This window comes from Saccoglossus kowalevskii, chromosome 13 (genome assembly GCF_978046115.1).
Source record: "Saccoglossus kowalevskii chromosome 13, keSacKowa6.1, whole genome shotgun sequence".
Taxonomy (NCBI): domain Eukaryota; kingdom Metazoa; phylum Hemichordata; class Enteropneusta; family Harrimaniidae; genus Saccoglossus; species Saccoglossus kowalevskii.
The window spans coordinates 21,457,723-21,701,515 of record NC_140653.1 but is presented as its reverse complement, the minus strand read 5'-3'; the positions used below and the strand labels follow the sequence as shown (position 1 = coordinate 21,701,515).

The 243,793-nt window shown below is 36.6% G+C and overlaps 6 protein-coding genes and 1 long non-coding RNA gene across 8 annotated transcripts; 2 read left to right on the top strand and 5 right to left on the bottom strand.

Moving 5' to 3' along the window:
* Positions 1 to 642: 642 nt before the first annotated feature.
* LOC100369886 (5-formyltetrahydrofolate cyclo-ligase-like) lies at positions 643 to 2,651 on the bottom strand. The gene is made up of 3 exons (XM_002740643.4): positions 2,378 to 2,651; positions 1,440 to 1,695; positions 643 to 1,018 (listed from the first exon to the last, which is right to left on the bottom strand). The coding sequence occupies exons 1-3, from the start codon at positions 2,486 to 2,488 to the stop codon at positions 783 to 785; spliced, it is 603 nt and encodes a 200-aa protein (XP_002740689.1). The 5' UTR covers positions 2,489 to 2,651; the 3' UTR covers positions 643 to 782.
* A 5,397-nt stretch (positions 2,652 to 8,048) lies between these two features.
* LOC100369735 (nuclear cap-binding protein subunit 1) lies at positions 8,049 to 43,279 on the bottom strand. Its single transcript, XM_085507064.1, has 21 exons — positions 43,191 to 43,279; positions 41,498 to 41,589; positions 40,554 to 40,654; positions 40,241 to 40,325; positions 39,753 to 39,980; positions 37,238 to 37,311; positions 36,489 to 36,558; positions 36,068 to 36,283; positions 34,559 to 34,656; positions 34,032 to 34,206; positions 33,087 to 33,214; positions 30,121 to 30,195; positions 29,522 to 29,625; positions 28,518 to 28,646; positions 22,105 to 22,204; positions 21,350 to 21,443; positions 18,314 to 18,417; positions 15,949 to 16,054; positions 14,130 to 14,255; positions 8,695 to 8,808; positions 8,049 to 8,505 (listed from the first exon to the last, which is right to left on the bottom strand). Exons 1-21 carry the CDS (start codon positions 43,225 to 43,227, stop codon positions 8,392 to 8,394), a joined length of 2,370 nt encoding a protein of 789 aa, XP_085363190.1. The 5' UTR covers positions 43,228 to 43,279; the 3' UTR covers positions 8,049 to 8,391.
* A 1,918-nt stretch (positions 43,280 to 45,197) lies between these two features.
* On the top strand, positions 45,198 to 59,509 carry LOC102803947 (cytosolic 5'-nucleotidase 1A-like). Its single transcript, XM_006823918.3, has 6 exons — positions 45,198 to 45,347; positions 45,672 to 45,839; positions 46,317 to 46,446; positions 48,214 to 48,336; positions 56,274 to 56,431; positions 56,895 to 59,509. Exons 1-6 carry the CDS (start codon positions 45,219 to 45,221, stop codon positions 57,264 to 57,266), a joined length of 1,080 nt encoding a protein of 359 aa, XP_006823981.2. The 5' UTR covers positions 45,198 to 45,218; the 3' UTR covers positions 57,267 to 59,509.
* Positions 59,427 to 127,405, bottom strand: LOC102803834 (serine/threonine-protein kinase ATR-like). Its single transcript, XM_085507356.1, has 59 exons — positions 127,079 to 127,405; positions 125,590 to 125,678; positions 124,966 to 125,169; positions 123,418 to 123,588; positions 116,728 to 116,837; positions 115,861 to 115,949; positions 115,577 to 115,691; positions 114,918 to 115,048; positions 110,481 to 110,641; positions 110,164 to 110,315; positions 109,469 to 109,728; positions 108,593 to 108,728; positions 105,125 to 105,434; positions 104,738 to 104,805; positions 104,519 to 104,606; positions 102,961 to 103,055; positions 100,631 to 100,734; positions 99,614 to 99,712; positions 97,779 to 97,939; positions 97,405 to 97,537; positions 93,019 to 93,180; positions 92,504 to 92,600; positions 91,942 to 92,130; positions 89,726 to 89,818; positions 88,058 to 88,159; positions 86,298 to 86,561; positions 85,630 to 85,787; positions 85,036 to 85,155; positions 83,921 to 84,137; positions 83,388 to 83,456; positions 82,776 to 82,913; positions 82,170 to 82,324; positions 81,784 to 81,855; positions 81,245 to 81,362; positions 80,317 to 80,454; positions 79,626 to 79,818; positions 78,086 to 78,252; positions 77,522 to 77,627; positions 75,631 to 75,781; positions 74,190 to 74,456; positions 73,424 to 73,621; positions 72,886 to 72,951; positions 72,675 to 72,774; positions 72,458 to 72,583; positions 71,681 to 71,859; positions 71,099 to 71,285; positions 69,277 to 69,387; positions 68,761 to 68,829; positions 68,008 to 68,094; positions 67,673 to 67,791; positions 67,084 to 67,213; positions 66,372 to 66,461; positions 65,018 to 65,125; positions 64,337 to 64,425; positions 63,923 to 63,991; positions 62,182 to 62,431; positions 61,621 to 61,772; positions 60,818 to 60,920; positions 59,427 to 60,612 (listed from the first exon to the last, which is right to left on the bottom strand). Exons 1-59 carry the CDS (start codon positions 127,165 to 127,167, stop codon positions 60,439 to 60,441), a joined length of 8,148 nt encoding a protein of 2,715 aa, XP_085363482.1. The 5' UTR covers positions 127,168 to 127,405; the 3' UTR covers positions 59,427 to 60,438.
* Positions 127,406 to 146,182: 18,777 nt separating this feature from the next.
* On the bottom strand, positions 146,183 to 147,181 carry LOC146735076 (uncharacterized). Its single transcript, XR_014931321.1, has 2 exons — positions 146,822 to 147,181; positions 146,183 to 146,494 (listed from the first exon to the last, which is right to left on the bottom strand). It is a non-coding gene; the product is annotated as an uncharacterized LOC146735076 (long non-coding RNA).
* Positions 147,182 to 154,533: 7,352 nt separating this feature from the next.
* Positions 154,534 to 194,567, top strand: LOC100369585 (cytosolic carboxypeptidase 1-like). Of its 2 annotated transcripts, XM_085507060.1 has the most exons (24): positions 154,534 to 154,643; positions 155,125 to 155,243; positions 161,388 to 161,455; positions 165,809 to 166,013; positions 166,515 to 166,646; positions 166,874 to 166,967; positions 170,478 to 170,515; positions 171,452 to 171,598; positions 172,745 to 172,819; positions 176,069 to 176,224; positions 176,934 to 177,007; positions 183,188 to 183,295; positions 183,549 to 184,399; positions 184,721 to 184,759; positions 186,448 to 186,612; positions 187,133 to 187,223; positions 187,589 to 187,745; positions 188,578 to 188,810; positions 189,736 to 189,898; positions 190,283 to 190,463; positions 190,964 to 191,234; positions 191,583 to 191,756; positions 191,894 to 192,063; positions 193,036 to 194,567. In XM_085507060.1, exons 1-24 carry the CDS (start codon positions 154,597 to 154,599, stop codon positions 193,277 to 193,279), a joined length of 4,002 nt encoding a protein of 1,333 aa, XP_085363186.1. In that variant the 5' UTR covers positions 154,534 to 154,596; the 3' UTR covers positions 193,280 to 194,567. The 2 variants fall into 2 exon arrangements, with proteins under 2 accessions (XP_085363186.1, XP_085363187.1); XM_085507061.1 differs by lacking the exon at positions 184,721 to 184,759.
* Positions 194,568 to 195,025: 458 nt separating this feature from the next.
* On the bottom strand, positions 195,026 to 240,268 carry LOC100369434 (NT-3 growth factor receptor-like). The gene is made up of 14 exons (XM_085507062.1): positions 240,212 to 240,268; positions 236,052 to 236,628; positions 221,132 to 221,206; positions 220,099 to 220,170; positions 216,540 to 216,608; positions 207,286 to 207,452; positions 206,878 to 207,150; positions 206,280 to 206,609; positions 205,659 to 205,777; positions 201,916 to 202,177; positions 201,195 to 201,501; positions 199,076 to 199,313; positions 198,410 to 198,568; positions 195,026 to 198,118 (listed from the first exon to the last, which is right to left on the bottom strand). Exons 2-14 carry the CDS (start codon positions 236,240 to 236,242, stop codon positions 197,924 to 197,926), a joined length of 2,457 nt encoding a protein of 818 aa, XP_085363188.1. The 5' UTR covers positions 236,243 to 236,628; positions 240,212 to 240,268; the 3' UTR covers positions 195,026 to 197,923.
* Positions 240,269 to 243,793: the final 3,525 nt, after the last annotated feature.

The window sequence follows — 243,793 nt, the reverse complement described above, 5'->3', positions numbered from 1 at the left end:
TTCACTTAGTGACTTCAGACATCTACAACCCCAAATCTTCCCGTTTATATAAGTATCTGCGATATTTGTAACATCATTGGCCAATTTGTCTTGCCACGATGAATGGGCAAACAAATTCTGTGTCCATTACAAACCATGAATTAATTTTGTACATACTAGTATGTGAAATTATTTTATGCTGAAACTGAATTAATCTCAAAATGACGTCATCGTTTGCAATTTGACCACTTAGCCAAATTGTCTTTTAATTCACTCACCCTCACCAGTAGTTTTAATTCTTTAATCTTGAATATATTAAAATTGAGAACAATGAAGTTTATTTTCCAGGATTTTATTAACCACAACATAAAACTTGAATACAAGTAAAATTCATATGGACATACATACACATGAACAACGAAGAAAAATAAGATACAAAGTTTCAATTTTGCTGACAAGAAGTGAACATGAACTACACATGATGATGAAAGCTGCCGATCAGAAACAATCAAATGAATGGTAGATGTAACTTATCTCAACACATCTGTTGGAAGTCTCTTATTGATTATGTGAAAAAGAGTCCTAATATATCAAGGGTTGTATTTGAGGGCCCAAATTTGACAAAATAGGCACGCTCTTATCAGTCAAGGTAATAACAGGGGATTATTATTCAATATAATATTATTAAGGAGACCTTAAAGACGGGATTTAGATAAAGTGAATCTTTTTTTCCATGATGAGTTATTTCACACCACAGACCAAAAATATCAAACATGAAATATTACAAAGAAAGCACCATGGAATCAACCAGTTATGTCCATATCGCCTACAAGAACCTCGTCGATATTGACATCATGATCCGATACAGGGATATCATCGCATATTTGTTCCTGAAATGCCAACGCTATGGTGTAGGGTTTACTTGGTGAGTGATCCACACATCGAGATTGGTAGTTGTCATAGTAACCCTTGCCACGTCCTAATCTTTTACCATCTCTTGTGAAACCAAGCCCAGGAATAATTATCATATCTAGTCCACCTGTAGTGAGATAATTAAAGATGAAGGTCAAAATATTCATGTCAAAGGTCAAAGATCACACACGATTGAGGAGAGTCAAAAATCATCTACACATGTATTATCATTGGAGAGGTCATACAATGATATCGAGGAGCAGCCTGTCAAATTCAAATACAATACTTGAAATGCAGAAGATCACACAACATTTGGTAGCCAAATTGGATTTGGCTAATATGTCCGGTCCAGAATTTCTGTAATTGTTGTCAAATGCATTCAATTTTAAATAAAAAAAAATCAGTGTAGCCAAAAACAGAGTTCTTTGGAGTCCTTCTAAGTTTGAATGTGACGCCTGACACACTCTCGGAGCCTGATACAACTCAGGACACCTTAATCATTACAACATTTATTTTCAGACCAGGAGGAGAAGGAATTTGTAACTCACCAGTAGACAGAGCTTCCTCTCGATTGTCGCTGTCAGTTGGCTGTTTTATATTCCATTTTGTTTTTGGCAATGCATCATAGTCTTGCATGGAGTTTAATTTCAGCATGTCCATATTATTACCAATGTATTGTGGAACAAAACATACTTTATTGGAGTCAAAGATGTGTTGAAGTATACCCAGGGTGTTGACTTCTTCTGTCATACTCAGGTAAACGCTGATACGTCTACTTGCTTCATACTTGGGATGTTTAATCAACTTGGATGAGAACGAAGAAGGCATGAAGTATGGTTAGTGTGATTTTTTTTTGTGATAGTGGAAACCAAGAAGTACATGCATTGAGTAAACCAATTCAATTTCACAAAAGACAAAATTTTTTGCGAATTTTGAAAATCATGAAATTTTGTAGCAGTGAAAATTTCTGTGCTGTGCAATTTTTGGAATGCCATATAATTATAAAAATTGCAGTTTACAGTACCCCCCCCCCCCCCCGCAGGTATCACAAGATGAGACAATATGTAACATCATTTAAACGCGATTTGTTCCACAGAATATGAGGAACAGTTCATAATGCACTCTAACACATGTTACAACTGAGCAGAGCTCAGAGTGGGGTCATATTCTCCAGTGTTCTAGATCCACTGTTTATCAATATTTACTGTAAAATTGTAGAAATTCAAAATCTGATAATTTTCTTTTTTTGAGCTGAAAAATATTAATCATTGGCAAATTGACAGTTTTTAAAATTGAGATGACAAAAATGTCAGATTCACACCTTTCCTTTTTCCGAGATAATAAAACCGCGGGCTGTGCACATACTCATACGTCTTTTCAGTGAACCACGCCCCTTTTTGCCATTGAACCTGGATTGATCATTACGACGGTGCGTATGACAGAAACAAACGAGATGCGCAAATGAATCGGAATTTTGCTATTTTACCTTTTGCGTTATACATTCTGATTGTCTTTTTCTTTCTGTCTCCGACATCCCGGCCAATCTTTTCTTCAGTTCTCGTCTGAGTGTTTGTTTCATCTGCTTCAAAGCAGCCATTTTGGCGTCCGTGTGTTTGTTAATTCTCGAACTGAATCTTAACTCAACTCAGCACGCTAAACGGTACTTGCATTTCAACAAGAACCCTGTGACAAATCAGTATTAGTGCGTGAACATCGTCGTAATACTAATGCCTCGAAACAGCTGATCGGCCACCTTGTCCTGATTCGCGGAAGAAAATACGATTCAAGTCCACAGCGCCATCATAAATAGACGAATCAAAACTTTTGTTTTTATCATTTCTGATAAGTATAGCCACTCTCACATCCATTGCAGTTCCCATGGCTACTGATTGTTTACCATCTCCATCTGGTCATAAAACTAGTAAAGTAAGTTGCAATGCTGAACCTACTCTGCAACATTCCTCTCCATCGGTTACTTATGCAGGTATAGTTTCGTCGCATACGTCTCATGAAATGAATGAAAGAAAACCTGCCCATGGCAAATTTAATATGAAATTACGTGACAAAAACAGTGATGGTTTTACCACCGTGAACCGTAAACGTAAAAATCAACGAGGCCCCAGAGTGGGCACTGCTGATCCAGACAGAGACTGTGCCATTAAAGTTGTTCATTACAATCCACCATTTAGGGTGTTTATTGCCAGGCTTTCACCTTTGACATCAACGGAAGATATTCAAAGCTTTGTTAAAAAGTCGCTTAACGTGCAAGTTAACTGCGAAAAACTCAAAACTAAGTTCGACACATACTCTTCATTTCTTATTGAAACCACGCGAGAGTTCTCTGGGCAGATTATGGACCCCACTGTTTGGCCAACTGGAATTCTTATTCGCAAGTATTACTAATAACAATGTCTGTACGAATAGTTTCATTCAACTGTCGTGGAGCAAAATCCTCTATTAACGATATTCACGCTCTCTGTGACTCTCATGACATAGTGTTAATCCAAGAGCACTGGCTTAGTAACTCCGAATTAACACTTCTAGGGAGTATACATAATGGCTTTAATGCATGTGGAGTTTCGGCAATGGATGAAGAGACGGGAATCCGCGTGGGACGGCCGTACGGAGGCGTTGCCATCTTGTGGCGCAAATCTCTTGGCAATAAAATTAAAATACGATATTTAAATGATAACAGACTTATTGGCGTGGAACTGCGTACTGAACATAGTCATATACTCATACTGTGTGCATATTTGCCCACTTGTTCAGATGATAATTTTGATGATTTTCTTAGCTATTTGGCTAAAATTTATTGTATTGTTCAGGATTGCAACGCTACGAATGCTATTATTCTAGGTGATTTTAATGCAAATCTTGGATCGCTATTTGGGCGCGAACTTGAACATTTTTGCTCAGAAAATAATATATATGTTTCGGATATATGTTTGCTTGGTCGTTCCACTGTAAACTTTACATATTACAGCGAGGCTCATGGTAGTACTGGGTGGTTAGATCACTGCCTTAGTACACCCTCTGCTCACAACGCAATTAAGAAAATACGTATTATGAATGATTTTATGTCGTCGGATCACTTTCCTCTCAGCGTTGAGATAGATTGTGCGGATCTGACACAATTTGAGCGCCAGCATCGATTTGGAAATTACCATAGAACTGTGCCGAAATGGTCTAATGTGACCCAACATCAAATTAGAAGGTACCAATCTAGGACTGCTCAGCTTCTGTGTACCATTAATACACCAAATAACGTACTGAGTTGTCGTGATCCTAATTGTAAAAATCAAGACCATATGATCGCTCTTAACAGTTATTATGCTGACATTGTTCAATCATTGCGGATAGCGGCTGAGGATACTATACCAACTGTCAAACCTAAACGACATCATGAAATTCCAGGATGGAATGAACAAGTTCGTGACTTTCATAACATTGCTAGGGATGCATTCATGGTATGGGTAAGTAATGGAAGACCTCGTACTGGACCAATATATGAATTGATGCGTAAAACGCGGGCAAAATTTAAGCTAATGATTCGAATGTGTAGACGAAACGATGAACAAGCGAGAGCTGATGCGTTAGCTTATAAGTTATCACAGGGGAAATCTCGAGACTTTTGGAATTCAGTTAATAATATGACTAACAATGTTGGACCTCTACCATCTACTATAGAGGGTTGTGATGGGCAAACAAGCATTTGCAATATGTGAAAAAAACATTATGAATCGCTTCTTCAGTCTGTAACAAATTGTCAAAACAAAAATCATGTGATATCTGCTGTGAATGTCATGAATTACCACGAAGATATGATGGTCACCTGTAATGAAATCAAAGTAGCCATTAATAAATTGGAAAAGGGAAAATGTATTGGAAAAGACAGACTGTGCTCGGAACATATAATATTTGCGGATCAAATACTGTGTGTTCTACTAGCCTTGTGCTTTACTGCATTCTTTGTTCATGGACACCTGCCAGACTATTTTATGGATACAATGATTGTCCCAATTGTTAAAGATAAGACTAAAGATATCACAAGAGTGAATAACTATAGACCTGTTGCTATAGTAACCGTTTTATCGAAATTATTTGAGTTGTGCATCTTAAATCGAATTGAAAAATTTATCGAGACTAGTGATTTTCAGTTTGGGTTTAAACGCAAGCATTCAACAGAAATGTGTATCTTCGTAGTGAAGGAAATTGTCGACTTCTATAAAAGTCACAACTCGCCCGTTTTTGCTTGTTTTATGGACGCAACAAAAGCGTTTGACAGGGTAAACCATTGGAAGTTATTCAAAAAATTACTTGATAGGGGAATGCCTGTATTCATTGTGCGTTGTCTATTGCATTGGTATCGAGGTCAAACTTTTTGTATCCGATGGGCTTCAGAAATATCTGCGTCCTTTAGAGTGACCAATGGAGTTCGACAAGGAAGCATTCTTTCGCCGACGTTATTTTCAATTTATATTGATGATCTCAGTACTAGGCTGCAACAAGCGGGTGTTGGATGTCATTTAGCTGGTAAAATAATGAATCATCTTTTTTATGCTGACGATATTTTGTTAGTTTCACCTTCTGTCAAATCATTGAAAAAGCTCGTTGAGATCTGCGAGTGTTATGGTGAGGAGTTTGACATTCTTTTCCACAATACTAAGACAGAATGCATGTCATTTTTTCCAAAAACGTGGGGACAAACAAGGGTTCCAAGCGTGTACTTGTATGGTAAACCTCTGGTTTTCGTCTCAGTGAAAAAGTACCTGGGTTATATGGTGTCATCAGATGGCAAGGATGAAGCTGATATGAAGCGACAACTGCGGTGTATTTATGCTAGGGCAAATTTTATTTTACGAAAATTTATAAAAAGTTCAGAGTACGTTAAGTGTTTGTTATTTAGAACGTATTTATACAGTATATATTGTCTGAATGTTTGGTGTGATTATCGTACACAAATTGTGAATACTGTGCGAGTGGCTTATAATAACGCTATAAGATTGGTCTTTAGCCTTAAACGGGCTAGCAGCGCCAGTGGTAATTGCGTGAGTAGAAATATTTTCAACTTTGAATCTCTTCAGCGCAAGGCATTATATAACTTCAGTCAGCGTCTACTTACGAGCGATAATGCTTTAATTCGTACTTGTGTCAACTCTGACAGTTTTTTCTTATCCAAATTTTGGACTAATCTTAGACGTTGTATTTATTAGTGTTCGTGTTTGTTGTGTATTTAATATGGGACTTTTTTGGCCTGAAAAATAAAGGATTAATAATTGCGTCAGAAATTAATTGAATATGAATTTAATTACCATTTAGCAATTATCAACAACCACCGTAAAGCTTGCAACAACACTTGGCCGCCATTACTAGTATTTCAACCAAGAGCAAAGAACAAGCACAAATTCATACTCCTGTCATTAAAGGGCGGTGGTAATCGCATCGTGCTCTGTTCGATATGGGACTCATAGCAACGTATACAACGCGCGTAAAATACATTGTTTATTTACATGAAATTCAAACACGCGCTGCGCGACGACCACCGCGCTTTAACTTGACCTCTGAAATAAGAATGGTAACAAATAAAGCTGACAAATACTATCTCCATTGATGAATTCTCATTATATTGGTGTACATGCAAGTATGAGGATGGTCAGCTCAAGACCAAAAACTCATTGGTTTTGAAACGGTCATACATTTAGAGAAGACTCTTTTCCAAGGTTGCGAATATCGCTGGTGTCATTAATTCAGCTCGTACATTTAATTTAACATACTGGGATCACACAGTATACTATTTTATTTCAAAACTTATTAATACCACTGTAATCTTTTTTTTTTTATTTTGGATACTGAACTGAAGAATAATTGACGTGCAACGATTAATAGTGTTTGTTTGTATGTACTGACATCTAGCCACCCACACAGACTTGTTGTTTGTAGGTGCATCATGTAATTAAACAAATAACTAATTTAATGTATCCAATCTAATAAAAAGGCAATAATTTAATTTACCTAGTTATTCTAGTATTGCTCACGAGACACGCTGTTTGAGCGACATGTTTATTTCCATATGGGTTCATACCACTAATTAGAACTCCATAGACGACAATGTTGGCGCATCCAAAAAAGAAAGGGTTACAAAGACCAAAATATTGTTTTAATTTGTTGAAACCACATGTAATAGAGTTCTGGCCAGTAAAATGCACGTTGGCCAACTCACAATGGATGTAAACAAAACACAGATTTTCTACCTTCAATATTCTCAGAAACGCAGCCAGTTTGGGAAAGTCTAACCAAGAGTTGCCCGGATCTACAGGTCAGCGGTACATGTCAATAAACAAAGCTACACATACGTCCAATAGTACGCCCTCATACATCACGTTTCAGATAAAAAGTGGCGAAAGAAAACCCATTGGCTAAGTGCTACAACGCTGATAGGCTAATTGCTACAGTTGTATTCATATTCAGATTGTAATTTCCACAGTTGTATTCATATTGTAATTTCTAGTTGTAGTCATATTCAGACTGTAATTTCTACAGTTGTATTCATATTCAGATTGTAATTTCCACAGTTGTATTCATATTGTAATTTCTAGTTGTAGTCATATTCAGACTGTAATTTCTACAGTTGTATTCATATTCAGATTGTAATTTCTACAGTTGTATTCATATTCAGATTGTAATTTCTACAGTTGTATTCATATTCATATTGTAAACTACAATTTCAAATCTTGCATAACTAATATATATATATCTATATAATGTTTTTAAGTTTTGCTTTCTTCTCGTTTTCTGGGAAAGGATCAACATCAGATTACGATGAATCCAAAAACAGAATTGTGTCCATGTGTCCTGAATTACAATAGTATGTCTTGTCTTTGAACAAAATCTACCACAGCAGCTACTCCAATAATGACGATCAGAAACACAAGACTCAAACTACGCACCAGTTTTCAGACTGGGATAAATCAGGGATGATTTAAGCAAGGAAATTCAATAGCATTATTCTAATGTTAATTTGATATACCTTAATTACACTTACAAGTATTTATTGAATATAGCCGTCGACCTCATAATCATTTTTATTCGAGGAACCAAATGGGTACCAACTATATCAAATCTACAGATCCTGTGGCTTATACATTGCAGACAAAAACTGACCTTTTCAAAATTATTTTAATACGAAAGTTACAGTACACATCAATAATATACATATCCAGAGCTTTCAGTCATGTGGAGAATATTCCTAAGATGAACAAAGTTGAGGTGAAAATAAAGAAAAATTGAAAGGCTAAAAAAAAAAATGTTATACTCAGCTGGAAAATATTTCATTTTAATAGACCACCTTCTCTGCCATCCAACTGATTGACATACATTTTAAAAATAACATACTAAAAGTGAAAGTAAAAAAATAATACAGACTGGCACAGAACGAATTAGGCAGTTTTTAGTTTATTCAGCTGGGTAAAAAAACATGGTTGGTTGAAATGACATCGAGATTTACATCCGCAGAGCTCGGAACTGTTGGAAAACTTCCAGAATATGCTGGTCAATGTCGGCAGTAAAGAGTAACGTCTCAAGTGTGGTGATATACTTCTCCACTTGTTGATAGTGCTGTTAAAGAATCAGAAAAATTTGATAAAAAACAGTGAGTGACAGCATCGGCCGACAATTACCTAAAAGATGAAAATCCAAATAATTCGATCAACACAATCTATTGATTTTGGGAAAAATTAATAATAAATAATATTCCAGTATTCAAATTATGAATAACAATACGAGTATGAATACAATTGTACTTACGGTTAAGAATATTTGTTGAAGTCTTCCTTTAACTTGTTTGTACCATGGGGTATCGCAATCTTTACCTTCATTTTCACATTTCACTAGATGTTCACTTAAAATAATGATAAAGCGCTGCAAAAAATAAAGTTATTCAAAGAAAAAGTTACGTTACAGTCAGTGTGTTTGTGTCATTTCAGTATGGTTTTAATGAAAAAATATTCAGATTTTGTAGTGTTACTGCTTATTTGCATAACAAACACAGTGATACAAGTAAATAAAATTGTGTTATTGTGAATAAAATTAATTCGACAATCTATCTGCAATTAATTACAGACAAGTTAGTCTGATATATTTTATATAAATTGATCCATTGTGATCATCTGCATCTTTTCGGGGTTAAAATACACAAATTTGGAATTCTTAATTAAACATAAAAATTACAACAAAATTTGCAATGAAATGTTTTTAAACATCGCAAGAAAATCATACACTGTGTCACCATCTTGGTTACCTCAATCCAAATTCCCGCTTGTCACAATGTACATTGTGTTGCCATGGGCAACAGACTTTGATATTAAGGCACTATGAATTTTCAGAGGTCAGGGTTTGACTTTTTTTTATTGGCAGCATGGATTGAATTTCAAGCGCTATGGACAGAGGACAAGTGTCAAAGAATCATGGCACCAGAGATGTCAAATACTGTAGAATACTTTATTTTCGCTTGGAATTTATTTCCGCTATTTTCGCTGAACGGATGATTCCGTGTAAATAAAATCCAGCGAATATACTTTTTTTCCTATATTCCACATTCAACTCATCAAAAATCAGTAAAAACAAGACATGAAATGTCACAGTCCCCGTTATTTGATTATAAAGTAGTACAAGGAACATCTGCAAACAGGTGAATGAATATGTACTCTATGTGGGTACAACTCATCATAAAGTGATTTCCCATAATCTAGTTTTGTACTGACAACTAAAAACTTCCACTGACCCATGTTCAGAATCTCAGAGTACACAAGTGCAACAAAACTATTTGTCATACATGTATACTTGCTCAAGAAACTGCATTCATAAATCTGAGTGAACCTTGATGTACATGACTTCTTTGTTAATCAGGTCTCAGTATATTACCAGGACCTGGGTTTGTTTCAACATCACCACTGGGCATCAGAATCATTCTCATGTTGTCAAATACAATTTTTTATTAATACAGTAAGGTTTATTATTTAAAATGTATTCATTGTACATAGAACAACATCTGTTAATTTAAACAATTGTAAAAGCTATGTTTTCAGAGCAAGTACATGTAATAATTAAGGAAGCCAGTAAAGGTTGGTCTGCTCATAACCTTCAATGGAGAAGTAACAATAATTGTTTGAAGTCTTTTTAGTGCAGTGATATTATTGCATTTCATCATTATTAATGGGTATAAAATACTGTAAACCATTTAATTTTCACTTCTAGATATATTCAGGATTCTATGAAATTTCAATAAAGTCCCTGACACTCCATGTTGTAGGAACCCAGAAAAAAATTGCCTTGCAAAATTGAAGCAGTTCACAGCACCACTGTAAAAAAAAAAAGTTTAAAATGAGTATTGTTAAAGATATACACATGTGGGTTCATAAGACATATGTACCAATCTGAGCGGTTCTAGAAATTAGTATCACAAGATTTTACTCTCTGTGATTCAATATCAGCCCTATGTATAACGCTGTGTTGACCAGGCGAACTAATTGACAATGGCCCTACAGATATCGCTATGCAATCACAGTAGTTTTGTATTCTTCTTGCATTTTGACCATGGAAAAATATTTGTTTTTGAGAGTGGCCGAATTATTAGAAGAAAAACAGAAACTATTTTTTTTTAGTATAAATTCTAGTAACTGAAATGCAGGATTGGTAAAGAACAAGACAATAAGCAAGATTGATAAACCTTCAGCGAGCACTCCTGAAATTTCAGATCATTGGTACTATGTTTTTGGATACATTCAATAAAATTGGGTTATTTATTTGATGTAACGAAACATGCATTCACAGCAGACGGAAATTCGTTTGAGATGTTACTGGATTTTTGTATTCAGTTTTCCATTTCAACCACCATCATCACTTAGTATAAAGCTGAGATCATGCATAAATGCACAGTGTAGTGCCACCAGAAAACCAATTGCTTGAGAATATTTTGCACCATTACACCATTTCAAATATTATATTAATTCACAGACAACAAAATAAAGATTTCAATAACATACAAGTTTTCCCACAGTTGATGATTGTATGGCAATTACATGGCTTCACCAGTTTTACTCTGGAAGAAGTTGGAAACAGATAACAGGAAGGGGCTACATGGCTACATCTTTTTTTTTTGAATTTGAATCAAGCATGATTTTAAAATTTTTTTTTTTTACAAATGTCTATTTCAGGGCAACAGAAACAAAAACAATAAATGTGTAGGTAGGCATTTTAACAATTGCACAATTAATATTGGATGAAAACGTCATTACCGATATAAATCATAATTCTGTTCAAATTAAAAATAAATCACATTTAATTTAGTCAGTTTTCATAATTAAATACATAATAACATGTATTTATAAATTTGAGTAAGGTTCAACGGCTTTTTCATTTAGTGCCAGTTTATACACCATAAAACTTCTGGTTTAGGTGTCACACTCAAAGAGTGAAAGGCCTTTGGTTTGGCATCGCGAAATGTTGGAATTGAATCCCCCCCAAAAATTCAGTAAAGTTTACGAAAAGTAAAGTATTTTCTAAAAGAAGTTTCGAATAAATACAAACACGAATACATTGCTTAGTTGTTACATGGAGGGGTTTATAGTTCCATGGTTGTTAGTACCGGTAGCAAATGATCACGGTAGCACAATCTGGTCATTCTGTGTTTCGCAAGTGAATAACTTACTTGTTTTCGAAGTATTGCAATTGTTTATTATTATTCAGTAATGATTATAATACGCACAAAAAAATAATTCGTTGAATTTTTATGAATTGGAAGTAATATTCAACTTAGTTTCATCGTAAACGAATGATTTCGGTCGAATGTAAATGCGATGCGATATCCGCCATGTTATTTCAGTACACGTGGCTCATTTAAATATGTTAATGACGGCTCAGTGACCTCGTGGTGAACGCAACAGGGGATTCACCGATGTTTAGCAAGATCTTTATGCTTTGATTTTGACGGGGAAAACGGCATGATTTTTTTAAATCGAAAAATTAGTTGTTTTCAAAAAATAAACTGAGCATTCAAAGAATAATTTAACATTGTTCACAGAAATAACAGCCCATTGTCGAAACGAAGCTTACCCATTCACGCTATTCACAATAAACATGATACTCTTGAATAGGCGTCAATGATTACGGTAAAATATAAATTAGACTCTTTTAGGCATCAGGAGTGAATGAAATATCCAAAACATTAAAAAAAAACTGTCCAAAAAACGGGCGATTTCACGGTCCGTTCACAGACTGTGGTCCGTTGCAGACTGCTCGACCGACCGTCCATACACGTGTTGTCACTGTACCTCCGCCATGTTGAATCGCACAAGATCGCCAAAATCTTCATTGCAACTAACAGTTCAATGCTCACAACATAAAAAATACGAATATAATCATAGGCAACCTGCTATTATATCATGAATAAATTGATCGACACAGGGAAATTCTCCCCCCCCCCCCCCCCCCCCCCCCGAGTTGTGAATATTTCGGAAATCGCTACACAAGCAAAAGACCGGAAAACGATTTACCGGTACTTGAAAACTATGTCCTCGTGAATTAATCGTTCGTGTACAATAATTTGACAGGGTATACAATTCACAAACTAGTTTCGTAGATTAGAGACAATTGTTTGCTTTTTTTGGTTTTTCACAAGAATATAAAGCTGGCAATCATCATAATATTCACGTCCGTACGTCACGAAATGTACACCAATCGTACCCCAATAAACTGGAAAACTTACCTTTGCAAACACGTCTCTTATGCCGCCTTCTTGAAGTTCTTGAAATCAAATAAAGTTACTAGTTCTTCTAGTAACGAGTGAATGAGACCACTGAGCCGAACAGAATACATGTATAAACAGTACTATAATAAATTGCACGCAATGGAGAAATCACGTGCCGTAATAACAGCAGCCTTACTCACAGATCTAATCTACTGTAAAATATTTTATTTCAGCTGGAATTATCATTCGCTGAAAAGACTTTTTCTGGGTGTTTTGTATTGAATTTATTTTCATTGATTTTTGACAAGTTGACTGTAAAATATAAGAAAAGGGTATATTCGCTGGATTTTATTTTAACTGAAACATTCCTTCAGCGAAAATAGCAAAAAAATGTTGCAAGCAAAAATAAAGTATTTTACAGTAATTAATTTATTCTGAGCATGCGCAGACGTTTTGTCAATGTTGCCGGGAGAGGCAATTTTTGATAAAATCATGAAAAAGACCCACTTGGGATTTTCAGATCTGGAAAAAAAATTACGTGCATACTCGGAGGGGACATGTTCATCAACCTGCCAAGTTTCACTGATATCTGCTGTAGAATTTCTGAGAAAATGTTGGAGACGGAATTATGGACATAACCTGAATTATTAGTCCCCTTTTCAGGCTGTGCCTGAACGGGGACTAATAAATTCCATACAAAACACCCAAAAAGCCTTTACAGCGAAAATTAATTCCAGCGAAAATAAAGTATTTTACAGTAGCATTGTCCTCAAATGTTGGGGAGAATATTCAGAATGTTAAAAATATGGAGTTACTTCAAAGGTTTTGCTCAGTCAAAGTGACACCTCCAAAGAGTAAGATCACATCTCACCACAATCCACACAAGCATTTTGATTCAATTAACAAAACAAAACATTTGCATTCTTCATACAAAAATCAGTTGAAGCGTCAGAATCTTGTGAGAATCTTGTCACAAAACAAACTTGTGTGCATTAGTAATCCATTATGTGTGATATTTATACAAAGTTTGAATGAAACTGGCCCGAGCATGCCCGAGAAACAGTTTATGAAATTTCTTTGCATATTTTAGGGGACAAAAATAGTTGTCAAAGGCATCAACTAAAACAAATCAACAAGAGGACACCAAAACATGGCCACCAGTCGGCCATTTTGAATAATATCACAAAACTGACATGCATCTGTAACCCACGATGAGTGATGTAAATAGCAAGTTTGATTCACATCAGTCCAGGCATGCCTAGAAAGTGTTTTTTGACTAATTCAAATATTTTGGTGTTTTTTATAGAAAGAAAATGGCCGCCAGTCGATCAAAGGTCTACCAAATAAAAAACAAATCAACATGCATATGTATCCCACCATAACTTGTCTTCCTTCTAGCTTTGAATAAAATCAGCAGACAGAACTGATAACACAAGTCCCTATTTCAAACTCTGTCCGACGTGGACTACAAATTTTGTTTGTTTGTTTTTCTCACCTGAAATATGATGAGAAACAAATTTTTCTGTTCACTTTGAGCAGTTTCTAATTTTTCCTGTAATCGATCAACTTGTTCTTCTGATGGCAAGTCTGTATCGCTCTCATCACTGTCACTACCATGTTCCTATAATGTTAATATAATAATGTAAAATATATTTAAACTTTACAACCAATGATTTTTGGAAGAAGATGAAATGCTACAGTGACTGTAAATGAGTTAGAGTTGAGTGTGAAAGATCACACAAGTACTGATATTAAAGCGGGAGGGTTGTCACCTGTACACGTGTGGGAATTGAGTCCCAAGTGACGATAACAAGACACGCTAAAAAATGCAAAGGCTCTTGGGTAGACACTTGTTTGTAAACAATGACACGCTATGACCATCTGACGCATGCGTAGGCGACGACTCACCCGCTTTAAACTGTTCAGCACTTTTGAATACATTTAACGATAAATTATTTGTTAATTTTGGGCTAAATTTCCTTTTGTTTCAAAATTTTGGAACAAAAATAGTTGTATGTTTGTTTATTTTGAGAAAAATGACAAAATTTGATTTTGGCATTCAAATAGTTATTAAAAGGTCAAAGTTCAGTCGTTTGTTGTAACGCTTTTAGCAGGTGATGTGTTAAAGCGGGAGGGTCGTCACCTGTGTACACACAGGTATTGAGCCCCAAGCGACAATAACACACACTAAAAACGCAAAGGCTCATGGGTAGACGCTTGTTAGTAAACAATGACACGGTAAGATGCATTTACGCATGTACGGCCACGGAACGTTGTGTTTTCACACATTGTTTTGGAATTCAAGAAAAAAATGCTAGCAATCGGCAAAATAAAAGAATCTGATATGTTCTCGAAAGATTAGACATAAAAAATAGATAAATTGAAAAAAGTACGTGGAAAAGATAACTAAAATATTATTCAATTACAAATACTCGCGGTAAACTAATCCAGCAGCCATGTTTGATGTTTATTACCGCTTTCCGAATTCAGTACACGAACACCCAGAATGCGCTGTTCCCCTATGCAACTTAGATACTAAATCGTTACAGCGCCAACAGCGGTGGGTAGCAGACGGTCGTTGAATGGGGTAGGCCAAAAGGTCATCAGTTTGCCTTCTCCATGCTGTTTTCACAATGAAAATCGAGCGAACATTGTAAATACGGCTAGAATTTAAATTTTTGTTCGAGTTTACATGCAATCTGCTAATATATTTGTTTATTTTCTGTGCATATACATTTCGTTTGTATTTACTTCTTTCTTTCGTGATCGGAAGACGATTATTAAAAATACAGCTGTAAATTGAAACCACTGTAGTTGCGTATCGTGAGCAATAAGTGGCAACAATGTCGGGCGACAATGAATTCAAGCGATTGACACGTTTGCCATGAATACACTTGATAACTGCTTGCAGACTTCCAATGGACATTGTTTATGTTTGGACTGTTGAAACAATAGCAAAATAAAGGGTTGGGCAACTACTCTTTTGTTCAGGCTTGGGAAGAACAATGCAAGCTTTTTACAAATAATTTCAGCTGGATGTACGTTGGTGGGCGGGAGTTACTGTGCGGCCGTAAAACTTGATGGGCGGGCCGCCCGCCTAAAACCCCTTGTGGAGAACACTGATGACACGCTATGGCCATCTGATGCATGCGCAGGTGACTACTCCTTAGCTTTAGACTAACAAAAAAATATGCTTTTTGAAAACGATCATGAAGTTTATAATGATGATTGTCGGTGTCATTTTGAGATCCAAGCAATCAGGGAAATCAACAAATGTATATATACATTGTATTGTACTTTTGACATGCACGTACATGTTGGTCCAACTTAGCCCTGGCCTCCTGGAGCTCTTTCTCAATTCGGTTTTCATGTTTATTCATCTTGCGGATTGTGGAATGCATAATTTCCCAAACATACAACCTAAATACAAAGAAAAATAGATTGTGTTAGAGTTGACATGAAATAAAAATGAAGAGTTCTGATTGATCCACATCAAAGCTTTGATTGACAGAAACTAATCAAATCAAATGAAACTAATCCAAGTTATCAGTGACCTATGGCTGAAGAACACAACAGATAGTGAAAATATCACAAATTTTAACAATAATAAACTTTAACAACCTTCAAAATTTAACTTAAATACATTTTTGATCACATTTGTCAATTACAAAGATGTCAATGACCTCATTAACATAAATACAGCGTTAGCTTTCGCAAATAATTAAAACAGCAGCTCCAGACATATAAAGATAAAGATGGCAGCCTGATTTTAGAATGCAAAATCGCACTCAATGGTGAAACATCTGGTCAGAATTTGCAGTGAATTTTTTTTTTGATTTTAAGAATGCATGAGGTGCTGTATTTTTCTGTTGCAATGCAACCATGAATATTTATAAAGTATGATTTGGTGTTAGGGTTTAATATTAGAACAGGATTTGAGTGACTCGTCTTAACGTTGATGAGAAAGTATGAATTGTAAATCCAAACTGTTATAAACAATGCCTTTTTGAGACAGGCAGTTGTGTACGCAAGATGTTTGCATACAGAATTAACACAACAAGTGACATTTGTATACATAGTAAACGATGGGTAGGTCAATCAAATTACATTTCCCATGATGCCATGGTGCAATCCCGGGGATTGCAAAGCTGCAGTTAAACACCTTGCCTACTGAAAGCCTACACCGATAGCCAAAATGAATAGGACAAGTCATTGTCAATGACACGTCCCCGTTCCGTTCATATTTGAGTGACATATACATTCAAAGCAGATCATGACTGAAATGCACCTGCATATGTACAACACATTGTGCTAAATCTGAACAAAATCCATCCATGCATGACTGAGATCCGGTTCTGGAATTGTGAAAATACGTGATTTTGATGCATTTTCGGCCTTAAAATGGCCATCATTTCGCTATTGTTAAGCAGATCATGAAACAAAGGCACATATCTATTTGTGACATGATGTACCATGTGTGTGTGAAGTTTGAACTTGATCAATCCAGACATGTCTTGGATACGGATCCAGAAGTGAATTCTTTAAAACAAAAAGGCCGCCAGTCGGCCATTTCGAACTTGATCCGAAAAAAAAGAAGACGTGCATCAAGGTCCTATTATGTTTAATGTATGTACAAAATTTGAACAAAATCCATCCATGCATAACTGAGATACGGGTCCGGAATGGTGAAAATGTGCGATTTCAATGCATTTTCGGCCTTAAAGCGGCCGCCATTTGGCTATCGTTAATGAGATCATGAAACAAATGCACATACATATTTGTGACATGATGTACCTTGTGTGTGTGAAGTTTGAACTCGATCAATCCAAGCATGTCTCGGATACGGATCCAGAACTGAATTCTTTAAAACAAAATGGCCGCCAGTCGGCCATTTCGAACTTGATCCGAAAAAAAAAATGACGTGCATCAAGGTCCTATTATGTTTAATGTATGTACCAAATTTGAATGAAATCCGTCCATGCATAACTGAGATCCGGGTCCGGAATGGTGAAAATGTGCAATTTCAATGCATTTTCGGCCTTAAAGCGGCCACCATTTGGCTATCGTTCATGAGATCATGAAACAAATACACATACATATTTGTGACATGATGTACCTTGTGTGTGTGAAGTTTGAACTCGATCAATCCAGACATGTCTCGGATACGGATCCAGAACTGAATTCTTTAAAACAAAATGGTCGCCAGTCGGCTATTTCGAACTTGATCCGAAAAAAAAAATGACGTGCATCAAGGTCCTATTATGTTTAATGTATGTACCAAATTTGAACAATATCCGTCCATGCATAACTGAGATCCGGGTCCGGAATGGTGAAAATGTGCGATTTTGATGCATTTTCGGCCTTAAAATGGCCGCTATTCGGCTATCGTTAATCGGATCATGAAAAAAATGCATGTGCATATGTCCCATATAATGTGTGATGTATGAGTGAAGTTTGAACTCAATCGGTCCATGCATGTTCGAGATACAGGTGATCACGGACGCACGGACGCACACAGGGCAAAACATAAGTCCCCGTTTTCGGACTGCGTCCGAACGGGGACTAAAAATAAGGAAGTCAAAAAATAAATACGTTTGACCAAATTGATTGTGTCCAAGTTTTTAAATAGAATATTGGAGAACAATTGTGAATAACTACATATGCTATTCATATACTAACCTGGTAAAATCATTTTCCATATCCTTGGAAAAAAGAAAATTTGCTACAGAGGCACAGTCCACAATTTGAGTCCTCAGCATCTTATCAATGAGTACACCCATCATCTAGAAATCAACATCAGTTGTAGTTTTTATTGGTAAGTTTGCAAGTATTTATTGGTAAGTATGTAGCTACAAACTGCTTCGTTGAATTTGCTCTATTATACTACTGGTAACACCTGAGCAGAGCGAAATGACAAGTCAACCAGGGTTCTCCCCAGGGCTTTTTAGCGCCGAGGTCTGCGGCGCTATACCTGTGAATCTCGGCGCTTCACTTGGGACCTCGGCGCTATGTGTTCCCACCTCGGCGCTTGATTTCATATTTGACATGCCAATATCAGATGTGAAAAAGCTTTGTTCACCACGCCGGTCGGCCCCGACCGTCACTCAAAATTAGTGACCACCACGGAAATGCTTCCGACGAGGACTACCGGTATTGTCTGATTGTTGGTATAATTACGTACCGACCGACACGCATCCTGCCAGTCGTGGATTATAATTTATAAACAATAGACTTAGTCGCACGATACGTAGCGGCTAGTCAAATTTGTGGAATTAGCACCTCTTTGTTTGTAAGTAAATACTTTCTGCGATAGACACAGTCTTTAGATTGAAAGCTAAAATTATTTCAAAATCAATTCCACCTCGATATAACATGGTCAAATCGGAGTTCACGATCAGTTCACGCTACTCAAGAAAAAACGTGTTTATTGCGTGATTTGGTAAAATACATTTGAACAGTTATCATTGCGAATCATGTAAAAACTCTTCTTTCAAGACCTAATTTACCTTTTAAAAATTGCAAATCACCTCTTTCGAAAGCTGTCATGCAGTTTTCAATTGAAATCGATGCCAACACATCGTGCTACAACATCGCTTTACTTCCGCAATGTAATTTTTATGATCACTACCATTCGGAAAACTTGGGGTTCTACCGGCATTACCATGCGGCATTTTGATTGGTTAATGGAATTCTTGATCCATCGGGTCAAAGGACACATGCTAATGTTTCACAAACTTCATGGCGGGTCTGTTTTTTTTTACCGAAGCGATCAAGTGATCAAAAATAATCGCTCCCGATAAAAATAAGTCTGATTTTACTTACATTTCATATCAAAAAAAAAAAGAAGTAAAATTTGTTGAGGAATTATTGCTATAACTGGTGTATAACATCGCCAAGTAAGTTATGTCACGTCGTAACTTTGATGATCGTTTTGAAGCTTTATTTGTTCGCTCATTACTGTAATTGTAAACGTTTTAGAAGTTGATGGTACGAATAATAAATTACAACAATACGTCAATTAATTACGTGATCGATTTTTTGAAGGAGAATGTTTTTGGAGTGAATAAAATTATGAGATTCGTGAACATAAATCTGGCTTAATGTTTTGAATGCGTTTCCTTCAACGTTTTACAAAACAATTAAATTGCAACAATAATGTATTTGTGTTTGTTTTTAGTCTGTAGCATTTGTATTTCGAGAATGTTTCAAACTCTTCTAAATTGTGAAACATAATGTGTTGATTCCATTAAAAAAAATATTTGCCCTGTGACTGAGCTCACTAATATTCATAATTGTAAATAAGTTCCGTTAATCAATGAAGGAAAGATATGTAAATGATATGCAAATTATTATGCAAATTAGCCCCGGCGCTATGCATTTTTTCTGGGGAGAACCCTGTCAACGTAGTCACCAACAATGGCTACAGTGAGTGTGAAGTAATAATACTGTAGAATACTTCATTTTCGCTGAAGGGATGATTCCATGAAAATAAAACCCATCGAATATACGGTACTTTTTTTCCTATATTTCACATTAAACTCATCAAAAATCAGTGAAAATAAATTCCAACCAAAACACCAAAAAAGCCTTTTCAGCAAAAATTAATTCCAGCGAAAATAAAGTATACCACAGTATTATGATATGACGTTTCCACTAATCTTGGAATAATAGAAACTTAGCAACAGATGTGCGAGACACTGAAGGGGTCTGTAAATTACAGAATGTTTCATAATGAACATGCAAGGGTTCCCTTTTCGTCATTTTCAGGAATGAAAGGTGTCGGGTATTTTTGCTGTGTTGATATAATGTGTGATGTGGTAATGATATATAGGTCTATTTTACCATGATTTTGACCATAATTTATGTATTCACTACGAGATGTCATGTCATTTCTACGACTGCTCTTTAGTTTGCACTGATTCTGCATGGAACTACTATACGAGCTGCAGGTAATGTTGGCGTCAATAACTGTTTACTTTGAATGCTAGTTTTTAGCAGGAACAGTGTTGCACTATTATAAACATGGAACACAGTGCTTATCAGAGACCCTAGCATAATAATATCACTTTACACTCACTGTAACCACTAATTGTAACAAGGTGGTCATTTCGCTCTGCTCAGGTGTTACTGGTAGTAAATAGTGCATGAGCTTAATGCATAAATGACAGTGTCTATAGTCAAAATAAGGCGTATTTGATCCTTTTAAACTTGTCTGAAATGTATGTTGCCTATATATTTACTATAGTCCGTTGAGGCAAATGATTAACTACTCAGTTGTCTGCACAATTCTACAATGTCGGATACAAAGGTCGGACACAATGTCAAGGGTAGGACACAACGTCAAGGGTCGGACACAACGTCAAGGGTCGGACACAACTTCAAGGGTCGGACACAACGTCAAGGGTCGGACACAACGTCAAGGGTCGGACACAACGTCAAGGGTCGGACACAACGTCAAAGGTCGGACACAACGTCAAGGGTCGGACACAACGTCAAAGGTCGGACACAAAGTCAAAGGTCGGACACAAAGTCAAAGGTCGGACACAAAGTCAAAGGTCGGACGCAACGTAAAGGGTAGGACGCAACGTCAAGGGTCGGATGCAACGTCAAGGGTCGGACGCAACCTCAAGGGTCGGACGCAATGTCAAGGGTAGGGCACAATGTCAAGGGTAGGACAATGTCAAAGGGTAGGACACAATGTCAAACTGGGTTTACCTGGTGATGATTTTGCCAGATTTCATAAACTTTACCCAACATATACATCTGACTCTCCTCACCATCAGCTAACGCTTTGAACACTGGATGAAATCTACATCAGACATAAGATTAAAATAAGAATCATAAATAGATAAGCATGGGCCATGTCTATCATAATGGCATGTCCATAGACATTACTATTTCAGTACATGATGTATATGTAGAAATCAAAAAGACGGTACACTGTTGGTAAAATATTTCACCGCATTTCTCTAATTTAAGTGGTTGTGAATAACTAAGTACCAACAAATCTGTATTCAAAGCTGCATCCCTAATAGAAGCCACACCAATTCTTTTTGAAAAATTGAGAACCCAAAATTCACCATATGTGTAGATGCTCTAATAGAAGGTGCATGCCTACTGCTGCATTGCACCCTTTGAGTGCCATTGTCAACTTTTGGCCTAATCTCCAAAATGATTATGTAGTCTGCTCCTCCCAACATGAAATGTTGATAAAAATTGGCAAACCGTTTGATCAAAAATTGAAAGCAATATTTGAAACTGTCTGTTTGGTCCAAAATGATGATGAAATTTAGTGACAATTTAACAAAAAGTGAAAATATTTGCAATGAATTTTGGGAAGGAAAAATATCGGGCAGTCAAAGAGTTACTGGTAATAGAAGCAGCGGCACATCAAGAGTTTAAATCACATGAATGGCGAAGAAAACAAGATGGCCGAAATAATTCCAAATATACACACATGTTAGACTTACTTGGCTAGGGCACTAAAGGAATGACTGAATGATTTACTACCCATATGTAGAACAGTTAACACAAATACGTCTATTTTTAGAGGGTTGAAACTTGACTCGTCTGAAAACAAAACAAAATGAACAATGTGTCAATTAAAGAGATACTGGAGATGAAGACACTTGGTTAAAAGTTAGATCCAGAAACCTGAAAGAACGTTACACAATGTTAGGCAATCAAAAAATACATTACCCGGTACCTAAGTGTTAGATTCATCTACTATTAACTATAGGATATGTCTGTTAATTAGTAGTGTTGCAATTACCGATATGTCATGAAATGATGTACTGTGAAATAATTTATATATTGGCTAGAATTAATTTTCGCTGAAACAACATTTTGGGTGTTTTATTTTTACTGATTTTTTATGACTTGAATATAAAAAATAGGTAAACAGATTTATTCGCTGGATTTTATTTTCACTGAATCTTTCTTTTAGTGAAAATAAGCGAAAATTAATTCTAAGCGAAAATAAAGTATTTTACAGTAATCTAATACACCTCAGGGATATTTTTAAACAAGTGAACAGGAGCTCAGCAGATCTGGGGAGCAGATCCTCTGGCAACAATAAAATGCTGATTGACCAGGGATCACATGTGGCCACAGTCTTCAACTGTGACCTCTCTGATAGTAATTTTGGCCCCAAGGAAGGCATAGAATGCTCCATTTTAACTTATCAAAAACTCGACACCCTGGTAGGGAGAATCCTATCTCCCCCACTTGGTTGCGCCGCTAAATTGCAGTGCTCCCTCTTGCAGTTTTCTCCTAAAAAAAACCTTGCAAGTCAAATAGCATTTTACCAAAATATTCGCAAAATTTAGAGATTTCAAGATATTGCCTTAAAATGTTAAAATCTAATACTGCTGCACGAAAGGTACATATACACCATGTATCAAACAATTGGGAGTACGGTAGACATTTTCATGAAGTTGAGAATAACAAAAATATTCATTAAAAAATAAAGAATTGAAGATATCATCACAAAAAGGATCAAATCACATAAAGGCATACCCAATGAACATAAATACAAAAGCAATATAGTTAAATGTTTTCAAGAAGAAGTCATTTGATGAAAAAAATTTGATGTGGTATGGCGATGAATCATCTATAGGAACAGCTTCGTCTTTGATAACAGTAGAGCTAAAAATTATTTTGACCACAGAAACGCTTCTTTAATTAGGAGCACATGCAACTAATATAGCAAATATGGTTACAAAAAACATGTATTCCACAGACAAACAAAGAAAATGTATGTATTCTACAGACGATGAAAGAACATTGACACTCATTTTAATAACAAAGAAGATGATAACTGCCTGCAGAACAATAAAAATCCAAAGATTATTCTGCATCAGTTATGTAACCATTTCCATGGTTACAAAGAAATGTCATGGCAACTATAAGCTAAAAAGCTCATTACCATCATATTCCTGTTATTATCTGACTGTCTATCAATCAGTAAACTGCTCTGATTTTATATCTCATTATGTTTGACTAGACACAGATGCTGTACAAAGTTTTCTTTTATACAGGCACAGTGCGACTATAGGTACCTTAGTGGTCATCACGGAAAGTACAGCATGGCCACCGATACAAGTGGTTTCACAGAGACGACACCTGTAACTGATGATGTTTTCAACACAACTACTGACTTTGATCTCTTCACCAACTGGATAAATATTTGGAATTTCACTGTCTTGAGCAACGATGACTCGGCTACAGACACAGCTACAACTATACACAGCACTGATGTCACCCAGCACCTTGTCAACGTACCAACGCCAATTTTCGTCATCGGCATTGTACTTCTCTGTGGATCCACCATCTTGGGAGTGCCAGGAAATGTGATGATTCTTAAGGTTTTGATTAGGGAATCAAACTTCAAAACACCAACAAATGCTCAGATAGCGGCTGTTGCTGTGGCACATTTAGTATCATGTGTTGGAGCAGCACCAATTTATCTCGTTCGTCTTGCAACCTGGTCTAATGGTCAGCTGATGATCTCACAGACAGCATGCAAGTTTCACAGTTTCTTTGCCCCGATTGGTATCTATGTACCATTTTTACTCTTAAGTAGTCTAAGTATCAGCCGTGCTTTGATTGTGTGCCGTAATGTACACAACAGCAAATTAATAAACATCACATGGATAGCAGTTTCGTTAAGCTACGTCATGATTGGTTCCATGGGGCTGGCTGCAATCATCGACGTTCCTAACGCACACCTGTCTATTGACTGCTTAGACTTTCCAGATCCTGACAAACTGTTCTGCCAAGTTGTAAGGCTCTTTACAATAATAGTTTCCCCGATTACAGTCATCAGTTGTTTTTTTGCAATACTCTTTCACAATCACCACAGAAAGATAATCCCAAGTGACGCTAGCGACAATCAGCCCTCCGTCGCAGTACCAAACGTGACAAAAGTCAACCTGGCAACAACTGATATCCTGATCATTACATCTGTCGTCTACGTAATCACAACATTTCCAGTGATGTATTACCCGCTAGGAGTAAAAGGTAAGCTCATTTATGCAGATTTCATGCTGTGTTAACGATCGGTTAAGCATGGAACCTAAAACAGCCAATAAGTAGCATCACTTGTACCGGGGTAGGAGCTGAGTGGATTGGGTGCATTTTGCCAACGAATAAAGTATGGATTTAATACTAAAATGAATTGTTGGATTTTGTCCCTCATTGAATCTGAATCCTACAAGTTGCTCCATATTTAAAACAAGAAATAAACAACCCTACACTTACACATTGGTTGCATGAGAATTACCACAGTAATGCAGAGATGAAATCAAAAATATAAATTTAAGCGGAGAATAATCAGTATACATGCATGAAACTATGAGAGAAAGGGAAATCAAAATATGATTGTATATATGAAATATTTGGAGCAGTAATTTGTCTATGACTTGCTAAATTAAAATAAATCGTCATATTTAACCAGTTCAGTTTATAGCTAATTTCTTCTTTTTTTTTAATTCCTAGATGAAGGGCTGATATTAAATATGGAATGGTTGACACGCCCACTTGCTTATTTTGGATGCAGTATCATCCCGTGGATTTATATCATGAAAAATAAACGACTTTCCAGAGCAGTAAAAGTCAAGCAGACAAGTACTGAACCACCCCTAGAGCTGACAGATATTGGTGGTCATGCCTAGTACAAGCAGTCCAATCGGCTCTAACAACAGGTTAAACAGTTATTTTTATTTGTTGACTAAAGAGTATTGTGAGACAAAAAATTACACAAAACTCACTATTTAGTATTTTGTTCACTGCTACAAAAAATTGGCTATATTTTCCTGATTCATGAAATTTTGTTTTTTCTTAGAATGCTATTATTTTATCTGGTAACATTCTTGTGTAACATTTTTATTAATTTTCTAAAAATTTTTAGTTAATTTTGATCTACAGGGGTTGATAAAATTTAAAAAAAATTATATGAATAATTATTCAAATTTGTCTTGTGAAAGGTGACGCACCTTAGGACCAGAAATAAAACTTTTTTTTAAGCTTAATTCAATTTTCAGTTTTTTGATATGATAACAATTATTTTTCCATAAATTCAACAACGTTGTTTCTGAATTGTAATATTTTTCTTGAAATGAATCTGATTGTATTATTGTGTTTTTTAACAATGTAATCATAAATATGTAAACATAAATATAACTGTGTGCTCGAAAAATGTGCTTATAGTTTTATTTTTGTTCTAACAGAAAAAAAAAAGATTATTGAGACATGAATACAATATCTCAAACAAGCAGCCTATCGGCTGAGATAGCTCCGCTGTTAGCAATGCACATTTCAATTAAAGAACTGAAGACATCATTAGAAAATGAACAAAGTCGACAGCGGAGCTAAAAAAGAAACCTGGTACCCAGGGTAACAGAAACCTGTATTTCTGGGTAAACATTTTGAACTGAGTATATTTTCATTGTGTCAACTGTGTCATTTATTAAATGTTTCAAACTTATTTATTCAAGTTTATAAAATGTACTGTTTTTTTTGGCTAATGTACTGTTTTTTTATTTAGAGGTTAATTAGTGATGGCAGTGAAATAGATAACAAAAGAAACTATACAATTATGGATGAATAGAACAGGGTTCCATTGTCATTGCCTAGATTACTATGGCAACAAAAGATTGCGCTTAATCTTCTTCAGGAAAAGCTGGATGAAAGCAAGTCATTAGTAAATCTTTTGAAGTTTAAAAACCAGCAATATTTTGAAATTGCCCTGGATGTTGTAAGATTAGAACTGATTATCTACTTTTTTTCAAATATGGTTGACTACCTGCAGATTTATATGTCTGGACTTTAGACAAAGTGTACAGGTACTCAATAATATTTTGATATAAAGTAGGTAATCAGTTGTTCTTCTAACATCCAGCACAATCTTAATGACAAAACCTCAGTGGTTTTTATTTTAACAAGTTCCCCGAATTTTTCACCTCCAGTTCCCCCTTTTCTTCTAGTCTGCACTTTTCTTCAGAAGATCGAGACAAAAACAGCCAAATTTTGTTAGTAAAAACTAAAAATTTATTCAAATTTCACCTTTGCTATAAAATTAAAGTTACTATAAAAACTGTATTAGAAGCCACGGCTTCTATTAAAATGGTACAATGCAACAGAGGGGATGCGGCTTCTATAAGAGCATCTACAACGTATGAGAAACGGTGAATTTTAGATTCTCAATTATTCAAAAAGAATGGGTGCGACTTCTATTAGAGATGCGGCTTCTAATACAGATTTTACTATTTCCAGAAATATTGAAGAATATTAGAACAAAGTGCAAATAAATTTGGGCGAGAAGGTCTGGTGGTGAAGAGGTTATTAACTTAGATCAAGATAATTTACTGAATATATTTAAAATCCCCGTGTTTCAATTATGTAGTTTCACTTGAAAGCATAAATACACGAACAATTATTATCACGACTATTTGTTTGAATCAAAAATAAAGTCTTGTGCATATATCATTATTCATACATCATGTATTATTCTTGTATAAAGTTTGAAAATCTGCACAAGTTGTTTTTGGGGGATGGACGGACTTGCATAAGAATCGTGTATAAGTGGGAACCAGCGGGATATGTACGACACTTTACAGAGGAGATAAGCTGCCTCAAACTACAGATTAAAATTCAATTGATGGGCATAGAATACCAACATCACATGAAATCAGGCATGTTTATCCATAAACACATGAAATCGGACATGTTTATTCATAAACACATATAATCGGGCATGTTTATCCATGAACACATGAAATCAGGCATGTTTATCCATGAACACATGAAATCAGGCATGTTTATCCATGAACACATGAAATCAGGCATGTTTATCCATGAACACATGAAATCAGACATGTTTATTCCATGAACACTTGAAATCAGGCATGTTTATTCCATGAACACATGGAACCAGGCATGTTTATCCATGAACACATGAAATTAGGCATGTTTATTAATAAACACATGGACCCAGGCATGTTTATCCATGAACACATGAAATTAGGCATGTTTATCCATAAACACATGAAATCAGGCATGTTTATCCATGAACACATGAAATCAGGCATGTTTATCCATGAACACTTGTAATCAGGCATGTTTATCCATGAACACATGGAACCAGGCATGTTTATTCATGTACACATATTCCACCAATATTTTGGTAGAATATTTTGAATTTTTATATAATTTATTAATTTTGGACAAAATAGGCAGAATTTTCAACTGGCAACAATTATTGTAAAAAAATGTTGAAAAAAAATTAAGAAATATGTTTTTTTTTAGATGACAACAAAAGTTACCATGATGCATCAAGATGACATTATATGTTAATTAGCCATGATTCATATGCAAATTAGAAACATCGCTGTTTGATCTCCAAAAGAGGCATGTGAAAGCCAAAAAGATTTGTTTTGGTGTGAATTTAAGTGTACCAAACTCGTAGTGATCTATTCTCTGCAGTGAACATCTAAGCATTTTCATCGCCTTACAACAATCACTGGTAAAAACAAGTAACAAATTCTCAGAAAACTGTACTTTTGGTGAGTTGTTGAGACTCTCCCTAACAGTGTAACAAGACTAGGGGGTCTACATGTGCAACATGTATAAATTGGGTTGTCCAGATTGAGTTTTTTACTTTCATTGGCTCTTTGACAACTCAGACAGAGCAACATAGAACGTTCTGTGGCATAGCTCCGACCGAGAATTTCTCTTCTTCTAGCTGGAAATACGGGACATGAATTTACCTTGACAAGAATCGGAGAAAGCAGTGATACGACAAGGTTGACATAGTACTTCCAAATCTGTGCACCCACAACAGATTTGTGCAGAACTGTCAAATAAAAAAATAAATGTGCCCCACCTTCCATTTGTTCCTCATCCTGTTTAGGGTTAGGTATATCTTTGAGAATGTCGAGAACCTCGTCTGGAGTAGCCTTATTTTTAATTGATGCAATCAGCTGATTGGCTGGAATAGTTCCCGGTAATGAACCTATTAGAAGTGAATATCAAAACTCGTTTGAAATGTAATCACATTTTGTATTTGTAATAAAAACAAATAATTTGCTGGCAATTCAAATCGGGTGACAAAATTTTCGAACAAATACGTAACATGATGTTTGAACATGATTAATCCAGGCATGTCCCAGATATAAATAAAGGCATATACACAAATGTGCAGTTTGTTTTAAAAATGGTACCAATATTAGGGCTCAAGCCAAGGATGTTAACTTAAGGTAGAAGCCTACTCATAAAGTAAAAAAACCCAGAATTTATTCATTTCGCAATAAATTGTACTTAAAGGCAATATAAAGATATTGACCTAAAAAAGTTGGGGGTCACCAGCCTTTTTTTTCGGGAAATTGATTGTAGTATTTTAGTGGAAAGTCGCCATTTTAACACTATTATAACACTTTTACCATAGATTTCTATGGCAGAGATATTATGCAATATCTCAAAATCTAGCCTGGTGACATAGGCTGAAAAAATCATATATTGTTTATGATGGAGTACTTTTTGTTGTTCTGAATTATTTAAAAAATCTGGGTTTTAAAAAGTGTCAAAAAATGCAATTTTTCTTTAACATTGTGTTATATGGAATTGTTCTAAAAATAGCAATTTTCAGGAAATTATTAGGACACGTTTCTCAAAAAGCACAACTGTAACACACAAAATAATGCTATTTCATTGTACCATGGGACATTAGCTTCATGAATGTACATAATAAACTAATGAACATTGTCATACGATTTATGGTCAATTTTGTCAAAAATTATGACTAGGCTTCTACCTTAAAATGCACTTGAAATTTGATATAGAGACCCATAGCATTGATTACATTGTGAGTGGAGATACAGGTGAACTTACCACTTCCAATAGCACTGTATTTATAAATAGGAGAAGGTTTCTCTGGTATTAATTGGGCATAGTTCTCAGGTACAGATTCAACAATTCTTTGATGATACGACAATCTAAGAAAACAAAAAACAATTGACCATGATTTTAGAAACCAACAGGTATGGATTTTTTTTTTTTTTTTATAACTATTTCATCTATTTTCATGCGAGAAGCTGGTGTGGAAATCTTCAATAAAAGCTCCTCAATTTCACACAGATGAAGTGTGATCATTTTAAGTATGCTTTCTGTGAAAATTTAATTATCTGATCTACACTATTTTAATGATAAATTTTATCATATGTTCATTTTCTGGGTGGGAAAAAATTAACTAGGTATCTGAATGTCAGCCTTGTTCATAAATTTGATATTTTGGGAAAATTCCATTCCAAATTAGTTGCTGTACCATGTTCATATTCTTGCTCATTCTGCATGCTGATGCTCGATCTAATGTCCTGTAATTTTATTTTATCCACCCCGAAATAAACCAATCCTTAATGACCATACATTCCTCCTACAATGCACTATCATTCCTCCCACAATGCACTATTTAAATGACTAACAGTATTTACCTCATGCACTTCTCTAAAGCTTCCTTGACAAACTTCGGCTTAGGTGTTTCCGGATTCATACTGATACATTCTCCCCTAAAGAAAAAAACGAAAAGTTAACCATAACATAACAAGTCATTGTGAATGACATGTCCCCGTTCCGTTTATATTTGAGTGACATATACATTCAAAGCAGATCATGAGCGAAATGCACCTGCACAAGTACAACACATTGTACTAAATCTGAACAAAATCCATCCATGCATGACTGAGATCCGGTTCCGGAATTGTGAAAATACGTGATTTTGATGCATTTTCTGCCTTAAAGCGGCCGCCATTTGGCTATCGTTAATGAGATCATGAAACAAATGCACATACATATTTGTGACATGATGTACCTTGTGTGTGTGAAGTTTGAACTTGATCAATCCAGACATGTCTCGGATACGGATCCAGAACTGAATTCTTTAAAACAAAATGGCCGCCAGTCGGCCATTTCAAACCCGATCCAAAAAAAAAAAAATGACGTGCATCAAGGTCCTATTATGTTTAATGTATGTACCAAATTTGAACAAAATCCGTCCATGCATAACTGAGATCCGGGTCCGGAATGGTGAAAATGTGCGATTTTGATGCATTTTCGGCCTTAAAGCGGCCGCCATTTGGCTATCGTTAATGAGGTCATGAAACAAATGCACATACATATTTGTGACATGATGTACCTTGTGTGTGTGAAGTTTGAACTTGATCAATCCAGACATGTCTCAGATACGGATCCAGAACTGAATTCTTTAAAACAAAATGGCCGCCAGTCGGCCATTTCAAACCCGATCCAAAAAAAAAAAAAAAAGGACGTGCATCAAGGTCCTATTATGTTTAATGTATGTACTAAATTTGAACAAAATCCGTCCATGCATAACTGAGATCCGGGTCCGGAATGGTGAAAATGTGCGATTTTGATGCATTTTCGGCCTTAAAATGGCCGCCATTCGGCTATCGTTAATCGGATCATGAAAAAAATGCATGTGCATATGTCCCATATAATGTGTGATGTATGAGTGAAGTTTGAACTTAATCGGTCCATGCATGTTTGAGATACAGGTGATCATGGACGCACGGACGCACACAGGGCAAAACATAAGTACCCGTTTTCGGACTACGTCCGAACGGGGACTAACAAAGAGCCATCTGGATGCTGGGAAAATAAGAGTATTTAAAGGTGCGTTTTGGAGCAATGGATTGGCAAACAGGCAGAAAAGCAATTTCAAAGACTTTGACTTTGTTTTAATGAAAACTTGAAATATACATGAGGGTACGTATTATTATTTATTTTGGAAACTCAATTTTTAACTGAAGGAATTAAACAAAATTAAATAATAATGTTAGAAATGACAACTGTTCAATTCCGGACGTTTAATTGTACTTAGCGTATGTTACTATGACAATCAACCAATTCGAGAAAAACAGTCGACAATGACTAACTGCATGGTCACAGCCAAATCGCTGTTTAATTGAAATAAAAAAAATCAAGGAAAACAGAGAACTCTAAAACAGGAAGAGAAACACGATCGATGATCTCGAACAACAGGCATTACGAGAGCTACGTTTGTTTCACCTCGATCATTACAGTATTAACCAAGATGCACTATTCCCATAAGTGTGGGTATGTGGAAGTTCATAGCCAAGCGTACTGCGGTCAAGAACAAGGTAAGAAATTACGTGACAAGACCATCCCATCAAGATTTGCCGTTAATTTCCGGGTTCGGGTGCGTTTCATACAAGAAGATCGATACGAACTACAACGCCGAGTGTAGTAGACATAATCCCGATGGCAATAGGAAGTTCGAAGGAAGCTAATACAGTTGATTTATAACAGACGAAGTAAATGGAAATCACTTTTCAGTCGTCGTTGAGGCACGAAATATTTAGTAAACAAGAGACATTGGCAACTCCACGTTGTGGCAGATTTAATACACACGACTACAGTTCGACTAAAGTTTACAAACACCACGGTCAGTCACACAAAGTCCCCCAAATTCAAAAGGAATTTTTAAATGCACCTGGGAACACGAGACGAACAATTGTGCATACTTAGAAGACAACTCCACGCTATACATAGCGTGAAATGGCAATTTAAACTTTTCTTGCAGATTTTCCCCGTGATGATTTACATAATACTACAGTTCGATAACACGGCCAGTCACATAAAATCCATCAAAAGGGAACTGCAAGTCATATAATGCCAAAACAGTACCATGATTTCACAACTTTCGAAATTCGTTCGCTTTTATCGATGTCCACTGTACAACAGTTTAATGCTTTCCTGTTCGCAAGAACACAAGGCCTAAACTATCAGAAATTCGTACAATGTAACACATAATTCGAGTGATGGAATAAGAAAATGACTCATCATTTGTAAATTCAATCCATCAAAAAAATATATTTTTATAAACAATTTTTATTACATAAATAGACTTTGAAAAGAAACAAGATTCATAAACATGAATCTATTTGAATACATTCTCACTACAAATTACACAATACTTATTTTCTAATGGAGTTTCTTCACAGCACGAAGTACAGGAATCATGCAAACTGCGAGTACTTCGGTGACACATTTTATAGCTATGCCAAAAATAGTCCATCATTTATAGCGCAACTGTGACCACACGACATCATTCTGTTAATATCCACACATTTTCATAAAATCTCCATGCACTTTTTGACCTTTCATAAGTAAAATACACGACAATTTATTCCAGAAAAACAATTTTCTTGGTACATTCCTACATTCTTGCATACTAATGAGGGATTCAGACACATTCCAAGCTGAACAATTTTCTTAGACTAATAACAAAGCTGGTCAAGCCTTTCCCAGCAACAAACTGCACATGGCAGATATATACTTTTTGACATATCAAAAATTGCTAGATATCCCATGTTAGTTTTATTTGAAGTGGACACTGATCAAAATCGAGTCTACTTACCAATCCTCCCAACTCCAACGGAATTGAAAATTACTGAGATGATGAGAGAACCATGTGACAAATCTATCAACGCAGGTAACATTCATGTAATCAACACGCTCATAGAGTAATTCAGTGGCTTGTGCAAGCTGAAGCAAAATCATTAAGGATATAAAAGACATTGTACACAGAAAACCAATTAAGGACATTGTTGGCCATTCTTGTGTTCCAGTTTTGTCACTTTTCACAAAATAAATTTGCATAAATGTTTTAAAGTACTTTGTTTTTACATTCACACTTTTTGCAGAAGGGATGAACCAGTGAAAATAAAATCCAGTAAAAATACCTTTTTTTCTCGATATTTCACACATTTTCCTATGATAAAAACACGTAAATAAAATTCAAATGCAAGTTCTAGTGATTGACATAGAGAAACGCATAGTGGCTATGAGGAAAGAAATGTACCAGTAATTGGCGTTTTGAATAATAGAAATCACAGTGTAGCACATTTGAGGGCGAATGACAAGCAGGGATACAGAACAGGTCAGGAGAGGGAGCGTGTCTGAAAAGAGTCCTAGCCTTAAATATCCATTGTTTATTATGTCTGCATGTTCATCCCCATCAATCTTCTCTATCATCGTTTATAATGATATAAAACAAGGCACCTTTAACTGTTCAACAATACGATTTTCCCCACATACATGTACATTCTACAAGTTTTATGCATTTTTCAGTAATTTAAAAAAAAAAATTATGCTGGTTTTAATATTTTGTGAAAGGTGGCAAAAATTGACAAAGTGTTAAATACAAAAAATATGGTGAATAGTTGTTTCATATGTACAATGACCAGTCTTCTCCACAGCAAAATGTTCAAAAGGCACAACTAATTTGCATAAAAAGCATTAATTTATGTTGCTTTTTAAAAAGACATTACTAGTATGTGGAACCCCTTCAGATAAAGGATACAACTTGCGGAAGAGAAGACGGCTGCAGTTTACACAATTCAATGAGTAAAGACGCATAAAATATCTCGAGATAAGGCGGCTGAGGCAGGTTGAATAGCTGACCGAAAACAACTTCAATTATCATGTAATTCAGCGGCACTATATTCTTCCCATGGTAACTGACAAGCTGAGCGGCACTGAAATAGAAATACAGGAAGTAAAATGCGATGAATCTTGTGAAAAAAATGGAATCCATGAAACATAACGCAAGTCCTGTTATTATTATACTTGCATTTGTTTTCATATAACAAGTAGTGGATGATTGACAATCACAAATTAAGTTTTTTTTATACCTTTTAAATACATAATTTTCCTGAATATATCCACACACACCTGTTTTCTGCTGTTTCTAAGCTTTCAGAAAGTATTTAAATTGCTAATGAACAGACTGATTTATTTAATAAGCGGTTTGTTGCGGTTTCAAGTAACACTGTACATACAATACAGATACCGGGGAGGGGAGGGAGATAGTTCAAAAAAGATTCTTACCATTCTTTTCTTTCCTTATGATGTGTATGTATAATCTGTGACAACGTTTCTTCAATGAGGAATCTATCAATGGCATGATGTCCAGGCAAGTGTGGTCCCTGAAAAAACAGTAATTGCAAATAACTTTCAGTGAGGGCAGTTAATGTGTATTGATGAGGTGGCAGTTTGTGTTTAACTCCTCACTAGAAATATTCGGTTGAGTCAAAGCATACATGTGTGCATGTACAAGTAGGAATTTAATACATTGATAAATTTTTCAATAAACAAGCTGCTCTCTGATTGGTCTGACTGTTAGGTGCTTAATCAAACACAATGTTCAGATTTTTAAAATTCACTACGCCAATGCAACTTGATCTTGGGAAATTTTTCTTGCTACGAAATTCATGATTTTCTCAGCATAAATATTGTCTCTCGTGAACTTGGAGCATCATAATTATTTCCACAAAAATCTTGGTGCATTATTTTGCCCGTTTATATGTATTTCGCTATATTTCTTTTTGATAGCTTGTGTCCTAAATAAACATGATTTCCTCTTGGCTACAAGTATTGATCAAATTTTTGGACAAAATGAAAACAATTATGTGGGTAATATTTTGTGAAAGTTGACAAACTTTGGCAGTCAAAAAAAATAAAAGGGGTTAGAAGTAGGATTTTACACTTCTGATCACAGCATCACTATTAAATAAACTTTTGCAACACTCCATGTCTGAAAGACCCAGTCAAATCATCCGGATATTTTATGACTTTTTTTTGCAAATTTGCAAATAATTTGTCCCTTGCAGCATTACAGTGCTTTATAGTAATGTTGTAAAGATTAGGATGATGACGTGTATTCAGAACAGAAATAATCTTGGTTGCGCTTCACTTCTTATGCTTGGTAAATTTTACATCCATCGTATTTCTCTAGTAGAAGCACATCTTCAATATACTGTAGAATATTTTATTTTTGCTTGGAATTTATTTTCGCTATTTTCGCTGAAGGGATGATTCCGTGAAAATAAAATCCAGCGAATATACTTTTTTTCCTATATTTCACATTAAACTCATCAAAAATCAGTGAAAATAAATTCCATACAAAACGCCCAAAAAGCCTTTTCAGCGAAAATTAATTCCAGCTAAAATAAAGTATTCCACAGTATACACCAAAACCACATTGACTGTATCATTAAAATATGATATATTTCAACCATAAACATTTTTGATAATTTACATAATCGCAGTACAGCACATGTCGGTTTATTAGTTGGTTGACATGACATCACAGTCATCTGTTTGAGCATATTATGCGATATTCTCCTTATAGCCTTGTATCATTTAATTTTTGTTGCTAGGTGCGTTTACAATTTGACAATTTTATGGTATTCGTGAAGACAGAATTACACAACGATCACTCTGTCGTAAAACTAAAGATAAATTTTAATTCTGTTAATTTTTTTTATTATTTTCACTCGCAAAATCTGCCTTTTGCGAAATTAAATCGCTTTACTGTATTACCAGAGGAGTACCTACCTCGGGTGCATCTGTATAATCAAACATCCTAAATATAACTTTGGGTAAGGGATATTCCATTTCATCTGTGTGTGGGGGTGGGTTGATTGGTGGGAGGGTGTGTTGTAGCGCCTCGCACAACACACTGTCAAACGCAAGGTAGGGTCTCAGAATTGTCCGCTCAATCCATTTATCGTTCTTCAGTTTTGTAAGTTGAGCCCACAAACAGTCCAAATACTGTACAGAGAAAAAAGGTAGAATCAATGTTATGTTTAGGAAAAAATAATTTGTTTCATGAATAAATTAAATAAATTAAAAGGCAAGGCAACAATTAATAGTAAACTTTTCCAAATGAACAATATACGAAATAAACGCTCTGCAATTCTGATACTCAACTAAGGAGTGTGCAATAACTATTGAATTGCATACATTTGTTACTTACCTCTTCTTGGGGGTGTGGTACGTCCTTTTCCCATACTTTTAAAAATGGAAAATACTGTTTCTTACGTTTGCTGAAAATGACAAAAATCCGAGATTACAGACTAATATGGATTCTGAACTTTCATAAACACTTTTTTAAAAAATTTGTTGCGCCAAGCAACATTTCCATCTTTCTAATTACAAAGTAACATGCCAACCAATCTCCCAAATTGAATACCCCATGTTTAAATAGCAGGACAGACTGCACTGTGCAATTTTTATACTACTATGACTTCCTTCGAACAAGACGGTTAAGACCAGCAGGCTAAACACTGTACCATCGCTAAGGTCAACAATTGACGATAGGCTGAAACTGTAACGCACATGGTTGGTTGACTGAATGAATGAACTTCACCTCTCACAGACTGAATGTCTTTACGATTTAAATAGATGATTATCTGTAAAATCTCGTTTAATGCTTGAAAAATATGGATCGAAAGTCTACCACCAAAAACAAATGATTTGATTTTTTACTCGAATTTAACTTTTTTTATACTTTATTGTTGAGAGAGGAATATGGCATAGAGATATCCTTACTTCTTCAAAACTGACCATCATCAATTGTGTATAGCTTTATTGTAAACCTTTGTGTGGAAATTGCTCTAAAAATAATTGTTTGTCGAATTTCACACAATGTATTCATTTCACAAATAACTTAGAATCTCTCTGCAAATGGAAAATGGTCTATTGTCAATAACTTCTATAACTTACTTAATGTATTTCTCAATGTTTGAAAGTAACTTCTCAAATTCCATCTCCTTCTTATCATGCAACTCTCGTCCAATCTGTTGGTGACAAATGTTAATAAGTACGCAGAAAAACTACATGTTTACCAATATGTCAGCAAATCCAATGAATTTCTTTCAATAATTTATAATGATACAATATTTATTATAAATGAAACACACAAAATATGTAACGTTGATCATAAAACATAGAAGAGAATTTCAATATTTGTATACATGTACAATATAGGAATGAACACATATGATTTTATAATGCATAACAGTTTTGGAGTTCTAAAAAGAAGAATAAAACTCATTTTCAACACGTACCACCCCAACAATCTTGGTTGACCTTTCAGATAATTGATATGGAAGCGGCACAAATCAAAAACACAATATGCTCCTAACTCTAGTCCTACAACCCAGGGCGAGATATTACTTTTAAAAGTTTGTCTAGTTTAGTTCAGCCATAACAAGAATCAACACATTAATGAAAGACCCACATCACAGTTACAGGTGGTAAATTGTGAAAACAACGGAGAGAGAAAATGTGCGCAACATTCTGTTTGCTAAATTCATTAGAAATGTATGTCAGCAAGTCTCAGAAGTAGTTGGGCAGCAAGTTAGCAAACTCACACACTAAAACACCAACTAACCTACAATTCAGTTTGTCACCACTGAATGCTAGTCATCTCTAAAAACAAATTCTTATATAAGCTAATAAGGTTTTATAGGATTGAGAAGTTTGTAAAATTGTTTGTGTTGGTCAAAACTGTTTCAGTGTTCTCCACAGGAATTTAAACCACTGTGGTGGCCTAATTTGCATATAATTTGCATATCATTTACATAATAATAAAAATTGACCAAAGCACATTTACACCCACACAATAAACAACATATATTTTCAAAAACAAGGTGGCAGATATTTATTTGCTTCACACAGTGTTATAAACATTTTTATTTTGGGCACTTTTGTAATATTAATGAGCTCCGTCACAGTGCAAATATATATATTTTTTTTTGGAGTCAAAATATTACGTTTCACAATTTAAAAGAGTTTGAATTTAAAAATTTAACATTCTCGAAATGCAAATGCTGCAGACTAAAAAGAAACAAATAAATTGTAAAAGGTTAAATGAAACTAAATTGAAACGTTTGAGCCAGGATTATGTTCACGACTTTCATGATTTTATTTACTACAAAATTCTCCTTCAAAAAATCGACCACGTAATTATTTGGCGGATTGTTGTTTATTATTCCGACCATCAGCTTCTACAACGTTTACATTTACAGTAAATGAACGAACAAATAACACTTCCAAACAATCATCAAAATTACGACGTGACATAACTTACTTCGCGATGTTATACACCGGTTATACCAATAATTCCTCTTACTCGGTCATGATGCCATGCAAAAATTAAATACTTCTTTTTTTTATATGAAAAAAACGTAAAATTTGAGCTAGTTTTATCGGGAGAAATTATTTTTGATCACTCGATCACTGCGGTGAAAAACACAGACCCCGTTGTGTCGTCACCAGAAGCGCTGTCCCAGTAGAAGACACCGAACTGCAGCGTCAATGACACAGACCCGCCATGATAGCTGTGACGCGTTAGTTGACCGCATGTGTCCTTTGACCCGGTGGGTCAAAAACGTCATTAACGAATCAGAATGCCGCATGGTAATGCCGGTAGAACCCGAAGTTTTCCGAATGATCGTGATCATAAAAATTACATTGCGGAAGTAAAGCGTTGTCGTAGCACGATGTGTTGGTATGAATTTCAGATGAAAACTGCATGATGGTTTTCGAAAAAGGTGATTAGAAATTTTTAAAAGGTAAAAGAAGTCTTGAAAGAAGAGTTTTTACATGATTCACGATGATAACAGTTCAAATGTATTTTACCCAATCACGCAATAAACACGTTGTTTTTTCTTGAGTAGCGTAAACTGATCGTGAACTCCGCTTTGCCCATGTTACATCGGGTGGAATTGATTTTGAAAGAATTTTAGCTTTCAATCTAAAGACTGCGTCTATCGTCAGAAAGTATTTACTTACAAACAAAGAGGCGCTAATTTTACAAAATTGACTTGTATTGTTCAATCGCGGGACTATGTCTATTCTTTACAAATTATTATCCACGACTGGCAGGATGCGTGTCTATTGGTACATAATTATTATCACAATATGGCAATAGTCCTGGTGGGAAGCGTTTTCGTTGTGATCGCTAATTTTGAGTGTCGGTCGGGCCGACCAGCGTGACGAGATCCCCAATGAAAAAAGCACTGTGGCGGTCTTGCTAATTACCGTGGCGGTGTCAGACCAGTGTGGCGGCAAATCGAAGCACTGTGGCGGGACCGCCACGCTGTTTACATCCTGGGGAGAACACTGCTGTTTTAGTAAAAACAAAGTTGTCAGTGAATTAATGAGCAAGTTTGATAACTTGCTGTCCCCCAATACTTCTGAGACTTGCTGTGATACAATTCTTGATAGCACTCACCCACGGCAACGATGACATCACAGCATACATATACCAATCACTACGCACTTGAGGAATATCATCTTCTGAGGTCACTGCTACAAACGCTTCGTACATCACCAACATTGATGTTAAATCAATTACATGGCAATTCACTAAATCGGTCAAAAATCTCAGCAAAATACGCGCTTTCTCAAATTCTCCAACTTTCAATGCATCCCTCAGAGCTCGGAATATATTTTCTACGAACTAATGTAAAAAAAAAAAAGATGTAATAATTTATATGCAGCATGGAATGTTATTTTGGATTGTGTTGAATTGTTGATGAACAGTTCATGAAACTGCATTCTGTCAATCATGATATCAACAATTTCATTGAGAAGTAAAAATATTTCACCAAACCAACAAATTGACTAATTTTATTTAGAATAATTCTCATAAATATTCTGTGTACTCCGAAACACAATAAGAAACTGGAATGAGAATAATTCACTGAATTCGTTACTTACCTCGCCTCCAAAATTATAATTCCTCGCATTTAGCAGACCGACCAATGTACTGTATACACTGATCTTCTCAGGGAAGAACGTTGCACTGAGTAGCGATAAATAAATAGAAAAGAATGAGAGAAAAGTATCTGTGTTACAAAATGACTTCAAGAATCATGTATACATACTTTAATGTTGTAGTGGTCATGTTATGAGTATTAACAAATGGTGCTTCACTTTCAGTTTCAAATTGTCGAAAACTGTCATCATAAATCCGGGAATAGGAAACTGGGATTACAATTAGTCTCATGGCTGCATTATGTGCAGTACTTACCATGTTGCAAGAATCTTTGTTATTTTGGGTTTATAAGAGGTCAAGTCAGCTTCTAAGACGCTAGCCAATCCTTCTAAGTTACTCTCTAAGGAAGAAGTACTCTGCAGATGTAAGAAAAAGTATTTTTATTTTGTTAAAGGGGCACTTCCAGTTAAGCCTAATCTCACAACAAATTTACTTTCTGGATTAAAATTACAATGGATAACAAAAGATAGATTAACTTTGTAAACAACATAAACAATAGTGTCCCATGATTCTTTGGTGCAATCCATGGGATTGAGTGGTTCCCCTTTAACTGACCTTACTGTTGAAATTGCTCTGCTGTCATCGTAGAGTGACGATGTTCTGTATGATATTAACCATTTGCCATTGTGTTACCACAATGTTCTTGCCATATCACAACCATGGTAGTTTATTTGGTTATTGTCATGACAATTACTATTGTTATCTTGTTAAAAATCTCATGGAGGTCCACCCATGGACCCTACATACAGATTATTAAAGCAATTCTGCTAGTAGTTTTTTCAAGAAGTTTTTTACCAAAAATGACAAAACTATTTGCCAAAATTAGAGAATTGAAATATTGTCACGAAATGAACAAATCTGACAGAGGTCCACCCAAGGTACCATATAGCTCATCAAAGCAATCGGGCTGGTTGTTTTCAAGATAATTACCATTTTTAATCAAAAATGACCAAAATATTTGCTAGGAATTAATGAGATTGTCACGAAATGAACAAATCAGACCACCCAAGACACCAACATATGAAATCAATTGAGCTGGTAGTTTTCAACAAGATAAAAATGTAATTGATGGTGGACGAACAAACGGACAATCACTTATAAGAACAGCTTCGCTATATCATCTTTGATTACAGCAGAGCTAAAAAGTTGTGGTTGATGATAATCTATTTACTGTTATACACTAATCGATTAGTACTTACCTTCTCTCCAACTCTAGTGATCAGAGACTCCAATCTGTCTTCAATCTCAGTGTGATCTGAGGTAGTCCGGCGTCTTTTACGAGGACGTCCACCTGATAGACCAATAAAACAACACTCCTTCAGTAATCTTGTATAACCTAACACCATTGTAATGTTGGCATCACAACATTTATTTTCTGTTTTATTGGAACGCTTTAAAAATTGTGTTATATCCCACATGCATCAGTTATTCCATTTACAAAAGATCATAAAGTTACATGTAGTAAGTAAACATGTAAAGGATAAAGTGAGACCCTATGCTCTATGAAGCAATTAAGTACAGCAATCTATGTATTTCTAGGATGTTAGGGTGAAGAAAGGAATAACCATATACATTTCAGGTCTATATTTGCTAAAGGCATTAAGTTATGGAACAACCATAGTTTTTTGATGACCGGAGAAGTATCAGGTATTTACCGGTAGTCATATCTGTGGTTCTACGTTATTGAAACATTTTTTGGCAAGATATGCCTTAGATTTCTCTATATTAGTATTTATCATTTAATTGTGGAGCAAACCAGTCAGCAACTTAGCTGGTAATGTTGCTGTTTTGGTGTTGGAGCAATATGGCGATGTTTTATAGCTCTACAGTTATAAATTAGGTAAGGTAGTTGACCACCATTGAAACCATACTGCTTTATTTTATGCGGTTGCTCACAAAATCCAGATAAAAAGTATGATCATTTCTCATACCAAAAAACTGGACCCCATAAACAATTTTTTTAACTGTTTACTATTGGCTCATGTGACCAAAAATGGATAAATTTTGTTCAGGAATATGTGAACAATCATATATATGGATGACACAAAATATTGAGAAATTCTGACGAAATAATGCTTTAACATGAATTTCTATGGAAATAGTTCCAAAAAGGCCAATTTTTGCATTTCAGACAAAAAAAAATGAGGTAACATTGTTGATGGCTTGAATGTAAATTATTCAACACTTTTGAAAAAAATTATAATGATAAATATTCTTTTTGATTCAACAGTTAGAGTGCCTACAACGACTTTTTTTTTTAAGGTAACCATATGAACTGTTACACCATATACCTTAGGGAATATTGCTTTACACCGTGAGCTAATATTACTGCTTGTTGAAATTCTCTCACGGTAAACCATTTCTTTCACATAGACATATGCAGTTAGTATTTTTAAATGTAAGTTTATTTTGCAATTTGAGAAACTTCAAATGAGATCTTCATTCATATGACACATGTTGCATACTCTTATCTTAAAATAAATCCAGCAGCAGGGGTGGGGTATCGGCCCCCGTGGGTACCGAGTTTGGAGTTGAATTGTGTGCACCGATTATCTTTCACGGACGTGCGCCAATGAAACAGTTTCAATCTCCTGTCTGGTTAGCACCAAAGAACATCAAAACAGTGAAGCAAATGCATCGCACGCATTAAACGGAATAATAATTCAAACATGCAATATTGCATAAAATCAAGAAGCCATGATGATAACACTACTTATCTAACGCGTAAGTTGCTTTTGTTCGTCCCTCGACGCCGGCGATCGACAGACTCACCGCTTTTGTTTATTGCGTCACGTTGAAAGTTGTGTAGGAATGAATCAGCACAACTGCGACACTTTTGTGATTGTAAACGTTACACATTTGAAATTGCGAACGTTAGCTGAGTTTTCTTACCTTCGTCATCATCGCTGTAGTTTCTTCGGCGGGACATGCTTTCCTACACACAACAAAGATGGCTGAAAATACAAATGTGGAGCGTGTTGAAAACGCTGTTTGTTAGTTCTCTTCTCCAATCAATTAGTACGACTTTATTCAAAAATGTGAATATTTAAACCCAATGTTTTATATATGAATATATTTTAAAAAAAGTATATTATGAAGCTAATATTTTTCTATTTAATAAGTCAAAGATACAAAATATAATTTTCCATGAGAACAATATCTCGTGAATTTGAGAAATCAAATAACGAACACCATTCATGTCAGTTTGATCGTACCTTGTCCCAACATACTTTGCTTGAGTGGTAATAACGAATAACTATGGTTCAAGGTACGAATCTAAAACTCATTCTAAAGTTATTTTCAGATTCATATATGTACTGTTACTTATTGTACAAATTCTTCACGCGAGGCTCAGAGTACGATCGCAGTATATATCAGCTTTCGCATCGTATAACTCCATGATCTACATCTAAACAGATTTTAAAAAAAATGGACGTACTTGCAGCATCTAATTAATCTGAACAGATTAATCTGACTATGTAAACTGCAATCGGATTAAAACCTGTTGTATTGTACGGCCTGTATTTTTTTACTTAATTTATTTTATTTTATTATTACTTTTTAATCACTTCGTATTATTATTATTATTATTATTATTATTATTATTATTATTATTATTATTATTATTATTATTATTATTATTATTATTATTATTATTATTATTATTATTATTATTACTATTATTACTATTATTACTATTATTATGTTTTCTAGTATGTCCTTTTGATCAGCTGTTTTACAGTCCAAATGCCGAGTCTTACCCAAAGACCTGAGCCTAAAAGGAAGGATGACACAAAACGATAACCATACACACACAACGTACCAAATCATTACCAACAACACGTAGAGAGTCTGAATTGATAACGCTTTTCTCAGCAGGTGTGCAGTACTATCAATTTTCTGTATCTCTTGCAGACTTGGGTTTCCAGGAATTTTATCAACATTTTTAGGGTGTTTTTGTTGACAAGACCATGGATGTACTAACAGTACATTCATGACAAGACCAAGTGCTCCAACTACTACGGGTACGATCATTGTTTTTAAGTGCCACATTCTTTCAACTTCAATCTGTAAGTCTTAGTACTTAGACAGTTTGTCAAGTTCCTTTGCTGATACATTTCTGTCTGTAGGCACTGTCATGTCAATCATCATACAGGTCTTTTCATTGTGATTCTTTATTAAGATATCTTACAGATGTCTGTAAGCTTGGATGGTTCTGTCAGTATGTACACAGCCGATACCCCCCCCCCCGCTCATTGGGAGTGCGTACAGTTGATCATAGTTCCTGGGCTCCCTGTGATTAAACTGAAATCAAATGTGTGAAATACTAAAAATACTCTCAGCACTACAAAAACATTCGCTCCATAGTTATATGTTTATAATGTTTTCAAAGAGGTTTCTATTAGCTGATTAAGGTAGCGAAGAGAGAAATTTTCATTTTTTGCTTGATTTTTTTAAAAATTTATAAAACAGTTACTTTAGACCTTGATACATCATCCCAGCTTTTAAAAAGATCAGAATTTCGCAAAGACGCGGCTCAAATTGGGTTTAAACATTATCACAAATAACTACAACTGCTGTGTCGTGGATATTTGCATAATGTTATCTTTGGGACGGTTCTCAAGTGACGTTGCTGCGCTCTGTGCTCTTTGATTGGCTGGCTGATTCAGAAGTTATTGACATTTATAAATCTTATTTTATTGTAATAAAACAAAGCAGTAAGTTTATTCTAGAAAAATTCATTTAATCAAATAATAAATAAACTTATATTTATGAAGATGAAGGGATTGCCTTTGTTGCAAGGAGAGTCGATGTCATATTTGAGGTAAGTTTCCAGTAGATTACGAATCCGAACTGTTGAGAATCAAGCAATCTTAATACGAAGACTACTTTCATTCCCGAAAGTCAGTCGTAAAGAAAATGGCTGAGAACCATCATAATCATTTGGAAGTTCCGTCTGTTCTTGTGGATGATTACGATAATAACAAAAGATCAGTAAATGTGTCGTCGACGGAGTTAGGTACACCAAAGAAAAGAAAATTTAGAGATGTACGTTCACGTCGGGGAACATCAATATTAGTGTAATCTCGCAAACAAACACCACACCCCCACAAAAAATAGGTCACACATAAGTTCACGATCTTTACATTTTTGATTGCCAGTGTATTTTGTTTTTATACGACGACCAACCAGTGAATGTCTTAGTGCTGTTTTTTTTTTTACTTTCTGCCCTTGTATAAAAATGAATACGCAAACTTCGACTCGTGTATGGAAGTTGAAATCTAGGTCAAAGGTCAAGACTAAATATGTTTTGTTTACTTGTGTATTTTTTTTTTCAATTTTAATAATTATGTATTTTTTTTCTCTTGACAGGCCAACATCTACAAAGCATTGGTAGTTGCTGTCTCGTCAAGGGCTTTATTCAACGTCGAAGATGAACATAAGATATCTTATGAAAAAGGACTGCAAGAGTTCATAAGATATCAAGTTGAACATGAAAATGTACCATGTAAGCCTGGTACGGCGTTTGCCTTCATAAAGGTATTTGATTATATATTGTTTTCTCAAGTTTTTATGTTTTGAGATGAATTTTATGTTCACTTCGGTCCTTGTGACTTTTTTTCCAGTAATTTTGCACGAGGGACGAGATCTGCTCACCAACCTCAGGCTTGCATCGAAGGCGCGACCTTAATAGGGAGTCTGGGAGCATGCTCCCCCTTGAAAATTTTGAAATATAGACCCTCTGAAATGCTAATTCCTGCATTTCCAGGTGCAAATTTTGCTGACAAAAAGGGTTTCAGCTTGATTTTAGAGGAGCGACCCCCCGCAAACATTTTTTTTTTTGCCGCCAAAAGTTCTTTATATTTTTCTTGTATTTGGGACTGAATGGATGTCACTGGTATTAGTGCATTAAAGCATGGATTTTCTCTATTCGTAGAACATGCACTTACAGAAATGTGTGTGGTGATTAAAACAACAGTCTGCTAATCGTATTCACTATGCTGTTATCACTCCCAGGCTTTGCAGTACGTGAATGAAAAATTATTAGAGTTGGACCCCCAGGAAGAGGAAATATTTGATGTGGTTTTAATGACGCAAAACCATGGCGATACATCAATAAGACTGATAAACTCAATCAATCATTATGGTGAGTAATCAACAAGAGATGTGATTTCATAACAAGATTATTATTAGTTGACAATTATTTAAAATGCATCGTCAGACGTTAATGTATGGTAATACCTGTTCTCAAAACAATGATCTATTTCCAATCAAAATTAATTTTGAAGTACTGTAAAATACCTAAAGCTGGGGAGTCATCACCTGCACATGCACCAGGTCGCCATAGTGTGTGATTGTTTACAAACAAGCGTCTACCCATGAGCCTTTGCGTTCGTTTTTAGCGTGTGTTGTTATCGTTGCTTGGGACTCAATTACCGCGCGTGCGCAGGTGACTACCCTCTAGCTTTAATTTTCGCTTGTAATTTATTTTCGCTGAAAAGAATGTTCAGTGAAAATAGAATCGGCGAATATACCTTTTTCCTATGTTTTACATTCAACTCATGAAAAATCAGTGAAACTAAAATCCATACAAAACACCCATAATGTTAATTCAAGCTAAAATAAAGTATTTCACAGTAAATAGAAAGAATGATGATAATTTTGTATTTGTTATATCAAGTGTGTGTTGTACAATAAAGAGTACAAAAAAATTGTGAAGAAGAATTAACACAATTTGCATGATGATCACAAAACCGCAAGACAAACCTAAACTGATTAGTGTGTATCTCATTGTTGTTTTATCCAACATGGTTAGAAATACAGTTGATTAATTAGACTGTCGACAGTCCTCAGGCCTAATTTGTTAGTATACTAAATCAGCAAACACCAAAGTAGTTTGCGAGTAATGCCGCATTTCAGCAAAGGCCGGAGGCCTGAGGACTGTTCACTTCTGCAATCATTCTCTGTTCAGTACCAGTAGGAAACCATGTAATGTTGTGTGAGGGCGTTTACAAGCATTAACAGTCCTCAGGCCTCTGGCCTTCGCTGAAATGCCTGCAGTATTTCTTGCAAACGCCTTCAGCATTTGCCGATTTATTGCATATGACTACCGGTATACACTATTACTACAGGTAACATCTGAGCAGAGTGAAACGACTACTTGCCGATGATATCACGAATGATGGGTACATTGAGTGTAAAGGAATAATATTATGATTATTTCCCCAATAAGCACAGTGGGATGTTTACAATAGTGAACAATATTTTGAACACTTGTCACCGTATATAATTAATAAAATAATAATTAATGTCATTCACTAGGAGAGAATCCAGATCTACACTGACAATGATACTCTGTCCCAAGCTGATTCACCCGCATTTCCACAATTGGGTTTTGGTTCCCACTGAACTTGTGCATGAAATTACGATATTAGCTGCAGACAATATGGGCACCAATAACTGTTGAGTTGAGTCATATGAAAAAAGGAAACAGGAGGTGAAATGGTTAATTTGTAGTCCATTTGTCAGTACTTAGGTCTTGTATACTATGCCACATCACCAGGTTACAGCATAGGTAACCATGGAAATTTGAAAATGCCCATTGGCCAATACAAGAGGCTGCTGTGGTACAAAACATAATATATATTTTATATTTTGATCAATACTTTTGTTAGGAATAAATAGCAGAATGATTTAAAACATCAATTATACCGGACACCATGTTGTTTCGTAAACCTACTTGAACGGTTAGCTGGTTTGCTGACTGTTTTGCAAAGTAGGTTTACGAAACCATATGGTGCCCAGTGTAAATCATAACATGGAATTTTGATTCCATCCAGGTTATCAGGCCAGGGTCAGAGGTCACATGCAAAATAAATTAATAAACCTCCGTTTTCATTCATTTTTCATTCAGAACTAAAGATTGAGCGTGCCACTTTGTCTGGGGGTTCCAACCCTATAGAATATTTGAAAGCTTGGAATACATCCTTGTTTTTAAGTGCAAACAAAGAGTTAGTGAAGGAAGCCCTTGAAAATGGTAAGTCACAAAATTTTGATGAAATGCACACTTCACTTTGTCCTCAATTTATGTTGTCATTGTATCCCTCATTGTGTTTGATACGATAACATGCGTAAAAAGTGACCAGATGACCTTTATGAAATGTTGACTCTGTGAATGCCCTAATAGTCATTACATCAGTAATGTTCACACACTTCTGTATTAGGTTGCCTACAATGTTGTAAAACTGATTACAATTTGAACAATGTTTTTATATTCACTAGACAGTATATTACAGCCAAAACAAGGTCGACCACTCGCGTTGGAAATAAATAGAACGCGTTGTGACACAGTCTCACCAGCCTCTTTCACTCACGCAATATAATTATGCTATTTCCCAATGCACTTACATTTAATACATTGACTGACAAAAAACATCACAAGAAAAATGTAAATCAGGCTTGTAATTACTAGTAACTCAAACGCAATATTCATCACTGTAAAAGTGGGTAAATTTGAACCAGCCAGCTCATGACCAGAGACGTCCGATCGTCTTCGTTGATAACTCGCCAATTCACTACAATCAATTACCGTCATAGACAGCCATACAATCACTCTTCTTTCATCTCCGCCTCGTCGGGAATGATTCTGAGCGGCTCTGCCTGGCTCTTTTGCTTTTTCCTGTCCGGGTTTCTAGTGTGGGTCATTGCCGCAGCTGCGGGATCCGACATTCTAGCTGGTAGGATAAGTTTTTCTCGTCTTTTTACCCTTGTGTCGTTTTCCCCTTTGTGTGTTATGCTTTTCCACAACAAAGAAATTAAAACCCGGCATCACCACGTAACCACTTTTTGGTTTCATGGCGGCACCTTTTACAACTGTATTTCGTTTCCCTCATGCATGTCGTCTTTTATTTACAATGTATTTAGAAATGGATAGATGCACTGGCAATGCCAGAAGCTCGCCGCCGGTATTATCCCCTCAGTTTTTGAGGCGGGTCTGCAACCATTGTACACAGAACTTGCAGGACTGGAACCCACATGCTAAATGCTATCGATGTATTACTTGCGTACGGGGTTCGGGCGTTTGCCCAGAGAATATTTGCTATCACTGGGGTTCTGAAGCCTGGGATTCTTTGCAGCAGTTTGTAAAGACTGCCGAGACTGACCACGTTGCTCACTCGCGAAAAGGTCGCGTGGCAGGTGGAATGGGTATGGGTGAGTTGTGCATTGGCATGAGTGAGAAGTCCTCGCGCTCGGCTACCGGTACTCGTATCGGGATACCAAGGAAAAGGCCCGATGGTGGAGGTACCGACATATTTCGGTCTTCCCCCGCTGATCAGAGGGCATCTGCACAGTCTGTTCTTTCAGGCAGTGGGTTACCCGACTTTACCGGCAACAGCGAGGCTGTGCCCCTAGAGGTCTTTCCTCCTATGGGGCCCGCCCAGGGTCCCGTTGTGGAACCATCCACGCACGGCGCCGGTTTTGCCTCTGAAATAAGGGCGTTGGTCGAAGGTCTGTCGGGGCAGATTGCGTCCCTGGCAGGCTGGGTAGACCAAATGCAGTCGGAGCGAGCTGTCTCCACTGCGGCCTCCCAGCCGGCAAGCAGGAAGAAACATAGAAAGCACCGTTTGCATTCTAGACACGTCTCTTCAGGGGAACCCCCCGTTCCCAGCTGTGACCCCTCCGCTAACTTGGAGGAGGCCGAGGCTCAGGCTAGTGACACCGGGTCTCCTCGAGGACCTCGGACACGAAACACCAGCGGGGATGCTGGTAGCCAAGGCTCCGTTTTCGGGGCAGGACATACATTATAAAAGAGTCCGCAATGCGTAATGACTCAGTGAGCCACGCCGTTGGGGTGATGCGGAATATTATCAGTCCAGGTGACACGATGTATATTCCCCCACCCTCGATCCTAAAGCAACCACTCACGGTCGCTTCTACGCTGATGGGATCGCAGGCGCGGGGTTCCAGATCAACGACGTTGAGGGGCGGTCGTTGGTCAGCCGCAGACGAGGTAACGCCAAAAGCCCCGGGCTGGAGTAATCTTTTGCATAACCATTTTCGCTGGACCAAACGCTACCCTATCGGGGCAATTTCGGATTCGGACCCCAATTCGTGGGACGAAACCAGAAGCCCCTGACAGGACCCCAAGGCTCCTTCCCCAGACCCCGGTACCACAAATTTCTGTTTTGCTAACCGGGTAAAGGGGACGGCCACGTTCCATGGTCATTTTCATCGACCCAGTCTGAGACTATCCAACACGCCCTGAGGGCAGAGTTGCGACCCATCAATTTCCTAGAATTCGTGGCCGCCACACTGGAGTGCATTCTTGTGCGCGCCCAGGACTCTGAGACTTTAGACGCAGAACGCACTCGCCTCCTAGACCAGGCGAAACAGTTTATGGTAGGCCACCGCACGGCTATGTGTGATATCCTCCAGTGTAATATGGCTCTCTTGGCCGGGGCTACTACTGTGCAGCGGGACGCGGTTTTCGACGCGCGTGTTTTCGGCGGCGAACTGAGTCAGGGAGTACGCCACTGCCTCAGTTACGCAGACTGGACATCGCCCACCCTCTTTGATGGGGAGATAGCGGGTGCAGTCGCTGAGCTTCGGGGTGTAACAAACCAAATGGTCCAAGTCAAATCCGCTAGCCAGTTGGCCACTGCCAAGGGTAAACGGAAGGCGCCCCAAGCACAGAAAACGCCCTAGGACTAGCTCCGCTAACCAGAGTCAGCCAGGGGGCAAGCACTCACACAGCCTTCCGCAGGAGGGAAGAGTAGCAGCGCGCCCCCGGGAAAGAGAGGACCAGGTGGTAGCTCCTCCTCCTCCTTGGACGGTCGTCAACCCCGACAGCGGGGGAAGCATGTTTGACGCTTACCTCTGCGGGGGGCTGGTGGTGTTATGTTTGGCAAGGGATCAGGCTACGACTTAGTAACCCCATTGATCTCCGGGGAAGCTCACCTCACAGAAGAAGAGACCCCCCCCCTCCCTCTTGCTACCGCCGAACCCATGGCCACAGATCCCTGTCGCACGCAGATTGCGCCGGTGCATTCTGGCTTGGAGACAGCGGTTAACCGATCCCTGGACGCTCCAGGTGGTGACACTCGGTTACAGAATACAACTGACATCTCCACCGTTGGGGGCACTGCCAGGGGATCCCCGCAAGGCGGAAGCAATCAGACAGAAAGTAGACAGTTTGCTAAAAAAGGGCGCCATACACAGAATAGTTCAGCCGGCGCTAAGTCCGGGCTTCTACTTAAATGTATTCGTAGTACCAAAAGGTACAGACGGCTGGCGTCCGGTTCTGGACCTAAGCAGACTAAATCAGTATGCTTCTCGATCGGTTCTGCATGGAGACACCATCCAGTGTCCTACTCTCCATTCACCGGTTCAACTGGCTAGCCTCTTTAGACTTAAGCGATGCATACCTGCACATACCAATGCACCCAGCGAGTTGCCCTCTCCTTTGATTCGCCCACATGGGCCAAGTATTCAAATTTCGGGTGCTCCCCTTCGGGTTATGCACAGCGCCCTACGTGTTCACCAGAGTGATGAAACAGGTAGTACTGCTGCTCCACCAAATGTTGGTACACATCAATCCGTACCTAGACGACTAGTTGTTACACAACCCAGACAAGGGGTTGTTAGCCAGACAAGTAAGGCTAACGCAGGATTTACTCCACCAGTTGGGCTTTCTAGTAAATCAGAAAAAGTCCCATCCCGACCCGACTCAACAGTTGGTGTTTCTGGGCATGGAGTTCGACACAGAGGTAGGCCTGGTTCGCCCATCTCAAGCGCGTTGTCTAGCGCTAAGCAACCTAGTCTAGTCACCGTTCCCTCAGTGTCCCTCTGAGAACTAATGCGGCTCATCGGAATGATGACCTCCGTTCGAAGGGTAGTTCCCCAGGCCGCACTACACAGCCACCCGACCCAACGCTTGTTATTGGAACACCAAGCTCACCTACGGGAACTAGACAGGCGAAGGAAACCCTGTCCTGGTGGTCGTCACTGACCAACCTCGGGCAGAGGGTCCCCTTGGACCCACTCGTCACAGCTATGACTCTGGTAACAGACTCCTACTTCCAAGGGTGGGGAGCGCATGGAATATGCCCAAGGAATATTGCCCCCGCAGTGGGTTCGGGACCACCATATAAACTAGCTTGAGCTGAAAGCAGTATACCTAGCACTATTACGCTTTCTACCTGAAGTTCGAGACCACAGAGTCCTGCTCCGCACAAACAACACAGCGGTGGTCCCCTACATCAACAAGGGGGGGGGGCGTTCCCCATCGTTGTCGATCCTAGCAGAGCAAATTCTCCTGGTGCCTGGAATACAATGTGGAGCTAACCGCACACCACCTTCCAGGAGTGAGGGACGGTCTGGTAGACGCCCTTTCGAGGCGGCTCCGTTTTCAGAACACGGATGGCAGATACCCCAGTGGGTAGCCTCCAGGCTGTTTTGGCTGTGGGACGGTCCAAAGATAGACCTGTTTGCCGCACCCCAGAACGCCAAGCTCTCAACGTACGTAACACTCCTGCCAACACCAGGAGCCTGGGCCGTGGACGCCTTATCGATCCCGTAGTCCCACATGGATGTGTACGCTTTTCCTCCCTTCCCGCTAATTCACCGGGTACTGGAGAAACTTCGACAAGAGCCCACCTGCATATTAACTCTGGTGGCGCCCAATTGGCCGACCAAGGCCTGGTTTCCGCTCCTGCTGGAAATGATAGTCGAAACACCAGTAGTGCTTCCGGACATACCGGACTTGCTGTCCCAACCGGACGGCGCACTCCCAACAAGCCCAGCAGTGTATCACTCATGCATGGAGGCTCTCAGTAGACTCGCGCAGACGAAAGGTCTATCTAAGTGGGCTGCCAACGTCCTGGCCAGGGTGAACAGGGATTCCACCAACGCTGCCTACAACTCGAAATGGCGAGCATACACTAATTGGTGTAGTGGAAGGGAGATTGATCCATGCCATCCCTCTATCGGCCAGGTAGCAGACTTCTTTGTCCAATTGTTTGACGAAGTAGGTTTGTCCTACGCAGCAATCGTTGGCTACAGGTCTTTGGGGTCAAGTCTAGCCGATTGTCCTATTATTAACAGACTGTTTACTGCTTTCCATAATCAGAGGCCGAGGACCCGTATAAGGAAACCGCCCAATTGGGATCTGTCAGTTGTTTTAGCAGCCCTAGGCAGACCACCTTTCGAGCCCCTCTTTTCAGCACCACTCAAGTTTTTGACGTGGAAAACAGTCTTCCTACTGGCCCTCGCCTCAGGTAGGCGCCGGTCAGAGCTAGGCGCACTGTCCTTCGCGGACGGTTGCGCCGCCTTTCTGGACAATCAAGTTGTACTAAAGACACGAATCGGATTTCTCGCCAAGAACCAAATCCCAGGACACAATCCTCAGCCGATCGTCATCCCCCGGCTGTCAAATATTGTCGGTCTGGAGGATCAGGAGGAATTGCTTCTCTGCCCGGTTCGAGCGTTGAGTTGCTACGAGAACCATACCAGGTTTTCGAGACGGGGAACCAAACACATGTTTTTGTGTTACGGCCCTGGCAAACAGGATAAACCGGCCTCCCCGACTTCCATCGCCAGGTGGATTACTGCGACTGTACTAGAGATTTATAATACATTATCCTCTTCAACACAGACCTTGCAGAGCCACCAAGTACGAGCACATGAGGTCCGTGCGATCGCTAACTCACTAGTGCTAGCGTCAGGCGCCCCCCTCGAATACATTCTGAGGGCAGGCTTCTGAAGAACGCAGAACGCCTTCATCAACTACTACCTAAGAGACACCCAATCTATTTAGGTTAGGCCCCGTCGTAGCGGCTCAGGCTTTGATTACCGACCCAGCCCGAACGACCACAGGGGCCCCTGCGCATAGGCGATAAGTCAGTCTCGGCATTCTTGCGGACAGATTGTCTGTACCACTTGCACTTCCTGGAAGCTCCCAGGTTTCGCTTTTTTCGACCTACGCCCTCATGCAGATCTGTTTCGGTCCTTACTTCAAGCTTATTACCCCTGAAATCGAGTTGGGGTCTAGCTTTCTCGGACACAACGAACCCTGTCACCATAGCAGCACTTTGGCTTTTTGCTTCGGGGACAGCACAGGCAAGGTAAGACACCACCCTTCTTGGGTCTTAACTAAGGTATGAAGTTGATTATAGTTTCCCTGACTGGGAAAAGACTTTCATCATTTTTTTCTGTTTGCTCGGAAAACCCGCCACGTATCGGCGTCTGACTCTGCCTACAGTTCAAAATAGTCATTTTGACTGACCGGAGTCTATGGTGGGTAATTGAATGTAGTGAATTTAGGCAGAGGGTTCTCCGAACCCGCCTATTCACATAGTTCATACCCACCATAGACTCCGCCCCCCCAACCACCCCACTCTTTCCGTAGCGTTGGTCTAAGTCCTTGAGGCGAAGAGAAAGAAACCAGAGTGATTGTACTGCAGTCTATGGCGCTGCCATGTGGCCTCGGTCACGTGGGTTCGTGACGTAAGGGAAAGAGAATCTTGGGGTCATGGGGCTTCTCCTGACCTAGATTCTATCTCTCCGTCACCGGCAGAATCGCTGATTAATGCCTACAGTTCAAAATAGTCATTTTGACTGACCGGAGTCTATGGTGGGTAATTGAACGTAGTGAATTGGCGAGTTAGGAGAACCCTCTGCCTAAATTCACCATAATCGTGGTGGTGAACTGTTTAGTGGATTTTTCAAAAGATGGACATTCAATTCATATTCATCCCAACTTATTTGAATATTCTTTCGGAAATTTGAGACATTTTCAAAAAATCGTGTACAGTTATGTCTGATGTCAACTGATAATACGCAATTATTCAGCCAGTACTAGAAATTATTGCTGATACTAAACATATTTTGTATTGGGAAGTCCCCAGGCGTGTAGTAGATGAGCATATTCGTACTGTCACATGTTTTTCGTCTTAGCCTTGATTTTCATTTTAACCGTCGCAGTCCGCTTCTTTGAATGTTTAGTTTGATAATTTATAAACATATATTAAGTGTGAGACTGTTGCTTTCAAGTTGTGTTAATACAAAGATGATTTAAACTTGTCCCTTCCGTTGCCAACGTATTCAATATACGGAAATAGACGATTGCATTTATTTTGTACTTTCATACACAAAATCTATCGCTGGCACCATTTATTTTGTCATTTCTCACAACTGATGTCCAAGCTGACTTTGTTTTGGCTGTATGTTATTATCTGTTACCGTAACTCCATAATTACAGTGTGACGCAATTTTGCGGTATTGCACTGGGTATATTCATCCTACCATATTAGGAAACTTGAATTCCAAATATAGAGCGATTACGCGCATGAGCATCCTCTAATAATAAAACCAAACATGGCAGCCCACAGGATTTGACCAGACTCCACACAAAGAAGTTCGCTAAATCTGTTCTAAACTTTTTGAATTTCGGCATTTTCATGATTTATCCTTGGAAGGAAAAAATGTATAATAACGAGGTTACTGCAAGGATACCTCAAAGTATGCACGAAGACAGTACAGCGGGAGTATTGACCGTTGCGCAGCGAAGGCCGATGCAACGGCGTACTGTCTGAGTTATAATTAGTAAGTATAGTATGAACATTCAAGACAACATTTGTGATTGAAGTTCTGTTGTAACAACTGTAAATTTAACAGTAACAAACTGACCTTTGAAAGCTACAAGTTTTCTTGCTAAATATATTGTATATTTTTATGTTATTTTTCTATAATTTTAATCAAATAGACATAATCTTAACATTCGCTACAAGTCTTGAACAACATTTCTGGTATACCGGTATTATAAGAAAGACTAAAAAAATGAAGCTCAGAGCATGCACTTATGATAGAGCAAACATGTTTGCTACAACTCATGCACACATTTAAATTGTGTACTCTGTTTTTAATTGATGTCTAATACAAATTGAATATCATTCTATCCTTGTCTTATTACAAAAGGAATAGCAGCTGCCGCAGTTCAGCACCAAGATGTCAACCCTCCAACTCAACAACTGCGGGTCCTTTTCTCCGACGAGTCGGAAAGAATTGTTAAAGAAGAAGGTCTGGTAAACTTTTTTGAACATGAGACGAAATTAGCAAATGAACCCATTGGTGAGGTAAGACTAATTAGCCAATGTGATTGATTATGGATTGAAATACCGATAATTAGACATTTTATAAAACATGACAATCAGCAATGACCTCACTGAGAGGCAAGACTATAATTAGCTTGTACCTACATCAAATTTCAATCAGATCGTCATTTGGCCAGAGTAGTTGTTAGACTACGTAGCTTGGTAATAAAGTTTATTCGGTAGCGGTATTACGATACATTGATTACATAATTTGTAGCCAGGGACCCACCGTGAAAGACAGACAGATTAATTGGCCATTGAAACCAATAATCAATAATGAAAATCACGAAAATTGAAAGGGTTTGTTGGTTTTAATAGGTCAATGTATTCAGATGTATAGAGCCTATTATTAGTTGTAGTAGTTTTATTTTAACTTTCATGTTTTACAGACTTTCTCTGTACAAATTATGTATAAATTATTCTTTTTGTCTGTGTTTCATATCAGGGGCCACTGAAAAATTTTGCTGAAAAACTTGGACGTATTCAGAAAAAATTCCCGAAGACCTCTGCATCTTGCTGTGAAATGCCCATTCGTACATATCTTGTAACTGCAAGGAGTATGGCAAGCGCTGGAAAACGAGCATTGGTGACTCTGCGATCTTGGGGATTGGAGATTGATGAAACATTTTTCCTTAGTGGAGCAAAGAAAGCCCCATTCTTAGAAACAATCAAACCTCATCTATTCTTTGATGACCAAGAAATGCATATTTTAGCTGCCTCGGAATCGGGAACTCCTTCAGCACATGTACCACATGGTGTTGCTCAAGAGTACGGCAAGAAAGACAAGGTTAAAAAAACACTGTCATCTGAGTTTTAGCATTGTCCATTTCATGAGAAAATACTGTATACCTCCAACAAAATAGATTAATGTCCAAACCCTGCAATTTTCTAATTTAAATTTTTTTTTTTCATTTTTACCAGTGTTTTCACCATTGTACATATTGTACTTAATGTCACCAAGATCTGTACTGACAGCTAGAGCAAGCTTGTATATCAGTTTGGAAATCTCATTGTCATGCAGTACATCAAATTATAGATATACATGTATTACTTGTTAATTTAGTTATAGGTTTTGGTCGATATATAAATCTATTTGTCATTTTTCGTTATACATGTATCTTATTTTTATAGTTAAGCCAATAGGATACACAGGATGAATGGCAAAAAAAAATAATAGCGCGAAGTCCTATCTATGAATTGTTAAGGTTGATGTAATATAATTAATTAATATATATTTAAGTGTTAATGTCCAAGGCCTACGTGTATTTTGGTGCTAAACCTCTCAATTTATTATTTGTAGATATTTTTAAGGAGGTTCTGACCAAATTGAAGATTACATATTAATATTTTCATGCATTCATAATTATGGATAAATGTCATTATGATATTGAAACACCATAGAAAATAAATTTGAGTCATCTGAAAATTTTTCAAGATATTAAAGAGTACACAATTTTGCAAATTTGCATTTTTGTACTGGTTTCTATGACGAAATATTTCATCATATCTTGGAATTTCACTCAGTGACATGAGAAAATTCATATACCTGGGGTATTACTGCTAAAACATTTCAAACCATGGTTAATTTTGATAGCGAGTTTCCAGTGTGAAAACATTTTCCCATTATGAACAGTATGAGGTTGTCTACCATGTTTACACTATTTGCAGTAACATGCTCAGTGGTGCAAAATTAGAATTCAGTTTGAATTTCCTTCAGCACTCGCATTACATGAATTTGTTTGCACATCCATCATGTATTGGCAATGCTTGCAAAAAGAATGCACACAGCGATTCATTCGAGATTCAGCTTAAATTTTTTTAAACTTATGAAATATAAATGTATAAAATTAATGTACTTGCATGTACAGTTGTTTGTATGTATGTATGTGTGTGTGTGTGTGTGTGTGTGTGTTAAGCAGTACATTTTCAGAGTAAGTGATTACTATCACAATCCATTCCATTTTTAATAGATTTTAAGTATATATAGCTCTTTTAATCATCACATGACTGTTCAAGAGACATTTTTAGCTCACTGACTTTCATCAAAAGACTGGGCAATTTCATTCAATCTTGTTTATGAAGATTATATTTAATATTTCACTATAATGTCATGTGTAGTGGTTTGATTCACAATGGCTGACTGCCATTTATATATTTGAGTTACACATCAATTGTACCTATACATGACAACACTTGCTATATATACCATAGGTAACATGTCATTAAATTAGTTCTGTGAACACGTGAATGAAAGGAACACGTAACTACCAACATCGTCAACAAACTTACTAACGAATCCCCTGTGTTGATGTCTGGAGATTCAATTTGAAACACTTTGGGCCATCTCATTCTCAAAAGGAGGTGGTGGGATTTACTGAGAGGGGCACACTCAACTAGATACTTTATGCAAAATTTTCGTATTTTTTCTTGTTTTGCACTATTTTAAATGTAATAAATTATAAAGTACAATTACAATGATAATTATTTAAAATTCATATACTGATCATGCCCCTTCACAGTAATTGTTAGCACATAAATTCATTTTTTTTCATTTACATCCAGTGCCAAATACGCAGTATTTGCAATACTGTCCACTTTTCCATTAATAATTAGCTCAATCCCTCATGGTGACCATAACCTCTATTCTTTTGGTAGTGTTTTTAGCGTACACATTCAATACATTACTGGTACACATCAAAGAATACAAGATCACGCAATGAAGAGAAAAGTAGAACTACAAGTGCCATAATTGTTTTTTCTATGTATTTGGTGACCTTAATTTCAGGCAGCCACCATCTAGATCTGTTTCATTTATTTATCTTGTATAATTTAGAAACGACCAAAGGAAGATGTTTAGCCATTTATTTGCTGACTATGTCATGACAGATCATTTGTGCAGCATTGAGTATCCACAATATTGGAAAAATGTGTGGTTCCTCAGAGTTACTCATCATGTAATGATACCATTTACACTCAGTTTAATTTATTTGTACTGTTTTATTATTAATTAATGCAGTTTGTAGTGCTTCCACTTAACAGTAAATAAATTACTATTTTTTATGTGTAACTCTGTTTTCTTATACACGTGGTAAAAAATGGTAGTGATACGTAAATCATGATCTTATGTCCAGGAAAATATAACAAAATGTGATACAGCAGACCACATGGATGACCTCATGTCGGCCAAATATCCTCGCACTTATCAATGACAATTTTTCAGTTTTAATTCTCACTGAAGTTCAAAATCAGTTAAAAAATCAGGAATAATATTAGGGCAATCCACCCACCCCCAAATGCAGGATGTGTGATTTTAGGGATCATTTATTTCAAAACCATTAAGCATACATATGTAAAATAAAACCATATACTGGTATCTTGGCATCACTGCTCATTTTATGGTAGGTTTTAACTATTGTGTTTGCAAATACCGTACAATGTATATCCATAGAAATGTGTCAACAAGTTTTGCTGAATATGAAACCAAATCAGAGTGACAATTCCACTTTCTCAGATTTAACATTTTGACCTAAAGTTGCACTATGTGTGGCTTCTATATAGCAGCACTGACCCCCAGAATGTTCACTATCTATTGGCCTTGTACCCACGATACTGTACAATTGACCATATTTGGATAAAGTTTAACATGGCTGTTAAGGTGTATGCGGGAACGCATTTAAGTGTTGTCGTTTTGAAACAATCACCAATGTCCAAAAGCTATCGATATATTTTGCTATATTTAAAAGACAAGCAAATGAATCTGTATATCATATCAAAAACACTCGAAAATAAGTCTGTGCTATCTTGGGACCCACCTCCCATACCTAAACACATCTTTAGTACCGGTAACCTTGTTTGCAAACTGTTAAATATATTGTAATCCTGTGAGGCAAAGTACATTTAGCCTTTATTTAATACTGACATGACAACTCTGTAAAAATATAAATACATGTGCATGGACTGTGAGTTCATCAACATTCGCGTACACAAATCTATAAGTACGCAGCCCACCCAATATACATCTGACATAGATTCTTTTCTGCTACAGCTTCTTGTATCAGGTAGTGTGTATGTCCTTCAACAGATAGTGGCAGCCCTCGACTTTTATTTTTGTTTTTCAGTATTCCCTGCAGTCGCTGTTCAATGTCTTTGACATGGGTCATTGCCTTAATTAAATAGATCAAAGCAACAAGTTTTAGAAACTATTATAATTAATAGTACCGTAGTCATATCTAAGTGGAGCAAACAAAAGTCTGAGACAGACAGACAGACAGACAGACAGACAGACAGCATCACAACATGTGGTTTACATTTGTGTGCTTTTGCATATGAAAGGTAATAAATATAGGAAAAAAATGTGCCGTCATTTACCTTCTCATTGTTGATTTCACCAGATTCTGCCAGCATTGAGGCACGGTTTTTGGACGGTTTACTCCACTCAACCAGTGGGTCATAAATAAATGTCTTTAATACACTAAAATAAAGAGACAATGTTACGACTATACTATTTTTAGTCATCAATGAATGTTTTCTCACATGATCTGACTCACTTTTTGAGTACTCATGAACCCATACACTTCCAAAATGCCCTAAATTAGACTGTCCAGTCATAAAACTTTGGTCTTTGATCATTATTGTGAATGCGTAGACCACAGTTACCTTGCGTAAATTACGCTTTGGTAAATACTTCATTCCATATTCAGGTAATCTTTTTAAAAAACAGTGTATCAGTTTTTAAAATTATGCAGTTTTTTATCCAAAATTAATCCCAACAGATCACAATTTGACATCCATAAATCAGCATTGCATTACCAGAATGCATTCAGAATTCCCAGAGAATTGCGTTGGTACAACACAGCATTGTGATTGGTTATATACACTTGACTTGTCTGGTCAAAAAATGTTTTTGCAGGTCAAATCGTTGCAAATCAAATTTTATTTTCTCCAAAGAGACGTAATATTTCCTTAATCTGGCACAGATTAAACTAAAATTTTCATTTGCATACTTTTTTGAGAGGGCTTCTCGGTAAGTGCCCACCCCATAAAATGCATGACTTTTGGAGCTGAGTACCCTGGGCACGAAGTCGGATGAGATATGATATCTGAGATATGATGTAAACATGTTTTTTTCAGATGATCCAACTCACCTAATAAGTCGATCTAATCCAACTTACCTCATGAGTGGATCTGTTTGGTCTCTCATTACTTTCATGGTAACTTCACATGATCTCCTAAATATGCCTTCATGCCCCATTGGTCCCATTGCTTCTGTCATGTTATGAGTCATTCTGAATGGTACAATCTCGGGACAATCAAAAGTTTCTCCCTGCATAAAATAATAACACACTGTTTGTATGTGCTCCATATGAGAAATCAATTCTTTGCTTTCATACTAAGCCCAAATTATACAATCATTTAAATCATATACACCTGCCAATGGGCGCTTGATGCAGGAATTCTGTGAATAAGATATTTATAAATACATTCGTATTCACATATATTATGTCTGTTTTTTCCATCACCTTACCCTTTTCTATACAGCATTACATTGTCCCCATCAGTGATTAAATTAAAATGGCCGGCATAGGCCATACGTCACTGAGTTTATATAGACAGCGTATAATTCGCTCACCTCATTGATATGGACGTTGCCGACATCATTGACAAATTGTCATCCCTTACGAAACACTAAACTGAATGTTCACAATATACATTTGTAAGTCGGTCTATTTTACCTTATTAAATAGACAATTAAAATCCACGTGTACAGTATCACCATTTGTTGAATCAAAGAGAATGTTTTCACCGTGTCGATCCCCAAGTCCAAGTATATAGCCCACAATCGACATGACGGAGGAGGTCCTACAGTAAGATAGACGTGCCATGTACCAGGATGTCGGGTCAGGAAAAGTCTTTAAAAACCATTCGTGAAACACAGGTGGAAACCGTGGCAACAATCGTGTTTTGAAAATATTCAGCTTAGTTCTGAAAATTGTAAAAGCAATATCAGTTAGAAGATACATAGTTTTAGATGATATGAAACAACAACCTTAAATCATTCAAACCAAACAAATTTTCCCATATTTTTTTTTACTTGTCCCAAATAAAACTCAGGAAACAAACATATGTTTTACGCAAATAATGTATTTGCCCTATTACGATAGTAGCGCATATGATTATATAAATGATATATCTATGTTCAAAGTCATATTTTAATGATCCAACATACAATGAATGCAATAGGTGATTTTCCGTACAATTGCAAGATCTCGCGAGATGCATGAAAGACGCGCGTCGAACGTCTGCCGCAAAAATCGAACGATTTGATTTTGAACTAGAATTTCTTTATTTCGCAGCTTACATTGACCGGCCGATCTTCGACAGAGGAATATTGCTTCCGAATACCCTTACTTAATCGAAATTGCCTATCATCAAATGTGGACAGCACATTATTAAGCATGGAAATGTCCCCGAAATACTTTCGCGTTTGTCGAATCCCACGCGATGTTTGACGCGACTACGACGCTATGACCTTTGTTTGTCCTGTTTTTACGTTCGATTTCACGCATAACGCGTGATTCTCGCAGTGAACGGAAAATGGTCTATTATTTGTGTATATGCGCTTCTATCAGAGATTCATTTCCAAAGGAACAAATGTGGTACCGGTACATAACGCGGGTGGTTTTATACAGGATGCGGAATCTCTCAGTGACACTCGCATAATGTAGATGAATTGCCATCACATTATCAAACTTCTAGGTACCATTCAATTACAAAATTTGATAATATGAGGGCATTTCTATGAAAACAAGCTTCAAAAAACAAATTGTAACTGCAACAAAATTTTGCGATCTTCTCATGCAAACACAAAAACTCTCTTTCATAAAATAAACATGGTACATGTTTGTACTGAGGGCTGTGGTTAATTAATATACCGGATTCTGCCGTTGCAGTTCGTTTAGAATATACTTTCGTTACTAATAAAATGAAACAAAATAATTGTATTTGGCACATGATGTTCGTTAATGTGATTTTTTTGGAGAAGGATGCACTGTCTACTTTTTAATCCAGCAAGAAAAAAATGTATAAAAATTTAGATTAGCAAAATCAGATTAGCTTCTGCAATATTTTTTTTCGTTTTGGGTGGTCCAACTGCCGGTGTTGAAAATCGGCGTAGGTGGATTTTTTAATGAAAATATAAGCCCCTAAAAATATTTGATGATAATTTTTTTTGAAAATTTGAACCCCAAATAAGGGCCCACCAGCCGTGAAACCGCCCAGGGCAATTTTTTGGATGGGCGAATTTACGGCAGAATCCGGTATGCGCACAGAAAACATCATCACTTCAATTATTAATGGTTTTTTTATGTTTTGCAACTATAAACTTTTGTTTAGGGTGAGTGGAGGTGATTGAATGTTAGAAATGAAGAGATCACATTGGCTTTGCTCTTGTTTCAATTATGCATGGCCCCTTACTCAATGCTGGAAGAATTGGGAGCGGTCATAGACTTCAAATCACGTCCTGACACATACATGTTTCTGGCTCTGAAAAAAAAAAAAAAATTAACATGAAACCTCATTTTTGAAACTTTTATTTTTATCACTATCACTATCAGTAAGTTAGGAGGGCTTTATTTGTCCTTAAACAGTTACATTAAATGTATGTTTGTCTAAGTGATGGGACCCTCCAGCACTCTCAAATTGAAATGAGTGAGAAACACGAGGCCAGGATATCAATATATCATATTTTTCACTAAAACATCATTCTTTTACCATATTTTATGTTTTTTAGCTTGTTCTAGGAATGATGCTTCATATTTTCGCAAAGTGGGAATGAAACTTGAAAATAAAAGTCGGCTTTGCAGACAAATGGAAAGACAAATGTCTTACTTGTATATTCTGTGCAGAATATGTCGAAGTCCCTCAGTATTAGGAACCCATTCAATCAAACCACATTCTTCATTAAGTGGAACAACAGCCTATTAAAAAAACCAAAAAACAGAATATTAATCAATATTCATGGAAATACAAAAACAGCATGAAAGAATGTGCACAAAAGTATGATGTGAAATGTCTGAAACATAATAAGAAAAGATCCAAGCACTCTCTATATCCCGGGTACATTATTAACAAAGCGGCAGTCGGGGCAAATGTTCTTTATCGTGTTTGTTCTATTAGAAATATAAGCGCTTACCTGAAATAGAAATTTTCCGATGGCCTACACAAGTTAAATTTCAATGATTCAGTATACAGTCAACATGTTTTTTTTTGTACATGTATATATGCTTTTCTATTAAAGATGTGCTTCTAATAGAGGAAATACTGTATATATGATGTAAGCCACTTTAATTTCTCAACGAAATTTCATAAATTTCAAGTCAGTTAAAATCATAAAATTTTTAGCATTCAAAATTTTTCTCAGGTCCTACAACACAGAGTGTCAGCCATTTTGTCTTTATGAATGCTATCGAGAAAATTCCTAGTAGCAAAGTTTAATTGGTTTACTATATGTTGTAAATACATGTATGTTGAGATGTCAAGATATAGATGGAGTACATTCAAAGTTCTTACATATGTTCGAATGTGAAGCTGTCTTTTTCGTGACTCTGCATCTTTCTTTAAGCATTTATTAACAACAGCATTGAATTCCATTAGACGACAGTCTTTTCTCAAATCGTCCTGAAATAAAATGTTTGCAGTGTCAGGTAAAGTGGGCTTATAAGTGTGTTAACAATGCAATGCGGCTGGTGGTTGTGTTTGAACAATGAAAGGTACTGTAAAATCTGTATTAAAATCCGTGGCTTCTATTAAAATGTTACAATGCAACAGAGGGGATGCGGCTTCTATTAGAGCATCTACACATACGAGAAATGATGAATTTTTGGTTCTCAATTGCTCAAAACAAATGGGTGCGACTTCTATTAGAGATGAGGCTTCTAATACAGATTTTACGGTACCTGGTAGGTGGTTGTTGTGTGCATGTACATATCGGTAAAAGAAAATTTCATTTTTATCTTATTTATTTCAAAGATAATCAACAAGAACAAAACCCAATTGAAAATTCTGAATTAGTTTCAGTCATCCCATGGTAATCCACTACTCAATATGACAAGTATACTGTAAATGTTGTACATTCATCGAGTATAAAAACAGCACACAGATTTACATCTCCTAGATATAACTGAACGCCATATTCCCAATACTGAACGCCATGGGCCCGCAAAATGAGCAGTATATGTCCTCGTTCTTTTCAATGCTGAGTGGACAGTCTGATATTAGGCCACACATATTGCCAGGGACTAGATTAGTTCTGCTAGAGCTGCCTCTCTGGTCCTCACCAGAAAAAATATATATATTTAATATTTATTCAGATAAAGTTACTGTACAATTATCTTTTTTTTCTGGTAAAATAAATCTATTCTATTCTATTCTATTCTATGGTCAACGACTACTTGAGGTCAGTAATGTATATAAAAATGTCCATAAATTTACTTCAACAGAAAATTAATATTAACTGAATATGTCTGATACCCTGTCCTGGACGATGTTTTTCACGGTGATAACAGCTAATTGTCAAACGGTATTCACCCATTCACACTCGTCACAATTTTATGTCATATTTATCTTAGGCATCAGCAACTACAAAATACTTGCATGTAAATTGGATTCTAATTTAGGTGCCAGGAAAGATTGAAATGTTCTAAAAATTACTCATAAAATAGGTTTCTAAGAATTTGATCTGCACTAGATATTTTCTGTAACTCTTGACAGCATTTTTGTAACCGAAAGATCACCCAGCTGCTGAAACATCACCCATGGCTGAAGTTTTGGATGGGCAATGTATTGGACAAATATTGTATAGCTAAACACAGCAATGCAAACTGTAGGGGGGGGGGGGGGTAAACAAAAAAAGGTAAATACTGACCTTGGGTTTACACATCATAAAATAAAGTTTTCCATCAGTGCCACGAATGCCAATCTTCTTTGGTTTTTGTAATGAAGGTAAAACTTCAATCTGTCACGAAACATCAAATATTGTTAGTTTTTCCCCATTTCAACCAGTTAAGATTTAATGGATTATCTGGTTTTATGGTTGACGATGTTAAAGCACCTGATAAGCATGCATGACACAGCACAGTACAAATTCCAACCACAATTATAAAATAGCACAATTTTTTTTTTGCCAATAATTTGGAGCATGAAATGTATTATTATCATATTCTGCTTCCTCGATCGAGGTCAAATACAACATTTCTTAATGCAAGCACAGGTTTGTGGGTAAGGCCTTCAAGGTTAAAGCGTGGTGGTCGTCTCACTGCGCATGTGTCACATTTGTGTTGATAAACATTGATTTTCCCACAATCCAATGCGCTCTTTACAAGGTTGACCTGGGTGTGACTTGCACTGATTACCGCCAATGACTCCTTCGATACCTAATTACAGCTTGGAAACATCTCAATTCTTACTCGTTGATCTGCGCAACAGTCAAAGTCGCCATCTTTGTTTATATGAGACCCATATATCTCGTGCATGCGTGGCGCGACGACTACCGCCCTTTAAGCTTCAACCGTGCAAATCGTACAATGCAAATATGCACAATTCACAAGATTCAATTGTTCAAAAAAATGTGAACTCACTTGATCATCAAACTCTGCAATATAGACTTCTGCACAAGGAAATGGATTGTGATTGGTATGTATACCCGGTGTACTTGGCAATGTAACGGTCATCGCAATTTGTAACGGTACGATAATAGGACTGAATTTCCTTGAAAATATGAAAGAAAATGACATACAAATATTTCTGAAGAGTATAATCAATTACTGTGTGAAATATTTCAAAATTTAAAATGAGCATTCTACAGTTTCAAATCCTTTTCTGAATTTCTGAAAACATTTTCGAGTCTTGAACAAGTTTCTGAAATCCTACAATCGAAAACAGCTCAGCAGTCCTGAAAACATTTTTGCATTCTTGAAAACTTTTTTGAATTTCTTAAAACATTTATGTATTTTTAAATTTTTTTTTGTAATTCTCAAAACTTTTTTGCAGTGCTGAAAACATTTCAGAATTCCTGAAAACGTTTTTGCATCTCTGAAAACATTTCTGAAAACAAAAACAATGGATAGCTGTATGTGGATCTATTGTTGATATCATTGTGCAGTCAGGAAATAATAAAATTGAATTCAGTAAAAAAACACAAAAAAAACATAAATACAAAAGACTTACTCATCTTCAACCATTCTCTTCAATGGCTTGAAATGCATACCCATACTCAGCTTATCGCAAGAACTTTCCACCGCATGGTTACACACTTCTAGTAATCGATCTTGTAATTTAGTGGCGTGCTGAATAACAAAAAAACATAACTATGATGCAGTGTCCTCTTGGCACAAGAAATAATGTATTCATACACACAACTCTTCACAGCTTGATATCTCATTGTATCCTTCCTCACATAAAAAAAAGACCAAACAGTCCTTATTCTGTTATAATCAGGATCAAAGGAAGAAAGCATATAAATGCTTTATGAATTCAGTTTTGAGTACATCTCATATACTCACATGTATAAATTTTTCCAAATCAGCATTCATTTCAATTGCACGACTGAAGATATCTCGACAGCGTTTTGTTCTCATTGCATAGGTAGACTATAGAAAAGAAAGGTTAATAGAAAGGCCTTGTTAGTGACCACTGAGATATTGTTTAATCCACATCTGATTCAAATATTTTCAACTAGTCCTTTGTTTGTCATTCATCATAAGACACATATTACTGTAAAATCTGTATTAGAAGCCGCGGCTTCTATTAAAATGGTACAATGCAACAGAGGGGATGCGGCTTCTATTAGAGCATCTACACATATGAAAAACAATGAATTTTTGGTTCTCAAATGTTTAAAAAGAATGGGTACGACTTCTATTAGGAATGCGGCTTCTAATACAGATTTTACGTACATAGAAAGATGACATTTATATTGCACTTGTACATGGCATAGTGAAATATGATGTCGGTGCAGTTCAAATTTACTGTAAACGTATTAATTGATCCCCGTTTTTAATTTCATTATTTTCACTGATAAGTAAATTCGCTAAAATGAATTTATATGAACATGTAATATAATGATAGAACTCATTGATTCACTGGCAAATTCTTGAACTTAAAACTTGCTCAAAATATCAAAAGCTACAAAATAAAGTACACTGTGGAGCTTGATAGTCATTTACATGATGTTTATTTTTTTTTTTTGGAATTTTCATGTTCATATATAGAATCGTGTGTATGAATTTTAAAACTGACGAAACAGGAAGATCTACCTTGTTAACTGCCATCATCATCCACACAGCTTGCTGAGGAAAAACCACTAGCAGCTTTGCTATAATTTCCTATCAACAGAAATTGAAATGAAGTTGGTGAATTTGATTTTAATATTTGAGGTGTTCAGACACAACTGCTACTGCAGTATCATGCTAGACTGATCCAGTAATCATGGTAATTGACCTAGATATGAAACGGTCAGATGGACTCAATATAACACTGACAACAAATGACAAGTGAACAACACTCATAGGTTTATATCATTCTAAGTACCCTCCAGCAGTCGTGTAAGCTGACCTGTGTTTATATTGATAGCCATATAATAATATCTACTGTGTGTTTGTGAACGAGAGAGGAATAGTTGCGAATAAACATATTAGACAATTTCTTGAATCAACACACTGAGAAGTACGAATGTATCAAGAGACAAAATCTACTGTTACAACCAACAGTGTTTGTTCTATCGATCGATCTGAAAACAAAATGTAACATCTCCTTTTAAAGTTTATATTTACCTTAAGTTGTTGGAACACCTGGGCATGAGAATGACAGATCCTTGATATGAGTTGAGAGAATGCTGTCAGATATTGATACGGAGCTAACCTTTCACAGTGATCTGCAATCATCTATGAATCAAATAAAATAACAATAAATATTAGTGGTGGAATTAATTAACATGAAATATTTTAATCCTAAGTTTGGGAAGCTTGTTGTAGCCAAATATAGGTTCCACATGAATATCTATAACTGTGAAAAATACTTTATTTTAGCTGGAATTAATTTGGGCTTTCTGTATGGAATTTATTTTCACTGATTTTTGACAGAGTTGAATGTAAAATATAGGAAACAAGTCATTGTCAATGACACGTCCCCGTTCCGTTCATATTTGAGTGACATATACATTCAAAGCAGATCATGATCGAAATGCACCTGCATATGTACAACAGATTGTACTAAATCTGAACAAAATCCATCCATGCATGACTGAGATCCGGTTCCGGAATTGTGAAAATACGTGATTTTGATGCATTTTCGGCCTTAAAATGGCCATCATTCAGCTATTGTTAAGTGGATCATGAAACAAATGCACATATCTATTTGTGACATGATGTACCATGTGTGTGTGAAGTTTGAACTTGATCAATCCAGACATGTCTCAGATATGGATCCAGAACTGAATTCTTTAAAACAAAATGGCCACCAGTCGGCCATTTCGAACTAGATCCAAAAAAAAATGACGTGCATCAAGGTCCTATTATGTTTAATGTATGTACCAAATTTGAACAAAATCAGTCTATGCATAACTGAGATCCGGGTCCGGAATGGTGAAAATGTGCGATTTCAATGCATTTTCGGCCTTAAAGCGGCCGCCATTTGGCTATCGTTAATGAGATCATGAAACAAATGCACATACATATTTGTGACATGATGTACCTAGTGTGTGTGAAGTTTGAACTCGATCAATCCAGGCATGTCTCGGATACGGATCAAGAACTGATTTTTTAAAAACAAAATGGCCGCCAGTCGGCCATTTCGAACTTGATCCGAAAAAAAAAAATCACGAGCATCAAGGTCCTATTATGTTTAATGTATGTACCAAATTTGAACAAAATCCGTCCATGCATAACTGAGACCCATTCCGGAATGGTGAAAATGTGCGATTTCAATGCATTTTCGGCCTTAAAGCGGCCGCCATTTGGCTATCGTTAATGAGATCATGAAACAAATGCACATACATATTTGTGACATGATGTACCTTGTGTGTGTGAAGTTTGAACTCGATCAATCCAGGCATGTCTCAGATACGGATCAAGAACTAAATTTTTTAAACCAAAATGGCTGCCAGTCGGCCATTTCGAACTTGATCCGGAAAAAAAAATGACGTGCATCAAGGTCCTATTATGTTTAATGTATGTACCAAATTTGAACAAAATCCGTCCATGCATAACTGAGGTCCGGAATGGTGAAAATGTGCAATTTTGATGCATTTTCGGCCTTAAAATGGCCGCTATTCGGCTATCGTTAATCGGATCATGAAAAAAATGCATGTGCATATGTCCCATATAATGTGTGATGTATGAGTGAAGTTTGAACTTAATCGGTCCATGCATGTTCGAGATACAGGTGATCACGGACGCACGCACGGACGCACACAGGGCAAAACATAAGTCCCTGTTTTCGGACTACGTCCGAACGGGGACTAAAAAGGTATATTCAGCGAAAATCAAGTATTCTACAGTATAACATGTCCCATCTGAATCTATCTATTTTAATATATATATACCGACATTTATGAGAAATCATGCACTACTAATAAGGCTGTAATGCCACACTTACTTTATTCAGATGTCCAAGAACTGTTTTATTTGACACTTTCTCTGATTTTCGACTTTTCTCTTGCTCTGAGACTTTAGCACCAAAATCAAGCCATAGTGAAAGAAGGCGTGGCATTGACTGATAAATATATTGGTTACCATATTGTAATGAGTTACCAAAATGCTTCATAATATACAATACTATCTCTCTGCAAAAACAAACAAAACATTAAATATAATAAATAATTTATATATTTAAGTCCATAGGCAGAAATTCGGGCACCAAAAACTGGCCAAATATTTAGCTACCCTGAAAACAAAATAGTTACAAGATGTAAATCACATAATCTTTTCAAATTCCTAGGTTCTGAAGTTATACAGCCATGCATTTTTTATAACTCAGTGACTCCAACCTCCAATAGGTGAATAAATATACATGTACTAACAAATGATATACTCCAATAATTTTGAAAAAAAACGTATCATAGAAACTGTTGTAAGTTGAGATCCGACAAGCCAATATTATGCCACGCCCCTTTATCAGGCTCCCTTGCCTCATGTATGTCACTCACTGCAAACTTAATAATTTGGGAATAAGACTTACCCATGTTTTTCTGGTCTATCAGCCACTGTAGACATTAATTTATCATAATACTTAGCTAGATAGAAATGCCCATCTTCCCATTCTTTGTGCACTGATATTACTTCTTTGTACTGTCTCATCACAGAGTTGCTCTCAAACTTAGCTGTCTCTTCCATGAACCGTCCAACTAATAGTAAAGCCTGGACAAACAGCAAAATATAAAATATAAACATATATTGCAAAGTGCCATAAACCATACATAAACTAGATATACAGATGAGTCCGTGAAAATTACAGCCTAAGTAAATCACGTTCTCATATAACAAAATCAAAATACCATATTTGGTCTCTCAGTTGTGCATACATTTACATAACTTACAGAGATTTTTCCATGGTCAAAATAACTAATGATTTAGGATACAACCAAACCAGTGATTTTTGGTTTACCTGCGCATTTAATTTGAGATCTGCTTTTAAAAGAGTAAATACACTACATAACCTCTTAAATGCAAATTTTTACCCAAAAAGCTGCAACACTTAGTACAAGTTAATTTTTTACAAAATAAACAATATTTTCCATTGACTACAAGCCTTTGTCATCATTTTGAAAAATATAGGTTTATGGTGTGAAGTAAAGTTGACGCTGACAATCAAAGTGTTAATGTTTTCATGCAGGAAGTATGTAAAAAATGTTCTACTATGAAAAAAAACTCGCAAAGTTATAAAACATTTGTAGTGCTAAAAATGTAAAAATGATGAAATGACATGTGTACACAGGTAACACTGACTATAATATACCTTGGCATGTGTAAATCTCTCACTTCGTATTGCTTCTGTATCATGTGATAATCTTATTCTTCTATCTTCATTGAAATTGTCCTCTACTCCTTTCTGTAATGTAATCAATGCCTGGTGCAGGTCACCCTAGGAAAAGAAAAGAAAAATAGTCAATATACCAATAAATTTTCAAACAGGAAATATTACTTCTGACGTGATATATAATGATCATACCTACCTTGGACCACAGCCATTTGGCTTTTTCTAGACAGAACTGTGACATAGAGTAGGCACTAGCATTTAATAGAGAACTATATGCAGTCTGTACATGACCATCTCTGTAATATATGGTAAGCACCAAAACACGCATTAAAATAAAGTTCAACAATAAAGTTCAAACAAAATTGATCAATACATTTCATCATGGGCATATTTTAAGTTCAACTTACTTTCTAGCTATTCTAGCACTTTGCAGCCAGCACTGTCCAATATCTTTATTAGAATTTGATGCATCACTGAAACAAACAGAAGAGAGTGCAATAACAATTATACACCTCATATTGCCTGGCCTCGTAACGCTATGGGAAGTGCACCTTCACATCAGGACAATAATTTCCCGTATCAAGCCTGTCCCGTTCAAAACAAAACACTTCATTCTAAATTACGTCATGTGTTTGAGGTAAAATTGTAATTACACCTATACGGTATATAATAAAACCTTTATGAACTGGATATGGCTTTTGCTGCCGGTGGCCGTACAACTTACACAAACTTGGACAGCAAAAGCCATAAAGAATTGTCCGGCATACTATTTGAATGTAGTAGAAATGAACAGCATATATTTGGAAATCATTACGACCAACAATTATCAGTCGAGCGATATACATGTTGGCTCCTTAACCATTTCCCTATCAGACTTTCTCGCCCAAATTCTCCGACAAAAATGCAGATGTAAAATAATAAAACTTTCTGAAGAAACAGACTTACTCTTCTACTAGTCCAAGTATTACTCGACGTAAACATAAGATAGGTTCTTGTGTTCTAAAAGATGGCTGGATTATGTCTAGTCGTGATTGCCAGTTAGTTAATATCTGATGTTGCGAGTCTTTGTACTCATCATGGTCATCAGACTTCAGTCCAACAAGGCATTTCACACCACGCTCAATTTCGTTTAGCATGTGTAATCTGAAAGGTAAAGCAGATCAGGTTTTAGTCTCAAACCACAAGGTAATTATTATTAAAGTTACAATTACAGCCAAAAAATAATTTTGCTATTTGCCAACCAGGTCTGCTGTGTGCAAGTTGGCTAAAATGGCTGCTCACACACTTTTTATTGTTGTGTATTTGAAGAAAAAACACAAAGACACAAATGAAAACTTAAAACCGAACAATGAAGAAAAAAAAAACGCATCACCAAATTTTTTCAATAAACCTGTTTATTTAACAAAATTGATATACTGTAAAATGATTAATTTTCACTGGGTTTAAATTTCACTGATTTAGCATTTCAGGCATATTCAGTGTGTTTTAAATTCACAGTTTTATCATTTAGATAATGTGTTCTATGCTTCATTTTACATGTTCACCGGATTTTTATTTAGCGCATTTCCTGTCAGCGAAATAAGCAAAATCAAAACCCGGTGAATAATTAACCTTTTTACAGTCTACTGGTACCTAGAAGGATTGCTATTGGTTTATCTATATGACTTTTCAATCAGTGGTTTTAAGTTATCACACTTACATGTTAGCTTACCTTACAATGTATTCATAGCCTCTCTGATATGATCCATTTTCCATACTTGCAGCTGAAAGGGGTCCCATCTGTTCATTTCTCACTGTTTTCAATCGTAGTCGGAATTCTTGTTCGTCATTCTTCTTAGCCGCCAGTAGAATCTTTCCCAATCCCACATACCAATTACTACTCTGTTCTATTTTCAAGTAGTTCTCCAGTGAGTCCCACTGTCCCAACTTCCAAGATGCTTCCACTCGATAGGAGTTCAGATCTGTTGTCCATTCAGTTCTGCATGCAAATGACAGAATGTAAAGATAAATTAGTAGTAAAGTTGGACATAAATTTGACAACTAGTAAGGCCAGACCCCTAAAAAAAATATTTTGCATACTGTGGAATACTTTATTTTCGCTGGAATTAATTTTCGCTGAAAAGGCTTTTTGGGCGTTTTGCTTGGAATTTATTTTCACCGATTTTTCATGAGTTTAATGTGAAATATAGGGAAAAAAGTATATTCGCTGGATTTTATTTTCACGGAATCATCCCTTCAGCGAAAATAGCGAAAATAAATTCCAAGCGAAAATAAAGTATTCTACAGTATTGCATATTTTTCAACAAGAAATCCAGGGGCTTCGAGTAAAGAGTATTTTTTTTTCACCAAATTCATAGCGGTAGTTACTTCTTCAAAGTTACTTTATGCTAAAAAGGATCAGTGGTTCTTTCTAAAACAACACATAGAATTAAACCAGATGGGGAAGTTTTATTTTCTGTATAAAAACCTATATATATTTGTATTTCTGTATCTTTGCACAGCACCCCCAATGGTTAATTTGAGCTACTATGAATTTCATTTCGCCATCTTCAAAACCAAAAGTAGGTTGAGGTAGAATGATATCTGTGGCTTGATGACTGAGCTGTATTTTATCAGGCGTCGCTGAGCAGGTTCAATTTGCAGACTTATGGATAACGCAACGTCTCATAGTATGTAACTCGTCTAACACCGTTTATTGTCAACTGAATAAAGTTTAGAACAATACAAAAAACTACGCTCTTGAGCTCGTGAAAACTCCAAAGGAAGAGCGTAATCGAACAGTAATAAAGTTGACACACTGAAACTGATAGGCAGCCTTTAGCTGGTACCGGTCATATTTATCGGTAATATTTAGCGCTCTCGCTGCATCCAGCGACAATATCATTTTGGTAAGAACAATTGATGATGGAACGTAGTTTTAAGTAAATAACTGCGAACATATTTTTTTAATCAAAAACAATTTGACATGAACGGTAGATCATTGTGTCTAGTCTTTTTACCAACAGTGAACAAAATTGGACCAGTCTGATTCTGGATCAACGTATAAATTCCAACTTATGAGTTCCTGTTAGTGTAAAGATAAGCAGGAAAATATACATATGCTGATTGTCAACTTTATCACAAAATGTTAAGATAACAATATGATAACATACCTATCAGCTAAAACCCCATTGACATGAATCAGGGCAGTACTTAGTTGTCCCAAATTCATTAAAGATTTTAACAATCCTTGGTGATGAGAGACATCATCAGATTCCAGCTGTATTGCACGCTCATAGCAGGCTGATGCATCACGTAATTGGCCTGCAGTAAGAGAGAAACAATTATCAGTAAAACATAGTAGAGTATGCACAGGAATTCATCAAAAGATTCAGAGCAACTCGATACTACAAATGAATGTTTGAATGAATGTATGACTGAGATCCAGTTCCAGAATAACACAAATAAAATGTCATACTGATGCACAGGGGTGAACTTCGCCAAAAATTAGGACTACTGTAAAATCTGCAGCTTCTATTGAAATGGTACAATGCAATGGGAATGTGGTTTCTAATTTTGCGAAATAGTAAATTTTCAGCTCTTAATTGCACACAAAGAATGGGTGCAGCTTATGTTAGAGTTGTAGCTTCTAATTTTAACAAAAATTTAATTCAAAACATTAATTTAAACAAGTCATTGAAAATGACACAGTCCCCGTTAAATTTTTGAAAGGTCCCTTTGTGCTCAACATATTAAAGCAGAGAGGGGTTGTCACGAGCGTGTTCTTGAAACTTGACTTCCAAGTGGCGTATACAACAGATTGTTTATTTACATCAAAACACGTGTTCTGTGTAGTAGTAATATGGCCAAAAATAAAAACAGCCGTTATTCGGCCATCTTTGATCTGATTATGATACACACTGATATGTATGATGTATGTGCCAAATACGAATGAAAATGGTACATAAATTGTAGAAATATAGTAGTAAGGCCAAAAAGTCAGATTGCTGTCAATCGGCCATCCTTGACCAGATTTTGAAACAAATTGTCATGGACATGGATCCTAACATGTATAAAGTACATGTATGTACAAATTTGAATGAAAACTGACAGAGCACGTCCAAGATACTGCATAAAAAAACAAAACAAGATGCCTGCCAGTCGACCATCTTTGATCCAATTGTGAAATAAATCGTCATGGACATGTATCCTAACATGTATAATCTATGTACCAAGTTTGAATGACAACTGACAAAGCATGTCCAAAATACACTATTTTCAAAAAACAATATGGCTGCCAGTCAGCCATTTTGAATCGAATCGCTAAACTACTGCATGTGCATATGTCCCACATAAAGTGCTTGGCACATGCAAAGAATGAAGGGAATCGGTCAACAGGATTCTGAAATATGACTCTGGACAGACTGATGCATGGACGGACGGACACATGGACGGACGGACGGACGGACTCAGGAACTCACGGACGGTCAGGACATGTATCCTAACATGTATGATCTATGTACTACATTTGAATGAAAACTGACAAAGCATGTCCAAAATACGACATTTTCAAAAAACAAGATGGCTGCCAGTCGGCCATTTTTAATCGATTCGCTAAACCACTGCATGTGCATATGTCCCAAATAAAGTACTAGGCACATGCAAAGAATGAACGGAATCAGTCCAAGGGATTCTGAGATATGACTCCGGACGGACGCACGAACGGGGACTAATTAACAATGAGAATATTTTTCAGCTATACCGAGATATAATGTCATTTTGTACAAACACAGAAACAGCACATGGAGCAACCAGCTATGACTCAACTTTACTCTTCCAACTGAAAATGCTGAGACAAGTGAATAGAAAACACTACTGGGTGGCCGGTCAGCTATAACAAATCACACATGCAGTTTACCTGGTGTAGGATGGACACACCTTCATACCATACAGGTCCACACACATGGAATGAATGAATGAATGAATGAATGAACGAACGAACACAATTGTAACATTTGAAAATATTCACAACTTTTAAGGGCAGGATGCCTCACATGAACATACCAGTGCTCTCATGTTCCAGAATTTGTTCATGCAAGGATGGATTCTCTTGCCTGATTGCTGATACTCCAGCCACACCATCTGGCTCGTCCATCATAACATACAATTTCTAAAAGAGCAAATCAATCCATCAGTATTATTATATATATATTTTTAAATTAGTGTATTCTATAAGCTCAATAATGCATCTTTCAAATATACCTTCATCAGTTACTATTCATGGGAAAGCCAGCCAAAAATTATTTATTAGCCTTTACAAAAAAGTTTCACTAATTAATGTATTAACCTTTTCACCACCAGTTCCCTCTTTTCATCACAAAATAGTCCTGTTTATAGTCTGCACCTTCCTTCAGAAGATTGGGACAAAAATAGCCAAATATTTAGTAGAAACTAAAAATTGACTTAAATTTTGTCTGTTGGCTCTAAAATTAGGGTTAATTTCCAGAAATATTGAAGAATATAAGAAAAATGGCAGAAAAATTTGGGCGAGAATGACTGGTGGTGAAAAGGTTAATCTGATAGTATTTCAACATCAAATGCATCCCTGCAATCCAGTTTTGTAAATACCTGCATGAATCCCAGATGTTGTTGTATATCTTGTTTTTTATTTGTAATAAACGCCTCAAAATGCATCAAAGACCTGGTATAAGCTTTGCAATTGAAAGACGCCTTTGCCAACACATCTTGTGGTATCTTCTCCAGAAAGCATTTGACCTTCTTGTATTGTGGATCATCTGAGGGTCAAATTACAAGCAAATCAGTAACGTACCATTATTACTACTAAAAACAAGTATTGTATTGTATTGTGTTGTATTGTATTGTATTGTATTGTATTTATTGTGATTTTTGATTTACGGATAAATAAAACAAAATTACGTTAACGGATGTGACTAATAACTTTTACTATAAAACCTTAGCATCCCGTAGGCAGGTCAGTCACACTGGTTCTCACTACAAGAGGTTACGACCCCCCCCCCCCCCCCGCCAAATGCTAAGGAAAACTGAAACATATATATACATATTTACATAAAATATTGTCCACCTATCTGTTTGTGCAGGAATTTTACGACCGTATGCCCTTACTGACGTCAACCAAACTTATTACGTGGGAAGTTGGCACCCAAAGCTTACAGGTACTACACCTTGCCCAAGGGTGACCTGGAGGTAGTTTTAGCAAAGGGTAACCTCATTCTCCCAAGTCCATAAACTTCACAACCGGATGTAGTTTAAAATCTTACCCAGGACAAATATATACAAATTTAAATAAACGTAAACGTTGCCATTATCAGGTAATACCTCACATGTGAGGTTGAGTTGGTGCGTGGTTTTTATGACCGTATACCCTTACTGACTTCAACCAAAGTTATTATGTGGGAAGGCTGACAGGTGCGACACCTTTTCCAAGGGTGACCTGGAGATAGTTGTGGCAAAGGGTAACTTCATTCTCCCAAGTACAAAAACTCCACAACCGGATGCAGTTTTAACGTCATGCCCAGGACCTTGACAAGTTGACAAACAGAAGTGTGAAAACGACCTCTGAACCATAATATCACTTTTCAACAAAAATGACAAAAATAATCATCGAAATTAGATTATTGAAGATGTCACCACGAAATTAACAAATCTGAAAGAGGTCCACATGTAGTACCTATATATGTAATATAAAAGCAATCGGACTTGTGGTTTTTAACAAGAAGTCGAAAATATCACTTTTTACCAAAAATTACAAAAATATTCACCAAAATTAGGGAATTGAAGATATCATCATGAAATGAACAAATCTAAGAGAAGTCTACCCAAGGTACATATCACCAAGGTTTGTAGTTTTCAAGAAGAAGTCAAAAAAGTAAAACATTGACACGAACGACGACGAACAATCACTCACATGTGAGGTTGAGTTGGTGCGCTCAACAAAGTCGAAAAAAACTCTCAGTCCTGTTTGTGTTTACTTTAAAGACGGATTATATATCTCAGTCTTCTTGGTATTTGAATTAGATGTTTCACAGATCATGAACTAACTGAGCATCATGGTTAATATAAAGAATGAGAGATATAACTACAACCAACAAACAAACCACAAACAAACAGGCAATATCAACAAACGCACCTTCATGATCAGGGAAACTACCCTTCTTAACAATTCTAGACGTAACCATGGTATTCAATTTATGCCTTGTCCATTTAGTCAAATGATCCAAGATTGAGAAGACAGTCTGTGAGCTCATATGACAGAAATCCCCTTCCTGTTGCTCATCCAACTTTTCTGCATGTGTCAAAACGGCAAGAATTTCGGTACAAATCTGAACAGAAACACAAATTCAGTAACGATAATTTATCAAGCAAAGTAACTGTCAAATACACAAAATTTATAGATATGTTTCAATATTAGTATTATTTAAAAAGTATATCTGGATTTGAATCAGTTGTCTTGGAAACTTGATAAATTCCTATAATGTCATACATGTGTGCACATGCAACTTTTATTAATATATAAAATATTGTCACTACAAATGTAAGCAACCTGATGATTTAATAATTTTATAAAAGTCAGAGTCTGATTCACATGCAGCTTCAAAATCTGGTGAATTAACCAAACTTATGGTATCTAAAGTCTTCATGGCATCCAAGAGTCCCGAAATCGGCCTTAAATACGGTCTGGCATCTTCATCTGTTAGAGAGTCTCAAAACTGGTCTCATTTGCCGTTTAGATGGTACCGTACATACCTCCAGTATTTAGTAAAATAGGACTGCTTACAAACTAAGCATAGAGCGTGGAAGAATACGATGTGTGACCTCACCTCTTGGTTTTCATCTGGAGTACCATCTAACAACGCATATATCACTACATGGGGCAGCAAAAATAAGGCAGTCTGTGTGTCATGCTTTATGATCATACTACATGCTTTGAACACACGAGATGGCTTCTCTTGTTTAATCTTTGAAGGAAAGTAAAGGGTTTGATTTAACAGCTGAACACAAAATTGTTTTAATGTACAAAGTAAACCTGTTTTTTATTTATTCATATTTATTTGGCTTCAGCAATGTGATTTACATTGCTAGGTAAACTAATAATGGTTTAGTAATATTATAAGAGTCAGTTTCCCAGAGAAGAGAAAGTCCTGTCTCGAAGTAATCACGTTATTCCTGAGATATGGTTAATGTATCAGTAAGTCGTCTATTGTAAAATTGTAATTTAATTAATTTTCGCTATTTTTGCTGAAGAAATGATTCAGTGAAAATAAAATCCAGTGAATATACCTTTTTTTCAATATTTTACATTCAACTTGTTAAAAATCAGTGAAAATAAAATCCACAGAAAACACCCAAAAAGTCTTTTCAGCAAAAATTAATTCCAGCTAAAATAAAGTATTTATTGTAGAAACAACATGTTTTTGCCCAAATTAAGCACCACAATGGAAATATAACAAGTACACATAAAATGTAAATTGTGTGCTGAGGATAGGAAGAGCACACAGAGTGTTAGCTCTGTCCAGTTAGAGGACACTCTCTTAATTTTGGAATGCAGCAAGCTTGACAAGTAAATGTATTCTCGCTGACGCTGGAGGTAAGCTATCAGAAATATTCAACCCCGGAAACCAAGAATTTTGATGTACCATGAAAATATACATTGTACCACATTTATCATTCAGTGTTTTAAATTAATAAATTTCTCATTGTGAATATTTATTATAACAATTTTACAAAAGATTGAAAACTTCCACATACCTTGGTGAGCAAATATCCTGTCCATGTACACACCCAGTCTTTAAATGATTTACCTTTTTTACTTCGATAGATGGGTTTGATAAGACCAGACCAGTTAGAAGAAGCTGCTGGTACATATCTAACACATAAAGATAAGTTGTGTGAATGCGGCAATACACTACAGTAATATTTTAAATCAAAGTGATTTAATATAAGAATATCAATCTAATTATTCTTTATTGTTTCATACTTGTAGTAATAATTTAATGAGATAACAGCCCCAAATGGTGATGACAATTATTTAGCACTGTGCAACTAATGCAAACAAAGAAATGTGTTTGAATGTGATGTCAATGAACGAACATGCTCAATGTTGGTTGTTGACCCCAAATAAAGACAAATAAGAATGCAGATACATTTTAAATGAATGCAATACAGCTTTATACGAAATGGTTTATTCTATTGTTTTCAGAGACAGAGGTAAAATAAGCATCAAATATAACTAATCATTTACACATTTATAATCAAAGCCGCTTATAATGGTAAGATTAAAGCAATACCTTGTATGCAGGTGAGGTTTTAGTATTTCTTGCGTTGGTTCTGGAAATCTTCGCCACAATCTACGACCATAGCTAAAGGCAAGTAAGGAACAATACATTCATGCAACAAAAGTGAGTCTCGTTTTTGTCTATGTTCTATGACCAAAACAGTAATTGAATGAATGAACGTATTACCCACTCCCTACCAAGTAATGATTGTTGACCACTTCCAAGGCTTCTTTACACACTATTTCCACTCTACACACTAACTGTTGAGCAACAACAAAGCTAAAAAATTTGTATGACCATGCCACGCCCACCAAATCACCCACTGTCAATGGTGGAACCATATACAATATTTTAAATAAAAAGGCAACCATTTTCAAATTCAGAATTTATTTTCTCACCATTCTTTCTTTCCATCATGACATTCATATATGCTCAATGACTCCTGGATTGCGTAAGCCGAACAATCTTGTACTCTGGGATCAGCAGCAGCTAGGAACGCCCTTGCCAACTCACTTATCAAATCATACGCAAAATTGATATCCTCAACTGCTGCCTATAGTAAGATCACAAAATTAGTTCAGGCATGTCTGAGAAATTATGTCGGTTAGATTGTATCCAAAGCATTTACAAAAGTTCCTGTTTCAGGATACATTCAACGCAGGGATTTTTTTAAACAAGGGGACAGGGGGTGCATGGGTGCAGGATCCTCATGCCATGGCCATGCACCCTCTTACCCTGGGAAGCAGATCCTCTGACAACCAGAGATCACATGTGGCCACAATCTTCAACTGTGACCTGTATGATAGTAATTTTGGCCCCAATGCCATAGAATGTTCCATTTTATCTTAGAATTATCAAAAACTCCACACCCTGGTAGGGAGAACCCTATCTCCCCTACTTGGTGGCACCGCTGAATTGCAGTGCTCCCTCTTGCAGTTTTTTTTTTAGAAAAATCCCTGCAATGGAAACTAACAAATCAGTTCTTACTTTGCATTAAATTTTACCTGAAATCTGTTGATATCTTCACTTTTGTTGTTAGTAATGAGATCTAACCTTCCAGGATCAATTGCACCAAGCTCTCCTAAACACTCACCAAACATGTTTCTCGCATTCGGATCAGATTCACGACAACCCGCAAGAATCTACAGGTGGTATGGACATACAATTGTTAGCAATATACAGCCTTCATTACATGGTGAGTGATCATTATACTGTAATAGGGGTAATTATTCACTGGGTTTTAATTTTGCTTATTTCGCTGACTGGAAAATGTGCTAAATTAAAACCTAATGAATATGTGAAATTTAGCATAGAACACATTGTCTAAATGATAAAACCGTGAATTTAAAACCCACTGAATATGCCTGAAATGGTAAATCAGTGAAATTTAAACCCAGTGAAAATTAGTCATTTTACAGTATATAAATCAAAAATTGTTGAGCAGAAAAATCAATGCTGAAACAAGACATCATAATCCACAACGACAATATCAACTTCTTTTACTCACTCAACTGAATAAGAAAATAAAGTTGGGCTGTCAATTCACATCAAATACATAAGCAAGCTATTAAGAAATAGAAATCTCTGAAATATGATAAACACTGACATGTACATACCACAGAAACAAGCTGAGATATAACTGGGTGGATATTTTCATTTCCAAGTATCAATTCGCTTAATTCCATCTATAGAAAAAAAAAAAAAATATTTCAAGGAAGCTATGAATTTAATAGTTCATGTCAGAGGTACATTATTTAGGGTTTGCAACTACGATGACATGATACCAAGATCCCGTTTCAATCTCGCTCTCGCATAAGAGTTCCAACTCAGAAAAATGCGAATGCGCATGCCTGAGGTAACTAGGATAAGCACTGGCTTGCCCATAATGAAGATTCACGCCACTTTCACTTTCATAACTGAACTCATGCGCGTACCAGGAAAACACTGCTCCGCATTCAGTATTTATGACACGCCTTGTTTTTGGTTGACTTTTTTCGGTTGTATGAACATTTTCGAGGAATTGTTCACACAGGATGTGTATTGTTTCCAATATATTAAAAAACAGTGTGATCAACACACAGCATGTTGGACTAATAGCTGTACAAAATCACAATTGTCAAAAATTATTCCTTGAAGACATAATACTTACCTGGTTATTGTGCAGCAAATGCTTTAATTTGGTTAAAGCGTAAATTCTAACGTCCAGGCTTTCATGACTGACATGTTGTAAGGCTTGTTTTAACTGTGTACAAAGGTCAGTAATGGCAGAGTCTTGTCTGCATTCTTGTAACACAGAATTCACCTCTGCTAATTCCGGAATATCAGGAATAAAGTAGACTTCATGGAAATGATCATTTAAAACTTCTCTGTTGAGTAAAACAAATTACTTCTTGGTGTTAGACTGAATGCCAAAATAAAATAAACAGAAAAATCGCTATTTTTCTATTAATCCTGTGACGTCAATGCATTACCGAAAACAAAATTTCAATGCCTTTTATATAATATATGTAATATTTTGGCACACTGATTTGCATATCAAAAGTACCAATATATTTGATATATGCCGGTATGCTCGAATTTGTAACTAAATTGTACACTTATAATCAAATAATAATTCACTGTTTGAATGTAGAACGTTGTAAGATTCAATAATTAAATATTTTATATTTAACAGAATTCTCTCACTCAAAATCTAACTTTGAATTTAAATTTATAAATCTAATTTGATAATGGTTGTATCCTGGAGTGGTGGTTCGTTGCGATTTAAGTCCTAACAATCAAGCTGACAATGTTCCTAGGAATATTACAATGTTGTCAGGAAATTGATAGGAAGACAGCAGACTAACCTAACCGATATGTTCATTTTGACACCGGCTGCAAATTGTGGTAACACTTTTTCATTATGAAAGTCAGTTTAAAAACTACCCACCCTCTCAAATCCACCCTTTCAAGCCCTCCCAGTGTCTGAATGATCCAACTCTTATTGATCACATGTAGTCAAAACTGACTGAGACTATGACTATTAACCTTTTTTTCCACTGGACTTTCTCGCCCAAATTTGTCTGCACTTTTTTATAATATACTTCAATATTTCTGGAATTGAACCCTTATTTTAGAGCCAACAGATGAAATTTGAATCAATTTTAATTTTTTTCTCAAAAAATTTTGCCATTTTGCAGACTATAAACGGGACTATTGTAATTTGTGAATTTGAGAAGAGAGTGAACTGGTGGTGAAGAGATTAAGATTTCATTGTAACCTCACCTGTTTTCCACAATGAGATAGCGATAAATAGCAGCCACTTTATCTGGTAGTTGATGTAGTAGGGGCAGTAATGTGACTATTATCTGACTTAACATTGGTCCAAGAGACGACAACTCTACACTGTGATAATGATTAATATATAGAGTTAATATAACATGTATAAACAATAGCACAAATCATAATTCTCAAAGATTGCACTCACCATTCTAGTTGAACATCTTAAAACGTACATGGTCAAAACAAATGTGTTCTGTGTTCTATGTTTTATCTCCATATGCCCTGGACATAAATAAATAATACATTCATTATATCACCACAAAGGTGATTTTCCCGTTCAACTGCGAGATCTTGCGAGTTGTGTAAATGATGCGTGCCAGCGTCTGCCACAAAAATCAAACGATTATTTATTTTGTAGCTCACAATAATCTGATCTTGAATTGCTACATTTGCTGTATAAACCACAGATTTATAATCTGCATAAACAATGTATTTTACATGCCATATATTGACCACAATTTGGTGTGACGACTTTAGTACTTCATGAATGAAACCTGTTGACATTGATTGTTTGAAGTTGTGTTCAATGATATTTACCTGTGTACCAGACAGTCCCATGCTGTACAGTTCAACTCAGGAAACCCACTGTCTTTGTATCTCAATCCAATCTTTAGTGTTGTCATCACTTTTACTCTGACAGCCGTGATGTGTTTCGGACCCATCAACTTCATTACAGAAACTAAACTTTCCAAGGCCTATTTGAGAAGGAAATCATTTTTGAATTGAAAAACTTTAAATTTAATATCTAAAATAGACTTCCCACATACCACCATGACATTGTTTTGATCAACCATGGAATACAAACATGACCATGTGACACTTTATAAATTTTGTCTACCACTATAAAACTGTTCATCACAAGATTAGCATTTACAAATAATTGAACAAATTTACAATACAGAGTGTATGTGACGTTTTTGGGACTAAACCAGTTTCTGACTTTGTAAGGGGGGGGGGGGGAGTGTGACGTTTTTGGGACTACTTTATTGCATGTGTCAGAATACATACTATTGTAAGTGTTATATATCACCTGATCACCCAAGTGTATTGATATGTAAAAAGTAGTGCTGCTGGTGTATTAAACTGAAAATTGTAGAATAAACAAGAAATTTGAAAGCTCTCTGGTTTATTTGATGTTTCGTGTGTTCTTGAGTCAACACATCACAGTGTAGTACAGTGAAGTTAAATTATTTTACAGATCTCACCAATTTTTTTTCTTGAATACCAATACTTGAGGTCTGTAACTGATTATCAAAGAACGCCAGTATACCCAACAATCTTGGTTGCAAGAAATCTGACATGGCTTCCGCAGTGGTTATATTCTGTGGTTTTGTTTCATCTTGAGATGCTAGCATTGCTAAGCCGCTGAATACTTGAGGGTAACTTGTACTGATATGAAGGAGTAACTCATTATGTAAGTTTTGATAATCACTACGCAATAAGCTACTCAGCTCAATCTCTGTCTGATTCTGTAAAGTCAAAGTATGCATAGATTTCCTGAATACCTACAATTTTTCTTTAAATAGTGTCATACCAATATTTATAAGACAAGGATATGCAGGTTTAATAGATATTCCAGTACAGTGATATGTGATGAATATTACATTCCATGTGTGTATTTAAAAACAAATATATTTTTAAGCAGTAACAGCACAGAAAGTGGTTGATGCTTGGAAACAGAAATAAGTGAAATTGTTTCAAAAACAGAAGATGCACCAATAAAACACGCGTACAGACTCACTAATTTAAATTTTCGAATAAATTAGTATTTCTACGTAAATATATGTTTGTGGAGCAATTCTGTGATCATTCGCAATTCACATGACTTCAAATTTGGGTCTTCATCATATATCACACTAGTTGCATACACTTATCTTTGGTTTAAAGCGGGGGAGTCGTCACCTCGGCATGCAGCAGACGTCCATAGCATGTCATGTTTACAAACACATGTCTACCCATGAGCCTTTGCAATTATAGCATGTATTGTTATCGTTGGACTGGGGCCGTGCGCTTTGATATATGTATTTATATAATTATTTTGTTGCATCTTTAGAAATACATACATGAAGTAGAAAACCAAAATGAGAACAATCTATGAATGTGCTTTTAACAGAAATTCAATAAAACATGTATTCAAATGATATGATTCAAATTCGATTTCATGGCTGGTGTTCCCTTATTTGGGGTTCAAAATTTCAAAAAATGATCATCAAATAGTTTTTTGGGGGGCTTCTTGTTTCACTGAAAAATCCACCTACGTGACGACTTTCAATGCCGGCAGTTGGACCACCCAAGACAGAAGAAACTATTGCAGAAGCTAATCTAAAATTTGATACATATTTTTAAATCACATTAACGAACCTGGTATGCAAAAAACGAACATGAATCGTAGTTGCGCAATCCTATCATGCTGCGTTTCACAATTGTTGATCATAATAAAGTACAAAAAATAAATTTGTAGAATTGTAAGCGAATGATTCTTGATGCTGGAGAGTATCTGACGTGTTTTGACCTGAGACGGTGTTATATGCTGGATGATGTCAACGTGTTCAAATTACCATAGCTAATTTAAATATGTTAATTTTATTGAACTCAACATGGAAAAGATTTGCCGATGTTGTACGAACTTTTGGCTTGGATTTTGATGGGAAAACAGCATGATTACCAGTAGTTGTTTTCAAAATATAAACTGAACATTTGAAGAATAATTTAACATTGTTTACAGTGATAACAGCTCATTGTCGAAACAAAGCTTACCCGCTCACGCTAGTCACGATAAACATCATACTACGGTAAAACTTAAATGAGACTCTATTTAGGTTTCAGGAAAGATTGAAATAACACCTTAAAAAACTGCCGAAAAATCATGATTTCTTGGTCCCATGTTATTTTTTTTAAAACCCAAACTGCCGTTTAACAGCCCCGGGCGAATTTACGGTAGAATCCGGTAAATAACCATGGTTACCTCTACATATGTCAGAGCTTTTTGAAGATTCTCTCGCTGACACGATCTCACTAAGTAAGAGAAGATAAATCGGAAATTCTCTACCAACATGTGCCGAAAATCCTGTAAAATAGAAAAGACAATTTCATATCTGTAGTTAATATTACACAAATTGAAGACATTTTTAGCACATTTTCTTTTTCAATATACAGATGAAACATTGTTTCTGATTGGATAACACGTTTGCAGTGAGTTGTTCTGATTGGATAACATGTTTGCAGTGAGTTGTTCTGATTGGATAACATGTTTGCAGTGAGCTGTTCTGATTGGATAACATGTCTGTCCTGTATGTGTTTTAGTCATTGGATCAAGTTTAAGTTGAAATTAGAGTCAGAGTGCACGTTAGAGTATTTCTGGGTTGCAAAGAATTGATGCAATGATAATTTCAATGAAATTAAATCATATAACATTAATAATCGATATATAATTGATGCAATGATAATTTCAATGAAATTGAATTATATAACATTAATAATCGATATATAATTGATGCAATGATAATTTCAATGAAATTGAATCATATAACATTAATAATCGATATATAATTGATGCAATGATAATTTCAATGAAATTGAATCATATAACATTAATAATCGATGTATAATTGATGCAATGATAATTTCAATGAAATTGAATCATATAATATTGATAATTGATATACAATTGATGCAATGATAATTTCAACGAAATTAAATCATATAACATTAATAATCGATATATAATTGATGCAATGATAATTTCAATGAAATTGAATCATATAACATTAATAATCGATATATAATTGATGCAATGATAATTTCAATGAAATTGAATCATATAATATTGATAATTGATATACAATTGATGCAATGATAATTTCAACGAAATTGAATCATATAACATTAATAATCGATATATAATTGATGCAATGATAATTTCAATGTAATACAATCATATAACATTAATAATCGATATACAATTGATGCAATAATTTCAAAGAAAATGAATCATATAATATTGATAATCGATATACAATTGATGCAATGATAATTTCAATGAAATTGAATCATATAACATTAGTAATCGATATATAATTGATGCAATGATAATTTCAAGGAAATTGAATCATATAACATTAATAATCGATATATAATTGATGCAATGATAATTTCAATGAAATTGAATCATATAACATTAATAATCGATATATAATTGATGCAATGATAATTTCAATGAAATTGAATCACATAATATTGATAATTGATATACAATTGATGCAATGATAATTTCAATGAAATTGATTCATATAACATTAATAATCGATATACAATTGATGCAATGATAATTTCAATGAAATTGAATCATATAACATTAATAATCGATATATAATTGATGCAATGATAATTTCAATGAAATTGAATTATATAACATTAATAATCGATATATAATTGATGCAATGATAATTTCAATGAAAATGAATCATATAATATTGATAATCGATATACAATTGATGCAATGATAATTTCAATGAAAATGAATTATATAATTTTGAGGAGTTAGTGACAATCTAATGTCTTGTATGCTACATTATGAAGTTCTTTGAGTGATTGGTCATCTAATGACATATTTTGACCAAGGAATGCAACTCACCATGTCCAGAGTCTTGGCTATCAGTTTCAGTACCATGGATGCAGATGATGTAGCTTTATTTATCAAATATGGCAAGGTGAATTTCAATGTACTCTAAGACAAATCAGAAAACTAATCATTATTCGGTGCATTTATCAAACATAATAGTTCAAATGTGCATGCATGCTTACCTTGTCCATGTATGTAGTTCATGGCAGTGTTGGATTAGAGAGGCCAACTTGTACCCGTACCTCACGAATATGGGCAAACTTGTTTGCACACTGACAGGGGAGTGGCATGTACCGATACCTCAAGAATATGGGTTAACTTGTTTGAACACTGACAGGGAAGCGGCATGTACCGATACCTCTAGAATATGGGTTAACTTGTTTGCACACTGACAGGGGAGCGGCATGTACCGGTACCTCACGAATAAGGGCTAACTTGTTTGCACAATGACAGGGGAGCAGCATGTACCGGTACCTCACGAATAAGGGCTAACTTGTTTGCACAATGACAGGGGAGCAGCATGTACCGGTACCTCACGAATATGGGTTGACTTGTTTGAACACTGACAGGGAAGCGGCATGTACCGATACCTCTAGAATATGGGTTAACTTGTTTGCACACTGACAGGGGAGCGGCATGTACCGGTACCTCACAAATATGGGTTAACTTGTTTGCACACTGACAGGGGAGCGGCATGTACCGGTACCTCACGAATAAGGGCTAACTTGTTTGCACAATGACAGGGGAGCAGCATGTACCGGTACCTCACGAATATGGGTTGACTTGTTTGCACACTGACAGGGGAGCGGCATGTACTGGTACCTCACGAATATGGGCTAACTTGTTTGCACACTGACAGGGGAGCGGCATGTACCCGTACCTCACGAATATGGGCTAACTTGTTTGCACAATGACGGGGGTGCAGCATGTATACGTACCTCACGAATATGGGTTAACTTGTTTGCACACTGACAGGGGAGCGGCATGTACTGGTACCTCACGAATATGGGTTAACTTGTTTGCACACTGACAGGGGAGCGGCATGTACCCATACCTCACGAATATGGGCTAACTTGTTTGCACACTGACATGGGAGCGGCATGTACCCGTACCTCACGAATATGGGTTGACTTGTTTGCACACTGACAGGGGAGCGGCATGTACTGGTACCTCACGAATATGGGCTAACTTGTTTGCACACTGACAGAGGAGCGGCATGTACCGGTACCTCACGAATATGGGTTAACTTGTTTGCACACTGACAGGGGAGCGGCATGTACCCATACCTCACGAATATGGGCTAACTTGTTTGCACACTGACATGGGAGCGGCATGTACCCGTACCTCACGAATATGGGTTGACTTGTTTGCACACTGACAGGGGAGCGGCATGTACTGGTACCTCACGAATATGGGCTAACTTGTTTGCACACTGACAGGGGAGCGGCATGTACCGGTACCTCACGAATATGGGCTAACTTGTTTGCACACTGACAGGGGAGCGGCATGTACTGGTACCTCACAAATATGGGCTAACTTGTTTGCACAGACAGGGGAGCGGCATGTACCCGTACCTCACGAATATGGGCTAACTTGTTTGCACAATGACGGGGGTGCAGCATGTACCTCACAAATATGATGTGTATAGCTAAAAATTTTCAGATGGCTATTTGGGTTCACTCTTGAAATTTTGACATCAAAAATACAGAAACGTGTGTGTTACATCACTCCTGATATTGTAACTGATCTTTCTGGGTGTCAAGTGAAACATTTTTAAAAATTGTTTCTGTATGTCACAAAATCGTCTGAAACAGTGGTGCCCTTGAAATGCAAGAAATTGTAGGACCTCTTACCAGGTAAGTGCTAGGAGTATAAGCAGTTGAACAGGTTTACAACTACAGAACAGACATTGTGTTACACAGAAATATTTTAAAAGCATGAGTTCGAAAAATAAACATTAATTTGATTTGATGCAGCTTCAGCATATTTTCACCCTTTGAATGATAACAAAAAAAGTTTTTAAAAAAATGCAATTCTTTTTCAGTTTGTTAATGTCCATTTAGTAAAAAATTAATCAAAAAAATTATAGAAAAAATCATAAAAATGTCAAAATATTGCATCAACATTTTTGGTGGAAGAAGGTGATGACATTCAAAGTGGTATGGAAACCTAAAATATTATGAAGATCCATGAAACAGAAGATTTGAGACCACCTGTTGATTACTCACTGAAAGAAAGACACGATATGTCTTGAATTCAAAAACTTTGGAAACTTCTGTGAAGACAGTGATAATTTCCTTATTACCACCTGAAGGTTGTTCATGAACAGAATCAACAACAAATTTACAAATCTGTTGTTTATATAGATTGAATAGGTCCGATAACTTGAGGGATTTGTATCTTGCAACTGCTTGAATCTAGAAAGGAAAAAAAACTTGAATTGAGATGCGAGGTGAGGTAAGGACAGCATGCTCTGTCAAACAAACATGATAACTCGAGTAAGTGTCCCAGAAAGGCTGAACCAGTTATGAATCTTCATTACAGGAAGTCTAGGTTTATATCGGAATATACTGTATACCAATGTATGATAAAAGTATTTTTTTCAAAGATGATGTGACGTTTGTGTTGTTTTGTTGTTGTTGCCGGGAATGAATTTCCTTTGTATTCACTTGCTTGATGTTCATTGATCACCAGAAATCCAATTTTGTTGTTTGCGTGAACCATACAATTATAGTACAGCCATGTGGATTGCAGCAACAATAATGTAAGTTGATATACGACACACGTTACCTCAGTAAAGGCAGCCGCAGTCACGATTCTCGGTTGGAATATCATACTGTCCAATAAACATATAATAACTAATAACAGCAGTTCACCTTCAGCAACCCTGTCAACAGAACCATTGATATGAATTATGAGTATATATGCAATATTTATTCAAACTATTCACTAAAATATGAATTCTTCCTTTGACATAAAGTGGGTAACAGAAAAGTTTTTCACAAAGTCAATACTGCTCTGCAGTTGTCTGTCAATTTTTTTTAGAGATTTACCATATTTGCTCTATTAAAAGCGCATGTAAAGCAACATTGTATTGTATTATTGTGACCATAGGCTCACCTTAATTACATCAGCGCATAAGCTACTTATAAGGCAAACACAGTATTCTAAACAACAAAGAACAATTCATCTAAACATAGTTTCTGCTTTGAGCAAAACTGCTTTCACCCATCTCTACTTACAGGAAAGGATGTGTATTGGTTCTTATGCAGGTGAACAATTTACTCAGGGTTTCATAGACTTACTTTCCAATTTGGCCAATGGTCAATACCACAGTTTCTTGTAACCTTGCATTACCCTGTGCCTTAGCTGTCACAAAAGCAGTTTTCAATCGTGTCACTAACGCCATGACTGCTTTGTTTGTTGAACTATCCCCGGATTGAGCAACCATTTGAGGGACTACTCGACTAGAAAAAGAGATATAATTGTGATTTTATTCATTAAAGCTGAACACTTAAGGGAGTTTATAACTTTGTCAAACTGTGTATTTGTTCTACACACAATTCTGTACCTAATTTGATTAAACAAAAATAATTCAGTTAATTAAGTGTAAATTGTGAAAACTGAAAGCCAAATCAGCTGCGAAAACTAAAAATATTAGAAATTCACTTGGCAGTCATTAGCATGAATCATCTTCTGTCGCCAAGGAATTTACATGACTAATGTCACAAATGTGGCTGTTGTCCCAACTGAAGTGAACTTGAACAGCTATTACACAATAGCTGATTGTTCTTACCATGGAACTATAAGCCCCTTTTATAGTTCCATGTTCTTACAGAGAACTGGATATCAGATCCATTGATCTGAAATCTGCTAGTATTTGCACAAAGGATACATGGATGCTTTTAAACATGAACAAAGCAAACAGAACCCGTGGTCGAATATTTTTTCAGCATGCTTCCAGCCTCAATACTCTTGAACAAGCAGTCAGTTGTGAAAATTGATCCCACAATGCAATGCAATTTTAAAATTATGGTGAGCAAGGTTAATCCTATTTTTTTATATTTTTTTGAAAATAAAATACTTTTGAATTTATAAGAGAACCTTGTCCAGTAAAAACTATATTACATGTATATTAGTCAACCAACAGTGAAATGCAACAACAAATTCCTTCTCCCCTGAGTATGTCTAAATAACTATTTAATATTTAACGTTACATGAAGACTAGTCACTTTTACCTTCTACCTCAAGAAACCCACCAACATTTCTGCTCTAAAATGTTGTTTCTTTGACTCAAGTAGTACAAAATAACAAATGTCTCCCATGAAACTAATTAAACAGTTTACAGTTATTGTTTTTAGTCCATTATAACAATAATGAATGACACTATATTCGATGAGGAGTTGGTATGAGAGCAGCAGGTGAACACAATGCAAGGGACATTTCACTACTAGATCTAAGACCATTTCACTACTAGATCTAGGACCATTTCACTACTAGATCTAGGACCATTTCACTACTAGATCTAGAACCATTTCACTACTAGATCTAGTACCATTTCACTACTAGATCTAGTATCATTTCACTACTAGATCTAGAACCATTTCACTACTAGATCTAGGACCATTTCACTAGTAGATCTAGGACCATTTCACTAGTAGATCTAGGACCATTTCACTACTAGATCTAGTACCATTTCACTACTAGATCTAGGACCATTTCACTAGTAGATCTAGTACCATTTCACTACTAGATCTAGTATCATTTCACTACTAGATCTAGTACCATTTCACTACTAGATCTAGGACCATTTCACTACTAGATCTAGGACCATTTCACTACTAGATCTAGTATCATTTCACTACTAGATCTAGAACCATTTCACTACTAGATCTAGTATCAATTCACTACTAGATCTAGAACCATTTCACTACTAGATCTAGTACCATTTCACTACTAGATCTAGTATCATTTCACTACTAGATCTAGAACCATTTCACTACTAGATCTAGAACCATTTCACTAGTAGATCTAGGACCATTTCACTACTAGATCTAGTACCATTTCACTAGTAGATCTAGAACCATTTCACTAGTAGATCTAGGACCATTTCACTACTAGATCTAGTACCATTTTACTACTAGATCTAGGACCATTTCACTACTAGATCTAGGACCATTTCACTACTCGATCTAGTATCATTTCACTACTAGATCTAGAACCATTTCACTACTAGATCTAGGACCATTTCACTAGTAGATCTAGTACCATTTCACTACTAGATCTAGTATCATTTCACTACTAGATCTAGTACCATTTCACTACTAGATCTAGTACCATTTCACTACTAGATCTAGTACCATTTCACTACTAGATCTAGTACCATTTCACTACTAGATCTAGTACCATTTCACTACTAGATCTAGTACCATTTTACTACTAGATCTAGGACCATTTCATTACTAGATCTAGGACCATTTCACTACTCGATCTAGTATCATTTCACTACTAGATCTAGAACCATTTCACTACTAGATCAAGGACCATTTCACTACTAGATCTAGAACCATTTCACTACTAGATCTAGTATCATTTCACTACTAGATCTAGTACCATTTCACTACTAGATCTAGTACCATTTCACTACTAGATCTAGAACCATTTCACTACTAGATCTAGTACCATTTCACTACTAGATCTAGTACCATTTCACTACTAGATCTAGTACCATTTCACTACTAGATCTAGTACGATTTCACTACTAGATCTAAGACCATCTCACTACTAGATCTAGTACCATTTCACTACTAGATCTAGTATCATTTCACTACTAGATCTAGTACCATTTCACTACTAGATCTAGTATCATTTCACTACTAGATCTAGTATCATTTCACTACTAGATCTAGAACCATTTCACTACTAGATCTAGGACCATTTCACTACTAGAATTAGAACCATTTCACTACTAGATCTAGGACCATTTCACTACTAGATCTAGTACCATTTCACTACTAGATCTAGTACCATTTCACTACTAGATCTAGTACCATTTCACTACTAGATCTAGTATCATTTCACTACTCGATCGAGTACCATTTCACTACTAGATCTAGGACCATTTCACTACTAGATCTAGTATCATTTCACTACTAGATCTAGAACCATTTCACTACTAGATCTAGAACCATTTCACTACTAGATCTAGTACCATTTCACTACTAGATCTAGGACCATTTTACTACTCGATCTAGTATCATTTCACTACTAGATCTAGTACCATTTCACTACTAGATCTAGGACCATTTCACTACTAGATCTAGGACCATTTCACTACTAGATCTAGGACCATTTCACTAGTAGATCTAGGACCATTTCACTACTAGATCTAGTACCATTTCACTAGTAGATCTAGTACCATTTCACTACTAGATCTAGTACCATTTTACTACTAGATCTAGTATCATTTCACTACTAGATCTAGTATCATTTCACTACTAGATCTAGTACCATTTCACTACTAGATCTAGTATCATTTCACTACTAGATCTAGTACCATTTCACTACTAGATCTAGTACCATTTCACTACTAGATCTAGTACCATTTCACTACTAGATCTAGTACCATTTCACTACTAGATCTAGTATCATTTCACTACTAGATCTAGTACCATTTCACTACTAGATCTAAGACCATTTCACTACTAGATCTAGTACCATTTCACTACTAGATCTAGTATCATTTCACTACTAGATCTAGTATCATTTCACTACTAGATCTAGAACCATTTCACTACTAGATCTAGTACCACTTCACCACAAGACCTAGTACCATTTCACTACTAGATCTAGAACCATTTCACTACTAGATCTAGTATCATTTCACTACTCGATCTAGTACCATTTCACTACTAGATCTAGTACATTTCACCACAAGTCCTAGTACCATTTCACTACTAGATCTAGAACCATTTCACTACTAGATCTAGTATCATTTCACTACTCGATCTAGTACCATTTCACTACTAGATCTAGTATCATTTCACTACTAGATCTAGTACATTTCACCACAAGTCCTAGTACCATTTCACTACTAGATCTAGAACCATTTCACTACTAGATCTAGTATCATTTCACTACTCGATCTAGTACCATTTCACTACTAGATCTAGTATCATTTCACTACTAGATCTAGTACATTTCACCACAAGTCCTAGTACCATTTCACTACTAGATCTAGAACCATTTCACTACTAGATCTAGTACCATTTCACTACTAGATCTAGGACCATTTCACTACTAGATCTAGGACCATTTCACTACTAGATCTAGTATCATTTCACTACTCGATCTAGTACCATTTCACTACTAGATCTAGTATCATTTCACTACTAGATCTAGTATCATTTCACTACTAGATCTAGTACCATTTCACTACTAGATCAAGTACCATTTCACTACTAGATCTAGTACCATTTTACTACTAGATCTAGTACCATTTCACTACTAGATCTAGTATCATTTCACTACTAGATCCAGTATCATTTTCTCATCTCACTAGACTTATCACCATTTCGTGCTAGTGCTTCTTGTACCGACCATTCTTTCTGTATCCATTTCAACACCTATACATACCTCTACCTAAATATGAAGCCAATAAAATTAAACTACTATGATATATTTGAACTGACCTGAAGGCCGATCTGACTTGATAGCTTGGTTCCACACACAGCTCAAGGCATGTTGTGATAATGTTCATATCAGCACTGTTGCTTGATGTTAAATCAAGATATGGAAATATGGAATGAAGGCTCTGTATAAACGCTACAAAGAAAGCCATAGAGGATGTTAAAAGTTGGAAGCATGCAAATATGTGGGTAAAGTGAATATCTGTGATGAACACACCTAATATACAGTTTCAACACAAGGATATTTCCTGACATTTTGCCAAGATATTCAGTTTGACTATTTTGAACAATTTGAAGTTTGAATATTTGTTTTGAACTATGAACCTCTGTTTTTTGTATTTCGATCAGTTTTTGATCAGTGATAAAAACTAACTTACCTAGTTTGATATCAACATTGTCAACAGAAAGAAGGTGTAGAAATGGCACAAACAAGAGAGGCTGAAGATTAAACTGGCTAAGTGTTGGTTGTGGAGATTCCAAGACTGAGACAACACTGAGACTAGTGTGTAGTGGTGCTTTAAACTGTAATGGTTCAGAGCTACAGAAAAATACAAACAAGTGTTAGATTCAAACTTATCTTAGAAAATACATGTAGATTCAGATGTAACACTTTTTTTTTTAATTTGCTTTAATTCCACAATTCCTAAAGATGAGGACTCTCACATTGCAATAAACCATTTATTGAATGTAAAACGGGACAAACAAAGGTTATTGTACTCGAGTCAAACATTGTGTAAGATTAAACCAATTATTTTTTTTTGGTATTTTCTTGTTCAATACAAATGTGATATACAGGATGGTAAATTTTGATGAAGCAAGGTTTTCTTAACACTAATTTTGTTTGGAGCCTTTGACATGTTAAGTAATATCAGAGGTACATTACTTGGGGTTTGTAACTACGGTGACATGATACCAAGATCCCGTCACAATCTCGCTCTCGCATAAGCGTTCCAACTCAGAAAAATGCGAATGCGCATGCCCGAGGTAACTAGGATACTGGGATGTCCAGGTGGATCAAAATAGCTGCCCACGATATGACGGATTACGAGAACTATATTTTCTGTACATTTTCGATGTATTACATTTTTCACTATGATAGTGACAAGAAAAGTTTTATTTTTTCATTACAAACCTTGAACATTGATATGTGTCATGTCAGAAGGTCGTAGCCTCAGTCTCGCTACGAGATGAGACTTGAATGGGATCTTGACATGATGTCACCATACAGTACTATGCAAGTTGCAAACCCCAAGTAATGTACCTCTGGTTATATGTATAGTGTAATAAATGCAACAGCTACAGGATTCGCATGACATTTAACTTGCCAGAAGCTGAACATAACAGAGCAATTCCATTGACATTGAGTTCTCAACATGTTAGGATGACATAAATTCACTGAATTACACAGAGGATTATAAATCAAAGCTGGACTGTATCACAAAAACAGTATTTGATGTGAATCATTTTCAATTAAGATTATTAATCTGAGTATCTATATAGCTATTACAAAATTATAGCACAGTCTCTGTTAGTTATCAAATTTAAGATTTAAAGTTTACAGTTATTGTGTGAAAATAAACATGTCGGAGATATTGATCTAGAAGCTGATACTTGATTATGATGATTTTTTAAACATTAATTTTTAGCATACATATTGTATGTCAGAAATACTTGGTTTTTGATGATTTTTTAGCACAAAAATGGCCACCATTCAGCCATTTTGAATCAGATCATCAAACCAATACATCTGTATATCTGATATGATGTATAATGAATATACAAAATTTGAACATAATCAGTCACAGCATGTCAGAGATATGGCACTTATGCCGCATTCATCAAAACAAAATGGCCACCAGTCAGACATATTTAATCCAATCTGAGAAAAAAAGATGTGTATGTCCCAAGTTTGAACAAAATCCATTTGTAAGCAGCTGAGAAATGCTTGATTTCAATGATTTTCCAGCACATAAAATGGCTGCCATTCGGCCATCATCATTTAAATTGAAAGAGCCTTTAAAATCTCCCTACTGTTGGTGGCTATTAAACCGAGCATAGCCATGCTTGGTGTATCACCCATTCATTGTAGGGTCACCTCTTGCATAATGATTACATGAATTCAGATTTGAATCAATCCACTGTGGCAGTGCAAGTGAAAATCATTGCGAAGTACTAAAGTAGGTTTTTTGCCAAAAGACTAAATCTTACATACCTTTGCAAAGTTGCATGTCTTGACAACACTATACTTATAGGACCAATAACTTTGGCAATTTCCTTCAGTATATCAGCATTGCTGTCTTTCACCAGATCACTATGAGAGAAAAGAGAATGTACTGTCTATGGTTAAAGGTACAATCATCAAAGAGACGATGACAGTGTCAAGATAAACATCAACTTGATCTTTCAAAATTGCTGAGTCATAGTATCCATATAGCTCTTTTTAGTTCCATGGTATGAAAAAAGTCTCTGTATCATTTCATTGTAAGATTACAAAAAAAAATTATGTGCACAGTTGGATATTTTTGTCAGATCTTTTAAAACATAAAAATAGTGTGCATTCAGGTCCCATGATAAGTACCTAGTTTGAATGGTAACCATTCATGCATACTCAGATCTGATTCCAGCATAGTAGAAATACTTGATTTTGTTACATTTTAGCAACTAAATAGTTTTCTTTAAATCATTACCAGTACTCAGTAAATGTTGTATATTTGCAAGAACTTTTTACCCAGATTTCTTGCATATGTCATTTATGACATAAAATACAGACTGAAGATTACAGCCTTACATTAGATGCGGAAGTAAACTAATCTGTAAAATATTTGTCTCATTCTCCCATACAACATTGCAATATTCCTAAGAACATTCCCATCAGTATTAGTTTTGACTTTCAATCCCAGCAAGCCTGGACACAACTATTTTCAAATGGGATTTATGAATTTGGATTTGAAGTCAGATTTTGAGTGCAAAAAATATGTGAATTATGAAACGGTGAATTTACAACTTCATTTCAAATTTGAGCACTCTCATCTACATGTAATACATTACAAGTATGGAGATTAGTATTCCTAATTTTCAACATTTGAATACAAAGTCGAAATGAAAATTGCTGGAAATGTTCCCAGGAATGTAACAACGTTGCAAAAGAGATTGATAGTGAGATGGTGGTTTTCCTGATCAGTTTATTTCGTTCCCCGTTGTAAGCAGGTTAGTTGAATATCCAACTTACTGTAAATGGTCTCTTATCAGATGATGAGAGTTTATTCCCAGAGTATACAGTAGAACAGCAAATGATTGAATAATGGCTAACCTCACAACATCTACACTACCTCCCTGTATAAAGAAAAGCACTTGTATACATTTTTTATAATGCTAAGATATTTTTTTTTGATACACCAGCAGACACAAGTGATTATCCCCACAGTTATTTATTACGGCAATAATCATTGTTACCAGTAGTGTGGAGGTAGTCACTGCATCTGCTGAAGCCAAAACTAAGAGAAAACATCATTGGATTTTACATCATATTCATATCTATGTTTAAAATAAGCATTGGTAATCGGCAAGTATGGCAACTGGTATGAGAAAAGGTCCAGTTTATGTAACAACACACTATAGTGATATTGATATTCAGTTGCCAGGTCATATCTTACACGTACATGTACATCACACAGTGGTAATATGAAGATTCAGTTGCCAGGTCATATCTTGCACATACATGTACATCACACAGTGGTGATATGAATATTCAGTTGCCAGGTCATATCTTGCACATACATGTACATCACACAGTGGTGATATGAATATTCAGTTGCCAGGTCATATCTTGCACATACATGTACATCACACAGTGGTGATATGAATATTCAGTTGCCAGGTCATATCTTGCACATACATGTACATCACACAGTGGTGATGTGAATATTCAGTTGCCAGGTCATATCTTACACATACATGTACATCACACAGTGGTGATATGAATATTCAGTTGCCAGGTCATATCTTACACGTACATGTACATCACACAGTGGTGATGTGAATATTCAGTTGCCAGGTCATATCTTACACATACATGTACATCACACAGTGGTGATATGAATATTCAGTTGCCAGGTCATATCTTAGACGTACATGTACATCATCACACTGTGGTGATATGAATATTCAGTTGCCAGGTCATATCTTACACATACATGTACATCACACAGTGGTGATATGAATATTCAGTTGCAGGTCATATCTTACACATACATGTACATCACACAGTGGTGATATGAATATTCAGTTGCCAGGTCATATCTTACACATACATGTACATCACACAGTGGTGATATGAATATTCAGTTGCCAGGTCATATCTTGCACATACATGTACATCACACAGTGGTGATATGAATATTCAGTTGCCAGGTCATATTTTGCACATACATGTACATCACACAGTGGTGATATGAATATTCAGTTGCCAGGTCATATCTTGCACATACATGTACATCACACAGTGGTGATATGAATATTCAGTTGCCAGGTCATATCTTGCACATACATGTACATCACAGTGGTGATATGAATATTCAGTTGCCAGGTCATATCTTGCACATACATGTACATCACACAGTGGTGATATGAATATTCATTTGCCAGGTCATATCTTACACGTACATGTACATCACACAGTGGTGATATGAATATTCAGTTGCCAGGTCATATCTTACACGTACATGTACATCACACAGTGGTGATATGAATATTCAGTTGCCAGGTCATATCTTGCACATACATGTACATCACACAGTGGTGATATGAATATTCAGTTGCCAGGTCATATCTTGCACATACATGTACATCACACAGTGGTGATATGAATATTCAGTTGCCAGGTCATATCTTACACGTACATGTACATGTACATCACACAGTGGTGATATGAATATTCAGTTGCCAGGTCATATCTTGCACATACATGTACATCACACAGTGGTGATATGAATATTCAGTTGCCAGGTCATATCTTGCACATACATGTACATCACACAGTGGTGATATGAATATTCAGTTGCCAGGTCATATCTTACACGTACATGTACATGTACATCACACAGTGGTGATATGAATATTCAGTTGCCAGGTCATATCTTACACGTACATGTACATCACACAGTGGTGATATGAATATTCAGTTGCCAGGTCATATCTTACACGTACATGTACATCACACAGTGGTGATATGAATATTCAGTTGCCAGGTCATATCTTACACGTACATGTACATCACACAGTGGTGATATGAATATTCAGTTGCCAGGTGGAAAGAGGCAGTTACTGGTAATAGTTGAGCCTATCATAATTCACAATATCCTGGGCACAGACTATATATATAAATACAGCTAATTCATAAACTAATAATTCTATAATTTCACTATTATTAATCCATAAAAGCATAATTTAGTAATGCAAGATTTCCCAGAATTCTGTATGACTTGTTGATATTACTTGTTTATGTTGTGTCAATCTGTAATACTACACTTAGAGTTTGCTGCTACCTTCTTGATGTCTTACCATAGCAGCTTTTATAACATGTGTTCTCCATTTTGATGCTATCTCTTTGGGTACAAGACACATAATCTTGACGGCTTCAGCCTGCACTGTAGGATCTATGACAGAAACAAAATTGAGACTGTACTTACTCAGGCTAAAACTTGGCTATAAAACATCAAAGTTGCATTAACACTTTGCAAAAGGAAACATCACTCCCGAAACAAGATAAAAAAAACAAGTCATTGTCAATGACAAGTCCCCGTTCCGTTCATATTTGAGTGACATATACATTCAAAGCAGATCATGACCGAAATGCACCTGCATATGTACAACACATTGTACTAAATCTGAACAAAGTCGATCCATGCATGACTGAGATCCGGTTCCGGAATTGTGAAAATACGTGATTTTGATGCATTTTCGGCCTTAACATGGCCATCATTCAGCTATTGTTAAGCGGATCATGAAACAAATGCACATACATATTTGTGACATGATGTACCATGTGTGTGTGAAGTTTGAACTTGATCAATCCAGACATGTCTTGGATACAGATCCAGAACTGAATTCTTTAAAACAAAATGGCCACCAGTCGACCATTTCGAACTTGATCCGAAAAAAAAAATGACGTGCATCAAGGTCCTATTATGTTTAATGTATGTACCAAATTTGAACGAAATCCGTCCATGCATAACTGAGATCCGGGTTCGGAATGGTGAAAATGTGCGATTTCAATGCATTTTCGGCCTTAAAATGGCTATCGTTAATCGGATCATGAAAAAAATGCATGTGCATATGTCCCATATAATGTGTGATGTATGAGTGAAGTTTGAACTTGATCCAGGTCCGGAATGGTGAAAATGTGCGATTTCAATGCATTTTCGGCCTTAAAGCGGCCGCCATTTGGCTATCGTTAATGAGATCATGAAACAAATGCACATACATATTTGTGACATGATGTACCTTGTGGGTGTGAAGTTTGAACTCGATCAATCCAAGCATGTCTCGGATACGGATCCAGAACTGAATTCTTTAAAACAAAATGGCCGCCAGTCGGCCATTTTGAACTTGATCCCAAAAAAAAATGACGTGCATCAAGGTCCTATTATGTTTAATGTATGTACTAAATTTGAACAAAATCCGTCCATGCATTACTGAGATCCGGGTCCGGAATGGTGAAAATGTGCGATTTCAATGCATTTTCGGCCTTAAAATGGCTATCGTTAATCGGATCATGAAAAAAATGCATGTGCATATGTCCCATATAATGTGTGATGTATGAGTGAAGTTTGAACTTAATCGGTCCATGCATGTTCGAGATACAGGTGATCACGGACGCACACACACACGGCAAAACATAAGTCCCCGTTTTCGGACTACGTTCGAACGGGGACTAATAAAATGTGTAAAAATTATGTTTTAATATTAAAACTGCCAATACTTTGACACCTTAAATCGGAATGTCAAACTATGTGTTTAAAATTTTCTAGTTTTAATAATAAGTGAAATCTACTATTATAAATTTGAATTAAATTTGTGCAAATGCAATCAGCGACTTTGTCGACAGTGCTACGCTTACCAATTTTATCAGCCAAGCTAGCACTAAGTGCAGCTACATCCTGTGGTGACAGATGACTTGGTTTCAAATCCATCCATGTAGCCTCCATCTACGAAAATTAAACATAGCATTCATTATTGCAAACTCTCAATAATTATAAATAGTGATTGTACCAGAGCCATGAACAAATAATACAGAACATATGTCGAATTTGAGGGTGACAAGTAATGATGCACTCACTTGTAACCATGGCAATGATAAGATCCAGGATACAGTATGCAAAACATCAGATGGGATTCTAATGGTTTCTGGAAAGAAAAGAGGCGACTAAATTGACTTTTAAAAGTGATAAATAAATGTAACACAAAATAATACGTATTTGTTCTATTAGAAATAAAACTAAACATCTTATATTATAATCAAACATAACATTTTTTTTATTTTTTTATTTACTTCGATAGTTTCCTTTCAAATGCACAGAAGGATAGTTATCTTTTCACTGGTTCTTGCATATTCATATATTTTTAGCTAGCAATACACACAGGTACAATGGCACCATCACATTTGTACAATGAAATTACATTACCATGTGCTCCCCTGTCTATGTGGCCTTTAACAACTACATACCTTTCATAGTCAGTAATGCACCAATGCCATGAACTATTCTCTTGTATACCTCTGTGCAATAAGTATGAGACACAGTACTCGGCAAATGATGTAATATCCTCATCCATATATTACTGAGATGTCTGCATTGCTGACCTGTTAACCACATGACATTTTTATCTCTCGGCTGTCGATTTCTGGTGCTTGGTGTAACTGGCGATTTTCTTTTAACAGATGTGATGTTCAAAATCTTGTCTGTTATGATGTAATTACAGTGGGACATTACTTCTAGTATCACCCGAATTCCTTCAAGATCATGGATAGTTTGATCCTGGAATTGAACAAAAACAAAAGAATGATGATACCAACTTATCTTTGATAATAAGCATTGTGTCATTGTTTGTGTTCTTTTTTTTTTTTTTAAATATTTTTTTTTTGTGCCAGGCGACAGTTCCTGACATTGGGTATCACTGTTGTCTCTCCTGACTTTTGTTTTGTATGTACAAATTGCAAGTGACTTGGGTCTACTGATTATGAGTCTGATGAGACAACCACTATGCTACCAGTTTGTGTTTTTAACCCTCTGACCGCTGGGTATTTTTACAAAATTTTCTTCAAATTTCAACATCATTTTGAATTACACATACAGTATCAGATATAACTTTTAGGTTTTGATTGAAAGGTTTGTTAATTTGTTTTCAAGATTACATTAGATTGGATATCCTCTGAACTAGATAGATGATTACACAGAGAGCTCAGATCAGTGAAGTTTTACTTACATTAGATTGGATATCCTGTGAACTAGATAGATGATTACACAGAGAACTCAGATCAGTGCAGTTTTTTCTTACATTAGATTGGATATCCCCTGAACTAGATAGATGATTACACAGAGAACTCAGATCAGTGCAGTTTTACTTACATTAGATTGGATATCCCCTGAACTACCGGTAGATAGATGATTACACAGAGAACTCAAATCAGTGCAGTTTTACTTACATTAGATTGGATATCCCCTGAACTAGATAGATGATTACACAGAGCACTCAGATCAGTGAAGTTTTACTTACATTAGATTGGCTATCCCCTGAACTAGATAGATGATTACACAGAGCACTCAGATCAGTGCAGTTTTACTTACATTAGATTGGATATCCCCTGAACTAGATAGATGATTACACAGAGAACTCAAATCAGTGCAGTTTTACTTACATTAGATTGGATATCCCCTGAACTAGATAGATGATTACACAGAGCACTCAGATCAGTGAAGTTTTACTTACATTAGATTGGATATCCCCTGAACTAGATAGATCAGATTACACAGAGAACTCAGATCAGTGCAGTTTTTTCTTACATTAGATTGGATATCCCCTGAACTAGATAGATGTTTACACAGAGAACTCAGATCAGTGCAGTTTTACTTACATTAGATTGGATATCCCCTGAACTAGATAGATGATTACACAGAGAACTCAGATCAGTGCAGTTTTACTTACATTAGATTGGATATCCCCTCAACTAGATAGATGATTACACAGAGAACTCAGATCAGTGCAGTTTTACTTACATTAGATTGGATATCCCCTGAACTAGATAGATGATTACACAGAGAACTCAGATCAGTGCAGTTTTACTTACATTAGATTGGATATTCCCTGAACTAGATAGATGATTACACAGAGAACTCAGATCAGTGCAGTTTTACTTAATACATTAGATTGGATATCCCCTGAACTAGATAGATGATTATACAGAGAACTGAGATCAGTGCAGTTTTACTTACATTAGATTGGATATCCCCTGAACTAGATAGATGATTACACAGAGAACTCAGATCAGTGCAGTTTTTTCTTACATTAGATTGGATATCCCCTGAACTAGATAGATGATTACACAGATAACTGAGATCAGTGCAGTTTTACTTACATTAGATTGGATATCCCCTGAACTAGATAGATGATTACACAGAGAACTCAGATCAGTGCAGTTTTACTTACATTAGATTGGATATCCCCTGAACTAGATAGATGATTACACAGAGAACTGAGCTCAGTGCAGTTTTACTTACATTAGATTGGATATCCCCTCAACTAGATAGATGATTACACAGAGAACTCAGATCAGTGCAGTTTTACTTACATTAGATTGGATATCCCCTCAACTAGATAGATGATTACACAGAGAACTCAGATCAGTGCAGTTTTACTTACATTAGATTGGATATCCCCTGAACTAGATAGATGATTATACAGAGAACTGAGATCAGTGCAGTTTTACTTACATTAGATTGGATATCCCCTGAACTAGATAGATGATTACACAGAGAACTCAGATCAGTGCAGTTTTTTCTTACATTAGATTGGATATCCCCTGAACTAGATAGATGATTACACAGATAACTGAGATCAGTGCAGTTTTACTTACATTAGATTGGATATCCCCTGAACTAGATAGATGATTACACAGAGAACTGAGCTCAGTGCAGTTTTACTTACATTAGATTGGATATCCCCTCAACTAGATAGATGATTACACAGAGAACTCAGATCAGTGCAGTTTTACTTACATTAGATTGGATATCCCCTCAACTAGATAGATGATTACACAGAGAACTCAGATCAGTGCAGTTTTACTTACATTAGATTGGATATCCCCTGAACTAGATAGATGATTACACAGAGAACTCAGATCAGTGCAGTTTTTTCTTACATTAGATTGGATATCCTCTGAACTAGATAGATGATTACACAGATAACTGAGATCAGTGCAGTTTTACTTACATTAGATTGGATATCCCCTGAACTAGATAGATGATTACACAGAGAACTCAGATCAGTGCAGTTTTACTTACATTAGATTGGATATCCCCTGAACTAGATAGATGATTACACAGAGAACTGAGATCAGTGCAGTTTTACTTACATTAGATTGGATATCCCCTCAACTAGATGATTACACAGAGAACTGAGATCAGTGCAGTTTTACTTACATTAGATTGGATATCCCCTCAACTAGATAGATGATTACACAGAGAACTCAGATCAGTGCAGTTTTACTTACATTAGATTGGATATTCCCTGAACTAGATAGATGATTACACAGAGAACTCAGATCAGTGCAGTTTTACTTACATTAGATTTGATATCCCCTGAACTAGATAGATGATTACACAGAGAACTCAGATCAGTGCAGTTTTACTTACATTAGATTTGATATCCTCTGAACTAGATAGATGATTACACAGAGAACTCAGATCAGTGCAGTTTTACTTACATTAGATTGGATATCCCCTGAACTAGATAGATGATTACACAGAGAACTCAGATCAGTGCAGTTTTACTTACATTAGATTGGATATCCCCTGAACTAGATAGATGATTATACAGAGAACTCAGATCAGTGCAGTTTTACTTACATTAGATTGGATATCCCCTGAACTAGATAGATGATTACACAGAGAACTCAGGTCAGTGCAGTTCTACTTACATTAGATTGGATATCCCCTGAACTAGATAGATGATTACACAGAGAACTCAGATGTAGCATAAGCGAAGAATACGTAGTGGATTTCTCAGTCAGAAATGAGGAGGTGGACGTTTCATCTTCTGTACTTGAACTTTCACTGCATAAGTCAAACAAAAATAGCTGCATGAAGACATCTACACACAGATAGCAGTCCCTAATACTGCATTATAATATAGGCAACACAATAATAAGCAGGTTGTCATCTAATATAGCTGTTATTTTGTAGTCAAATCATTTTAGAACCAGGAAACTGAAATATAGGATTGGTATTTTAGTGACACTGGCAATTATTACAGGAATCATGTAATTTCTTTCGAGTCATGTCTCTAATAATGGCTCAGGTCAAGTGAAAATCTAGTCGTTTATTATATTTGAAAATGGGGATAAAATTTCACTTGAATCTGTCATGTTTAATCTGTGTTCAAATGAGGTTCCTGTACATATGAATGCATGAGAATTAACGATAGAATTCATTTTGTTTTTAACACTTGTTTATTTGTATTCTATTCTATTCTATTCATATGCAGATTGTAAAATGTATTATGTTGGTACAGACTTTTGAGCAAACAAATCAGTCATTTTTGAGCAAAACAACCTACCGGTAAATCACACTCTGATGTAATATCCATGCTATAGCACACTTACTGTGGACAGCTTTAATTTTGCAAGAGAAAAATCAGTGAAAAATGAAAAATTTTATAGAAGTGGCAATTTCTTTTAGGTTCTATGACACACAGTTTCAGTTCCATGTAATTTTATCTTCACGAATACTCTAAAATAATCAAATCACGAAAGTTACCAGCAGTGAAAATTAAGCGGTTTACAAATTCTAACTACCTTGTGGTTTGCACGTGCAGCTGCTGTCTTTTAGTAGCAGCCCGATGCAAGGAGAGTTTCTTCTTCTTCTCAGGAACATCTTCCCCATCGCTCGATTTCAAGATCAGTGTACTGCCGGATGTTTCAGTTTTACTTGACTTGTAATCTCCATCGGAGGGCTGGGTCATGTCTATTGTGGATTTCACACTATCAGCAGCCGCCTTGTGTTTGTTCAATTGTAGATCATTCTCAATTGTTTGGTACAGCACTCCAACCAAATACTGTTAGAAGGAATGTCACATTTACATTAGAAATACCGGTAATAGGTACAATATTCTGACTAGTTAGAAATATAGGTTATTAATTAACTTATTTTGTAATTATAATATTGTCACAATAACGTACACATGTATGTATTTTGTAAATTGTTTTAATTTCACAAGCAACAAGACTTTCAAGATTCAGTGAAAATCAAACAAATTTGGAGTACCAAAAATTCATTGAGATTCTTGTCAACGACTTACGGAAAATGTTGTCTTCCTGATGCCATAAAATATGAAATCGCAAATTTTTTTTAGCAGAACTTGCACAAGCAACGATGTCCTACGCCTATATTATAATTTCTTAGTTTTTCTATTCATGTATAAGTTTATATTTTTATATAATTTCTATTCAAAGACACTAGAAAACACAGGTTCATTATTCCTGTCACAAACCTGTGAGTTGGTATCTTTCCCAATATGGTCAATGAGAGCATTGTTTACAGACTGTGTTCTCTCTAACCGGGTTGCCACATCACTTTCATAGCCAGCAGTTACGTAAGTGTAGATGTAGTGAAGTACATGACACACCGAGAACTTCAACTCCACTGAGAAGCAAATAAAGAGATTAGTGCCAACCATGGTTGGTAATGTACTGAATAAACTCAGGCTGTGGGTTTAGAATTAAGAGTAGACACAGCTAACACACTTTATAGACACACAAATGTCATCAGTATGGATACTCCTCTTTTTATTTACTTGCTTGTACTTACCAGTTTTCAATTTTGAAAGTCCATATGTTGTTAGCCCTTGTACTAGACTATCTAATATTCCAGTAATATGTAAAGCAGACAGGTGATGTACTGGTTTAGTGGTCACTTCAAAGATGACATTGAGACATTTTGATAAGGATTTCTCAAATAATATAATATCACTGCGATATAAGAACATGTAATACTAAGAAAAAACACCAAATTTATGTTTAGTAATAATTATAATATATACAGTGACCCCTCGGCTAAGTCACACCTCAGCATGTCGCGATTTTGGCTAAGTCATGGGTAGTTGGATGCTTCCCAAAAATTCATTTGTGTTTTGCTGGCAGTTTTGAAGCTTTTTCAATAAAGATAACATACTATTTTAATGAGGCCCTTTGGTAAGTCACGGTTTTTGTTTGGATCCTGACACCCGTGACTTAGCAAGGGGTCACTGTACAAATTTAGGTACTACGCACAAAAATTGTCGCGAACATTAATACATGTATTCTTCTTGAATGTGATAACAAACAAAGGAAAAAAAACAACATTATTCTGTGTACCAGTCATTGGTAGCACCGTAAAAACTCGATTAATTCGCGGTAGTAAAAATAATTATTTTTTCAAGTGCACGAATTAATAGCGTCAAAACGGAAATTATTGTTTTTTGGTGCGCGAATTAAACGAGTACTTTTAGATCGATTCAAAAAGGAACTGTTTTCATAAATTTATTAGTGATTTGTTTTGTTTTCCAATGAACACGATTACGGGACGTTTTTTTAGTGCCTCTGAGACTCATGACTAGCGACATTCATGGCGTATAGTCGGACAGAGAACATGCACTGCGTCAAGGACCACGCACCATGGTACACTTGAAATGAAACAGTGAAAAATGGCAAAGGTCACACTGTACACAAACAAACAATGAACACGTGGCTACAAAGTAGCCGTCTGGCTGCACTGCCTTTTTTTATTTTTCTAGGCATCGCCCGGGCGATGTTATGGCAGATATTACGAAGCCCATCTTGTCTGGAAAAATAACTCTGCGTTGATAAAATCGGTCTCAGAAAATGTTTAGAAAAAATAATGTTTCGCGTTGACCAAATATAATCATGCAAAATATAAATTCAAAGTGTTTTAATACATTGGTGAGAGGTCGCATTTTACGTGAACAAGAAGGAAAAGCAGGCCAAAGTCGAAACGGGGTGCATCATGGACATGACAACACACGCTGCGACAACTGAGTGATCAGCGACATCATTTTGGGACGCAATTGAACTTCAAGTACTTTAGCAAAACTTGTTGCGCGGCGATGCTGACATCAAGTGTGTGTTGACCGAAGTTTGACCCCCAAGTCACGGACTGAACTGGCGCGTTACCTTAGCAACCTTTTTCTTTCATGTTATTAATTATACCCGAAGGTACTGTAATTACGCAACTTGTATGCAACTCTGTACTGGCTTGAATATATCAACGTCGTTTACTTAGTGTGCACTGTTTTTCTAATTACGCAAATTTGTTTACAATATTGTACCAGCTCTGAATATTTCAACTTCGTAATGTATTGCTTTCATGATAATTAGTTTTTTTTTTAACTATTGTTAGGGCACTGACCCGGGGTATTAGGTCTGTGAATATTTCAATATCACCGACTTGATAATGCATTGCATTCGTAATAATTACGCAAACATAAGCATACCATACGTCAAATTAAATTTTACTATAATATAATAAACTCTGGGTAGCGGACTTCGATCGCATTATTCACGTACATTTCGACTGAACTCTAATAACCACGTGTTTGAATGATTCACTGTCAATTCGTCCCAATTCACTTTCGTCCCAACACATTTGTCCCACAAGTCGATTCGTCCCAATTCACATTTGTCCCACGAGTCGATTCGTCCCAATTCACATTCGCCCCATTTCACATTCGTTCCAATTCACATTCGTCCATTTTTTAAATTTTTAGTCAGCATTACGATCTTGAACAGGGTCAATTTCTATGCAAACTGTTACTGACACGCTAACTAATAACTCCACGTTGCGTGAACGGTGTATTTGTATTTATTAACTAATAACTTGTACGTTGAATGTCCGGTGTATTTGTATTTATTAACTAATAACTCTACGTTGCACGTAAGGTGTATTTGTATTTATTAACTAATAACTCTACGTTGCACGTAAGGTGTATTTGTATTTATTGACTAATAACTTGTACGGTGTATTTTTATTTATTAACAAATAACTTAGCGTTGTACGTAAGGTGTATTTGTATATAACGTCGGCAAAAACAAAATGGCGCAACGAACAATTACGCATGCCAGTGCATGACGTGTACGTGAACAGTTCGTTGTTTGGATGTGTTTGTGCTTATTTGGCGAGTTAGTAGTGGGCTAACACAGTCACTTGGGGGCTGAAAATCAATAAATACTAATTTTCAAAAAAAATCATCCGCTATACGTATATAAATAAACAAGTTGTGAAACACGGCACCTAGTAAATCGACACCCTGTCGGTTTCAAATGTCGATTTTTTACCTTAAAATGCGAAACAAAAATTTTAGAGGGGATCAGGTGTTACGTTAATAACTACTGTTCATAATCGCTAACTTGGTTTTATTCAAAACTGCACAAATCCCGCGTTTTCTGATGATATCCGACGATTTCATGAACGAAAATGGCCAGCAGCCAGAATCAAGGGGGATTCGCACAGAGTTCTGGGTAAATCAAGGAAATACTCGCTGTTACGGCACGCCTGATTGGCTGAAAATGAGTATACCAGTGTTCTCCACAATCCAAATTAGCTGGTGGGCGGCCTAATTAGCATAAATTTGCACATCAATTTGCATATCATTTACATACAGCATTCTCGCATTTATGACATGAACTGCAATACACACTAAGTTATTTACTATTCACTTTTTAATTTAATTCAATTGGAACATGTTACAATTTTTTTGAAATACAAACAGATTGATCACTATCAATATTTACGAAATGCAAAAAGTTTGAAATCGGCGATTTATGCGTTCGCAAATTATTCTGCGTTCATGAAATGCAATTCGAGTAACCAAGAGCAAGTACAAAACATAATTGAGTTATAATGTAGAAAATATACGAGATGATTTGCCCACAAAGCCAAAACGGACAATTTGTCAAAACAAAATCCATAACATTTTTATTTGTGGCATCAGTACTCACCCGTGCCGACGGACGGTAAGATGCATTTACGCATGTACGGCCACGATACGTTGCGTTTTCACACATTGTTTTGGAATTCAAGAAAAAAATGCTAGCAATCGGCAAAATAAAAGAATCTGATATGTTCTCGAAAGATTAGACATAAAAAATAGATAAATTGAAAAAAAGTACGTGGAAAAGATAACTAAAATATTATTCAATTACAAATACTCGCGGTAAACTAATCCAGCAGCCATGTTTGATGTTTATTACCGCTTTCCGAATTCAGTACACGAACACCCAGGATGCGCTGTTCCCCTAGGCAACTTAGATACTAAATCGTTACAGCGCCAACAGCGGTGGGTAGCAGACGGTCGTTGAATGGGGTAGGCCAAAAGGTCATCAGTTTGCCTTCTCCATGCTGTTTTCACAATGAAAATCGAGCGAACGTTGTAAATACGGCTAGAATTTAAATTTTTGTTCGAGTTTACATGCAATCTGCTAAAATATTTGTTTATTTTCTGTGCATATCCATTTCGTTCGTATTTACTTCTTTCTTTCGTGATCGGAAGACGATTATTAAAAATACAGCTGTAAATTGAAACCACTGTAGTTGCGTGTCGTGAGCATTAAGTGGCAACAATGTCGGGCGACAATGAATTCAAGCGATTGACACATTGCCATGAATACACTTGATAACTGCTTGCAGACTTCCAATGGACATTGTTTATGTTTGGACTCTTGAAACAATAGAAAAATAAAGGGTTGGGCAACTACTCTTTTGTTTAGGCTTGGGAAAAACAATGCAAGCTTTTTACAAATAATTTCAGATGGATGTACGTTGGTGGGCGGGTGTTGAGAGTTACTGGGCGGCCGTAAAACTTGATGGGCGGGCCGCCCGCCTAAAACCCCTTGTGGAGAACACTGTATACGCACTTGATTTACCCAGAACTCTGTGCGAATCCCCCTTGATTCTGGCTGCTGGCCATTTTCGTTCATGAAATCGTTTATAATCTGAAGACGAAGCCCACTGACGGTACTTTGGTAGATGGTACTTTGGGGGAACTTGGTTAGATTCGCAGGTGCTTGTGTTCCATCAGGCCTGGTTGACGCCAGGATAGTTCATTAAATTTCTATTTGCATTATGATAAAAAGCCAGCCTTATTTAATGTCGGCCCAAACGTGTATATTTAGATAACATTTGCACATAAAAACCAACAGATTTGATTATGTGATGCATTTTTCTTACTAGAACATTACATTTGACACTTACCCGAGAGGTTCATCACAATCCGAAAATAATAACACCATCAACGATGACAACAATTCCATGAGATAATCCACAACTTGTTCTGATGGTTTTCCACTTATTTTCCATAATTTAGATATCACCTCCATTGATAACTACAAAAACACAAATTTACACACAATTACTGTACAATTAATATGGGTAATGTGTGAACAAGCCTATTTCTGTTCTATTTCTTTTCTCTTTTTAGCACCTGAATCGCACCCACACACGTAGCTGTGTATCCATGGCTTAACTTGTGTCAGTCGTTAGTCTTTGTGATAATATTTTAGTCATGTCTGATACATTTTGTGCCTTCAAAATTGTTATTTTCAGGTAATAGGAATTTATCAAATGATCGTTTTTGTCACGTTTTCTGCTGAAAATAAACATATTATAGAGTGGTGATAGTTTTGATGGTGTGATACAAGAATATATAGTGTACTTTTTTTTGCGATACCAGCTCTTCTGTGTCGATAATATCCTATTATTAAAAAAAACAACTAAAAAATCACAAAGACTAAAGACTGGCACAAACCAGCTATTGATCCACAGCTACCTTCCCAAGTATTTTTTTTTTTTTTTTAGTATAAACAAATTTACAATGTTGTAAAAAAAAGAAAAAAACTTCCATATCAACATACCTGTTTAACTTTATTCTGTCCATCTTCTATTTGACAATTCAGACTTAACCATAACAACATCAACTTATCATTAGCACACATAACAATATCTCTTAGCATCTCCTTGACAATAGAACTTGAATAAAATAAAAACATATTAGAAGCTTGCTTGCTTGATCAAACTACATAAGTGAATTGTAATATCTTCCATATGAGCAGAACCAATTGCAAATTTTGCAATCTGGATTGATCAAAATCCATCAAAAAACTGTTCTAATTTGGGAATGATAAATTGAAAGTGATACCTTGTTGCAAGTTGTAGCAGATGTAACTGACAGTAAAACTGTATACTGATTGGTTCTATCATCATTTCTTTGTGGAAATCATTTACTTCCTGGAACAAAACAACGTCTTAGTTTTAGCATGGCAAAGTAACACGAGTCTCCTGATTGCGTTGGAATAGTTTAAAAAATTGGTACTTTGATACAATGTACCTTTTGCCATGTGTCTTACAAATGTTCCCAAGCAAAGCCATGGAATCAAAGGCTACCATAAAGGAGGAGGAATGTCCACAAAGATGCCCCATTATGCTTCACAATACAAACATATTGGTGGATTCAAGTAGGATAAATGGGATATTACAAAAAACATGATGTATGATGTATCTATAAAGTTTGAACAGGATTGGTCAAGGCATGTCAGAGATATGCCTCCAGAACAGTATTTTTTTTTAAATGGCTGCCAGTTGGCTATTTTGAATCCGATCTGAAAAACAAAATGAAGTGAATAAAGCTCTCATTATGTACAATTTTGGACAAAATCCATCACGAAAACAGAAATTTTAATTTTAACAAACAGTCATACAAATGTATCCCAAAATGTATGATGTATGTGTGAAGTTTGAATGTCATCGTCCCAGGCATGTCTGAAATAGAGGTGGGCATGAACGGATGGGCAGAGGTCAATTCATAAGTCCACCTCAGTTTTCGGACTTTGTCTGAACAGGATTTTCTAGTGATTTCGGGAATTTCAACTATTCACTTAAAATAACAAAATCACAATATCGCAGAATTTGTTATTTAATAATTACTATGCATGTTTTATATTTAGATTATAAAGATTATCAGAAATCAGTATTCTTAGCATACACTTTACAAGAAGTAACATCTTACCTTAATGTCAGACAATTTATCTGACAAACTGAAATACTTGAGTTTGATTGGATTGTCAATAGTCTCCACAGCACCACTATCAAAATGTTTGGCATTCAACTGACAAAGTTCTGCAACAAAAACAAACAAAACATTTTAATACAATCTGTCTGACAAACTTAGGCGAGGGTTCCACGAACCCACCTATTCACATAGTTCATACCCACCATAGACTTGAACTGTAGGGATTAATCAGCGATTCTGCCGGTGACGGAGAGATAGAATCTAGGTCAGGGGAAGCCCCATGACCCCAAGATTCTCTTTCCCTTACGTCACAAACCACGTGACTGAGGCCATATGGCAGCGCCATAGACGGCTGTATAAATCACTAAGGTTCCTTTCTCTCCGCATCGAGGACTTAGACCAACGCTACGGAAAGAGTGGGGTGGTTGGGGTCTATGGTGGGTATGAACTATGTGAATAGGCATGTTCGGAGGACCCTCGCCTAAATTCACTATGTTCAATTACCCACCATAGACTCCGGTCAGTCAAAATGACTATTTTGAACTGTAGGCAGAGTCAGACACCGATAGGTGGCGGGTTTTCCGAGCAAACAGAAAAGTGAAGAAAAGTCTTTTCCCAGTCCGGGATGAAACACTCAAAAATCACTCAACACCCAAGTTAAGACCCAAAAAGGGGTGGTGTCTTACCTTGCCTGTGCTGTCCCCGGAGCATTTAGCCAAAATGCTGCTACGGTGACAGGGTTCGGTGTGCCCGAGAAAGCCAGACCCCAACCCAATTCTGGGGGGGGTAATAAGCTTTCGAAGTAAAGACCGAAACAGTTCTGCATGAGGGCATAGGCAGCAAAGCGGGATCTGGGAGCTTCCAGAGGAGTGCTGATGGTAGAGAAATCTGTCCGCATAAAATGCCGGACTGACTTATTGCCTATGCGCAGGGACCCTAGCGGTTGTTCGGGCTGGGCCAGCAAACCAAGACTGACCCGCTACGACGGGATCCAACCTAGAGAGACCCTTTTCAATGGATTCGGTGTCTCTTAGGTGGTAGTTGATAAAGACGTTCTGCGTTCTCCAGAAGTCTGCCCTCCATGTGTGCTCGAGGGGGGCGGCTGACACTAGCACTAGCGAGTTAGCAATCGCACAGACCTCATGCGCTCGTACTTGGTGTCTCTGCAAGCTCTGTGTCGAGGAAGTTAAAGTATTATAGAACCTCTAATACAGTCGCAGTAAACCACCTGGTTATGGAAGTTGGGGAAGCCTGCCTATCCTGCCTGCCTGCCTGGGTCATAACACAAAGATATGTGCCTGGCAACCCGTTCCAAATCCTTAGTACGGTTTGGTGGCAACTCTGTGCTCGAACTGGGTAGAGAAGCAATTCCTCCTAATCCTCCGGGCAGACAAAATTTGACAGCCGGGGGTGATGATCGGGTGAGGATCGTGTCCTGGGATTTGGTTCTAGGTGAGAGATTCGTGTCTTTAGCACAACTTGATTGTCCACAACGGCGGTACATCATCCGAGAAGGACAATGCCCCCAGCTCTGGTCGACGCCTACCTGAGGCGAGGGCCAGAAGGAAGACTATTTTCCACATCAAAAATTTGAGTGGTGATGATCGGAGAGGCTCAAAGGGCGGTCTGCAGACAACACAGCCGACAAGTCCCAGTTGGGCGGCTCCCTTGTATGGGGTCTAGGAGTCTGGAAAGCAGTAAATAGTCTCTTAATAATAGGACAATCGGCTAGTCTTGTTCCCGTACGTTTTGAGTGGTAGGGGACAAGGCCGACCTGTAGCCAACGATCGCTGCGTAGGACAAACCCACTTCGTCAAACAGGTGGACGAAGGAGCCTGCTACCTGGCCAATAGAGGGATGGTATGGATCAATCTCCCTTCCACTACACCAATCAGTGTATGCTCGCAGCCTAGAAATGTAGGCCGCATTGGTGGAATCCCTGTTCGCCCTGGCCAGGACGATGGCAGCCCGCTCAGATAAGGCTTTCGTATATGCGGGTCTACTGAGAGCCTCTATGCGTGTAAGTGATACCTGCCGGGCTCGTTGGTAGTGCGCCATCTTGTTGGGACGGCAGGTCCGGTAAGTCCGGATGCACTGCTGGTGTTTCGACGAGCATTTCCAACAGAAGACGGAAACTAGGCCTTGCTTGGTCAATTGGGTACGACCAATGATAATATGCAGGTGTGCACCTGTCGAAGTTTTCTCCGGTACCCGGTGAACTAGCGGAAAGGGAGGAAAGGCGTACACAACTAAGTGGGTCCACAGGGTTAGCAAAGCGACCCTGGCCCAGGCTCCTGGAGTCAGCAGGAGTGTTACGTACGTCGGGAGTTTGACGTTCCAAGGTGCGACAAACTGGTCCAACCTTTGACCGTCCCACAGCCGAAACAGCCTGAAGGCTACCCACTGGGGTATTAGCCACTCCGTGTTCTGGAGACAGAGCCGTCCTGAAAGGGTGTCGCCAGACTGTTCCTCACCTCTGGAAGATGGTGTGTGGTTAGCTCCACATTGTATTCCAGGCACCAAATAGGATTTGCTCCGCTAGGACTGACAACGATGGGGAATGCATCCCCCCCCCCCTTCTTGAAGGAGACCACCACTGCGTTGCCTGTGCGGAGCAGGACTCTGTGGTTTCGAACTACGGGTAGAAAGCGTGGTAGTGCTAAGTACACTGCTCTCAGTTCGAGCCGGTTGATATGGTATCCCGAAACTAATGCGGGGGCCATATCCTTGGGCTTGTTGGTCCAATAGATGTGCTCCCAGAGTCATACCTGCAGCGAGTGGGTCCAAGGGGCCCCCTTGTCTGTGGTTGGCCAGTGACGGCCACCAAGACCACCTTCACTTGGTCCGGGATCGAAACCCGCCTATCTAGTTCCCATAGGAGAGCTCGGCAGTATAACAAGCGTTATGCCTGGGGAACGACCCTTTGAACTGAGGTCATCATTCCGATGATCGCCATTAGTTCTCGGAGGGACACTGAGGGAACGCTGACTAGGCATTCGGCTAGGCTGCTTAGGGCTAAGCAACACGCTTGAAATAGCTAAGCCAAGCTTACCTCTGTGTCCAAACTCCATGCCCAGGGACACCAACTGCGTGTTGGGTCGAGGTGGGACTTGTCAATTTACTAACGAGCCCAACTGGTGAAGTAAATCCTGTGTTAGCCTGACGCGTTTGGCTATTAACCCCTTGCCCGGGATTTTTAGTAACCAGTAGTCTGGGTACGGATTGAGGTGTACCGACATCTGGTGAAGCAGCAGCACTACCTGTTTCATCACTCGGGTGAACACGTAGGGCGCTGTGCCTAACCCTAAGGGGGGGGGGCACCCAAAATTCGAATATTTGGGCCAGGTGGGCAATTCGAAGGAGATGGCAACTCGCTGGGTGCATCGGTATGTGCAGGTAGGCCCCGCTTAAGTCTAGTGGGACTAGACAGTCAAAACAGTGGATGGAGAGGAAAACCCTGAATGGTGTCTCCATGTGGAACCGATCGAGGAGCACGTACTGATTCAGTCTGCCTAGGTCTAGAACTGGACACCCGCCACTTGTAGATTTGGTACTATGAACACATTTGGGTAGAAGCCTGGGCTTAGTTCCGGCTGAGGTACCGTGTGTATGGCGCCTTTTCCCAGCAAACTGCTACTTCCTGTCTGATTGAGTCCCCTGGCAGTGCCCTACAGGGGAGACACTGATGGGGGGAATGGAGATTTCAGTGGTATCCCTTAACAGGATGTCATGTGTTTGAATGCAAACATGCTTTCGTGTTTCTTCCTGCTTGCCCAACGAGGGGCCGCAGTGGAGACAGCTCGCTTCGACTGTGTCTGATCTACCCGGCCTGCCAGGGACGCAATTGCCCCAACAGTCCCTCGACCAAAGTCCTCAACTCGGAGGCAAACCGGGCGCCGTGCGAGGAAGGGTCCACAAAGGGACCCGCAACGGGCCCCACAGGAGGAAAGCCTCCAGGGCACAGCCTCGCTGCAGCCAGTAAAATCGGGTAAACCAAGAAAAATATCGGTACCTCCACCATCGGGCCTCCTACTCGACGTCCCGGTACAACCGGTAGTCGAGTGTGAGGACTTTCCACTCATGCCAAACACGCAACTCATTTTAACCGATTTGTTTACTGGACGCGAGACCTTGCTGTGACGCGGTCAGTCTCAGCGATTTTGATGGCTCTGAAAGAAAATCTCAGGCCTCAGAACTCCAGTGAAAAACACACACCTTCACGCAAAAACCCTGAACCCCGCACGCAGCTACGACGAAGTATCTGGAATGCGGGTTATATGCTGGTAAATTCTGAATATAACCACTGCACAGTCAACTCTAAACGCGAGGAGACCAAAAGGAAAAACGGCAGCGAGCCCTGGTCCTGTCATTACATCCATACATTGCTAAATACATTGCAAATAAAAGACGACATGCATGAGGAAAAAACGAAATACAGTTGTAAAAGGTGCCGCCGCGAAACCAACAAATGGTTACGTAGTGGCGCCGGGTTTTAATTTCTTTGTTGTGAAAAATACTACACACAAAGGGAAAAAACGACACGAGGGTAAAATGACAAGGAAAACTTATCCTACCAGCTACAATGTCGAATGCCGTGCAGCGGGAACAACCCAAGCTAGAAACCCGGACAGGAAAAAAGGCAGGCGATCCATCGGAGCCGCTAAAACTTCATCCCCGCTGATGCGGAGAAAAAAGAAGAGAGATTTATACAGCCGTCTATGGCGCTGCCATATGGCCTCGGTCACGTAGTTTGTGACGTAAGGGAAAGAGAATCTTGGGGTCATGGAGCTTCCCCTGACCTAGATTCTATCTCTCCGTCACCGGCAGAATCGCTGATTAATGCCTACAGTTCAAAATAGTCATTTTGACTGACCGGAGTCTATAGTGCGTAAATGTGAATTGAAATATTTGAGTTTGATTGGATTGTCAATAGTTTCCACAGCACCACTATCAAAATGCTGCAAGTTCTGCAACAAAAATTTTATATTAATTCGAGAATTGTAATTTTAGTCTGTTTTAATGGTAAACCAGATGATTGCAAGGCATTTCAAGTTTACAAAATTTTGGCCATAAATTTAAAAAAATCTAAATAATTTGCAAATATGAATTATTACCGGATTCTGCCGTAAATTTGCCCAGGGCCATTAAATGGCAGTTCGGGTTTTAAAAAAAATAAAATGGGACCGGCAGTTTTTTAAGGTGTTATTTTAATCTTTTCTGATGCCTATAAGTTTTGCCATAGTCATTGACGCCTATTCAAGAGTATTGATGTTTATAGCGACTAGCATGAATGGTTAGGCTTTGTTTCGACAATTAGCTGTTATCGATGTAAACAATGTTAAATTATTATTCAAATGCTCAGTTTATCTTTTGAAAACAACTACCCGGTATTTTTTTTTATTTAAAAACAAATCATGCCGCTTTCCCATCAAAATCCAAGTCAAAAGATCGTACAACAACATCGGCAAATCTCTTCCATGCTGCGTTCAACACCATTAACATATTTAAATGAGCTATGGTAATATAAACATGTTGGCATCATCCATCGTTTTCATTGACCTGGCAGGTCAAAGAACACTGTCCCAGGTCAAAACATGGCGGATATTTATTTCTACAGCATCGAGCGTTAAAAATGTGATCGGAATCATTCGATTACGATGAAATAAGTTGAACTTTATTTCATAACAATTCAACGAATTTATTTTTTGCACATTATTATAATCATTACCAGGTAATAATCAACAGTTGTGAAATGCAGCATGACCGGATTGCGCTACTGTGATCATTTGCTACTAAGCAATGCAGTTGGGTTCGTTCTTATTTGAAACTTCTTTTAGAATATACTTTTGTTACTAATAAAATGAAACAAAATAATTGTATTTGCTGCACGAGGTTCGTTAATGTGATTGATTTTGAGAAAGATCTACTTTTTAATCCAGCATAAAAAAATGTATTAGGTTAGCTTCTGCAATAGTTTCTTTCGTTTTGGGTGGTCCAACTGCCGGCGTTGAAAATCGGCGTAGATGGATTTTTCAATGAAAATATAATCCCCCTAAAAATATTTGATGATCATTTTTTTGAAAATTTGAACCCCAAATAAGGGCCTACCAGCCGTGAAACCTCCCAGGGTGATTTTTCGGATGGGCGAATTTATGGCAGAATCCAGTATTATCCGTCCATGAAACCTCATACATATTCATATTCAAGTGTTATGATCACCTTCGTTTGAAAAATGTGTGTCATATTCACGTCACGTTTGAACAGAAGAATGGACTGCTTTATCTCACTGAAATACGACTACAAGCAGGAAACGATGCATAAACATCGTTCTCCATCAGTACTGAACTGCAGCAATCTATGCTACATGTGTTGGTTGATCACCATACTGATTTTGCACATACAGAGGTATTCCTATAAATAATTTGTTTTTCTAACTTGCTGGCACAGAACAATGGTTTTTCCCACTCCAGACAAATTTATATTGCAGTAGGAGAAAGACAATGTTTTAGAATTGAGAAATTTCAAAAAAATTTGTTTAACTGATTTAATTTTAATACAATCCTATAATATATATGTCAAGTCGATTCGTGAGCTAGTTTGCCAATTTGCCATCCCAATACTTCTGAGACTTGCTTTGCATACTATTATAAAATAAATACAGTGGGTGTGGGAGATAATATTACTTACCGGCCATCAAGTCGATAAGTTGTGAAATCAAATAATGGAACATTGGTAGATCTTTATTTTTCACAAGTTGAAATAATGATATAATGATATCAAGCAGCTTCTCATGAACAACAGTACATCCATCATCACTTAGTAGTCTCAATAACTGACAAGTCACCCATGTAGTTAAACCTGAAGAACAAAATCATCAAAATTAAAATATAATATAATAATAAAAATAAACAAGCAGCCTGTCGACTGAGATAGCTCCGCTGTTAGCAATGCACATTTCAATAAAGAACTGAAGATATCATTAGAAAATGAACAATAGGTATAGTATCATAGCAATCAGACTTGCTGTTTTTAACAAGAATTCGAAAATATCACTTTTCACAAAAAATGACAAAATTATTCATTAAAATTAGAGAATTGAAGTTATCATCACAAAATGAACAAATCTGAGAGAGGTCCACATTTAATACCTATATATGTAATATCAAATCAATCGGACTTGCGGTTTTTAACAAGAAGTCGAAAATATCACTTTTTACCAAAAATGACAAAAATATTCATCAAAATTAGAGAATTAAAGATATCATCTCGAAATGAACAAATCTGAGAGAGGTCCACATGTAGTACCTACATGTATATATGTAATATCAAAGTAATCGGACTTGCGTGTTTCTTTTACAAGAAGTCGAAAATATCACTTTTTACCAAAAATGACAAAAATATTCATCAAAATTAGAGAATTAAAGATATCATCTCGAAATGAACAAATCTGAGAGAGGTCCACATGTAGTACCTACATGTATATATGTAATATCAAAGTAATCGGACTTGCGTGTTTCTTTTACAAGAAGTAGAAAATATCACTTTTTAAAAATATTCACCAAAAATAGAGAATTTGAGATTTTGACAAGAAATGAACAAATTTGAGAAAAAAACATACAAGGTACTTGCATATCAAATTTGAAACATTCTGACTTCCGGTTTCGTAGATGAAGTTGAAATTGTCAAGTTGATGACGATGGACAATCAGTAATATGAACAGCTCCGCTGTGTCAACTTTGTCGACAGCGGAGCTAAAAATGCAACTTAGAATAGCTGTGGGTATATGCTCATGCAAGGTTTATACATGTATGTCTTTTATTAGAGATGTACTTCTAATAGAGCAAATACGCAAGACAGAGATTGGTAATATAGAATATTGTTGCCACCTCCAAAAAACAAACACCCCATTTCACTCTCATGCAGATGTTGCCCTGGACCGATATCAAACACACATAAAATATAGGACTACCACCATATAAACGTACAAAAGTAAAATGACATACATTTGGTCAGTAATATCATTATGCATACAAAACAAGCCTTTTATCAAATTCTTCATACTAACTTCACAGATATAATCAGGGCACAAAATCGACAGAATACGCGGCAACATTGAAGTGTCTACAACTTTAGACAAGCTCAAACTGAGAAAATCCTTTTTAGAATTTCGAGATATGTGTACATCATACATAGGTGGCCTATAGAGGGCAGCAGACAGCATGTGATGATACTTACCTTGGCATATGTAATACTCTGCATCTTGTGGAAGAGTGAGATTTCTACAGAGTTGAGATAAACCTGGCGTATCATCAGTGATTTGAGGTGAACCACTTGAAAATATCGCCGGGAACTGTGATGTGCAAAGTGCCAGGAGATCAATAATCACCATACAGTGGGGAGTACCTCCTGTACCTGTGGCTTTACTGATTTCAAAATACACTAGAAAAATAGACAAATATTCAAGACAACCTATGAACATCTACAATGGTTTGAAACACAGCACATTTTGCTTGGCATACAAAAGATAATAAAATAAATGAGATTAATTTCCCAATATATGGAGGCAGCCATCTTGATTACAGCCCAAAACTAAATAAAGACTAATTGAGAAACAGGTTTTTCAGATTCCTACTAATGAGGAAAAAAATACGAAATTTTCACAGCCTAACGAACTATTTAGGCAACATTAAGCCAATTACTAGGAAAATATGAATGAATTCACATTTTCTGTGTAGAAAAATCCCTTGCATGTGAACACGTAATTACAAGAAGAACATAGAACAATTTCCAGGTGTTTTTGTAACTGAAATCATCATCCAACTGTAAGGCCGTTGCTGACTGGCTACTGAGTTCACTTACCTTTATCAAGATTAATCAAATGTTCATTGATAAAACGACATAGAATCTGTCTGGCTATTCTGATGTCATCTGAGTGCCTCTGTTGTGTGCTGAAAAAAAGAAATCATGCCAATTTAAATGTGATACAGGTTGTATATCATTTACAACAGACACTTAAAGCGACACTATTCTATGTAAGAACTGGGCATAGTCGTAAGGGGAGGGGCTAACAAAACAATAAATATTTACATATTGATAGTAACCATTTTTTAGCAAACTACTAAAAGTACTGGTAGTCACATATATATAGATGAAAAAGAAAATTCAAAGTTATGAGTCAAGTTTGGTCACAGTTAAAGTTGAAACTAGTTTTATGACTGTGAGAAAAGTTTATTGTGTTTCAATGAGCTGTTTGTAAAGCTGTACACATAGTATGTGTGATGTACATGTAGGCAAAGACCAACTAGTGATTAGCAATCAAAAGCGCACATGAAGTTCTGACTTTTTTTAAAGAACTTTGATTTTGATAACTGTTTTCTGATAAATATTTCATGAAGGTGTGAATTAGTTTTATATAAAATATTTATATAAATGTTTTAAAATAACAAAATCAGAATTCTTAGCAGATGAGTATCGCCTGAATAGGACTCCACTGTCGTCAGTTAACCTTAACATCTAACTCAAAACTGACTACCGGTAGCTTTGATAGTAGTATTTTTATGTGTATCATTTAAATAATTTCAGTTAATGAAACACTGTAATTTCTAGCATTTTGAACAAATTTGATGGGATCTATCTTTTGTATTCATAACAGTATGTAAATCGACCAAGGATTGAAGAAATCAAGAAAAAGAGGATGGGCATTACCAAATAATTCTACGACAATGAAAACAACTTCTTTGAAGATAAAGTAACTTGTGTAATTACCATTTCGGGATTAGTCGTTTTGAATTCTAACATCCATATTTGATTTATAAAACAGAGGTGAAAGCCAGAAAGAGTGGGATGGTAATGAGAGCGCCACCAGTGTTAGGAGTGTGCCACTGCATGTGCATATGTCCCAGATAACTACTACTACCGGTAGTAGGCACATGCAAAGAATGAACAGATTTGGTTCACAGGGTTCTGAAATATGACTTTGAACGAACGAACGGACGGACGGACGGACGGACGGACGGAGAGCAAAATACTCTGTTCAAACTGGGACTAATTAATATTAATGAATTAGTTTAACATTATCATATCAGCAAGCGCCTAATATGTGAGCAATTGTATTTTCATTTTTTATAAATATTTTTACAAGCAAATCGCTACAATCTTTTTTTTGAGGTCTATGCTAACAGAATATTATACCTTTACTCTAAAACTCGACTTAAATGTTAGAAGAAAATTCAGCAACTAAATTATTACTTTTTTAAAAGTTTTGACAGCCATTCTAGATTGGGTATAAATAATTCTTGAACCGGAAGTGGAGAACTGTTTTACTAAATGTAAGAACAAAAATAATTACCTTTCGATATTTTTGAGTCTGCTGAAGGCAGCTGTCAACTCTTTCAACAAGACGTTAGCTGATTTTGAACTGCTGCCTGACGATGTCATATTTTTAGTTGAGTGCAGACCACCAGAGGTTTATGGAGTCTATGAGTAAACCAAAACAAAGTGCAGTTCAGAGGTCACTTGCGGGTCACTGCTCCGTTTAAAATAACAGTTTTGTATAAAAGATGACCTGTTTCACAGAAAAAGCGGCTGGTTTCGTTGTAATTTCTTTAGAAGACATTTCAGCAACTCCACACATGTTTACGTCTTCAAACACCCGCGCCGGAGTTTGTTTATTAGCTCATGTGTGTTTTCTCCACTGTCCTCGTACAAATAATCTTTTTGTCGCATCTTGTTTTGACAGAAAAGTGTATGTTTTCAAAATATCCAAAATTAAAATGAAGTTTGAATTAATAATGTATGTGAATAAAGTAGTGTAAGTTAATATGAACAAGTGTGCTTCAAACGTCTTAGCCCAAGGATGACCTCCGTGTCCGAGTATAAAGCGCCATTTTGAAGTTTATTGAGCATGACAAAATTTGCCGGAGTGTGAGTTTCTTTGAGCGACAGGTCTGGATTACAGGGTGAAGGGAACACGACTCCGGATTTGGAAAATAAGTCGACACATGCCGTTTCAAGTGAAATATATGTTCGTACAGGTGATATTTTGAATGAATGACACTCGGAAATCATTGGCGTTTCCAGGGAATCGTTGAAAAAGTATCGGCGCAACTGAACAGGACATACAAATGTAATTTCTGAGCGGTGATCCCGGTGAAAAGAAGTCTCGGTTATCGATCGATTGGTTGTTGGCAACGGTCACGTTTGATCACTCCGCTTGGTTTTCTCGCGATAAAAACTAGTTATCAGTTTAAATTATTTTGTTATTATTATGTAAACTGTTGCAAAAAGGTTGCATGAGTTTCGAAATTGCGATATTTTGTGCCAAAACACCGGGTGTTTCGGTTTACATACAGGTACGGCGTTGTTAGAGACAGACTGTCCGATGTTCAATGAATGAACACATGATTGTGCATTTAGCACTTATGTAGACTGTCCTCGTCATCCAGGATTGATTGGTAAAATGAAGCCAGCCAAATTAGGATAAGTACATCTCTACGCAAACAGTTAGCTTGGTGGTTGGTATGAGTGTGAAAATCAAAACCGATCGCAACCTGACGGGGTAAGTTGAATCTCGTAAATTAATATTGAAATCTAGACGTGCGTATATAATTATTAACACCTGTTACATGAATTAAATGAAAAAAAAAAACATATACGGGACTAAATTGCCATAAAACAACAAATAATGAGAGAGAAAAATAACATGATGTTGTGACTGATGATGTTTTTCTCTTAATTTGTTTATTTAAAAAAAGCCCCAGCTTGTGCAGTGCTATATTTGTATATTATCTATTCCTTTTTTTTTATTAATTGACAATTCAAAAATTGCTGACATTACTGATATTTTATATATACATTTCTGTGTGTGAGTTGTCATATTTGTTGATGTTGTCATGCACAATACATTTATTTGTGTGGTGCCAGACCGAGAGGGTGAACATGTATTGTACGGTAAGTTGGATTGTATAATCTGTGTTTCTGTGGAGGAGGTATGAATCTTGTAATGTCCTGAAAAAATACGGCACCTAATGAAAAGAATGAACTTGTTTTATGAGTGCCATATGTATTTATCACCAACGGATATTAGGTTGTAAAAGACTAATGGTTTTTGAAGACGTTTCACCAATTTATTGGTCTGTGGTTATTGCAAGTATAGCATTGTTCAAAATATTGACATGAGCAGACATGTATTACATTTGACTACAGCCCTCTCGCCTTAAGAAGTGTGGGACACCTGCGAAGTGCATTGTAGTGTGCACCACCTCTGTTGTTCAGTAATTGCATTAATTTGTCATGTTCTGTGGCAGTGACTTTACTGTCGCAAACACTTACGAGCAAAGTACCATGAACTACCATCTATCATGAATTGGCAAGAATGAAATATTGTAAATACAGTATTTGTTCTGTTAGAAGGGCATCTCATTTAGAAGTGCACTTAAACCAAACAAATCAATTTATTGAATGTACATTGTAAACTGGACCATGGGAGTATGACTTTGACCATAGATGTACATACAGTAAAACATAATTTCTGTTGTGTGCTACAATGTACTAATAATAGCAAATATGGTTAATATTACTAGTAATCATAAAGTTTTTTTCGGAATTGAACAAAAATACAAATTTTGAATATAATATTCTGCCAGTAGGTAAATTTAAAAAAAAAATGAATGAAAAATGAAGTTGTTGATAATTTATTTTTAGTTCCGCTGTCGACTTTGTCGAGCGGAGCTTATCAGAGGAGTGATTGTCAGTCGTCGTCCGTGTCAATGTTTTACTTTTTCGACTTCTTCTTGAAAACTACAACCTGAATGCTTAGATACTTAGTGTATATGTACCTTGGATAAACCTCTCTTAGATTTGTTCATTTGATGATGATATCTTCAATTCTCTAATTTTGATGAATATTTTTGTCATTTTTAGTAAAAAGTGATATTTTCGACTTCTTGTTAAAAACTGCAAGTCCAATTGCTTTGATATTACATATATAGGTACTACATGTGGACCTCTCTCAGATTTGTTCATTTTGTAATGAATATTTTTGTCATTTTTGGTGAAAAGTAATATTTTTGAATTCTTGTTGAAAACAGCAAGTCTGATTGCTTTGGCTGATACTATACATATTGTACATTTTCTAACGATGTCTTCAGTTCTTTAATTGCAATGTGCATTGCTAACAGCAGAGCTATCTCAGCCGACAGGCTGCTTGTTTTATTTATATTTTTCAGTGCAACTCATTTATTTTAACTTTACTTACTAAGTACGAATTAGTGGAACTTGAAGCTATGAACTTCGTTTTCAAACATGTGTCTGTCTTGGAAATATCGTGTAATCATTTTGTATTTGAAATTTACAATTCCTAATAAGGATGAACACTGTGCAGGGTAACCTAGCAATAAACTGACAGGTATAGTTATTATACATGTATGCTACCAGTAATTGTTACCATTTCACTGATTCAGTTAATTTATATATTGGTAAATTGGTAACTGAAAAAAAACAAACAACAAAAAAACATTTATAATTATATTTACATTGTTTCACAAAATCGCTGTAATCGATACCGATGGTGTGATTTGCACTTTTATGCATACGTGTTACGTTTGAATCATTAAATCCGTTGAATTAGATTTCTCTGTATTATGCACTTTGAGTGCTTTGCTGCTCATACTTTATTGGTAATTTATAATTTACATACATCGTATTGTATCTATCTACACGCAGTTGTAATCGTTGCTAGGCTCAAATACCTCATAACAATGAATTACTGAAATTTTATACAGAGCTCTTTGAATTAATGAATTCCAATTTTGAAAAAATAAATACATGTTCATATATTTTAATACTTTTAATCCGTAATCTAATCCATAGCATATTATATTTGTTCTTTTTGAAATGCTTGCGCTGACATGTTTGCCCTGTCCCATCAATTTACATTCATTTTAACTAAGATGACAGAGTTGGGTTGATATGCTAAGCTGTAGCTCAGAGGTGCCAGTTAAATAGTTTGCCTTTTCAGGTATTTTTTTTTAAGACTCCCAACCATTAGAAAAGAACTTAGCAATAAAACCCTGCTGTGGCTTAAGGTAGTTTGCTATCATTGAAAAACGTATTCAGAAATTCTTGAAATCCAGCAAGAGGGGTTGGATTACTGTGATGTTCAAAATTCTGAAAAAAATATAGGGTCACCGAAAGTTTTCCACAAAACGACTTTAAAAATTTAATAAAAAACAAATAGTTTACTGTACAATTGGTTCCTATAGCTGAAACATTTCATCGTATCAAATTTTGTTTAATGACCTATGCTACAAAAATTGACATGTAGTGTTATGAGAGCTACGTTTTTGTACATATGACTGTCATGAAAAATTGGAAAATTTTGAATATTAGTATAAGTTTAACCCATGAAATAATGTGTTTTCATGGAATCCTATGAAAAATGTTCCAAACTGGCCACTTTTTAGATTATTTTGCGTTATATGAATGACTTGCATGTATGTGAACCATCACACAACAATTTAAATGATTTACTGTGATAAATTTCATTCAGTTTTGATGGTAGCGAACTACTTTAGTTCTCACTTCTATGGAATCACACTTCTACTTGAGAAAGTAGGATACACATATTTCTATTATTTGTCCTTGTAATATATTCGTCATTTGACAAGTACCTTTAATCATTAATTCTTGGTGTCATTGAACCCTTGTCAATCACTATTTATATTTTTAATTGTGCAGTAAAGCGGAGACTGAAAAAGGCCTGACATGTATCGCATTAATTTTCAACCTGAATGACTGCATTAACCAAGACTTGTAAGATTTCAAACAAATAATTATAATTCATGTACAAGGAACAAAAATGAATACTGTTGTATGTACATAATTTTAGATGGTCCCTCATTTTGTCAGGTTCCATAGATTTCTTTTGGACTTTTAGCCCCTGAAAAATGAAAATCAGAAAGTTTCTATCTTGAGTTCCACTTGCTGAAATATTGACACAAGAACATTCAGGCTGGCAGAATGTATTTAGTTTCAGTGGACTATTGTTATCTTGTACATGACCATGTACAACCACCAAAGCTATGCGATATGGTGTTGATCTGTAAAAGTTATTATTATACAAAGAAAACAATTGGACACAATGACACTGCAATGTATAACCCTGCAACTGCATACCTTGGTGTTTTCAGTTCAACTCGAGTTTATATGGTGACATACATTTCATCACCAGTTTTATCGTGGCTTGTACCTGGATTTGCAACATCGCCTTTTGTCTACTACCGGTACATGTACATGTTTCAGTCAAATTTGCAGCAATTATTTATTTTTCTGAGACAAAATTATCAAAAAAAATAACTGTGTAATTAAGTATTTAAAAAAAATAAAAAAGCAAAACATGTACATTTGTCGTCATATTGGCAAATATTGTATTTGGTCATATAGACAATTATTCCGAAGAATGAATGTAACCGGGAAAATAATATTATCAAAAAAATATGGAAAAAATGTCAATAGAATGAACACAACTCACCAGGTCACCAGGTGTGTTGTTTACTTTGAACTTGTATTATAATAATGTAATTAATTATTTAGTGAATGCACAAATTTACAACCACAACTGGTGGATGGTTATATATAAAAAGCTGTGCAATGTGGTCTGTAATTGCAAACCATCTATGTTTAGAAGATTTAGTTGGAAACGTTAGAAATAAAATTTGATCCTTCGTGGTTGTATATGGTGTTATTTCAAAATAAAACACATGTTATTGGAACTACCTGGCTTCAACTCAAATGACATGTGCATCCTTCTGTCATGCTTGATGTTACACAGGTGTAAGCGTCACGAAAAAGTATGTTTCAAAAGAAGGCTTTTTTTTTCTTGTTTCACCATGACATCGATCAATACAAGATTCAACATGTTTTGTGGAGAGAGCTTAACATTTGGAGGATGAACCACCAAACCTTATGCAAGTGTACAAAAGCCTTTGTTAACACAGCAACTATTGAAATGAAACTCCCATACATATCAATTGTTTGATGAAAGAAAGCTAAAACTATGATTGGCTAGTGATACACAAAATAGAAAAATCGTAATTTGGACTTGTACAACCCACCACTGCCAAGTTTCTCCAGTCTGTGTCCCGGTGTTATAACAAAGTATTGTATACAAATGTATACAGTATGCGCGGGTGGGGATAGACTGGAAATCGAGTCTAGCCCACTGCATGTACACAAGTACAACTACATGTAGTTGTAATCTTCATAGAATTATTACATGTAATATCATGGTACTCTACAAATTTACATATGTAGTTTTAATCTGATAACTTCCCTGTGATATATACTAGTAATTTAGTAACGGTAGGTTAGGTAATGGTGCACTTCATAGTAGCTTTATAATTTTGGCCCGTATAGATCGTGTAACCTGACATATTAATTAATTTTTTCACTCGGTCTTACCAACGTGGTCCTGGATTAAAAAATACAAAAGAAATGACAAAAGACGTGGGTAAATTATATTACTTTTAAATTAATGTTCTCTTTTCTCGAAACATCTAGTCTCACCCTAGCAGCTGGTAAACACTGGAGCAATTCAGTTTTATACTGATACATGTAATAGTTCACACACAGTTTTTTAGCATAGGTTAAGAGGTCAAAATTGTTAACCTATGCTAAGTAAACATGCACAAACAAACTTAAGACTCGGTCTAGACACTTAGCATGGGCCAACGAAATGCATTGTTATTGTTTTATACCCATAGAACTATTAAAGTAGTATACCTTCTTGGTTACTGTTCTGAGCAATCATAGTTAAAAGGAATGAAGATTTGTACATTCTTTGTTTGAGTTTGAGCATCTTTTTTGAGCCTGTGCTAACTTTTTTTACTTTCTGCACGTGAACGCAGTCGAAGGCAATTGGCTCTGGGCCGTACTTGTTGTAGCCTGAACACGACTAATGTATTCACTCTATATTTGTCTGTTTTTTATGATCTAAAGGAGTGGTGTGGTTCTATAGGCCAGGCTGGACCCACCCACTTCACTCAGTGTATAACATAATGAGGGTGTGCACTACTATAGTGTGAAATGATTGTTATAACTTTTTATACAGTTCAATGTACTGAATAGACCATGTGAACAGTTTTCTACAGGTGGAGTACAATGTACCCAGAATAACATGATTGTCAATTGCAAACACTATCAGTAATTCAATATGACAACAAATTTTTCATCTGTTTCATTTTTTTGTGTGAGAGGAAAATAATTTGTATGAACCGTGAGCTCATAATGTATTTAATAGTTTAATAAAACTCTTCCCGATGAGAATAAAGATTTCTAGATAACTTTTAAATACTAAATGAAATAAATTTGAGTAGGTTGATGTGGTTTTACTGGTCTATACATGTAGAATTGTGTTTGATTGAATGTAATTTGATTACAAGTGCCCATCTGATTTTTTACTACACGAGCTATCTACTTGAAAACACATGTAACACCCTCACAATCTCTATACTTTTTGTGTTAAATTTGAAACTGTGATTATAATCACTGTCTGGGTATTGTGTACTTTGGGCCATGTGTCAAATAATCAGATTGGACTTTGAATTGCAGTTAATCTGAACTTGATTTACAGGTTTAATTTTATAATATTTTATTTATTGTGAAAGTTTCCCTTGAATAATTCTGGAGTTTCTGTGCAAGCACAGTGAGACATTACCTCAGCTTCCTCTGTTTCTCTGCTTTGCTACTAAGTGGAGAAACAGACTAAAAATGCTGGGATAAGTGAGACAAGTACATGTACTGGCATGGTAAAAATTGGCTGCGGAACCATCATAATTTTTTTTTTTTTATAGTAGTATGTTTTTTTAGTTCTCTCTAGGTTTTTGCCAAAAATACCTATTTTATCAACGCAATTGCAGTCATGATTATCAACATTCATTATTTTGCATTGCACTGGATTTTATGGATGTAACTCAAAATTTATAGCTTAAGTGTTTTCTGTTAGCTATTAGAAATGTCCCTATTACAATCTCTTCACTTACATATTAATTTAGTTTCATAACATGCATTCTTATGCACACATAATCCAAAAATTGCATTTATTTTATGCTGCATCATTAAAATATGAACTATTTTGACCATAGACAGATCTGTCATTTAACTCAATACAGTACATGATAAGCACGATACATGTATAGCTAGTTCTAAAAATATATTTGTTTACATCTGTTGTGTGTTAGATCATAGGCTCAATAGAAGACGTATTCTTGGCTTTGCATGGAATTAACTGAATCCTGGTATATTGCATACAAGTATCGTGGCCAATCACAGCATTGAATTTAACGTTTTGATATATACATGTGTTTACTATAGAGATTATACATTTAAATAACAATACATGCAAGACATACATGTACATGTGTAAAAAATATTTTCTTGTGGCTAGATTTTAATAACATGACAATGAATACGTGTTGTCTAGGGTACGTTGAAAACACAGTATAGACATATTGTCTACGTATTGTACTGTGATTATATATAATGAAATACAAGGTGTCAAGGTTGAAAATATAATGTATAAGTCTTACACATACAATTTTGAACGTCATCGTTCAGGCATTAAGGAGGCTAACTCTAAATTACCCATCCACCACCTGTGGATTTTTTTTATACTGCCACGGAAGCCCTGATGCATAATATGAAAGACTATTATTACGACTATAAAGACCTTTAATAGTGACACTTTGATAATACATACAAGGCTTAGCTGCATTGAATATACCACTTTCATTTCATCATTTTAATCACATTAATTATTTTTTCGCATGTTAGCTAATTAAATTTAATATTTTTGTGAGAATGAATAACATATGTAAAGTATTTTCAAGTACATTCCACCTTGGAGTTTTGTCGCACAATTTTAAATTATAAATTTTAACATAAATATTTTATAATTGGTTCTAGTAATATTTGCATGTACATGGTTTCTTTGTCACTGCATCTTGCAGAACTCTTTGTCGCTAAAACGTTCATTGAATACCTGTATACATGTTACTGTGGTGTGAAATATAATAAGTTTTTTTTCTCTTTGAAAACAGATAACTGCTAAAGCCAGAATTTCAATTAAGATACAAGATATAATTTATCTTTATGATCAGTTAGTGACAAGTTAAATTAAGATGCAATTGCCCATAAATTGTCTTTGGTGTGCCGACCACCAGAACAATTTTTAAAGTGGCTGAAACTTTGTTTTTAACAAATGCTGTTTTCGGACACATGCCTTAACCAATCCTATTCAATCGTTTCACATAAACCATACATATCATATTTGTTTTGTGATCCAATTTGAATGGCGGCCATTTTGGTGATAACAAGTTATATAGATCAATCATTTCTACCATTCCAGAACCAGTTCTTCGTCATGCATGGACATATTCATGCAAACTTGAAATTTCCTATGTTGAGTCTTTGATGAACATAATGGGTTGATTTCACACATGAAAGGGTACTCAAATGCAGGTCTGTACATACCTTGACCGAATTTGTTAAACGATGGTACAAAAACAAAAAAAATAATTGTATTAATTTGCTTCTTTTATTGACTGGTGCCATTTCTGTCTCCAAAAACACACAAAAAATAAAATATGAACATGTCAACAACCGTTTTTCAAACCTGCTTGGGCCAGTTTTATTCAAACCTTGTTTAAACAACACATGCCACAAATTCAAATTTTAATTCAAATTCAAATAATATGTTTAAATTTATTTTGCTGAGGACAGGTACTTCATCAATTACAGTACGACGGGCATTTTAGTCACCAACCTGTCAGGCAACCAAATTTAATTATTTATTTAAATACTGCTTTACTGAATAGATGTTTTGTAATATGTAGTTTATGGTACACAAAGATGATGGCCTTAAAGCATTGGTGAATAAATCTGTATGGTCATATACCCAGCCATGTCTCAATAAAGTTCATGAAACTATGTAAAATTGTGCAATTTCTAGAAACGTATGATGAACCTGGTTGAGGGAGAGGATCTTACTGCTATTCTATATTGAAGCTGTAAGCCTAGACTTGCTCCAGTTGGGAGGATTTTTTTAAGACATTTAATTTTTAATTAAAACAAATTATTTTCTCCACTCACCGCGAAATCACCTTGAGGATTTCATTGTGAGTGGGGGTATTTCGTGGGAATATTTCTTTAATTCACTTGAGACGGGAATAATTTAGTGTCTCCATCTGTAGTCAGTCTAGTGTAAGCAACAAGGGAAATTTGTAATGTAAATTGTAGTTTATTGTATGCAAAATAAATCTTCTTCATTATGCATAGGATTAACATAAATGAAAGAATATCATATTTTGGTTATAGAAGTGAAATACAATAGATTTGCCTTAAGAATATGCTATATTTGTTAATCTGGGAAAAAATAAAATTAATATGATCGTATTCTATTAGTAATGAATAACTGAATAATGGCCAAAATTTGTCACAGTGGAAATTTCACTGACATCTTGAAGACACATGGTAACTACAGTGGTATATGTAGAATTTTGTCCCTCGCAGATTCCATTAACCAGTTTAGCTGAATGTTTTTTCCAGGACCACCAGGTGCAAATCAAGTTATTTTGTGATTGAATAAATTTTGAGTGGTTGGAGTCCATTTTTGTCTCCAAAAATCTATTTTAAAAAAAAAGCTTTTTCTAGTCATTACCAGCTTTTTCTCAGACGTGTCATCCAATTCAGTTCAAAGTTGGTACACTGGCAAGTAATAAGGGTTTACAAGTGCACATCGCGTTATATGTTGATCAAGTTATTTATTTAGCTTTTCAGAGACAATTTATATTTTTTTACCCCATCCCCCCTAAAATTGTTCCACATCAATTCTGAACAATCAATAGCAGAATTTTTAATAGTACAGCTCAAAATGGATAAATTCACTCTGACACAAACCCACTTCAATATCAGTTTTAAATTGTTTTCTGAGTGGGGGCTATCACATGACATGTTTTGTTATTTTTGGATCAAATGGACTTAATTTCACGTTGGATACAGATCTTAATAAAAATCTTACAATATAGAAAAAATTTAGCAAATTTTGTGAATGATAACAATAGATACAGGAGCATCAAATTTTGTGAAAGTTAAAATTTTGTAATGGTTTTTATCTCTGTATATTTTCTTAAATTAGCATAATACATATTAATACAACATGAAACTTATTTATAAATGTACCACTGGGGATAGCTTTTGTTAGGTTTAAAAAGCGAAGTATCCAATCTACTAATGAGACAACATTTGTATGACTATCGCACATAATTTATAAATTATGAGGTTGCTGAGATAAATATGTTTTTGAATGAATATTTGAATGTAAAATTAACTAATCTGTCATAAGTGATGACATTCAGGCTGATATGCTTGAGCAAGCTAACAGAAAAATGGCTACCGGTAATATAAAATATGAATATATAAAATATGAATATATATGCCAACTTTATTATAACATTTGTTGAATGTACATGTAGTCAAAAACTGGGGCTTGTGTTTTGTGGTATGTTAGTTCTTATGTGCATCTGTCGTTATTTCTCTAGACATACCTAAACTGATATTATTCGAAGTTGGTACAGTCGTATTGGTATACATGTACTTTATATATATAACATATACATGTTAGTTTTTTGTTTTGATGATATTTGACTGACCGAAAGAACACCCAAAATCAACAATTAAACTACTGATAGTCAATTAACTGGGTGACTGACATAATGCCATCCAGCTGAGCATCACTTGTGGAGAACACTGGTACTGATATAAATTCTATTACTGATATCTTCAGTGGAAATTCCTCTCCCATAATTTTGCATTGTTATATCAGTTCATTTAATACAAATTTTAGCATTGTCTTGAACTTCAAAGTGTTTAATTGCACGCCGGAAATGGGAAACAGACACTAATTTGCAACTTATAATAGATTACAACAATTAATCCATACCTTGACATAACAAATTCGGTAATAGAGAGTAATCTAGGGAGACATTACATGATGCTTGTACCTGTGTGTATATTATTATTTCATTTGGTGTACTTAAATAATAGATGACAAGGCTGAAAATAAAAACACTGCAAGTGATATTTAGCTTCAAGATACATTTAGTTTTGTGTACACACCACCTCTCATGTATGTACCATGTTTTAAACAAAATTCAGCCACACAGCACCAAGATCTGAATCAGGAAAGTCAGAATTGCTTGGTTTTAACATTATAATGGCTGCCATTCGACATTCTTGAACTTAATCTTCAAATGAGTAAATATACACATGTGTGATATGATGTACATTTAATATGTTTATATTTTCTGACTTTGTCTAAACGGGGACTAATAAAGACATGTACATGTACTTACAAAAATGAATGAAACCATACCTTTTATTTGGTCTTATTCATTAAAAGTATAATCTTAACAAATCATTCACGCAGTACTTTTGGAGTCTTTGTATCAACAAATTGCATTATCTTGAGTTTTTATTGTCTATTGCAATCTTTAAAATTTGTTGGGGTATTTTTGTATTTTTCTTACACTCATAAAAGCCTTCCACAAAAGCAGCAATTACTAGTAGTTTATTGGGCGTCACTTTTTCCGTTAATTATTTCCCAATATTTCATTAACAAGGCAAATCGAGAAAACCATTCTGGAATTAATTTTGAAATTCTTTTTGTGATTGAAACCTAACTTTCTTTGTACAATATATACAGTCTATATACATGTAGTGCAATTAGGTTTCCAATTTCAGAAGCAATTTGGCTTTAATTATTTGTTTAGGTAACAATGCATGGAGACATTCAGTCGTAATACAAAGACGCAGTGTGTGCGACTTGTTTGTTTCGTTATATTTAGAAGTTAATGTTTCCACTAGCCTGCTTATGAAATAGTCCTTTGTTGTAATTGTAATCATATACATAGAAATGTATTTCTAATGTCTGTGGCATAATTGAGTAAAACGTATTAATTGATTTGTGTACTTTTCCACCCTTTTCATGCCAACTTTGAGTTTATTACCCATCATGGGTATAATGGGTTTATACAATGTACATGTAGCGTGCCACCATCTTTCCCACTATAGATCAATGTAACGGCAAACTGCGCAAAGGTGTAGTGCTGCCCCAAAGAAATGCACAAGATAAACCACAAGGATTTGGTAAATTTAGTCCCTATCAAGTATATCACAAGAGGTGTTTGATGTATGTTATTATGATTAAATTATTTCAAACTTGAATGGCCAAATTATATTGTGTGTGAAAATTGTCTCATGCAATGAAATTGGTTCATTTCAAACTTTACTAAAGATCGCTTATTAGTCCCCGTTCGGACGGAGTCCGAAAACGGGGACTTATGTTTTGCCCTGTGTGCGTCCGTCCGTGCGTCCGTGATCACCTGTATCTCGAACATGCATGGACCGATTATGTTCAAACTTCACTCATACATCACACATTATATGGGACATATGCACATGCATTTTTTTCATGATCCGATTAACGATAGCCGAATAGCGGCCATTTTAAGGCCGAAAATGCATCAAAATGGCACATTTTCACCATTCCGGACCCGGATCTCAGTTATGCATGGACGGATTTCGTTCAAATTTGGTACATACATTAAACATAATAGGACCTTGATGCACGTCATTTTTTTTTTCGGATCAAGTTCGAAATGGCCGACTGGCGGCCATTTTGTTTTAAAGAATTCAGTTCTGGATCCGTATCAGAGACATGTCTGGATTGATCAAGTTCAAACTTCACACACACAAGGTACATCATGTCACAAATATGTATGTGCATTTGTTTCATGATCCCATTAACGATAGCCAAATGGCGGCCGTTTTAAGGCCGAAAATGCATTGAAATCGCACATTTTCACCATTCCGGACCCAGATCTCAGTTATGCATGGACGGATTTCATTCAAATTTGGTACATACATTAAACATAATAGGACCTTGATGCACGTCATTTTTTTTTTCAGATCAAGTTCGAAATGGCCGACTGGCGGCCATTTTGTTTTAAAGAATTCAGTTCTGGATCCGTATCCGAGACATGTCTGGATTGATCAAGTTCAAACTTCACACACACAAGGTACATCATGTCACAAATATGTATGTGCATTTGTTTCATGATCCCATTAACGATAGCCAAATGGCGGCCGCTTTAAGGCCGAAAATGCATTGAAATCGCACATTTTCACCATTCCGGACCCAGATCTCAGTTATGCATGGACGGATTTCATTCAAATTTGGTACATACATTAAACATAATAGGACCTTGATGCACGTCATTTTTTTTTTCAGATCAAGTTCGAAATGGCCGACTGGCGGCCATTTTGTTTTAAAGAATTCAGTTCTGGATCCGTATCCGAGACATGTCTGGATTGATCAAGTTCAAACTTCACACACACAAGGTACATCATGTCACAAATATGTATGTGCATTTGTTTCATGATCCCATTAACGATAGCCAAATGGCGGCCGCTTTAAGGCCGAAAATGCATTGAAATCGCACATTTTCACCATTCCGGACCCAGATCTCAGTTATGCATGGACGGATTTCATTCAAATTTGGTACATACATTAAACATAATAGGACCTTGATGCACGTCATTTTTTTTTTCAGATCAAGTTCGAAATGGCCGACTGGCGGCCATTTTGTTTTAAAGAATTCAGTTCTGGATCCGTATCCGAGACATGTCTGGATTGATCAAGTTCAAACTTCACACACACAAGGTACATCATGTCACAAATATGTATGTGCATTTGTTTCATGATCCCATTAACGATAGCCAAATGGCGGCCGCTTTAAGGCCGAAAATGCATTGAAATCGCACATTTTCACCATTCCGAACCCGGATCTCAGTTATGCATGGACGGATTTTGTTCAAATTCGGTACTTACATTAAACATAATAGGACCTTGATGCACGTCATTTTTTTTTCCGGATCAAGTTCGAAATGGCCGACTGGCGGCCATTTTCTTAAAGAATTCAGTTCTGGATCCGTATCCAAGACATGTCTGGATTGATCAAGTTCAAACTTCACACACACATGGTGCATCATGTCACAAATAGATATGTGCATTTGTTTCATGATCCGCTTAGCAATAGCTGAATGATGGCCATTTTAAGGCCGAAAATGCATTAAAATCACGTATTTTCACAATTCCAGAACCGGATCTCAGTCATGCATGCATGGATTTTGTTCAGATTTAGTACAATGTGTTGTACATATGCAGGTGCATTTCGGTCATGATCTGCTTTGAATGTATATGTCACTCAAATATGAACGGAACGGGGACGTGTCATTGACAATGACTTGTTAACTCACCGATCATAATATATTTAATTGGTTTCATAATATTACTGAAGACCATTTTTCAAATGTACCAGCATGTTTCACATTCGATTACCTATGTAGCACATAATACGGTAGACATAAAGGCATTTTGAAAGAAAACAGGCTATGTAATCTCCATGAATGCAATGAAGTAGGGGATGAGAAACATTACATTTTATGTTGTACATTTGTAATAACTGTTAAATCAAAGAACAAAGATCTAGATCCGTACAGCTCTATACATCTATGCCCCAAAGTTGGAAGATTTTAGCATGGATGAATTGTTTCTTATTATTGTTTCAAGTAATGATTTTTTCATTCTTAGCATTTTTGCAGAATTTATTTTCTATATTCTTGATATGTTTTAGCACTGCTTGTCATCCTGAATGTTTTGTTTTGTTATTGTTATTTTTGGACTTTACTCAGGACTTCATTGTTACGTTCCAAATAAAATTCCATCATATCATATCATAGGTCAAATGGGATCAGACTTTTTCGTTTTGATGTTATATTTGATATATGGTATAGTCATATGAAAACAACCTGTATACATGTATGTGTATCAAATACTTTTACGACATGCTTAGATACACGTACATACTCCCTAGTTACAGTTGCTATGGTACTATGTCACCATCCATTGTATCAAATTAGTCATTCAATTTTACTAACCACTGAAGATTGCTACCAGTATATCATTTCCAACAGTAGTTAACATTGGTTTGGACTAAAGTCGATTGTTGATTTGGTCTCTGCTGACAAATTTACTTTATTACGTGGCACCTGCGATCTTAATTGCATTCTGGAATACCTCCATGTTGTGCTGCAAGCTGCTATGTACATTCCCATGTAGTTCGTTTCAATACAGGTAGACTTGAAAATCCAAACGCTATTCAACGCTAGTTTCGTTAATAAAAAGTATGCCATGCAGAGGTAATGTTGCAAATAAATTGGCATTGTGTAACTTGTATGTGACGATAACCTGCGGCGACATATCACTTCATTTGCTGTCTCAAATGGTATTGTGAGGCCTACCTTCTTTCTTCCACACTCTTACGTGTTTATTGGCCACGAAATTTACACACACAAAGGTATGATTAGAGGGCAATTTGCCAACTTTGGTAGTAAGACTGCTTCAGGCTACAAGAAGCTGTCCTTGCAAATGGATTTGATCATTGATATTTTGAAATTGGACGCAAGTACAATGAATGTACCTCACTTTTTCCCAGATTGTTCACATAAATTGGAATTTCTGTGATTTTAATCCAGTTTCCATAGAATTGACTGGTTTGATGTGTGAAATTATTAAAAATATCTTCCTTGGTTCCTTGACAACTAAGCACTGTCTGTGGTTGGTTCATGAGTACATGTAATAATTTAATTAACACATAACATCCCTTGGAAGAGATGAATTTGGGTTAGAATTGAAAAACAATGGAAAAACTAACAAATTCAATAAAAGGAAAAAAACAAATGCTGGGAAAAGTCAAATCAGACTAAAGTGCTGTTGCTGTCTATACTGCATACTTAATGAGATGAACTGCGCAAGAGTTATTGACAAGTCATTGGTGTCTATTATGTATTCCAATTTATTTTGCATTGTGTCAAATTTGAGGGTATTTGAAATCGGCCAACCATTGATAAGATAACCTACCATACATATAGGTCAGTTTGACTCTCAAACTGTTGGTGCATGTAAGAACATGGATGAAGGTCTGGTCACATTACTTCATTTAAAATTATTTTAAACTGTTAAAAGTAATGACTTGACATTACATACTGTAGGTACTGTGTTAGTATTGCTTTATGAATTATTGCGTCTTAGTTGAGCTTTGTCCGGATGTGACTCATTCAGGTTATACTTTATTTTCGCTAAGGGCAAATAAAACAACTTCACGTTTCCGGTAATGGTCTGGAATTCCACACAGACTTTATTTTGGTTAGATTAAAGTTTAAAGACTTCATAGCATCATCCTCAATCAGAATTTAAAGAGAAATATTTTGTAGAAAGTGCACAGTAACACAGATCTTTGTGAATGGGTTATATGTGTTTGTTTACGTATACTGTAGTTGCTATATTAGATGTGCTTCTAATAGAGCAAATACGGTAAGTTGCAAAAACAATTATTGTCACTGGTGCTTAATTAATTTCACTATTTAGATATTTTGTTGCATTTTCAGCGAGTTTTATTTTAACACATTTTGCCAGGTAAACAATGTTTTGTATATATGGTCAGCCTAGGAAGTTGTGAGTACCTACTCGCAAATACGCCTAAAAAATACGTCTATGCGAGTACAAACTTGTAAGTATCCGCATTTAGCTTGTAGTTTTCAGAAACTACTCGTATTTTGCGAGTGAAAATTGAAGCCCTACACGCAGCTGAAACATGCCTTGCACAAGTCAGACTAGACGAGATACCGTGCACGACCTTTAGGCTTTGAATATTTTACGATGTACTCGGAAAGTCTAGTTTCAGGCGCATGACAAGTGTCATATTGCAATTGAGAGCATACTGGTCATAATAAAGAAATAGTAACATTGTAAATATGTTATTGGCAGTTGTTTTGTTCTAGTCAAAATACGGGCATACAGTTTTTTAAATGAATGCCGGTTTACACTGTCAGAAGCTCTTTGATTGTCAATTAAATAATTTTCATTGGCTAACGTGACAGCGTTTTTCAGTGTCAATTAAGTCGTGTTGTAAAGAACAATAATCAATGTCACACTGTCGATTTTTCGGCTCGAACAAGACATGGCGAATAAGCAGATTACTAATTACTTTCGGCCGGTTGAACAGAACAAAATTCCAACAACAAATTCCGGGACATCAGATCTTACATCCTCGCATCCAGCCACAAAACAGAAGATGAGGGTGATCTAATACTTATCAGCCTGGAAGGCCCTAGCATGGCCGAATTTGGTCCTTCAAGTTCTGTTCACAGGTGGATGCATGAATCAGTTCGGCCAGACTACCAAATATGAAACTGGTGTGGCCTGATAACATCGAACATGCAATCTCCAACCAGGATAAAACTCAGGACTTTTTGTAACAGAACAGTATCTCTCATTTCAGTATGTCATTATTGTAGTTGTATTCGCAAAGATTAGCATAACACATTTTATTTGTTTTACGCATGAAACAATTTTGCTCCTAAAATTTTAGGTTTAGGAGCATTTTGCTCCTATTTTTTTAGTGCTTAGGAGCATTTTGCTCTTTGCCAAAAAGTTAACTTCCTAGGCTGATGGTAATTTCAATTTAGTTAAACAGATTTCACTTATCTGCAAACTTTTTTTGCCTGTGAAGAAGTAATACATTAACAGTACATGTATCTTGTACCTACTGTATAAATAATTTCAGCTATCATGGTTCAACCCTGTAAATACCACCTGCAGTCCCAGGGTTCACCTCAGTCAATACCACCTGCAGTCCCAGGGTTCACCTCAGTCAATACCACCTTCAGTCCCAGGGTTCACCTCAGCCAATACCATCTGCAGTCCCAGGGTTGATGTCAGCCAATACTTCCTGCAGTCCCAGGGTTCACGTCAGCCAATACCACCTGCAGTTCCAAGGTTTACCTCAGCCAATACCACCTGCAGTCCCAGGGTTCACCTCGGCCAATACCACCTGCAGTCCCAGGGTTCACCTGGGCCAATACCACCTGCAGTCCCAGGGTTCACCTTAGCCAATACCACCTGCAGTTCCAAGGTTCACGTCGGCCAATACCACCTGCAGTCCCAGGGTTCACCTCAGCCAATACCACCTGCAGTCCCAGGGTTCACCTCAGCCAATACCACCTGCAGTCCCAGGGTTCACCTCTGCCAATACCACCTGCAGTCCCAGGGTTCACCTCAGCCAATACCACCTACAGTCCCAGGGTTCACCTCAGTCAATACCACCTGCAGTCCCAGGGTTCACCTCTGCCAATACCACCTGCAGTCCCAGGGTTCACCTCAGCCAATACCAGTGTTCTCCCCAGAAAAATGTATCAGAGTGGCGGCTAATTTGCATATAATTTACATATCATTAGCATTTGTCTGAAGATAAAGAAAACAATAATGACAGGCTTGCATGGATGAAAATGTGTCTTTATTTTTTAACAAATTTATGTAGAAGATTAAATGAATCTGCTGCTGTGTGATTTCTATGTAATGTTGATTTTTCGGACTTTCATGGAAGCCCAGTGATCTGCAGCTTTTGAGAACGCCGTGATTTTCTTTGCTTCCCACTTCTATTAAATGACATGGCCTTCTTGTGCATCTCCGAGTGTGCGTGTTTATCGATAGCATATTTCATAATAGTTATACATGGCATAGAATTCCATACCAAAGAACTATTTCTGGATGTTTTTAAGTTGAATTTTCCACATATGTGTCACAGCATTTCTAAAAGATAAGAAATAGGAGCGAATCAATACTTGTATTTAAAAAATATCGTCACGATCAACACGAAAATAAACAAATTGCCGCCATTTTGAAAAGTCGCTAAACCTAAAAATTGCCACGATAAACTTTACCCAACTATTTCAAAACACAATACTAGTATTAGTTACTTTGATAAATCGTAGCCAACAATTTTTGAACTTCCAGAAAGAAGGTCGTTTCCAAAAAAATGTTTCGACGATCGGCAAAAAATGAAGCCATACAAAAATTTACTAAACTAGGTCAAAACTCGCTTCCAAGTAAAACGCTACAAATAAATACTTTTTTTACCTTTGCCATCGGATGTTTCTCTCAGCCACGTATATTTTGTTGTCCATTGTGCATCAAATCTAGAGTTTATTTTTTTGCACTTTTCGTTGTAACATCATCTTGGACACGTTTAGTACCACTGCCGACAGGGGTACCGGTGACCGCGTTGCTGGTGGGTTTATCGCTCGCAACCAGGGGCCCAGCAGGGCGTTCTACGCGGAACCACAACGTAATATTTCTGCTGTTTGACATCGTTGCTTCTTCCAGCCAAATATGCTACTGAGAAAATACTCGCTATTACCCCAATTAAATAGGGCGAAAGTGTTTATTGTCGAAGTACGAAGCTGTATTAGTCCATTGTCTTTGCGTAATCATTGACATGTTTCCATTCACACCTGATTTGGCTCACAGTACCGGACGCTGATGACGCTGACTAACAGATTCGCACGTGTATTAACAAGCTAAAACAAAGAGTAACAGGAAATGCCACAGAGTAGCGGGCAATCTCTCAGAGTAGCGGCATAAATAATGGAGTAGCGGCCCCGCTACGCTAAAACGCTTTGGGGAGAACACTGCAATACCACCTGCAGTCCCAGGGTTCACCTCAGTCAATACCACCTGCAGTCCCAGGGTTCACCTCAGTCAATACCACCTGCAGTCCCAGGGTTCACCTCAGTCAATACCACCTGCAGTCCCAGGGTTCACCTCAGTCAATACCACCTTCAGTCCCAGGGTTCACCTCAGCCAATACCATCTGCAGTCCCAGGGTTGATGTCAGCCAATACTTCCTGCAGTCCCAGGGTTCACGTCAGCCAATACCACCTGCAGTTCCAAGGTTTACCTCAGCCAATACCACCTGCAGTCACAGGGTTCACCCCAGCCAATACCACCTTCAGTCCCAGGGTTCACCTCGGCCAATACCACCTGCAGTCCCAGGGTTCACCTGGGCCAATACCACCTGCAGTCCCAGGGTTCACCTTAGCCAATACCACCTGCAGTTCCAAGGTTCACGTCGGCCAATACCACCTGCAGTCCCAGGGTTCACCTCAGCCAATACCATCTGCAGTCCCAGGGTTTGCCCTACATACCAATATCACCTGCAGTCCCAGGGTTTACCCTATACCAATATCACCTGCAGTCCCAGGGTTTGCCCTATACCAATATCACCTGCAGTCCCAAGGTTTACCCTATACCAAAACAACCTGCAGTCCCAGGGTTTACCCTTTACCAATATCACTTGCAGTCCCAGGGTTTACTCTATACCAATATCACCTGCAGTCCCAGGGTTCACCTCAGCCAATACCATCTGCAGTCCCAGGGTTTGCCCTGCATACCAATATTACCTGCAGTCCCAGGGTTTACCCTATACCAATATCACTTGCAGTTCCAGGGTTTACTCTATACCAATATTACCTGCAGTCCCAGGGTTTACCCTATACCAATATCACTTGCAGTCCCAGGGTTTACCCTATACCAATATTACCTGCAGTCCCAGGGTTTACCCTATACCAAAACCACCTGCAGTCCCAGGGTTTACCCTATACCAAAACTACCTGCAGTCCTAGGGTTTACCCTATACCAAAACCACCTGCAGTCCTAGGGTTTACCCTATACCAAAACCACCTGCAGTCCTAGGGTTTACCCTTTACTAATACCACCTGCAGTCCCAGGGTTTACCCTATACCAAAACCACCTGCATTCCCAGGGTTTGCCCTGCATACCAATATTACCTGCAGTCCCAGGGTTTACCCTATACCAAAACCACCTGCAGTCCCAGGGTTTACCCTATACCAAAACCACCTGCAGTCCCAGGGTTTACCCTATACCAAAACCACCTGCAGTCCCAGGGTTTACCCTATACCAAAACCACCTGCAGTACCAGGGTTTACCCTATACCAAAACCACCTGCAGTCCCAGGGTTTACCCTATACCAAAACCACCTGCAGTCCCAGGGTTTACCCTATACCAAAACCACCTGCAGTCCCAGGGTTTACCCTTTACTAATACCCATCTTACATTACATTGAGCAAATATTAACAGTAGGTGATGCTTACACAAATAATAAGTATTTGGATTAGCTAAAATGTAGTAAGCAAAGAGCATGGTAGTGTGTCCGATATTTCATTAGCCATTTGTCTGGATTGTACTGAACTCAGAACTAAAGCATGGATGAATATTCTTTACATGTGGCATACAGATTTCACTCCTAGACTAAACACTCAGCTGCATTTTGACAGATTGTTTACTTAATATTAATACCCAATATTTTAAAGGCCTTTAAATTAAAATTTTCAATTTAACTGACAAACAAATTTATATAACAAATACTTCAAAACGCCACGCTGCAAGGCAATGGTAACGATTTAAGTTTATTTATGTGTATCTTTTGGGCTATTGCAGACGAAACTTTATCTAAAGCTTAGTGGAAATTCCGCCAGAAGAGTTAATAACACAACTGGAGTTCATGACTTTGTTGCTTGGAAACGAATGAATGACAAATTGGCCATATTATTATGCAAATCTTATTTATAGTGTAAAACTTGGTGCTTAGTTTATGTCCTTCCCTAATAACCTCTAAAACTTGTATGTTGAACTGTGATTGGAGTATACAGTATACATTACATACTACTCCACTCATTTGGCTTATTGTTTTTTATCAACCTTTGTTCAGTGTTGTTGCGGGGAAAACCGTTATTGTCCCGAGTTATTTGGTACAGTTTCAACTTTTCTCCCTTATGTCAATATTGGAACCATACAGTGAATAATCTGAATGCAACAAACAGATTGTGAAGAATAAAAAAAAAGGTGTCTTTCACAGGTCAACAAAAAGAGTCATTCAGAATTTGACATTGAACACGACTGGTCGTAGCACACTGACACGTATCTGTGGTATGAAAAACTATGCAGTATACTTTCTGTAGGTTGTATTTGCCATTGTAGACCCAAGACTTTGAATAGCACTATACAAAGTCTGTGTATAAAATATAACTTTGTCTCTGCTTTTTTTTTGTCCCGTGGAACAATCACCTCTTATTGATGGACCTTGCATATAACCCTGCACATTCATGTTCAGTATTAGTGCGTGAAATTCTCTATATTAGATGTTTCGTTTTCAGAAGTAGATTTCATCTTGCCGAGACACAATAAGTTATATCCAGCATGACAAGTACGTGAAATAGCTTTTGTCATGTTACAATTACAGTGGAGTGTAACATGGCATATTATCGGATAATTATCCTAGATATACCCCTCTGAGTGCAAGTATGGAACGCTATGGATCTCAGAATTTTGACCACTCGATCCTCCACCGAGAAAAGTTGTAGACTTTTACAACTCCCCCCCCCCCAAAAAAAAGTGTTAATGTTCAAGGAAGGATAGTAAATAAAGTTATACTGCATTATTAATTTGGTGGGTTTTTGAGAATTACACACACATAAACCCAGCACTCCCCTCACACCCACCTCATTGTGTGTGCATTTTATATGCAACTCCTTTTTTATGAACAGTGGGGTTGATGACCTGAACAAATTAATAAGTAACAGGAGAAATGATTGAAAAAAAAGGAAACAAACTTGCAACAGTATGTTTTATTGTTGACTGAGAAAAAATTGCTGTCCATTTTGCTGTCATAAATTAGTCTGCAAAATTTTAATAGATTGCGAATAAAAAAAAAAAGATCCTTAAAACTGTAAGGCCATCTTGCATATTCAACAAAATATTGATTTATATGAATAATTGTGTATATTAAATAATCAATTTAATGTTGATACCAAATATTTTGTCTTATTTTTGTAAAGAAGTATAAGATATGAATGGTATTTCATAATCAATAAACTCTGGTAATATATATGAGAAAAGGCATTTGTTGATTTACATAGTGCATAAATACAAGATGTATTGATTTTCCAATATCTGGTCTATTTTTGACAACACTGCAATTTGTATTGTTGGACTTGCAGGTAAAAAGTACTTCCTAATGCCGTCTTTCACCCGTAATTGAATGGATTATTGACTCAAGTAACTTCAATTTTCCCCTGGATTTGCTTCCTGCAAGGCTTAGAAAAGGAAAGTGTGCAATAGCGCCCTCTTTGTTGAAAGTTTGTTGAACACTGCTACATGCATATAGGAATTGAAGAAACAAAAATGCAAGTTTTTATTTATCTGTTGAATTTGCTCAGTTTTGGAATGTCTTTCTTACATATCAATTTTGCTCTGAGTATGACGTGTTTATGCAAGTGACAGAGGTGTGTCACACAAAACTGAATTTGATTGATCCTGTATAGAATACATTGTAAATGTAATTTTTGATTTATATGTAGACTTCTATAGAAGATATGCTTCTGATAGAAAGTATGGTCATAATATTACCAAACAAAAAAATGTGTGTGGTTTGACGTAAACATGTGTGGTCGGGCATACTCGCATCAAATAATAACATTACTATTATACTGCTTAGAAAGAACAGCTATATGTATACTGTAAAATGACTAATTTTCACTGCGTTTAAATTTCACTGATTTACCATTTTAGGCATATTCAGTGGGTTTTAAATTCACGGTTTTATCATTCAGATAATGTGTTCTATGCTAAATTTTACATATTCACTGGGTTTTAATTTAGCGCATTTTCCAGTCAGCGAAATAAGCTAAATTAAAACCCAGTGAATAATTACCCCCTTTACAGTATGTATTGTATATGTTAAAACCTCTAAAAAATTGTACATTGTTTCTTTAGTTTGTAAGCCAAAAACAAAATTACTTCGATGTATGATGAAAAATGAATGATCAAAACTATCTTTTAATAACAGAATAATAGCATCACTTATGGTCTTCATGAGTGATGTCATGATTACATGTAGCATTGTAACATCCATCGCTATGGTGATTAGATCTACTTTGTCATTTATGAAAGAATTCATCATTTATCAGACTAGATAATCATAGTTATCCTCCACATGACCTGAAGTGACTACTTGACTGCTCTCATTTCCTGTACTGATTGTCACTCTAGGTGTCAATCTGACTAACAGCTATTAGAAATCTCATCATTTTGTCAGTTTTGAAGTTGTCATTATTGCTGACAGGGCAGATATACATGTATTACTAAACTGACTGAAGTAGAATATTTCCTGTTTGAAATTGTAAACTAAGTCATGTCAATTTTACTTTGTCAATATCTTTAATGTTGCACTCTGAGGTCATTCCTAAAGCTTTATTGGAGCTTAGGGATTATATGAATTGTCTGAAATTGTGGAAAATGTGGACCAAATTTGTTGCATGTTTCAATGTTGCCATCAATCAGCTTCTTTCCATTTGATTTATTTTTCCCCCTATGCTCTGATGTACGTGGTTTGCAATCCCCTATCACTCTTCAAATATTTCTTGTAATTCTCACATACTCATAATACTCGTATGATCAGGTGTGTCGTTGTTCTATAATCCGAGTGAAGCTATAGAATGTATAGAGATGACCAGTGACAAAATAGTTAATTTTTGTATAATTTCGTACAGCTCAAATTCATAAAAAAGCGGCATAATCTACAGACTATGATAATGTTTTACAAATCAGTCTAAAAAAATGACTGGCTGTAAATTTTAATTGTCAAAAATATATTCATGATTCCTCTTTATATATAAAACTCAATTGAAAACTTGTCTGAGATCATTTTAACATAATACATCTGAATTATATGTAAAAATTATGGTAAACAATTTTCTTTTTCATGAAGCAAATTTCAGAAAAATTTTGTGAGTCAGAGAAACTATTGAATTTTGTGAATATTTCATTTCATTATTTTGAGACAGCAAGCCAAAGTGACTATTACAAAATATCGCCCCATGGATGCTGTCAAATTATCATATCACAATAGTTGATAGCACTGAAAATATTTACAGTAAATTCAATTCAACACAATCCTAATTTGGCTCATAATCTTTAAAGAGAAAACTATCAATTAATGTTGTACAGTATTTTCTCAAAATCTAAATCTTCTTAACTGGCTGGCTAAGAATCATATGCATAATGATAAATCTGTGCGCCATTGTTGATATTCTCACACGATATTGAACATTAGTTCTCTCTGAATGCTAAACTAAGATGCCCCTTAAAAAATGTAATGCACCGGTAATCAATGATTTTGTTAAGCTGCCATGAACCTCTTCATATTTCCTCTCATGAGATGTTTATTATAATATCCCAGGACCAACCATTACTTTTAATATCCTGTACTTTGTTAGTAGATTTTTTCTTATTCTCACTATTATATTTACATGTATATATAGCATTGAATTATTAGTACACCTTTATTCCCACTGTGTGTATATGAATGTAAGTTTTACTTTCAGATAATAACTATACACTCGGTGAAGTGGTCATGCAATATTAATATTAGCATACCTCTTTGAGCTTAAAAGGGGAAGTTAACGCTGCAATGGTGTTGGATTATCATGTATATAAATGTTTGCATGCTGAGAGTATTATTGAAAAAAGGATTGGGTAGTTATGCAGAGCCCTTCTTGGCTTTAATAACTAGAGCTTTTCTCGAGGGTCTATTGGAATCCAATGCTCTCATGGTGTGTCTTGCTTACCACATACACGTACGTTAATAATGAAGATATCACCTTTAATAGCTCCCTGCTTAGCCCTTTAAATTTTTCCTGCCAAATAACAATAATTTCTTTGTTAAATTTAAACCAAGTTGACATTATTTCATTTTTCTTTACAAGAGTAGAAATTGCAGGTTTATTTTGTAAATGGTGATAAATATGGACTCAGACTGTTTTATTATATAAAAAAAAAAAAAAAGAAAGTTTACATTGCAAGTGATGTCATCATTAGATACTAGATTTTCTTTTTTAACTACTAGCATATGTACAAACAATCTGTTTATTTTATTGGTACAAATGTATTTCAACAAAATGTATCACAGGAAAATATTGAATGTCAGGTTGTGTACTTGTACTTACATACATGTATAATGGTGTTTTTAAATATTCCTGATTAAGTTGGTATTCATTATGCTGACTTTTTCTTCTTTGTAGCGTTTAATTTAAATATTCAAATTACGTCACAAAAATGATTGCTCAAAATTTTCGCATATCAATAAAAATGTATAAAGTATGCCAGTGCATTGCAAAGTTGGATAAAATAGCAACTGAAATTTGACAGATTTGACATGTGTGTAACCTAATTTCCTAATTAGGACGACATGATAAAGTTCATTGGTATGTAACAATGCCATCTTGCAAGCACTTAGCATGAATAATTAACCCTGAGTGTTAACCTGTGTCTCAGGTGATACCGTCTTGCTTTACGTTACCAAAGAATGTTGCAAAATTGAAATCCGATACCTGTCCTCTGACACTCGCAAGTAGCGAAATTTACATGTTTTAAAAATAAAGGGTTCAATGATACGCTGTTCTGATGATGTTATGTAGGGACTAAGGACAACTGGCAAATGTGGTTCATTTAGTGTCATTAGTAATCAGGTCACATCGATGATTACACAAATTGAAATTATCTCCCTCTGACACAACTTTTTGTTGTAATCCAGCTCCGTGAAAACATCTCTGCTACGAATGCCAGACATCGTGTAAAAAATGCATGGTGTTGCCATAGTTACACTTCCCTCTGCTCCAAACCCTGGGCCTACCCCGGAACAACAATGGTTTCTCCCATAGTGTCAAAGGTCGCAATGACCAGCAGGATATGTAAATCTGTGACTGTTATTGACACTCCGGTGTACACATATTGGTGGTGGCAGCAGTGTTACTGCTGCGCGTGTCTGTCTACTGATCATGGCTACTGGCAGTACTGCTACATTTGACGATCTGGAAGACTCTCGGTTAGGCTTGTCATTCTAATGATCATTCGTAGCATTGATTTTCTGTTAATTGTCGTGGTATTTGTCCACTCTGTGCGTTACTATTCAATGTTGAAATGAGATTACTGTGCCATTATTGAGGTGGTGTATATTTACCACTGTGGTCCGTGTGATCTCATAAAACTGTTATACCTGTCTTCTCAAAGTCTCCTTTGTGGTTGTGACTCTGTAAAACACTTTATGGCAGTACTTGACTTCAAACCCTTTAAAAATATAGCTTAATTTACTTCATATCATAACCTTGATACAAAATTTTCAATGCATTTTTGCTTTATCTCAATATTCAACATGGGGTCCTATTTCACAGTAACAACCAATGTAAAATTAGATATAGCTGAAGGCGCTGTATATCATAATCATCATACCATTGACCTTGACGTTCAAAACAATTCTGGTATGTGCAGCAGATTGTTACATCTGTGGATTTCTTTTTCTATTTCAGGTCACGGTTAGGAACTCTGCTTCAAAGTTTAGATCGTCTGAGCGGTTCTTCAAATGCTGAAGAAGTTGAACAGCTTCGCTATGTAACATCCAGGCTACAGCAACTCGTCAGTGGCCAAGGTAAGTTGCTCTGCTACATGTAGCTTCTTCCTATTTCACAATTAATCTGAAAACAAATTTGCGACTTGAATAGTATTTGAGTTTGTCATGTGGAGTTATTCTATTTGTTCAAGTTATTTACCAAATAATCTACGGCCCTAATCTGACTAATGGGCCTTCCATTTTAAATCACTCACTGCATTGGGCATTGAATTCTTTTTATTTAGTTGTATGTATTTATATAAGTGGTCCCTGGCAATTCAATATTTTTCTTGTGTTGACAAAGTAAAACGCCCTTCTGTATTATAACCACAATACCTCCTAACATTACCATATCTTTGTTATCTCAATTCATTTCACAGCGTACTAGCCAAATTCATTTTAATTTAGTGTCTTCATGCAGTGCAAAAAATATGTAAGCCGATTATTTTAGCGATTTGATCAATTAAGAGCATTCGTGGGGGAAATTTGCTTGTAAAAGTCGCTGTGACCCCTCCCCCAACCTATCTTAATTAAGGATCCAAAGGAAATGTTCTTTTCATCAAAATTTTGTGAATGTTCCCGAACTTGCAAAAATATATTTCCTTGTAATTGAAAGCAGTTTACAGTACCGGTCCGGTACTCTTCCGTATTGACAGTTGTTGAATGTTGTTACACTCCAAATGCCACTGTCACTATTGCAATGACAAATATTTGACTTGAACATCTTTGTATTCGCCCCACATTCTGCTACAGTTCAGAAGGAGTGTAATTTTTGGTCAGATTTATAATTTTTTGTAATAATTATGCAATCCATTGTGATTCAGTGTTTTTTTGTTGCCATTATGGTGTACTGTATTCAGTTTATTAGATCATGTCAATAAACTTCTTGAACTTGTTAATTTTTTTACTAAAACATGTAACTTTTTTACATTTGCGAGGTAATCACATTGATTTAGAATTGTCTCAATTACCCTATATTTTTATTTTAAATAACGGACTGTAATTTCTGTCTAGATTGAGTCGTTGAACTATTATGAATAATTAATAAACTAGTCTTTATTGACGTATACATTCGTCGTAAGTACCAGAAGTCGTATATCTTAAACAGTTATGACAATTATACTTACAAACATGCTTCAAATATTATAAAAATAGAACTTTGTGTATTTTATTTTACTGCTTTTTTCCATTGTGGACTTTCGTTTCTCGTAACAGCTGCTGTGCACTGGGATATATATGACAGATTAATTAATTAACTTCCTCTTGTCAATTTGTTAATGTTATCCATGGAAGATTTGGCATCGCAGGGGGTCCAATGAACAATGTTGATTTGTTTATGCCTTTTTTTTTTAAATCCAAGATTTTCAACAAACCATCTGAATAATGTTTTTATCTTATTTAGTTCCCATATACATTCTAAATACTGAAATTCTTGCATCTCCTAAATGGACCTCTTTTCAGTTTGCCAAACCACATGACCATTTTCATTAAGCTTCTCAGTAGTGAATTCAATTGGTACACAGGTGTTACAAATTTAATTCAAGATCAATTGAGCGTGTGGTTCCGAGATGAAAAAAATTTTAAAGGTTTTTTTTTTTTTTATCTTTTGTTAATACAGCACTGTTTCACCGATTTGTCAAAAAAGAGGGTATATGTACATGTATGTCCATACACCCATGCACTGTGCAAAAGTTATACGCTAATCCGTTAGGAAATTCATAATGATGCCAATTTCGGCAAAGTAATTAAAGCCCAACAACGTCATGTGACGTACGATACAAATGTAGTTGTCATTTGTAATATGGGTTGCACATATGTCAATGATACTACCGATACAACAAAAATTTCAGTTTGGTGAGACCTCCAAAAGAAGAAAAAAAAAAGTAAAGGGTTTTTTCTTGAATACAAGATGACTACTGCTACATGTGACCAAATATAGAAGATTTTAGCGCATTGCAGCTGATAAATTGATTTTTAACCATTTTAATGACATTTTTTTGTGACTAATAATGTACAAAAAATAAATTCGTTGGATTGTTATGAAATGCAGATAAAATTCAACTTCATTCAGTTTCGTTGTAAGCGAAATGATTCAAGTCGCATATTATAAACGCTCGAAGCTGTAGGATATCCGCCATGTTTTGCACGAGTTGACCTGGGACGGTGTGCTTTGACCTGATAGGTCAAATCGCTAATTAACCAATCAAAATGATGGATAATGCCAACGTGTTCAAATTATAATAGCTCATTTAAATATGTTAATGTTATTGAACACAACGTGGAAGAGATTAGCCGATGTTGTAGTACGATCTTTTGGCTTGGATTTTGATGGGAAAACAGCATTATTTTTTTAAATCAAAACATTAGTTGTTTTCAAAAGATAAACTGAGCATTTGCAGATTAATTTAACACTTTTTACGATGATTACAGCTCACTGTTGAAACGAAGCTTACCGATTCACGCTAGTCACAATATAAACGTCATACTCTTGACTTCGATAAAACTTAAATTAGACTACTTTTGGCATCAGGAATGATTGAAATGTCTGAAAAATTTGGTTAAAATATTTAAAAAAAACAACTTAAAAAACTGCTGAAAAATCACAGAAAATCGATTTCTTGGTCCCATTTTAATTTTTAAAAAACCCAAACTGCTGTATAATGGCCAATAAGAAATTGAAGTTAAAAAATTTTGCCATGTTCTGGTAAATATCGCTGAACATCGAAAGAAGTGCTATAGTTTGTATAAGTGATATTGGTAGCCAGTATGCCAGTGTTGCTACAACAAAAATTTCAGCTTGCTATCACTTCCAGAAGTATGAGCTTCCTGGACTTCCAAAACAACTAGATTGAATTCATGTGCCTTGAGCCAAGATGTACTTCTTATGGAGCAAATATAATAGAAATACAGATTGAACTCGATCAAACCAATTAGTTTTTAAAGAATAGGGCAGTGTACTTTATGTACGATATCATCCAATTATGAGAAAGCTTGCAACATAGAACTGGAAGGTCAGCTTTTATGATGTCCTACTAGAGTGATATTTTTCTAATTAAATTCACATTCTCGGTGATTAGTATGCCAATACAATGATTGCTTGTGTACAATATCTACTGTCAACAGAAGATTACTTTATTTTTCACTGCACTTGTCAAATTGGATTGCCATATAGAATTTATTTTCACAGGTTTATCATGAATTAATTTATTTTATAAATATGCAAAACAGTATTTCTAGTTTTTAACCCTTTGAATGGCAATCAATTCTAGTCACATTTTGCAAAATAAACCTGTGCCTTTTTTTTTCATACTTGTTCTGTAACCAATGGAAAATTATGACCATTTGTGCAAAATTAACAAATAAATAAAAGTAAAAAAATATTTAACCCTTTCCATAACCAAGCTATCTTGCCCATTTTTTTTCTACGCTTTTTGTTTAATATTCTTCAAAATTTCTGGAAATGAACCCTAATTTTGAAGCCAACAGATGAAATTTGAGTCAATTTTCAGTTTTTACTAAAAACAAATTTGGCAATTTTGGTTCTGGTCTTCTGAAGGAAAGTGCAGACTATAAATGAGACTATTTTCTAAATTTGTGATGAAAAGAGGGAACTGGTGGTAAAAAGATTAAAAACATAGGGGTCACTGAACAAGTTTCATTGAAAAAATGATATTCAATATTGAGTACAAGGAGTTTTTGACTGATTAAGGGTCTTATACTTGTTCTTTTGCCTGTAGCATAGACAATATTTATCTCAGCAACAAAAATAGAAAATATTAAAATATTTTTATTACTAAAACACGCACATATGTCACAAATGCATTGATACTGTACCTCTATCTTATTTATAAAACTGTATTCTATTTTAGGAACAATAAATTTAAATAATCTGTAATTACAGTTCACGAGATCTAGGGAATTTCAGAGATGGTGTGAGCACATGAGCAAATAGTGAAACTTTGTAAAAGCAAAAAATAATGCTTGTGATGTGTAGGTGTTATACTGAAACGAGTTTTGACTTGTGATTGTACCACCACAAAATGATGGAAGCAATTTACTCGGCTTCGTTAATGTCTGTGGAACAGTATTCATTTGCATAAACACAATGGTCTATTCAGTGCTTTGTCATACATGTACTTGCCATTTGTTCATACTCGTCTCGTGACCTAATCATTTGTACAGCTATCGTTAACCGAATCTCTCATAGACTGGAGGTTATAGGCATTGACTCTCAATAGCAATGCCATGGTTCAAACTCAGCTTGGCTATCTTTTTGTGGAGTTTGAAATTACAGAAATAAACACATCATGGCCAGGCCAATGGGTCACATGACCAAGAGTGGTATAACTACTGTAATCTTTCTAGTAGTTGACCACCTGATTTTTGGTCAAAATTATACATTGTTAAATACTATCAATCTGCTCTGATGCTTCTTTTTTTCAAAAAGAATAAATTTAAACTAGTTACTGTAAAATACTGTATTTTAGCTGAAAATATTTTCACTGAAAGTTGGATATAAAATATAGGAAAAAAGATATATTTGCTGGATTTTATTTAAACTGACTCATCCCATTTAGCGAAATTAAAGACAATAAATTCCAAGCAAAAATAACATATTTTGAAGTGCATCTTTGAGTATATCTTTGATTTGTTTCACACTTGTTTTTTTCTACAGTTGAGTTACCGCTGACTTAAAGCCCCTAATAATTGAACAGCGCAAAACAAAATATACGACTTCAAATTTTTCTTCAAACAATTCTGCGGCCTCCAAAAATAATCATATTTTATTTATGAGAGTAGTGGTGGCATAAGTGCTACTGACTGGATCTGTGATACAAAAATGTACATGTACCATAATCAATGCAATGTAGCCACAAATATACCTACATGTAGTAATGATTGTTTTGTTTTTCATCTTGTGACATCAGAAGAAATCTATGATGATGATTTATTAGGTAATGCAAAGATGTGTAAATTTGTTTACCAACGTGTGATTCATATTCCATCTCCACATACCGTATTTACTAAGAATCACATATGTGAATACAAACTAAAGAGTTGTCAATATATGAAAGTGAAATATTTGAATTTAGTGCTTTCAAAATAAAACAATAAAAATGTGCTACTAATAGAGGAAATACTATATGTGGGAAAGTTGTACAGTTTGAACTTCTGTACATTTATTTTTCTTCCCATGAGATTGACAGCCAAAACCCCCACCCCCACCCCCACCCCCAGCCCCACCCCTACCTTTCACACCATTCCCACTGATAGAGTGCATATGGTGCATGGACTTTTGTTACCTTCCTTTCATTCCCTGCAAACAGTTTGGTCCTGGTGACTTTAATATACAGAAAATCATTTGTATTTCATATGTTCTTACTCTTCTGTAATTGGTGTGTTATTCTATTTGTAAATATTGCAGTTTTTACTGTCGTTTGAATAGAACACTAAGACTAAATCCGAACAATGAAATCAGGATTTTAGTAGAGGTCCTGAAATCTGTCAGCATCACAAGAGATTTGATCACTCGGATATTATTTAAATGTTAATTATGCTACTATTCAGAAGTAAGAATAGTTCCAGTGTAATTATAGAATTATTTTCATGGCAGTGACTGATGCTATATTGAGGAATGTCTTTTCTGAAATTTTAACAGAAAGGGGTAGAATGTTTAATTACGATGGGGTCAACAACGGGTCGAGTTGATGGGAATGGAAAACCAAGAACAGTCTTGTAAAACTTGATATGCTGTGTGCAGGGCTGCGTGTGATAATGATGATGATGATGATAATGATGATGACATTTTAGAATCACATGTTTCACTATGGACACTGTGATATGAGCATGCAATGGTCCATTTCGGTGACACAAAGTCTATGCCATCTCGACAATGCTACAAAATCAATGCAATGTTTATTACTTGAGTATAAAGTTAGGATCAATTCCTGAATTGTTTGAACATTTTCCCCTCACAGTATTGTTTGTAATGACTGTAACATTGATCTCAGTCATGTTGATAGATGATTTTGTTTTGTTTTTTCAACATGCTTAATTTGATTTTTTTCCTGAATCCCGTTTGTGTGTGACTTGATGTGTCCTCCATGTTTATTGATGGTATGATTATCTTAAACCTTGTCAGATGTATAATAATAATAGCTAATTACTTCTTTCTCTCAATAGATAAAATTCGTAAAGATGTTATGTCTAAAAGTAGTGGTGGGCTGGAAATACTTCTCTGTAGTCTGGAGGTAAGCATTTTTGTGTTAAATGTGTGAAATTGAAACTAACTTTAGTACATTCTACCAAGTATTCTTGGAATTTCAGATTTATATTACAAAATAATATGTGATTGTAAACTTGACCTTTTCCCAGGTCTTCAAGGACGTACATGTCCCTTTGATTTGGAGATGTGTTATTTATGATTTCAATGTTATGCATATTTAGAAGTTTCTGTCCTGTCCTCGGTATATTCAGCATATGAAAGTTCAAGCTCTGCTGCTCTTACATTCAATAGAATTTCTTCCCTGTCGATCAACTTGTTTTCGACTTTGAAAGCAACTCGGTAGCAGCTTGTGGAAACTCAAAGAAGCAGCTTCACATGAAATTTATATTTAATTCTGCTGTTGAAAATTTTTGTTATGGTACATGTACATGGAATGTTGTATTTAGGTTAACAAGAAGGTTGCCTTTGAGTTCACATGCCTCCCCCCCCCCCCCCCAGCCTGAATAGCAGTACTCACAAAACAGTTGAATTGAATCTTTCAAAAGTTTAATGCTGTCATGAAATGTTCTAAAAATAAGCATGGTTTAGCAGTGTATTGTTTAAAACACTGAAGTATCATTAGACATAGACAAGAAATTATTTCATTGCTTTAGGCTTGTGGTTGTGAGCTCCAGAATTTACCTGATATTGAACACCAAATAGGAATGGCCTGTAGCTTGTGGAGTATGCCACAGAATCAATTGGGATGGAGGCCTTGAACCACAGGTTTAGATTCATTCATCAAGGTATTCACTTTGTCAGGTTGACATCGAGATAGTGTTAGATTGTCATTATGATTGCCACCTAGCCTACATTTATGTACATGTATATGCCAAATATGGAGTATGGTTTCTGTGGCAAAATACACCTTATGTTAACACTTGCATTCAGTGAATAGTCAGGAGATGTCATTGATCACACAGATATTTGATAAGAAAATGTATTTTAAATGCATAAATAATTATAAATTATAATTTACCACTCTTATTGCCCACACCATAATCAAGGGAAAACAAATCTAAGAAATTACGTTTTACTGTAAAATGACTAATTTTCCAGTCAGCGAAATAAGCTAAAATAAAACCCAGCGAATAATTAACCCTTTTACAGTATCAAAAACTCTTGATGCCTTAGAATAAATTCCTGTTTCAATTGTTTTAAAGTACAAGTTAATTTTGACATTTCTCAAATTGGTTATTGATATATTACATGAGTTTAATAACAATAATTCTACATTCCTGCAAATATCAAATATCAATTACCCTAAGAAATGTTTTAATGTTTTATGTGAAATGTTTTAATTTGATAGGGTTTGATCTGCTCCAAACTCAGACCATTTACCTTTCTAACCGGACATTTACATTAAAGTTACTATACACAACATGTTAGCTATTTTCATTTCCATGATAAATATTACATACATATTACATTTTTACCGACATTTGATTCGCAGTAAAGAAAGACAAATTTATTAATTAATATTTCTTTTGTATACTAATGACACTTGACAGATTTTAAATACTGCGCTCTTAAAAAGTCTCTCTAAATCTGAATTATAAATCAGAATAACACCAATTAGTAGGTCGTCTTAGTGAATAATTTAGAAAACGTAAAATATTCAACTGTTACGTGATTAGACACTGTAAATTGCCTTCTTTAACTATTATTAAATATAAAATGTGAATCTAAGGCACTCCTAGAGGTTATTGCTAATGGTGACCGACTGTTTCTCTAATTTGTTTACGATCGTGAGAAAACGTGTTAAGTGATATGTAATTGGTTTTGAGCACTCCATTAACACACTGAAACATGTGATATTTTTAGAAAAAATTATCGGATCATACATGTATATATTTACGCCAAGTGAATACTATATCGTGTGAATCTTGGATAAAATGATTGCTGAGTTTGGTGAGAATCCCATTGCAAATTTGCGTGTATGTTGGATTTTATCAAACTTTGTTTTTTCACAATGAAGTGTTTCAAAATTAAATCTCTATAATATATTGCATGAAGCTGATGAAAATTCAACTCTATAATTCACATTTTAAAAAAAAATATAGTGTGTTAAAATTTTCATCCTCTATTTAATTTTGTGCATGTGGAAAACATGTCCTAAACATACAAAAAGAAGATTGATGCAATGATATTTTCATTCATATTACGCCATCAGAAACCAACAGTGGAGGATGAAATCACATTATGATTTGAGGAATTTGACTTTTTGTTGTTTGTCTTCAGATCTTTTAATAGGCCTTTTAAAAGCCACATGTGTTATTTTATTAAAATTTTAGTTTGAAAGATTGGAGTACTTGATAAATGATTGATTACGAAAAAGCTTTGCGTTGCTAAGAGTTTACTCTTGACATGATTTCAAGTGCATTTGCAGTTCTGGAGATTGACAGTCATGTTGCTTCCGAGTAGATATTTATTTCATTTTATTTTATTTATTTCATACACTGATTACCCAGCAACACCCAAAAAAAACAGAACACATTACATAGTAGTAAAACATCTTGAAGTGACATGTTTTACTGCAACATGTTCGTAGGCATGTTTTAGAGCAACACCGTCATGATTTGATATCAATGTTTCAGTACAGATAAATATTGACAATTTATTTTTGGGTCTATTAAACTAAATTATACATGTACCAAACTGCTGTCAGAACGGTTCAACTGCAGAGTCAAGTCTGCTTTCACTGATTGAATTATCATGCTTGCTCGGTGAAGTTGATTTGTTTATTCATGTGCACTGAAAATCCAGTGAACATTGTGCCTAATGTATTTTCCTACATGTAAGTACATATACAAGGCTTGAATATGTACATATACATTATGAAGGCACCCAATTTCAAAACTAAATCTTTTAAAAATGCCTTACTGGTATGCTCATTGACAGTATAAAGAAAGGGCACTAAGGTATTCTGGAGGGGTGCATGTGAATACAACTTCATGACTGGAAACCTGTTATTGCAAAGAAGCCTGCATTCTCAGCATTTTTTAGCTCCACTGTCGACTTTGTCGAGCGGAGCTTATCATATGAGTGATTGTCCGTCGTCGTCGTCCGTGTCAATGTTTTACTTTTTCGACTTCTTCTTGAAAACTACAAGCCTGAATGTTTTGATACTTGGTGTATATGTACCTTGGGTAGACCTCTCTTAGGTTTGTTCATTTCATGTTGATATCTTCAATTCTCTAATTTTGGTGAATATTTTTGTCATTTTTGGTAAAAAGTGATATTTTTGACTTCTTGTTAAAAACCGCAAGTGCAATTACTTTGATATTACATATATAGGTACTACATGTGGACCTCTCTCAGATTTGTTCATTTTGTAATGATATCTTTAATTCTCTAATTTTGGTGAATATTTTTGTCATTTTTGGTAAAAAGTGATATTTTCGACTTCTTGTTAAAAACCACAAGTCCAATTGCTTTGATACTACATATATAGGTACTACATGTGGACCTCTCTCAGATTTGTTCATTTCGTGATGATATCTTCAATTCTCTGATTTTGGTGAATATTTTTGTCATTTTTGGTAAAAAGTGATATTTTCGACTTCTTGTTAAAAATCAATAGTTCAATTGCTTTGATATTACATATATAGGTACTACACGTGGACCTTTCTCAGATTTATTCATTTTGTGATGATATCTTCAATTCTCTAATTTTGGTGAATATTTTTGTCATTTTTGGTAAAAAGTGATATTTTCGACTTCTTGTTAAAAACCGCAAGTGCAATTACTTTGATATTACATATATAGGTACTACATGTGGACCTCTCTCAGATTTGTTCATTTTGTAATGATATCTTTAATTCTCTAATTTTGGTGAATATTTTTGTCATTTTTGGTAAAAAGTGATATTTTCGACTTCTTGTTAAAAACCACAAGTCCAATTGCTTTGATACTACATATATAGGTACTACATGTGGACCTCTCTCAGATTTGTTCATTTCGTGATGATATCTTCAATTCTCTAATTTTGGTGAATATTTTTGTCATTTTTGGTAAAAAGTGATATTTTCGACTTCTTGTTAAAAATCAATAGTTCAATTGCTTTGATACTATTCATTTTGTTCATTTTCTAATGATGTCTTCAGTTCTTTAATTGAAATGTGCATTGCTAACAGCGGAGCTATCTCAGCCGATCGGCTGCTTGTTTTTAGTTGAATTAAATTCCGCGGAAAAGACATTTTGGCTGTTTTGTATTAATTTTAATTCACTAATTTTTGATGAGTTTAAAGTGAAATATAGCAAAAAAAGTATTTTCACTGAATTTTGTTTTCAGTGATTCATATATACATGTAACAATGTGATGTTTTGTTATTTTCAGAGTTCCATGGACAGTCAAATCTCCCTGAATATAACATACACTTTATTGGACCTCTTACTGACTGGGAAACGATCCTCAACGTTTGTTTCTCGTGGAGCTACCCAGGTTATTCTTTCTGCACTGATAACGGCTAATCGAGAGCAGCCAGTGTGCGATGAACTCATAGTGGTGCTGCATTCAGTACTGGCTAAAATTGGTGTCAAAGGTAATTCATCTTTTATACTGATTCCTAGTATTCACTTTTGCTCTATAACAAATACATCTCCAATAGATTATCTGTCATGCACACGGCTCCCAGTTCTTTCATATTTCCAGTGCTTTTATATTTCTCAGCTCGATCTCGCTGTAAATGTTACAAAGCTGTGTGAGAATTCAGTTCTCGACAAACTGTTTTTTGAGTCGTATGTCATTTTATTTGTATATCAGATTTTTCTGATTTTGACTGTATGAAAACTGCACTTGCCAACTTGCATCATGTTTTTCTCTATTACGGTAAAACCGCATCCCTAAAGGATGCCACACTTATCCTTTTTTAGTACAATTGAGAACCGAAAATTCCCCATTTCTCATATTTATGTATGCTCTAATAGAAGCTGCATCCCCTCTGTTGCATTGTACCATTTCAATAAGAGCTACGGCTTCTATTACAGATTTTACAGTAGGTAGCGCATGTAATAGTAGTAACCTTTTAATATTTTTTTTCTAGATCGGAAATTTGGTGTGAAAGCCAGATTAAGTGGTGCTTTGCCTATTACACTGGGGTTGGTTAGAGCGCATACTAATAATTTTAAAGTACTCCTTCCGGCTATTCAAGTACTTAAGATCTACTCTATGAATGGTAAGAATTACACAACAACCGTCACTTTAAGATATACCACACCATATACCAGTTAGATTTGTCACTAAAAATGTCCCTCTGAAAAACTTAAATTGTGTCTGGAAACTAAAAAAAAAAATTTAGGGTAGTATTTTGATGCATGTCGGTATATAGTAAATCTGAAAAAGTCTTACGTTGAAGATTATGAGTGATGTACTTAAGAATAATAATAATTTCTTTCCTCCTAGCTGTCAACTCATCATGTCTAGGAAAATCTGGTGCTGTGAGTGCAATGTTCAAAATCCTTGCAGTCTGTGGTCGTAAACATCTCAACATAGTCAAGTGAGTAAAGGAATAGTGGTTTACTTGTTCATCTTCTGGTAAACTATGTGTTTTAAAAGAATATCAAAATTAGCAAATTTAATTAAGTCATTAGTAATAATGAATTTGTTATTGTACTTCAGACATAATCTTAAGTTTCTCATGTACTGTAATCCTTTCATTTATTTGATCATCAGAGGTGACTGAGTGAACAAATTATTTTTTTTTGGTTGGTGAATTTCATATGATGTGTAGTTTACCGGTAATGGTTAGCGTGTTCACCCATATTGCTGATTTGACTTATGTCTTTGGCTTCCCACTCACCAGTCTAGAAATAAAAAAATACTGTCTACTTGCCAGGCTCACAGCTTTCGGGGTTGGGAATATGACGTCAAGTGGGAAAGAACGTAAAACTGTTGGTTCGGTCTACTGTTTCCTGTCTTTGTATTTGTTTAAAAAAAAAAATGGGAGCATTCTTGTTTCAACAAGTTGTGGTTTACTGCGGGATGTCTGAAACTTACTCTCATTCAAGATGTGTAATTGGTGCTCTTTGCCTGTTGATTGGTGTGATAAATAAATACACTGGGTTTTAGTCACACGATTGTAGAAATAAAGATGTTAATGAAGTTTCAAGTGGAAACAAAACATGGAACGTTTTATTTCTTAGTACATGTAATTAAGAAAAAAACGCCAAGATGGATTGATAGCATTTGAATGTGACATTTTCTGCCAGGTGGTTGAATTACTAGAGGAAAATATAATTGTTTTAGCCAAAATCTGGTTCAACTTGCTCATTAAAAAAATACAGTATTTGTATTTCAAATGTATTAAAATATCGATAATTTTTCTCAATATTATGTAATAAATGTGCATATTAGTTGACTAAGAAAAACAACAGCCTGATTTCATATTTTTATAAATTCACTGGATTCAGTAAAATATTACCGCTAGTTGAACTATTCATAACTTACTTGCAAAATGAAAAGGTCGTGTGTTGACAATTTTTTTCCAGGATTATATAGATTTAAAAAAAAATGGAAAACATCTATAAAAAATGCAGCTTAAAAGAAAGAAATGTTATCGTGATATTAACCATCAGGGATTATGCTGATAGAGTTGGCATAATATCAAATCAGATTTCCTTACACAACTTTATAGAATTACATCAAAAAACTAAAATTAGAAATGATTTATGATCGGATGGGTGTGGTCCACAACCTGTCTGAAGAGATCATGTGTCCCCAAACAACCTTTGACCAACATGCTTGGGCCTCACATACTTACGTGATGTATGACAATGACAAACATTATTAACATAACTAGTTCCTGGCTAGGTCTCTTTTATTTTAACAAAATTGGAGTTGATTAAAAAAATATAAATGAAAATACAGTAAATATATACAGTATTAGTATATTTTCGTTAACATTATCAAGGCCAAATTTTTTTTTTTTAATTTTGAATAGAGGATAGTTTTAATAATAGTACATCTATTTCCTTTATTTATAGTACATGTGCCCATTTATTAGCTCCGCTGTCGACTTTGTCGAGCGGAGCTTATCATATGAGTGATTGTCCGTCGTCGTCGTCCGTGTCAATGTTTTACTTTTTCGACTTCTTCTTGAAAACTACAAGCCTGAATGCTTTGATACTTGGTGTATATGTACCTTGGGTAGACCTCTCTTAGATTTGTTCATTTCATGTTGATATCTTCAATTCTCTAATTTTGGTGAATATTTTTGTCATTTTTAGTAAAAAGTGATATTTTCGACTTCTTGTTGAAAACCGCAAGTGCAATTGCTTTGATATTACATATATAGGTACTACATGTGGACCTCTCTCAGATTTGTTCATTTCATGATGATATCTTTAATTCTCTAATTTTGGTGAATATTTTTGTCATTTTTAGTAAAAAGTGATATTTTCGACTTCTTGTTGAAAACCGCAAGTGCAATTGCTTTGATATTACATATATAGGTACTACATGTGGACCTCTCTCAGATTTGTTCATTTTGTAATGATATCTTTAATTCTCTAATTTTGGTGAATATTTTTGTCATTTTTGGTAAAAAGTGATATTTTCGACTTCTTGTTGAAAACCGCAAGTCCAATTGCTTTGATATTACATATATAAGTACTACATGTGGACCTCTCTCAGATTTGTTCATTTTGTAATGATATCTTTAATTCTCTAATTTTGGTGAATATTTTTGTAATTTTTGGTAAAAAGTGATATTTTCGACTTCTTGTTGAAAACCGCAAGTCCAATTGCTTTGATATTACATATATAGGTACTACATGTGACCCTCTCTCAGATTTGTTCATTTTGTAATGATATCTTTAATTCTCTAATTTTGGTGAATATTTTTGTCATTTTTGGTAAAAAGTGATATTTTTGACTTCTTGTTGAAAACCGCAAGTCCAATTGCTTTGATATTACATATATAGGTACTACATGTGGACCTCTCTCAGATTTGTTCATTTTGTAATGATATCTTTAATTCTCTAATTTTGGTGAATATTTTTGTCATTTTTGGTAAAAAGTGATATTTTCGACTTCTTGTTGAAAACCGCAAGTCCAATTGCTTTGATATTACATATATAGGTACTACATGTGACCCTCTCTCAGATTTGTTCATTTTGTAATGATATCTTTAATTCTCTAATTTTGGTGAATATTTTTGTAATTTTTGGTAAAAAGTGATATTTTTGACTTCTTGTTGAAAACCGCAAGTCCAATTGCTTTGATATTACATATATAGGTACTACATGTGACCCTCTCTCAGATTTGTTCATTTTGTAATGATATCTTTAATTCTCTAATTTCGGTGAATATTTTTGTAATTTTTGGTAAAAAGTGATATTTTCGACTTCTTGTTGAAAACCGCAAGTCCAATTGCTTTGATATTACATATATAGGTACTACATGTGACCCTCTCTCAGATTTGTTCATTTTGTAATGATATCTTTAATTCTCTAATTTCGGTGAATATTTTTGTAATTTTTGGTAAAAAGTGATATTTTCGACTTCTTGTTGAAAACCGCAAGTCCAATTGCTTTGATATATTATACATATAGGTACTACATGTGGACCTCTCTCAGATTTGTTCATTTTCTAATGATATCTTCTGTTCTTTAATTGCCATGTGCATTGCTAACAGCGGAGCTATCTCAGCCGACAGGCTGCTTGTTTATAGTACATGTGCCCATTTATTTAAATTTACAATTGTTTATGTTCTGAACATATAATTACATATTTTAATATATTATGTGATTGTCACTATACTCATTTTGGAACTAGTATGGGGAATTTTTAATACAGTTACATTTGATGCTGGATTAAAATAGACTGCATCATCATATAATATCATTTGTATACGTGGAGGTAGGCTATTAAAAATAAAATATTTATTTGGATTTCAAATTATGAAAGGCACCTACTAGTAAAGAGTGTTTTTTGACCCCATTGAAAAAAGCAAGACAAAATATTAAATAATATTAATTAAGCAATTTGTCCATTTTTGTGATTTTAGAATTGCCTTGGACACGTTGGCTCAGTTAGTAAAATCAAGTAAGTATTGTGTTATTAATTACATGTTGTCATGTCAGCTGTGTAACCAGCCGTGTTGTCTTTTTGTTCTCGATGTGTGTTAGCATGACATGATGGGCAGGTTGTCTGTGAAATATCTCTGTTATGAGTACTATGTGTGGAATTGTCATTTGTGCTATGACAATCAATATTTTGTGTTGTGACATAATCTATGACATTTTTATCAAAATTTTAAAACTAGTGTCAGTCCCTTATTTTTTGTTTAATTCCATATTTTCATTTTCTAGCCAAGATGCACTCAAATGAAAAAGTAAATGTTATTAAATTGGACGCCATTTAAATTTCATCCCACACATTTATGGCAGTATATGGGTCTGTTAGCTGCAGAACATGACTCTATGGCATCCAAATTGTTATTATGAAAATGATTTTAAATGTCTTGTATCAATAACATGGCTTTATATAACATTATTGTATTATTATATTATACTACTTAGGCTGAGGTAAATATTTAAATATTCTCCCCTAACTGACAAATATCTGGCTGGGCTATAAAAATTGTATATTATTCTTGATTTGAGTCCTAAATTGAGTTTCCAGTTTTAAACTGAATATTTTAACATTTACATTCAATGGGTATTTTTATTCTATTATTAGACATTGTCCATGTTGATGCCAAATTTGAATCTAAAAATATGTACAGCTGACCTTATTTTTAGTTGCCTGTCAGAATCTCTATATCATGTTTGGGGAGCAAAAACATGTACCGGTAGCTTGGCTCTATTGCTTACAAACAAGCAAGGTTTATTCCTGCTGTTATTTTAAATTTTAAAAATTGCCTTTGTCCATTGGAGGACACTTTGCAAACTATCTTGTATTCTGACACTGAACTCAGCTTTTTTTATTTCATAGAATTTAAGAGATTTTATTGACGCTTTTTTATTTTATCTACCACAGAAAGTAACTCTGCACGTGCCATTGGCCAAGGTGGTATGACGATATTATTAACGATGGCATTTGATTGGCATCGGTCAGATTCACGCAATAGACATTTTAATCTTCGTAAATCTATTCTTATTGTGATTAGAAACATCACAACTCTGAGTAAGTATCAAATTGTATCTGGCTTTCTCATACTTGTGTATGTAAATACTGTCAATTTGATTCTCTCACTTTCAGGGGTTGACCATTTAAACTTGGGGGGGACCAAAAAAATCTGCATGATAATTAGCAGAGAAAAATTCTATTTGGAAATGTGACAAAAAAAAATTAAAACCTATTTGTTAGATAAACCAAAAATTGCATTGATTGCTGGATCATTAAAATACGAATTATTTAGACACCTTTGTCTGGTGAAGGAACATTATGCTAAAAACTAAGTGGAAGAAAAAGACACTCGGTTTTTCTACCATTTGCCCTCCTGGACTTTTTAATGCTCAGCTCTTATACCTCTGAAAAATTAAACATTAACAGGATATAATAATATTTATTTTGTTTTCAATACGAGTGGAATTGAAAAATTGATCTATGCTTTATGTATCCTGTGTTAAAATTTACTTTGGACACTGAGGGGCTTTGTCCCAAAGTCAGTTTAATCGAGTCCCTGTGTTGTCAAGTTGTGAGCGCAATGTGCATTTTTGTCATCTCTAGAGTGGCTTGATAGGCAACTGTATTATAAGATGATAATATTAAATTAGTAATTCTATGTGCTATTTGCGTTTTAAGGATTGATGACTTAAGTTACAAGATGGCTACCATATTTGTTCTATTAGAAGCACATCCCTAAAGAAGCACACATAAACCCAAAACATGCAACTTATTTTGACTATAGATAGACCTATGTTATGCTACAAATAGAAAAATATTGTCCTACCAAGTTGAGCAGTTTTAGATATCTAAGGAATGTTGGCTTTATTTTTTTAATATCATTAACAAATTAATCAGAGAGGCAGTTGGCCTTTTAAGCATGCAAAGTCCCAATAGGCTATGATATATTTGACAACAAACAGTCCATGTTAAAACCTCAACCTTGATTTTGAACTAGAGGCTCTGTAAAATTAAAAATTTGATTGATTAATTCCGGGGCATAATTTTCACAGAGCAAAATTGCATCTTTTAGAAATGAATTTCTGGTTCCTTACTGGAATTAAATTTAATTGAAAAAATTGGTACAACAAGAAATGATCTTTTACTAATTTGTGTAATCAGATATACTGTTGCTGACATTTTGATTTCATTTGAATTCTCTAGAATCTGGACGAAAAGCATTTACTGAGGCGGATGGAATTAGGATACTATATGCAGTAGCTCAAGAGATGTCTGAAGGTGAGTGAGAGAGTCCTATCAATATTGTGTGATCATTTGTCCCAGACAACTCAAATGATTTGACTTGTCTTTGGTCCCACATATCGCATGTTTTATTTTATGCATGCAACACGGCTGCGGAATTTCTTCAATAGAAGCAAACACATAAAGCAGAAATGTTGTTTATTACCAAACGCTTCAGCATGGTATTAAGAGTTTTCAAGGGTGGGTGATACCAAGGTGGAAAATGGTTGCACATATGGGGGTAACTCCTGGAATTGCAATAGAGAGGGTTCAGGCTGAAAATACAATATATAGTGTTTTCATGTTTCGTCTGATATTTCTGTGGTATTCTGCTGCTGTAACTAATGCAAGATTTGTTCTGAAATTCAGTGTATTGTGTGCACTCCAGGGTTATTCGTTTTTTGCTGAAGACACCCCTATTTTTTAAAGGCAAGAGTCAAACTAATTTCACTCCCACTGGGAAATCTGCATTGCCGCTTAAATGAGAGCTAATTAAACACATTTTCCAGACTGGCGAAAGAGTCTGTAACAGCCGATTTTAACAGCCTATCACATGATTTTACTCAACATATCATCATGGAAAGAGGCTATTCCATTTTACGCAGGAATAATTGGGAGTAGAATATGTATCAACAGAGATGTGTATACTGAAAAGTAATGTCTATCATTCTTTTGCATCACTGAGCATTTCTGTTTTAGTATACTGGTTTGAAAATGTTGAATTTGCATGATTTGCAATGTTTTTTTTACTGAAATGTCTCTAATGGTTGAATCCCGGGTTTGAAAGAAAATGTAACAGCACACCTCGTGATTCGTTTGAATACAATGGTGAAGGATTAGCACGATAGGGCGTTGTCCAATCTCGGTGGAACATTTCAAAGTCAGTCATACCACGGTTCTTTTTCAGTAACTGCTGTCATACTTCGTTTACATTTATGTTGAAGTGAAAAATTCCTCCACAGAATTGTGCATTGGCAAGCATGCCGTGCAACTGCGGAACTCCACTAACGGAATGACTTTCGTTGACAGCGGTCTTCGCTGAGCTGCACGCTTCAACTTCGCTTGTGATGTTGCTTCCGAGCCCTGGATTGAATGAATCTTGATTACCCGTTAAAATGTTGCTCATTTGGCGTTGGTAATCTTTATTTGGAACTGAGTAACGCTGCAACGTCGCTTCGATGTTGATGGTTGCACCTCCATGGCAATCGTTAATTTTACTGCGGGGAGGGGGGGTCTTCCGAGATCCCTTCAGGGTTTATAAAACTCAGTTTCCAGATGGTCAACATAAATCAAGTTCTCTCAATCGATGTATACCTAATATGCTAAAAATGTCGCTGAACGATTTGAACCGGATAAAAATAGTAGACGAAAATTTGTTTACAAAATAAAAATAGTTCGATTTCCAATGGAAACAAGCCAGTAGGCTGGTTGGCGATCCGCTCTGCTCAAAAACAAGCAACATAAATTATATGACAAATAAATTATATGACAACAAGCGTAATTATAATTTCAGCCTCTAGTTCAGAACTGATTAAATAAACTACCTCGTCTTTATGCCAACTTGAAGTTATTCATTGTCTACACCAGTGACTTCAAAGTCAATGTTTCAATCCCAGGAATTTCACTTGCTATTAATTGCATGGGAGTGCAAGTCTTTTATTAGTCCCCGTGCCGAGTACTTTATGTGGGACATATGCACATGCAGTGGTTTAGCGATTCAATTCAAAATGGCCGACTGGCAGCCATCTTGTTTTTTGAAAATGTTGTATTTTGGACATGCTTTGTCAGTTTTCATTCAAACTTGGTACATAGATTATACATGTTAGGATACATGTCCATGATGATTTATTTCACAATTGGATCAAAGATGGCTGACTGGCAGCCATCTTGTTTTTTGAAAATGTCGTATTTTGGACATGCTTTGTCAGTTTTCATTCAAATTTAGTACATAGATCATACATGTTAGGATACATGTCCCCGACCGTCCGTGAGTTCCTGAGTCTGTCCGTCCGACCGTCTGTGCGTCTGTCTATCCAACGTCATATTTCAGAATCCTGTGGACCGATTCCGTTCATTCTTTGCATGTGCCTAGTACCTTATGTGGGACATATGCACATGCTGTGGTTTAGTGATTCGATTCAAAATGGCCGACTGGCAGCCATCTTGTTTTTTGAAAATGTTGTATTTGGACATGCTTTGTCAGTTGTCATTCAAACTTGGTACATGGATTATACATGTTAGGATACATGTCCATGACGATTTATTTCGCAATTGGATTAAAGATGGTCGACTGGCAGGCATCTTGTTTTTGTTTTTTTATGCGGTATCTTGGACGTGCTCTGTCAGTTTTCATTCAAATTTGGCACATACATGTACTTTATACATGTTAGGATGCATGTCCATGACATTTTGTTTCAAAATCTGGTCAAGGATGGCCGATTGACAGCCATCTGACTTTTTGGCCTTACTACTATATTTCCACAATTTATGTACCATTTTCATTCGTATTTGGCACATACATCATACATATCAGTGTGTTTCATAATCAGATCAAAGATGGCTGAATATCGGCTGTTTTTATTTTGGCCATATTACTATGACACGAAACGCGTGTTTTGATGTAAATAAACAATCTGTTGTATACGCCACTTGGAACTCAAGTTTCAAGGACACGCTCGCGACAACCCCTCCGCTTTAATATGACAAGCACAAAGAGAACTTAACGGGGACTGTCATTTTCAATGACTTGTTTTCTATTGTAATGTCAATTTCTTCGGAACATGAAGCTGTAACCACAGACTGTCTAGATGCTGTAACTAAATCCTGGTATAAGCACCAGTTAGGCAGGCTTGAACTATGCATGTGAAGCCAGCTGAGAGGTATATCCAATCCTATAGATGATTCATTGTTTGGTAACTATTTTCTGCAAATGCAATAAAAATCCACACAGCATTCTACAGGTTACTTATTGCAAATGGATTTACTTTTGTGTTATTAGTATAATTGCTTATCAAAGTTTAAATGTACAGCTTATTTAAAATCATAATGTCACATTCCATAGAGTGAAGCATTGCTTGTTAATCATTTTGCACCTCTGTAAGAAATTTACTCCTACTTAAATGTGTGGCTTGTTATAAACTGGATGGCCCGGTGAAATATTGCAGAAGACATTGCAGAAAGCATAAACTGAATGAAAGATTTACCTACATGTAGTATTAAGCCAGAACTTGTCTTTCTTTCTTCCAGTGCGAGAACTAGAAACCTTAGTCACTATAATTAGTTTAATATTGAGAAAATGTTTCCCAAAGAATCGTCTGCCTGTACATAGCATTAAAAGCTCTATACCGTATCAACTCCCTGAAGCTGCAGCCGAGTATCTACAAATACCAATGGATGCACAAGGTAGGAATTGTAATGTCAGAGATTTGTGACTTGTAGACTGCCCTCTATGTCAATATGATGCACCACTGACGCTCATAGGCTTGATGTTAGACTAATTTACTGGCATGTCATTGACTCGCTTGGAAATTGTACACTTCTATAGTGATCTTGAAAAATATCTTATCATCACAAAATTTGTAGTTTTGGTAAAACAAAATTCACATTTTACAAATGATTATAAAAACAAAGGAAGTCAGCAGCCACATCAGGGCCACCTCCATAGTCATATACAATTTTATTTTCTATCTTCCCAAACAAACTTTTTTAGGGGGTTCCAATTTGGCTCTGGATACCTACATTATCAGTCCTGTTGAAGGGCACACTGATCCATTTCACCTCACACATTTGTTTTTGCAATTTTGCTTACGATAAAGTGCACCACATATAGAAGGATAAAGAAATGTTCTGTTTTCTTTTTTAGAGGATGTTACCCCAAATCATCCTTTATTACACGTTTTCAAAAGCATTAGTAAATAAAATAAATCTTGTTTTTATTGTATTAAATATTCTTAATACAAAAAAAAATTAAAACTACATTACTGCATCATTTTTCAGTTTTTTTCTAGAACGAGAAGCAATATCTTTGGTGGGGGGGGGGCTAAGTCATGTATAAAATATTAGCTGTACAGCAAGTGATTGGAAAAGACTGAAAATAAGCATTTCATTTCAGGCGATGATGTATTGGATGACAGTGATGATCAAGATGATGATTTGAGCAGTGATGACGATGAAGAAAATCAGCAAGTGAGTGTTTTCTTCTATAAACATAACAAGTGTTTTTATTTCATGTGATCGTGTAATATACTTCATTTGGTTCAACATTCTTTATGTGTGCCATGCGTCATGTGGTTCAACATTCTTCATGCTGTGTGCCATACTTCATGTGGTTTCACATTCTTCATACTGTGTGCCATACTTCATGTGGTTCAACATTCTTCATGCTGTGTGCCATACTTCATGTGGTTTAACATTCTTCATGCTGTGTGCCATACTTTATGTGCTTGAACATTCTTCATGCTGTGTGCCATATTTTATGTGCTTCAACATTCTTCATGCTGTGTGCCATACTTCATGTGGTTCAACATTCTTCATGCTGTGTGCCATACTTCATGTGGTTCAACATTCTTCAAGCTGTGAGCCATACGTCATGTGGTTCAACATTCGTCATGCTGTGTGCCATACTTCATGTGGTTCAACATTCTTCATGCTGTGTGCCATACGTCATGTGGTTCAACATTCGTCATGCTGTGTGCCATACTTCATGTGATTTAACATTCTTTATGTGTGCCATATATCTTGTTGTTCAACATTCTTCATGCTGTGTGCCATACTTCATGTGGTTCAACATTCTACATGCTGTGTGCCATACTTTATGTGGTTTAACATTCTTATTGATATATGTCATACGTCATGTGGTTCAACATTCTTCATGCTGTGTGCCATACTTCATGTGGTTCAACATTCTTATTGATATATGTCATACGTCATGTGGTTCAACATTTTTCATGTGTGCCATACTTCATGTGGTTCAACATTCTTCATGCTGTGTGCCATACGTCATGTGGTTCAACATTCGTCATGCTGTGTGCCATACTTCATGTGGTTCAACATTCTTCATGCTGTGTGCCATACTTCATGTGATTTAACATTCTTTATGTGTGCCATATATCTTGTGGTTCAACATTCTTCATGCTGTGTGCCATACTTCATGTGGTTCAACATTCTTCATGCTGTGTGCCATACTTTATGTGGTTTAACATTCTTATTGATATATGTCATACGTCATGTGGTTCAACATTCTTCATGCTGTGTGCCATACTTCATGTGGTTCAACATTCTTATTGATATATGTCATACGTCATGTGGTTCAACATTTTTCATGTGTGCCATACTTCATGTGGTTCAACATTCTTCATGCTGTGTGCCATACGTCATGTGGTTCAACATTCTTCATGCTGTGTGCCATACTTCATGTGGTTCAACATTCTTTATGCTGTGTGCCATACTTCATGTGGTTCAACATTCTTCATGCTGTGTGCCATACTTCATGTGGTTCAACATTCTTCATGCTGTGTGCCATACTTCATGTGGTTCAACATTCTTCATGCTGTGTGCCATACTTCATGTGGTTCAACATTCGTCATGCTGTGTGCCATACTTCATGTGGTTCAACATTCTTCATGATGTGTGCTATACTTCATGTGGTTCAACATTCTTCATGTTGTGTGCCACACGTCATGTGGTTCAACATTCTTCATGCTGTGTGCCAAACTTCATGTGGTTTAACATTCTTCATGTGTGCCATACTTCATGTGATGCATTGTAGTTCACGTGATGCGTTGTACCTCATGTGATGTGTCGTACTTCATTTGATGCACCATACTACATATGATGCGCCATACTTCATGCAATGTGTCGTACTTCATGTGATGCGTTGTACTTCTTGTGATGTGCCGTACTGCATGTGATGTGCCGTACTGCATGTGATGTGCCGTACTGCATGTGATGTGCCGTACTGCATGTGATGTGCCATACTGCATGTGATGTGCCGTACTGCATGTGATGTGCCATACTGCATGTGATGTGCCGTACTGCATGTGATGTGCCGTACTGCATGTGATGTGCCGTACTGCATGTGATGTGCCGTACTCCATGTGATGTGCCGTACTCCATGTGATGTGCCGTATTCCATGTGATGTGCCGTTCTCCATGTGATGTGCCATACTGCATGTGATGTGCCGTACTGCATGTGATGTGCCGTACTGCATGTGATGTGCCGTACTGCATGTGATGTGCCATACTGCATGTGATGTGCCGTACTGCATGTGATGTGCCATACTGCATGTGATGTGCCGTACTGCATGTGATGTGCCGTACTGCATGTGATGTGCCGTACTGCATGTGATGTGCCGTACTCCATGTGATGTGCCGTACTCCATGTGATGTGCCGTATTCCATGTGATGTGCCGTTCTCCATGTGATGTGCCGTTCTCCATGTGATATGCCGTACTCCATGTGATGTGCCGTACTCCATGTGATGTGCCGTACTCCACGTGATGTGCCATACTGCATGTGATGTGCCGTACTCCATTTGATGTGCCGTACTGCATGTGATGTGCCGTACTGCATGTGATGTGCCGTACTGCATGTGATGTGCCGTTCTTCATGTGATGTGCCGTACTCCATGTGATGTGCCGTACTCCATGTGATGTGCCGTTCTTCATGTGGTGTGCCGTACTCCATGTGATGTGCCGTACTCCATGTGATGTGCCATACTGCATGTGATGTGCCGTACTGCATGTGATGTGCCATACTGCATGTGATGTGCCGTACTGCATGTGATGTGCCATACTGCATGTGATGTGCCGTACTGCATGTGATGTGCCGTACTGCATGTGATGTGCCGTACTGCATGTGATGTGCCGTACTGCATGTGATGTGCCGTACTCCATGTGATGTGCCGTACTCCATGTGATGTGCCGTATTCCATGTGATGTGCCGTTCTCCATGTGATGTGCCGTTCTCCATGTGATATGCCGTACTCCATGTGATGTGCCGTACTCCATGTGATGTGCCGTACTCCACGTGATGTGCCATACTGCATGTGATGTGCCGTACTCCATTTGATGTGCCGTACTGCATGTGATGTGCCGTACTGCATGTGATGTGCCGTACTGCATGTGATGTGCCGTTCTTCATGTGATGTGCCGTACTCCATGTGATGTGCCGTACTCCATGTGATGTGCCGTTCTTCATGTGGTGTGCCGTACTCCATGTGATGTGCCGTACTCCATGTGATGTGCCATACTGCATGTGATGTGCCGTACTCCATGTGATGTGCCATACTGCATGTGATGTGCCGTACTCCATTTGATGTGCCGTACTGCATATGATGTGCCGTACTGCATGTGATGTGCCGTACTGCATGTGATGTGCCGTACTGCATTTGATAGGCCGTATTCCATGTGATGTGCCGTACTCCATGTGATGTGCCGTACTCCATGTGATGTGCCATACTCCATGTGATGTGCCGTACTGCATGTGATGTGCCGTACTGCATGTGATGTGCCGTACTGCATGTGATGTGCCGTACTGCATGTGATGTGCCGTACTGCATGTGATGTGTCGTACTGCATGTGATGTGCCGTACTGCATGTGATGTGCCGTACTGCATGTGATGTGTCATACTGCATGTGATGTGCCGTACTGCATGTGATGTGCCGTACTACATGTGATGTGCCGTACTGCATTTGATAGGCCGTATTCCATGTGATGTGCCGTATTCCATGTGATGTGCCGTACTCCATGTGATGTGCTGTACTCCATGTGATGTGCCATACTGCATGTGATGTGCCGTACTCCATGTGATGTGCCGTACTGCATGTGATGTGCCGTACTGCATGTGATGTGTCGTACTGCATGTGATGTGCCGTACTGCATGTGATGTGCCGTACTGCATGTGATGTGCCATACTGCATGTGATGTGCCGTACTCCATGTGATGTGCCGTACTGCATGTGATGTGCCGTACTGCATGTGATGTGCCGTACTGCATGTGATGTGCCGTACTGCATGTGATGTGTCGTACTGCATGTGATGTGCCGTACTGCATATGATGTGCCGTACTGCATGTGATGTGCCGTACTGCATTTGATAGGCCATATTCCATGTGATGTGTCGTATTCCATGTGATGTGCCGTACTCCATGTGATGTGCCGTACTGCATGTGATGTGCCGTACTACATGTGATGTGCCGTACTGCATTTGATAGGCCATATTCCATGTGATGTGTCGTATTCCATGTGATGTGCCGTATTCCATGTGATGTGCCGTACTCCATGTGATGTGCTGTACTCCATGTGATGTGCCGTACTGCATGTGATGTGCCGTACTCCATGTGATGTGCCGTACTCCATGTGATGTGCCGTACTGCATGTGATGTGCCGTACTGCATGTGATGTGTCGTACTGCATGTGATGTGCCGTACTGCATGTGATGTGCCGTACTGCATGTGATGTGCCATACTGCATGTGATGTGCCGTACTACATGTGATGTGCCGTACTGCATTTGATAGGCCATATTCCATGTGATGTGTCGTATTCCATGTGATGTGCCGTATTCCATGTGATGTGCCGTACTCCATGTGATGTGCCGTACTCCATGTGATGTGCCGTACTCCATGTGATGTGCCGTACTCCATGTGATGTGCCGTACTCCATGTGATATACCGTACTCCATGTGATGTGCCATGTTAGTCAAACTACTTGTGGTATGCCATACATTTATTATTTATTTATTTATTTTTATTTATTTATTTTTTTAAGGACCTTCAACTTCAGGTCAGTTATGAAAGATTGGTGTTGTTAAGCATGTTGTGGTTACTTTGTTTTAATGAGATAATTTTGATGTGTGCTTCCATCTTTAAATCTCTTCATTCTTTTACCTGTGTTTATATGTTGTGTGTTTTAATAACTATTGAACTTGTGTTATTTATATGTTTTATTTATTTTTTTTATTCTTTTTATTTATTTATTTATTTATTTATTTATTTATTTATTTATTTATTTATTTATTTATTTATTTAAATTTATTTGTTTATTTTAAGGATCTTCAGATTCAGGTCAGTTAAGACAGATTGCTGATATTAGCATGTCATGATTTAACTGAAGAACATGTTATATTTGCTGTGTGCGTTCATTCTCTGCCTCATTCCATGTTTCTTTGTTACATAATTACTACAGTGTCTAGCTATTGTTTAACAAGCATTGGCGTCATTTATTAATCTTCTAATTAATAATCTTTCACTGAAGCCTTCCCTTGGTATTGTAATTAGTTCTTTACATATCAGGGTTATATCAAATGTGATATATTGTAATTAGTTCTTCACATATCACGGTTATATCAAATGTGATATATTGTAATTAGTTCTTCACATATCAGGGTTATATCAAATGTGATATATTGTAATGAGTTCTTCACATATCACCGTTATATCAAATTTGATATTGTAATTAGTTCTTCACATATCACGATTATATCAAAGGTGATATATTGTAATTAGTTCTTCACATATCAGGGATAGATCAAATGTAATATATTGTAATTATATCTACATATCAGAGTTATATCAAATGTATATATTATAATTAGATCTTTACATTTCAGGGTTATATCAAATGTGATATATTGTAATGAGTTCTTCACATATCAGGGTTATATCAAATGTGATATATTGTAATGAGTTCTTCACATATCAGGGTTATATCAAATGTGATATATTGTAATTAGTTCTTCACATATCACGGTTATATCAAATGTGATATATTGTAATTAGTTCTTCACATATCAGGGATAGATCAAATGTGATATATTGTAATTATATCTACATATCAGAGTTATATCAAATGTATATATTATAATTAGATATTTACATATCTGGGATATATCAAATGTGATATTGTAAATAGATCTTTACATATCAGGGATATATCAAATGTGATATAATGCAATTAGATCTTGGATATTTAGATGATATATATCGTAATTAACACTCTACATATCAGGAATATATCAAATGTGATATATCATAATTAGATCTCACAATATCGGAATATCAAATGTGATATATTGTAATTAGATCTCTACATATCACAAATATTTAGATGTGATTTATTATAATTCACATCTTACTTGTATCCATATTTTATGCTAGCATTCACATTCGTTTTCGCCAAAATTTGCTGTAAAGCGATTGCTGTGTCTCTTGGCATTATTCTAACCTCATCGTTTGCATGGCATACATTTTTTTTATCTCATCATTGGTTGTTTTTGTGTTTCAGTGCCCATCCTGTGTCATCAGCGAGTCATAATACGACCCCATTTTGTGATACATGTCTGTGATTATTAATTGACAATCTCTTCCAGGAATTCGATGACCTTGATGAAGATAACAAGAACAAGCTGGAAAAACGATCAGCAGAAGATCTTTTCATGTATGAGCAATTCTTTCCTGAGTTACTTGAATTCACCGAGGTAAGATGACACTTTCAGTTTTGATTCACCATTACTTTAATACTTGATATATTTACCTGCAGCTCAGAGTTATTGGATGCTTAGAGGTGTGCACCCCCTCCCCTGCAACTCAATGACTCACTCTCATGTATTGCTTTCATTTAATTGACCTGCAAATTAAAATAGTAAATATTATTTTCACCGAAGGGTTTTACAGATTAATAGGATTTTGATTTATTAATTCATTAATTTGTTTATATTTGACAAAATTTAGGAGAAATATTTGCTTAAAGATGAAGAGAAAGTAGAAGAAGGCAAAGATACAAAAGAGTACAATGGTAAATCATCTTCGACAGTCATCATTCCAACAGCCACGATGGATTCCGGAACAGTGCACAATATGGATTCTAGAATTACCTCTAATCTTGTCTATAACTCTAAAGAAAACCGATTCAGTTTGCCAAACTTATCAAAATATAACTACATGGTTTCGAACAAATCGTTAGCGGTAAATGCTGGTGATCTATCTCTTAACATGGGAGGTATACGCTTAGTGTCGGATAGTGGAAATGGAAGCTCTGTATCAGAGTGTAGTCTCAGATCTAGTGCCAATACTTCAGTTGACTCTAGAAGTGTCGACGGTGCTAGTGTGTTCAATGGAAAAAACAATAGACGACATTCAAAATCTCATAATAATTTACGTGGGAGCCGGTCTCCCAGCAAGGTGCACAAGGTGTCAAAATCAATGACTTCTGTCAAGAGTAGTCTTTCCGAGCGTTGTCGTGCCAATTCACCGTCTATTCCAAGTAGTCGGTCAAAAGTGGATTCGGTAATTGAAAGTTTCAATCCCGACTTGATGATCACGTCGTTAACCATCCAGTCGTCGGATAGCGCCAGGACAGACCGAAACAGTTCTAGAGCCGACAATGCCTGTGAAGACATCAACGCCAGCACGCTTCAGTCGGATAATTACGAAAACTATAGCAACCCTGATATCTTTGTAGAAGTAGCTCACAAAACAAGAAGTGTCCAAGTATTAACAAAGTTAGCCTTCCCAGAATTCAATGGTCATATCTCTCCTATCTATCCTGAACCATTCAACGACAGACCAGGAGGGGTACAAAGGTAAATGTTCTCTCTTCCGCATATTTTAGTAGTTTATGAAATATTTTAAATGATTGCTCTGTGAGCAGGGTCACAATATTTCCACACCCTACAAAATATTTGCCTTGCATAAGTTCTCTACCACACTGATTCTTTCCAATTTTTGTTGTGTATTATTTTTAGGCATAACATTATATGAATATCAGCCTCCTACATGGCCTGACCTCCCTATTTACAGTGTTGTGTTCCATATATTCAATGCATTCACATCACATGGTGTATTTAATAACCATTTCATTCTTCATTCTTTTTATTTTATTTTTTCAATTTTCATATATGCAGGAAATCCCGTGTGTCTAGTGCTCGCCTGTATTACACAACGTAAATAGATATACCATGGGTGACATGTGTTTTGACAAAAATGGCTTCTGTTTGATTTGGTTTTGTCTTATTGGTGTGTGTTTGTTACTAACTGGTGCAGGATTTTTAAAACAATTTTTGCTTCTACTTTTTCATAGCAATAATTGGGCATGGTCAGCAATTTTCTTTTTTATTTCTTTTAATACAGTAATTGTTTTAATAGTGAAGCATATCTTTAATTAATGGGCATTTTCATTTAGTGATCATCAACTAATATTATTTTATGCCAGGCATAGCAACAAAACAACCATTTGGAATTAAATTTCTATGTATATTGTCATAAGTCAATATACGATATCTGATGAAAATAGCACAAAAAATACTTGTGTCAGAAACAAGTTAGGCAATCTTGATTTGAGCCACCATATTTGTGTCTAGACATGAGTTGACATTGAACTAACCCATACCATTGCTTGGTTTATCAAGCATATGCAATAACGCTGACCATACCCATTTAAAGTTTAACTATGCTGGTTGGGTTGCCTACAAATTGGGATAAGGATTTGAGATATTTGAAGGTCGCTATCTAAGCCTTCTTTTAAGTCTATAAATACTACCTAGATCTAAGTGTCAAGAAGGGTTTAACAAACCAACTCTACATGCATCACCTATCCTGAACTTGAACCGATCAATTCTAAATAAATTCCTCTAGATTAAAGTAATGTATATTATTGTTAATTTCTCCCAAGTGTAAATAGTTACCATAGAAACATTGTGTCGGTTCATAATGATAATGCTGTATTTACTAGCATATGTACTATCAATAAAAGGAGTACATATGGTAATGTCATATTTTGGTAAATCCAACATACAATAATTATAATTTTTTGGTGTTTGTGCACTTCTAATAGATCAAATAGGGTAATTGTTGTATGAAAACCATTAAACAATTGTCATGCAAGTTATTAAGGTGTCCATATTTTAATCCTGTCAATCTTGTGTGGTGAGTTGTGTAACATTGCTGTGGTTGTTTCAGTAGATTGTCTGATGTGTGACTACCGGTAATAAGAATAGATCTGATTATACTTAACTTTTCCAACATTATGTGCAGTACTGTGATAATTAGGGTGTATTTAAAGAGGGGGGCAGTATTTTACAACCAAGATTTACTGAATTTTTGCCATGAATGGAAGCATTGACAATGGAAGTTATGGGATAAATATGACCACTATTTCCTTGAACTTTGGGACAATTTCTAAAAAAAACGGGGGAGAAGACTTTGAGATGAAGATGTTATATTATATTATCATTCGGTAATTGTTCTAATAAACTTTATTAAGTCTTTTTCCCTCCTGGTGATTTAAGTGGTTGAACCTTTCATCTTGTTTTATTATTGTAAACTCAGAATGGACCACGAAAAAAAATGTTTCTAATCATCAAATCATCATACATACTGGTACCCGGTAGAATAAATTTTTTCTAAAATAAAAGTATTGTAATACAGCACTCCAACTGTAATCATGACAAGTGTGGGAGCATGGTTGATCAGAAACGTTTTTTGGGGGTTGAGTTTTGTATGGCAATTCTTATGTAAATGGGTGTTGAGGAAGTTACAAAAAAATTATCATTTTGTCAATAGTAGCATGTTGTTAGAGAACTGTCAAATAAACATGATGTGACATTTTACAACTGTTTATCTTTTATGATAGGAACATGATATTTGATGATATAGATCGGATGATACACCCTCAGAGCATCATTGATAAAGTGGTGTTTGACTTGGATCAGATAATGGGAACTAACCCCTACTTGAGAAGTGGGAAATCCAGAGAACCTGCGTACCAGGCTTACAGTTCTGGTGATATCAAAATTAAGTAAGTCAGCCATGTATACTACTGACTACAATTCCATTGCTAGGCCATCTTTGCTGGTTACCATATTTTCTCAATCAGAAGTACATCTTCTTTGGAAGTGTGTTGAATCTAGATTACCCTGACGTCATGAGTAGCATTTGTTATGCCTCGGAAATGCAAGTTGTCCAATTTGGGGGAAGGTTAAAGTAAATTTTTATTGTGTGCATCAAAATCGCAATAATAAATTACCGTACACAACAAAAACTAAATCGAACATGAGTGAACGTAGAACATTGTAAAAATTATACAGAAAACATGCAACAAGTGGAAATGTGCTCAAATGCTAACTGAGCTAGTATTTAGGAGTTTGTAAATATCGCATCATTATCATTATCTACTGTTGTCTGAAACATTAACAAACATTGATTATTAAAAGCTGAGTTAACCTGACATTAAAGTTTAAGTATCTGTATCCGCAGATCAGTTATGTGTTTAAGGCCATGAATGTGTTTGTTCATAATGATGGCTTTATGTTTTGCAGGAATTTTCCATCTCCTGAAGGTACTGACATGACAAATACTCTGCAGTTTAACTCTCTCTTTGAAAGTGGTAATTTGAGGAAAGTTATACAGGTAGGTCTAGTACGTTATTCCCTGTTTGCCATCTGTACTTAAAATAAGCTCTCTTTTTTTCGAAAGCTGTCTCATTAAGAATATCATTCAACAACGTGTGCATGTATTTTGCACAGCATTTTTGACTTGCCAAGCAGTATAAAAAAAACTTTTTGACTGCATACATAGTATTGAATACCAATTTTTGGAACAGTTACCTTTAAGGTAACAATAAGATATTGCTCAAGTTTTGAGATGAGCTTACAGACACATTATCGGTCAGAATGCAGTTTGAATGACTCACCTGGAAACGAAAATTACCATTTATGCTAATCCCACATCAAGCACAATGACAAATAACTGTTTCTTCTTGTTTTCACCCACAGATTCGTAGATACGAATATGATCTAATTTTAAACTCTGATATTAATTGCAATCACCACCACCAATGGTTTTACTTTGAAGTAAGTGGTATGAAAACTGATGTACCATATCGATTCAACATTGTCAACTGTGAAAAACCCAATAGCCAATTTAACTTTGGTAAGTTATTATTAATGTTTTTGAGAAAACAACTCATTTGGGAGGTTCGCTTTTTGTATGTCTTCATTTAATTGTACTATGGTTAAAAACCATGTTTGGCCAAATGCTGTGTCTTGTAATAGGTGCTCTATTGCTTCATTGCCACTAGAGGGTGCTATATTGCTCCATTGCCACTAGAGGGTGCTATATTGCTTCATTGCCACTAGAGGGTGCTATCGGGAGGCGGACATCCGGACATTTTCACAGGCTAGCAACCATCGCGGTGAAAACAAAGGCCAAAAACTCGCAGAAAACGGTGCTTCGGGATAGTTGAGGAGACTCCCCTGAACAGTGTAACAAGATTAGCCCTACGTGTGTAACATATATGAATTTGGTTGTTCCTTATTATTTCAGAGTTGAGTTTGTGTTGTTTTTTCGAATTTTCACCGGCTCGATTGGCGTTCCACAGCAGCGTGCACAGAGCCCATAGAAATGCATGGTACAGTGGTGCGCGTCTTAGCAATGTGGAACGTCTTGTGACGTAGCTCCGCCCTGAGGATATTGCTTCATTGCCACTCAAGGGGACTATATGCTTTCATTGCAACAAGAGGATGCTAAATTTTGCCATTGCCACTAGAGGTTGCTGTATTCCACTATTGCCACTAGAGGGTGCTATATACTTTCATTGCTACAAGAAGATGCTAAATTTTGCCATTGCCACTAGAGGGTGATATATTCCACCTTTGTCATTTGAGGGTGCAGTATTTAATTAATGCCACTATAGTATAGCACATACAGTCTCAGCCGCTATTTCGAGTGTATGTAATTGTAATTAATCATTAATCATTGCCAGGTATGCAGCCATTGTTGTATTCAGTGAGAGAAGCTATAGAGGGCCATCCAAGCTGGATCCGTGCAGGGACAGATGTCTGCTATTACAGGAACCACTATTCCCGGAGTTCAGCGGCAGCAGCTGGACAAAAAGGAAAGAGTTACTTTTCCCTGACATTTACAATGGTGTTTCCATATGACGATGATATCTGTTACATGGCATATCATTATCCCTATACTTACTCTCAGCTTCAAGTGAGTCAAATAGTGTTATTTCTGCTGTGTAGGGAAAACAATTGTTTTCCAAACTCCCTTATATTATTTGTCATAAACATTAAAAAAATGTTATATATGATATGGGGGATAATATGTACTATAAATATGTAACAAAGCTCGCTCACATATGTGATCAGAATGTCTGTAGTATGTTTAAAAACTATGTTTTGTTTTTTGTGATGCAGTATATCCACCGTCTTTAATCAAGCAGAATTTTTATTATTCTGCTAGGAAATTTCAAATATGCATGCTTAAAAACACCTCCTCCTTCGTCCCTAACTCCCCCCCCCCCAAACTGTATAGTCCAAATTGTCACAACAAAACTTCTTCACACTCCAAAAGACCTTGTAAATGGCCACCGTTGAATATTATTGGAGCGAGGCAAAAACAATTCAACAAAATGTTGCTGGCCATTTGTGACAATTCCTGCTTATAGGGTTCCTACCACAATTGAGTGACTTTCTCCAAACGAGCAGGTTTAATTTGCTGAACCCACATTATGTAAAATAATTGTGGTCTTAATAACGCATGTTCACCAGCTTAAACTCCAGCTTAAAATGGACGTAAACAAAACACACAGATTTGTCAGCTTTCTACCTTCAATATTCTCTGAAAAGCTAGTTTGTAGTGTCAATCAAGAGTTGCCCACATTTACACCGGTTCTCGTCGATAAACAAAGCTTCACATGCGAGTCTCACACCTGATGTAATTTAAGTACCCCTTCACACACCACATTTAAGATAAAAGAAAAAAGCCCATTGGCTACGAATGCTGCTCTAATTAGTAGTCATCTTAAATGTGTATTTTTGTTTTAAAACAACCATAACAGTGCATCAGATAAGTATCATACACACATGTGGACAACTTGTTGACTGACAGATTGTTGCACTTTGTTATTTTACAGACACACTTGTTCGAGTTAGAAACTAATCTCATAGGTAGTGGACACACCAATATCTATTATAAGAATCAGACCTTCTGCGAGACACTGGGTGGTAATCCTTGTCCAGTTCTGACCATAACATCCTATCCACACTCGAGAGATAAGGAAGGCATCGAACAATTCAGTAAGTCACAACTCGTGTTTAATTTTGGATGCAAGTAAATACAGGTCAAAGTGCAAATAGTCTCTTTGTGAATAAATATATGAAGGATCATTATAATTTATGGTCAATATTCATATTTATTGAATATGCAAATACAGTCATCTATATGCTAGTTATGAAAATAATTTACAATGTAAATATAGGGCAATATTGCAAATGATTGGTCATTATTTAAACGTCTAACGATTAGTATGAAAATAATGCTGTGCCATGTGGTGGAAAAATATTTCAATGTCAACATGCAAATTTTTTTTTTTTCGAAAAATCAATTCATTATTCAGTTTAAACATACTATTGAGATGGACTTTCAAAATTCCGATATTGAATACATTCTGTCCTTTGCAGGATGCCGGCCATATATCTTTCTCTCTGGTCGCGTACATCCAGGAGAAAGTAACGCTTCCTGGGTCATGAAAGGATCATTGAATTTCCTGATGAGTCAGCATCCTACTGCACAGGCTTTACGAGAAGTTTATATTTTCAAGATAGTTCCAATGTTGAATCCAGATGGTGTTATTAATGGAAGGTAATGTACTAAATGTTTACAGCTAGTTTGCCTCTGAAATAGGTTTCAATTTATTCCTTTATTTCTGAAAAATCCAAGGCTAGTGGTGACTGTCCTCAAAATACTCTGTTTTCCTTTTTGTGAAAAAAATAATGTCAATGTAGTCTAATAGTAAGGAAGAGACAAAACCAATAAACCACTTGAATTAATTAGTGTAAGCACATGTTTATTGTAGTACAGATAGCATTGTACAATTTCTCATATGAAACATGTTATGAGCATATAGGACAGGTCAGGCCAGATATAGGACAGATCAATATCAGGTGCTACAATAGTTTACAATTACTTGCAGTCTTTATTTTTTTAATACCCCCCGGTAGTTATTTCTCCTGTGGTCAACAAGCCGATTCAATATTTTAACTCAAGATCTTGTTAGAGTGCACACTGAATCTGGTCTTTTGTATGATGAAAACTCCCGAAATAATTCAGGATTGATAACTGTTTTGTACTTTTATCTGTAGTCATCGTTGTTCATTAAGTGGTGAGGATTTGAATCGGCGTTGGCAGGATCCTTCACCAGATCTGCATCCCACTATCTACCATACCAAAGGTTTACTCCAATATTTACAACTCATAAACAAGACACCATTGGTCTATTGTGATTATCATGGACATTCTCGTCGTAAAAACGTCTTTATGTATGGATGTAGTAGTGCCTTGTCATATCTACCAGAGGACAATGCTACTGTTTCTAGTGGTAGTTCAGGTTCACGGGAAGATACCAGTTATAGGGTAAGGTTATGTATTTTCAGTGCTCATTCAGTTATCGTCCACAAACCGGGACACTCGTATTTTCCTGTCTAACACAATGCAGATCACAGGACCAGATCAGTTTATACATCTGATATGACTGTAGCCAATTCTCAGGCCAGGAATGCTGGAGCCTAGCAGGAAGAATGTACTCTTTATTTTTTGTCAACAGTTGAGTGACCAGTGACTGCAGTTATCTGATCTTGCTTTTCATTGCAGGGTAACACTAGCTTAGAAAAAAAATCAAACCTGCATTCTCTGCCATGCTGGACAGACATTCCACATTGATATTGTAATAACTTTATGTCTTAACCTTGTTGTTTTTTTCAGACTCTGCCCAGAATCCTGTCAAATGCACCATCATTCTCTTTCAATAATTGTAGTTTTGTGGTTGAGAAGTCCAAGGAAGCTACTGCCAGGGTGGTTGTCTGGAGAGAAATAGGTGTTGCCAGGAGTTATACCATGGAGAGTACGTACTGTGGGTGCGACCAAGGTCCATACAAGGTAATCTACAACCTGAAATGTCTGTCTGTCTGTCTGTCTGTCTATCTACATCCCTAACTCACTTGTCATCTGCTTATTTAAACAACTTTAATTCAATACCTTCCTCAGACAGAATCTTATGTTCTTTTTCTCGCCAGGGACTTCAAATTGGAACCAGAGAATTAGAAGAGATGGGTAAAAAGTTCTGTGAAGCTCTCTTGAAATTGCGTCGGACCAGCCAACACATGAGGCAGCCATCTAGCTACACAAGTCTGACTGTTCTTGTAGCAACCTCTTTGGAAAATGATAAGGAACAGGAAAATCACAGGTTAGAAAAATGTCTACTTTTTACAATTGTGATGATTTTGACTGGAAGGTGTTCTCAAATCAGGTGTATATTAAAGTTGCATTCCCAGTTTGCATCTCTGTGTAGTACCGTCTCCTGACCAACACTATCAAATGTTGAGATTGTGGATGAGTAATGAGAAATATGAATATGTAAATATGAATTTAAGGTTAGATTTGTAAAGAATAGATACTCACTGAATTAGTAGACTTTGTTTGTCCGTAAGGGTTAGTTACATTATAGGTATGTTCATCTACGGGATAATACCCCCTGTACTCTCAAAATGAAATAAGCTAGGAAAAATGAGGACAAAATCTCTGTTTTTAAACACATTTTATCTTGTTCTGGGAGGGATGTCTACTAAGTGGTTAAGTGGTACTGTAGCTTCACCATTATTGTTGAATTTTGTCTTTCCTTATGAAATATTCTCATTACCCTGTTGACCATAATCTTCAAAATTGCAGTCACATCTGGTAGGCGATATCAAATGTCTAATTTGAGAAAATTTCAGTGAATATGGAAAGATTTAAAACAAAAGATCATGTCTCCATGTCCATGTGTCCAAATGATGTCAAACCAATTAACAATGGCTATTGTCTACATGTTCTGAATGCCTTGATACTATTCAAGATAGTCAATGTCTTCTATATTTTCACACAGGCCAAGGTATTTTAGCTAGTCAGTATCCTCAGGATTTTGCAGCTCAATCCCAGTTACTGTATAGCATGTTTTGAGAAGGGCAATGGATGTTGACATAAATCCTCATCACAACAGGAAGTGCATAAGTTACTGTAAAACATGTTTTTTTTGCTAATATGTTATTTCAGCTAATTTTGCTAATTAAAGAGGTTGCTCATAAAAAATGCATGTTGTCACAATAAGCTTGTTGGCACTTTTAGTTAAATTAAGTGTTTTATAGTAAATAACATCCATTGTTTGTATCCACCATTGTAGCCCTGATGAAGAGAATGTAGTTGTGCAGCAAGATGCAGATTGCAGTAGCGAAAGCGTGGTACAATTAGACGCTGATGGAAGTGGTCAGGGAATTAGTATCGAAGAAGATGACGATGATGATGATGATAGCTATGATGATTTAGAGTATGATGACGACGACGATGATGATGATTTGTGCACTGTTTCAGGTTCTGTACAACTTCCACCAATTGAGAATGATAGTGACGACAAAGATAGAGAATAAATTACTGAGATGCTACTACTGCAATGCTCAACCGAAGTACAAACATATCAGCAGTTTGTAATTTTTGTACATTTTATAAAAGAAAGAAATTGTTTGAACAAATTCTTTGTGAGTTTAGCTGCGTATTATTTTTTACAAAATGTTATGTTTTTGGATGTTAGAAACAGCTTTATTTTTAAAAATTGCAGTTTTACTGTTTTGAGCAAGTTGCCTGTATTTTGAGGCCCAGGAATACAAGCAATAATTTTAATATTATATTATGCATCCGGTAGCTAATATTGAGAATACCAGTTGTGTAAATAGTCTATCCAAATTGTGAACTACCTCTTTAACTTAGATTCCGTCTCTAGTCACTGACAACCTATCCACCAAGTTCACAGGTTTTAGCTGAGAATAGCTGTGTTTTTTTTTTTCTTTTTTGTGTTGAATTTGAAATTACAAGATTTTTTTTGGTGGAAATTAGGTTTTACTACTTCTATGTTGAAAGCAGTAACAGCTGTACTGAAGTGTTGGAATGGCTTATTCTGTACTGCCAAAATACGAAGAAATATACAAATTTATTATAGTTATAGCAAATACATTTGTAACAAAAACATTTAATTCTACACTTTTTTAAAGCATTTTATTATAAATTCAGTTTTAATGAATGCCAAAAATGTATACCACTAGATGGCGCTGTTTTGATATGAATATGCACAACTACAGATGGTGCTGTTATGACCAAAATGCCCAACACTAGATGGCGCTGTTATAGAAATGTACACCACTAGATGGCGCTGTTACAGAAATGTACACCACTAGATGGCGCTGTTTTGATATAAATGTGTTAACTTCTTACTATAGGCGATGATTATCATCGTGTTTGGTTACCATAAAAAAAAAAACCAAGGCATACGATTAGTACTGGCACAGATTAAATCGAATACACATACGCTGCAACTCTCTATTTCACATTTATGTTTTTTTTAATATACGTCTATCTTTGGCTATCGTAAAACATTAAAATGGTAAATACAACAAAGTAAATTGATAAGTATAATAATGAAATTAATCTTACCGGTACTTTTTAATTCCTTGTTTTTATATAATTTTTTTTAGTGATAGACTACGACTGTAGGTTGTATCAAACTAATTACAAGTTTGAGAGTTTTTATTTACAAGAGTTTTTAATCAGACAGTGTTTAAGGCAATGCTCACATTCTTCTTTATTTTATCTGGGATAATTTGTGAAGGAAAACAATTCTTTTTATTCTATGACGATTCTTGAATAAATAAATGCTGGTCACAATGCTCGTTTGTTTGATGTGTTAAGTCAGGAAAAATAAACAATGGACTTGTGCTACCATTGATTATCAGTCAACAATAGAACTATGCTCTAATTGATCTAATGTTGTTTCATTTCCTTATTTAACAAAAATATTCGATAACATTTTAGTATTGAAGATATTGTCATAAAATATTCACATTTAATAGAGGTCCACCCAATGTACACATATACCAAGTACGGTAATGTTTTCAAGAAGAATTTGAAAATGGCATTTTCAGCAACAACATTTGTTAAAATTAGAGAATTCAAAAAATCTTCAAGCGGGAGGGAATCACCTGCGCACGTGCGGGAATTGAGTCCCAAGCGATGATGGCTAACTGGTGTAAAATCAAAATATTTAGCAGGGAACTTGTACGCTCAGATCCTCTTTTCCCTATACCATGCCAACTCAATCACACATCAATCAAGTCTTCAAAAACTAAGGTTTTATTTTTGTTTTATTTTAAACATTACCCAACATTATATATCATTTAGCAGTAGCTGTACATATAACATAATGCAGTCTCTCTGTACACGTATATAACAAATATTAAAACACCATAGCAAAAAACAATGTTAACAAAGCATATAAAATATTTCCAACATTCCACAAATACTTAGTATATATTTGTACAAATGTTACTCAATAAATAAAAAAAAATTGGTGTTCTGTTTAAGTCAGCAAAGAGTGGATGAAATAAGGGCATACAACTTTGTTGATGACATTAGATACAGTTGTGATTCCAATAAACTGTATAATTTGCGTAAAAGTTTTGTTTTCAAATATTCATTCTACTGGTATATTCAAATTAGTTGGTGGGTTGATTAGCTCAGGACAGTGCATCAGCTGGTGGTAGAGATCTGCGAGATGCACATGTTTACCTGTAAATCTGACCACACGCCCATTGAAATTATCAAATTATTTGTAAATGTCATGGCATGAACTAGAATCGTTAATTTAAAAAAAAATTGGGCCATCTGATAGTATTTTTTTGTTTACTTTATTCTTGAACGTTAATTTAATCACAGTAGTATTTCATCAGTGGAGATTGATTGTTGATACGTTTTAAATTTATTCAAGACAGAGTCAATGTAAAAATTCAGGGGTGTTTGAGTTGAAGTTAAGGGGGGCATTAATTAAATCTAGTGAGCCAGTCACTTAATTGGCACATGGAAAACAAAAGAGCAACTAATCTAATGAGGTAGATTCCCACTATTAACTACATATGTAAATAGATATATCTGTATTTGTGATAACTACCAAAATAGTATAAAGACGTCGCCTGCAACGAAGACTGAAGAGAGATTTTTGTAATAATAAATGCAACTCCATTATAGGAGAGATCGGAAGAATACGTCAGAATGTGCGTTTCTGCTTTTGAGGCGATTACAAGGTATGAGGTATTTACAAGTTAATATAAGAGTCCTGTCCCACACCTGGATAAAGATTTGCTGACATTTTTTTTTCAAGACTGGACAAAACGAGAATCTTGTTTTTTTAAAACAATATCCATAAAAACTCGTTGGGTTTTTTTTGTTTTTTTTTTGAATTCCGTGAGTTTTTGAAGTGTTGTTTTTCCCATTTTTTTTTTTTCTTGAATTGCAACAGCTTTGGCAGAAAATTACTTTGCTGACCACTTACGAATGTGCAAAAATTCGAAACGACACCAATTTAATGTCCTAACCATCACACCACAAATGTGACTACACATAACAGAGTCAATACTCTACATAAAGTGATTATAAGATGGTCGTTAATGTAAAAAAAAAAAGTTATATATACATATGTATGATCTCCAGACTCTTAATGATTTCACTTTCTTAAAAAGAACATATTCACAAAAATATACCGTCCAAGAATGCATGAATGTAGTTTTTTTTTTTTAAATAAATAAATACACGTAGGGAAGTCAACTTTGTGATTGTTTTAGTTATCAATTTCATTAAGTGCTCCCATAATGCATCACTTGGGATGAACTTTGTTTTGAAAAATAAAAAAAATATTTTATCAACAGTAGCATCTACTAAGTCATAGCCGCTTGTAATTTCAACCACACAAACTAAAATTGTTGCAGCATTGACTTTCCTGTTTTGAAGGGTTGACCATTAGTGAATTTAAAAAAAAAAAATAAAAAAAAAATCTACAGGCAGGGAAAAAAATCTCTAACTGCTAAAAAAAATATAGAGCAACATTAATCAAAATCTAGCTCAAAATTAGGTGAAGGAAACTAATTTAGAGTTTGTTCCACCTACCGCCCCCCCCCAAGAGTATCTAATGGTCAACCCTAAGCTTGTATAATCAAGAACAAATGATCCTGTTTACTGTTCTACAAATAAATGTTTGAAATCGCTTTCAAATGTATGACTTTGTAAAGCAAACAAAATTTATGGTATGCAGGCCATGATTGGTTAGAATTGAACATGTGACTAATGATGCATAATGGGCATTTATGCAAATCTGGTCTGCACAGCCAAGTTCACCGAAATATATAGGACCAAGATATAGGACAGAAATTCAAGAATAGAGTTTTTGGGTTGAATTCACAAAACCAACATTTTGAAAACTATTCAAGGTGCATACATTTTTTTTATCATTAAATCTAAAAATCATTGCAAGGTTATGGGGGTTGCATTAAATATGCACAATTTTATATCTTATCTGTAGATGAACTTCTAATTATGTAAATTATCTGATTACAATTTACTTTTGATTACAATGAATATTTACATTCCTGTGTAATTATACAGATTTACCAATTTGGAGTTGACCATTGAATAATCTGCAAGGAAAACAATTTAAAAAAAATTGTACAAGGAAAATCCTGCACTAAAAATAAAGCATAACAAGAAAGAAGTGTACAGCAACATCACGTTAAAAAATATCTAGTTAAACCCTAAGTGAAGGAAAAAAAAAATTGCACAATGTAGCACCCCGGTCAATTTTCTAATGGTCAACCCCTAATATATTTTAAACTTGACATCTAGGCTGTATGGTTTTTACAAAAATATTTTTACATTATCTAAAGTTGAATCAACAATTACTTTCTTGTAATTGCAAAAATTAGGTCCAATGGCGTTATAATCATTATCAAATACTATTTTCCTGAATAATTTACATATATGACTCAATCGTTCAGTCACGCTTTATAAGCGAAATGGTGTCGCTAGTCTGGGTGCTGCCAGGCCAGTCACACCACAGCTAGAAATATTAATTTGTTTAAATTCATCAAAATAAATATTACAGCCTCAAAGGGGAAAACTGTCTCTTGAAATAAACCAGTGATAGGAGAGGCATTGTTAGAAAATTTCCAAACACCACCCAAATATCGGAGATCATCTTAAGTACTGAACAGGTTGACGTATCCAGGACAGTCTTCACAGGCTTTCTTTAATGTGTCACGGATCTCCCGAATCGGTAGTCGTTTGGTTGGTTGCCTATGCCAACATCCGAGCATGATGGTATAGATTTCTCGATGTTCGTAGCAGGCAGCAGGGCAATCTAAAAGGGTGCCGTTCTTGATATACTCGATAACCTGTCAAAATAAAAATGATGGAAATCATGAGGCCAGTATGTATGTATATATGCATTGGTTTAAGACATCACACTCTTATCTTCCAAGCCTGCCACATGATGCAGAAGTCATTCAACCATAAAATGCCACTGTTGTCGTGAAATGTAATGTGTGATATGGATCTTATCGGATGTACACAGTACGTGTAGTATGATCACACATTGCATAATAAATGTGGCGCTTTAAAACATTTTCAAAATTTAATTTTTAATTAAATTTTATATTAATTTTAATTAAATGTCTATTGCTCACCTCATGATTTGATAATTCGTACCACGGCTGTTTACCATACTCAAATATTTCCCACAACACCACACCAAAGCTCCACACATCACTCTCTATCGTAAACTTCCTATAAAGTACACTCTCCGGTGGCATCCATCTTACCGGCAACATCGTTTGTCCACCTACCTGTGAACACAAAAATAAAAATGCTTATTATATACACACTTATCCATAAGTCAGCAATTTCACAAGCAACAACAAATATGTCGTTATGGCAACCCTGTTCACACTGCCAAAGTAGACATGTTTTAATATAGGTTCTCTCGTAAATTTTGATAAAAATTGTTCAAAATGTGAATATATTTTAGTGTCAGCTTGATATTCAGAACAAGTGGTTAATTCCTGTCTAAAATAATTTTCTAATAGTGTTTGTTTTCTGTGTTTCCTTTTTTTTGTCACCTAACAATATATATGCATGAGAGAAAAGGAAAGTTTACATGTATTATATGTCTGAGGCCCAGGAGAAAAAATGGCCAAATTGTTTTCCAAATGTTTTCATTTTATTTTTTTTTAAATATCATGAACAATGTTAAGTGGAAGTCGTAAAGTGGAAACACACAGTTCAAAAGGAAAGTTTCATCATCAAAATATTTTATGGTAAACAACTCAGACACAACAATAACAAATACCCACCCTATAATAATCAGTGCTATAAATGTCACGGGACATTCCAAAATCTCCAATCTTAACAACCAATTTATCACCAACTAAACAGTTTCTAGTTGCCATGTCCCGGTGCACGAAGTGTTGCGACGCCAGATAAACCATGCCGGACGCTATTTGTACCGCTATGAACAACAGTTCGCACTGTGTCAATACTGCGTCTGTGGTGACAATTTTGCTCAAGTACTGGGCGTCTGGTCCACGCGATCTATGTAAGGTAGACACAAGAAAACAATAGATAAAAGAAAAAGGCAAGACATTCAATGCATTTCCAATGACATTAAACAATAACCAATAAAGAGACTTTTAACTTCTTTAAAAATTTGGAATTTGGTGAGCTCTCCACCTTAGCCAAGGATCGGTGTGTGTACATTTACATAACTCTACTACATAACTCATACTCACAAACATTTATGGTCACAGTGTCATGATTTAGTCCATGCAACTTCCAAAATTGACAACATAATATAGACTGGAACATCAAGATTTTTTTGTAGTCAACATTTTCGCCCAGTACAAACACACCTACTCGTATTGCTATATGTTCAGAGGACTTCATTGGATTAACTTTTAATATACTTGAATTAACTTTTAATATAGTTGCGATATGAACTCGAATAAACTCGTTCCTATATAGGGTTGCGTTTTAATTGAAGTTTAATTAAACTCAATTACAATGCATTTTAAAGTAGAATTGTGTTTTAAGGTAGAGATGCAGTTTATTTGGCTTGCTTTTTAATTGAGTAATTAGACAATGAAGATGGTATTATATATCCAACATGTTATATATTTTCTGAAAGCTTATTATACAAACTTTGTAAAACTTGTCTTTATTTTAAATATCCAAAATGCGTTTTTGATATTGAGGTCAAAAATGTGCTTTTTTGGACAAAAGTGGTTTTAAAAAAATTAGCTTAAAAACTTCAAGTCCGTTTGTGGGTAAAATTACATCACTGGATACCTTGGTATACTACTAATTCAAATGCGTCCACTCATCTCTCTAACGGCTTTCAAAGTCGCACAGCATGACCTCAAAGTTCACTCTTTTCTATTTTTGCATAATTTATATATCCATGTTAATTGCGGACTTGTTATTTTTGTTCCACTCGCCGTAATAAACTGTCCGGACGCATTTTGAAGGGGAAACACCTTGTCAATAATGTGTGAAAATTTCAAGGCAAATGGCCAAAGCGTCTATCAGCTATTTTAAATTAAAACCCAAGAATTCACCAAAAATAGAAGACGAGAAAAAGGCTAATTTGCATATTTGCGCGTTAAACCGCGAATTACTGCTTTGTCATACTTTGTCATACTTTCTAGACTATTGAAGTTGAAAGTTAACGTATAGACATAGACATTTTATGTAAAATCGTTGGGCCAGAACAACTGCTCTTGAATATATAAATCAGAAACACGTCATCATACCAGTGTTTTGATGGGGTCGGTAAAAACACGTGTCAATGCCCAGTAAATATGACGTCATCACATGAATTATTAAACAGGGGGCGGTCCTAGGAAGGTGACCTTTTATCACGATCAAAACATCATGGCTTCTCTTCGATGTATTTTCAATAAAAAATCTACGAGTATTTCAGAGCCTATGGTTTACCGTGAATAGTACAAAGTGGGACGGTCGCCTGCAAGAAGAGAGCTCCAGCTCCTAACGTAAAAGTTTTAAAATTTCGACCGGTTTTTAAATAATTAGTGTTGGAAATCTTACATGTTTTAATTAATCAAAAGTTGAATATCCTGAGACTGAACATAGAAATGTTTGCGAAGCTTAGGTTTAGTAATGGGGGGAGGTATGGTACAATTATATTAATATTAAAGGGCGGTGGTCGTTGCACCGCGTTCTGTTCGATATGGAACTCATAGCGACGTATACAACGCGTGTATTAAAATTACATTGTTTATTTACATAAAATTCGAAAACGCGCTGCGCGACGACCATCGCCCTTACTAGTAACATAGTTTGCTGTCGTATATTCCCAACCTGGCGCGTTTATAAACATTTTTCAGACATCGGCCAATCGGCGGGGCACCAACGCTTAACCCAAACACAGAACCAACGCTTAACCCAAACGCATACCTGAGGTAGTTATTCAAATCACCGTTCTCCATATATTCGAACACCATAAGCAGAGGATCGCCCTCTATACACACTCCATAAAAGGTCACGATGTTATTGTGTTGCAGATTGGTCAGAAGTTCTGCCTCTCTTTCAAAGTCCCGCCTGGCATCGCCTATAGAGGAGTCTTTCAAGGTTTTCACTGCCACCAACGTCGTTTCATCTGATTCAGTGAGGTTGTCGCACCTCCCGAGGTACACTCGTCCGAAGGCGCCCTCACCCAGTTCGCGAATGAAATGAATAGTTTCCCGCTTCATATGACGAATCACTAAAAAAGAAACAAATCTCGTGATTAAACCGTTTTTTTTTTTTTGTTAACTCTATTTCGTCCACTTCGTTGTCATTGTTTATATTCTTTAATAAGTTTCAAATTATCAATTATACCACCCCAGCTGCATACAAATGAGAAATTACGTTGGCCAGTACACCTCTACCATAACAGACTTTCCAGTAAAATGTACGCTAAATGAAATCACGTGGGTAATTTTGTCAAATGAAAAAATACGTATATTATCTTTCGGAGTTGACCAAGTGGCAGAAACAAGACTGTCGATGATTGGTCACTTTCTGGTGTTGCTATGATGATGCTTTCTAGGGCATGATCATGTTGAGCCTGAAATAAGCGGCAGAGAGAGGGTCGGTCTGAAATGGGAGGGGCTAATGATACCTGGAGTTCTCTTACTGTCTTGTTGATGCATTTTCTTGAAATAGTTTGGATTTTCCACCATCTGTAGGCGATCAACTGGTACAGCAGTACGTTTCGCAAGAACGTCGCCATTTGCACTCATGGTAAGCGACACCGTATTCAGAGGATGGGACGCGTAACCGTTGATTGCTGACGTGGGCCGGCGCCTCTTTCGCCGGAAGTAACGTACGCCGCATATGATCATTGCAGCCACAACGAACATAGTAATCATCACAGACACCACAACAGCCACGTAAACCTAACAAAGCAGAGTTTCAAAAAAATGTTAACTTTCGTTCTTAGACTACATAAACTACATATCAGGGTGTGTATTTTACTGAACAGGTTACAGCGCTGTAAAGCAGCTTTACGTATAGACGTATTTAGCATTCACAGTGACACATTTGACAATCGTGTCGAATTTATCGCACATGTGGTGACCCGGGGGCCAGAGAGAATTAACATTGGATTAACCACGTATAATCCGGGTGGGAGATTTAAACATCTGCTCACTGGTAAAAAAAAATACTGTTACTGGTCCCGATTACATGTACAACAACACTACTAGGTGAGTTGCATGCCGCAAATCCGAAATGAGAGTATCAGCATTATATAGGAAACATATCTATTCAATTAAAGTCAAAATTGAGGCTACAACGTAACGCTTCCAAATGAAAGAGCTCCACAAATGCAGAGGATTGCAATTCACAGATTTTTTTATATCACTGTTAATTCTCTAGATATTGAACTTTTCACCAGTGTGTGTAGTCCGCCATCTTGATGTTTCCAGCAAAGGATTATGGGAAAAGTATGACGTCATAGAATCTGTTGTGAACAATTGAGAAAATGTTTTTATCTATAACTTCTGAAAGTGGGACTCCAAATTGGTTAATCGTTTAGAACATGGTAGCATGCCGATGCCGATGCCAACGTTGTATATAAAATGTTCATTATGGAAACAGAGCTAAAAATATATATTTTTGTATTTTTCTATCCGTCAAATGTATATTTTACACAATTTAGCGCTGAAAGTATAGATTCCAATTCACATTATAATTATATACACGAGTAATATGCACACTGAAATAACAGTAGCTGTGATGTCATATTTTATCCATGACAACGTATAACAATTAAAATTTGAATATGTATAGTACGAAAAACTGTAAGTGCACCCCGTATTTGTGAAGCTCTTTCCTCTGGGGGTATCATCATTAGGTTAGCCTAGACTTCCCCTTTAACTCCCTTCTCCCATAATAAGGGGATCACATTTAGGAGTCACCGTGACGGAGTGAGAAAAAATGTTATGAGTGAAAAGGTTGGTAAAATCACTTCACCAGGTAAAATGTCACTTCAAACTAGATTGACTCAGAATTAAATACAACAATTCCGACAATTAAGTAAACATGGATACTTCTATTCTATTCTATTCTATTCTACAAACGCTATTCCATTCTATAAACGAGAATATAGATGGGAACACATAGTTAATAGCAAGGTAAAACAGATGGAGAAAATAATTCGCGGTAACAAACGCCAAAACGAAACAAAACTATAAATCAAAGAACAAAATACAAATAGGCAGACAGACAGACACCCAGTCAGGGGAGAATACAACTACCGCTGTACTATATTGTGTGGCGGTGTGCTGCGATGCTTGTTTCAATGACAGGCATAGGCAGAATGGAGCGTTGAGGACCCAAAGCCAGGCCAACGTCTGTGTCTGGGTTTAAGTAGCCAGTTCTGTAAACTACGAAGAATAGTAGTGGCCACACGCATTCGTCCGTACCGTGTAGTGTTGGATGTGGGACCCACGCGACGATTAGAGCGAATATAGAATGTATATATGAATCAATGTGTATCTTTCAGCCGACTTTAGAAGTTTTGCTCGTTCTGGTATCATGTCATTGCCAAACCTGTGTTAGTGACCACCTTTATATAAAGACCACGTGTCTATAGTAAACACTTTTAGGCAATCCGAAGACGTAACGTTTAAGAAACCTGTGTATAGTGACCACCTTTATATAAAGACCACGTGCCTATAGTAAACACTTTTAGGCAATCCGAGGACGTAACGTTTAAGCAATCTGTGTATAGTGACCACCTTTATATAAAGACCACGTGCCTATAGTAAACACTTTTAGGCAATCCGAGGATGTAACGTTTAAGAAACCTGTGTATAGTGACCACCTTTATATAAAGACCACGTGTCTATAGTAAACACTTTTAGGCAATCCGAAGACGTAACGTTTAAGAAACCTGTGTAGAGTGACCACCTTTATATAAAGACCACGTGCCTATAGTAAACACTTTTAGGCAATTCGAGGACGTAACGTTTAAGCAATCTGTGTATAGTGACCACCTTTATATAAAGACCACGTGCCTATAGTAAACACTTTTAGGCAATCCGAGGATGTAACGTTTAAGAAACCTGTGTATAGTGACCACCTTTATATAAAGACCACGTGCCTATAGTAAACACTTTTAGGCAATCCGAGGACGTAACGTTTAAGCAATCTGTGTATAGTGACCACCTTTATATAAAGACCACGTGCCTATAGTAAACACTTTTAGGCAATCTGAGGACGTAACGTTTAAGCAATCTGTGTATAGTGACCACCTTTAAATAAAGACCACGTGCCTATAGTAAACACTTTTAGGCAATCCGAGGATTAACGTTTAAGCAATCTGTGTATAGTGACCACCTTTATATAAAGACCACGTGCCTATAGTAAACACTTTTAGGCAATCCGAGGACGTAACGTTTAAGCAATCTGTGTATAGTGACCACCTTTATATAAAGACCACGTGCCTATAGTAAACACTTTTAGGCAATCCGAGGACGTAATGTTTAAGCAACCTGTGTATAGTGACCACCTTTATATAAAGACCACGTGCCTATAGTAAACACTTTTAGGCAATCCGAGGACGTAATGTTTAAGCAACCTGTGTATAGTAACCACCTTTATATAAAGACCACGTGCCTATAATAAACACTTTTAGGCAATCCGAGGACATAACGTTTAAGCAACCTCTGTATAGAGACCACCTGTTTTATGTGATCATTATTTTTTGGAAAAATATGTCAAATGTACGGATGAGCAATCCAACCTCCATATAAAGATCACCTGTCTAGAAAGACCATTTTAATGAAGTCCCTTTGGCAAGTTTGATTGTACATTCATAACACAGAGTTGTAGACTCAGTTTGGATGTTTTATAGACATAGTTGTATTTGTCAGGTGTTTTTATTTTTTTACATGACTTTTCTTTTACTAAATATACAGGGACCACAATTTGGCATCAAAAATATTCAACCTGACTAGTATGAATGCTTAGTAAATAGAAGTAGTTGTATTAGTATTAGTAGGTTACAAGATGCGAGCTAGAGCCACAGTCCATCTATGAGGACCTTGCTCGAGCGTACGCGCGTGTTGCCATTGAAGCGGAGAGAGGAGGCGGGACACACACTACTTACAGTGACATCTTTTGTCGGTCCGGGCGCCAGGATGGTGACAGCTGTCTTGTTTGCGTTGGGGGGCGGAGGTGGATTAACTGGATCTATATAGAACAAATGACATGCATAAAACGAAATGAACTATGCATAGCATGCTGCACAAAAACATAAAAATACAGCAACATACCACTAAGCAAAAACAAAACACTACAGAAAGCACTTGGTGTTATTGGGTACTGCTTGGGAGAGAAGGGTGACGCCGTAGAATCTACACCCTTACTTACACCGGATACGTCTGGTCGATTTGTCGTCGGTACCGATGATGGCTTGTTAAGGGAAGAGCTCGGCACGGTAGTTGTCACATAAGGCGGCAAGTTCTGTCGTCTATCGTGGAAATCAGGTCCTATAGAAAGACGATTCATAAAAAGAGATAGAAGATAGAAAGGATGGAAACAGTGAAAGAGAAAATGTATCGGGATAGAAATAAACAAAATCGTGTTAATGTGGTGTTGTTAAAAAGAAACTGAAGAAAATAGAATAGTGAAATGTGATAATGGACATGCCGTGCTATGTTAGGGTAGTCAAGACAACGCCAAGTTTGACATATTCGATCAATACTTGGAGAGATTGGACAGGGTAAGGGTGTGTCATTGGGTCAACAGGCTAGAGTGTCATTGGACGACATACATTAAAGATCGTTAACAAATCAGAATACAGTTAACTGTTTGTGCTTACTGTTCAATTTGAATACAACTACAAAAACAAATGTCGCCACAGAAATGCACTTTCAGTTTTCAAAAGACCACTCTTAGTCAAAGTGAAATATTTGAACATTTTCAAAGTACGTCCAATGTCACTGCTTTGATTCATAATATTTAAGTGCAAACATACGAGTCCGGACAAACCTGGGTTTTCAGAAAACCTCCCATAAACCGTAGCATTCACACTTCCCAGAAGGTTCTTCAATACTAAAGTATAGTTGCCGTTGTTGTAATGGGTGGGTATCTGTATATACAGACATCCGGTGAACTCGTGGGTACTGTCAGGTTTTATCATTGCCAGGTAGAGATGGTCGTCGTTTTCGTTGAAGTCTGGATCGGTCGTCCATGGTATGTCCAAAAGCACACCGTTCAAGTACCACTTAATGCTTGGCAGTGGGGTACCAGTGAAGTTGAAAAAGAAACAGTGGTGGAAATATGCATATGGTTCGCGTAGTTCCAATATACGTGGTGCACCTGCAAGAGTCACATAAATCAACAGTTCTAATGAAATCTGCACTAAAACTAGAGAATTGGAATTATCCTCCTCAAATGAACACAACTAGGCAAGGCGGGCGGACGGACGACAAAAGACGGACAGTCATGTATTGCAGTTTCTACGGGAATAAGGCACAAAATTCAGCTTTGAACACAAACGGTATGGCGATGAAATTATACGCCCACACCGGAAAAAAATCTCTCGTTACTAAAGTGAGATAACATACGCAGTATACAATGTACTTACTATTTATAGTGAGCTCAACGCCTTTGGTGACTTTTCCTACTACGTTGCTGGCAGAGCATTCAATCAGGCCATTATCGCTACCTGTGGCATTATTAAATGTCAATTTCTGTACAGAACCATCGTCGCTGACAGAGTAATCCGACTTGATGTGGTCTAGGTCCCACTCTAGATAAGGCGTGGGTATTACATTACCCACTACCTCGCATCTCATTGTTACCGACTCCGTCTCGTTTATAGTTATCTTCTGTGGCTCCACTTTCAGCACTGGTAAATCTGGTACAAGGAAACAGAAAAAGAAACGCATATAGTCAGAAGGCGACTAATTATATTATTTGAAAGCGCATAAGAAACAAATTATCATGATGGAGGAGAGAGTAAGTTATTCGCAAGATGAATCCAGTAACATACCGCACTGTTCGTCTAACTCCGTGATGTCGGCATCCTTCAAGAACATTTCCGAGCCAGAGCCGCTTGGTAACGTACACTTCAATGAATCGCTCACTTTGTTGCGTTCGATCATCAGTTGCAACCATTTTGACTCGCAGGTACACGGCACGTTATTTCCATTCAAAATTCTGCAAAAACAGAATAACAGTTTTACAAAGATAACTGGCTACAAATTGTGCAGTAACACCCTACTCAATTTTCTCCGATCTCGACAGCGGCGCATACGAATATCGCTCCACAAACAACTAAACAATGTTCTCCCCGAAATTACGTTTCCTTGAGACCACAACATTCGTAAACAATTAAAACATATGTCCGTATTCTAAAAGTATGTGAATGCGCAACATTACCACAGACTGAACTAAATTACCCGTTCGTGTTTCACCCACGAGTGTCACCGCGACACTTTTTTCGGCGAGTCCCATAGACTTACACGGCGAAGTACACATTTATGACCAGGATCAAATTTGTCCCTGGCTCGAGGGAAGTAGTTTAGCCAATGACACAACGCCATTGGGAGGACCAGGTTCGCATTCTGTCAATCGTACCCTAATGCGTAGTGCGTTTCATGTGTTAAAGACGGTAGTCGTCTTGCCACGCATGTCGGAATTGTATGGTCTCATATAAACAAAGATGGCGACTTGGATTGTTGCGCAGATCAACGAGTACACACTGAGACGTTACCAAGCTTTAAATTTGATATTTTTTAGGCGATTGGAAGGTATCGAAGGAGTCACCGGCGGTAATCAGTGCAAGTTGCGCCCAGGTCAAACCTCATGCTTGTGAATGCCATTAGAAGAGCGCATTGGATTGTGGGAAAATCAATGTTTATCAACAAAAATGTCGCACATGCGCAGCGCGACGACTGCCGCCCTTTAATTGGTAGCAAAAACATCGTATAACCTTGATCGTAGGACACTTGATAATAATCAGTGGTGACTACTTCTCTACAATTCATCAGGCATCTCAGTGGGGTAAGACAATAATGTCTCATGACGATCTAATACCAGCTCATGTTTTATCCAACTACGCACGCTTGCGCCTCATATTTTTACACTAATCGGGTAATTTTCAGACGTTTAAACATTATCATGATTCATCAATAAAAGGCCCGGTTGTGTTATTAAAAAAAAACTATAAAACATAAATTGAAACAATGTTATTGAAATCCGGACAATATGACATACACAACAACAATTATAATTATATAATCACGTGATTAAGAAAACAGTGGTATTTTCCGTCAAACCTCTCGTCACGTGACCTCTCGAGAGAATTAGTTTATGGTGATATTGGGTCTCTTAGGTAACATTTGTATCGTTGAATAACAAAATATCTGAGAAGTTTGGAATCAACTGGAAGATTGACAAGTATTTAATAAATGCTTTACGCATCGGGCGACATTAATAATAGCGACGACGACGATGTTGTTGACAGTAATTCACTTTTCCATTATACGCATACGTACGCGAATAATATCCACGTGCACTGTCACCAAACAGTCGGCGTTTTCGTGCATTTCTATAAACACTTCGAGTATGTCATCACATTCTTCTACACATTTTTCTTGCCAATCCACTGAGATGGTTTGAATCGAAATATACTAGTACCGGAACGCAAGAAATGTCGCCAACTACGTTGGAATTAGTTAAATCCTGCGTAAAAATGTGTGTGCTAGATTGGGGTCATGATGACACCTCGACGTCAATTACACCGTTGGACACACGTCGTGTACATCACGGTGGCAAAGCACTTGTATCTAATTTTCTATGTGGTACACGGTCTCTGCTATTTTCGCTAACAACTAATATTTACAGTACACTCAATGACTTAAAGCGCGGTGGTCGTCGTACAGCGCGTGTTTGAATTTCATGTAAATAAACAATGTATTTTACACGCGTTGTATAACGTCGATATGAGTCCCATATCGAACAGAACGCGGCACGACGACTGCCGCCCTTTAACCGATCTCATTCAGAGGACCGTTAGTATGAGCAACCGGTTATCGCGGTAACCCGCGGCCTACTACTATAGCTATAGTTGGAAGGGCGCAGGTTTCATTCTATAAATTAATCTACGTAATTATGACATTTTCAAAAAAGCTGAATATCTGAAGAGATACAGGCGATATTGTTGCCAAGGGCGCAGTATGAACGTGAAAACTGAAATTCACAATAAATCAACGATAAATCACTGTTCGCCATCAGTATTGTCGACTAGTTCCGTCGGGTATTACAGCAAGTGACATTTAGCGAGCAGCACCCTCGGCCTCCGCGCGAAGCCCTATCATCTCGCGAAATGAGCAGTTGCCACGTAACGGGGCAGATTGTTACTATGACGCCCGTGAGGATATATGCGGCCTTTACTGATTAATATATTTGAAGTTCTTTAGACCACAGAAAATGTAATAGGTGCTATAAAAAATCCGCTAAGTCAACAAAAGTTGCATTAAAATGTGTATGTATATGTAGGCGCTCATCATATATAAAGTTACAAAACTCTCAAAGACATTGTTCAAGATTTATTTGCATGTATACCATTATAACTGTTGTATCTGTTAAAATAGCTGACTCTCCTATCCACCCCAATTTAGTTCAAATTGTGGGCCCTTATCTGTTTCAAGGGAAAATTTTGCTAACCGTTTACCCCCTCTCCTCATACATTATCCGGCACATCTAACAGTTGTCAGCGCACACAAGACGGGCTTGTTTACCGTTTCCTGTGATATCAATTGCGCAATTATAACACAACCAGGCATCGGTTGTATTTGAAATGTAATGGGCGTAATCGGGGCTAATTGGGCAATTGAAAGAAAATTAGCACACAAACACCCCTTAATGGTCACCTTTTGCAAAGTAATCTTTTATTACGAACAGTCCTTGGTCACACTGGGCCATCGCAATTCCAGGTCGCAATTACCTCCTCGGTGTGTGAGTTGCATTCTAGTTCGCGGAAGATTTAGAGCCGGCATTCACATTGAGATGACAGATTGGAACAGATGTAATTTTCTCGATACAGTACATAATGGTGTTTAATCTATTTGTTTCGCTCGTGACGTCATACAGTGAAACGTACGATAATTGTGTTTCGGGTCACCCAAACGGCACTACCGTGACGTCAAAACAGAAATTAAGACATGTTTTGCCAGGTATAACACAGCATTCCCTGTCTCGGTGGTTTATTTTTATTACGTGGTCTTATTAATAAGACTCCAATACCGGGACACGGGTTTAACCGTTTAATTTTATTAGTTGGATTGTTGATGTAACCTGACAACTCAGTCGTATATCGCCCTCCAGTGACTAACTTCAATTATTCATTGGATGGAACACAAACTGTGCATAAAAGTAAAATGACCTACGAAGGTTGTAATCGTTTCGAGGGCATAGGTAGGAGAATATGTGTTTACGCCAATCACCTCAACAAAAGACACAAAATTATCACCAACAATAGAGGAGTCGCGTCCTCTAGTGGCGAAGCGAACCTATGACGTGAATAGCCCACCAGTAGCGAGACTGGGGTGCAGAAATACACCTGCTTTGTCATGGCGGAAAATACAAACATGTCATTTTGCTGATGTTCGATAGAAGGGAATTTTATTTTTGTGACGTCGATTGGTACAGCGTATCTTCGAAAGTGTACGAGGTGGCGTTCACAGGGTCGTTAGAATTATGAAATGTTGTCCGTCACTGAAGAAAAGTTCCTTTTTTCGAGAGATCTACGTCTTTTTAAGTTATGGGGCGCTAGACGACACAACTTACAAAAAAGACATTGCTCGGCCCCCATGATCGCAGATCAGCCGAGAGTTCGGGTTTTCCAACAAATATAATTGTTATTTTACTTGTCAGTAATCATGGACAGTTTTAAAATACCTCGATTGCCGTGTCGCGCGCGCGCGTAAACAATGTATTGTACACGCGTTGTATACGTAGCATGGGACCCATATCGAACATAAAGCGTAGTGATCACGATCACCGCCCTGTTAAGTATCTGAGCCCTCTCACAGTTGACGGACCTCTGGAACATGTATGTGTGTCCATCCTCATTTATCGCATGGATGTTATACTGAGAGTGGCATTGCTAGGAAAACAACGTGAAGCATACCAAGGGACTCTTAATTTATTTGAAACCTTGCCTTGAAACCCAATCAAATGCTATGCGCATGTTTCTTGCAAAACACAAACAGCGATTCTAGTATTTTGACACGCATCACCGAACACGTTATTGAGAAGTACATTGGAATATGTATCATCCTTAACTGAGTGGCACAATAGACTTATTAATAAGCGCCCTCCGGTCACAAGCGCTCTGTCTTGAGTGTAAGCAATATTGTTCTATTCGGCAACTATGTTTAGATATCGACACTGTGAGGCGTCACAAGACGCGACTTATATTTCGCGCATGCCCTGTCAAAACATTTATGGCGATTGCGAAATAACCACGCTTGTCTCTTTGTAATTGATAATTTTCAGGCCGGAAATCACCAATCTTCAGTGGCAGTTAGTTGGCCAAGAGCGACATGCAGATCCTTTTAAGCGATCTAAATATTCAATATCCTCGCTCTTAAATCGATTTGTCATGTTATTTTCCCCCGTGTCTAATGTTTACCTTTCCTCAGCTCAATTGATTCCTCAACGGACGAGAACTTTTAAAAAACAGACTAATGAACTTCAGTTGACTTGACCGCAGTTCGGGAAATATTATATATTGAGTACTTAAGCAGCTTCGGTTGTGTCACATGGGCTAATGATTCCTTGTTTGTTCAGCGGCGATATGCATGTTTCGAATAAAATGTTTACATATACAAATCTACGTAAAATATGAGAGAATATCACGCGTCCAGGGAATATAGGGCTATTATTTGATCTATATTTTTAAAATGCACTGGAATGCACGAAATCGATTCACAGTAGTTCATTTGAAGATGTCCAGCAACTGCAAATAGACGCTTACTTTTGAATTTGCTGCCACACAGACGGGAATACAATCAAAATCTGGGGAGCCGATCTTTGTCACGAAGTCATCCGAAATTTGGGGATATTTCGCCCCCCCCCCTCTGATATTTAATTCGTGCATGTGCATGAGATATGCCGAATTCATGACGCATTAATTTCCCGTTATCTCTCTGCCCACGTTGCTATCACAGCGTTGATTTTACTTCACGCGATGACAAAATGGCGACCTCAGACAGGTTTTCTTCATACTCACTATAGCGTTACACCCACGCTGACGGCAGTCACGACATACAGATACTCATACGGGTAATATTTGTTCGCACACACATATTACTGATACAATACACACCGTCAGCCCCTGCACATACACCTCTTCTTTCACGAACCCGCCCACTACCTTTTAAGGATTAATTTTATAAGTGTCGTTAATGACGACTGTGTGCACTGTGGGAGTTTCCTCCTGGTCGTTACACTACGAAATCGTATTCGATTGTAAATGGTATTATTTAAAATGCAAAATAATGTCACGTCCTTTAAAATGGCAGTTGTGAATAGAGTTCAAAACGAGACTGCACTAAAACTGAACTGAAATGACTAAAGGAACGAGGGAAAACTTTCAATAATTGATTTTTTGGAAACTGTAAAGCTGTCAACACGTCATATGTACACGTTTATATAAAATAACACTTTATATCACAGTTCAGTAGATCATTTTCAGTTCACTGCGAGAATTACGCGTTCTGCGTGAAATCGAACGTAAAACAGGACAAACAAAGGTCATAGCGTCGTACAATCTTCCAGGCAGAGTTCTATTCCACGTTCGATTTTTGCGCCAAAATCTCTGATATACGCTGTGTACGTTTCTGAAAGATCAATTTGAACTTGACTGATAACTGACGGCGAGATGAGTAACAACACGTCCGTTGTCATTTGCATATGATATGCAAAATAAGACGCTCGTGCGAAGACCATATACACTGTTCTATAGACCCAATTATTTGAATACGACGGCAATCAAAATAATAATAAATCTAACACCGCCAATTTCTCGTGCAAAAAATTCAAAAAACAAAAGTTAGTAACATTTGTTTTCAATTTTTCACGAGGTTCTTGTAAATCAATTGTGCGTCTGTGATGTGTAGCGACGATTGAATGATAGTTTTAGTAGTTCCATGAAGATGCTATTGTTTTCTTAAAATGTTATACTCGAACTGTGTGCGTAATTCAGGAGCCATTACATTCTTATTATATTATTAAAATATTAGAAGGTTAAAGTGCTACAGTTTCCGTGCCCAACGTGTTTGAATTATGTATGAGCAATATATTATACACGCTTTGTATAACGCCGCATTGGACCCACGTCGAACACGAACAGTCGTGATATTTCTAGCATTTCGCAGTAACTTGAACTCAGATATATCCCAAATTAAATTGTCGTGCTTGCAACGAGATAATGAGATTCCTATTTCAGGTTCTCAGTTGTTTTTTAAACACCACTGAAGCGATTCTTCGGAGAAGTGACGAAAGTAGGGAAATGTTTGAAAAAGAAGGCATTAACGTTTTTTTACTTGGAAGGCGCGCAGCGGTGCGTGACCGAAATTGAGGAAATTAACATCACGTGATCACACCAAGCTGCTGCCATTGGCTGAACCGATACCACGTGATGCTCGAGTGGCCGTGTATTTTCACGAATATCGTTTAATGGTTAAGTGCCATCGGTTGTTATGACGTCAACGTATAATCAATCATCTGCTCAAAGGGGAATTTAGTAGCCTGTACAGAGTGTTTTACATGTTTGTTGTTTTAGGTGAATTCTAATAAACGTGCGTTTAGCCAAAATTCCTTTCGGTCGCCAGTAATACCTATATCATGAAATGTGACAAACAAATAATTGAAAGTGAAGTAGATAGGCCAATCTAAACGCGCATGACTGGACGTAGGTCGCACTATAAATAGGTACAAGCTCAGGGAAAATCACTAAACGAAGACAAATTATGCTTCCGTTGACAGATTTAATCATCGTGTTTCTATGCTTATCCCCTTTCTCAGCTCTTCGGAAATGAAAACTTATACTGCACGGAAGTTGTGGCCATTTTATTCAAGCAAATTGGTGAAGTGAGATAAAACGGCTGTATTTATGGTCATAAACCTGAGATTTAATAGGCTATATCGCACGGAGCGAGTGACCAGTAAAGCCCAGGTTATTACAAGTTCAAGGAAGAAGGCCTTATATCGACATTGGCCGTAAAAACAAATCAAAGCTAAATGACCAAGATTATTATGAACAGTAGGGTCCAATAAACGGCGTTATTGATAAAACACGCTCATTTACTCGTTTAATGATTACAGATAAAAAGGTTATAGCTTGTATATAGAGTGGAGGCTGCTGCATTACGCACCCGTAACATCACCGCCAGCTGCGGAATCTGAGAATACTAGTATTCTAGTACGCAACGATCAAGTTAAAATACCAACTTTATGGCGCGGATTTCAAAGGGATTTGAACAAAACATGACGACTGTGATACTTTTTAATAATAACTGATTAAAGTGAGAGGTGAAAGTAGTTTATCACTTTTCTCCAATACATTAGATAGTCCAGAATGATTAACATTATAAACATGTTGTGGTGAACATTTGTAATTATTATTACACCGAATAAACCTTAAAACGGAAATTGTGACACTTAATCGTGACAATATTCCATGCAGGTCATCCTCGAAGAGCTGAATGCATGTAAGCAAAGAATCCAAAAGCAGTGATTTAATTTTATAGAGTTTTTTCATTGACGCCTTTTTCACCTACATGGTTTTATAAACCTAATTTCAGCAGCTTCAGTCTGACGAAGAATTAATTTTTACAAACACACACGGCGCCATTCTGTGCGCAGCAGTACGCAACACGGCTTATGTCAATACAATTCTCTTTCAACAAATACATTGTAGACATACTATCAAAATACACAAAATACGTAACAAAAACACATCGATGCCGTCCACGGCAAGTTCACGACTTACTATTGTTAGAGAGACGAGTTGCGCAGCCGCAGATTGAATGTCTCAAAGCGCGTAGCCGAGCGGGCTGGCGAAACTCATGACAAACGCGACTAAATCTTTAAAAATTCCTAGTTTTCTCTCCAGTAAAATAGTCAAATAATGAAAGCAAATTAGTTATTTCAAGAATATAGCGCATTATATTGTGTTTCTTCGACAATTTATTGGCGGAAATCAGGTAAATTCGGGAGGAAGGTACCCGGATGGAGGCAGACATGCGAATATGTCAGCAGGTAGCAGGAATACTAGTATGTCTACCTGTAATGCGCGAGTCTGATTGGCTGTCATGAGGTAAAATAATATTTTATGTACCACTCATTTCACACTAAAATGATATAAACATGTAACATAATAGTCACATCTTGGCACATAGACCGGTGTTAGCAGAACGCATTATATTCGTAATGATTACAACGATACTACAGATAAAAATACACTTTTTTCAGTTGCTAACCACAAAAAATGATATTAAATCAATGAAGGAAAGTGGCAGACAGATGCGATGTTAAATTTCGATTTAATTTCACGTGTAACATATTAATTCCCATCTTTGTTTCAGAAATGTTAAGGAAACGCAGGTATAATTTCAGAGTGACATCCAGAGTAGAACGCTAATATTATGACAGTATGGAGACGGTATAACCGGGTCAGCGGACTCAGTCAGTTAAGTTGAAGCACTTGTATGTATGTGGCTGACGAGTATTTCAAAACGTTAGGAACTGGCAGATTTGTAAAATTAAGGGTTGTTGGCCAACAAGACACCATGAGCTGTAATATATGCGAAGTTTACTAAAACCACCACGATTAAGAAAATACGTTATACCAGCATTAAATTCCGCCAGTGATACTGAATATTTGTTATCGCAAGTGACCACAAGGGACACGGGCAGCACAAGCTTTGAAAAACCAATGCCAGCTGATACTGAATAAATCATGGACGATAGTGCTCGAGAGCCCATGGGAATACATGCACAAGTGATGTTCGGAAAACCGGATTCTGTTCACTCGATAAATTGACTTTGATATGGACTCTGGAATGCAGGGGACGTTACTTTTGCGGTATCAGCCACCTAGAGATGTGGTTAGAAACTGTGGCCATAGACATATATAACACTAATCAAGTATAAACGAGGTGTTTGCCAAAGATATGGTAAGGTGATATCGTGGATTCATCTACAAATATATTGTGAACATTCCAATATACTTACAACTGCGAGATATTTAATCCATCAAACGGCTCCCAACTTAATCTATCAATATCGTTATTCTGTAAATCACTGTAAAAAAAACAAAGTGAAAAAATAGTTAAAAATAGTTTTGAGTGTTCTTGTTAAACATGGCATTACAAAATCACAGAAGAAAATAAATTGATAATGCATGTCTAGTGAAGCGGAGAAGAGAACACAGGCACATGTCCAAGATTTCAAAGCAACGCACTAGTTTAATATGGTAATGAACGCGCGTCATTTGTGTATTTATCGTGCACCTACTTCCGTCCCAGATGGTGCTTAATGGAGTTAATAGTTCCCGATGGGTCGAAGTAATAACACACGTGTGGTAATACATATTTAAATCTCAAGCCAAATGAACAGAAGTGGACAGAACCTTAACGGACGTATCAGTCCAACACTCAAAGAGGAAAGATCAAAGAAGGAACATTTACAAAACTAATGAGAATAGGCTAATTAATTTACGGGAGATGTGACCTTAATGTTTCTGTGAATATTTTCTACGTTCAGTTGCCCGGTTTTTGAACCCGGTGCCAAGCGGACATCTTTGTCATGTACGTCAAAATGGAATGAATAAAATACAATTTTCGGCAACAGGATATGTACATCATGAGGCCTGAATGCTTTTACAAACACACATCCTGCTTATTAATTAAGCGATTTGCTGCATAATATGCGTTTTGTACTCCACTGTACGGCAATTCAAGTGCGCGATTATCATACGCGACCGCGATTCGGATGGGAAAGAAAAAAAACGACCTAACTGTAGGAAGATTGATAAATAGGCGTTACTGTACAATATTTGATTAGTTGCAAGCTGGGGTTACTAGCCTTCATTGTTAAAATGTAATATGTTGTAAAAGCCCCAGCCTTTGTGTACTTTGTATAACGTATATAATCAAGGTGATTTAAAATTGGAAAAGACGACAACAAAGAAGCCAAGATTTTGCGAGCGAAGTTAAAGGGCGGCAGTCGTCGTGCTGCGTCCTGTTCGATATGGAACTCATAGTGACGTATACAACGCGTGTAAAATACATTGTTTATTTACATAAAATTCGAACACGCGCTGCGCGACGACCACCGCGCTTTAAGAACGAGCGAAAGTTCAAGCGTTTTATTGAAAAACACATAATCGACTATTAGTCGTCCTTTAAAAGGACGAGTTTGAATGTATTCATGCAAATTACAAATGAAGTTGAAGTGTAGGCCATATTTGTCGTAGCATTAATATTAACTTCCGGATTCTGGCGACAGAATTGGTCGATATTAATATTATCTTGTTGCGGGTATAGAATAAGCGCTGGATATTCTACTAGGAGATATTCGTTCAAGCATTATGACGTGTACGGAGCCCCCCCCCCCGAGGTTATGATGTAACCCACCGCGGCAAATATAGAACGTCATGTTTGCACAGTATAATAGGATGCGGTTCAAATTGATGAAGCGGCAAGGAGTTTATCGTGGCAGATTAAATATTAGAATTTTATCCGCAGGATTGTCATCAATATTATTATCATTATAAGTATTGAAAGCCTCCGGGCGATATGTATAAAATTATAACAAGACATCAGCGGGAAAATATATACTTGCTGAAAATACTGAATATAGAGCAGCTCGCGACTATTAGATCGATTTCATAAACGAACTAGTATTCACTCGGACTAGTGAAAGAGTAAAATATACAAATTAGGGGGAGGGGTCAAAACCTTGCGTGCGAATCTCTGAATCGATTTTTCTTTCTCTGCTGGAAAGTAGAATTAATTAAGTACGTTTTGACCGGAGTCCATGTACGTATGAATGGGAAAAACGTATTTAATACTGATAAATAGAACGCATGAAGTAAACACGCTCAGGGCAACTGCCAAGGTGATTATGCATACGGGGAAATTATTTTTGAAATATAAATTATATACCGCATTTAGCAACGAATTTGGAGATGACCCGGTCTACACGAGGAAGCCCTCTCTCATTCAATTCCTTAATGATAGTGTGTCAAAGGAAATGACGGAAATTTACAGACAAGAGTTTGTAAATTGATCAATTTCTATCATTCATCCTGTCTATTGGGAGACCAGAGTTCAAGTCCAGCTATTTTGCATATGAAGTAAACACACACGCCCTCTTTGTTGCTAACATTGTGTTACAGTATTTTCTACGCCACGTCATTGGAGACATGCGATCTTTTCTGATTGTAATTTCAGGCGTGTATTCATGCCACTGCGATACATTGTAGTGCTATTCACGAGGATCCAATATGGACGAAAACATATTTTTTGTAATATTGTTGTTTGATAAAGCATGTTGATGATCAAATTGCTTATAATGAATACATTGCTTTTGGGGCACACACAAAAGTACTGGTTCGATCAAAAATAAAAATCGCTTCCACGCATGCGCATCAAAAAGATCAGTGCCATAGCCTGACATGTAGGCGTGAGTGGCGCCTTCGCCGGCCGAACGGCATCATACCTCACTGGGTTTGGAGCATCGAGGAGGGCGCAACTCACGCGACATTGTCAGGCTAATCAGTGTCAATGCGTACTGTAGTAAATTCATCAATTTGAAGTACCCAACATCAATATTAAAATTACATGTTCTTGTTAATTTTTCATTTTCAAAATAAGGAAAGTAATAAATAAGCATCCTTCTACTGGGGACTTACTGTCCTTTACCGTTTTTTTAACCTGATTTGTTTTTTTGAATTTAGAAAAGCAGGCTAACCGAGCCGAAACGTTATCATTTTTTAAATTTTATTTAATTTTACTTTTACGAGATTAAAATAAACGAATTTGCCCACTATGAACGGGCGATACCCATTTAAATTATTCTATATTTGCAAATCATTTGACTAAAATAATCATTTTATATTGGATTTAGTGACAAAGCAAAATAGACAATAGAGTCTGGTAAGATGTTGTCACGAATTCATTACACTGCGGGGTAGCAGTTTCACTGAATATCACTTGCATATCATTTACAAACATTTGCATAACATTTGACTAAAATGTGCATTTCATATTGGATTCAGTGACAAAGCAAAAGAGGCAATAGTGTCTGGTAAGATGTTGTCACGAATTCATTACACTGCGGGGTAGCAGTTTCACTGAATATCACTTGCATATCATTTACAAACATTTGCATAACATTTGACTAAAATGTGCATTTCATATTGGATTCAGTGACAAAGCAAAAGAGGCAATAGTGTCTGGTAAGATGTTGTCACGAATTCATTACACTGCGGGGTAGCAGTTTCACTGAATATCACTTGCATATCATTGACAAACATTTGCATAACATTTGACTAAAATGTGCATTTCATATTGGATTCAGTGACAAAGCATTTACATATCAGTGGCGTACTATTAGATACATCGTATAATGGAACGTTGACAGAGATCGTATTTTCTCTATGCACTTGCATATCCAATTTGGGTCAATTTAAGCCGTTTTATTTCGAGAAGGGATTACAAAAATAGAATCCAATTGACAGCGACAGGCACGTGGTATAGCGAAAAGAAATTAACGTCACGTCACTTACATGAAATGCAGGTTTCGGTTACCGTAAAACGCTCGTGGAGTTATCTTTTTTACTTTGCAATTAACGATCGTCCTGAGGATGTAAGAGAGAGGTTAAAAGACGGTGAACATGAACATGAACGTGACAAACAAACCATAGTACTCTGCTAGTACGCTCTTACGGAAACAACTGAATTCAAAGTTGCAGGAAACACATTATATATATAAGCCAGGCGTTGTACATCGTCAGCGGATATGTCAGAGTTTTAGGGTTAGGGTTATTCTAAAATTCAGTGTATGGATAATTATTTTCAAGTCTGAAATATTTGCCGTTAATGTAGTTGGCTGTCATTAAAACTAGACTACTTTGACCTTTGTTATATGGATTTGATATATGCAGATGCTCATATAATCCGAATAATATGGTCATCAAACTACTTTTCGCACAAAAAAATGTGTAAAGACCCCATGAAAATGGCGATTTTTTGTGTCATTTACATTGGTTCCTATGGTGAAAAAAAATGGTATCTTAAAATGTCGTTTGGATACTTAATGTGAAAAATCACGTAAGAAGAGCAGTGTCCCGAATTATTGGGAATTTCTGAAGAATACTATTTTTTAAATGACTATCAACACTAATTTCGATAAAACGAATTGTTCAAATACATCCTACCACGAAGAACTGTTCAACAGCCAAGTTTATAATATGGTTAAATTGACGATATATTGCGACTTTAATGTTTGGACAAAATAGAAAGATATAAATTTGGTTCAAAACTGTCAAAATAATTATAGAAACATCCCCCCAAAATGGGAAAACTGACGTTCTTACCCGGAAAACATCGTGGTCCCAAAATGATTAATATTAATTATCACATTTTACGACTGATATTAAGATAAGATCAGTTGAAATTGGTGATATGATATATACATGGTGACATATAATATATAGGACTTAGAATCATATACTAGTATGGCATGATATGATAGGACACGAAATATTAGAAGATATAATATGACAAGACACAAGACATGATATATGATGAGAAACTTACAGTTTCTCGAGGCGTAGTAGGTACTGCAGCGAAGTCTCGTTAATTTCAAGAAGGTCTCTTTGGTTTTCTATAACACTGTAAAAAAAAAAAAAAAGAATGAACAAAATATGTTCTGTCAAGTGGGGGAGTCGTCACTTGCACAGTCGTTGTTTACGAACAAGCGCCTCTACCCATGAACCTTTGCATTTTTTGGCATGCGTTGTTATGTGAATGTTTTGGACATCAGGACTGAATTTCCACCGCTTTAAGTTGTTTTTTTCATTTAATAACTTCTCACGGGTATACAAGACAGGTAGGCGGTGCGGTGCTAGATAGATCGTCTGAGTCTCAGCCTCGAACCAGTCATAAAAGTGGAATTGTACCGCGCAATTGTGTTTGAGCCTGATTGGCAATAACTTAGGTCAAAATGTACTTGAAACATCGTGAGCAGTCAGTTCAGTGATGTTGGCACTTGGCAGTTTGTTCAATTCAACATAGTAGTCACCACACTAATGTCTATACACTGATATACGATTAGGATGTGTCTACTACGAATATACGTATATAAATAGGATGAAAATGTGTATCAAAAAATATATCACCTAAGCATAACAGATAAAATCTCATTTACCAGTTGACATTTCTACCGAAAAGTAAAAAAGTTTCCATTCGTCGACTCCATGAGCGATTTTTTTATTCATATAGAAATATACAATTACAATCATATAAGAAATCCATTGTAATTATGGGACAGCTGATAAGAACCGTCGCCATTTTTATTATTTTACATGACAACCCACCTAAAAAACTTATCTAGCCACTAAAGCTGGCAAATATGGCGCCAATGTCACCCCTAAAATGATGGATATAAAATACTGATGATATTATGTCAAACATGTAAAGGCAGTCAATACTCATGCATAAATTTTAACTTGCCCCCCCCCCCTCATTCAGAGCAAGGACCGGAAAATAAAAATAGTTTTATCATCACACTGCAAAAAGCAAGATTAAAGAATCGTTAAGTCGCATCTCTCGAATCATTTCGCATCAATGCGAATTCATCGTCATGGTAACGCAAATTATTATCGGGCAGCTTAGGATGATGACTTTAGATATATCATTTCTTTATCAGACGGATAAATAAAAAAGATAATAAATATGAAAATGATTGTCCTTCTATATCACAAGACTGCAAACAAACTCGTCTTAGTGGCAATTTGACCGTGTTATTTTTTCTTGTGGTGAAGACATTAATGTTTGTTATATCCCAGACAAATAGCAAATCGTCGCAAAATTACTGAGGAGTAAGTAAACCAATCTACGCGCAAACAAACACACACACACACACACTCTCAATGAGTAATTGAAATCCTTCTGGCAAACTTCCAACCTTTGACCTTTGACACGAAACGTTCAGGATGTTAAACACTCCATCATTAAGCTTTCAGGCCCCTGAAGCATTCGTATCACCCCAGTGACAGGACCATTCATTCACAATATTCAATAAATAGAAATGAAGTTCTCAACATTTATGTGTGATTTACTGACGCAAGTGTGACGCTTTGCGAAAATAAATGCTTCTTGGATTACCCATGATGCAAAGTGGACTTCAGAGGGAAGGAATGTTCGATTACTAAGTTCAGACACGTGTTCCCGTATTATGTCATTTTACAATTGCTTCCTTATTATTCACAAGTATTGAACCGCGTTCTACGATTGCAATCAGAGATTTACAAGTGTTACCTTATTATCTTCACAACAGCGTTTCGTAATAGTGCTCAATTATTTGCCCCAGGAATTCACAATTGTTTCCTTATAATTGTGTTGAAAATATCACTGGTAAGTGTTCGATGTTGCTCTCAAGAATTCACAAGTGTTCCGTTATGCTCAAAAAGTTGAAAACAGATTAAACAGTGATCAACTCTTAAAGATGTAAAAGCGTTCTCTTAATTGTGGACAAATTCAACATACCAATTTTTCGAAACGCGCGCGAGACGGTCTCACTAATCTCAAACGTCGGTGAAATGCGAAAACAATGTTTTTATATTGTGTATGACCATCTGACGGTGTCGTCCGTCCACTTCATGGAAATAGTATGACTACTTGAAATGAAATGTGTTTAAGGTACGTTCTATATATGTAAATGAGTAGGAAAGGCCTATCTTTACATACTACGTGGGGTTACGTAGACGAGGGACTGCTCAACGCTGTTGTTGTATCACAGTATTCGTTTCATCACGAACATTACAACCGAAAAAGTTTTTTTCTTTTCACAAACATTATTCGCAAAACACTCACTGACAATTATAGCAAAATTACAGTTATTGATCTCGTTGTCATCGACCGAAGTCAGAGGCAATAACTGTTGTATTACCCCTAAAGAGACAGTAAGCGTTATGATATCAGAGACCAGTAACACACATTACGTCAGAGGCAATAACTGTTGTATTACCCCTAAAGAGACAGTAAGCGTTATGATATCAGAGACCAGTAACACACATTACGTCAGAGGCAATAACTGTTGTATTACCCCTAAAGAGACAGTAAGCGTTATGATATCAGAGGCCAGTAACACACATTACGTCAGAGGCAATAACTGTTGTATTACACCCTAAAGAGACAGTAAGCGTTATGATATTAGAGGCCAGTAACACACATTACGTCAGAGGCGAGAAATACACAGGGAGACAAGCCAAATTCAATGTCCAATCATACGATCACGTGACTGTTTTGGCCAATAACATTGACTGTCTCATACTTGAGAGATAATAAATATAATATATTATTATTATTATTATTGCGGTAACATTCTACGGATTAGATCAAATGAAAGACGAATTACAGCTAATCCGATATACGTATATTAGTATTATATACATGAAACCAGGTCATTCTTTATAAGGGTTTCCTCTATCCTATGCAAACAACTAATACGGTGATCGGGCATAAATTAAATGCTACGATCCGTCTGACAAGTCGCCGAATTATCATACTTTGCGATGACACATCCGCTGAAAAGATTGTGTCCAAAACACGAAATAATCTCATAGCAGGTCGTCTAACAGGACCAATCGACAATGATTCCTGTCAACAAGAAAAGATCCCGGTGTGTTGGTAAATCCAATTGCTAGAAATTCACATAATAACCACTGATCTGCATCCTGTCACACGCTATTATCTTCCGTGTACTCGCATTCTCTATATGCGCAATTTGATTTTAATAGATGTTTGTCGGAAGTGTAGTATACTGTAGCTGGAGTAGTTCAAATTTCCCGTGTGCGCATTCTATAATAAAATATGCTATCGCGGAATCGTAATGACCTTGTTTTTTATTGTACCTCAATAACTAAATTAAAAACCTGATTCCATTAAACTTTTCCCGTCTTAGCGGGTGTATATATACCTTCATGATATACATGTAATACTATTTACGTAATGTAGTTGTGGCTTGACAGTTCATGTTATGTAGAGCCTTACTTTCCCGGGGAAACGGCGCATTAATCAGCACCATGGTTGGCACACGTCATAATTACGCGTTTGGAAGCTGTTCACTGATTTGGATGACAGTCTCTTACATGGCAAGCACGTATATTGGGAATAAATCAATATACCGTATTTGTTCTATTAGAAGTGTATCTCCAACAGAAGCGTCATGATACGCGATTACATTGTATATGCGAACACACAACACACGTTGATTTTCTGTGTGCTCATGCCATGTGAGCAGGTTATCTTACGAAAGTTGGGACGATGATGCAGTTAACAATGAACCTTACTAGGCACTGCTGAAAAAAGTGTATCGGTGAGACGATTTATGAGGGTAAAATTAACCCGAGCGAAGAATCTTAATTATTTTTGCATGTTGTATATGTGTGTCTAAAAATGGATATATTCCTTGAAATCTAGCCAAATATACACATTAAAAAAATCTAACAATTAAATGACATAATATTCAATGGTCTTTCCCTTCCCATAATACAATGCGCACTAGCTCGATGCGTTTAGTATCACTTTTACAGGTGACAAACGTTAAAAAAAGGTCACATGGCATCAAAGTCGGTTGTTGATGTGGTGCAATATACATTCTGTACAATCAATTTCTGTATTAATTATTTGCCCTCGGTTATACGGTTCGCAATTAGATGTCGTATATTCTTCGTTTCTTCGTAATATCATGGACACCTAATGATGACATTGTAACGAATATGCTTAAACAACTACAATGAACGTCAAATTATCGTACAAAAGTAAGACTTCCAAGAAGCGACGGTTACCATGGCAAACTCTGCTGCTCATACGTCCGTAACACGAGACATGAATAGTTTCACGCCCACAAATCAAAATTCTCGAGAAAATTGGTAACTGTGGGCAGCCACGGTAACCAGGCAACCGGGGATCGAGAGATGAAGACTCTCCTTGGCGGTGGGATGATGACGCGACTAGAGAGAAGCTAAAACCTCCTGATGTACCTCGATGCAGTATTTGAAAGCCGGAAGTATCTGCGATTATGCTATGCCGAAATGAAAACCAAGCCGGACGTTGTCGATAGTCACCCTCGCATTTTAACAAATACGTGGAAAAAAACAAATGCCCGTTAATAGACATAAAAAGCAGATGAAACAGATTTGAAGGTCGGCAGTATTATAGCGAACACCCGGCAGCTCGCCCACAAGAGCAACAATCGGAATTGATGAACTTAAAACAGGTGAAATATCTCAAAAATGCTATTTATAAATGCAAAGTGTATTCTTTGTTTAATTTTATTAAGTTAACCACAAATGCTATAATTATAACGAATGTTTCAACTGACCATAGGCATCATTTCCGACTACCAAAGCGACTAAAAATGCTCACACCACATGGGCGGGGCTGGGGGTGTCAACCCCGCAATAAGCAATTCAGAGAATAGCTTTCATACCATAGTGGAATTGTCAATAGTAAATTCAAATGCTAATCAAGTACTTTCTTGATATCAGTCTTAAAATGTAAAAATTAATTTTAATCCTTTGGGGACCATTATGTTTTTTGCCGAAAGTTGGGTGCGAACGTTTAGCCTACTTACTTTTATGATTTTTTTAATAATCATTTTAATAATTTTGAACCAATTTGAGAATTTTTTTGGGAAAACTGTGGAAACAGATGTTGAAAAATACTGCGGATGCTGCCAGTGATTTTGAAAAAAAAAAACTGTGGACGCATATGTTGAAAAAAATGTGGATGCTGATGAGAAAACTGTGGACGCTGATGTTGAAAAATCTGTCGATGCAATTGTTGAAAAAAATTGGATGCTGAAGTTGAAAAAACTGTGGATGCTGAATTTGAAAAAAAACTGTGGATGCAGACGCTGAGAAAAGCTTGGAAAGATGTTTCTGATTGAATAAACGCCACTTACCCAGAGGCGTAGCGTAGTTTTTATGGAAACATTTTTTCCCTGCGATTTAAATGTGCATTGTTTTTCTGGTACTGGCATTTGCCATGATATTTTCCGTGCAATATTTTTCAATTCTGCCCCCAAATTGTCGACCTTTACTGAATAGAAAGTATTTTGTTCATTTAAGCAAAGGGTATATATTGTACGTTTTACTAGGTGTTTACTGAGATCATGGACAATATAAATATGATTCCTGCAATATTAGCATTTGGGATCGCGTACCACGGGTGAGAACATAAGAGGCTGGTCTGCTATCGAACGTGTTTTCTATAACGATGGCTGGGGGCGCCGTTCATTGTCACACCATCTCACGCGAGAGTTACGCCCAAAGCGCGATAACTTGAAAAAAAGCAGCTAGGCTTAGACATGGCAATTTTATATATTCTTATTTAAATCGTGGCCCAACTCGAAATTACCACGCGAGAGATTCTATAAACTTGTGCCATAGGAAACAATAATTGGCAATACAATAAACAAGCAGCCTGTTGACGTGATATAGCTCTGCTGTACAGTTGAACATTTTTACCAAAATTATTCACCAAAATTAGAAAATTAAACTTATTGTTGACAGAATGAACAAATATGACTGAGGTTCACCAAAAGTGTCCACATATGAAATATAGAAGCAATGAGGCTTGCCATGTTCAAGAAGAGGTCAAAAATGGTTTGTTTGTTTTTTTACCAAAAATGTTCAGTAAAATTAGAAAATTGAAGGTAACGTCACAAAATGAACAAATCTGAGAGAGGTCCACCCAAGGATAATATAAGTATCAAAGCAAACGAACTGGGCCGTTTTCTAGAACAAGTCGAAAATGTAAAAGTTGACGCCGAACGACGACGGACAATCAGTTACTGGTATATATCATCATTTTTACCTCCATGTATATATGAACTGCTCCGCTCTGCCGACTAAGTCGAAATTGAACCTAAAAAGCGACGATAACAATTACTGTGTTATCGATTCATTGTCCCTATAGGTTTCATATATAAACGCCAAGTTTGAAAGTTAAAACATTTTGAGAAAAAAAGAGCCAGGTAGCCCAGAGTACACGACGAAAACTCATAGTCGCTTAACTCTAGACACTCCTCCTGACACCCTCAATGATAAAGAGCTCCTGGAAAGATCGAAGTTAAAACCAACTGTGAACGAAATCACACCTAAAAAGACCATATACACATCTTGTATCACAAGATTAACATTAGAGCAACATTATGTAAGCAAATATGCAAATCATCTTCCAATTGACACATACACAGTATTTACAAGCACGCTTACCGAGTACATCATGGAGGTAGAAAAGAGATCTCTTTTTCTACCTCCGTGAGTACATGTAGTTCAAGATGGTTGAAGTTTAATTTGGAGAGAAACAGAGTATGCGTTTATACCAGCCTGTACGAGATGCAAAACACCTCACCAGAACTGTAAGACCACCTTGCACACCAACTTTCGAAGATAATTATTATTGATTTAAAATTCACCACTCGGTGATTCTGCAAATATGCAATTCACATCTTGTTTTCACAGACACACTAGTGTATCACCATCATACACATTAATTGTTAAAATGACGAGTGTTCAAGTTGAATTTCTTTAGTTATGAAATAGTTCCTCTAATGGGACTGTGGTTGTGACATTAAAATGACCTCCATGCGGACGCTGGGGAACACTATATTCAAACGTTGGATTAGAATCAACGCCCCCATTGAGCGTATAAATCTGATATATTGGGATCAGATCTAACAAAATGTAATACTGCGATTGACCCACCAAATATATATGTATATACTCCACTCCAAAGTCGATCGAGAATAAAAGGAAAAAAAACATTGAGGCCACAATATTCGTCCATATTTTGACTCAACAGATGAGGTTAAAAATATGATAGCAACCAAAAACTCAGTTGTAATTATGTTCCATACCAGCGAGCCCACGTTCAACGAAAAGTAGTGCGTATCCACTTACCACACCCCTACGCCCAGTTGCTTTGTTTGTGTGCGTTTTTTTTTTAATTAAAAGTGCGCTGGTATACCTGAACTAAATAAATTATGCATTACAGAGAAAACACAAAACCGGCTAGGACTTGAATGAGAGGAATATTTAGCATAATTATATGTTTCTTGCCATTATTATTCCATTACCATGTAGTGACAACAAGCCCATTTCTTATGCCTACATCAATTTTTAAAAGTAAATCATAGCTCGCGTATACCGCGCCGCGTTGATCAAGTTGTCAATGTAATATCTAATGAAGCAGCCGCGGCTTCGCGGGCAAGTCTCGCGAGAGGCGAAAAGCAAGAATCACAGCAGTACGTGTTTTCCGGCCGAGTGTGAGCATCGCAGTGTTTTATGGGCGGGCACCCTTCAATGCCGGGGACTTGGAGAAAGAGAGTATGTTGACTACGAGCAGCTGAATTCACATGGATCACTGTTAGAGATGGAGGTGGAAACAGCTGGATAAATGCCAGCACCGTAAGACGCCATGATGAATAGGTGTGTTACAAAGCAGTGTATGCAATAATATACCCGACATGAGAAAAACGAATGGGATTCTCTGTTTATTTCTAATAAATATAAATACCCTTGTGTTTGAACAATGCACATTGCGTGCGAGTGACTTAGAAATGTTAACATCATGCTCCTATATTATATTATACTATATTATACTATATTATACTATATTATACTATATTATATTATATTATATTATATTATATTATATTATATTATATTATATTATATTATATTATATTATATTATATTATATCATATTATATCATATTATATATTATGTAACCCGTTCCACATAAACTTACCATGAATACTCCGCTGATTGCTGGGAAAACAATAACAGCCTCCGGCCGAGGACAAATCGTGACTGAAGCCGCGAATCACGCACGCTTCATCTTCACCGAGCCGGCAATTTCCCAACTTTCAAGCTATGCAATCACAAAATTTGCACGATTTCATATCAAATAAGATTATTGTTATTGTTGTATCATCTTTATTATTTCGAGTCTGTTACCGTGTTTAATTCATGTATCTCCTCGTCAGTATTTGGTTAGTAATATAATCATGACTTTTTTCAGCTTTAAAAGATCCACGCGTTTTGCTGGGAGCAAAACACACACATTTTAAAATCAGATTATGAAAATGTCTACAACAAGCTAGATCAGCCCGAAGCATTTCTCCCAATTTGGAAACGATAATTACGTTGTTATACTTAGACATTTTGTTTCTAAATGAAAACAAAGGCAAGAAATCTGGCATCGACGAAACGTAACATAATCACGCAAAAATCACATCTGGCGTCCGATAAAACTGCTTTACTATTTCTTAGGAAACTGTGTAGGGAAACGGATACGGATACATAATAACCCGTTTACGTAATACACGCCACTTTGGAATTAATTTGGCCGGGGGTAAAAACAATCGCCATTGTGCGATCTCATAAGACGTGTGAACATACGTAAGTCTGTACTTAGGTATTTCCGCTGTATGCGTGTCTGAGTGACTTATCGAAGCCGTCTGGGTTGTCGTGTTGATTGTTAAGATCGCGCATTGAGCAGCTCGTTTCAAAACGTGCATGGCGTGGATGAAGTAACCCCCCAAAAAAGTGTACTAGTATATTTATTGCATTAAATGTTCCATATCAATTCAAACTGTAATTTAGGACGTGTACCGAAGGTGACAATTTTCTAACAGAATGGTAATCAGTATATCACGTGACATTTTAGCGTCCATTGTCAATATACATGTAAATAATTAAATTATTCAGTTTAATGCTTTTCTAAGCCATTACTAGTAATTTTAGGAATGGATGAATGTGATTAGAGTACAGCCTACATGGGTTAGTACACCGACGCGAGATGTGTAATGGGGATTTGGAAGGTGGGCAGATAACTGGTCACGTAACGTCCCACTGCATCGAACTTTTCCTATAGCAACTATGAAAATGAATACTAGTATTTGCGGGGTTTCTCGTGCACGTGATGTTTTTTTTCAGACTGATTGGCAGTCGCAGTATACATCCAAATTTGCACTGACTGTTCGGGCTGAGTGTTTACATTGATTCCCACGATTTGGCAATACGCTAAAGCGATGGGTCTTCTCCAGAACATGCGGCAGAAGGCTATAGCGTATGTTTTTTTCACAAGTTCACGAGTCTACTTATGAACCTTGCGTTTCAGTGTGTGTTGTTATTGTGCTCGTTCCCAATCCCCGCGTATGGTACGATCCGCCTCGCCTTAAAATCAAATAATGTAAAATACTTAATTATAGCTTGGATTTTCTTTTTGCTATTTTCGCTGAAGGGCTGATTCAGTGAAAATAAAATCCAGTGAATATACCTTTATTCCTATATTTTACATTCAACTTGTCAAAAATTAGTGAAAATAAATTCCATACAAAATACCCAAAAAGTCTTTTCAGCGAAAATTAATTCCAGCTATAATAAAGTACATGCACTAGTATGTATGCGTCTGGCCAGGTCACCACGTGACAGGTTGATATTGGGGGTGTTCGAGTTATTATAGCACGCACAGCAACAAACTATAAAGAACAAACTATCTGATTGGATGATGACTTTCGACAAAATATATCACGTCCAATCACACTGACACGCACAAAATGATTTATTTCCGCGCGTTTATCGTATTTTATACTGCATTAGTATCAAGGAAATTGAAGTCACTGCCATGTGCCACAGACTCGTTATTACTCAAATCAGACTCAAAGATCCTTTTATTTATATGGCAAGACGAAATCGCGTTTGTCGCCCTATAGAAAGTGCCGAGATTTGCGCAGACGCAATTTCATTGGATGAACAACATAATTATAAAATAACCCGAGACACGCGTGATTGCGTTCTTGTGTAACCATTGGTGATTTTTATTATCTGACTGTGAGCGCTTTCTCGCCGGTTCAACCTCGATCAATAAACTTGATCATGCCACCTATCCGTTTCAACCACCGTGACCTAATGGTCACCCGCGATGTTCGCGTGGCGTCTGCGCTCCGAATAATCCCTTGCTCGTCCCACTGTTACAGATGAACGTCTCTGAGTAAAGTCGGTGGTCGATCACGTCCTATAATCGCCTACGCATTTTATCCAGATACACTAGCGGTTAGAGCCAACAGCCGTGCGGGCATCGACACAGCGCTGATAAAATTAATTGATCGACTGGATATTATGAATAAATGCTATGAGTCTATTTTTATTAGCCGTTTACGCATCTTAAAGGCACCACTGAGTTCATTTTTTATAAGTTGCCTGAGATTATTTTTTGAAATATCAGACCACAGAAATTGCATACAGCGTGTTCCAGGGTGATAATTACGAAACCATCTAGTCATTTTTAATAAAATTTAGACTTCTCATATTTGAAGTTCACACAAGCGGCGAGACCTCTCTCTACCGTTCAATTATCAAGGACTGTGCAACACCGTGGCTGAGAAAACATACAACACCACTTCATTTTGTGTTATCAGAAAACATGAAACGTTGGAGTGTGGTCGCGCCCAATGTACTGTAAGTCGGAGCGTCTGTTATTCTATCGGTACACTTTAATGATTTCAGTTCCTGGCGAATCGAACACACATATACAGAACGTGATCCTATTGACTATCCTCGCAGCATAACACCACTCATCGGATCCGATTTTAATAAAGGGTGAAAGCGATGAGTTACAAATTACGGATTCAGTTAACCAAAACGACGGAGATCAAATTATCTTTCTTCACTGATCAGCTTTCATGCGCCATGGTAGTCAGTCTATTTAATGCGAATCGACGAAATTTACGGCTTTTACGGAAAACAAACTGATAAAGGTAATTTCCATATGGCAAGCTCGATGTGCTCGTATAAAAATATGTTTTAATAAAAACAAATAATGTCAACAGACGTCCATCCATTACCCTGCATACATAGTGGATATCTCATAATCTCGTTCATGATTTTTTTTGTTCGCTTTAACTCGATCAGTTATTAGTAGGTAGAATATATAATTTGCCCCTTTCCCCCAGAAAATGTTTGGTTATTCAGATTTTAATTTGATACTGCATAAAATAACCGCCAATGGGTACAGTATTGACGGGTATATACTCTAACGACTGTAATTGGGAAGAACAAATCTCGAGGCGATATCTAAGTACAAACCAGTGGTTAAACCTGTGCTAATGATCATACGCCTTCTCTGGGGAATGATAAGATTCAACGGTTCCCCCGATTCAGACAATTCGGTTGTTTGACATATGCAGACACCCCCACCCCGCACGTACCGGCGGATCAACCATGCAGCTTCCACATTATCCGTATTCTATTATTGCGAACCAGGAATACATTGTATCAGGGTTTTTTCTAGAAAAAAAAACTGCAAGAGGGAGCATTGCAATTCAGCGGCACCGCCAAGTGGGGGAGATAGGGTTCTCCCTACCAGGGTGTGGTGTTTTTGATAATTCTAAGTTAAAATGGAGCATTCTATGGCTTCCTTGGGGCCAAAATTACTATCAGACAGGTCACAGTTGAAGACTGTGGCCATGATCCCTGGTCAATCAGAACTTTATGGTTGCCAGAGGATCTACTCCCCGGGTAAACGGGCGCATGACCATGGCATGGGGGCGCTACGCCCCTGTTCCCTTGTTTAAAAAAATCCCTGTTGTATTATCGTTCATGTCATTTTTTTCTGTCTAATCTTCAATGTTTTGTTTGACGAGTATATGGACCTTAAAATTTAAATGAGGCACGAAACCAACATCTCCTTTTATTGGCTTCGGAACCCAACAGAACCCAATGGCCGTACCGTAGCGTAGCGTAGACTTTAAAATGTGACCAGTTTAATTATTGTCCTTGACTCGCTACAATGGAAGGCAAACTTACAAGTACATCACAATAGTTAGCATTAATAGGTCGATGACCAATTGAATTGAAAAAAAAAACCTTTAAAATCATTTGTAGTTAGTTTGTAAAAGCCATGCGGGCATTAATAAATGGATTATGCAAGGCCACACTGTCTGTTACGTAACAGACAACCCAGCATCTGAGGTAGAAAAACATGTTAATTCGAGATTGTTGAATTGGAGACATATTGATAAAGCGTTGACAGAGTTACGCCATTTTAACGGTGCCTTGTTTAACGGCGTTTTACCTTAGGCTCACAGGTGCTGACGACGCATGTTGTTTGCAGCTATTTTCACATGTTGCTGAAAATTGAGGAGAAACCCAGTTAAAGTAAACATGTTTTATTTAAAAGGCGAAGCAGAACACTTGACTCGGGCGTATCGCCTATTCAAAATAAACTACGTGTTACGCGAGGTCGTCGAACTTTGACCGATTTTAGTCCTTCAAGTATTCAAGCGAAGCAGCGAGTTTTAAAACAGCGCAGACTGGGAAATTTGATAGAGTGCAAAACTGCGTAAAACAGAGCGAAAATGGACGAGTGGGAAATATATTTAGAGCAATCTGTACATCGATGTCGGTGCTGAACTCGGTTGCCGGTGATACCTGCCTAATGCGTATATGGATGTTTCATGACGTCAACTAGTGACGTCATTGCAAGAATAGAGTATTGCTATACATGCTGATCAAGATGGCTCAGGATTTTAACTCGGGATTATGAGGACGTGCAAAGAGTTCTTAGTATTCAGTACACAACGGAAAATACTTTGCCAGGCCAAAGTGAAGTCGTTTTCGTCTGGTTTAAATATCGCGATTTATTTATAAGTGGTGATATTCAGGATCGCTCAAAATCACAGCGGAGAAGCAAAATTGAATGGTGAAGGGGGGGCATGTTAACGGTGGTATTTATTGATTCTAATTATTTGTATAAATAATTTCACATTAACATAATCGCAAGAAAAATAGGTGACAACAATACTCATCTGCAAGGCCGAGTCGAGCACGTACATAGAGATAAAGAGCGGTCGTTACCACCATGGTCACGGTATTCTAAACGGTGGTTTGAGTCTGAGACCGTTCCACGTTAATGATATAATAACAGTTTTAATGAAATGACGAACAGGGCAATAGTACTGAGAAATGTGTTCATTTTGTAGATGTGTTACCATGGAGTTGAAAAAAAAAAAGTAATGGTTTTACACATTAAACAATTCATTGCGATTTCAACACTATGGAGTGGGTGACAATAGAACGTGACTCGCCTAACTGCACGTGGGTGGTTGTGGATAGGGAGAAAATGAGAGACTTGATCCAGCTTGTGCCAGCGAATACTGCTATTTTTGTAAGTTGTCTCCCGCTGTGTACGTGTACAGTCGATGTAACACGGCGCTGGTCAATGAAACGAAGCGTCGCATATCGCTGACCTTGGAAGAACACGGCGTATACATTTTAATTTGATCCAAATACTTAATAAGTACAATCGGCATAATTCCGCTTAATATGAAATTCCACCACGAGTTGTGAAGAGTGCCGAATAATGCAGTGCCTGGATTGGGTTGCGCTAAATGGCATGAACATGAAAACGTCTTTTAAAAACAAATTTCACCAATGAAACAGACAAACAGCTCCTTGCGCAATTAACCCCATAAAAATGGGATGAAAATGAACAGTTGCGGTTGCCTAGTAACCGGGATCAGAGCCGGTGCCATCCATTTTGCTTGTTGTTTTCCCCTGTCAATTCTTAAACGCTTTCGTAAATTCACTCGCGTGTTGTGTGTCGCATCACATCTCAAATTCGCGCAATTATCCGTGACTTGCAAATGCGCGTTTCAATCAACACTCCGACGTCGTTCCTATATTTACATGAACACACTGTCAGACGCACGACAACAGCAAGCGAGAAACACCAAATAACCCAATAATTGCTGCCGCTAACGGGTGGAGAGTTTATATTAAATGAGGTAGATGTAGATGTTGATAACAGATAGTCACATCAGAAATAATTATATGGAGAAAGTATCCCCCCCCCGCCTCAATTCCGTCCATACAGCCGTAATACGTATGATTATACAACACGGAAGGAGTTCTACCGAACTTCTCGAGTTCTGTAAAATTATTCCCGGCTCCTCAGTAAAACAAATGTCATTAATTTATTTGCATTTGCACTGGAGGTGACTTGTCGTTGGTGTATATGTTCCACGTTTGAACGGACGCTTCGGTGCTCACCCAAGCATACTATACAACACTGAAAAGCGCACTGTTCGTTGATTGAACACAGTTTCATAGTCGGGGGCATCTCTGTAAACAAAGCTACGATACCAGAATTGTTAAAGCTGCTCTGTATTATAATAGGGAGCTTTGCTGGGCTCAGTTTTTTTTTGTTAGTCGCTGCCAAGTACGAACGCAGAAGCACAGGTTCAAAACAGCACTGTCCCACTAACATAGGAGCTGTTCTACTGCAGCGACGACATCATATCTCAGGGAGGGACTTAACGGCGCTTTTCCGTCACACTCGCATTTAGCTGTACTGTAAATGGCCGCCGCTACAAATTAACAACATTGATTTGCCACTAATTAGGACGAAATATTCACGAATAGATATTATAAAAGTACTTACACTTCAGTGACCGAGCTCGACCTAATATCCGGGATGTAAGACATCGTATCTTTCTCCTGGCAAACTATCTCTTCGTTCGTACATGTACAGTGTGTCGGGCACACATACGACTTGGAACCGCTGACCGACACAACTGCAGAAATATTCACCAGCAAATAAATTAAAAAACCTAAAATCTTTAAGGTGTACATTGTCGATTATTCTCCTGTCACTTTATATATTCGAGAGCGCCCGTTGGAAGATGCCTCTCTGTTGTCACGTTAAATGTGGGAATACCGCGGAGGCAACCGCCGTAAGAACACCAGTTTCAGCAGACAGTTCCAAGGCTGAAGTAGTCATGTATTCAATGAAAAACACGCGTCACACAGGAAAAATTACAGTTGTTGAGACAGTGCAAACAATTGAGTGTATTGTTTCGTAGATCTGAGTAAGGAGCACCGAGCTCCTTGTGTGTCATTTCCCCTCACCTGATGGGGCACCGGTTAGGAGTCGATTTTAACGTCCAACGTAGTACCAAGCAGTCAGTACACGCACAGTAGTCGTCGCAGGAGTGTGGCCTTCTCGAGCTATGTAGCAACTGTAAAGCGAACAGAAACACGATAAGCTACTCAACCAATGCACGATAAAAGACGCCCTGCTATTGGCTGATCGACTCCCTTTTGTTAGATCATAATGATCTTGGCGAAATGAATGCACTGCTTTCCGTGCTCACGCAGGGGTCTGTATATTCATGTTCCGAGTGGAACGTCGGCGCTCGGGCATTATGCAAATATCGACCTTGTCAAAATGAACCAAGCAAAGCAGACGGATACGAGAGCCCGCAAATGCGACAAAAAATTAAATAAGACTATGCCCGATACACATAATTACCAACAATTAGGGCAGCCGCCGTAACTCGACCTATATTAAAATATTTCTGCACATCGTCTGATATTCCACACAGTATTTCCGACAGTAGCCGAATGCCATCCGACTCTCCTTGCACAGTATATATGAGATATAAATCATATTTCACTATTTACTTACATCACTCACTAAAATTACACAGCTCGCATTAAAACAAACGCATTCGTTAATTATTTGTAATAATTGCGTGATAATTTGTTGTTGTTTTCCTTATATCACATTTCTTGCAGTTAATATTGCTATAATGCATATGTTTACTACACGGTTTACTTAGGCGTACTGCCCGGCGAGAACATGGCAGCTTGTTCGCAGCCAGGCGCTAATCATGCGCCGAGTCCCGGCCTTGCAGGCACTGAATTTACGATGCAAGGCGCCCCGCAAAGACACCTGCTTGCCTAAGAGGGCGCTCACGAGAATTGCTTGCTCGTTGGTGTGGCACGAGGAATAATGCACGTCAGATCATCTTCCGCGTCGTTCGGGAGCACGCAGAGAGGTCGTCATGGTAATACGGTAATCGCGACTCACCGACTTTCAAATTGGCGATGATGAGTAGGGAAAACACACACAGACCCTGGAGATAATACCCTGTGCACGCCACTAAGATTAACGAAATGATCTTGATCTGTTGTCGTGGTAACGTTGTGATGTAAGCATTCGTTGAACCAATCGTAAAGAAGGGAATAAATCTGGAAAGAAGAACACAACGCTAAGAGGTCTCTACAAAAAAAAGTGGATACGTCTTGTAATGGCCCACGCACATTGATGAGGTACGGGCTGTCCGGAACATATTATACGAGTGTCTCAATTGGCCATCTGAAAACAACAAATCATATTCCCACACATTCTGTTATGTGACTACTCGCAATGTGTATTCGTTTGTTTCTTAAAGGGGAAGAAGTAATTAAATCCCTGGGATCGCGCCAGGAAATCACGGGACATGAGTGCATGTCGATTATCTTATTAATTTGTCTTTTGTTGTCATTTTGTAAATTTAATGTGATATGCCCGAGTCTTCAACTAAATTTTTACCTTCAAGCCTCTACTTTTTAGGCATTTTTTTTTTTTTACATTTTCACAGTCCAATTTCAGTGTGGAATGATGTGACAGATGAATATCTTTTTTTTACGACAAAAGCAACGCAATATTGCTTGCAATTATTCCAGCTAGTGAGTCGGAAAAGCAATAGTTGGAGAACACAAATAATAAAATAATTCGCATCACGATTGGTTAGCTATGAATTATTCATCTTAAAATTCCCAATTATACCGCCGTATATCACTTAAAAATATCGAGTATTGACAACGAAGAGGGGGAGATTAAATAATAATCCCTCGGCGTTCGCTTTCAATGTGACAAAAGTATACTTTTCCATACGAATTCGTCAATCTGTATGCATAATCTCATCCCATTGACCCAATTTTTGTTCTCTCTCTATAAGTACAGTGTAAATATTATGCTGTTTGTTTGTTAAAATATATTATAGAAACGTGAACCTCCAGCTATACCGTGGGTGAAATAGAAAACATTTAATTGGCGAACTCTGGCAGAAGCCACGTATAGACCAATTAAGCTCGTATATGACCAGTCTCTATGTATACATACTAATATCCCGTAGAGACATGGAGAGCTACGTCATATGTGACATCAGCGGACCCAGAATAGTACGACATGGAAACTCAATTGGAGGTGGCACATCTTTCCTGATTTTTTTTTCTTACGACCCAAGGTTATATCGTGACATTTATCATGTAAGAAAAGTTTGTTCTGAGGTCCCATAGTCACTGTTAGGCGCTAAATATAAAGGTATTTAAACGTCATCATCCCTCTTCTGGACACACACACGCACAGAAGTTACAAGCATACAACGAATTAATTTAATAATGAATTTCTTGGTTATTTAATACGTCTAGCAGATAGTTTGTCATATTTGCTGAATGTAAAATATACTCGTTAGTATATTATTACATAATGGTATTTAATATCATCTGGCTCGCCAGCACATGACGCCTGTTGCCGATTCTTCACACAGGCAATCATTGAACAGCCAATCATCGCACATCCAATCACCACATAGCCAAATATTAGCGAAGCCAATCACCACACGCCAATCAACGCACAGCCAATCACCGCACACCAATAATCGCGCAGTCGATCACCGCACGCCAATCATCGCGCAGTCGATCATCGCACACCAATTATCTATCGTACACCGATCACCGAATACCAATCACTGCGCACCAATCACCACACAGCCAATCATTACACACTAAACAGATGTAGTGAAAAAAGGTGCTCACAAAAACAAAAAACAATAACAAAAAATACGTAACTGCAAACACGCAATCTGTGCTAAACCAGGATTGAAACAGTTTCTCTGTAGCTTGAAAAAATGTCGAAGCCAGGCAACAATAAGTGTGTAATTCCAACAAATTTCATAAACATAGAACTAAAATGTTCATATCATATAACTCACTAATTTCAATAAAACCAATTAGCATATCTCTCTGGCAAATGTATACATACGCACGGTTGCTATCATCGTCGCCACGTGACGTCGGTCCCAATGCGACGTATACAACGCGAGCAATGTTTGTTTACACGAAATTCGAACCCGGCGTCGACTCGAACCACTGACCACTGAAAAGAGAAGGTGATTATGGGTTTGCATCGCAATTGTGATTTTTGCTTTCTAAATAAACATGACAGGTTGTTAAAAAACGTGAATAACATACATAATTGCTAATAGGTAGGGTATACTACTAGTATTCGCGGCGTACATGTTGGCACCGCGTCAACGCAACACGTCAGCGCAGTTTCTCGAGGCTGTCAATGAGAACCGCGCATGAATCAGAGCTCACGGTCAGCCTGAGCGGACCATTCGTATCGCGACGACACCACATCCGAGTCCAGGTCAACGAATTCCGTGTATATATATAAAACGGTAATTATAAAATGAGAGGGGTTATGCATGTGTGAAATTCGTGATATTTGCCGGGATGTTTAAGGCATGTCGATACGCCAATTAACCGACTAGGATCAAGTTGTTACATATTTTAGTAATACGCAGAAGTTTCAGTGTGTGTACCCAACTTTACAAACTTCAAACGACGTATTAGCCGCGACCTTGAGCAAACTGAACAATACGACATTCATCTTATAAAATCCATTTTGTGTCATATACTGCATATCAAACGGAACAGTTCAAATATTTTAGGTTCTGTGAAATGAAACACTGATAATTAACGGATACTCACGGGACAGGCTGTTTCACCCTAAGTTCAAGCACGAATTGTCGCCAATCAAACCTCATACCCCTTCCTTTTAGTGGTCTGAAATCCCGCATACGGTTTCTCCCGGAGGTATAAGGTGCCTGGGCAGTGATTGAGTATCTTTTGATAACAAAAAGACGTTTACGGAAACGAGTGACGATTGGTGCAAATCGTGCGTTGTTTCTATACAATGACACGTGAAACCGACCAGCACGTACATACTTACGATCGCCATAACATCGACAACTCAACATCATGAGATCTGCATGGCTGGGATCGAACACGATTTTCGTTTGTCGTAAAAAAAATTCCGATCACAGGGCGGAGAGTGGGATTTTCTGAATATCAACAGTTACTATCTGAAACAGTTAAAACCATTGGAAAATATTCCAACACCAACGTATAATCACCATGGCATCTCGAACATCGTTATCTGATTGCATGTTGTGAGTACATGTGGTGCACGCCAAAAGTGTGATTCTGATTGGATAATCAGTTTGCGAATTCACGTGAAGCCTTTAAAGACATTGTTGTCTGATTGGATAACCAATTTGCTTCAAAAGCTTAAAAAATTAGTTTACCCGTATTTAAATTGCCCGTTTATAGTGTCGAGTAGTTTCTTAAATATTAGATTGCACATTTTTTGTTAGTATGGTTTTGTTCACTGCCAAGCTGCGTACAATTCGAATATACACACCGGCGTTGTTTCGCCGAACTGCACTGGGGGTAACGTCCCCTGGTCAAATAGGACACTCTAAATTTAGTGCACAAAAGCGGCAATGCGTAATTGATTGAATTTATGATACCCGGAGCAGTAAATTGTGCTGACTGTCTGCCCCGCCCGAATAAAGAGAAGTGGACCACACTGAACTCTCTGGTAATACATTGAATTAGCCAATCAGTGATAATCCATTTGTCGTGAGTGGCACCCTAGCTGTCTCTCACAGTAAATGTGCCTGTCAACAACACCGAATGATACACAACAGTATGTTGTAATCAGTCCATGCTATGAACTGTCACGACCGAACCATATCACCACTCCAATTCATGCTAAATAACATTTTTCCACTGGCTAGTGTGTTAAGAAGATGGCAATTATTTGTTTTAATTAAATGACACGGGGGAGGGGGAATTAGTACATGTACGTGAATCGGGATTCAAATACGTGTAACTACACAATTACAATGAATACAATAGTAGATGATAATATACGTATACTAGATGATTTATTACAGGACTCATTACAAATCTTAGTCTGTGTATTGTAATACAGATATTTTATAATTCAATTTACTGCAAACCAATAATATCCTGTACTAGTGTAATTTATGATTGAACTGACAACAAATCGTCGTATTTTAGTGTAATTGATTTAGAATTCAAATCTCATTGCAAATCATGTTTCAGAATTATACTTCAAATCACTGTAAATTATATCCTTGTAAACTGGTGTAGATGATTTCTGATCTGATTCGTTAAAATTGCAATCATGTTAACCCAGGCAATACTGCAATTGTTCCCTTACAGTGTATCTGTTTCTCAACATTGCAACTATGTTTCCCCATCAATATTGCAATTATGTTTCCCTGTCAACATACAACTATGTTTCCTTATCCTTATTGTAACTGTCCTATCAACATTGCAACTATACAGCCATTACAACATTGCAACTAATGTTTCTCTGTCAACATTGCAACTATACATCCATAATAACATCTTAACTATGTTTCCTTAGCAACATCGCAACTACGTTTATCTGTCAACATTGCAACTATGTTTCCATGTCAACATTGCAACTGTTTCCTTATCAAAATCGTAACTACGTTTCCATATCATCAAGGCAACCACGTTTACCTATCAACATTGAAACTGTGTTTCCCTGTAAACATTGCAACTGTTTCTCTACCGGCTTACTATTTGCATAACAACATTGCAACTGTTTCCCTATCAACATTGCGACTACGTTTCCATATCAACAATGCAACCACGTTTACCTATCAACATTGAAACCGTGTTTCCCTCTCAACATTGCAACTGTTTCTCTACCGGCTTATCTATTTGCATATCAACATTACAACTGTTTCTCTATCAACGTTGCAACCACGTTTTCATATCAACATTGCAACTGTTTCCCTATGGACGTTGCAACTACGTTTTCATATCAACATTGAAACTGTTTCTCTATCGACGTTGCAACTACGTTTCCATATCAACAATGCAACTGTCTCCCTATCAACATCGTAACTACGTTTCCATATCAACAATGCAACTGTTTCCCTATGGACGTTGCAACTACGTTTTCATATCAACATTGCAACTGTTTCTCTATCGACGTTGCAACTACGTTTCCATATCAACAATGCAACTGTCTCCCTATCAACATCGTAACTACATTTCCATATCAACAATGCAACTGTTTCTCTACCAACATCGTAACTACGTTTCCATATCAACAATGCAACTGTTTCCCTATCAACATCGTAACTACGTTTCCATATCAACAATGCAACTGTTTCCCTATCAACATCGTAACTACGTTTCCATATCAACAATGCAACTGTTTCTCTACCAACATCGTAACTACGTTTCCATATCAACAATGCAACTGTTTCCCTATCAACATCGTAACTACGTTTCCATATCAACAATGCAACTGTTTCTCTACCAACATCGTAACTACGTTTCCATATCAACAATGCAACTGTTTCCCTATCAACATCGTAACTACGTTTCCATATCAACAATGCAACTGTTTCTCTACCAACATCGTAACTACGTTTCCATATCAACAATGCAACTGTTTCCCTATCAACATCGTAAATACATTTCCATATCAACAATGCAACTGTTTCCCTATCAACATCGTAACGACGTTTCCATATCAACAATGGAATTGTTTCCCTATCAACATCGTAACTACGTTTCCATATCAACAATGCAACTGTTTCCCTGCCAACATCGTAACTACGTTTCCATATCAACAATGCAACTGTTTCCCTATCAACATCGTAACTACGTTTCCATATCAACAATGCAACTGTTTCCCTATGGACGTTGCAACTACGTTTTCATATCAACATTGCAACTGTTTCTCTATCGACGTTGCAACTACGTTTCCATATCAACAATGCAACTGTCTCCCTATCAACATCGTAACTACGTTTCCATATCAACAATGCAACTGTTTCTCTACCAACATCGTAACTACGTTTCCATATCAACAATGCAACTGTTTCCCTATCAACATCGTAACTACGATTCCATATCAACAATGCAACTGTTTCTCTACCAACATCGTAACTACGTTTCCATATCAACAATGCAACTGTTTCCCTATCAACATTGTAAATACATTTCCATATCAACAATGCAACTGTTTCCCTATCAACATCGTAACTACGTTTCCATATCAACAATGCAACTGTTTCCCTATCAACATCGTAACTACGTTTCCATATCAACAATGCAACTGTTTCCCTATCAACATCGTAACTACGTTTCCATATCAACAATGCAACTGTTTCTCTACCAACATCGTAACTACGTTTCCATATCAACAATGCAACT

Excerpts from the sequence above, each read along its gene's own strand:
- LOC100369585 (XM_085507060.1), top strand. The coding sequence starts at position 154,597 with ATGGCTACTGGCAGTACTGCTACATTTGACGATCTGGAAGACTCTCG. Across the intron at positions 183,296-183,548 it reads AGTTACTTGAATTCACCGAG|GAGAAATATTTGCTTAAAGA; the intron begins GTAAGATGACAC and ends GACAAAATTTAG. Across the intron at positions 192,064-193,035 it reads AAGGAACAGGAAAATCACAG|CCCTGATGAAGAGAATGTAG; the intron begins GTTAGAAAAATG and ends CCACCATTGTAG.
- LOC102803834 (XM_085507356.1), bottom strand. The coding sequence starts at position 127,167 with ATGACATCGTCAGGCAGCAGTTCAAAATCAGCTAACGTCTTGTTGAAA. Across the intron at positions 125,170-125,589 it reads TTTGATTAATCTTGATAAAG|TGTATTTTGAAATCAGTAAA; the intron begins GTAAGTGAACTC and ends CTATTTTTCTAG. Across the intron at positions 67,792-68,007 it reads ATTTGGAAAAATTTATACAT|CACGCCACTAAATTACAAGA; the intron begins GTGAGTATATGA and ends TTTGTTATTCAG.
- LOC100369434 (XM_085507062.1), bottom strand. The coding sequence starts at position 236,242 with ATGTACACCTTAAAGATTTTAGGTTTTTTAATTTATTTGCTGGTGAAT. Across the intron at positions 221,207-236,051 it reads TCGAGCTCGGTCACTGAAGT|TGTTATAGAAAACCAAAGAG; the intron begins GTAAGTACTTTT and ends TTTTTTTTACAG. Across the intron at positions 199,314-201,194 it reads GATTTGAATAACTACCTCAG|ATCGCGTGGACCAGACGCCC; the intron begins GTATGCGTTTGG and ends TACCTTACATAG.
- LOC102803947 (XM_006823918.3), top strand. The coding sequence starts at position 45,219 with ATGGCTGAGAACCATCATAATCATTTGGAAGTTCCGTCTGTTCTTGTG. Across the intron at positions 45,840-46,316 it reads CGGCGTTTGCCTTCATAAAG|GCTTTGCAGTACGTGAATGA; the intron begins GTATTTGATTAT and ends TATCACTCCCAG. Across the intron at positions 48,337-56,273 it reads GAAGGAAGCCCTTGAAAATG|GAATAGCAGCTGCCGCAGTT; the intron begins GTAAGTCACAAA and ends TTATTACAAAAG.
- LOC100369735 (XM_085507064.1), bottom strand. The coding sequence starts at position 43,227 with ATGTCCCGCCGAAGAAACTACAGCGATGATGACGAAG. Across the intron at positions 36,559-37,237 it reads AACATTGAGAAATACATTAA|CAAACGTAAGAAACAGTATT; the intron begins GTAAGTTATAGA and ends TGTCATTTTCAG. Across the intron at positions 22,205-28,517 it reads GGATGAGGAACAAATGGAAG|ACGAGTCAAGTTTCAACCCT; the intron begins GTGGGGCACATT and ends TTTTGTTTTCAG.
- LOC100369886 (XM_002740643.4), bottom strand. The coding sequence starts at position 2,488 with ATGGCTGCTTTGAAGCAGATGAAACAAACACTCAGACGAGAACTGAAG. Across the intron at positions 1,696-2,377 it reads CAGAATGTATAACGCAAAAG|TTGATTAAACATCCCAAGTA; the intron begins GTAAAATAGCAA and ends TTCTCATCCAAG. Across the intron at positions 1,019-1,439 it reads AGAGGAAGCTCTGTCTACTG|GTGGACTAGATATGATAATT; the intron begins GTGAGTTACAAA and ends ATCTCACTACAG.